At 41.0% G+C, this 288,105-nt stretch overlaps 6 protein-coding genes, 2 long non-coding RNA genes, 1 other non-coding gene and 2 pseudogenes across 23 annotated transcripts; 8 read left to right on the top strand and 3 right to left on the bottom strand.

Annotated features, from left to right (window-relative positions):
• Window positions 1-4,924: 4,924 nt before the first annotated feature.
• ZNF821 (zinc finger protein 821) lies at window positions 4,925-23,170 on the top strand. 10 transcript variants are annotated; one of them, XM_064581128.1, is made up of 10 exons: window positions 5,814-6,224; window positions 6,887-6,949; window positions 8,172-8,259; window positions 9,054-9,161; window positions 9,551-9,667; window positions 16,419-16,544; window positions 19,216-19,361; window positions 20,032-20,136; window positions 21,293-21,459; window positions 22,226-23,170. In XM_064581128.1, exons 5-10 carry the CDS (start codon window positions 9,628-9,630, stop codon window positions 22,878-22,880), a joined length of 1,239 nt encoding a protein of 412 aa, XP_064437198.1. In that variant the 5' UTR covers window positions 5,814-6,224; window positions 6,887-6,949; window positions 8,172-8,259; window positions 9,054-9,161; window positions 9,551-9,627; the 3' UTR covers window positions 22,881-23,170. The 10 variants fall into 10 exon arrangements, with proteins under 10 accessions (XP_045746765.1, XP_045746767.1, XP_064437200.1 ...); XM_045890809.3 differs by lacking the exons at window positions 5,814-6,224; window positions 9,054-9,161 and adding an exon at window positions 4,925-5,133; XM_045890806.3 differs by lacking the exon at window positions 9,054-9,161 and having other exon boundaries at window positions 5,816-6,224.
• A 1,992-nt stretch (window positions 23,171-25,162) lies between these two features.
• Window positions 25,163-35,857, bottom strand: ATXN1L (ataxin 1 like). 2 transcript variants are annotated; one of them, XM_045890804.3, is made up of 3 exons: window positions 35,707-35,857; window positions 33,755-33,822; window positions 25,163-32,634 (listed from the first exon to the last, which is right to left on the bottom strand). In XM_045890804.3, exon 3 carries the CDS (start codon window positions 32,512-32,514, stop codon window positions 30,448-30,450), a length of 2,067 nt encoding a protein of 688 aa, XP_045746760.1. In that variant the 5' UTR covers window positions 32,515-32,634; window positions 33,755-33,822; window positions 35,707-35,857; the 3' UTR covers window positions 25,163-30,447. The 2 variants fall into 2 exon arrangements, with proteins under 2 accessions (XP_045746760.1, XP_045746761.1); XM_045890805.3 differs by having other exon boundaries at window positions 25,163-32,631.
• Window positions 35,858-39,213: 3,356 nt separating this feature from the next.
• On the top strand, window positions 39,214-50,094 carry LOC123855995 (IST1 homolog; annotated as a pseudogene).
• A 12,033-nt stretch (window positions 50,095-62,127) lies between these two features.
• Window positions 62,128-63,000, bottom strand: LOC135362844 (uncharacterized). The gene is made up of 2 exons (XR_010408193.1): window positions 62,869-63,000; window positions 62,128-62,656 (listed from the first exon to the last, which is right to left on the bottom strand). It is a non-coding gene; the product is annotated as an uncharacterized LOC135362844 (long non-coding RNA).
• On the top strand, window positions 62,944-144,129 carry AP1G1 (adaptor related protein complex 1 subunit gamma 1). 2 transcript variants are annotated; one of them, XM_064581187.1, is made up of 24 exons: window positions 62,996-63,270; window positions 68,480-68,645; window positions 88,864-89,067; window positions 100,871-100,995; window positions 106,680-106,821; window positions 108,583-108,679; window positions 109,854-109,930; window positions 113,506-113,601; window positions 114,047-114,127; window positions 114,326-114,424; window positions 117,250-117,305; window positions 118,431-118,544; window positions 121,595-121,735; window positions 122,488-122,542; window positions 127,110-127,232; window positions 127,406-127,495; window positions 128,109-128,236; window positions 129,379-129,483; window positions 130,151-130,292; window positions 130,477-130,603; window positions 134,263-134,370; window positions 134,481-134,641; window positions 137,581-137,679; window positions 140,012-144,129. In XM_064581187.1, the coding sequence occupies exons 3-24, from the start codon at window positions 88,867-88,869 to the stop codon at window positions 140,111-140,113; spliced, it is 2,469 nt and encodes an 822-aa protein (XP_064437257.1). In that variant the 5' UTR covers window positions 62,996-63,270; window positions 68,480-68,645; window positions 88,864-88,866; the 3' UTR covers window positions 140,114-144,129. The 2 variants fall into 2 exon arrangements, with proteins under 2 accessions (XP_064437256.1, XP_064437257.1); XM_064581186.1 differs by lacking the exon at window positions 68,480-68,645 and having other exon boundaries at window positions 62,944-63,270.
• Window positions 118,830-118,914, top strand: LOC123856255 (small nucleolar RNA SNORD71). Its single transcript, XR_006793672.1, has one exon. It is a non-coding gene; the product is annotated as a small nucleolar RNA SNORD71 (small nucleolar RNA).
• A 3,725-nt stretch (window positions 144,130-147,854) lies between the features above and the next one.
• On the top strand, window positions 147,855-223,166 carry PHLPP2 (PH domain and leucine rich repeat protein phosphatase 2). Of its 3 annotated transcripts, XM_045890802.3 has the most exons (19): window positions 147,855-148,003; window positions 155,132-155,394; window positions 169,440-169,573; window positions 184,300-184,490; window positions 191,532-191,657; window positions 192,972-193,126; window positions 195,159-195,305; window positions 195,675-195,905; window positions 197,782-197,984; window positions 201,021-201,081; window positions 204,751-204,846; window positions 206,643-206,798; window positions 209,260-209,460; window positions 212,443-212,605; window positions 212,808-212,938; window positions 213,563-213,673; window positions 214,461-214,655; window positions 216,524-216,755; window positions 219,323-223,166. In XM_045890802.3, the coding sequence occupies exons 1-19, from the start codon at window positions 147,905-147,907 to the stop codon at window positions 220,475-220,477; spliced, it is 4,050 nt and encodes a 1,349-aa protein (XP_045746758.1). In that variant the 5' UTR covers window positions 147,855-147,904; the 3' UTR covers window positions 220,478-223,166. The 3 variants fall into 3 exon arrangements, with proteins under 3 accessions (XP_045746758.1, XP_064437760.1, XP_045746759.1); XM_064581690.1 differs by lacking the exon at window positions 206,643-206,798; XM_045890803.3 differs by lacking the exons at window positions 147,855-148,003; window positions 155,132-155,394 and adding an exon at window positions 155,420-156,308.
• LOC123856271 (U4 spliceosomal RNA) lies at window positions 181,479-181,598 on the top strand (annotated as a pseudogene).
• A 3,416-nt stretch (window positions 223,167-226,582) lies between the features above and the next one.
• MARVELD3 (MARVEL domain containing 3) lies at window positions 226,583-239,555 on the bottom strand. Of its 2 annotated transcripts, none has more exons than XM_045890308.3 (3): window positions 239,111-239,555; window positions 236,413-236,546; window positions 226,583-227,963 (listed from the first exon to the last, which is right to left on the bottom strand). In XM_045890308.3, the coding sequence occupies exons 1-3, from the start codon at window positions 239,494-239,496 to the stop codon at window positions 227,326-227,328; spliced, it is 1,158 nt and encodes a 385-aa protein (XP_045746264.1). In that variant the 5' UTR covers window positions 239,497-239,555; the 3' UTR covers window positions 226,583-227,325. The 2 variants fall into 2 exon arrangements, with proteins under 2 accessions (XP_045746264.1, XP_045746265.1); XM_045890309.3 differs by lacking the exon at window positions 226,583-227,963 and adding an exon at window positions 231,317-232,680.
• Window positions 232,635-235,951, top strand: LOC135362822 (uncharacterized). Its single transcript, XR_010408081.1, has 3 exons — window positions 232,635-233,262; window positions 233,716-233,913; window positions 235,911-235,951. It is a non-coding gene; the product is annotated as an uncharacterized LOC135362822 (long non-coding RNA).
• A 205-nt stretch (window positions 239,556-239,760) lies between the features above and the next one.
• TAT (tyrosine aminotransferase) lies at window positions 239,761-287,473 on the top strand. The gene is made up of 15 exons (XM_045890307.2): window positions 239,761-241,433; window positions 241,673-241,827; window positions 243,487-243,657; window positions 257,569-257,698; window positions 276,588-276,834; window positions 276,986-277,090; window positions 279,939-280,006; window positions 281,294-281,452; window positions 281,653-281,791; window positions 282,205-282,257; window positions 283,237-283,389; window positions 283,995-284,123; window positions 284,460-284,543; window positions 285,275-285,373; window positions 286,277-287,473. Exons 3-15 carry the CDS (start codon window positions 243,506-243,508, stop codon window positions 286,415-286,417), a joined length of 1,659 nt encoding a protein of 552 aa, XP_045746263.2. The 5' UTR covers window positions 239,761-241,433; window positions 241,673-241,827; window positions 243,487-243,505; the 3' UTR covers window positions 286,418-287,473.
• The last annotated feature ends 632 nt before the right edge of the window (window positions 287,474-288,105 follow it).

The following is a 288,105-nucleotide window of genomic DNA, read 5'->3' as shown; positions in this document are numbered from 1 at the left end:
TTTTCTTTTAAGTGCTATGATTTAGAAAAAAGAAAGTTTTGGGGCACCCGGGTGGCTCAGTGGGTTAAGCATCTGACTTTGGTTCTACCCTCAGTGAGGAGTTTGCTTGTCCTTCTCCCTCTGCCCCTCCCCCACTCATGCTTACTCTCTCAAATAAATAAATTAATTAAATATTTTCAAAAAAATAAAAGGGAAAGTCTCAGAAATATAAAATAGAAACCACTCTGGATATTTTCATAGGCCTATAGAAAAATCAAGAGCATTTTTTAGAGCACCTATGGAATGATTCTTCAGAGAACTTATTAATATCATTAATTAGGGCTTCATACAAATATTAAATATTTCTATGGTATTTCTCAGTTTACAAGTTACTTACAAGCACATTATCTCAATTTGAGGCTCACGACATTCCTATGAAGCAACTATGGATCAGAAGCGATCGTTCATTTTTATAGGAGAAAAGTGAGGCCCAGAGCTGTAGTGATCAATCCAAGGTCAACAAGTACAAGCACCAGGGTCAGATCTTGACCCAGATCTTGAGACTAGTCTTTCCATTATATACTTTCCATTATCCATAATGATTTGCATCCTGGTTTTACCTCCAATCCATGTGTATTGATTTCATCAACAAATGAAAAGAAAAATGCATTAAATCACAGTTATGATTCTGATTTAGGTTCATATACAAGATCAAAAGAGAGTTCTCAAATCAAATTGTTTTCATGACATTTATCATCATTGTAATCATCCTAGAAAACTTAATTTTTCCTTAAATGACTCCAAAGGGATGAAAATATAACTCTAGATTCTAAATATAAACTCAGAAGTTAAAACAATCTCCCTAAAATATGATATTTATATCCAGACTGTATGACACGGGCATGAGGATAGACATATAGATCAATGGTATAGAATTGAAAGTCCAGAAATAAACCAATACATTCACGGTCAATTGATACTCAACAAGGATAATAAAACAAATCAATGGGTAAAGAATAGACTTTTCAACAAATAATTCTAGAAAAACTGGATATCCACATGCAAAAGAATAAAGTCGAAACTCCCTGTCTCACACTTAAGCAAAAATTAACTCGAAATGGATCAAAAAATTAAATGTAAGAGCCCAAACTATAAAACTCTTAGAAGAAAACATGGATGTAAATCTTCATGACTAGACTACGAGGTGGCCTCATAGATATGACACCTAAATCACAAGCAGCCAAAGAAAAAATATACAGGTTGGACTTCATACATAAAAATCTTTGGTGCTTTTAAGGACACTACCAAGAAAGTAAAAGGACAGCCGAAATAGTGGCAGAACATTTTTGGAAGTCACATATCCTATAAGGGTCTAGTATCCAGAATATTAAAAAACAACAACTCTTACAAAACAACACTGAAAAGCCAAATAACCCAATTTAAAAATGGGCAAAGAAGTTGTATAAGGCATTCTTCAAATGGTCAATAATAAGCACATGAAAAGGTGTTCAACATCCTTAGTCATCAGGGAAATGTAAGTCAAACCCACAGTAAGCTGTCCCTTCACACCCACTACAATAGGGCTATAGTAAAAAAGAAAAACTAACAAGTATAGTCTAGGATGTGGATAAATTGGAACCCTCCTACATTGCTGGTAGGAATATAAATTAATGCAGGCACTTTGGGAAACAGGCTGGCTGTTCCTCAGAAAGTTAGAGTTACCATGTGACCCAGTAATTTCACTCCTAGGTACATACCTAAGAAAATTGAAAAAATATGTTCACACAAAAATTATACACAAATGTTCACAGCAACAGTATTCAGAAGAGCCCAAAAGTGGAAACAATACAAGTATCCATCAACTGACAAATGGAAGTAATATGTAATATATCCATATACTGGAATATTATTTGGCCATAAAAAGAATGAAGTACTGGGGCGCCTGGGTGGCTCAGTTGGTTAAGCAACTGCCTTCGGCTCAGGTCATGATCCTGGAGTCCCGGAATCGAGTCCCACATTGGGCTCCCTGCTCGGCGGGGAGTCTGCTTCTCCCTCTGACCTTCCCCCCTCTCACGTGCTCGCTCTCTCTTTCTCTCTCCCTCAAATAAATAAATAAAATCTTAAAAAAAAAAAAAAGAATGAAGTACTGGGGCAGCTCAGTTCATAGAGCATATGACTCGTGATCTCAGGGTCATGAGTTAGAGCCCCACATTGGAGGTAGTGTTTACTTAAAAAATTAAAAAAATCTAAAAAAAAAAAAAGGAATGAAGTACTGACACATACTACAACATGGATGAACCTTGAAAACATTATGCCAAGTGAAAGGAACAGAAACAAAAGGCCCCATACTGTATGATTCCATTTATGTGAAATGTCCAGAATAGGCAAAATCTGCAGAGACAGAAAGTAGATGAGTGATTGCCAAGGGCTGGGGGGAGGAAGAGTGAGGAATGACTGCTAATGAGTATAAGGTTTCTATTTGAGGCAATGAAAATGTTTTGGAATTAGATAATGGTGATGTTGCATGACCTTGTGAATATACTAAAAACCACTGAATTACATACTCTAAACGTATGAATTTCAGGGGCACCTGGCTGGCTCAGTAGGTAGAGCAGACTATTGATCTTGGGGTTATAAGTTCAAACCCTGTGTTGGGTGTGGAGATTACTTAAAAATAAAATCTTTACGGGCGCCTGGGTGGCTCAGTTGGTTAAGTGACTGCCTTCGGCTCAGGTCATGATCCTGGAGTCCCGGGATCGAGTCCCGCATCGGGCTCCTTGCTCAGCGAGGAGTCTGCTTCTCCCTCTGACCCTCCCCACCTCATGCTTTCTCTCTCTCTCAAATAAATAAATAAAATCTTAAAAAAAATAAAAAAATTTAAAAAAATAAAATCTTTACCAAAAAAGTGTGAATTTCATGGATTGTGAATTATATCTTAATAAATTTTTAAATGAAGTTCTTTAAATTATCTTACCAATATTGTTGTAATATAAAGCCCTAGTGAGGTCATTGTAGAAGCCAGTAAATATAAAACTGATTAGGAAGATATTTCAAGGAAAAGTTTATAGAGTTGAAGTGGCAAATTAATAGCACAACTCTGAGTTGATTGGGAAAGTAGAAATAAAAAATGAAGCTGAAGAAAATCCATGATTAATGAAAAAGTATTCTAGATCCACAAATTTAGGTGAGAACAGAGGAAAAAGAAACTAATTCCTTATTTAGTAATTTTTTCCTTATTTGATTACAACCCTGAGTCACACCACCTCAGAGACACAGGAAGATTATAAGAATGGCATTATTGTGATTTTATTTTATTTGCAGCTCAAGGAGATAGAACAAGCTGCCCAGCTAGCTTCACACAGTAACTTAATGATGAAACCAAGAAATTTCACTGGAGACTTTCTCCTAATGTTTTACCTGCTTGCTATTTTCATGTTGAAAATATCATCTATGTCAACTTTAAAGTGACATAATGAAGCTGTATTTGCATCCCTCAGTCTAAACTCATCAAGAATTACTGTTAAGTATGGAAGCCAATGTTTATTCCGGCTTGCATTCTTTTTTCCCCCAAGTTTTTATTTAAATTCCAGTTAGTTAAGATACAGTGTCAAATTGGGCGCCTGGTGGCTCAGTTGGTTAAGCGACTGCCTTCGGCTCAGGTCATGATCCTGGAGTCCCCGGATCGAATCCCGCATCGGGCTCCCTGCTCGGCGGGGAGTCTGCTTCTCCCTCTGACCCTCCTCCCTCTCATGCTCTCTGTCTCTCATTGTCTCTGTCTTAAATAAATAAATAAAATCTTAAAAAAAAAAAAAGATACAGTGTTAAATTAATTTCGGGTGTAGAATTTAGTGATTCAACACTTACATACAACACCCGGTGCTCATCACACGTGCCACACTCCTTAATCCCCATCACCTATTTAACCCATCATTTCCCCCTCCCTATAGTTAAAAGTCTGTTTTTTGGTTTGCCTCTTTTGTTTCCCTCCTATATTCATTTATTTTGTTTCTTAAATTCCACATGAGTGAAATCATATGGTAGTTGTCTTTCTCTGACTTATTTCTCTTAGCATAATACTCTCTAGCTCCATTCATGTCATTGTAGATGGCAAGATTTCACTTTTTTATGGCTGAATAATATTCCATTACACACACACACACACACACTACATCTTTTTTTTTTTTAAGATTTATTTATTTATTTGAGAGAGAGAGAGAGTGTGCATGCATGAACAGGGGGAGGGGCAGAGGGAGAGGAAGAGAGAATCTCAAGCAGACTCCCCACTGAGCACAGAGCCCAACATGGGGCTCATACCATGATTCTGAGATCATGATCTGAGCTGAAATTGGGAGTCGAACGCTTAACTGACGGAGCCACCCAGGCACCCCACACTTCATCTTCTTTGTCCATTTATCAGCTGATGGACATTTGGGATCTTTCCATATTTTGGCTATTGTAGATAATGCTGCTATAAACATTGGGGTGCAGGTATCCCTTCAAATTAGTATTTTTGTATTCTTTGGGTAAATACCTAGTAATGCAATTTATTCTACCTTGCATTCTTATATGAAACTGTCTAAAAACTTCTGGCTAGATGAGAATATCCCACTTCCTGGCTATCTGGGAATTAAAATTTAAAATGAAATTAAAATATTTCCTTACCTGAAATTAAAGAATAATTTCTACCTAAATATCCCAGCCACAATTTACCACACAATTGTGAGTGACCAAGTTTCTTCAATACAGCCATTCTCTCACATTAAACACAAGACGCAGACAATGATATCATCTCATTGGAGATTTATGGGAAGAACATTTTGCAAGAACACTTTATGCAAATACCAGGACTTGTTGCTTTAAAAACAAGGGTCAGTATCTTCATTAGCTCTTCTCCCTTCTGGGACCAGGAATCACAAGGACTATTTGCGTAATGCTTTCATATCTTCATTTTACTTAATCCTCTGATTACAACAACCCTATGAGAGTAGAGGTTGGGAATTATTACATTATTCTCCAGTTTACATTTTAGGAAACAGAGATTCAGAATAGGGATTTGCTCAAAGTCACCAGGCTGGTCAGTGGCAGGGCTGGGACTCAAGGCTAGATCTTCTATTACCAGATCCCATCTTCTTTTCACCGCATTCCCTACTTCAGGTAAGCTATGTCAGAGGCAGCCTTGGGCATTCTACAAGACGCAGTAAGAGGAAGGAAAGAAAAGTAGTGAGGAAATAGGGACGATGACAAGGGGAGGAAGTGTCTTATTAGGAAGTGAGCTAACCACTTTCAATTGCCCCAAATGCCCCTTAAGTGGCAACAGTGCTAAAGTTACTCTGCTCTGTATCTTTTGCCCCTAGGTCTACAGCTACTGTTATTTTACTAGCTAAGAATCATGTTGGAGACTTAAACGCCTAAAAGAAATCTTAAGATTTTTCTCCTCTGAGGTTCTGACCGCGGAACTTGGCTCCTCCCACAAAGGCCCGTGGCCCCTAGGTCTCGATCACATTAAATGCTTTGGGGGTCGAAGAAACCTCCAAGTGTAGGGGGAACCAAGGGAAGAGGGTTTGGGTTGGGGGGGAGACTAAGGTTGGGTTAAGGAGAGGGGGAGCCTGCGGTGGAGCTGTGGTTGGGGGATGTGGGTTTTGTGGCTGAACTCAAAGGTGGGGTAAGAAACCAGTATCGGAGCCGACTGTCAGGGCGGAGTTCACAGGTCTAAGAAAGGATAGGGGAGCTGAGGGGCTGACCCGGCTGAAGAAAGACCAAAGAGGAGGCGAGGCTGGGTGGTCTTCGCGGCGCGAGGATGGAGGCGAGGCCCCCCTCACACGTCTATGATTGGATGCTCCCTTAAGTCCCGCCTCCCCAGACCCTCTCCCCCCTCAAGCCCCGCCCACGCCGCCGGGCGCGCGCCTGGGGAGCCGGGAGGGGGACCAGGCTGGAGAAGGGGGAGGGGGAGAGGAGAGGCTCGTGCACGCGCTCCACTGGCTGCGGGTGCGCGAGCAGCGCGCTCCCGCCGCCCGCGTCGCCATCTTTTCCCCCTCCGTCTGTCTGTCTTGCCGTTGGCTTTGTCCGTCTGCAGCGCCGCCCCTCGGCTCCCCGCCACCGGCTTGGCTCGAAGCCGCCCTCCGCCTGCCGGGCCCAGTCCCGGAGAGCCCCGGCCCGGCCGGCCCGAGCTGCGGCCCGGGGCCCATTGTCCGGCGGTCCGTCTGTCCGGAGGCGGGGCCCAGGGACGCGGAGCGCCGAGGCGCCGGGTAAAAAGACCCCCGTCTCCTTCTCTCCGGGGCTAGGCTGAGGATGCCGGGGCTCCTCGCCCTCCCCCTTGTTCGCCGGCTGTCGGTCCTTTTGTCTGTCTATGTCTGGGGAGGGGGCTCCGGCTCGCTCTGGCCGGGGGGGCGGGGGCAGCCCAGGCGCCGACGCTCCCCCAGCGCCGGGTTCCCGAGCCGAGGCCGGACCCGGCTGGCTCCGCACCGGCCGTTCCTCGTTCAGTCCCTCTGGCGGTCTCGGGCGCGGGAGGGGCGTCCGCGCCGCCGCCCTCCCGCCGTGGGCCCAGGTCGGGCAGGGCCGGGCACAGCCGGGGCGGCCCCGGCGTCTGACAGGCTGGGGTGGAGCTGGAGGAGGGGGAGGATGGGCGTGGGAGTGCAGACCCGGGTGTCAGTCCCGCGTCGCGGTCTCGCAGAACGGCTTCTAAATTTAGATTTCTGAGAAGACTGTATCGTCTGAGGGTTTGTCTGAGCCGCCTCGGAAGAGCTCTGGCTTTTGTCGATAATTCCTGGGAATCTACCTGTGCTCATGCTTGAAGAAGCCAAAGGGACCATCTCGGCTGATTGTACACATGCTCCAGACCAAAGAAAGTGGGAACAGGGTCAGTGAGACAGCTACGTGACCAGTTTTCTTGTCCTCTCCTTTTTGGCAGATACAAATCACTGGGATTCAGGCGAGTTTACTTTGCTCCGTGGGAACTGCACCAGAGCTGGAGGTGGGAGTGCACCCCCTTTTTTTAAAGATTGGATTTCACCTGGTTTTTTTGTTTGTTTGTTTTTCCATCCTCAAGTCTGTGGTGTGTTCTGGAAGCTGCAACCTAACACCTGTGGGAGAGCAGGGACAATGTTAAGGGGAGATGTGGTCCCCCTCCAAAGGACTCTTAACCTCGTTCTAAAGACAAAGCTTCCTTCCTTTTTACATAGAACATCCCTTGTAAACCTGAATCTCACCGTTTATCTTTCTTCCTGTCCCGTTTTTTCTTCCAGATGGTGATGTTCAGGCGGCTTTGCATTTACATTTTTGTGTTGGTTTTAGATTCGGGCTTGGGAACTGAGGCAGTGTTAAAAGTAAAACTGAATGAGTGATCTTTAGGGCAATGTGTCTATGAATTTTAGCTTTTACTGCCTATAAAACTGTTGTCTAACCTCTGAGATCTTGCTGTGTAGTCAAGAATGCACTTACATTGCCGTTTATGTATGTATCTATTTTCTTATTTATTTTTTAGAGTCCACGATTCCACAGGCTTTCTTTTTTTGAGGGAGGAAAGGGTGTTTGCTTGTTTTTTTCCCTTAATCCCTCAGGTGTGAAGTCCCATTGGGTACCATCTGGTCAGTTCCCCATTCGGCCACTAGGAGGATTGTGAGATGCAGTGGACACTGCCTATTTAAATATGCATATACTCATCTGTGTTTCTGACTTGTAGCTTTAGTATTGAACTGTTGTCTCACCAAGATGATCTGAATTGAGCCTGTATCAAGTTATTTGATCTTCATTCAGAAGCATCTTCATTACTTTTATCTCACAGTTTCAGTTTCTGATCTTGATGAGAAAATTTAAGGATTAGTTAATATTTTCATTTTTTCCCTTGTATTATACAGAGGTGTAGCTCTGCAAATTTTAGAAAAAAATGATAGACAACCTGCATTTCATTCAACTTTCTACTTTGTGATTCCACAGTTATAGGAAAAGACCCAAAATGAATATTCCTTCACTGCTTCCATTAATAAAGTAACTACTTGATTAGAAAGAAATGACCTTTGCAAACAAAACTTAGAACAGAGAATACATATCATTAGCACTCAGCATATTGCCCTCTAACTAGTTAACATTGATTTTTACTGTATACATTTGGAGTTGGGCTTTTTTGTTGTTGTTTTGTTGTTGTTGTTGTTATTTTTTAATTAAAGGTCTGAAAAAGAACTGTGTTTGATATGCAGATATGATAGAAGACTGCCTGAAAGCTGCTTCCTTTGCCACTTCCTGTGGAGGCCTGTCTTTGCCATTTGCGGTTTCTTTCTTCTTTTGGTAAGGGGAGGCAGGATCTGATTACAGGTCTGAGGTCCTTTCTAGCTACATCAAGGAGTTAGTTGGCATAACAAGAGATGAGTCTTCACTAACTGGAGTGCAAAGTATCGTTAGCAGTAGCCTCTCATAAGGCCTCTTAAGTCATTAAACTACTTGCTTATTCAGTGTAAGTACAATTTGAAAAGGCAGGAACTGAAAGAAAATTTAGAGGGTGACTAGGTCCATATTCTTGTCTTTGGTAGGGAAGAGAATCTCTCTTTTTAATTTGTCTGTTTATTCACTGTGCCTTTCATAGAAAATTTCACAGTTTTCACTACTAATCCATTTCAGACTCTCTAACAACACTTACTGCTGGGAAAGTCTTATAAACTAACCAGGAACCTCCAAGCTTAAGTATCTGTTCCCTCAAATTTCAGGGAAGCAGATGCAGGTCTCTGCAGCACTTCTCATTTGGGGAGCTTTTCTCTTTGTTCTTCCCACTGATCTCTTTGCTACATAGAGGCTGGATTGAAAGGAGGCACTAAAGTTATTAACTTTGACCAGCACTCCAGAGCATGTGAACAGAGCCAGATTGATGTTCCACACTGGGGTGTTGAATTAGTACTCAACAGTGTGGATGGCATCTGGCCCTTCTGGTGAGAGCTCATCTTCAACATTGGAAGCCTGATTGGACTTAGTGCCCTGTCATCCACAGTGCCCAGCACTGTGCCAACCCTACTAGATAGAGGCTCTATTTTCCATGTGGATCTCATTTATAGATGCCTAAAAGTTTTGAGATGTTTCCTGTCTCACAGGAATGTGATGCTTTGTCATCTCCAGACAAGATAACTTTTCGAAAAAAACATCTGGAGGCTCCCATTTGTGCAGATTGCAAGGCTTGACTTCCAGTGGGCGTGTAACATGTGAGCTGCCACCCTCTTTTGCTTCCTTTTGCTTCCTTTTGCATTCACAGGGGTTATCCCTTTGAGCCTGCTGTACTTCTAAAGCTGTTTGCCTAAGTTTTTTGCTTCCTTTTCTATCCTGTGACCTGGATCATGATCACTTAACAGTATTCTGGATTCCGCAGATTTAGAGTGGAATTCTCTAATGGAATCCTTTGAAGGAGTCCCCTCTTAAACTTCTTGGGATCTTGATGTTGTGCTAGAGATCTATTCATTTCTTTCTTTTTAAAATTCAATTATTTATAACTGGTGAGTTTTATATGCTCAGTAACTATTTTTTAAAGTCATTTTTAATTTTGTCTAATTTCTGGGAAAAATGACATGTGCTAACAATATCCTTTTTATTGTAGGTCAGCATCCCGCAAGGAGGTAGTAATATATCCAGTTGTGAAACTGGGAAAGGCCAGAGCTCTTGGATCAGGGAAACATGTCCCGTCGGAAACAGACAAATCCGAATAAAGTTCACTGTGAGTACTGGGTTTTGTCTTCTGGAACCTGGGAACATTGAGGGTTGAAATGAAAGAGTAATCTGAATTTAGGTGAAAGGCTCACACTAGTTTGTGAAGGAAAAAAGGGTGAAAGAGATTGAACAGGATGGGTTTAAAGTATGTCTGGTTGCTGGAGGAGGTGTCAGAAACCTGTTTTAGTAGGTGAACTTGATTCATCCTTAGTATTCACATTAACAAACATTTACAGGATATCTGTACAAAGCTTTGTGCTAGATGCCAGGGCTATAAAGCAATGTAGGGATATATAAGGCTGTAATGTAGCCACAGATATATAAAGTAATATCTAAAAACACAAGATAGTATATGCTGAGTGCCATATAGGGGTCCTGCAGACTGTGTGTACTATGGAAGTTAAGAGGAGGGAGAGACTTCCATGGACTGAGGAAGCAGGGACTGCTTCATGGAAGAGGCCCTAGACTGTGAACTTGAACTGGGCCTTAGAAGGTAGGAAGTGGATTTTTTAAAAAGGAAGAAGGAAGAGGAAAAATCAGATGGGGAAATGATATGAGCAAAGATACAAGAAGGAATGCACAGGGGCTCCTGGGTGGCTCAGTTGTTTGAGTGTCTTACTCTTGCTTTTTGGCTTAGGTTATGATCTCAGGGTCATGAGATGGAGCCCTGCATTGGGCTCCATGCTCAGCACGGAGTCTGCTTGGAATGCTCTCTCTCTCCCTCTGCCCCTCCCTCCACTTGGATATGCATTCTCTGTCTCTGTCTTTCTCTAAAATAAATAAATAAATAATAAATAAATAAATAAAATCTTTTTTAAAAAGAAGGAATGCACATGTTCAGGGGATAAGGAGACTTTGTATGAAGCGGCAGTTTTATTTATCCAGATGTCACAGGACGCAAGATGAGGTTGGAGATGTTTATACCGTAGAGGCCTGAAGCCCAGTCCAAGTTCATACTTCATACTGTGGACTATAAGGAGGTACTGAAGGTTTTCAAGCAGAGCAAGTGGAGTGACATTTAGAATGCAGTGTTTTAGGACTATGAAGCAGTGTGTGGGATGGATCAGATGAGAGAAAGACTAGTAACAGGGAAACCAGGTAGGCATTATTGCCTTTCATTGTTTCTCAGCAGTTTTATATGTATGTTTTATTTTATCAATTAGACTGTAAAATTCTAGAGGGTAGAGATTATGTCCCATTTATATTTCCTGCTATTCCTCTCTACTTCTAGCACTGCTTATAGAGGATGTTCAAAAGTGTCTCTTTAAATTAACATTAATATGTCTATGCAGATTTGATGGAATTAACCAATTTCCTGTGATCTGGGCAGATAAGCGTCCTCACCCAAATGTTTTAAAAGAGAACCAAATAGCACCCTATTATTATGGAGGACTGACTAAATAAGGTACAGCAACATCTGAAGAGAATTCAGTGGTGTAATTATGACGGATTTTTCTCTTGAGGACAGAACTGTACATATGAGAGAATAGATTAGTCAAGGAGTTTAAGATAAGAGGATTAAAATTTATTAAAAACACACTGGATGCCAGGTACTATGCACCTTAACTTATTGGGTAATTTCAAGAGTGAGAGAGGAAACAGTAGGAACAGAGGAATTAGGAGGACTTTAACATTGTATAGGTTAATGAGATTAGGGTGGCAAACCTCCACATACAATTAATTCTTCAATTTAAGTCTTGGAAAGGTTTTATAAAAGAACAAGTTTGATGCTACTAGGAGTATATTCTGGAATAGGTGGATGTGAAAGTCTGCTTAATATAAACGTGAATGAGTAGTTTAGGAAGGGTTTAGAAATTGCTGCTAGAAAGTGAAATGTCGTGGGCCTGAATGTGAGGATTGTCAAGAGAGATATCTCTAGCCTAAGTAATCCAACCCAGAGGTTTAGGAGGATAGTCTTCTCCTCTCTGGTTGAAAATTAGTATTAATAAAAGACACAGATGTGACCCCAAGAAGGCAGGGCAGGAAAGGTACTCTTAGTAGAGATGAGGGGTTCACAAATAAGGCAGTCATAGGAGTTGGGCATTTACTTATAAAAGCCACCTATCCAAAAAGACTTGGTTAGATTTAAGGAGAGTAGTTGGCCTAGATGATGGCATGATTGTGATAAGGCCAGGGGAAGCCAGTGAAGGCTTCTATGGTCTGTGCCTGTGTCCACAGAGCTTATATTTGTCCGCTGAATCTCTTCCCACCATAGCTGAATGCAGGATGAGCTGGTATTGGGTCAGAAAACAGATGGACGAACAGGCCACGGAGAAGAGAGTATCACACATCCACAGTGGCAGAAATACAGTTTCCAGAGCGAGTGAACAGTGTATTGTGGTGGAGTGCATGGGACTGTGCAGGCACTATGGTGGGGACCATTAAGAGGGCTGTGAACAAAAACGTTCCGCTGCCACCAAAAAGCAGACCCCCAGGGAGGGGCTGTGTTCAGTGATGCACTGGGGTAGAGAACCATGGAGGCTTCTCAGGTAACAGACTAAGCCTGACTAAAGAAGAAAAGACACTGAGATTTGCTGGTGTCTCAGGAATTTCTGCTTATTGACTATTTGGGGACTGAAGCCGATCATACCTTTTTCAAAAGGGCATCTTCTCATTGCGCATGACAATAATGGCAAGTAGGAATAGGTAATTTCAGTCTTCTGGCCACTTGAGCCTCCTATTCCCTTGCAGTGAAATGGAACCAATCAAATGTATTGAATTTAATGCTGCTCATCTATTTAAAGTAAATGGAATGGACTCAAGGTCTGGGAGGCAAGAATGTCTGTACATGCTTTGCTGAAATGTTAAAGCCAGTCGGCACGGAGTAGAGTAATGGCTGAGCTCCATTACATCTGCCTTCCAGGAAGAAGATTGTGTGGCATGAAGCTCCAAGCCTGCCTAAAAGAATGTGATAAGAATCCCACTGCTGTGGCCTGACAGCATTTGTCAGATCCACTTTAGAAGCCAGTGGGCAGGCTGCACTGGCAGTTACTTGGCTTTCCTCAGGACTGTCTCTGTATCTAAATTACCGTCATGATCTCTCCTTTTCCCAGCAACATCCAGGCTTACTCGTGTAGTTTGCTCAGTTCGTTAACAGATTTGACACAGAGCTTTCTGAATAAAAGCCCAGAATTTTTAGTCTCAGAGAAACTGTGGATGGGCTGTTAGACCTTCCTCATCTCACCTCCTTCTGAGTACAAGTTTCTGTCAGCTGTTTCTAGGGAGGTTGAAAATAGAGTCTCTTGTACACTCTCATTTGGTGTGTTTATGCCAAGCAAACCACTAGGAAAAGGAAAACTTTTTTTTTTAAGAAAAACTTTTTCTTAAGACACTTTTGTTTTCAGATTGCAAAGTACAAACAAGAATAAAAACTTTGAACTTCAATAAAAGCTTCTCGGCTTTTACAGAGAAGTAGGAAAAAAAGCCTTTAAAGTCCCTTTTCTTCCAAAAAGCACAACTTGTTTTGCCCTTGTTCGTTCTGTCAGCATCCTTGTGAGGTATATGGCTGTGTTCCCAGCATGTGGTAGCACCTTGGGTTACAGAGACTGTTACCTGGAATGGAATCCTAAGCTCCTCATTCCCAAGATTAGCTCATTTTTTTCGGAATTTGACATCTGCTCTCTTAGAATTTTTTTCAGCTGCTTGCTTTACGTAATTTCAGTTAGCCAGAAATTGCATTTATTTAATTGCATCAAGGATTCAATACAGAAAATTGTAAAATCTTTGCCTTTCTAGTAACTTTCATCCCAGGCTTCTCATCTGTTCTCCAGACTTGCTTGGATGGCCTTGTTCTTGTCTGGTCTGAAAAACCTTAGCCAAATCAAACAGTATCTTGATTTCATACCAAAAAAATAAAGAGGTGGCAGCTTGCTTTTTACTGTAGAGCTTAGATGACTTGTTCTCAACTATTAATAGACATATAAATACCATGTTAAATTAAATAAGATGGTTGCCCTACATTAATATCTAGAGACCTGAGGTTTTTTTTTAACCTCCAATAGTCTCAAGATAGAAGGAAATAATAATTCTACATTATAAAAGCAGGCAATTATATAACACTTCTTAAGCACCAGTATCTCTGGATCACATTTGACTTGAGTTACTATGACATACTTTTAGGTATGTAAAAGGTATCACTACTTTTAGTTTTAGTATCTTTTAGTATCATAGTAAAAGGTATCACTGTCTTTTTGTGAAAGGATAATTCTGGACAGTGGGATTTAGAGCTTAGGTAAATAGTGACTACTGGAAGATCATTCATGTATCTTCTATGAGATATGCCAAAATCACTTTTTTAATGGTTTTTATATATTTTGCTTTATATTGATGTTTAAGATAGGAGTAGCCCTGAGAAATAAAGTTTCCCTTAGCCTTTTTCCCAAGTTGGGAATAGAACCAAATATAAGAGCACAGCTTTTCTTTCCAAACTGCCAAAAAGGAATAACAATTTATTCCAACTATCCTAAGTGAGATTGCCAGCAAAAGTCCTAGATAGGGATGTCATATGGGATATACTCTTCTCTGTTCTGTGAAGGCCTAAATATTTAGACAATATCAATAGACAAAAATGTTGAGCTCAAGTTGGTGGGTCTAAACTGAATTACTAGTTGATCTTGAAAGGTACTTATCCTTTTAGATGCCCTTCTCCTAATCCAATGGTATTTGCCTATTAAGGGAAAAAAAGGATTCTTCATAGGTTATAAACCTACTTTGTTTCTGAGTAGGTTTCTTTAGAGATGAGAAGTGTCACTGATGAGAATGATCTGCCCCTTGATAATTATCTGCTGGAATATAATGCCCTTAGTGCCATTTCTGCCCATGGCTTCCAGGTCTGAAAGCATGCATCTACCTAGAAGAATTCAATAACTAGTCCATGGTCTTGTGGTTACAGTGCAACCACCCTGAAGAAAAATATTTTCCTTCTGCAAAAAGGATGAGGAGGTGCTATAACAGAATTCACTGTTTGCTTTCCCTGGCAGTAATTTATATCCAGTTTGTGATTGTGATACTTTGAAAATGGACTTAAAGCAGCTTATACTTGAGGGCTGTGTGGCTAGGTCAGTTGAACCCTCACCACCTCTACTCCCACTCACAGTATTGATCAGAGTAGCCCCCGTATTGTTTAGTCCAGCCCCAGCATGGTGACTCACCACAGGGTATCAGAACCATCAAAATGATGGGTCCCTTTGTCATTTACTGGCCCTGAGAACATTATTTTGGTATTTGAGATGTAGCATCAGTTTCCTATGGTACGAAGGTAACGTTATCACTAGGATCAGAGCCATTCTTCTCACACAGAGACAAGCGTTTGTTTTCGGCAAAACCACTCTGATGAACCATCTAACCTGCTTACAGCTCTGCTTGAAAGCAGTTTAAAATATGGATATTAGAGCTGTACAGACCTGGGTTCAAATACTTTGCTCTCCTATAAACCTTAGTTTTCTCTTAGGTAAAATGTGGGTAGGAATACCTACCACACAGAGTTTTGCAGAGAATTAAGATAGAAACTAAAAGCACTTAACATAGAGCCTGGAACTAGGACATGCCAAATAGTAATTATTAGTGTTTAACACTTAGCATATGGATGCTCACTGAATTTTTGCTGAACAAATGCCTAAGTGAATTACATGAAGTCTACTTCATATCAGTTCTTTCATTGCCAAAGGACTGATAGCACAGGTCAACTGACCATTTCTCCTACCTCATTGTATCCTGTCTTGGAACCCGAGCCTGTTTACTTTCCTTTCTCTCCAGTAAGAAAGCGCCTGGCATATTGTCAGACATTTCACTAGGGCTTTTTATTATTCTCTCTTGGTGGCTGGAGAATGGGGACTGTAGTTTCCACTCTGACTGAGATAATGGAAACCTCTAGAAACCCAATTCTCTTTTCTCCTTATGCCTGGCCTCTTGGAAATAAAAGAGCACTTACATGTTAACTCTTCAGTAACCACACAGATCCTAGGCAGAGTTCGTAGAAAGTAAATGCATAATCAAGGACAGGTTCAGGGCTTTTGGATATTCCATACAAGAAAAGAAAACAGACTACATTGACCAAGGAAACTAGATAAAATATTATTTGTTGCAAATTAGTTGGTATCTTTCAGGAAGTTTGTTCCTCAGCAAAAATGAGTTCATATATCATCTGTTCTTTTAATCTATTATTCAGCCAGTTGTTGATTTGCTTGTGGTTAATTCTGATAGACATAGAAGTAGAGTCAAGGAGGAACTTCCAGAGCATGTCTTGGAGGGAGGGTGGCTGAAAGAGGAGATTAGAGAGATTGTTATTTGTAAGGATTATTTGAAGCACTTGTTTATAGTAAGAGATAGACACTAAGTCAGGGCCATAATGTTAGTACACTAAGAATCAGAGATTGTGCCCAGATTTGTTGCCCTGCCTTTATCATCCTATCACTTTGCCTCTTCTGCCTCTCTCGCCTATCCTGATGGAAGCTTGGTTATAAATGGAATTGAGATACCGAAGTTAAATTTGTAAAGTAGCAATTGATTACCTTTTGAAAGGAGTCAAGATTAGGAGGATTTAAGCAAGTGATGCTTCCTAGAGCATCTGGCTTACTGCCCAGGAAGAGTAGCCACGCCCAGAAATTCCAGGAGGCAGCAAGCTGACTTAGAGATGGATGACCCCACCATAGGGTACGTGCCTGTCTCCTACCTTTGAATGGTCTGACTTTCCAACCAGCTTCCCTGGGGATATATGCTGCCCAGCTGGTGGCCTGACTATTTTTCCTTGTGACCACCAGGGGATCAAGTATTTGCTGGGCTAGAAGAGCAAGCCCGCCAGGCGATGATGAAAACTGATTTTCCTGGAGACCTTGGCAGTCAGCGACAAGCTATCCAACAACTAAGAGATCAGGACTCCAGTAGCAGTGAGTTCTGCACCTTCTGGTAATGACTCAGGGCAATGGGAGAAGAATTATCAGAGTGTGTGTGCTCTGGGGATTGTGCATGGGGGTTGGGAGGAAGACATGAAGAAGGAGATTTGTGGATCCTGTGTTCCCAAAGGGGTTCTAAGGGGTATGCGCATATGCTTATCCAGAGAGAGGACAGGTTTGGCATTATATATTTTTTAACTCATGGACTGCAGTACTTGGCGCAGTACCATACACAGAGAGGTTTGTGATGACTGTGATAGACAGGGGCATAGGGTAATTAGTACTCAACCTGTCCCTGGGCTAGGTCAAATGAAAAGAATCTCTGTCTCCTAGAATCTATTTACTCATAATTAACAAAATATAAGAGTGGCTTTAATGAAATTTTTGCTTGAGGACCCAGTTTTAATGTTATATAAGAGGATTTCCTTACTAATTATGCCTCGTATAAAATGCTAAAGTCAAAGTCAGAGCACCTGGCTGGCTCAGTTGGTAGAGCAGGTGACTCTTGATCTTGGAGTCGTGAGTTTGAGCCCCACAGTGGGTGTAGATATTACCTAAAAAAAAATTTTTTTTTTAATGGAATTAAAAAAAAAAAAAGAATAAAATGCTAAAGTCAAGGTCTTCCCACACCAAGTCCTAAGTAAATCCCTGGAAAGAGATGGAAAAGACAGTGGCTGGTAACTAGCTGAGCCTTGTGGATCATGTGTTCCATGACCTGTCTGAACAAATACATTGAGATGTGTTATTTCCTAGGATGATTTCCTTACTTTACTAATCACATCCATCTGATATTGGTTGGTATTACTGTCAATTCAGAGTGACATTTTTTATTTTTCTCCACATTTGGGGTTGAAGAATAACAAAGAGGGAAAGAGTTCAGCAGCCTTCTAGGAACTACAGTTTCCACTCAAACTAATAATTTAGCAACAACAACAAAAAAACAATAATAATTTAGCATCTAATTGCTCAGGTACAGAAAAGTAAACCCAAAGATTTCTAGAAAACCTGTGGGAGCCACCAGTTTGAATAACAGGATAGGAATGGCAACATCTATAAAGTAAATAGGTTTCCATTCTGGAAAAGCTGCATCATCCCTCTAGATGGCATACTTATTTTTTAAAAATCATTTTAGTAGAGAGATGTGTTTGGGTTTTTGATCAGTCATGTAATGTGTTTGATACAATGTTGTCTTAGATTAAGTTTACAAATATTCCATAAGCTGGTGAGAAAATATTGTATGATTTAATCTGTTCCAATCCTTCATTATTGAGATGAATTCAGATGAAAGCTTTGGGCTAGGGAATAAGGCATACATACCATAGATCCTTCCAGGGCCCAAATCCAGTCCACCAAACAAGTAGAATATCTAATAGAGACACATGTAACTACTAGTAGAAGATTTGGTTAGATTTTCTTATGAAGAAAAGGAATGTAATCAGTTTTGCCCAGATACTGGTGGATTTCAAAATTACACAAGGGATAGGGATAGGAGAGAGAAGATAAGAAGCACCATTAGCTAGGAAAGCTGAGTCTCACAGGTGAAAGTCTACCTTGTATTTCTCTTGCTCACAGTCAGGCCCAGGAATCCAGGATCTAAGTGTGGTTGGGATGGGGCTGGAGTCTCACAGCTTCGCTAGGCGTGGCTTCCTCTTATGATCTTCAAGGTACTAGCCCTTCTTTTTTTCCCTTTCAAAACAAATTCCCTTTTTTATCATGGTTTTTTAAAAATCTTTCTCCCCCCATTTTATAAGTAATAGGGGAAAACATCAGCCCACAAAAACCTTGCAGATCCCCCAGCCACAAGCAGATCCCCCCCCGAGCCACATCCTATCCACTAAATGAAAACAAACTCAATTTTTCCTTTAGTCACAAGAAATTATATTTCATCCTAAAGAATGGCCTGTTCCCTTCACTTAATGCAGTCAGTTATCTGTCAGATAATCCAGAGAACCAACAGAACAATGGATTTATTTAGCCTAGAATTCTAAGTTACTAGCAGAGTAAGAACACCTTGAGTCAGGTTGTACATCAAATGGCCTAAAGTTGGTTGCTGTACTCTTTTTTCCATTGGACTGAACAAACCTTCCCTATAAGGTGACATCATTTTTAACTAATTTAGCACTGCCTCCTTTCTTGGTAAGAGGAAGAAAAAACTTGGTTTTTCTCTGAGTGTGCCTTAGGGTTTGTTGGGAGAGAAGAGATTAGTGGGACTCAGAATAGTACATGCGATACCATTGGGAAAATTGTGCAGGGGGGTTATGGAGAAAAGTAAGTAATAAAATCAGTGAGAAGTGTGGGTAAGTCAGAGGTGCTGTGTTGTGGCAATGAGCATGGTGTGAGGTACGTGGGAGGTGTGATTTCAAGTATGAGATATTTGGGAATCGTGTAAGAAGAATCATTTTTATGATAATGTACAGGGCCCAATAACTATTGTCTAATGCAATTTTGCCTCAGATTTTCTCTTTAGTGTAAATGGCATCATAAACAATAGCTATAGCTCTTCCACCAACATTAGTACCCAACTATACAAACTGTACATTGATACAGACTCTATTACAGAAGATCTGAAAATGTTTTCCATTATAGCTACAAACTCTAAGGTGGAAAGCAACTCAAGGTGTATTCATGCAAAAATCAGAACAAGTGACCAATGTGTATGTTCCAGGTGACAGTGAGGGTGATGAAGAGGAGACCACACAAGATGAAGTCTCTTCCCACACATCAGAGGAAGATGGAGGGGTGGTCAAAGTGGAAAAAGAGTTAGAAAATACCGAACAGCCTGTTGGTGGGAATGAAGTGGCAGAGCATGAGGCAAGTGACAATAGTTCCCAAGTCCGGGAGCACCCCCACTTCCTACTCGGCCCTGATGCACTTGATCCACAGTAACGGTCTTGCCTCTGGTGATCTCCTGGGCCTTCATCTGAAGCCTTTCTTCCTTCACAGCTCCATTTACCCAAACCTCACACACAACTCTCATCACGCCAGCTTTCCTGTCCATCCACATATCACTAACTCAGGTACAGCTTCCCCACTTCTTTCCAGGCAGAATATCCACTTTTGCAAGACTATCAGCCGATTTCCTGAAGTGTATGTACTCTTGAATATGCTTGCAAATATAAGTCCAAGTGTTACCTGAGGTGCCACCTTCTCCCTAAATTGTTTCCTGAGGATTGCTGCAAGAAGCACAGCAGGAGGGAAGCTAATCCTCTCTCTGCAAGTTTACTGTGGGGGGTGGGGAATAGATCGGCTCTCCTGGGGCAGCCCTATGTCCTCAGGGCAGGAAGCCTTGGAGAAAATGAAGATAGGAGCAAATGTGATTCCCTTTCCCTATTACTTTTCCCTTCAGTCCATAATGGGAACCTAAGAATAACATGTGATATCTGGTTGTGTTCCTTTGAACAGGATGCCCTGTTACAAGAAGTAGGGGCAGGGTAAAGAGTGGTAAACAGTCTTAATGAATTTCCTATTTCTTGAATTGCAGGTCACAGGGAACTTGAATTCTGACCCCTTACTTGGACTCTGCCAGTGTCCCCTCTGCCAGCTAGACTGTGGGAGTCGGGAGCAGCTGATTGCTCATGTGTACCAGGTATGGGCTGGGGAGCCACGTGCCCCGGAACACAAGTGCCAGCAGCTTGTTTAGCCTTTGCCTCCAGCTCCCAGGGGAGCCTTGGGTTGTTGCTTCCAGTAAGACTCCACTCCAGTCCCCAGATGTTTTAAAGAATAAGTGGATATGTTGGGTAAACCTGTTCTGGGCTCCCAGATAGACACACTATGAAAATTAAGTATTATTTTTTTCCAGATTACTTAATGCGTATTTATTTGTTTTATTTATTTGAGAGGGGGGTGGGGCAGGGGCAGAGGGGGAGAGAGAATCCTAAGCAGCCTCCACACCCAGCATGGAGCCCAATGCAGGGTGAGGGGTTTGATCTCACAACCCTGAAATCATGACCTGAGCCAAAATCAAGAGTCAGGCCCTTAACCCACTGAGCCACCCAGGTGCCTCAATGCATATTTTAAATAGTGAAATAGAAACTAACATTTGTTAATAATGAGGCCTTGTTTTAAAGAAGAAAAAATGAGTTAACATAAATGTTTCTATAATACTAGAAAAAGTATGAATGAGGGGATCAGAAGAACACAAGCTTTTTGTGCTTTTTTTCCCCCGATCCAATTGCAGAGCACCTGTGCCTTGTGATCTGTATTAGAAAGGCATCAGCACACATGGCAGCCTGGGTTTTGCCATAAAGATAGTTGGTTCGTGAAAGGAGGCCTTTCTTTAGAAGATTGTTTTTAAAAGATTGAAGGAAAGGCAAGACAAAATGCTTTTGGATACCAGTCTTCCTAACTACCTTCTACACTTGGCCTTCATTGCTCCCTTAATATGCACCTGTACCTGCACAGTGTGAGGCAACAGATAGAAATTATCCCAAGCATGAATTCTTTGCAGGTTTTGAAGAGGACTCTGACTCTGGAGCCCCGTTTTCACCAAGCCAGCCACATGTTCCAGAATATAGCCAAAACTCTAATGAAATCTGAACAATAATCTGAATGGCCTGGCCCTTTTGAAGGCCTGTTAACACAAGAGACTCTTACTTTTCCAGGTGCTAAGCAGGGAGAATATAATTGCAAATCCCTTGTTCTGAGACTAAGGAAAGGGGACATTTCACAGAAAGCAGTTTCTAAGTGGGTGTAGATTATCTTAAAGGTAGCATGAGTTGACAAATTAAAGCTCTGTTTTACAGCACACTGCAGCAGTGGTGAGCGCCAAGAGCTACATGTGTCCTGTCTGTGGCCGGGCCCTGAGCTCCCCAGGGTCATTGGGTCGTCACCTCCTAATCCACTCAGAGGACCAGAGGTCTAACTGTGCTGTGTGTGGAGCCCGTTTTACCAGCCATGCCACGTTTAACAGGTTAGCTGGTCACCTAACCCTCTTGCTCTGGGAACAAATTACTGGGTGTGGGTTCTGCTTTCCCAAATCAAAAGAAAGCCTAGAGATAGGTAATGCAAAGGCAACTGACTCTCTGGAAATACAAGTAATGAAGCCAGTAAATATGCCTGTTCCATTAGATATCCCCAAAGGGAAATGAATTCTCATTTCTTTCCCCCATTAGAATAATATTTTCATCTACAAAGAGATGGGGGGGTAGTCCAATAACATTCATGATAAAGCTTAGAGAAGTCACAGGGTGCTGAGAGGCCCCTGATGTGAGGACACAGTCTGTACTGTGTCCCAGGAAGACTGGAACTGTGCGAATTGTGTCCTAGTTAAATTTGTCTAGGGTACAATGCAGAGTCAGCCAGGGAAGGAGGGGTTAAGCCAGTGGACTGCCCTAAAGGCAGCCTCCACCTCAAGAAGGACTGCCATTTCTACAGAAGGACTGCCCTGCACAGCTCTTAGGAACACCGTCAACCAGCTGGAATGAAAACTGCACATCTGGGGGGCCTATCTGGCAGTTGGCTCAGTCTCTAACTCCAGGAGGGCTTTAAAACTTGGTAGATACCCTAGCCCAGAAAAGGTGCAGGGTAGGGAGGTAGAAGAGGTCTCCCAAGTACTCAAATCTCACCCCTGGTAGTGAACTTGGAGCAACTGGCCTGGTAGGACCAGTGTAAGTCAGAGCTGGATACCTGAGCCTTGCTAGAAGGAGACACTAACCACCCAAATTTTTGTATTCCAGTGAGAAACTCCCTGAAGTACTTAATGTGGAATCCCTACCCCCAGCCCATAGTGAGGGTCCCTCCAGTGCTGAGGGGAAGGACATTGCCTTTAGCCCTCCCGTGTACCCGGCTGGAATTCTGCTTGTGTGCAACAATTGTGCTGCCTACCGTAAGCTACTGGAAGCACAGACCCCCACTGTTCGCAAGTGGGCCCTACGCCGACAGAATGAGCCACTGGAAGTACGGCTGCAGCGGCTGGAACGAGAGCGTACAGCCAAGAAAAGTCGGCGGGACAATGAGACTCCAGAGGAGCGGGAAGTAAGGCGCATGAGGGACCGTGAAGCCAAGCGCCTGCAGCGCATGCAGGAGACAGATGAGCAGCGGGCACGTCGGCTGCAGCGGGATCGGGAGGCTATGAGGCTGAAGCGGGCCAATGAAACCCCAGAGAAGAGGCAGGCCCGGCTTATCCGGGAGCGGGAAGCCAAGCGGCTCAAGAGGAGGCTGGAGAAAATGGACATGATGTTGCGAGCTCAGTTTGGCCAGGACCCTTCTGCCATGGCAGCCTTAGCAGCTGAAATGAACTTCTTCCAGCTACCTGTGAGTGGGGTGGAGTTGGACAGCCAGCTCCTGGGCAAGATGGCCTTTGAAGAGCAGAACAGTGGCTCTCTGCACTGAACCCGCCTGCCCTCCCACTCACCCAGGTCCACAGGGATCCGTGCTACAGCCAATCCACAGGGCCCTGTCCTTACTGCCGGAGGCAGGCCTGGGTTTGTTGCAGGTGGACCTAAGCACCTCTTGCATGTGGGAGCAGGATGATGGGGTCAGCAGGGAGCTGGCTTAAGGCAGCTCTAGACAAGGGAGTAGGCACTCCAGAGAACTAGACTCCCAGCCCACTGCTGCAGGGCATGCTTATAGGACTACGGGGCCCAGTGTGGCCCAGGGCAAATAAATTAATTTTATCTTTACTGGTCTTTTTGTGCTTTTCTCTCCATTTCATTCTAGCAAATAAAATGATCTAGGAAAGACATGGGTGGAAATTTTAGGCAGGGACTTCTGGCGGATTGTCTTCTGAAGGGAGGGTACTCCTCAGTTTAGGTGACCCAGTGATCCCTTGTTTGGGCCTTTACAAGTTGATGAGGCATGACATTAAAGAAAGAACCGATGCTGACTTTGTGGGTCCATTCCCACAACCCTAATGAAGATCATCTATGGCCGCAAAGGCCACTTAAACCTAGCTTACCTTTTCCAAATTCAGAAGATGCCTTTCCTCCTAACTGGCATTTTCTAAAGAGATGCAGTATTGAGGCTTAGGTATTGGCTACTTTTCCCAGCAGATTTTAGTTGCCAGACTTTAAAAATTCTATCTTAGACAGCAGTCACCTTCATTTAGGAATATGTTCATAGAAATAGCTCTAATATTAAGGTCTATAGCACCAAGGAACTCGTTTGAAAGAAGAGATGATCCATCTTCTTATTTATGTCCCAGAGCCAAGGTAGGTTAACACCCATTGAGAAAAATCCAGAATTAAGGTGAGATGAGAGCTCAAGTTGACAGTGGTCAAAGCCAGAGCAAAATGACCAGTTTGTATGTCTGCCAAACCAAGGAGGAGACAAGAGCTGAGGTCATTTCTAAAAAGTGTCTGTGATGGTACAGAACAAGTACAGAACTTTCCTTAGCCTGCACCAAAGGTTGTGTACAGTTTAGATAATTATAGATCTTGAGGTCCAGAAGGAAGTGCCCTAGTTAAGTTATAGCCAGAGAAATAACTATGCCAGGAATGTGGACCTCTTCTTCCAATATCATAACAAGGAAACTTGGGACTCTCTCCGACCTCCATAGGTTTAAGGCTATTTAATAGTGTTAACTGACCCCCTTCCCACCATCAAACTAGGGTTAATTCCTACCAGGCAGGCTGAAATATTTCTGTTCTGGGAACACAAAAATTTTAATCTTGTTCCAAAGTACTGGACATTTGAAGGAAAGTACTTAATTGCGTCCAATGTCTCTCACAGAGCTCCATACTGAAGTCCTACTTGGGATGCCTCAAAATTGTTGAGCACTCACTATGTGTCAAAGATTATTCTGAGCACTTTACATGGATTATCTCATTTAATTTTCACAGCAAACTAGGAGTTAATACAAACTCAGGAGCCCAATGCCTAGATTTAAAATGCTGCACTGCCATTTAAAAACTAACTTTGGGCAAGTTACTTAACCTGTCTTGGTTTCCCCAAACACAATATGGAAATAATAGTATAAGCAACAAATGACTATTAATATATAATTAATATATATAATATATAAACATGTATTAATATATATAATTATTAATATATGTAACTTAGGATGGTTTGTGGCACCTAGTAAGTGCTCAATAAATGTATCTGAGTCACAATCCTGTATCTGAGTGTTTCGCCTCTTACTACTGGCAAGCTTTCTAGTTTAGAAGCAGTAGCTATGATTGCAGCTGATGTATTCCAACAATTTCTGGAAGCATTCCTGGGGAAAGAAAAGAATTGGAGAAAAGGCCAGCAGTGAGGACATCTACAAGTCCTTGTGATTGACTGTGCTAGTATCTATGTCTATAGGTAGACTTCTGGGTCACTGAAATACACACCACCAGAACGTGCAGATCTGCCCAGAGCCCACCACATAAAGATGGGCACTATTAGCCATTACAAGCTCTCCCATGAAGGGCTTCTATCCCCAACCCAACAGCCACCGTCTAAGGCTGGGATAAGAAGAAGGCGCAAACACCAAAAGGAAAAGCTAGTAGTTTATATAGATAGATATATAGATATATAGATATTGATATATATTGTGTTTACATAGTCCACAAGTTAAATGCAGGTATCCATAAGAAGAGCATTAACAATAAAAATACAATCTGTGTGTAGCCAAGTACAGAGACTTAAAATGGTAAAACAGCAAAAAGGATCTCACAAAAGTACAAATATACAGTACAAATTGATTTATTTAAAACAGTTACAAAAAAGCACAACAAAATAGAGATTATCCTTAGAATTATTAATGCTTTGTTAAAGATCAGGTAGGATTAGAGGGTAAGAAATGGTACTGGGTGGGGGGAGCACCTGACTAGTTCTAAGGCTTTAGATACAATGCAGTTGATTACATATTAATTCAGCCATTACATACTGGGGATAGTAGTTGGGGGATCAGTAATTTATCTACAGGGAACTCCTACACAAATCAGATCCATCCAGACCTCCCCAGTGCCGTCCTTCTTTACTCCTCAGGACCCTAAAGCCACCTGATGGCAACATTCCCACTTTCCTTTCTCCACCCCATTCCCCATCCATATATTCTTCCCTCCCCTAAGGTGCTGTGCAAGCTGAGAGCAGTCTGCTCTCTGCGGCTGGAACATATACTGTTTTGGCTACAGGGATCCTGTGTGTGACTAGGAAGGTTGTAGGGGACAGCCTTATTTTAATACTTCAAGTTTGCCACGAGTACAGTCAGTCTCTTCCCAGCACAATCTGTATTCTCTCGAGTGTGAGTATCAAGCAAATGAGGGATGAACCCCGCCTTCAGCAATACCAGCAATGCACTAACCACTCACAGCTCACAACTACGTGCAAACTCCCTGTCCAGGGAGTGGGTGTAAAACCACGGTGTCACCAGCTCGCTCTCTGAAGAACCTCAGTCCCCGTGACAGTCATAAAGACAAATAAATGCTTGCAAGTTTGACAACAGGTAAAGGCACATGGGCTGCTGCCATACACACACTGTAGACAGGAACCCAACTTGAGGCCATCTTCACTGCTGGGCATTCGCAGTAGAATGGCTTTGGGATCACACAGACTTTGAGTTTGCAACCTACTGGGGGAGGATCTAGGCTTAACGGGAGAACTAATAAAGAAACCTTAGTGTGAAAAGTGCATTTATTACTACTGTTCCTGCTGGGGAGGCTCAGCAGGGCAAACCGCACCACCTCTCCTCCTTCCACCCCAGGCACTGTGCATAGTCTGCAGGTAAGGAGAGAGTGCAGTCGACTCTAGCATCTCGAGGGCCAGTGTCATCCTAGGCTCATATCAGGCTTCTGGCCCAAAGATGGACCCTAGAGTTGAAAGAGCAACTGATAGCTGCAAAGACCCAGATGCTTATTTTATTATTGCATAATGTGGGAGGCCTTCTCTAGCCCAGGGAAGCTGGACGGTGAAGGCTTCCCAGCAAAGGGCTAATAGGTTCCTGGTCAACATCCAACCTTGCACAGTCCAGCTCTTCAACTGTAGTGTACACTTTTTCCCATCTGGAAAGTATTGTAGCTTCAGTGTGGTTTAGTAAACTTAGCCCTAGGAGGCCAGGAAGTCTCCCTAAAACTTGGCCTCTACCCAATTTACTTTGCTCTTAAGACTGTGACCTAATCTCCATGGCCAATTCAATTAATCAGGTGTCTTTACTCCAAAGGACCCAGGCCCTTTCCCAGTCAGCCCATGTCCACCCTTCACCTCCAGTGTGATCATTCAACTCTCCAATGTGCATGCATGTTGCAGGTTTAAATCATACACCACCCTGTTTATCTCCTATGATGTCCACTGGTAAAAATAAAACTAAACCCCACTGAGGGGCTATTTCGGTCAAACTTCAAACCCTCTTCAGTCCCAGAACCAACATAACTAGAGCTAGATGGACCCTCCCTAGGATGCTGGCAAAGGCCCTAACCTGGTTCCCCATCATTTATTTTTAAAAACAGGATATAACATACCACAAAGGAAAGCAGTTAATACATAGAAAACGCCCACTAATAAGACCTGTTTGCTTCTCCCTCAAGACAGATATCTGGAGCCTAAGGGCTCCCAACAAGCACTGAAGCCACATCCCTTTGGGTTCACCAGCCCACCAGCAGCATTTCATACTACCCCTATTCAACGTGACTTTGCTATAAAGTAACAGTTGCACAGTAAGAATGGACAGGATGCCTGGATTTCCTCCATATGGTCAGACAGGGAAGGGCAGGGCGCTACAAAGGTAGCAGGCAGGACAGTGAGCAGACAGCAGCAGTAGCAAAGCAGCACAGAGCAAAGCCCTTGGTGTTATGACTGACTGGGACCAAGACTGCAGAAGGGTCAGTCCAGATCTGCTAGGGCCCCTCCCCTTGGGTATAAGTATTCAGCTCTGAATCCCCTTCCCCCACGCCACCACCCTCCATGCCCCCCACCATGTACACCATATACATCTTGAGAGGAACGATGATCCAGGACTTGGATGTATTACCCGTCCTTTACCTGATCACTCTATCCCAAACTGGTATAGGCATTCCTGGTTAGTGCCAGAGTTAGCGGTCCTCCTTTCTATTCCTAAACTCTGGGCATTTCCTACCACTGATAAGGGAGCGGCGCTGGCCTTCTTCAATTGCCCATTTCCCAAAAAGCTGACAGCTTCCCACTAAAATGCTCACTATCTCAAAACCACTCTTAGGTCTCTTGCCAACTTAGGAAATTCCTTTAAGGAAGAACAGACCACCAGAGGCTCCTCTCATTTCTCATACCTGGAAGAAAAGACTGAACCGGAGGGAAAAGACAAGCGGAATGCCACAGCTCTGACCAAGATTGAGAGCACAGAGCTTCAGTTCCTGGGAGCCCATACTTTACAAAAGACACCTCTGCAGCTTCGCAAACGGAGCACTCATATATTACGTACACATGGCATGGTACTAGAAGAGCTGCGGCTATTCCTTCACAGGCAAGAGACAGAAGAGGAACAGCGGCAGCAAAGTCAGAGCCCAACCTGCCAACGTGCACAAGATGTCCTCTTTCCAGGATTAAGTGGAAATTACCAGGCTGGGAAGTGGAGGGTCACTTGGTTTAAACTACTATCTCTGGTTGGACGTAAGTTTGCTCCCACCAGGAGGAAGCTTAACTGGTGTCCTTGGTGGACACTTCTTGAGTGTCTACTGTGTGCATGCCACTGTCTTCAGTTGGTGAGCCTTCCTATGAGGAAGGAGGTTTCTGAGAAACCCGTGCAAACAATAATCCCTAGGAATGAGCTGATCACAGAACAGCCAGAGATGTGGCCTTCTCCAGGGCTGTCACTGGAGAGGGTTCCTCAAGACTTAGCCCCATCGGCCCCCCCTGTAGGAAACAAGCCAGAGAAAGCAGCATTCAGAGAAAATGGGGGACAGAGAAGGGAAAGGTGAGGATCCCAAACGCATCCAAGGTTGAGTGTTCACCAGAGTTGGTGTTTGGTTCTGAGGTGACCCAGAGACTTAAGTACTCACAGTCAGGTCAGCAGCTTCCTTTGGATGGGCCTCTAAAACCTGACTGACTGCTCTCTAGGAATGAAACAGTGGCGTGTAGGGCTTGTAGCAAACAAGCCGGTCTCAGTCACTTTGTTCCCCCCCCAGGAGAACAACCTTTAGCACCTGAACACTAAGAATGACTCCATTCTCAGAACTCCCCCTCCCCCCAGGAGGTAGGTAAGATTATTTATCCCCATTTGGCAGCTGGGGAGGAAGTGAAAGAGCGAGAGGTCACAGACCTGCCTGAAGTCCTTGACAGAGCAGAGATCAGACCTCAGAGGTTTGGGACTCCTGATGACAGGCAAGGCCTCGGCCAGTTCAGGTGCATTTCTAAATGAAATGCCAGGATCATACACTGGGAGAAGCCTCACCAGAGAGCTGAGTGGACAATACCCTGAGTTGCTTCAAGAGTCTGAAGACCCCTGAAAAACAAACAAAAAACCCACCCACCCACCTAAAAGCTGGCGGGGGAGCCTAATTCTCAATACCCAGTGGAAACCCATAGGCCAAGCTGATGCTAAAAGTTGTGAAAACGTGGGCTTAAGACACAAGGCGGGGTAAATGCAACTAAGATTGAGAATGCTCTTTGCAGAGGAACACTCCACCACAAAATGAGATCTAGGAGACTTCAGGGACTGGAAACTTATCAAGACTATACCAGAACCTTAGAGCTGGCTGTGGGAGGGGATGGCTGGGAGAAGCCTGAATGCTGACAGGAAGTGGAATAAGATGGGAGGCGCTGTGTAAAAACACCAGGACGGGCACTGCCTAGCCAGGTGTATTTGCCCTGACCCAGGGCACAGTTCCCTTCTTGCTTCTCTACCAAGCTCTTCAGCTGCAGAAGAGGAGGGGACATGATTCTTTATGAGTTTTGAAAAACAGGGAATATAACTGAAGAGGAAATCAGAGAGACCCCTCCACACCAAAAACTAGAGGTCTTGGTCAGAGTGGACAAAAACAATTTTGCAGAAGGGGAAAGCAGTGCAGCTACAAATCAGGCCGAGGTCAAGACACCATGCACAGGACAGGGCAGGAGAAGGGTGGGGGCAGCGCAGGCACTTAGGCACAACATAGACAAAGGAGGAGAGTAGGGGACTAGGGACAAAGGTCCACCGGTTCTTTCAAAAGTCACCATTACCAACTAGAAATTCAGTACGATTCTGAAGTAGGTCTGGCATGCTGGGTACAAGGAGCTCTGTTAAGTCAGCTACCTTTCCAGAAGCCCTGCCTAGAGACCGGTCACCGGGCCATCAGGTCTTTCTCCCAAAGTCCTGACTGGGTCCCGCCAACGCAGTACTTCACTCTGAACCCTGGAGGGGCTTCTCTTTCTCCCAGTGCTAGAAGCCTTGTGGGAGGAATGGTGGGGAGATGGGAAAGGGCTGAAGCACAGGATCAAGCACAGTCCTGTAGATGAGTGCTCCTCCCCACAAACCCACAGACATCTGTAACAAAATCACCCTTTAAAGTGCACAGCTCTCAAAAGAAGAGTTCTGGGTGGGAACCCTCTTAATCCCAATCATGGGGCTTCCTGCCCTCCCACCACAAAAAAGAAAGGAAAAAAACTTCAGACAGTTGAACTGCTACTATAAGCTGTGGATCATCATTTTTGGCTCTTTCTTTGCTCCCTCCCTCTGCCACCTGCCCCCAAAGCCCGACTTTCCCCTTGCAGGAGCTAGGGATGGGGAGGAAAGAACAGGGAGGCCCTGATATTTGGAATGTTTCTTATCCTGTGTGCACCCCCATCCTTCCTTGGCTCAGGCCCGCTGCTCCCCATCACAGCACCCTCTGGGGCTGTCCTGAAAGGATGCCATGGGGTAATGAGCAACAGACCCTGCCTTGGGAGGCTGCCTTTATGCCTCCTCTTTCCCCCCAATCTCACTGCCAAGAGAGCCATTCCCTGCTCGGCATGTGCAAATCCTCTGCCTGCTCACGGTGAGGCCCAGCTCTGGGGTAAAGCCCCAGTCCTGGTCTGGGAGAGAGGTTCATTTTCCTGCATTGGAACGCCCTTCGATGGACAGCTTTACCTCCTGCGGAATGAAAGAGGGACGGAGCAGTGCAGCCCGTGCCTCCTCCCCTTGCATGCTGTATCTTTGGAAGCTTGGGGCTGGCCAGCAGGCCTGAGCACCAGGCTCCGGCTGCGAGGGCTCTACCATCTGGGAGCCCTCACCTGACGGCTGGCTCTTCCCCTCACTGTCACATTGCTCTCTGGGTCCCAAGACTGTCCTCTCAGGCCTTTCTCGGGGGGGACCCAGCTGGCCTGGGGGAGCACAGCTAGCCTGAGAAACTGAGTTACTGTTCAAGCTCTGTAAACTGATAGAGATGCAGACATCTCCCACCTGCAGCCGATGGCAGGGCAAAGAGAAGAGCTGTGCAGTCCGCCCAGGGCTGCAGGAGGACCAGCCCTGGCCATACACAAAGAAGGGGTGCTCGGGGGGCACCTCGATGCTCACTTTGCTCTGCTGCTCACCAACCACAAAATGCAGCATGACAAATCCAGGCCACTGGCTCTCCTGAATGTCCACGACCGTGCTAGAGTCAATCTTCAGCCCCCCGCTCACTTCGGCACTGCGCACAAAGTCCTGGGTCTGGAGGTCCTCCACCCGCTTCAGCTCCCCTGTAGCCAGCTGGATGATGGCGCCTTTCATGAAATGGGAGGGCAAGTGGGAGGAGGTAATGGGGGGTGGCGTTGGCTCCTTATCTGGGAAGGTGGCTCTGGCCTGCATGTCCAAACTTGATGCCACCAGGATCTCCGAGCCCACAGACAGCAGACCTGGGTCAGTTCCAGTGGGCACCAGGTTGCCATTAGCTACAACCACTGCTTTGGGTAAAGGTCTATGTTTCACCGGTTCCTGATGGGATTGAGGGTAGAACCCTCGGGCCTGATTTTTCTCGGCCATCTCCGCTGGGTTCCTGGCTGACCCTCGCCCCTCACCCTGATGGTCAGGGGTATGATGCGACAGGTTGAGGGGGCTGGGCTCATCCTTCCTCTGAGCTGCCACCACACGATAGTCCTGAGAAGCTAAAGCGCCAACCACCCGCTGGACCTCAAGGTCGGTGTCTGGGGTCCCTCGGTGTGCCGGCACTGCCACCTCTACCCGTGCAGTCTGAGAACCTGAAAACAACTGTCCATCCACCACACATTCTACCACTGGCACCAGTCCCTGGCCTTCACTCTTGCTGTTGGGGGAGTCGAGGGCTTCACTTTCCCGTCTTACTAAGTTTCGTTCTCGCTGTCTCTGTCCATTGGCAGCGGCTGCTTCCAGAGCAGACTGGCCCTCCTGAGGGGTAAGAATCGGGCTGGCACCTGCTGGAGGGGTTTCATGCAGAGTGTACCCAGCAGGTAGCCTGGACATCTGATAATAAATGGGCATCCGGCCTGGAGCAAGGTCCAGTGGCTGAGTACTCGAGTGATGTGGCAACTGCCCAGGTGGGGAGGTGGCAGAAGGGGCTTTGTTGAATGAGTGGGCTGGGGATGAAGCCTGGGGAGGGGGAGTGGCTCCTTCTGCCAGGAGTGAGGCATATGGCACAAAGTGTGGAAGGTGAGAGGTGGCGAGGTTGGCAGAAGGAGAAAGGAGGGGACTTGGTAGGAAATTAGGTGGCACAGCATAGGGAAGGCTATAAGGAGACCCGATAAACTGCAGAGAGGTGGACGGGAGTTGAGCATAGTGGATTGGGGGATAGTGGATTCCTGGATGTTGAATCAGTGAAGACGCTACATTGAATGTGGGGGGCAAGGGGTTCATGTTCACCACAGATGGGAGGCCAGTTGGGGAGAAGGTAGCAGGTGGCACAGCCACCTTATACAGCATACCATACTGGTCCACCGTCAGACCAGTGATGGCCTCAGCTCCATCACCCCCCAGGCTGACTCTGGCTCCTGCCTGGCTCTGCCCGGCCACCACAACCCCCCGGGACCATTCAGAGGCATCACTGGAGGGTGTGTGGTTAGTTGAGCAGCTGGTAGTTCTCCCCATATCCTCGCTGGTCACGGGGAGGTCTCGTTTCTTTGGTGGAAGGCATTCCTGACTCCTCTCATGAACAGGTTTCATATTGCTTTGTGGTGTTCCTGGAGCCTGGAAGGGGTCGGCTTGCTCCTTGGGACATCAGAAGGGGCTTCTCTGTGGCTCCCCTGCACCCCTCTCTGCTGCTGGCGGGGGCGCCCACATCTGCTAGGGAACAAATCAGAAGCAAAGAAAAGTAACCTAGGGGCAAACCAAGTCAAAGGAAGTAGCAGAAACTGTGCCCACAGAGGAAGATGTAACAAAGGGGACTGCTGGGAAAAAAAGGCATGAGAAAGGGGCAAACAAGGATGCTACCCTTCCCTCATTCATCCAGCCCAGAACATGAAAGAAACAGTCAGGGAAACCAAAGAGAGCTACAGGAACAAACATTCAACGACGCGTAAACAACCTGTGGGCTCTACAACCCCAGAGAGACCAACAGCTTCATGATCAGGTGTGCCTCTGATGGGGACCTTGACTCTTCCCAGCCTTCTCCCCGAAAAGGTTTGACCACATGGTTGTTTTGCTGCTCGTTCTTTTTCCTAAGCTTCTCCTTTTGTCACCAAAGATTACCATGCTATCTTCTTTCCAATATATGACCTCATCCTTGCTTCCTTTCCCCAGCCCAATTCAGGTTATGATCTCACCTTTCCCCATCCCCCCACCCCAGGCCTGGTTAAACTCTCATCCTCCTTTGCCTCATATCACCACTACCTCAAAGACCCAGGTGCCACTGAAAAATAGCGTCTTCTTTGCCCCAGGAAATACTACATTCAAACTTGCGCCCTATGGGGAAAGTGACTGTACTAGTGTGTTCTATAATGTATTTGTTTCTCCTCTTCCCTAAAGAGCAACAAAACTCTCCTGACCATACACAGACTTCCCACCCTAGTCTGGAAAGACTTCTTTTCTTCTCATTAACCATCTTCAATGTACTTTCTTCATTCATTCTCTTTCTTTTGCCAATGGTTCCTTTTCCACTGTAGGTCTGCTCTAGGCACCACTTCCTAAATTCTGGTTCCATTCCTCCAAACCTGTCTGGGTCTCTATGATTCATAAGAAAGTTCTCTCCCTCCTTTCTCTTGCTGTCACCTCTCATACATGCTTTTGTCCATTGTCATAAAGTACACTTTTCGTCTGAACGTTTCAACGCATGAACTTTGTCACCTATTTCTTCCAATCAAGGCTCCAGTTCTTTGGATCTGGATATTACACTGTTCTGTTTTTCCACTGTTGAATCCCAGATGGTTTTTTTTGGCAACAAGGTATCCAAATTTCCCTTTATTACCTGAGCTTCCAGTAGTGCCTCTGAGCAGCTGTAGTAAGAAGCAGTGTCCTCCCCGCTGCCTTGGGAGCCTAGAAGACAGAAATTGGAATAAAAGTAAGCAGGAGTCTAGCCTCTCACTTCCCCAGTGTCATCAAGGTAGTTCTAAAGCCACAAAAACATTAAAGTCCATGAGTCCCTGCCTCATGTTCTGCTCCAGAGGTACCAGCACATTTATCAAGTTTCTAGGCATTTGAATAGAGAAAGAGCTCTCTCTTAAGCTCTAATTTGTAGAAAGACATCCCTGAAAAAAATTTTTCAATGTGTGTCAAATTTCATTGTTTTCCTTAACATCATATTCTTCATTCTCTACCTGTACTTATTCCCCAAAGGTTAAATTTACTTCCAATCCCAATTTCAGGTAAATGTGCAACTAAAAATGGAAGATCAACATTATTCCCATGTGAACAATGGGAAGCTGGAAAAATCAACTACATGGATTTCACCTTTACTCAGGGCTGATGAAAACACAGATATGGAGGTTATTTAAATGAGAAAAGTGGCACTAGAGGAAAAAGAACAATTATTTATGTTTCTGGGGCAGAAAAAGAGGTCAAGGGGGAGTCACTCAAGGGGAAGCCTTATTAACAGATTTCCAGGGTAAAAAAATAGGATCCTGTGTGTGAGTGTAAAATTTTCTGAGTGACAACTTCATACCAAGTGTTGAATCAGGTGTGACAGAAAATGAAAATACTGCCTGGGTCCTCATGTAGCTATTAACAATGGGGAAACAAAGCTCACACTAAATTATCAATATCTGAATCTACACATGCCAGGAACACCAAATACTGAAGAATGGAGCCTTAATCTCTGACAACAGATAAAGCAGTACTGACCAGTACTCTGAGAAACTATCCACTTTCCTGTCCAAGTGCTACAGAACTGCAAGCCTCTAACCAAACTGAAGCAACACTTATCTCTTAAGATTGGCAAGGTGTGTATGTACAAGAAAAGGTGATGAGACAGGAAAACAAAGGGGAAAGAAAAATTCTCAGTTCCATAAACACAAATTACATAGTGGGCACGAGTCTTGCATCCCTTCTTCGCCAGCAATTCCAGTAACTGAAAAGCAATTAGCTTTCTCCCCCGTTTGCAACAGAAATTGGGGTCATATCTCCAATCCCTGATCTTTGCTTCCTGCAACTAAAACCTTAAGGAAAACCTGCCTCTAGGTTAGCCAAACACAGTCGAATAAAAGAAATGAAAGAGGCAAGAGGTCTGGGGGAATGACAACAAAGAGCCAAGCCTGTCCACCAGGGTCCAACAACGCAAAACACATTTCGGAATCTGAAACCTCGGCCTCAGGAGAGGCTCGATGAGGACTTCTCAGAGGGAAGATGCAGTTCGTGACCCTAACCGAGCTAACAGGGAAGGGGGTCTGTTCCGGTGAGCTGCCAACGCTGCTAGTCACAGCCCAGAATCAAGAGATTGAACCCAAAATTCAGTGAGGGCGAGAAGTACGCCCGCCAGCAAAGAGTGGAGATTGGAAGAGACTACGGGTTATGGCTTCCCATGATCCTGCAATCCTTGCTGCAACCAAGGGTAGGGCCCGAAATTGGGAATTTAACGTTTAGGGGTGGGGAGTCGATCCTTGAAGCAGACGGACAGCGACAAGGCCCCGCAGGCGATGCTTCCTTGTTTGGGGGCCCCTTCCCGCCCCGAAGACTCGGACACCCCGGTCCGCCGGGATACAGCCGCGGGGGCGCCGGGGCCTGAGGCCGCCTTCTGGGCTGGGCCGGAGAAAAGCGCGCGGGACTCAAGGCGCGGCCTCTTTCGCTCTCCCCGTCCGCGGTTCTCGGGCCCCGGTCCGGCGGGGCAATGGGCTCCAGGGGGCCACTTCCTCCTAAGCTGCGAGCCCAGGCCTGCTTGGCCTCAGTGAGGCCGGCCCAGCTGCCCCCACTCCCGGCGACACTCACCGGCCCATCTCACGGCGCTCCTCGGGCTCCTCCCGCTCGTCCCGGAGCCGCCGCAACCGCGGCCGCCGCCATCCCCGGCCCCGGAGCCGCCCCACACCCAGCGCCCCCCCAAGCCGGGCGCCCGGAGATGGCGTCAAGCGCGTTCCGCCCCCGTCGCGGGCAGATGGCGTCACCGCCTAGGCCCAAGAGCGACGCCCAGAAGTACCCGGGAAGGGAGGGAGGCGGCCCCTAGCCCCTCGCCCCTCGGCCCCAGCGCCCCCTGTGGTGGGAAAACGAACTCCTCCCCGGGGGAAACAGGGTCACGTGAAGAAGGTTGGCCGGCCCTCTCGCCCTGACCCCACCATGACCCCTGCAAGCTCTCTACTCCAGTAAATTCTGGGGGTTCCCAAACAGAGCCCTGGGGCGTGGCCAACAGCCACCCTCATTTCCTCGACTTCCGGGGCCTGACAGGTGAAGCCTCCTCTTGGGAACCTCGGAATCCCCGAGGCGATCCCTGTCCAGGAAAGTAAGAAGATAGCCCTGGAGACCCAGGGTGGAGATGGGGGAGCTCTTTGAGTTGAGAAATGACTTTGACGGGGATGAGAATGGACACGATCCAGGATCCAGGGGAAGGTGAAGCAGTAGTGGGAACTTGAGGGATGAGAGGAAAGGGTTCAGTACAGTAGGAAGAGCTTAGTTTAGTGGAAGAGGGCTTGACTACTCGATCAAATATTAGGTCACCATTCATTGCCAATTAACTAGTCAACTTCATAGTAACATGAACATCTGATTAACCATAAGTGAAAAAGTGAACACCAGTCGAATCTGTGATTTGATTACAACTATGTAAAAAAAGGAGTTCTGCATACAGACAGAAACAAGCTAAACTGAGGGAAAAAATAAGTTTAACTATTAGAGAGATTGGATCTGAGTGGATTTTTCCCCTTTCACTTTCTGCAAACTCTGTTCACTAAATAACAATTGATTTTTGTTTGATTTTAAAAATACTGACTGGGCTCTGGTCCCTACTCTGACCTTAGGAAAATCATTTTACTACTTTAGACTTAGGTTTCCACTTCTGCAAAATGAGGAACTTGAATTAGATGAATGGGTGGGAGTAAAATGTAGATTAAAGAGCTCTCTATAAATATTTTAAGTGAAAATATAAGCAAATATGTACAGTGTGATATCATGTATTTAATGTGAAAATCACATGTAACATATGAAGACATATTTATGTATCAGTACAGAAAAGGAATGGAAGGCTACGTAACAACTAGTTAACATCGGTTATCTCAGGAGAGGAAAGTGGCATTGGGTGGTGACCAAAAGATACAAAAGGGACTTATTGTTTGGATTTCTTTTTTAAAGATTTTTTTTTTTTTTTTTTTTTTGAGAGAGAGAATGAGAGACAGCACAAGAGGGAAGAGGGTCAGAGGGAGAAGCAGACCCCCCGCTGAGCAGGGAGCCCGATGTGGGACTCGATCCCGGGACTCCAGGATCATGACCTGAGCCGAAGGCAGTCACTTAACCAACTGAGCCACCCAGGCGCCCTCGTTTGGATTTCTTATGAAAATATTATCTTAGAAATATTAAGATGAGTAAGTTAAAATACAAGTAAAGTATATGGTCTCTAAGATTCTTTCTAGGGAATCAGTAGACCTCAATTTTGGTATTTTCTCACCTGGATGGGCACAGAGGATCATTAAAATCATTGAATGCCACCACACACACACCTTGCACCAGTGTGTGAAACAGTGAAGCTACTGATCTGTAGCCATCTAAATCAGCAGAGGGCTGTGCTTCGAGGATATTAGCATTATTCCTGACAGTCGTCTTCTCTCTCAGTTTGGCCAAGGAGGAAGTCCTGTGGTCACACAGTGATTCCGTTTTAGCACTAACTGGCATTCTGGCTTCTAATCCATTGCTTAGCTCACTAAATTGGAATTAAAACTATCAAGATTAAAAAAAACTGCCAAGATAGATAAGCCTATACTATTTATTTATTTATTTATTTATTTATTTATTTATTTATTTATTTATTTATTTATTTTTAAAGATTTTATTTATTTATTTGACAGAGAGAGAGAGCACAAGCAGGAGGAGCAGGAAAGGAAGAAGCAGGCTCCCTGATGCCAGACTCAATCCCAGGATCCTGGGATCATAAGGTAGATGCTTAACCAACTGAGCCACCCAGGCACCCCCATACTCTTTTTTTAAATCAAAATGATATACATACTGCTGTCTTTGCCAATTTTTTCCATATCAATAAATTAAAAAAAAACAAAACAACCTCTGCTAAGATAGAGACCCTTGTATCAACCAGGATATCCATTGCCTCCTAGACTAAGATACGCTCTCAGAGAGCTGGTGTTTCAGACAAAACTGAGAGAGCAGACACAGGTAGATGAGAGCAAAAAGAATTTTTTGGCTACCAGCCATTAACATGATTACATAGTGCAAAGGCGTGTCTGATTTAAAAACAAAAAAAACAGGATGTTCTGATTGGTGAGACACAGGTGATTTCCTGGTTTGGTAGGAACCAAAACCAGGTTCTCTTTTCGGCGGTCCCAAAAGAGTGGGTAATATCTCTGCTGTATTCTCTTCTAGGACTCTACTCCAAGCAATCTTCATTTCTTTGATTGTACATATTGACATAGGAAGCTCCATAGTGACAGTTTGAAAGGAGTATTAGTAATAAGTAACATAGCTTTTAGATTTAAGACACTAAAATAACTAAAAGTTACCTCATTTCTCCAAAAATCTGTATTATTCTCTGGAACCTGGATAATTCCCTATGTAAGTTATTTATAGTAAGTAAACCCAGGGTCATATTCATTGTAACTGGCTCAATAAATAGTTGTTGAATGAAATTTCACAAAGATATCTCAAACTGGGAGACTCTCCTTGCTAATTTTTTTGCTCCCATTTCCTCATTTCTATTCTTACATAGTTTTGCCTATTTGTTACCTGTTTTCAGTCTCTCTCATCTGAAAATTCCTTCATTTTCTTTCACCAGATTTGTTTGTGTAATTTCCATGGAGTTTTAAGAACTGATAAAGTGAAAGGAGATTTCTTTCATTAAAAAAAAAAAAAATCCCTGCCCCATAAAAGGAGATTTTTAAAGGTATTTGAGACATTTTGGAACTGAAAAGTTATACTTCCATCTGTTTTGTCTACCTCTTCTCTTTCCTTGGATTCCCACTGAATTCCTTTGATGTGTGTAGATTGAATTTGTGTGATGGGAGAGTTTGAGCTACTCTGTTGAGAGGAAAACAACAATGACCACAAAACCCTGCTGAGCTGGTTCTTCTTCTCCCTAATCAGGCACGAGTTTCAAACCAGCTCTCTGTGTTGTCTAGTTCCTCATTGGTGATTTTTCTAGACCTGTCGTACAGGCAGGGGACGTTCAGACAACTATCCCAACTCTTTTTTGACGTTAAGGGATCAAACCAGGGAGAAGTGCTGGTAATTTGGGGAACCATGTGTGTCATAACAAGAGGAATAGGTGTTTTTTTTCATACTGTCATGTCTTTTTGCTTGTATTGCTCAGCATGTAAAGGTGTCGTTGTAGGGGAGAACTTTATCTTTGTATGCCAATGGCAGAAACAACAATCTCAAGTATAGGTTGAAATTCTAGGAATACTTGGCAGATTCAGCTTTCCCAAGACATGTGTTGGTGCCTGGTATTAGATTATTTTTCAAAAGCTTTTCTAGATGTCCAAATGTAGAAATGTGCAGTTTTCAAGCTTCTATTCTATCTACTTTTCTGAACAATTCTGTGTCCTTATTTCCACATGCTTTTAATGTTCTGTGCCCTCTCCAGATTCCAGTGGGGATCTCCCTTTCAAATTCATTAATATTTTATTTACAAGGAGGTCTTGGAATTTCTCCATAAGTGACTAATACATCCTTTGGGGAGGGGAATCTCGATCTGCTGTCTGCTTCCTTAGACACTTGCCAAAGGCTTTCATTTTTATCAGAAACTTCCTGCAGAACTCTGAAAAGTTGCAGTCAGAACACTGACGATTGGAATAAACTGAAGGAAACCTAACCCTTATTTGAATTGTAAGAGTCCTATCTGGGGAATTGGGCCACAGAGAAGGAGATACATTTAGGCCATTGCTGAGCAGCCAGGAATTCCTTACAGGGGACTAGTGAATGCATAAAGTAGATGTGGTTAAATTAATGCCCCCGTGACATTGATAACTCTTGCTCTGCGAAACTGGCTCAGCAAGGTGATTTGCAAGCTGCTGTGCCTTGTGGTGAAATCGTGTTCATTTCTGCCTTCCAAGCTGATGGCTTCAGGTCAACCTGCAACTAGTTGTCAATCGCCTAAAACTCCTGGAAAAAAGGAAAAGTGAGTAAATACTCCAGACAGCACAACAAGCTGCCTCTCATCACTGAGCACTACCCTCCCCCACCCCAGAGATCCTCCTAAGACGTTAGTTAGCAATTTTGGAATTCAAAGGAATGTGCCTGACTTGTGGGAATGATGATTATAGTGATCAAATCACTTAAAAGTTTGCAAAGACTGTTCTGGACCTTGATGGTATCAATATCAGTATTTTGGTTTTGTAAGATGTGATCCCTGCATGAAACTAAGTAAAGGGAACCCTGGATCTTTCTGTGTTACTTCTCACAAACTGCACGTGAATCTACGATGATCTCAAAATAAAAAGTTTAATTAAAAAAAAAAGTTTCCGGGCGCCTGGGTGGCTCAGTTGGTTAAGCGACTGCCTTTGGCTCAGGTCATGATCCTGGAGTCCTGGGATCGAGTCCCGCATCGGGCTCCCTGCTCGGCAGGGAGTCTCCTTCTCCCTCTGACCCTCCCCCCTCTCATGTGTTCTCTCTCATTCTCTCTCTCTCTCAAATAAATAAATAAAATCTTTAAAAAAAAAAAAAGTTTCCAAAGACTTAAAATATAAAACAATGTCCAGATTACTGGACTCTTCTTCACCAAATCAGAGAACTTGATCTAGTCAGGCCTTTTCAAATGGGCAGTAGCTATTAAATTTGAGCTGCTGGGCAAATTTTTCTGGAAGGGCTTCCTTACGTGTTTTTGAACACACCAAAAAAAAAAAAAGCTATTTCTTCTATCAGGTGACAGCTCAAGTAGTGAGTGTTATACCCATGAGCTTGAGTAGTAGCTGACAAGTGTTGTCTTCTTTCTTTAAATCCAACCTATTTTCTGTTGCCTCTTGCTCTTTCCTCATTTCAGTGGGTCACATGAGCTGTTAAGCCCTCAAAAAACTGAAAAACCGATGATCTCTGATTATGAGGAGGGTTCAGGTAAAATAAGTATTGCTTGTGTGTGCAGTTTTCTGAGTGCCCCATAAATAGCACTATTTACTCTTGAATTACTGTGATCTGTCGGTGGAGAGGCAGCTATTACTTTAACTTCCAAATTGATTTTTGGGCATTCTTTAGAAAATTAGGGCCTAAGAAAAATACCTTAAACAGATAAGATTTAGGCAAACCCAATGGTACCCATCATTGTTACCATGAACCATGATGATGACATTGGTGGTGTACACAGAACTTGTGAATTTTATTTTATTTTTTATTATTATTTTTGTTTTAAGATTTTATTTATTTATTTGATAGAGAGAGACACAGCGAGAGAGGGAACACAAGCAGGGGGTGTGGGAGAGGGAGAAGCAGGCTCCCCGCTGAGCAGGGAGCCCGATGTGGGGCTCAATCCCAGGACCCTGGGATCATGACCTGAGCCAAAGACAGATGCTTAATGACTGAGCCACCCAGGTGCCCCAGAACTTGTAAATTTTAAACTGCATGCCCAGTGTCCTTTTATTTGATCCTGGCAATTCAGTGACACATATAATTATCCAGAGAAATTATATCCTCTTTTTACAAATGAAATGTAAACTTGGAGTGCTGGAGTGATTTGAGGTAAGTAAAGCAAATTAGCTCTGTCTTACCTAAACTTAGTCCTCTTTAAAGGGAGACAGTAATCTTGACTTTTTTTTTTTTTTTAATCTTGACTTTCTATCACTCCAGAGTTCTATTTGTAACACAAACTATAACCTGGGCACACAATAAATGTTTGCCAATATTAGTGGTGGTGTAACAACAGTTCACTATTTATCTGAAACAAGTCCAGTTCTATTGTAATTTCTTTTCCCTATGATGTCTAGAGCAGAGAACATTTTCCTACTTTGGACTTGGCTAAGCAACCTTTCAAGCCCTGAGCTTTGTGTTTACTTCAGATTCAAAAGTAGTCTCATGTCAAGATTTGCCTGCAATGACAGAGTAACTCTGTTCATGATTAGAAGGTGAGCATAACTCGGTGAACAGACGGGTTACATAGTTTGGAGGCTCAGGTTTTCCTGACTTGTGAAACGCCTCTTTCCCCAGGCTCAGTCATCAGTTGATAAAACAAGGTGGTAAGACTTATCTCAGTGGATTGGCCTGGGACAGGTTACATTTGTTACCTCCCCAGCATGACTCTACTTGTTCATTTTATTGGCATACTATGGTGAAAAAGCATAGGAACTTGCAGCCTGAAGATTTGGCCTTGTTCTAATTCAGTCACTCCTAATCATGTGACCATGGGCAAGCAATTTAACCTCTCAGTATTTCAATTTTCTCTGCTGTAAAACACAAATAACAATATGAACCTCACACAAGTGTTACAGGGATCAAATGGAACTGTATATATGAAAACAGTTTCTTATTTTTTATTTTATTTTTTAAGATTTTGTTTTTAAGTAATCTCTACACCCAACACGGGGCTTGAGCCCAAAACCCTGAGATCAGGAGTTGCATGATCCACTGACTGAACCAACCAGGCGTCCCTGAGGACAGTTTTTTAAATGCAAAGCACTTCATGCATTCTTCTTTTTTAAATAATCTTTTTATTATGGGGGCGCCTGGGTGGCTCAGTCAGTTAAGCCTCTGACTTCGGCTAAGGTCATGATCTCAGTGTCCTGGGATCGAGCCCCACTTGGGACTCTGTACTCAATGGGGAATCTGCTTGTCCCTTTGCCCCTACCCCTGCTTGTGCTCTCTCTCTCTCTCAAATAAATAAATAAAATCTTTAAATAATCTTTTTATTATTAAAAAAAATGTTCACTATGGGACATTTTAGAAAAGCAAGGCAACCCGAAAGGATAAAACAAAGGCTACTCGTCAAAGCACCCCCTAGAGCAGTAGTCCTTAGCCTTCAACACGTGTCAGAATTGGAGGGCTTGTTCAAACACAGATTGCTGGACTCACTTCCAGAGTTACTGATTCAGTATTTCTGGGGTAGGCACCAAGAATCTGCATTTCCAACAGGTTCCCAGGTAATGTTGGTGTTGTCGACTGACCTAGTGCAAAACACTAATAACTTTATATATGCGTATATGGTGTATATTTTTTATTATTTTTTTATGAAAACACTGCTTCACCCTATCATATAACCTGCCTTTTTTATTCAATGAACTCCACTTTGTACATGCATTTCTCTATACACATGCTTCTGCTGCAGCCGAGCAGGCTCAGAAAGCAAGGAAAGAGATTGCTGACCGTCTGACTGCTGGGAAAGATGAACGAGCTCGGATCTGAGTGGAGCACATTATCCGAGAAGACTACCTTGTGGAGGCCATGGAGATGCTGGAGCTGTATTGTAATCTGCTGCTGGCTCGGTTTAGCTTGATCCAGGCCACAAAGTAAGACCTATGGGACTTTTACCATTTCTTAGGCTCAAAGGGGTGAGAAGGCATCCCCGACCCCTTGTGAGGGAGAGGGTGGGCTTCAACTTGTTGGGACTATGCCAAAGGACTTCGTCTCTAATTTTTATAGGAAGAAGTAGTGCTGTTCAGAGAGACTAGGTCAGTCCAAAGAGCCATTTTTAGAACCAGATGGTTGTCTTTTTTCCCCCTGAGCTTGTAGAAAAGTGGGGAAATACAGACAGAAAAAGAATCCATAATCACCAAATCTGGAGCTAAGAATTTTGGTATATTTCTTTCAGTCTATATATGTATTTCTGTATTTATCTATGTTGTATAAACACATATGTGTGTGTATATGTAGTTATATATACCTATATATACATGTATCTAATTTCAGTTAAGAAGAATTATTTTACATTATATTTTGAACATTGTCCATGGGCTACCTTTCTTTTATTTATTTATTTATTTATTTATTTATTTATTTATTTATTTATTTATTTATTTATTAAAAGATTTTATTTAGGGGCGCCTGGGTGGCTCCATGGTCCCAGGGTTCTGGGATCGAGCCCCGCGTCGGGCTCCCTGCTCAGTGGGAAGCCTGCTTCTCCCTCTCCCACTCCCCCTGCTTGTGTTCCCTCTCTCGCTGTGTCTCTCTCTGTCAAATAAATAAAATCAGATTTTATTTATTCATTTGTCAGAGAGAGAGAGAGAGCACAAGCAGGGGGAGCGGCAGGCAAAGAGAGAAGCAGGCTCCCCACTGAGCAAGGAGCCCAATGCGGGGCTCTATCCCAGAAACCTGGGGTCATGACCTGAGCCAAAGGCAGACGCTTAACCGACTGAGCCACCCAGGCACCCCCATGGGCTACCTTTGAAGCAGGAGCAGGAGTTGGGGGAAGGAACATAAAACCCTGTGTCACATAACTTTGTGTTTGTCTTAGGAAACTGGATTCTGGTCTCGCCGAATCTGTATCTACACTAATCTGGGCAGCTCCTTGCCTCCAGTCAGAGGTACCTGAGTGCCCGTGCCATGACTGTAGGTGAGGGGATCACTAGAGCTACTTGTTTGGAATTGTGGGATTAGTTCGAGGAATCCTTTCTTCTCTTAAAGGACAGCCATAAAAGTATTTTCTCCTGCTAGTCTTTAAGTGAAAAAATAGTTTCCTTTTAATGGCAATGGTAGAAACAAATAAATAAACCTTACCTAAAAAAAAATAATAAAGCAAAATTTGAAATTGGATTTCTTTTGTATGGAGACAGGAATCATAATTTATAAGGTGTTTAGGATTAGAGTTTTTTTTGTTTGTTTGTTTGTTTTAAGATTTTACTTATTTATTTGACAGAGAGAGACACAGTGAGAGAGGGAACACAAGCAGGGGGAGTGGGAGAGGGAGAAGCAGGCTTCCCGTGGAGCAGGGAGCCCGATGCGGGGCTCGATCCCAGGACCCTGGGATCATGACCTGAGCTGAAGGCAGACGCCCAACGAGTGAGCCACCCAGGCGCCCCAGGATTAGAGTTTTTAAGTTTCATGTTTATCAGATATTTAAAAACAAAGCAAAGCACTGTTCTGTTGCTATTGCTGTTGTTTAGATGCTAAAAGAATATAATTCCAATGAGGTAAGATAAAAGTGATTTCTGCTCTTTTGGTGGTTCTTCATCTCAAGCAAATTTGCCATAACTTGATGAATTTTGCCTCTATTTCTTTCTTGGTGATGGTTTGCTCCAGGTATCTAATCAGCTGTATGCAAAGTACAGCCAAGTATATGGCCAACTGTGCCGAACCAACGAGACTGGAACTGTCAGCTCTCAGGTAGTACCCTTCCAGAGACACACATTTTTCTAAGCCAAGAAGTCCAGGAAAAGCAAATATGAGAAAACTCAGAGCACATAATTTTGTGCAGACTGAAAGATGTTTAGAAATAAGTTTTGCGGGGATGCCTGGGTGGCTCAGTCGTTAAGCGTCTGCCTTCCACTCAGGTCATGATCCCAGGGTCCTGGGATCGAGCCCCGCATCGGGCTCCCTGCTCCACGGGAATCCTGCTTCTCCCTCTCCCACTCCCCCTGCTTGTGTTCCCTCTCTCGCTGTGTCTCTCTCTGTCAAATAAATAAATAAAATCTTAAAAAAAAAAAAAAGAAAAAGAAATAAGTTTTGCGGGCGCCTGGGTGGTGCAGTTGGTTAAGCGACTGCCTTCGGCTCAGGTCATGATCCTGGAGTCCAGGGATCGAGTCCCGCATCGGGCTCCCTGCTCGACAGGGAGCCTGCTTCTCCCTCTGACCCTCCCCCTTCTCATGTGCTCTCTCTCATTCTCTCTCTTTCAAATAAATAAATAAAATCTTAAAAAAAAAAGAAGTTTTGCATTGGAGGAAGAGCAACTTGGATAAAGATTTTGCACTAGGGGAGTTCAGATGCTTATCAAAAAACTAGCCTCAAGCAAGCTGAGATGGTTTTTTATGAAGAAAGCATACATTTTCCTAAATGAAACTCGCTTAGTAATATGAAGGAAGTTAATAAACTTAGAAGCTTCAGCCTTTGAACATCTTACATCATGACCACACATATAATTCAGGACTGACAATCAGCTGAGACACAGAGATGTAGCTGCAGTTTGTCTCATGCAGGTAGACACTCTCAGCATTCAGAGTGTCCATTCTGACTGGATGGTGCCTTGCTGTACTGATTGTTGAGTGTGTTGAGTATCACCTCTGACATAATTCATACACTTATAAAATCAGAATCCTCGATTCAAAATGTTTTTTCTTTTGTTTATTTTCTTCCTCTTATTTTACTTGGTTTGGGGTTCTTTCATCCCAGGAGAGGGCTGCCTTATGATACAAACTAAACTCTTTTTTTTTTTTTAAGATTTTATTTATTAGAGAGCGAGCGAGAGAGAAACAGAATGAGAGAGGAGAGGGTCAGAGGGAGAAGCAGGCTCCCTGCTGAGCTGGGAGCCCGATGTGGGACTCGATCCCAGGACCCTGGGATCATGACCTGAGCCGAAGGCAGTTGCTTAACCAACTGAGCCACCCAGGCGCCCAAACTAAACTCTTTTTATTTCTGAGTTTGTAGATATGCGTGTGACCAAATCTGTTACGTTGTTTATCTTGCAGTTAATGTATAGATTAAATGTGAGCACTCTACCCCAGGTTCTAGTAGAACAGTACTTGATAGAAATTGCTAAGAACTATAATGTACCATATAAATCCAAGGCAACCATATGGTGAGTACTTTCAAGAACGGAGACTTGACTTAAAGCTGAGATTTTTATTGTGCACCAGAAGACTTTTATTCTGCTTAGGAATGTGCCTTCCAGAGTAACTCTGGCAGGATTGTAAAGCAGGTGACATTTGCACCTTTTCTCCGCCCACATACTTTTCCAAGACAGAGCTTGACTTCTGCTGTCACATGACCCTTCTAAGTGGGTAACAACAGTAGAAAACAAAGATGAAGATATCTAAAGTGTTATACTTAGAAGTGTGTAAAAAAACAAATAAAAAACAAAACACACACACACTAAGAAGTGTGTTAAACATTTTTAGTTCTTAAGATCTCAGTTTTATCCCAGAGATAATTTGCATTTTAATAAAGAGTTCTTGGAATAAAGGCTGCAAGATCCTAAGGTATTAGGCACTCTCTTTTGGTGTTGGTTAAGAGTATGAGTTCAAGGGGCGCCTGGGTGGCTCAGTTGGTTAAGCGACTGCCTTCAGCTCAGGTCATGATCCTGGAGTCCAGGGATCGAGTCCCGCATCGGGCTCCCTGCTCGGCAGGGAGTCTGCTTCTCCCTCTGACCCTCCCCTGTCTCATGCTCTCTCTCTCTAGCTCATTCTCTCTCTCAAATAAATAAATAAAATCTTTAAAAAAAAAAAAAGAGTATGAGTTCAAAAGTGAAATGGCCCATATTCAGATCCTAGACTCACCATTTATTAACCCTGAGACCTGAGGCATTACCCTTTCAAAGACTCAGTCCTCTGAACTTTAAGAAGGGGGATAATAATAGTTAATAATTATTACCAAGTCTCATAAGTTCGTTGAGATGATTAAATGAGTGAGTATGACTAAGGAAGTTAAATGCAATGCCTGGCACATAGCCAATGTAATCAAGTTTTGCTTTTCATCATCATCACTGAGGGTGGTTTAACCTTCCAAAAGGTAGTCATGGAATGTTTTAGGGAAAGAGGGATATCCCCCTAATGCCTTTGAATTGCTGAGGTGGCATGTACCATGTTGGATTGTGGTTAAGGGGCACATTTCTCTGATGCTTTGCTCCTGATGGTTTCCTGATAGGGACTCTTTTACTCTTTTTTTTTTTTTTTTTTTCTTACAAAGAGTTCTATGGTTTGTTGAAAAAAGACACTTTGTAGAAATTTAGACAATAGAGAAAGGGACTTTGAAGAAGTAAAAGCCGCATGAAATGCCATTAGAGATGTACCCAAGGGCTCAGTCTCTAGACTTTTCCTCTTCCTTCTCTCTTCTTTAGATGATTTCATCCTACCTCATGGTTTTCAATCTCATCTTTATGGTGAGGACTTCCACATGTATATCACTAGCTAAGACTTCTAGGCTGATACAAACTCCAGACTGATATATCCACCCACCTTCTTGATATCTTCACCTGGATGTTTCAGATGCATCTCAAACTTAACATGTCCAAAAGTGCTCCTACCCCTTTCAAGGACCTACTCATTCTATAGTTGACGGCAAGTCTATGCTAAGGCAAAATCTTGATATTTTCCTTGACTCTACCCCTTCTCTCAATGCCTAGCCCCCACCCAATCTTCAGCAAATCTGTTGAGTAACCACTCTACCTTCTAAATATATCCAGAATCCTGTCACTTCCCACCACCTCCACTGACAGCACTCTGATCTAATCTACAACAATCTCTTGCCTGGATGACTGCAATAGCCTCTTAACTGGTTTTCCTGCTTGTACTCCTCTTCCCCATTAACTGATGTTCAGTATAGCAGTCAGAGACCGGTTAGTACCTAAGTCGGATCATGTCACTCCTCTGCTTTTAAAGCCTTCCAATGGCTTAAAAAAAAATTATTTATTTGAGAGAGAGCACGCACACAAGCTGGAGGGGAGGGGCAGAGGGAGAAGAAGCAAACTCCCTGCTGAGCGGGACTTGGGGTGGGGCTCAATCCCTGGACCCTGAGATTGTGACCTGAACTGAAATCAGACGCTTAACCCACTGAGCCACCCAGAGGCCTCCTTCCACTGGCTTTTTATTTCACCTAGAATAACAGGCAGCAGCTTTCCTCTGACCAAGGATGTGGCCCACAGGCACTCTCACCTCTTCTCTCTGGCCTCATTCTCTCTACTCTCCCCTCCTATTTACTCTGCCTCAACCACACTGGCCTCCTCGGGCTTCTTCAAACACACATGCTAGTTCCCACCTCAGGACCTTTGTACTTCCGGTACTCTGTGTTCTCTAGCTATCTGCCCCATCCCTCCCTTACTTCCTTCAGGTCAGCACTTACATGTTCTCTTCTCTGAGTCCCTTCCCAGCTACCTTCTCTGAAATGTCAACCTCTTCCCTCTTCTCTGCTTTATGTTTTTTTTTTTCCTATTGCTCTTATCTCTGTCTAACATACTGTATGGTTCACTTAGTGATCTTGTTTATATCTGTTTCTTCCCCCGGAATATCAGTTGTAGGTGGACAGGGACTTTTGTCTGTTTTGTTCACTGCAGCATCCCTAGTACTGTGCCGACCTTACATTAAGTGGTCAATAGATTCTGTCAAACGAATGAATGAATCCAGAGTTTACCGCTGCTGAAGTTTGATAAACTTTCTTGTAGATCTATCTATGCATATTTATGTGTAGCTCTTGATCATTGATGTACCACAGGGTCTGACCTCATAGGCACTCAAAGCATAGTCACTGAAAGAGAAAGAAGCAGCTTGTGGGCCAGAGGCTCAAAGGTTGCTTTAACTGTCATTGACTTACACTTGGGTCTAAGCTGCATGAGGGCAGGACCCATGTCTCTTTGCTCACCATTTCTTCCCCTGTGCTTCCAAGAATATTTGGCAGGTAGTAGGGATGCAATAAACAAATGTGTGATCAACTGAGAACCCAATGTGATTCTTACCCTCTCACCTCAGGCTGAAGCCCCAACAGCCCCAAATCAGTGTTGGATTTCCTAAGGACGTCAAGAAAGGCACCCGTGGCAGAACAGGTGGGACTTCCGCTGGAACTGGTGATCCCCTCAGGGCATTGCCAACATCTGCACTGGGGCCCTTTCCTATTAAATCCCCAGCCCCTTGTTTCTCATGCCTTCCTCCTGGAAGTCAGATCAGTACAGAAAGGGAAACTGAATCTGGAATGCTACTACCACTAGTGGTAGAGTAGATTTCTGCATGGGCTTTTTGAATAGTACAATAATCTTTGTGAAGTTTTTAAGGGGCATATTTACAGTCATTTAGCTGACGATGTGTTTTCATGCTGAACTCATGAGAACTAGGCCTTTAGTCTTTTATCAGCCTCTTGACAATACCAAAGTAAGACTGCAAGGAACATTTTTATAAGCTGGACAAATCTGAAAGTCTTTAATGTACAGTGATTTAGGCACATGCTTCAATATTTAATTTATATATAGTGAAAACAGTTTACTCTCTTGTTGAAAATAGTATAAAAATCTCAAAACTTTGTATATATAAATCTAGGAAAGTCAAATAAATAGAAGCTAAAGAGCCTTAGACATTAATTTTCTTTGTTCTCTCTTCTTTCAGTATGAAGTAAAGAGAAATTGTTTTTATTCTTTTTACCTTGCTAGGCATTTCTGACCCCATGAAACTCTTTTTTAAAGATTTTATATTTCAGACATAATTTAACTCTGATTTTCCTTGTTGAAATTATTTGTCTGAACCACACCTTGTGTATTGCTCAGCTTCCAGTCTTGGAAGGCAAGTCCTCTGATTTAAAATAAAAAAGAGTTATAATCTCTAGCTCCATCCATGTCATTGCAAATGGCAGGATTTCATTCCTTTTATGGCTGAATAATATTCCATTGTGTATATATACCACATCTTCTTTATCCATTCATCAATTGATGGACACTTGGGCTGCTTCCATATCTTGGCTATTGTAAGTAATGCTGCTATAAGTCATTCAGAGAAAGACAAATACTATATGATTTCACTCACATGTGGAATAAGAAAAAACAAGCAGAAGGAAAAAAGAAGAGAGAGAGAGGGACAAACCAAGAAAGAGTCTTAACTATCGAGAACAAACTGATGGTTGCCAGAAGCGGGGGGGGGGGGGGGGGGGGATGGGTGAAACAGGTGATGGGGATTAAAGAGTGCACTTGTTGTGATGAGCACCAGGTGTTGTATGGAATTGTTGAATCACTATATTGTACACCTGAAACTAATATAACACTGCATGCTAACTAACTGGAATTAAAATAAAACCTTAAAGAAGTAAAATAAAAATGAAAAATAAAACTTTATTATGGAAACTTTAAACATATAGAAAATTAGAGAGAATAATATAATGAACTTCCATGTACCCATCAATTTTAACAGTTGCCAACATTCTGCTTCTTTTCTTTTCTCTCTCTCTTCCTGACACTTTTTTTGGTGGGGAAGAAGGAATTTATTTATTAATTTTTTAAAGATTTTATTTATTTATTTGACAGAGAGAAACAGCGAGAGAGGGAACACAAGCAGGGGGAGTGGGAGAGGGAGAGGGTGAAGCAGGCCTCCCGCTGAGCAGGGACCCCAATGAGGGGCTAGATCCCAGGACTCTGGGATCATGACCTGTGCCAAAGGCAGAAGCTTAACGACTGAGCCACCCAGGCACCCCAGGAAGAAGGAATTTAAAGCAAATCTCAGACATCATATAATTTCACCTGTAAATACTTCAGTATTTATTTCTAACACAAACCCTTTGTTTTTTGTTTTTTGTTTTTAAAGATTTTATTTATTTATTTGACAGAGAGAGAGATAGCAAGAGCAGGAACACAAGCAGGGGGAGTGGGAGAGGGAGAATCAGGCTTCCTGCCAAGCAGGGAGCCCGATGTGGGACTCGATTCCAGGACCCTGGGATCATGACCTGAGCCGAAGGCAGACGCTTAACAACTGAGCCACCCAGGCGCCCCCCCTTTGTTTTTATAATATAAAACAATGCTATTATGATGCCCAATACAATTAAAAATAATTCCTTAATATTATATCATACTCAGTATACATTATATTTGCTAATTGTCTCAAAAGTGCATTTTTACAATTATTTTGTTGAAATCAAGATCCAAAAAGATCTACACATTGTATTTGCTGATATATCTTTTAAATCTTTTCATCCTAATACTTCCTTCTTCCTGCTTGTCCTTTTCTCCTTGCCACTTATTTGTTGGAGAAAGGGTCCTCTGACTTTATTAAACTGAACTATCTTTCACAAGTAGCATCTCCAGGCTTAAAGATAAAAGATTTCTCAATTCTTATATGAGACCACAGGTGACAGAAGAAGTATAACTCATAGTTACTCCTAAAGCTAATTTCCAGAAGGCATAAAAAAAAAAAGAATTCTGCTTCACAAGAAGGAAGCTTGACTGTGATTGAGTTAATTATATGATATATTTATTGAAGGCTTACTATTAAAAATTTTGTATTTGGAACTCAAACCAATGACATCCCGGTGATCTTTTTTCTTTCAGAATGACTCCCACGAGGAGAACAATTTGCTTCCTTTACTGGTTCCTAATAAGTATAGGGAATGCTTGTAGAAACTGGAATTGTTTTATATCTGTTGAAGTTTTCCAGTTGTTGTAAGATTATTCCTTGGGGTGCCTGTGTGGCTCAGTCAGTTAAGCATCTGACCCTTGATTTCAGCTCAGGTCTTGAGCTCAGTGTTGTGAGTTCAAGCCCCATACTGGGCTCCATGCTGGGCATGGAGCCTAGGTAAAAAAAACAAAAAACAAAAAACGGACTGTTCCTCCATAGATGAGAGGTTATTACTGATTCACTAGGAGTACAGTGGGTTCCTTTATGGTAGCTAACAGTTTTCAAAGTGGATGTGGATCTCTGAGACATCTTTAACACACACACAAAAAAAGGTTTTAAAACCACTACCACACTGGATCATCATGGCACATATTTTGAAAAAGTGTGCTTTTTAAAAAAGCCAGATTGCCCTTGAAGCAAGGGCCAACAAAATGTCACCACTACCACCATTTACATGCTGGGGGAGTTGTCTAGTTCTCCAGCCAGATTATATGCTGCCCTCTCAAAAGTAATAATAGCCTACTGTCTTTAAGTCTGGGATTTCTTTCTGGCAGTCTGTATTATTGTGATTTTTAATTATATTTATTGAAATGAACAGGTCCAGAACTCAACCCCCCCAACTTCTCCACAGCCAGAATCAAGATCCAAGATTGGTTTTGATAACTTCATGCTGCCTGATTTGCCCAGTATAAAACCTCAAGCAAGCCTATCCATTGACCCTTATGGTTCTGAGGAAGTCAATTTTGAAGATCTTTTTTTTTTTAAGATTTTATTTATTTATTTGACAGAGACAGAGACAGCGAGAGCAGGAACACAAGCAGGGGGAGTGGGAGAGGGAGAAGCAGGCTTCCCGCTGAGCCGGGAGCCCGATGTGGGACTCGATCCCGGGACCCTGGGATCATGACCTGAGCCGAAGGCAGTCGCTTAACCAACTGAGCCACCCAGGTGCCCCAATTTTGAAGATCTTAACCGGAGACTTGAAATGCTGAAGAAAACCACATAATTCCTTGGTCTTGGATTGGGCAATTAATTGTCCGGGAATCACGGCTCTTCAGCACAAACTTTAATATGGCTACTCATGTGTGGGTCTGAAGTTTCCTCATTTACAATCTCTTCCATCTCTTAAAGTCTGTGGTTCTCTGTAATAGTGTGTGTGTGTGTGTGTGTGTGTCTGCCTGTCTGTTTATGTATACTCATATAATTATTCCTGTCTCTTAAAATTCCATAAATTTTAGATGAAGATTCCTGACCTAAAGAATTTTATTAATTATAGTCAATAAACTCTTGTTTTCTCCTGAATCCTTATTTCTCTCATAATTATTAGTTTTTCCAGGGAGGCAGAATGGTGTGTATTTAAACCCTACCCACTTACTAGCTATAAGACTTTTGGTAAATGGTACCTCTGTCAGATGTGTATGAGAGAGCAAAGAAGCTAGAAGAATATGTGTCTTTTTTTTAAACATTTTTAAAAAGATTTTATTTATTTGTCAGAAAGAGAGAGAGAGCACAAGCAAGGGGAGTGGCAGGCAGAGGGAGAAGCAGGCTCCCCGCTGAGCCCAGAGCCCGATGCAGACTCCATCCCAAGATCCCGGAATCATGACCTGAGCTGAAGGCAGACGCTTAACCGACTGAGCCACCCAGGCATCCCAGAATAAGTGTCTTTTTGTGGCTCAGTCAGATAAGCATCTGACTCTTGGTTTGGGCTCAGGTCATGATCTCAGGCTCCTGATCTCAGGGTTGTGGGATCAAGCCCCGTGGTGGGCACTGCACTCAGCATGGAGTCAGTTTGTCCCTCTCCCTCTGCTCCTGCCCGCCCTCTCTTAAATAAATAAATAAATAAATAAATAAATAAAATCTTTTTTAAAAATGAGTATTTTAAAGAAAGTGTGCAAACAATGAATGAGAAGTGCTGTCAGGAAATCAGTGGAATCCTGTGTGTCTGGGATCTGCCACTTACTAGCTGTAAGCCTCCTTTTTCTCACCTATAAAATGGAGGCAATAATGAGAATTAAAAGAAATAGTGTATGTAAAGCTCTTTAGCACTTAATAGGTGCTCAATAAATATTAGTTTCCTTTTCAGTTTCTATTATTTGCTAAGTTCCAGTGGGCTAAGTATTAGTGACTCTGTGAGACTGGATAAAGGAGAGGCTGAGAAAACAAGATGGTCAGATTATTTTGTTTCTTGTATAATTGTTTTGGTTTTTGTTTTTAGCAGGCTCCATGCCCAGTGTGGAGCTCCAACTTACTCTTGAGCCAAGATCAAGAGTTGGACACTTAACCAACTGAACTACACAGGCACCCCTGTTTTCTTTTTAATTGCCTTTATGTTTTAGAACAGTTTCAGGTTCACAGCAAAATGCCAGATTTATTTATTTATTTTATTTTTTATTTTTTTAAAGATTTTATTTATTTATTTGACAGAGAGAGAGAGACCGCGAGAGCAGGAACACAAGCAGGGGGAGTGGGAGAGGGAGAAGCAGGCTTCCCGCTGAGCCGGGAGCCCGACGTGGGACTCCATCCTCCTGCAGGACCCTGGGATCATGACCCGAGCCGAAGGCAGACACCCAACGACTGAGCCACCCAGGCGCCCTAGATTTATTTTTTTTTAAAGATTTTTATTTATTTACCAGAGAGGGAGAGAGCACGCACACAAGCCTGGGGAGCGGCAGGCTGAGGCAGAGGCAGAGGGAGAAGCAGATGCTTAACAATCTGAACCACCCAGGCACCCCCGGATTAATTTATTTTATTTTATTTTATTTTATTTTATTTTATTTTATTTTATTAAAGATTTATTTACTCATTTAAGAGAGAGGGAGAGAGCATGGGGGGGCGGGCATGGAGCAGACGGAGATGGAGAAGCAGATTCCCTACTGAGCGTGGAGACTGACTTGGGGCTCAATTCCACAACCCATGAGATCCTGACCCAAACCAAAACCAAGAGTTGGATACAACCGACTGAGCCACCTAAGCACTCCTAAATTAATTTAAAAAATATATTATTTATTTGGGGCACCTGGGTGGCTCAGTCGTTGGGCGTCTGCCTTCGGCTCAGGTCATGATCCCAGGGTCCTGCAGGAGGATGGAGTCCCACGTTGGGCTCCCTGCTCAGCGGGAAGCCTGCTTCTCCCTCTCCCACTCCCCCTGCTTGTGTTCCTGCTCTCGCTGTCTCTCTCTCTGTCAAATAAATAAATAAAATCTTAAAAAATAAAATAAAATAAAATATTATTTATTTATGTATTTTAGAGAGAGAGAGCAAGCAAGCGGGGGTGTGGGCGGGGAGGACCAGAGGGAAAGGGACAGACTCCCTGCTGAACGAGGAGCCTGACCCATGCAGGGCTTGTTCTCACCACCCTGAGATCATGACCTGAGCTGAAATCAAGAGTTGGTCGCTCAACTGACTGAGCCACCCAGGTACCCCCCCAAATTAATTTTTTTTTTTAAGATTTTTTATTTATTTGACAGAGAGAGACAAGGCGAGAGACGGAACACAAGCAGGGGGAATGGGAGAGGGAGAAGCAGGCTTCCTGTGGACCCAGTGATCATGACCCTAGGACGAAGGCAGACACTTAATGACTGAACCACCCAGGTGCCCCCAAATTAATTTTTAAATGCAATTATTGGTTATGCAAAATCTTTTTTCAGAATCCTATTTTGTGCCTAGGAGAGTTTACATTGCCCTTTTGCAGGTGACAAAGTGATACCTGTAAACCAACTTCTCCCTTTAAAAAAAATCAGTTTGTTCTTGATTGTTTCATTGAAGGATTTACCCCTCCTCATATAAAGCACATTTATTCAAAGAATATGGGGTCAGATGGAGGATCATCCAAATCCAAGGCCAGGGACCCACTTGCACAGCAAGCCCGCTACCTCTCCTATGGAGTATAGCGCCTCACTCTGGCACCTGTTTGAGTCCTAGATTATCCTCAAGAATGTGTTAGCAGTTCGGTGGAGGATTTTGGTGTTTCCTCAACCAGGAAATTGCTGCATCAGTTACTGTATATGTCCCAACACTTCTTAGACTTCCCAGGCTAATTTTATTTTATTTTATTTTTTATTTATTTTTTTAATTTTAAGTAGGCTCCATGCCCAGCATGGAGCCCAACCCAAGGGCTTGAATCCGCAACCCTGAGATCGAACCCTCCGACCATGAATCAAGACCTGACCTGAGATCAAGAGTCAAATGCTCGTGAAAAAAAAAAGAGAGTCAGATGCTCAACTGGCTGAGCCATCCAGGTGCCCCTTCCCAGGCTAATTTTAAAGCAAATTGTAGATCTGCCTGATTTTAGAGGAGTAAGGATAGGGCTATGCACTTCAAGGAAAACAAAACCAATTTACCATGGAATCTTCTAGACAAATGATGGTGCCCATATTAAGGAACTAAAATTACTTGAGTAGGAAATGAGTCAGAAGCCCTGCTGTGTTTCTGGATAGTGCAGCCCTCTCTGGTGGTCACAGTTCTGTCTTCCTAAACGAGAGAATGGCACTATTTCCTCAAGTTGGGGTTTCAATTGGTTGCAGTCTCATATCTGGTGAGAGTTTTCACTCCAAAAGTGCCAACATAATATAGAATCATTTACAAACCAAATATAAGTACTCTACAAAAACGAAAATATTGTGACACAAAACATCTCGAGTGGCACTCTGGACTGCCTCTTTTAAAAATCTCTAAAGCAAAAAAGGAGCTTGGCTGAGCCTTGTATCCTATGCGCTTTGAAGGAACATAGAGTAGATTTCCTAATGGTCTTGGTAAGAGGTCAAAGAGCATATGGAGTTGGCTTTTAGAGTTTCAATTTTTTTTTTAAGATTTTATTTATTTATTTATTTGAGAGAGAATGAGAGAGAGCAAGCACATGAGAGGGGGGAGGGTCAGAGGGAGAAGCAGACTCCCTGCCGAGCAGGGAGCCCGATGCGGGACTCGATCCAGGGACTCCAGGATCATGACCTGAGCCGAAGGCAGTCGCTCAACCAACTGAGCCACCCAGGCGCCCCTAGAGTTTCAATTTTTACATCATTTCTAGCTCTTTTGTCACATCTGAAAGATTAATTCCTAAACCCTTTTCTCAAACCTGGATAAATTGTGAGTAGGGACCATGCTTAAAAGAATTGTAAAAATGTTTTTTGTAAAAACATTACATAAACAACAGAGGGACTAATTTCTCTCTGACTTTCAGGCTTATTTATAGATTTGGGTGACTCAAACGAGTGGAGCTGCCTCTTTGACTCACATCACTGTCACTGTATTTCCTACAGGGTTGTATCTCCTTCACTCTCCTTTCTCGGCTGAGGTCTCTGGGACGTGGAGAAGCAGGAAGGGTTCCTTGTGAAAGACGCTCACCACATTTCTGCAGGGAGAGCTTTCCCTATCAGCTGTAAAAATCATATGGATTCAGCTGCTGATACTGAGTCATTTAAGAACCCCACTGCATCTGAGCCCAAAAAAGAAGCCCCTCCGCCCCCATTAACACAGATTCCAACTGACATGCCGTGTCTTCCAAAATACCTCTTCACTGCTCTGGTGCCCAAAGACCTCTCATTTTTCTGCCTCTTTTGGGACTAGGATTTATCTGCTGAGTGAAAATATCATTGATATTTTTGTATTTGAGGATTTAAAAAAAAATCTAGTTTGCCTTAATGAGATTAAGGAAGGTACGGTAGTCTCTTTTGAAATGTCTCTTACAGATTCTGTGCACCCAGGGCAGTGTGGTGTAGTGGAAAGACTCAGGCAGTCCGTTTATTAAATGATTGGTATGTAGACTAAAAGATATATACAGTTACTCCTCACTTTTCTTTTCTTTTTTTTTTTTTTTAAGATTTTGTATTTACTTATTTGAGAGAGAGAGAATGAGAGACAGAGAGCATGAGAGGGAGGAGGGTCAGAGGGAGAAGCAGACTCCCCGCCGAGCAGGGAGCCCGATGCAGGACTCGATCCAGGGACTCGATCCCGGGACTCCAGGATCATGACCTGAGCCGAAGGCAGTCGCTCAACCAACTGAGCCACCCAGGCGCCCCCTCCTCACTTTTCAAAAGATCGCATTAGACCGCTTCACTTTTATGAATGACCTACATTAGTACCTGTTTTAGCTAACCAAAGGAAATCTGAAGATTTTCACTTATACCAAAAAAAAAAGAAAGAAAGAAAAGTGAAAATGGCATTCAGCGTTTGTTTTGCAGTGAGTTTTTACAGAGGCAGCATGCACACTGAGCAGTGAGTGTCCCTGCCAAGTTTCTTCCCTGAGATCTACACTAAAATTTAGATAAGATTTATCCTAAAAATTTAGACCTCATATTTATTGAGCCCTTACTATATGCCTGCCACTGTCCTAAGTACTTTAAATGTATCAGCCCATTTGATAAAGACACCAGCTTTAATATGCCAATGCTACTTGCTATTATTAGCTCCATTTTATAGATGGGTACATTGAGGTTCAGAAATCCTCAGAGATGTTAAGTAACTTGCTGCAGGTCACACAATAAAGAGAAGAGCAGCATTTTAAACCCAGGCAGTCTAGCACCAGAAACCAACACTCTTAACTGCTATGGTATAAGGAACGCCTCCATGGTCTGCAAACTCATGATGGATGAGGAGCAAATGAATCAATGTATATAAGAACACTTTTGTGAATTGTAAGACACGATGCACTACTGTTACTTGTAGTGGACGATCAATAAATGGTTTAGCTGAATTGTGTGGTGGCATGAGTACTTATACTTACATTCTAATGATCCTTGATACTTTTCTTTCTTTTTTTTTTAAAGATTTTATTTATTTATTTGAGAGAATGAGAGACAGACAGCACAAGAGGGAAGAGGGCCAGAGGGAGAAGCAGACTCCCCGCTGAGCAGGGAGCCTGATGCGGGGCTCAATCCCAGGACCCTGGGATCATGACCTGAGCCGAAGGCAGTCGCTTAACCAACTGAGCTACCCAGGCGCCCCTCCTTGAAACTTTTCAAAGTGCCTTCACACATTTGATCCCTTGGGATAATAAGCCACTTTTAATCCATTTTGGAACAAAGTTGGCCATAAATACATATGGGACAGCTGAAGTAACAGGCCCAGAGATGTGAAACACCTTGCTTAGAACAGGAAGTTAGTAACCCAGTCAGGACTAGCATGCAAATGGTCTGACTCCTGGCTGATGCCTCTTTAGTTTCGTTTTTGCTTTTTGCTGTTATTATTTGTTGATTGAACATATGAGTCATCAATAATAAACAATACTATAAAAATAATGATTATTTCTCCCAGCCATTCTTTCTTCCTACAAGTTTTGTTCATTCTTTCAGGATGTTGCTGTATAAAAACAAAAATCTCCTGGGGCACCTGGCTGGCTCAGTCAGAAGAGCATGTGACTCTTGATCTCAGGGTAGGGAGTTCCAGCCCCACGTCAGGTGTAGAGTTTTACTAAAATACTAAATAAACTTTAAAATAAATAAAAACAGATCTCCTTTAGCATTTGGATCTGTAAAACTGCATTATCTTATAAGAACTTTTTTTTCCCCAAAAATGTAAGTCTTTTTTTCCCAAAAGGTACAGTATGCTTATTGCAAAAACAAAATGTAATAAAGTAAAAATCCTCTATAATTCCATGATCCAAAGATAACCATCTTCACATTTTAGTTTTGTCCTTCAACTTTTTTCTGTGTACATATACACTTTTTACAGTATTATTATAATGTCATTTTGTAATGTTTTTTCTAATCTGTCATACCATGATAATAAAGATAGAGTTATAGCTTCATTTTTATTGGGAGCATAGCATTCTATTTTATTGATGTGCTGTAATTTATCTGAAACTGAGGATTATGCTTGACTAGATGGGGAGTAAGTCTTCCCAAACTTTAATGGCTAACCACAGAAACCAAAGCTCTTAGGATAACGATGACCATGTTCTATACTGGGTCAATTGCTTTTATTTTTCAGTTGCATTGGAGGAGTTTGGTAAATATAAAGATAAATATAAGTAAAAAGATACATGGAGAGGGTTTACATTTTATAATGTCTGCCATATTCTCTTTAAAGCTCTGCCACTTGGCATGGTACTAGAAAAGCTCCTTCCTCTTTCTTAGGAAGATAGTTTAATTTTTCTTTTGTGGTTTGCAGTGGTAAACACTTAAATTCAACCTCTAAGCAAATTTTTGTGACATTGCAAACAAAATACCTTAACTGCTTTGCAACATGCAAGCTTTTTTTATTTTTTAATTTTTATATCTATTTATTCTTTTTTAAAGATTTTATTTATTTGTCAGAGAGAGAGAGCACAAGCAGGAGGAGTGAGAGGCAGAGGGAGAAGCAGGCACCCTGCCGAGCAAGAATCCAGATGCAGGACTCGATCCTGGGACCCTGGGATCATGACCTGAGCCAAAGGCAGACTCTTAACTGACGGAGCCACCCAGGCATCTTTTTTTTTTTTAAAGGCAAACCAATTTTTTTTTTTTTTAAGATTTTTTATTTTTGAGAGAGAGTAAGAGATCAAGCAAGAACAAGGGGGAGGGTCAGAGGGAGAGGGAGAAGCAGACTCCCTGCTGAGCAGGGAGCCAGATGGGATCATGACCTGAGCCAAAGGCAGACGCTTAACTGACTGAGCTACCCAGGCGCCTCTGCAACCTGCAAACTTCTTACTTTCATAGGAGCCCCAAACTGTTCTTTCTTTCTTTCCTTTTTTTTTTTTAAGATTTTGTTTATTTATTTGAGAGAGAAAGCCTGAGCAGAGGAGCAGAGGGAGAGGGAGAAGCAGGGTCCCGCTGAGCAGGGACCTGGACTCAGGGCTTGATTCCAGGACCCTGAGATCCTGACCTGAGCCAAAGGCAGAAGCTCAACCCAGTGAGCCACCCAGGCACCTCCAGGAAACTGTTCTCTCTTTTTTTTTTTAAAGATTTTATTTATTCATTTGAGACACAGAGACACAGAGACACAGAGAGAGCATGAGCAGTGGGAGAGGGAGAAGCAGACTCTCGGCTGAGCCAGGAGCCCGATGTGGGGCTCGATCCCAGGACCCCGGGATCATGACCCGAGCTGAAGGCAGACGCCTAACCATCTGAGCCACCCAGACGCCCCCCCCAGGAAACTGTTCTTAACATGTGTTCATGCCTAGCTATACTTCAGAGGAATATGTGTTGTGACATCACCATGTTCTAGTTTTATGCTACTACTGACTAGATGCATGATCCAAGGCTGCACTGCACAGTAGTGCTTTGAGGGGTATGAGGCAACTGAATTCCACAAGCATTCTGTTCCTCAGACCATTTGGGCTGATTCTACCTTGAGTGTGGGTGTGGGTGTGGGTGGGTGTGTACTCTTTTCTAATTCAGGAGGTGGCACCATCTAGCAGAACCCCAATGTGGGAGGGAAGGGGGAGGGTCTTTCAGTAAGTAACAGTTTCTGTGAGCCTCAGTCTCTCTCTCTCTCTTTTTTAAGATTTATTTATTTGTCAGAGAAAGAGACAGAGAGAGAGAGAGCACACAGGCAGGGGGGGAACAGCAGGCAGAGGGAGAAGCAGGCTCCCCGCTGAGCAAGGAGCAGATGCGGGACTGGATTCCAGGACCGCAGGATCATGACCTGAGCAGAAGGCAGACGGTTAATGGACTGAGCAACCCAGGCGCCCCTCAGTCTCCTTATTTGTAAAACTAAGTTACTTATGCTTGCCTAGTCTGATTTAGGAGGTTGGTGGGAGGGTCAAATTAGATTACACAAGGAAGATGCTTTTATAAACAATGTGATATCAATACTTAATAATAAAAAATGGCAATTACTATTATCATGCCCCTGGGCTTTGTTTCCAGTCACTTGGTAAGTCCTAGTAGTTCAGGAGTAAAATTGTACAGGTTGACCCCCTCAATTCAGTTTTTAAAAAAATATTTTATTTATTTGAGAGAGAGAGAGGAGAGAGAAAACAGGAGCATTGGGGAAAGGTAGAGGCAGAATCAAACTCCCGGCTGAGCAGGGAGCCCACGCAGGGCTGGATCCCAGGACCCCAGGATCATGCCTGGAAGGCAGACGCTTAACCCACTGAGCCACCCAGGAGCCCCTCTTCAATTCGATTTTTGGAAAAATGTCTTGAAATCCCTGAAAGTGCCTGTCTAAGGAAAAAAGTGCAACCTCCTGTCAATGACAGGTTCTAAACTCAAGATTTACGCTTAGGTCAGTTCTTTTTGGCATCCAGCCAGGTGCTGCGCTTTATTCATTTCAGGACTACTTTACTGCCAATCTACCTGAAGAATTTTAGTTTAGATAGGTCACCTTTCCCTTAAATGGGCCAAGGTATCATGACCCTCTTTACCGTTCACGTGGAAAATATGTGAGTCAGGTGTTAGTAATTATTTATCAAGCCGGGAACTGTCTGAGTAGACTGTCTTTGGCTCAGGTCATTAGTTGATGGAGACACAGCCCACTCTGGAAGGGTTTTAACGCTCACTAGTCCAAATCCTTTGTTTTTACATTATGAGGAAACTGAGGCCCTGAGAGTTTAAATGACTTGTTCAGTGCAGGAGGTTTGAGCGATGGGTTTGGAATCCATTCTTCTGTGTCACTGTCTAATCTAATCTTTAGAATCCGAGACCACTTGGAGCCTGTTCCCGAAGTTAACCTAGAGAGAAAGGTAAGGTCTCAAATACGATAGAAAACAGTTTGGGTATATTTGTGTATTAGGTCCCCGCCCCACCTGCCTCGCCTCGCCCACTTCCTCAGCTACCTTGATAGCCCCGCCCCCTGCAGGTGGACCGCCGCTTCCTGGTAGCCCAGCCTGCTCCTCCCCCGCAAGCGGAACCAATATTGGGAGTCTTCCAGGGTCAGCCGGACCTTTCTCTCTCAGACCCTTCGCAGCGGTGACTCGGCAGCAGCGTCTCACGTCATCAGTGACCGCCCCGGGCCTTGCTACGCTTTGCGTCGCTCTGCTAGGAGCAGTCACCTCCTCCTTGGCAAATAGTCCTCGGCGGGGTCCGAGTTCTTGGATAATAGGAGAAGGGGGTCACAAGAAGTTGCAGCCAGGGAACACGGAATCGACAAGGAGAAGAAGATAGAGACCAAAGTTTCTGCGATACTGTGTGAACTTAGTTAAAAACTCCCTCCTTCCTAAAAGGATCCTTCCGCCTGCAGTAGCGGTGGTGAGGCCGAGGGAGCCGCCATTTTGGATGTTCGGTTCCTGCTGCCACTGCTGCCGCCGCCCCCGGAGCTGCTGGTTTCATTCGAGGTTTCGGGCCGGTGAGTGTCACTCGCAGCGCTAAGAACATATTGCTTCTTTTGCCCCGCGCCTGCCGGGAGCGCTCGGTCGGAGGCTTCCTGTCAATCCCACAGGTCCGGTCCTAGGCTTTGAGGGGTGAGAAGAGAGGACAGAGGCTGGTCCAGGAGGGGCCCGGAGCCCCAGGGGCTGCTCCGACTTCTTGAGGGCCGACCCGAGGCCTCGGACCAGGAGGCTCCGCGCGCGGCTGCGTTCTGTGCTGTGGCGTTGCCCGGCCGGTGCGGGCCTCCTTTGGACCCATTGACTTTCTCGGGCTTCGATCGTCTTTTGAGGGCTCATGCAGGGAGCCGGGGGTTAGCGGGGCGGGGGTTAGCGGGGCGGGTCCCACCCCCGCTTGTTTTCTGTGAGCCACATATCACCGTTCTTGTATCTTGTACTCGGGTCAGGTCTTTCGTAGAACTCTCTTTAACTCTTCCAGTTGCTCAGTTAATCGCTGTCTGCCCTGCAGTGCCGTCCTCTCAGAACCGGACATCGGCCTCGCCTCTCTCTAGCCTTCCAACCAACTTCTTTCCCGATTTTCAGTGTGCCTCCCCCACTCCCTAACTCACCTGCGAGTGCACTGCTTACCCCTCTCTCAAACTCTTGATTTTGCGGACGTCCGTTTCTAATAATTCTGTCGTCTTGATTGTCTGAAAGAGTCGGGACGATTGGTTATGTTTCCCTGTTCGGGTTTGATGAAGGGATCCATGAAGCACTCGCTCAGCGTACACTTTAGCAGTAAATGTTTGTAAAGGTGATTAAATGGCTTTTGGGGAGGGGTAGGGAGGATCCTTTTAGGAAGGAGGGAGTTTTTAACTAACTTCACAGATGTTTTCTCATTTGTGAATTCCCTTCCTGTGCTGAACACTTGGCTTTTTGGTGCGTATTGACACTTACGTATTTGTCTTGGTGTTATATATCCCTGGGCATGAAAATTGCCTGAGAAGGAAGGATCTTAATCCGACATCGGCAGAAAGGGAAGTAACTTTTTTGGCTACTGTAGGGATTAGTTAACAGAAGAGAGGAGTGAAGATTTCTTAGTGATCTTAACTTGCAGGTGTTTTGCGCAGTAATAATCTTTGCTGACTGATCCTAAAAACTACTTAGGTTGACTTCGTGTGTTGGATTTTTTGGGGGTTAGTTGAATTTTGAATATTCACTTCCACTGTTCCCCATAATATTTGTCAGACTGTAACACCTTAACTTTTGGTTTAAAAATACAGACTCTCTAGGTATCTATAATCTCACCACTTTTATGCTGCTGTCAAAGTATGTTTGCAATATAGTAGCTTGAATAAAAAGTATTTCACAGTAATTCACTGATTATTTCCTACATTTCAAGTTAGGCGAGTGTGATTGAATCACCTCTGTTTCATCTCAGCCTGGGTTTTTAAATATGCAAAAGAGAAATAACTTATTTCAGATTACAGCCTAGTGACTGCTGAAATTTAAATTTGTAACTTAATGGACTGGGTGTAGAGGGATGAAGGAGAAAGTGAAAAAAATTTATAACTTGAACTTGGATCAAACCTTTTAATACTTCTAATCCATGTCTAAGTGCATTATTCTTATCATCAGGTAGATAAATTCCTGTACCGGTCATATGATGTCTCAGTAGGAGACTGAATGTTTTCATTGTAAATAGTGTTCTTGTTATTTGTTTTAAAGGGGCTTTTCAAAATTATGTTAGTATTTGTGTATTTACTCCCAAGATAGGGAGTTTTCTCTTTTGGTTAAAGAAACGATCAAACCCCTGGACATCTATGGAATGCTTACTCATTTGCTAAGTATCCCCTTGTTGTTACTGAAATGTTCCATTTCTGAGTTACACTTTTTTAAAACAAGGTTATTGGAAGAGCTATCAGATAGGTATCATTTAACTCCATTCATTTCGTGGTATAATGTATTGGTAGTTAAACGTCATTCTTTCTTAGGTAGTTTGCATTTAATTGGAGAGTGTTCTTTTGCCTTACAAATTACAAGCAAAATACTGTGTAGTGCACTGTTGATCACATACTTCAATGTCTACTGTGTTTAAGGTTGTGGGATTATACTCGAAAGAAACATTACTGTTTAGGAAACTTGAGTTCATTTTCTTTTGGGAGCAGTTGCTTGTTCTTTGATCTGTTTCACTTTTACCGGTTCTAGATTTGAGAGTGAATTTTATTTTATTTTTTCAGTGAACTCTACCCCTAACTTGGGGCTCGAACTCAAAACCCTGAGATCAGGAGTTGAATGGTCTACCAACTGGACCAGCCAGGTGCCCCTTGATAGTGAATTTTAGAGTGAAACTGTAAAGTACAAAAATGGTCAGCAATACCTGATGTTTCACACCCCTATTTATTTTAAAAAGTAGTCTTGAAATTAGTGATGTACAAAAACAAAAGTCTAAGTTTTTTGTGATTTATTTATTTGAGAGAGAGAATGAGAGAGCGTGCACAGGAGAAAAAGCTTGGGAGCAGGTGGGAGGGTCAGAGGGAGAGAGAGTCTCAAGCAGTCTCTGCACTGAGCGTGGAGCCCCTCTTTGGGCTCGGTTTCACCACCCTGAGATCACGACCTGAGCTAAAACCAAGAGTTGGATCCTCAGCTGATTGTGCCACACAGGCGCCGCCAAGTTTTTTGTGATTTATTTTTATTTTTATTTTTTAACGATTTTATTTATTTATTTGAGAGAGAGAGTGAGAGAGCACAAGCAGGGGGAGCAGCAGCAGGAGAGGGAGAAGCCGACTCCCCACAGAGCAGGGAGCCTGATATGGGGCTCTATCTCAGGACCCTGAGATCATGACCTGAGCCGAAGGCAGCCGATTAACTGACTGAGCCACCCAGGTGCCCCCAAGTTTTTTGTGATTTGTAAAAACTCTGTATGTATTGAAAAAGTTGAATAAGTATTTTCCAAAAGATTATTTTTAATTAAAAAAAAATGAATTAGGAAACTACATACCAAAACAGATTTTCGAAATGCTTAATCCCCTTCTTTGCATTTGATAAGGATTTAAAAATTTTGTGTCTAAAGCAGGACTTAATTGATAGCAAAACTTTAAAACTTAGCTTCTGAGAATCTAAAACTATTACTTTACCTTTCTGTAAACTGCAGCTACTTGTTTAGCTAATTTTGGTCCTTAAAGTTCATTCATTCTCAGCTTTATGAATTGTTTTCAGTTCTTGATTTTGACGTCTTCATCCCTTTGTTACCTTTATTCAGTTCATTTCATGCAGGATAAGATTTAAAGTAACAACTAATTTTAAAATTAGGAAAACATAGACTTATCTAAGCTCTCATATTTCTTGGCTTACAGGTTTTTAAAATTGTATTTGTGTCAAAAAGTATTAGGATTTTTCCATTTGCCTTTTTGTATAGAAAATTTTATATCCTTGGGGCGCCTGGGTGGCTCAGTGGTTAAGCGTCTGCCTTCAGCTCAGGTCATGATCCCAGCGTCCTGGGATCGAGCCCCACATCGGGCTCCCTGCTGAGCGGGGAGCCCGCTTCTCCCTCTCCCTTGCTCCCCCTGCTTGTGTTCCTGCTCTCACTATCTCTCTCTCTGTCAAATAAATGAATAAAATCTTTTTTTTTTAATAAAGATTTTTATTTATTTGAGAGAGAGAGAATGAGAGACAGAGAGCATGAGAGGGAAGAGGGCAGAGGGAGAAGCAGACCCCCTGCTGAGCAGGGAGCCCGATGCGGGACTCGATCCCGGGACTCCAGGATCATGACCTGAGCCGAAGGCAGTTGCTTAACCAACTGAGCCACCCAGGCGCCCCTAAATGAATAAAATCTTAAAAAAAAAAAAAAAGAAAATTTTATATCCTTGAAGACATTCTTCTGTCTTGAAAATACATGTAATGTTTGTTTGTTTGTTTTTTCTCCTTCACTGAAGGAGTAACACAAAACACTTAATTTGGCATGATTTGGTTACTAGAACAATCTCTTGTCAAAGTTCGAAGGGCCCAGAAGTGGAAAAAAAAAAACCTCACACTTGACAAACTTGTTGAGTCAGCATTAACTAACACTTTTGTATAAAAAGGGCAAGGTTTAAGGTAAAATGTTTGCAAGGAGAAATGCCTTTTCAATAGGTACTTGGAAGTTTTGTTTTGTTTTTTGGCTTAGATAGTTGGAGAGGGAAAATAAGTTAAAAATGTTGTCAGTGAAAAATAGGTTTCAAAGGAAAAAATCATAGTTTTTTAAAAGGTGATGAAAACATATGTGACCTTTGTACTTTATAAATAACTAAAGACATCTTAAAGGCAAGTAGTTTTTACTCCCTTTCTCTGTTGTTACAGTGCAACAGTCACAGTGTAACCTGATAGGCAGTTGCTTTGCTCACTCCAGCTTTCTTGTGTTTTACTGAGCATCCTGGGCTTCTCAGCTCGTTTGGCCTTGAGGTTAATGTTACGGATTTTTGGGAAGAGCAAATATGAGAAAGACATGATCTTAGATCCTTGGGATTGTAAAATATTTGCACTCCCCTCACAAACCTTTGGGTTAAAAATGAGACTGATATAGAATAGATGATGTACACTATTGCGTTAAAAGATCTAACTTTAGTAAATGGTCATATAGTTGTACAACTCAAAGTAAAAGGAGTTCCATTAGTGTTTTTACAGATGATTTTAGTGAAGCTATTTACTAAACCTCACTATTGGGAAATTATTCTGTTTGAAGCTGAAGAAAAGGAAGGGAAGTTGATTTTTTTTTTTTTAAAGATTTTATTTATTTATTTGAGACAGAGAGAATGAGAGACAGAGAGCATGAGAGGGAGGAGGGTCAGAGGGAGATGCAGACTCCCTGCCGAGCAGGGAGCCCGATGCGGGACTTGATTCTGGGACTCCAGGATCATGACCTGAGCCGAAGGCAGTCGCTTAACCAACTGAGCCACCCAGGCGCCCCGAAGGGAAGTTAATTTTTTAAAATTTCTTTTTAAAGTCTGCACAAAGGATTTGGTTCCCTTCCCACTTTTTGATATTTTTGAAAACATGATCCTTTTAAAATATGGTGAAAACATTAGTTTGAGATGAATGCAGAAACTAACTCAAAGTAATATTTTTGTAGATACTAGGTTTTGGGTATAAGTTATTGAAGGTAAGCTGTTGTGAGAAGAGCTTCTTTTTCTAATAGTACTCTGGATATGTGAGGTTTTTATTTTTTTATTTTATTTTTTTATTTTTTTTTAAAGATTTTATTTATTTATTTCACAGAGAGAGACAGCGAGAGAGGGAACACAAGCAGGGGGAGTGCGAGAGGGAGAAGCAGGCTTCCCGCTGAGCAGGGAGCCCGACACGGGGCCCGATCCCAGGACCCTGGGATCATGACCTGAGCCGAAGGCAGATGCCCAACAACTGAGCCACCCAGGCGCCCCGATATGTGAGGTTTTTAAAATGTGTGTTTGTCTCTGCCAGTGAAAGTTGGGCTTTGTTTTCTTTAGAAACATTCCATGATGAAAACTTAGTAAATGTGTTGGTTATTTAAGAAAGTAGAATGAGGGACGCCTGGGTGGCTCAGATGGTTAAGCGTCTGCCTTCAGCTCAGGTCATGATCCCGGGGTCCTGGGATCGAGCCCCACATCGGGCTCCTTACTCAGCAGGGAGCTTGCTTCTCCCTCTCCGTCTCTCCCCCTGCTCGCGCGCGCGCTCTCTCTATCTCTGTGTCTCAAATGAATAAATAAAAATCTTTAAAAAAAAGAACGCTTTAAAAAAAAAAAGAGTAGAATGAGAGAAGTAGCTTATGGTAATTGGTTGATGCCAGAGCCAGAAGCAGTCAGGGTCCTGAGTTATGAGAAGCTACTGCAGGTCATTTGGTTGTGTTATTTTTATTTACACATACTGAACTTTATTTTTTAACTTTTTTTTCCAAGATTTTATTTATTTATTTGACGGAGAGAGGGCACAAGAGCATAAGCGGGGGAGCTGCAGGCAGAGGGAGAGGGAGAAGCAGGCTCCCCACAGAACAGGGAGCCTGATGTGGGGCTTGATCCCAGGACCCTGGGCCCACGACTGGGCCAAAGGCAGAGGCTTAGCAGACTGAGCCACCCAGGCGCCCCTATTTTTAAACTTTTAAAAGTAAGCTCTACACCCAATGTGGGGCTTGAACTCAGCGACCCCAGTATCAAGAGTTGCACTGAGCCAACCAGGCACCCCTACACACACAACTTTTTTTTTTCTGTTCCTTGAATACTCCATGTTCTTACATTTTTTTTGTACTTGTTCAGCCTATACCTACAATGCTTTTCTTTTCTCCCTTCTACCTAGTGAAGGTGTTCTTCCTTCCTCTCCGCCCCCAGGCAAAGGGGTGTAGCACTTTCTTTAAAGTACTTGAATTGTCTACCTTTCCTTGAGCTTTCAGAGGACAAGAACTACCTAATTTATCACATCCATAGTGCATAGCACAGTGCCTGGCCCTTAGTAGCTACTCCACGGAATAGGTATTATGAATGAAAATAATATGGAAAAATTGTTTAGATACTCAGATATATGGTAATTGGTTGATGCCAGAGCCAAAAGCAGTCAGGGTCCTGAGTTATGAGAAGCTACTGCAGGTCATTTACTTTGACCTGTAAAGTTGATGTCAGTGAAGTTTATTTTCAGATTTAGAAAACATATACAAAACCTTGTGTCTGTGTCCTTGAAAATATTATTTAGATGTTTAATTTTGAAATTGGCATTATTCTTTTCTCTTTGTGATTTACTCAAACTCTTTTGCAAAAGTTTCAAGTGGCAGCAAAGGAACCCACTCTTCCCCATCTTCTTTCTTTTGAATACCTAATAGGTAATTCATTTTGCTAAAGGAACTGATAGTAAGTTGAGAACTTCAGTCTTTTCCCCCCAAATGGAAATATGTTGATGCAAGTCAATGATTTGTTACTATCTCTCTCTTGTTTGAATGATATACTTTTATAGTGCTAAGAGTTTTTTTTTAAATCTATCTTTTTAATTTACAAAATAATAGGTGTCATTATAATAAATGAAAAAAATCTAAAAACATATTTAAAGCTATGAATTTCCCTCAATTTCTTGTTATTCCCCAGCTGTTTTACCAGGTTATGGGTATACTTCAGTATTTCTCTCCATGCTTGGTCAAGTGTTGTATATAGTAACCTAAATGTGTGCATTTATAAGGATTCTTTATTTTTACAAAAGGGAGATCATACTTACTATATTACTCTGTAATAAGCTTTTCTTTTTTTTTTTTTTTTAAGGTTTTTTATTTATTTGACAGAGAGAAAGACAGCCAGAGAGGGAACACAAGCAGGGGGAGTGGGAGAGGGAGAAGCAGGCTTCCCACGGAGCAGGGAGCCCGATGTGGGGCTTGATCCCAGGACTCCGGGATCATGACCTGAGCCGAAGGCAGACACGCTTAACGACTGAGCCACCCAGGCGCCCCTGTAATAAGCTTTTCTTAACACATCCTGGTTAGAAAATGTAATTCAGTCTTGTTTTTTAAACATCCCTGTTATGTCTCATAGCATGAATGTGTACCATACATAACTTACTCAGTTCTTTTTTGTAAAATGTATTTATTTATTGTTAGAGAGTGTGGGGAGTGGGGTGGGGGGGAAGGGCAGGGGGAGGGAATCCTTAAGCAGGCTCCCAGCTGAGTGCAGAGCCCATTGCGGAGCTTGATCCCAAGACTCTGAGATCATGATCTGAGCTGAAATCAAGAGTCCGACGCTTAACCTACTGAGCCACCCAGGCACACCTATTCAGTTATTTTCTTAAAGACATTCAGGTTGTTTCTAGATTTTGTTAATACAAACAGTGATACAGTAAACATCCTTGTACACGTCACCTTATTTGCTGCTACTTTTATTTCTACAGATTAGATTCTCCAAGATGGGATTTCTGGGTGAAAGGAAATATACTTTAAGTGTTTTTATTGCCAGATTATTCTCTAAGTAGGTTGTCATTTCCACCTCCACTAGCAGTGGGTTTTCTATATCATCACATCATAAGATGTATAAATAATTTTTACTGGTCTGCCGGATGATGAATCCTATTTCTCTTTGTCTTAATTTTCTTGGCCATTATTGGAGCTAGCCTCTTTTGATATGTTTTTTTGCTGTTTGGATTTCCTTTATGAGAATTTTCTCTTCCTGTCCTTGGTTCATTTTTCTTTTAGGTTGTTTTTCCTCCTTTTTTTTTATCTTGTAGAAACACCTTGTGGAATATTAATTCTTTGTTGTATGACACATGTATTCATCTGGAATTAACTTTTTTTTTTTTTTTTTTAAAGATTTTATTCGTTTGACAGTGGTAGAGAGAGCACAGGTAGGCAGAGTGGCAGGCAGAGGGAGAGGGAGAAGCAGGCTCCCCACTGAGCAGGGAGCCCAGTACGGGGCCGGATCCCAGGACCCTGGGATCATGACCTGAGCCGAAGGCAGACGCCCAACTGAATGAGCCACCCAGGCGCCCCTGGAATTAACTTTTATAGGATAAGAAGCAGGGGGTCTTACATGGTTTTCCTTTGTATAGAGAGCCAACTACATGAGGATTAAACTATCCTTTTCTCAGTGAATTAAATGCCATCTTTTTTTTTTTTTTTAAGATTTTATTGAGAGGGAGAGAGAGCAAGAGCATGCACTCAGGGGAAGAGGCAGCAGGAGAGGGACAGACAGACTCCCCACTGAGCAGGGAGCCTGATGTGGGGCTTGATCCCAGGACCCCGAGATCATGACCTGAGCCGAAGGCAGACACTTAACCAACTGAGCCACCCAGGCACCCCAATTAAATGCCATCGTATATGTTATGTTCTCATATATGTTTGCTCTATTTCTGGTTCTTTTTTTCTCTTTACTATTATTTTACTTTTTTGAGTGTAATAATTTTGTGAAAAGTTACACTCTGTTAAGAAAAGCTCCTATCGGAGCACCTGAGTGCCACAGTTGGTTAAGCATGGGACTCTTGGTTTTGGCTCAGGTCATGATCTTAGGGTCATGAGATCAAGCCCCACATCAGGCTCTGTGCTCAGTGCGGAGTCTGCTTGAGATTCTCTACCCCTCCCACTCGTGCTCTCTCTCTCGCTCTCTCTAAAATAAATAAATTATTCTTAAAAAAAAAAAAAAGAAAAAGAAAAGCTCCTATCACTGTACTTTTTCATTTTCTTAACTATTCTTGAACATTTATTTTTACATCTGTTGACTGAAAATAATTCTGTTGGGTTCAGTAAACCTCACAAAAGCCCACTGTTTGGAATTGCACCATATTCATTTATTAATTTTGAGAGGCCTGATATTTTTTTTTTTTAAAGATTTTTATTTATTTGAGAGAATGAGAGCATGAGAAGGGGGAGGGTCAGAGGGAGAAGCAGACTCCCTGCTGAGCAGGGAGCCCAATGCAGGACTCAATCCCGGGACTCCAGGATCATGACCTGAGCCGAAGGCAGTGGCTTAACCAGCTGAGCCACCCAGGTGCCCGAGAGGCCTGACATTTTTAATGACCTAAATTTTTCCTTATAATGAATTTCCATTTGTTCAGGTCCTGTTTCAGTTTTAGGTTCTTCAATAAAGGTTTCATAGATTTGATAGTCTTCTTCATGTAGTTCTTATGCGTTTCTTGCTAAATTTGTTCCTAGGCATTTTATAGTTTTTGATACTATTGTCAGTAGACTTTTCCTCCTCTATTTCTTTTTTCTTTCTTTCTTTTTTTTTTTTCTAAGAGAGGGAGAGAGAATCTTACACAGACTCCATGCCCACTGCAGAGCCTGACATGGGGCTCAATCTCATGACCCTGAGATCATGACCTGATCCAAAATCAATAGTTGGACACTTAGCCAATTGAGCTACCCAGTTGCCCTTTCCCCCTCTATTTCTAACTGGTGTCAGAAACATGGGTTAAAAATGGATCTTTAATTTCCTGTGGACCAGATGCTCCTCCCCTCCTTTCTTGGTATCCAGAATTAACAGAACTTGGATTTGTGAAGACTATGCTAGGAAAACTTTATTATCTTAGTATGAAATCACTTTCTGGTAACTTTCTAATAAACTTTCAAATGTCCTCCTGTAGAAAATGCCTTTAGATAAATGTGACTCCTTTCAGGATGAATGCTGTCTTGTTATTTTGAAAGTTCACAGTTTTCCTTTCTAATCCATTATTATGATTTTTATTACTTTGAATTTTCGAAGCAAGATTTATTGCTCAAATAAATGTTCATTATTTAAAAGATAGCAGAAAATAGGGGTGCCTGGGTGGCTCAGTCGTTAAGCGTCTGCCTTCGGCTCAGGTCATGATCGCAGGGTCCTGGGATCGAGCCCCACATCGGGCTCCCTGCTCGGCGGGAAGCCTGCTTCTCCCTCTCCCACTCCCCCTGCTTGTGTTCCCTCTCTCGCTCTCTCTCTGTCAAATAAATAAATAAAATCTTAAAAAATAATAAATAAAAGATAGAAAATGTAGAGAAGTTAAAAAGGCATCTATATTTATATAAGGCAGAGATAGTCTATCTCTAACATTTATTATAACCTTTGCGGCGTAGCTTTAAAAACAAAATTTTTGTTTTGAGAATCTGGTGACAATTCTTGATATTTGTGGACTCCTTAGGACGTTTTTTGCTAATATTAGGGTTGAGAGTAGAAAATTGCTTTTCACCAGTGTCAAATTAGATATTAATCGTGTTTATCATTATTTATTTGGCATTTTTAAAAAAAAGATTTATTTAGAGAGAGAGCACATGAGGGCAGGAGGGGCAGAGTCGAAGAAGAGGATTCTCGAGCACATTCTCCCCTGAGTGTGGAGCCTGATGTGGGGCTAGATCCCAGGACCCTGAGATCATGAGCTGAGCCAAAATTAAGAAGAGCCCTTTCCTTGTGTGAGGAATTTGGGAGACAAGATACTTGGAAAGATGATTGATAGTTACAAAGTTGCATTATGAGCAGAAGCCAGAGCAAATAAAGTTGAATGGTCTTGAATGTTTCATCATTCTAGGTCCTGGTAAAACCCCATCAAAAAACTATCCCTGTCCCACAATGGTGTTTACCTCTGCAGTGACCAATATACTTATCCCCAGATATAGTCTCTCTTATTCAAACAGTGATGTACTAACACTGCTCTCCCTTTTTCTTCACTCTGTAGAACATTTCCCTTCTATAAGCACACTTCTTCATACAGGGGAGATACATGTGGCGCTGCTTCCCCCTCCCTACCCCCGAATACTCAAAGCAATCCACAGAAACACAAAGAGGGTGAAAAGAACCCAGCTAAGTCAGATTAATGACAGTTGGTATCTATAAGAGATATTGGAAAGTAAAAGTCTGATCAAAGCTTAATACTGTATCAGTTTGGTATAAGCTTTCTTACTGCTTTGGTCATAGTGTTTTCTAAGTTGTAAATGCATTAAAGCAATCCAGATATCATATGCAATAAAAACCTGAAATAGGGCTTTTGTGTGGAGCATAATCTAAAAATATGGCCATGTGGAGAGGGGCCCCTGGATGGCTCAGTCAAGCCTCTGTCTGACTCAGTTTCGGCTCAGGTCATGATCTCAGGGTTGTGAGATCAAGCCCTGCACCAGACTTTGCTTAGCAAGGAGTCTGCTTGTCCCTCTCCTCCTCTCTCATATATATATATATGAGTAAATACTATAAAAAATAAAAGCACTGTTGTTATTATTTGAAAAAAAAAAGAAGGCCATGTGGAGAATGTGGGTGAGAGAGCACAGTAACTGCTTTTGGAGGGTTTTGCCTAGTGTTAACTTAGGTCCCTTGAGTGTTCTTAGCCATACTTAAATCTGTGACTGGATGTTATAGGGTAATCACTGGCAGAGTTAATTGAATCTAATTTCTTGAATCTTTTCTCATTGTTTAGCAAGAAAGACTTTAAGTACAGTTCTTGTGTTGGATAGAAAAGGAGGTAATTTTAATATTGAGAAATTGCTTTTAATTTAGGTTTTATTGATTTATTTTTAAGATTTTATTTATTTATTTATTTATTTGACAGAGAGAGAGAGAGCAAGAGCAGGAACACAAGCAGGGGGAGTGGGAAAGGGCAGGCTTCCCGCCGAGCAGGAAGCCCTATGCGGGGCTCGATCCCAGGACCCCAGGACCCCAGGACCCCGGGACCATGACCTGAGCCAAAGGCAGACGCTTAACAACTGAGCCACTCAGTTGCCCCTAGGATTTTTTTTAGATTAGAGCTCACATAGCTTCAGGTTTGGGGGAAGAAAGCCCCAGCTTTTTGGTTATATGTTCTTAACTGGGCTGTCAGTGGTTCAGAGGTTACAGCCAGGTAGTATGAGCTGAGAAGTAGAAAGTAAGTTAACTGAGCAGGGTAGAATAGAGGACTGCATTGAGTCCTGATGCGTTCCCATGGTTGTTGGTAAGTAGCCAGTGCACCTTTACTTTGTTTTGGAAAGGACAAGTGCATTTTCTTTATCTAAGGCTCTTTAACATTTAGAATTCATTTAAATACAGTATTTCTCAAGTTCCTACTCTTAGGTAAGGGGAATACAAGGATAATTAAGACTAACAAGGATCTGGCCTTTAGGAGCTTATAGTTGAGTGGGAAAAGTACACATTTCAAAGAAAAAAAAGCTAATCATGGCTTGAGGTTAGTATTGCAGTATGAGGAAAATCTTTATTAATTAGATTTGTGTGGTGCCTGGTAGCTCAGTAGGTTGGGTGTCTGCCTTCGGCTTGGATCATGGTCCTAGTATCCTGGGATCAAGCCCTGCGTCCTTCTCCTTCTGCCCCCACCCCCTGACTCAGGCGTACATGTGTGCTCTCTCTTTCTCTCAAATAAATAAATAAAATCTTTTTTAAGATATCAAAGAGATTTGTGGAGATTTTGGAAAATAACCATTTTCTCCGTTTTGGAACAAGTTTTAGGAGAATTGGAACATAGTCATTGGTTTTTTGTCTTTTGTGTTTCTTTCCTATAGTAAGCATTCATAATTTTGTTTTTTTGGGGGGTATATCAAGTAATTAATTTAGCTTAAGCTCCAAAACCTAATTTTGTTTACATTTTGGATAGAAACATTTGAAATGAAATTCATACTTGCTTATGTTCTCCTTATTTTTCAACATTTTTTATTTTAATTTTTTTGAGAGAGAGAGAGTGTGTGTGTGTGGGGGGGGGGGTGAGGGGAGAGGGGCAGAAGGAGAGGGAAAGCAGAGAATCCCAAGCAGATTTCACACTCAGCACAGAGTCCGACACAGGGCTCAATCTCACAACCCTGAGATCATGACCTGAGTCAAAATCAAGAGTCGGATGCTTAGGGGCACCTGGGTGGCTCAGTTGGTTAAGTGTCTGCCTTCGGCTCAGGTCATGGTCCCCTGGTCCTGGGATTGAGCCCCACATTGGGCTCCCTGCTCAGCGGGGAGCCTGCTTCTCCCTCTCCCTCCGCTGCTCACCCTGCTTGTGTTCTCTTGCTGTCTCTCTCTTTCTCTCTCAAATCAATAAAATCTTTAAAAAAGAAAAAGAAGAAAAAAAGAGTCGAATGCTTAACTGACTGAGCCACCCAGGCACCCCTCAACATTATTTATCAAAGAGCCACTAATGAAATAAATACATTTATCTGCAGTCTCTGAATCTTAACAAGTTAGAATTTTGATTTTTCTGTGTTCCTACCCTAGGAAGTATTTTAGGACAAAAGAGGACATTTTATTTTTACAGCGTACCAACTATGTAAATATAAAACAGATGGACACATAGGTATTGAATACAACTATTGAAATACTAAATGTGCATAGACATAAAAGGAGAAATGGACAGAAACACAATTATACTGGTAGACTTTATTTTTCTTAATTAAATTTTTTATTTAAGATTTTATGTACTTATTAGGGAGAGGGAGAGAGCATGGCCGGGTGGGGGGAGAGGCAGAGGGAGAGGGACAAGCAGAATCCCTGCTGAGCTGAGCAGGGAGCCAGGCACGGGGCTCAGTCCCAGGACACTGAGATCATGACCCAAGACGAAGACAGACACATAATTGACTGAGCCACCCAGGAATCCCTTAATAAAAAAATAAAAATAAAAAAGTTTTTAAAGTTTATTTTAGAGAGATTGTGAGTAGGGATGAGGTGAGGGGCAGAGGGAGAAGGAGAAGCAGGCTTCCTGCTGAGCAGGGAGGCCCATGTGGGGCTTGATCCCAGGACCATGACTAGAGCTGAAGGCAGGCGTTTAACTGACTAAGCCACTCAGGCACCCCTATAGTGGTAGACTTTAACGTATCTTTCTCAGTCTTGAATGGGTCAAGTAGTTCAGTAAGAGCAGACAGTATCTGAACTGTACTATACAATTTTTAGAAATTGGTTATTCCACAGGTATAATTTTTTTTCATGTAATTGTCATCTTAGTTTTAAAAAACAGCTTTATTGAGGTATAAACAATATTTAATGTCTGTAATTGGATTATAAATGCACTATGGATTAAATTATAAATTATATACATGAATGCACTAATAAACATATTTAATGGATATAATTTGATGTTAGGATACAATTTTATATTAAGGTTTTCTATCCTCTGCATTAAATGTTAAATGTTGATGTTATTGAACCATTTCTTGATAAATCAGGGTCTTATAAAAACCAATTATGATACTCTTTGTTATTTAACAATCTTAAGACTTGAGGGGGAGTTGAATGCTTTTTGCTAGTACACTAAATAGGCTCAGATGACTATGCTGTGTGTGTGTGTGTGTTTAAGATAAAGTCTTTAATTTTGGATTTGTAAAACAAAAGATAAATTAAGGTAATTATTATGGAACTCAAAGGCTGGATTTACCAAGTGATTTGATCTTTTTCTTTGATTAATCATTTAAAAATCTTTATAGGATAAAAATCTGTGATTTAAAGGGCACAAACTTTTAAAAATTGTGGTAAAAATGCAAGCAATTTCTACTCTTGACAATTTTTTTTTTTAATATTTTATTTATTTATTTGAGAGGGAGAGAATGAGAGACAGAGAGCATGAGAGGGAGGAGGGTCAGAGGGAGAAGCAGACTCCCCGCTGAGCAGGGAGCCCGATGTGGGACTCGATCCAGGGACTCCAGGATCATGACCTGAGCCGAAGGCAGTCACTTAACCAACTGAGCCACCCAGGCGCCCCAACTCTTGACAAATTTTCAGTTGCACAATACAGTATTGTTATCTGTAGGCACAGTGTTGTAGAGCAAATTTGTAGAATTTATTAATCTTGCTGCTGTGCTGTTTGGATACTTGTTTCTGCTATATATAGGTTTTGTTTACATTTCTGGCTACTGTTTCTTCCATTACTGTTAGATGACAGTTTGACCATCATCAGAGTTCTTCCCTAAAACAGCCTCTGTCTCCTGGTTCCCACCCTCCTCTACACCCCCTCCAGTTCTCTAATTTGTAAATTAGAGCGTGCAAATAGAGTAAAGTAGATGTTTTAGTATGTTGATGTGATGCTGTCAGTATTGTTGCATGAGGTTATAAACATGTGTTTTGAGTTCTCATCTATGTTCTGTTTAGCTGAGTCATCACTATACACCATATTCATGCTTTATTTTTAAAAACATGGTAGCTTGTTATTATTACTAATAATAGATTGTTTAAGCTGTTGTATTTTAAGGAATCTTGTGGTTTTTGAGAATTTTGAAAGGCAAGTAAAAATTCTTGAAAAGTAGGGAGATTCTTTTTTATCTTATTTTGTTTAAGATTTTATTTATTTGAGAGAGAGAATGAGAGAGAGAGAGAGAGCATGAGAGGGGGGAGGGTCAGAGGGAGAAGCAGACTCCCTGCTGAGCAGGGAACCTGATGCGGGACTGGATCTTGAGACTCCAGGATCATGACCTGAGCTGAAGGCAGTTGCTTAACCAACTGAGCCACCCAGGTGCCCTGAAAAGTAAGGAAATTCTCAACATTGTAATAAGGGCAAGTAGGTTGTGTTTTCTAGATTATGAGGTCTACAGTATTCACTGCATAGGTTAGATGTATTTGAATTTAACTTTTATTTATTTTATTTTTTTTAAAGATTTTATTTATCATCAGAGCACAAGCAGAGGGGGAGTGGCAGGCAGAGGGAGAAGCAGGCTCCCTGCTGAACAAGGAGCCCGATGCAGGACCCTGGAATCATGACCTGAGCTAAAGGCATATGCTTAACCCACTGAGCCACCCAGGTGTCTCTGAATTTAATTTTTTAATATGAAGCATTTCAGACATAAAACATATGGAGAATAATGATAAATATTCATTTACCCACTACCTAGTCTCAGAAATAAAGCATCACCAATATAGCTGAAGCCTCCTGTGTATTATTTTGTTCCTCACCATATTTCCCTCTCCCAGATGTGCCACTTTGTTGATCTTTATGTTTCACATGCATGTTCTTATTCTCTTACTGCATTTTTGTTATCTCTAAAGAATAGGTTCTTTTATACATTTTAAAGCTTTATAAAATATTAGTACTGTATCTTTTTGTAACTTATTTTTGCTTAGAATTAATTCATTCGAGGATGGTTTATATAGCTAACCATTATGACCAACTTTTGTTTAGTGCATACTGTGTGCGTGGCACTGTGCTAAGAATTTTACATGTATTCTCATTTAATTCTTGTAACAGTCATTTGAGGTAGGTACTCTCCCCATTTTATAGATAAGGACAGTGAAGCTCTGGGATGTTAAGTCATTTGCTCAGGACACACAGCTGATAAGTGGTAGAGCTGGGATAAAAATCAGGTAATTTCACTCCAGGGTCATCATTTTAAACAACGGTTAGGGTCATTGGATAAGGGTAAGTCTCCACAATCCTTTTATGTCAGTTTCTGAAATTAAACAAAACCCCAGAAGTTCTTCATAATTCTTTTGGTGTTAAAATCTGATGTGACCAGACATGAAGATGTGGTATTTATTTTTTTTCATTTGGTGTGAGTGAATATTCATATATGGTGCTGCGGAAATACTGTTTGATAATGGAACTGCTGCCCCAGACATAGTAGGCGAGTTATGACCTGTAATATATGCACTGCATTGCTTTTCTAAAATTCAGAAAATTCTAAGTTTTGTTCTTAAAAGTTTTGGATGAGAAATTGTGGGCTGGTACTGTGCTGTAGATCTCTTTCTACATGGGATTTTGGAGTTGTTGGGCTGATCAAGAAGGCACTTAATTTTGCAAAAGAAAGATTTTCTAAATATATTGAATTAGTTTGGCCATGTGACACACTTTAGCTTACCATAAATATAATTTTCTATTCTGTCACTGGTCAACAAAAGCAGTTCTTGCTTAAAAAACAAAAAAAAAAACCAAAAAAAACAACAAAAAACCCCCCAAAACCCCCAGAACAGTTCTTGCTGCTTTTTTATATTGCTGGAATTGTAAAAAATCTGTTTTCCTCACTGGACTTTTGAGTTCTTAAGGGTAGAGATCATGACCTTGGCAGTCACCAGCATTTATTGCAATGCGTGACATAGAGAAGGCTCAGCAAATATTTGTTTAAAGAGTGGTTGGCAACTTTTTGGTGTAACATGTTTCCCTATTACTTAGGTCATCTATGGGATAGTGTGACGAATTGAATAAGGAGGGAAAAAGAAGAGATGCATGAAGCTAACTTCTGATTACATATTTTTTACATTCTCCCTGCCCCCTTTGAAATGGATATAAATGATGCTTATGTTGATATCATTTATGATACTGTTTTCTCTGTTAACTGTAGTTAATGGGTGCTGAACTGTTAAACTTTTTTTTTTTTAAAGATTTTATTTATTTATTTGAGAGAGAGAGAATGAGAGAGAGCACATGAGAGGGGGGAGGGTCAGAGGGAGAAGCAGACTCCCTGCTGAGCAGGGAGCCCGATGCGGGACTCGATCCAGGGACTCCAGGATCATGACCTGAGCCGAAGGCAGTCGCTTAACCAACTGAGCCACCCAGGCGCCCTGAACTGTTAAACTTTTTCATTTTCTTGATTAAAAACTTTGATCCTGCTGCTTTCTGAATTCAAGATTCTTAAAACTTAATGCCCATTTTTATTTTTATTTATTTACTTTTAAAAATTTTATTTATTTATTTGACAGAGAGATAGAGGGCACAAGTAGGCAGAGCAGCAGACAGGGAGAGGGAGAAGCAGGCTTTCCGCTGAGCAGGGAGCTGGATGTGGGGCTCAATTCCAGGACCCTGGGACCATGACCTGAGCCGAAGGCAGATGCTTAACCGACTGAGCCACCCAGGAGCCCCTTAATGCCCATTTTTTTTTAAAGATTTTATTTATTTATTTGATAGAGAGAGAATGAGGGAGAGCACATGAGAGGGGGGAGGGTCAGAGGGAGAAGCAGACCCCCCGCCGAGCAGGGAGCCCGATGCGGGACTCGATCCCAGGACTCCAGGACCATGACCTGAGCCGAAGGCAGTTGCTTAACCAACTGAGCCACCCAGGCGCCCTGTCTTTTCATTTTTTTAACAGTGTTTTTAATAGTGTAAAAGTCTGTAATTTTTATGAAGTCCAGTTTTATAATTTTTCTTTTATGGGTGTGACTTTGATACGATGTCTAAGAACTCTTTGCCTAACCCCAGGTCATGAAGATTTTCTCCTCTGTTGTCTTCTAACAGTTTTTTATAGTTGTATGTTTTACATTTAGATCTGTGCTCCATTTTGAGTTAGTATTTTGTAAGGTGTGAGATTTAGGTTGAAGTTCAGGTTTTTTTGCATATGAATGTCCAGTTGTGATGTGCATTGTGATACCTGAGCCGAAGGCAGATGCTTAAGGACTGAGCCACCCAGGTGCTTGATTATCATTTTAATGTTTGTGGTGATATCCCCTTTTCATTACTAATACTGGTGATTTGTGTTATTTCTCTTTTATCATCTAGCCAGAGGTTTATCAGTTTTACTAGTCTTCTCAAAGAACCGGCTTTTGGTTTCGTTGACTTGACCTAATGTCTGTTTTTAATTTCATTGATTTCAATTTTTTATTATTTGCTTTTTTCTACTTCTCTTGGATTTATTTTTCTCTTTTTCTAGTTTCTTAAATGGAAGCTTAGATTGCTTGAGATGTTTCTGCTGTTCTGACACAGGAATTTAATGCTGTTCATGTCCCATTAAGCACTACCTAAGTGTGTACCACAAATTTTAATGTGTGTTTATGTTTTTGTTCAGTTCCATATATTTACTAATGTTCCTTGATATTTCCTCTTTCACCAATGGATTATTTGGGAATGTATTAATTTCCAAGTCCATGGAGAATTTTCCAGTTAGCTTTCTGTTACTGATTTTTAGTTTAATTCTATTAATGGTCAGACTGTACCTTATTTTATATGATTTCCATTCATTTAATTTATCAACTTTTTTTTTTTAATGACCCAGGAAATGGTCTATGTTGGTGAATGTTCTGTATGCACTTGAAAAGAATGTATATTCTGCTGTTGTTGGTTGAGGTGTTCCATAACTATTGGTTAGATCCAGTCGGTTGATGATGGCATTCAGGTCTTTTATATCTTTGCTTATACTCTGTAATTTTTTAAAAAATATTTTATTTCTTTATTTGATAGAGAGATAGCAAGAGCAGGAACACAAGCAGGGGGAGTGGGAGAGGGAGAAGCAGGCTTCCTGCTGATCAGGGAGCCCGATGTGGGGCTTGATCCCAGGACCCCGGGATCATGACTTGAGCCGAAGGCAGACGCTTAACGACTGAGCCACCCGGAAGCCCCTGCTACTCTGTAATTTTATCATTAGGGGGCATGTTGAAGTCTCTATGATTGGGATATCTTTGATACCTGTCAATTTCTGATTCATGTATTTTTTAACTATTGTTATATACATTTGCAATTAGGATTGTTGTATTTTCTTGGTGAATTCATTCTTTTTTTAAAAAATATTTTATTTATTTATTTGACAGAGAGAGCAAGAGAGGGGACACAAGCAGGGGGAGTGGGAGAGGGAGAAGCAGGCTTCCCGCTGAGCAGGGAGCCCGATGCGGGGCTCGATCCCAGGACCCTGGGATCACGACCCTAGCCCAAGGCAGATGCTCAACGACTGAGCCACCCAGGTGCCCCTGAATTCACTCTTTTATCATGCAGTGGGAGAATAAAGTGATTTACTCCATGCTCTTTTACAACTCCTCTAGTCAGAGAGAAGAGTTCCCTTTCCCCAGTTTTTAGATGCCTGCCTGCCTGTTCATTGCTGTTCTGCCACAGCCACCACCATTGCAGTGTTGCCTAGAGGCAGGGGTGGAGGGAAGGAAAAAATAAAAAGCCAAAAGAGAGAATTTCTCCCGTCCTTCTTTTCTGGCTTCCTGGACCAGAGAGAGAGGGTTTTCCTTAGAGCTCCTTCTCTGTACTCTGAGCACTTCGGGTTTTGGGTTGCCATTGGGTCCAGGCTGGGCAATACTGGAGGAAAAAGGATAACCTCTTGCCATTTTGATGGAACTTCAAATTCTCTCTTTCTCGAATCTGCTGTCATTTACTTTTCAGAGTCCTTGGGTAGCTGTGGTATGTATTTTATCCAGGATTTATAGTTACGGTCAGAGGGAGAGACAGGTCTCCTTGGAGTGTGTTTACTCCATCTTCCCTGGAACTAGAACTTTTTGTTTAGTTTTGAACTTAGAATGAATTTTCAAATATACTGTTCTTTATTCTGTAAATTAACTTTTTCATTCATGCCTAAGAGATTTTCTTGTGATAAAAAAAAGAAATAAGTAGAAGTACACAGCCAAGGTTGTCTGCTTCTCCCTCTGACCCTCCCCCCTCTCATGCTCTATCTCATTCTCTCTCTCAAATAAATAAATAAAAAGAAAAAAAAATCTTTTGTCACAGCCAAGGAAAAAAAATTACTGCTTTCTCTAGAGATATCCTGGTGCTGGAGAAAGAGTGCTGATTGGGGGAATCACAAGATGTGAGTCAGGCTAGTAATTAATTCTTTGACCTTGTACAAGGTATTTAACAGCCTGGGTCCTCAATTTCCTCCATAAAAAGCTAGTGGCATAAACTGTATGTCTGTGATTCTGTGGCTGAGCTGAGAAATGGCTCCAGGTAACTTGTTTGTCTCTCAGCTGGCTTCAACTCTTGTGATTTTTCCCCACTGTTGGACTAAGTGTTTTGGAAATAGATTTAGGCTTTTTCTAATAGTCTTGTTTGCTTTATAGAATTATCGAGGCCTTCGTAGAGAAAAGTTATTTTCCAGCAGAGCATTACTAATTGACCTTGATTTTTTTTAGTTGCCTTAGTCTTCTTTTGTTCCCCACACACCAAATTTGGGTTAATGATAAGTAAGATTATTTTTTTTAAAAAATCTTTATATAGGTAATCTCTACAACCCAGTGTGTGTAGAGAACTCACAACCCTGAGATCAAGAGTCGCATGATCCTCCCATTGAGCCAGCCAGGCATCCCAAATAAGATTTTTTTTTTCTTAAAGATGTATTTATTTGAGAGAGAGAAAGAGAGAGAGAGCGAGTGAACGCATGTGCATGAGCAGGGTAAGGGGCAGAGGGAGAAGAATATCCAAGCAGACTCATGCTAAGCACGGACCCTTGACTCAGGGCTGGATTGTGATCAAGAGCCATGAGGTCAGGACCTGAGCCAAAACCAAGTTGGATGCTTAACCAACTGAGCTACCCAGGTGCCCCTATTTATGAAAAATTTTAAAGACTTAAATGCTTTGTTTATTGAAGCTTTTTTTTTTAAAGATTTTTTTTTCTTTTTATTTATTTATTTGAGAGAGAGAATGAGATAGAGCATGAGAGGGGGGAGGGTCAGAGGGAGAAGCAGACTCCCTGCTGAGCAGAGAGCCCGATGTGGGACTCGATCCCTGGACTCCAGGATCATGACCCGAGCCGAAGGCAGTCGCCCAACCAACTGAGCCACCCAGGCGTCCCGAAGCTTTTTGACTTTTAAAAAGCTTTTGATTATGAAAATTTCTAATATAAATAAAAATAGAGAATAATACAATGTAACTTGATATACTTATCATGTGCCCTCAGCAGCGTTCAGCATTTTGTCCATTTTGTTTCATTTTTTCCCCTCCTCAATACTTTTTCCCCTGGAGTATTTTGAAACAAATCCTAGCAGTCATATAATTTTATCTGTAAAGATAATGTTCATTTTTCAAGTATTGAGAAGAACTCTGGCCTTGGAGTTCAGGTGCTGGCTCTGTCATTTACCACCTTGTGATCTTAAGTGCGTAATTGCTCTGAGATGAAGTTTCTTCATGGGCAAAGCAGGGATAATGATCTCTGCCCTTCAAAATGGGTTGGAACAAATGAAACAATGAAGACAGTGAATGTACAAATGTTTAAACACTAGGCCCACAGTATTTCTATTAAAAAGTAACAAAATATTATACAGGAAGCTTTATATAGTTTAGTACATGTGATCTTAAGGGGGCCTTAGGGAGGAAAATACCAGTACCTAGAGAACTTTTCTAAAAAATTCCTGATATACTATCCCTACCTTGAGGAATGATGCTATAGTGAACTAATGGGACTGGGATATCTTCCTGGTTTGTGTGATTAGAACAACTTTGAGTATTACTGGTTTAAGGATTCCACAGCTTGTATGTACTGAAGATGATTGATATTTTTATCTAATTTTTATCATTTTTCTTAACATTATTGAGGTATAATATACATACAATAAAATGCACTTGTTGTAAGTGTTCAGTTCATTGAATTTTGAGAGGTGTATACATACCCATCATAAACATTTCTGTCACCCCAGAAGGTTTCCTTGCATCCTAGTTGATTCCCATTCCCACCCTCAACCCCAGGCAATCATTGATCTCTTTAGCATCACTATAGATTAGCCTAGAGTTTCATATAAGTGAAATCATACAGTGTGTACTTTCTTGTTCCTGCTTCTTTTGCTCAGCATGTTTTTGAGACTCTTCCGTGTTATGTTGTTTTATTCTGAGAAGTATTCATTTATGTGTGTATACCATTATTATTCACCAGTTTATGGACATTTGAGTTGTTCCTAGTTTTTAGTAATTATAAATGAAGCTCCTGTGAACATTTGTGTACAAGTCTTGGTGAGAACGTATATTTTCATTGCTTTTTGGTCAATACTGAGTGGATTTGCTGAATCCTAAGTATATATTTAATTTTATAAAAAACTGCCAAACTTTCCCAAAGTAGTTGAACCATTCCATTTGCATTCCATGAGTCGTCTATGAAAGTTGAGCACTGGGTGTTATATGTAACTAATGAATCGTTGAACACTACATCAAAAACTAATGATGTACTACTATATGCTCGCTAACTGAACATAATGAAAAAAAAAAGTTTTACATCCCTGCCAACACTTGGTATGGCCAGTCTTTTAAATTTTAGCCATTCTAATGGTGTAGGGTGATATCTTATAGTTTTAATTTGCATTTCCCTGCTGACTAATAACATTAAGCATGTTTTCATGTGTTTATGGCCATTCTTCGAGAAGTGTCTATTCAAATCTTTTACTCATTTTTAAATAAGATGTCTTATTATTGAGTTGTAAAATTATATATTTTGAATACATACCCTTTGTAAGATAGGAATTTTATTTTTTTTCTCTGTGGCTTGCCTTATTTGCATCTTGTGAAAAACAAAACTTGTAACTTTTTGTCAAGTCAAGTTTATTATTTCTTTCATATTTTGTGCTTGTTATATATGAAATCTCTGCTTAACCTAAGTTCCCAAAGATTTTCTCCTGTGTTTTCTAATGGAAGATTTTTTAGTTTTGGCTTTATTGTTTAGGGCTATGACCCATTTTGAATTAATTTTTGTGTATTATGTGAGGTTAGGATCCAAGCTTAATTTTTTCTCCATATAGATACCGAGTTGTGCCAGCACCATTTGTTGAAGGAATACCCTTTCTCTTATTGACTGACCTTAGCCTCTCTGTTGAAAATCAGTTGAGCTTATTTGTGTGGGTCTATTCCTAAAGTTTCTATTTTGCTCCATTATTCTCTGAGTCTACTCTTTTTTTTTTTTTTAAAGATTTTATTTATTTATTTGAGAGAGAGAATGAGATAGAGAGAGCATGAGAGAGGGGAGGGTCAGAGGGAGAAGCAGACTCCCGGCGGAGCAGGGAGCCCGATGTGGGACTCGATCCCGGGACTCCAGGATCATGACCTGAGCCGAAGGCAGTCACTTAACCAACTGAGCCACCCAGGCGCCCCCTCTGAGTCTACTCTTAAATTCATTTCCACATTGTCCTAATTACTGTAGCTCTGTAGTATTTCTTCAGATTAGGTAGTGCAATTTCTCCAACTTTGTCTTTTTTTTTTTCTTGTTTTGGCTGTTAAAGGTCCTTTATTACTGTTATTATTATTAATTTAAAAAATATGAGAATATGGGCGCCTGGGTGGCTCAGTTGGTTAAGCGACTGCTTTCGGCTCAGGTCATGATCCTGGAGTCCCAGGATCGAGTCCCGCATCGGGCTCCCTGCTCGGCAGGGAGTCTGCTTCTCCCTCTGACCCTCCTCTCTCTCATGCTCTCTCTCATTCTCTCTCTCTCAAATAAATAAAATCTTTAAAAAAAAAAATATGAGAATATGACTCTAGTAGTCTTTTTTTTAAATTTTATTTTATTATGTTATGTTAATCACCATGCATTACATCATTAGTTTTTGATATAGTGTTCCATGATTCCTTGTTTGCGTATAACACCCAGTGCTCCATTCAATACGTGCCCTCTTTAATACCCATCACCAGGCTAACCCATCCCCCCACCACCCTCCCCTCTAGAACCCTCAGTTTGTTTCTCAGAGTCCATAGTCTCTCATGGCTCATCTCCCCTTCCGATTTCCCCCTCTTCATTTTTCCCTTCCTACTATCTTCTTCTTTTTTTTTTTTTTAAACATAATGTATTATTTGTTTCAGAGGTACAGGTCTGTGATTCATCAGTCTTAAACAATTCACAGCACTCACCATGGCACATACCCTCCCCAGGGTCTTATCCTCTAACCTGTAGTCTTACCCTCTAAGATTGGTTTATTATTTTTGCCTCGTCACAATTTTCAAAGATTTTATTTATTTATTTGACAGAGAGAGACACAGCCAGAGAGGGAACCACAAGCAAGGGGAGTGGGAGAGGGAGAAGCAGGCTTCCCCCAGAGCAGGGAGCCCAATGCGGGGCTCAATCCCAGGACCCTGGGATCCTGACCTGAGTCGAAGGCAGACGCTTAACGACTGAGCCACTCAGGCACTCCCTCATCAAAATTTTCAGAGTATCCAGTGTACTGAGATGATTATTGTTTCTTGGAAAAGTGTTTAAATATGGTAATTGGTCTTGTAATCTCTCATTTTGAGTTGAACTTTGTGATCATATTCAATATTCATCTGATAATTTGTTGTGTTATATTAACAGTTGAGCAGAAAATATTTGTCTTCTCTAAGGTTAGGCATAGACCTTTTTTAAATTATTTTAAGGATTGAGTAGAGATTTGAGTTGAGTTTGTTCCTAAGATATTTTGATAATAATGATTTATTTTACATATTGGTATATTCTGTGTCTTATCTTAATTAATTTAATATTAACACTTTTGTTTGTATTCTTTCCAGAAATTTACTGAGTTGAATTTGTATGTAATAGCTTTGTTGAAGCTTTGTATCATTGGCTTTAGCAAATCTTGAATTCTTAAAAATTAGAAATTTTTGTGGGAAGTTGTGTGAATGGTTTTGGTAGTAAAAAACGTGAACATTTTTATTTAATGTCTTTCCATATCCAGAGGATGCCAGCCCCCATCAGATTGCGGGAGCTGATCCGGACCATCCGGACAGCCCGAACCCAAGCCGAAGAACGAGAAATGATCCAGAAAGAATGTGCTGCAATCCGATCATCTTTTAGAGAAGAAGACAATACATACCGGTGTCGGAATGTGGCAAAATTACTATATATGCACATGCTGGGCTACCCTGCTCACTTTGGACAGGTAGGCTGGGCTGAGACCACATCTAGCAAGGGTACTCTTGTTTCAATGACTGTAGCTCAGGGAGGGTTGGTCAGTCTTTTCCTGTCAGGAAAGACAGGATACTTTTGATAGTCATGTAGTCTAATCATTGTGAAACTGAGGGTAGAATTGAGAAAGTTGCAGACCTGGAAGGGCATGATATTGCTGTCAGTTGTGCTTACCATTGGGAATCTCATTATGTGGATTAGAGTATGTTTTGATGGTGACAACTAGCTTGCTTAAAGATTGACCAGGATTAACCAGTAGATTGTGATTGGTCTGTCAGAGGGGCTGGACTATAATGAATATTTAAGAAATGTTTGCTAAATGTTTCCTTAATTATATTCTGTATGCACGATGATATAAGGAGGAACACTCAGAACAGATGTTTTTAAGTAAAAGAAATTAAGTGGTTGCCACATAATGGCATTTATCGATTTTGCTGTAATTACCTAATTACTTGATTGCTATAGCCACTATGCAGGTCTGTCTCCTGATTTTCTCCTACACACAAATGCATATTATTAGATATGGCCAGTTTGAGAATGATACTCTTGGTGATAAGTGCTTTCTTCTTTCCATGTTTATACGTGATAAGGGGGATTGAGTCACAGAGAAGGGTATAGTGGGTTGTTTTTTTAATTCTTATTAATGCTATTAAATTGTATCTCAATTTAAGAATTGTATTATATGCTAAATAGTCTTTTTAAGGAAAAGACCGCAAAACTGAAAGAATGTGCAACATTAGGAGAAAAATACCACCCATGTTTCCATTTTTCAAAGATAACTATTGTTAATGTTTTGATAGATTTAATTTACCTGGAAAGATGCCCGTGTTTATCTTTTGTTCAGCTCAGTAACTCTGGTGAAGGAGATTCCCCCCGCCTCTGAGTTAAAACAGTGATGGTTTTGAATCCTATCAGAATGACTTGGGTTAGTTTTGTGCTTATCTTGGGGCTGGGAATGAGGTCACTTTCTCTAGAAATACGTGATTGAGCGTGGGGGAGCATTAACTTCCCAAAGAAAAATTGAGGTGTTAATATCAGGGGAATGAGGACCAGGTACTAGGCAAACAAAAGCAGCAGCTGTCTCCTCTGAATAAAACATGTTATATGCTTTTACCACATCAAAAAGCGATCCAGGTGGTTATACATTTAGTGCATGTCATCGTATAAAGCAAATAGATGTCCATATATTTTTGTTGGCTGATTTTAAGTAGACACATTTAGGTTAGATTTACAAAAATCTGATATTTTGGGCTGTAAAAGGTAATCAAGGGTGGAGGGGGGGAGACTTAATCCCTACACTCAGAAATGACCACCATTAACATCATGGAGTTAAAGGAGTTCTTTAAAGACCAACTGTTGAATTTAAAATCATACGATAGATTTAAGACTGATGATATTTCATTTTGTGAAAGAGCACTTTCTATATTTCTAAGAGTCATTACTATGTTTAAATAAAATATGCTTTCCAGCTTTACTAGATGGCATTTTTTGGGTGTTCTGGAATTTAATTATTTGATAAAACATTTAATTCTTAGGTGGAAAGTGTTAATATTGAAGGAAACTGTATTAAAATTGTGGTACCAAAGAAAAGACTTTTCTGAATGGGAATAGCAATCATAATTTTAAGTCCCTTCATCTGTTTCTTCTATTTGAATAAGTCAGGGTCCTCCAAGCAGTAATTTGGTACCTTGCCCATCAGAATTTCCTTTATAATGTATCCATAAAAAGATTCCTATCTAGGTTCTCTCACCTGCATGTATGAATCACAGTACCATTTTGATTTTAATTATGTGTAAAAACAACTGCCGTTTATTGCATTTTATTAGACTTGTTAGACTTGTGCTATTCATTATGATAGCCAGTAGCTGCATAGCCACTGGTCTCTTGAAATGTGGCTAGTTCAGCTGAGGCAAATATTAAAGGAAAATAAATTTTTGGTGGGTATTTGATGCAGTTACTGGAAAACTTTTAAATGTTTTAGACAACTTGGGTATGTGAATCCACTTTATCAATTGTAAATTTTATGAAATCTAAATACAGTTAAAATATTTCTGATGGATATGTAGTATACAAATTGAGATGTGCTGTAAGTGTAAAATAATACTGTATTTAGAAGTCTTAGTACAAAAGAAAGTTGTAAAATATCTAACTAATAATTTTTGTGTTGATTATATGTTGAAATGATATTTTAGATATATTGGGTTAAATAAAATCTGTTATTCAAACTAATTTCACCTGTTTCTTTTTACTTTTTACTGCAGTATCTAGCATGATGCTGCTCAATAGAAATAAAAATATGAGCCAGGTGTATAATTTAAAAATTTCTAGTAGCAGGTAGAGGAAGAAGCAGGCTCCCCGCTGAGCAAGAAGCCCGATGCGGGACTGGATCCCAGGAACCTGGGGTCTTGACCTGAGGCTTAACTGACTGAGCCACCCAGGGGTGTCCCGATCCTTAAGCTTTCTTTTCTCAGTTTCCTCATCTGTAAAATGGGGACACTCTTCATACTACTGTATGTGGTTATTATGAAGATGAGTAAATTAGATTAGTAAATGTTAAACATTTATGTTTTGTACATAAAAAACTCAAATACTACTTTACCATTTCCTCAAGGACAGCAAAACATTTTTTTTTTTTTTGAAAAATCACTGAATTCTAAAATAGATTTTCATTTATTTATGTATGTGTGTATGTCTCTATACCCAACGGGGGGCTCAAACTCATGACCCCAAGATCAAGAGTTTCATGCTCTTCCAACTGAACCAGCCAGGCACCCCTAAATAGATTTTATGTGGGTCTTTTATCTAGGAGTCTCTCAGTAATGTAAAAGACTGTATCCTCAACATTTTTACAACAAAAGCCATGATAAATTTCTTGTAGGGTTTATAACCTTTCATGTGTCTGGCTTAAACATGACCCAGAAATAAAGTTGAGTAAAGAAGTGGGTAGATTGTAGGAGTAAAAAATGGTAGCTTGGGAGCCAGACTCTTCCACAGATGTGTTTTGTTTGCACAGTACGTTAAATTTTTTGAATTTGCTGCCGACATAAAAATCAAGGAACTTTTCATGGAAATCTGGATTTCTAGTTTCTCTTAGAAAATCGGGAGGATTTGACAGCACTGGATCCACATTTTCCCATGGCACTAGTGGGCTGGTGACCTTGTCCAGGCTGGGCTTGCATTGTCTGTTTCCTTCCTGTTCCAGCCTGGCTTGCTATCCTCAGTTACCTGTCCATAGTAGTCTTCCCTTCCATCAGTACAGTATAGCACTTCACTTCCTTATGTTCCTTAAAGTTTTAGTGTTCTCTATAATAAAGTCTTACAAACTTTTGGTGAAATTTATAGGTTCCTTGGAGCTCTTTGTCCTATTGCAAATAGCGGTCTTAAAACTTTAATAATTAGGTTTTAGATATTACGGAAATATAATTCATTTTTGCATATTTATCTTCTTAGCAACATTATTGCATTTGGTTCTAAGAGTCCTTGTAGACTCCATTGCTTCCATAGAGCCAATACTATTGTCTGTAAGCAATGGCAATTCCCTAACTTTCCGTCCTTAATCATTTTTTTTCTTCTTTCTTTACTACAATGTATCTATAATTGGATGGCGATAGTAGGCATTCCTGCCTTGAGCACCTTTAAACCCAGATTGTGCCCAAAATAAGCCTGAACTGTCTTTGCCAGAAAACAAAAACTACAGAGGTCATGTTAAAAGGATTTAGTAGCCACCAGAAGTGGCTTTTTGTTGTGCCCCAAAATATAATTTGAGCATTAATAAGAATAATTATAATTGAATATACCAAGTTAGTTTATATCAGTGAGTTCATAATTTTTTATCTAAAGATTTTATTTATTTGAGCACGCGCACAAGTGAGCAGGGAGAGCGGCAGAGGGAGAGAGAGAATCTCAAGCAGACTCCACACAGAGCGGGGAGCCTGACATGGGGCTCGATCTCATGATGCTGATATCATGACCTGAGCCAAATCAAGAGTCGGATGCTTAACCGATTGTGCCACCCAGGGGCCCCAGTGAGTTCATAAGTATTAAACAAATTTTTAAAAACTCCATTGGTCATCTTTGGAGCATACTAGGGTATCATTTTGAAAACTAGTAGATAAAAGGAAAAGAAACATTAATCCTGCCTTTCCTACCAGTAGTTCTTTCTGAAGGAATTATTGGTAAGTTCCTTCCAAAGGAACTCTTGGTAACCCAATGGCACATATAGAGAAGTTGCTCCTTAGAGGAAAAATCCAGTAATAAATGAAAGAATAAAAGAATTAGAATATTACTATTTTGTGATCTCTGATGATCATTATCGATGCTAATGTCACAAAAAGAGACAACCACCAGAAATAATTACATACTTCATGAAAGTTCATACCACCACCTATGAAGTGTATTTGCTAAGTCAAAATAAAATAAAAACTGAAAAACCTGAATCTGATCAAGAATCTTGTCCATTTAACAAGGGACTTTTATAAGAGTTCATTGCAGCATTGTTTCTGATATGAAAACATTGGGAATAATCTATATGTCCACAAAAAGAATAGTAAGTTGTGGTATATTCACAAGTGGGATACTAAATTAGCAATGAAGAGAACTAAATTACAGTTTCTTGTCTGAATGTGAGTAGTACTCAAAGATGTTGAATGAAAAGAACAGAAGTATGGTATGATACTTATATAAAGCTTAAAACATTCAAAAACAATGGTCTCAACATATGCAGTAAAGACACACTGCGTGGCAATGATGAACAGCAATTTTGAGTTTTCGTTACTCCTGGGATGGAGAGAAGGGAAATGGAATCGAGGCAGAGTATGCAGAGGGCTTCAATTGAATTTGTAATATTAAAAAATGTAAAATAAAATAAGTAGGGCAAAATGTTAAGATTTGCTAAAGCTGGCTGGTGGCTTAATGACTGTTACATGATTTTTGTGTATTTTTGAGTGAAATATTTCATAATAAATTTTCTCAAGAGGAGAAATGGGATGCAATAGGAATGTTGTTTTTTTTTTTTTTTCCCCTGCCAGAAGAATGAAAAAATAGACCGGTCTCTATAGATTTTTTTTTTTTTTTTAAGATTTATTTATTTATTTATTTGACAGAGAGAGAGAGACACAGCGAGAGAGGGAACACAAGCAGGGAGAGTGGGAGAGGGAGAAGCAGGCTTCCCGCGGAGCAGGGAGCCCGATGCGGGGCTCGATCCCAGGACCCTGGGATCATGACCTGAGCCGAAGGCAGACGCTTAACAACTGAGCCACCCAGGCACCCTCTCCTATAGATTTTTATGTTGCCAGACTACATAGTGGTAAAGCAGTTACAGGCTTATTCTTCAAATGTGTGTGTGTGTGTGTGTGTGTGTGTTGTATGTATAAACTAGAAATTTATTTCTGAATATTGTTGTGCCCCAAATATATACTTTGAAATTGAAATATATTTCAATTTAATTGAAATAAAGGTAACTTTTTAAAAGACCTAAACAATCAGTTGCAGATCCATTAATGTTTAATTGCATCCTTTCATCAAGGTGATTGTTCACATCATAAAGCTTAGATGTTAAATTTAAAAGCAAATGTATATATGCATTTGACCTTGTGGGAAATTGTTCTAAAAGCTAACAAAATAGGTGCAGCTTTTTTCAAGGGCAACCAGATTAAATGTTGATAAAGGGCAATATTTGTACTTGCTTTAGAACAATGTAACAAGGCCAAAAACCTTTCTTTTAAAAAAAAATTGCTTTGAAATCCAGAGAAAATTGGAATATTGAGTCATCTAGAAAATGTTTATAAAAATCCAGTTGTCAGGCTTTACCTGAAACCTACTCTGTCAGGATATTTCGGGGGTGACCTACATATTTTGAAACTCTCCCAGGTGATTTTGATCAGTCAAGTTTGGAAACCACTTCCTTAAGGCATTATATTTATTCCAAAAGGAGGTGGTAACTTCCCTCTGTTAGGCTTGCTAATGGATGCCTGGAATGTTTCTGCTGAGAAGAATTCTTAGGCCACTTCAAGGGTCAGCTGTAGAGAATTAGTGACTGACTACTGTATTTGCCTTGAAAGCAGAGAGTTGAGGGCAGCGTTAAGGTTGTCTTTCATGATGTGGCTCAGTTATTTTAGTGAAGAGGAAACTGAGGCCCAGGTTGTTGAAATAACTTGCTTAGGTCTCTTAAGCTAGAACCAGGATTAGGGCTCCTAAATCAAATTGGTTCTTTCTATTCCACTCTGTGTTACATAAAGGGATAGGAATCTTTCTCTGTTTTCTTACTGTTTCTCACCTTAAATGAGTGCCCTTCCTAACTTGTTTCCATAATAGCTTGTGCATAATTGTCACAGTATGTATATATGATATATATATCCTTTGATGTATATATATGTATCAAACTTACGATGTATATCCAAATGTTGGTTTCCTTTTGTGTGCCCTTCTAACTGGGTGTCAATGAGAATGTCTAGCACATTGGTTTTTAACACAGCAGGGTTTTATGAAGTTAAAGAAAAATCACAGCTTCTTCAAAAACAATTGGAAAGTAAATGTAAAAATCAGTGAATAGCTTAAAGTTATCAAAGTCAGACCTTTGGGATGGGAGGTAGCGGGGAGAGTGAGAAGGTTGCTGTTGAGAAGAGTGTTGTTGGCAAGGAAGAAGCTGATAGTCGGTGAAAAATACAAAATAACTGCCAGCAGAAGAAGGCATAGCCGTCATGGGGATTAGAGATAAGGAATGGACATAACTTTTTAAGCTCTTATAGCATTGCAGGTATAAAAGAATAGCACAATAATCGTTCATTTTGAATTTAAGTTATTTAAAAAGGGCTGGTTGTTCCCATTTACTAAGTTGTATTTTCATAAGATTTTGGTCTTAAATTTTCAGTGTTTTCATAAAACAATTCCAAGACTCAAATGCTTTTTTGTTAATTTTTTTTTTAAAGATTTTATTTATTTATTTGACAGAGACACAGCGAGAGAGAGAACACAAGCAGAGGGAGAGGGAGAAGCAGGCTTCCCATGGAGCAGGGAGCCCGATGCAGGGCTCGATCCCATCATGACCTGAGCTGAAGGCAGATGCCCAATGACTGAACCACCCAGGCGCCCCTTTTTTGTTAATTTTTGAAATGACATGTTACTCAACTTGGTAGAGGGAATAATTGCCCTAGGTTGTTTTTTTTCCTCCTTTTTAATTATATTATTGTATTAACTTTTGTAACCATGAGTTAGATATAAGTTCCCTTTATCCTGCAGTTTTAAACTTCTAGTCCAATATTATTTATCTTTGGAATAGATAATGACAGTTCACTGATGGAAAATTTAAAAGATACAAAAGAATATATGATGAAAACCCTGCTTTCTGTCCACTTCCAGACACTTAGTTTCCTGTTTTGTTTTTTGTTTTTTTTAAGACTTTTTGTATTTATTTGAGAGAGAGAAGGAGAGAGTGAGCGAGAGAACACAAGCGGCGGGGGGGCAGGAGAGGGAGAAGCAGGCTCACGGGGGGCTCGATCCCAGGACCCTGGGATCATGACCTGAGCAGATGGCAGACGCTTAACTGACTGAGCCATACAGGACCCCCTACTTAGTTACCTTTTTATAAGCAACTGTCTGTGTCTATCCTTCCAGAGATACTTTATACATCTCCCGGCAATGGAAATGCCCCCTCCACTGTAAAACGCGTGTGGTGCTATCTACTTATTAATCTGTCTTGAATATTAGCCCATGTCCTCATTCTGTTTTCCAGCTTTTTTGACATACTCATTTTTTTGCCAGCTTCTTTGACATACTCATCTCAATGTATCTAGCATAGTAGTCCATGATATTTCTTTTATTTTTTAAAGGTGCGATTTATTTGAGAGAGGGAGAGAGAGAGAGCGAAAGAGAGCGAGTGCAAGCACAAAGGGGGGAGGGGCAGTGGGAGAGGAAGAAACAGACTCCCCAGTAAGCAGGGAGCCCAGCGCAGGGCCCGATCCCAGGATCCTGGGATCATGACCTGAGCCAAAGGCACACGCTTAATCGACTGAGCCACCCAGGTGCCCGTATTCCATGATATTTATGAATCATTATTAAACTGATGCCTTATTAAGGGGCATTTGTTTCCAGTCTTAGTATTTATTTATTTAATTTTAGGTAGGCTCCACACCCATTGTGAAGCTCAAACTCAGGACCCTGAGATCAAGAGTCACATGCTCTATTGACTGAGCCAACCAGGTGCCCTCCAGTCTTACTGCTTAAAGTAATACTACGGGGGCACCTGGGTGGCTCAGTTGTTGGGCGTCTGCCTTGGGCTCGGATCATGATCCTGGGGTCCTGGGATTGAGCACCGTATTAGGCTCTCTTCTCTGCGGGAAGCCTGCTTCTCCAGAACTCTCCTGCTCCCCCTGCTTGTGTTCCCTCTCTGGCTGTCTCTCTGTCAGATAAAATCTTTAAAAAAAAAAAAAAGTAATACTACAGTTGAATAATAACCATTATTTTACACATGTATGAATGTAAAGGTAGTCTTAAGTTCCTAAAAGTGGAATTGTTGCGTCGAAGGGTATGTGTATTTGTACTTTAGATAGGCCAGATCTTTCTCACTACAGCTTGTGCCAGTTTATATCCAGTCACTAATGTCCTCGCACTGTTAACGACAGTCTAACTTTGCTAATATAATAGGTTAAAAAATACTATCTCAGTATGGTTTCCATTTGCATTTTTTTTTCTCTTCTAATAACTTCATAGAGGCATATTTTGCATATCATGAACTTTTCAAGTGTACAGTTCAGTGATTCGTTTTAAGTGAATTTACCTAGTTGGGTTTGCATTTGTTTTATGAGGTGGTTGAACTCCATTTCATATGTTTGAATTATTTTTGTTTTCTTTGAACTGTCCATATTCTTTGTCCATTTTGTATTGAGTTGTTGGTCTTTTTGAAAATCACTTTGTAGGGGCGCCTGGGTGGCTCAGTTGGTTAAGCGACTGCCTTCAGCTCAGGTCATGATCCTGGAGTCCCGGGATCGAGTCCGCATCGGGCTCCCTGCTCAGCAGGGAGTCTCCTTCTCCCTCTGATCCTCCCCCCTCTCATGCTCTCTCTCTCTGTGTCATTCTCTCTCTCAAATAAATGAATAAAATCTTAAAAAAAAATCAGTTTGTAGGATCCTGTTATATAGGATTTCATGTCTATGAGCAAGTTGCAAATATTTTTTCCAAGTTTGTCTTTTGTTTTTTGACTTTGCTCAGGGAGTTTGGAGTAAAACCAAAAGTTATTTTTTATCTCTGTGGTTGCATGAATATAAAAGCTAGACTATTTACTGTGGTCTTTAAGCATATGCTAGATTTGTAGGTTAGCAGTGTTTCAGGTGGGATTTTCAAGTAGCTTTAAGTGAGACGGAGTAGTACTCAATTTGAGGTTGTTACCAAAGGGGTAGAAACATTTAATTGATTTTACTATTTTTTTCCTGTTCTGTACCTCACACTAGAGTTGCATTTTTAGTGGTTGCTGCTCAAAAATGGATGCCCTACCCTTATATTTCCTCAAAAACCCATTGTCCACCCCTCCATCCTTTTTCTTTTTCAATATCTGAAAACTTTGATAATATTCTTAAAGATGAAACATAGTACTTTCTTAGCACTATTGCTGGCCACTGACACCGAAGTGTAGCGTATGATGAGAGTTAATCCTTCAGCAGAGGATGTTTTTCAATACATCAAGAGAGCAGTTTTTAAACTGCTCCAAACAGAATTGTCAAAAGACAATTTCACTTTTGAACTTATAGGCAAATTCAGATGGGAAGTAGTCTCATGATTTTAGACTGTTGTACATAGTTCTGCATTTGAGCCCCTTTCCTTGGGATGCAGTGATTCTAAATGGGAGTTTCCAGTCTTTAATCTTAGATTTTCCAGCCATTTCCAGTCTTTAATCTTAGATTTTCCTCTCAAAATTTGCTGCCTTCATAAAGCAAATGTATATTCTTGAAGCAAAGTCACTGTACCAATGGAGAATATTAAAAAGAATTAATTTAGTGTTTATCCCTTTAAATTCTGTTCACTGTTTAATTTTTAGGTAAGTTTTAAACAAGTGTCACAAAAAGCAATAAATTGTACTCACTAATCATTGATGACTTTTAGTGTGACCATCTTAAAACTTGGCGTAGGGACTCCTGGGTGGCTCAGTCGGTTAAGCGTCTGCCTTCGGCTTGGGTGGTGATCCCAGGATCCTGGGTTCAAGCCTACTTGTGCTCTTCCTATCAAATAAATAAATAAAATCTTAAAAAAAACTTGGCCAAAAAAATACAAAGTCCTATTAATGCCTAAGAGTAAAGTCTTCTTCCTCATTAGTTCATCTTAATAACAAATTTTTGGATAATTTATTTGTGTAATGCCTGGTATTTGTTAAAAGCATGATTCAGTAAGGATGATAAAAATTTCAGTGATACCCGATTCTTAGAACTCTTTTTTCACTGCTAAAATATTAATTTATACTATTATTAAATGGGAAGGTTAAAAACTCTTCTGTTTGAAAAAGAGTAAGATTTTCTGATAATATTTTACCTCCTGTTTTTCTCATTCACCTCAGCAGTAATTTTTCTGCTGACATTGTAAAAATGACTTTCTTCATTTTCTATTTCAGAAATTGTTCTTTAAAATTTAAATTGAGTGCATAGAAGGAAGGGAAGGGTTGTTATATAATCTGTCAGTTTCAGAAGGCACTTCAGTTTCCCTTTTGGATCTTGGTTATTCTTGGAGGCTTTGATTTGTTCATGATAGTATAGTCATTTCTGTTAAACTTTCAGTGTTTTTAATGCAGATACATCAAGAGAGCAGTTTTTAAATAGCTCGAAACAGTTTTATTTGTAAATTTTTTTACTTTCCACAATTTAGTTTTGAACTTAGAGGCAAATTCAGATGGGGAGTAGTCTCATGATTTTAGACTGTTGTACATAGTTCTGCATTTGAGCCCCTTCCTTTGGGATGCAGTGATTCTAAATGGGAGCATAGTTTGCAAAACTTTTCTTGGAGTGTCTAACTTATGTACACCCTTTGAAAATCATTGCTACAAGGGAATGTTTGGCCTTTTCTATGTTAGTCAAGATGGAATGATAAAGTATATTAAAATGATTGTGATTTTGTTAAAGAAAGGCTACTAGAGAGACAATCTGTTTACAAAGAGTCTTAAGCTCTGAGGATTTTTATCAATTATGTAAAGAAAAAGTCATATAAAACATTTTAGGTTAATTCCACTCCTGAAATTTCCTCTGGCCTTTTTTTTCCCTCTGTGTTTTTATTCCTCATATGCTAAACTCACTTCTCCCTACTACTTGGTTCAGGCCCTACATATAGCACTTTGCACATTATATTAAAGTTAGTTGTTGTCTGTCTCTTTTTCAGTTGTATATTCCTAATGTTTAAAATAGTGTTTGGCACTTTGATGTATTGCCAGTTACTGAATTTTTTGCTATTCAAAATAGGAAACAGACCATAAATATACACATAAGTTAGGTGTTCAAATTGTACAACCTGGGGATTAAATTAAGAATTGGGTTTATTAATATTTTATTATAATACTTTAGTAGTATTTATTTATTTCAATCTGTGGAAGTAGGTAAACCTCACAGATTATTTGGATAGCATATATCATAGGACCTTGCTGAGATGATCTATTCCAGAACTTGTATCTATTATCAAGACATCTAAGGATCTTAGGCGATTTGATACCTACTTATTTTAGTCATCCACTGACTCTGGGTTAAAAACATTGCTTTCCTAATGTGGTAGCAGTTTCTTAATTTCTTTTCTTTTTTTAAAATTTGCAGTTGGAATGCCTCAAGCTTATTGCTTCTCAAAAGTTCACAGACAAACGCATTGGCTATTTAGGGGCAATGCTGCTGTTAGATGAAAGACAAGATGTCCATCTTCTCATGACAAACTGTATCAAGAAGTAAGTCTTACTTTTCCTTCTTTTAATGACTACTTTGTGCTTTCAAAGTTTTCTTATAATATGACATCAAGAGTTTTTATTTGATTTTATTTAATGTCTAGAATATATTTGAATTGCTTTTGTAGTTTATATGTAAAGAGGGTAAGCAAAGGTTTCTGTAGGAGAATATTTATTATTATTTTTAAAGATTTTATTTATTAGAGAAAGTGTGTGCACAAGCAGAGGGGGGCGGGGAGGAGGGAGGGAGAGGGCGAGAGAGAATCTCAAGCAGACTCCGTGCTGAGTGCAGAGCCTGATGTGGGGCTCCATCCCACGTCCCCAAGATCATGACCTGACCCCATATCAAGAGTTGGACACTTAACTGAGCCATCTAGGCGTCCTGTAGAGGATAATGTAATTAAACAAAGGAAGGCATTGCTGTACATCTTCAGGTATAGGAACACGCTTTAGCAATGAAACAAGAATTTGGGCCTATGTGGAATAGAAAAAACATTGGTAAATCAGAGATTTCTTATCTTATATTTCCAGGACCTTGAATACCATAAGTAATGAAATGTTACTTTTATTAAAGAATTACCAGTGTATGTTCTGAGTAAATACCATATAAAGGTAAAAGAAGAGGTCTTGTTTGTGAGTGGTCTAATTCAAGATTTCAGTTGCATGAAATTATACTTAGCCTTGTGAATTTTGTGTATGTCTTTTTTTTCCTCTAATGGGTGCATTACTAGTCCAGTCATGTTTGTTTAACTTACAAATTGAGGAGTGCTTGCTATATGAAAGAATTAGAGTAGCCAAGCAGGGGAATTAGCAGTTCTTCCCAGCATCCCTCTTACAGCAAATGTCTGTTAAAAAGTTATGGAAGTTCTGATGGCTTTACTGGTTAAAGGTGCTTTTTGGTTTGTTTTAGTTTGGTTTTGGTGTGTCTGTTGGTTTAATTTCCTTTTGTAGATTTCTTTTTCATTTGTAGTTTTTATTTGTTTGACAGAAAGTAGAAGTAGGGTATATAGGTAATCATTTTTGTAGTATTGAACTCTTACACTTTTCTGTGGTCAATAATGTTTTACTTTAAAATTTTCCAATGGATAATGGAAAATCCCAAAATGAGAATTATGATTTGGTTGTAAATATAGAGTGTGTCATGTAAGTACATTGAGTCTGCGAACTTAATTTTGGGAGAATCTTATTTTTTGGCCTTGAAATAAATACTAATGAAAATACTAAGTTGATTCATTTATTCAACAACTATTTATTATATACCTGTTGTGTGCCAGGAGCTGTTATAAGTTCTGGGGAGGGAGAATGAAAAAAAAATTGGCAGAGATCCTTGGTATTAAAGAAGTTACATTCTACATGTTCAGCATGACTCTTATACATTTACTCTGGCTAGGTCTCTGAGAGTTTCTTTAATTTTTGTTCTTGCATGCTTTGTTGCCCTTATTACTTAAGCCTTCAATCACATGCTGATGATTTGGCAGTTCTGCCTAGCACCAAGTTCATATTAAGAGTTAATACCAAACTCAAGTATACGTTTGTAGCTTGATAAAAATTGAAGAATGAGGCACATAGGCAAAGAAGAAATCTTTGTTTTGAATTTTAATGAGACCTAGCCAAGCCTCAAGTGAACTTTTTGAGAGAGAACTAGTAGTTGGGAATTGATCTGGCACTTTAGTTTAAGCTCAAGTTAAAGGACTTTGGATCATTTAGTTTTGTTTTTTAAAAATATTTGTTAATGAATGGGTTTGTTTGGTGAGGGTTTTTTGGTTTGTTTTTGTTTTTTTTGGTTTTTGTTTGTATTATAGGGCATCATAGTGTACCAGCGGTTTTTATGTTTAATAATGAATGTTTCCCGGGACGCCTAGGTGGCTCAGTCAATTAAGTGTCTGCCTTCGGCTCAGGTCATGATCCCAGCGTCCTGGGATCGAGTCCCACATCGGCCTCCTTGCTCAGCCAGGAGCCTGTGTCTCCCTCTGCCTGCCATTCTCCCTGCTTGTGCTGTCTCTCTGACAAATAAATAAATAAAATCTTAAAAAAAAAAAAAATGTTTCCCTCACTGTTCATTGGCCTAGAAAAGCCCTAAGCAATTAAAGATCTTGGAATCATTAAAAATTGGATATATTTTAAGAGCTTGAATTATGCAAATGTTCTTTTTTTAAAAAAATATTTTATTTATTTATTTGAGAGAGAGAATGAAATAGAGAGAGCATGAGAGGGGGGAGGGTCAGAGGGAGAAGCAGACTTCCTGCTGAGCAGGAAGCCCCATGCGGGACTCGATCCCAGTTCTCCAGGATCATGACCTGAGCCGAAGGCAGTCGCTTAACCAACTGAGCCACCCAGGCGCCCCTATGCAAATGTTCTTAATCATTGAAAAATAAATGAAAAGTCAGCTAAATATTCTTGGAAACTAGGAGCCTAAATGGTAAAGCATAGTTAAGATTTAAACATTATTTTTACCAGAAAAAAACTTTTTTTTTTTTTTTTGAGCAAGAGGGAGGGAGGGGCAGAAGGAGAGGGAGAGAGAATTTTTTTTTTTTTAAGATTTTATTTGTTTATTTGACAGAGCACAAGCAGGGAGAGTGGCAGGCACAGGGAGAGGGAGAAGCAGGCTCCCTGCTGAGCAAGGAGCTTTACTCAGGGCTTGATCCTGGGACCCTGGGATCATGACCTGAGCCAAAGGCAGATGCTTAACCGACTGAGCCACCCATGCTCCCCGGAGAGAGAGAATCTTAAGCAGGCTCCATGCCCAGCTCGGATCCTAACTCGGGGCTTTATCTTACAACCTTGAGATTATGACCTGAGCCAAAAATCAAGAATTGGACACTTAAATGGCTGAGCCACCCAGGTGCCCCTTATCAGTAATTTATATCTTAAATACTCAAATTGTTAAGAAGTAGCAAACCTGGCTAATTTATGCTTTACCTTCTTTTCCTCTTTGTTCAAGGAAGATTAAAACCATTTATTATTTCATGTAAAATTACCAATAATGAACCCCTTACATGTTAAATAATGTTTTTAATGAAAAATAAACTATTTTCCAAAATAAAAACAATTCAAAGGAGAAAAATAACATTATTTCACATTTTTGTAAATCTTTAAACATCTGGCCTAATGGAAGACAGCAGATATCATATTTGCTTCTGCATTCAGTTTCTTATGTTATGTTTTGATTGAAGTATATAAAGGATATCCAGCCTTTTACAGATAGTGTAGTTAGAAAAAGGAAGAGGACTTTAATAGCTTTTCAAATATTCTTCTTTGATACTATACCAAAACTCCATAAGTGGTGGTTTCTTAAGGATTAGTTACAGTGTGGAATTTGAAACAATATCAGTGAAGTTTGGCACTTTGTTATATTAAACCCATTGGTTTGTCTCTCACTTGGAATCTTTTACTCATGTATGCATTTGTAACACCATCCTAAGTCATTTGGGAAAAACTGGCTGAGTTAAAGTATTGGTAGACTATGAAGTTCATCATGGCAATACAAATTTTCCAAAATTATAACTCTCGCTTCAAAGCTTGGATTTTTATCATTGGCAACAAATATTGTCAGTTGTTGCTCTTAAAGTGATAGGCCAACTTGGCTCTTTTTCCAGATGTCTGCCAGATACCCAAATCTTAATAATTATAGTTGTTTGTCAGTTATTTTTCAAATAAAAATCATATACATTTGAAAAGTTCATAGTTAGGGGCGCCTGGATGGCTTAGTCGTTTAAGCATCTGCCTTTGGCTCAGGTCATGATCTCAGGGTCCTGGGATCGAGCCCCACATCGGGTTCCCTTCTCGGCTGAGAGCCTGCTTTTCCCTCTCCCTCTGCCCCTCCTGCTCGTGCTTTCTCTTACTTCAAATAAAAAAAACTTAAAAGAAAAGTTCATAGTTTAGCATGCAAGTACACAAGTGCTTTTCTCTGAGATTGCCACTTCAGTGTGCAGAAGTTCTTTATGCATACTTCCTATTTCATCACACAATATTAAACTTCTCATTTGAGTCAAGATTTAATAAAACTAATCTTTTTTGCTGCTTTGTCAGAGGCAGTCTTAGGTGAAACAGACTCATTCCCTCCCTCCCTCCCTCCTTTCCTTCCTTCCTTCCTGTGTGTGTGGCAGTGAATTCAATGACTGCTAGTACAGTTTGGTGCCCCTACTCTGATTTGTAATATGTCAGTAATTTTCCCCACCACTGCTTTTGCATCATTAGTGCAAATGTCAGTACAGTTGGCAAATAATGAGTTAGTATTGTGAAAATAGTTTGGCTCTCATGGACCCCGTGAAACAGTCTTGGGGGCTTCCAGAGATCCATTAACTTCTGAAATCCTTGAGAACCACTAACTAAAGAATATTAAAATGCTCTTAAAGCATTTTAGAAGTAGCATAACTCATACAGTAATTCAGCTTCTGAATAGTAGAAGTTGATTATAATACATAGATGAATTTACTGGTTCAAGCTTTTAGTATTTCAGCTTTTCTGAAGGTATACTTCCTGGTTGGTTTGTAAACAATTTTGTACAGTAATCAATGTCTATTAGAGATAGGATTTTGTATATCTGTATCACCAGATACTGGGCCTCACTGTAAATATCTAGCTTAGTTTGTTAAAGATGGTTTAATTAGCTAATTTTTCTAGTTACTATTTTTTTCTTCTTTTGAATACATAAAAGTGTAAAAATTAATGTGATATCAAGGTTAATACTATACCGTAAGGTTAAAGGTTTCAGAGTATTTCTGTTGTGATATTTAAGTCACCTTAAATGCTCTAGTAGTGGGGACTTTTTTCTGATTTTTTTTTTTTAAGGTTTTGGTTGATGTATATAGATCTTGTCATTTTTTTAGGAATTAATAGTAGAGCATATTAAAATATTTTTTTATTTTTATTTTTTAGAGAGCAAGAACGTGCATGCGCCAGAGCGGGGTGGGGGGAAGGTGGGAGAGTGAGGGGGTGGTGCAGGGGGAGGAGGGATGGAGGGAGAGGGAGAGAGAGAGAGAATCTTAAGCAGGTTCCTTGCCCAGCGTAGAGCCCGATGCAGGTTCAATCTCACGGCCCTGAGATCATGACCTGAAATGAAATCAAGAGTCAGACCCTTAACTGACTGAGCCATCCAGGCGCCCCCCAAAATCTTTTTTTTTTTTTTAAGATTATTTATTTATTTATTTGACAGAGAGAAAGACAGCGAGAGCGGGAACACAAGCAGGGGGAGTGGGAGAGGGAGAAGCAGGCTGTCCGCTGAGCGGGGAGCCCGATGCGGGGCTTGATCCCAGGACCCTGGGATCATGACCTGAGCCGAAGCCAGATGCTTAACAACTGAGCCACCCAGGCACCACCCCCCAAAAAAATCTTTTCAAGATACAGTTGTGCTTCACATTTCTGTCTTTGTTGGCTTTCACTTTCATTGATTTGCTGAGTTTTCTGAAGTAGTTTGTCTTCAACAGATAACATGTTGTTGAATTTCTTTTACATTGGTATTTGGAAACATGGAGTTGTAAGCCTGTGGGAGGCACTGTAAATCAGCTCACTGTATTCTTAATTTGTAATAAAGTAAACATGTTTTTGCAACAAGTAATCTTATTAATTATTTTCCTTACTAGAGAAATTGTGAATCATTCAGAGCTACCTCATTAGACTGTGAAGCTTCTTTATGGGGAGCACCAGGAAAAGCGTGTTCATTTCTACCTTTTTCTGTTCTTTTGCAGTGATCTTAATCATAGCACGCAATATGTACAGGGGCTAGCACTTTGTACCCTTGGCTGCATGGGCTCTTCAGAGATGTGCAGAGATCTTGCAGGAGAGGTAGAGAAACTCCTGAAAACCTCCAATTCTTACTTAAGAAAAAAGGTAACTTTTAAGGAAGTCAGATGTCTGCATTTGGATTAGAGAATATTATGGAGATGGGGAGGCAAATTATTTTGAGAGCTCTGATGATGATATAACCTTTCTTTCTCTGCAGTAAATATATTTTAAATGATTATATATAAGTCAAGTGTTTATAAGTCAAAATCTGTTTTTATACTAATTTTGGAGGTAGGTTTTTTTATTGCTAATTAACTCCAATTGGTAATTATGAACTCTTTAATTCTTCTCTTAATTCCTTTTTTTTCAAGGAAATGATTTATAAACAAACGTTACTGGATATCCTGGATACCTAATTACTTCCTAATTTACCAGATTCTAAACAGTATTAAACAAAGTAATAATGAACAGAACTTTAAGAATTTACTTTTATTCTAATAATTAGTGCCCATGTTTTTGTATTAGTGCCTTTGAATCTCTGGAAGTGTACAGTTCCATGGGGACCTGGGTAATTATTAGAGAATGATCTAGAACACACTTTCTAAATTGGTGTGTCTAAATGAAATAGTAATGGAAGACAATGATCTTAATGTCTTACTTGCTGTTATATGTTGATACAAACATTTTATGGTTTTTTTTTTAAGATTTTATTTATTTGACCGAGAGATACACAGCGAGAGAGGGAACACAAGCAGGGGGAGCGGGAGAGGGAGAAGCAGGCTTCCCGCTGAGCAGGGAGCCCAATGTGGGGCTCGATCCCAGGATCCTGGGATCATGACCTGAGCCCAAGGCAGACGCTTAATGACTGAGCCACCCAGGCACACCAGCATTTTATGTTTTTTAAAATTGTCCTTTAACCCTGTAACCTTCATAAACAAAAGGTGTAAAATTTAGAACTTCCAAGAAGTGAACACTTACTATTGCCTGGTTGACATTCACTGTGCCTCCACATTAATGGTGTAAGACAAGACGTTGCAAGGGCCAAGCTGTTTTCCAGGATCATGGACTGTTAATGTTGATTGTGAAACAAAGCCAGTGCTTTCTCTTAAAGTATGAGTGGGCTGCTCTTGTTCAAAAAGTACATTATTTCATTAAATAAAACATTTCTATGGATTGGAAAAAAATCTTTTTTCCCCCTAAATATAACTTGGGAAGAATTAGCTGAAATCTTTTCTTGTTACTGTATCTAAACTTTTGTGGTATTTAACTCCAACAAATAGTAGTTATGGTTACTTCTGGCAGGCATAATCAAAATCAGTCTTTGTACCTTTCTTTCCAGTGAACAAGCCAAGACCATCTTTTCTTCAGTAGAGACTAGCTAATTATTAAATGGTTTTCTTGATATCAGCAGAGAATGAATTGGGGAAGATATGGGTATTATTAAAAGTAACAGTAGTAATGTATCTTTAAATTGCATGGTGTTTTTATAAAACCTTTTGGTCATCTTAGAAGAATGAGTATCACAGATGGATGTCTTTATTTTTTACTCTGTAAAACTCCACAGAAGTTATATTTGTTTGATAAATTCATGTTAACCATGGTCTAGTCTACGAAGTTTTTGTCCACTTATTTAGTAATGCATGAATGAAGGGATAGGTGAGCTAAAAGTTCTCATTAATGAAATAGTATAAATTGGAAAGTCCTAACCAGTTAATAAATAATAAATCTGATATCTGACTTCTTTGTTCTTTCTTCTTTCAGTAGGTGAACTAAATGATAAGGGTTTTTTTTTTGTTGGTATTGTTTTTTGTAAGATTGGTTGCCCTGACTTAATTGAAATAAATCTTCTGTCCTTTTTCTTTATAGGCAGCACTGTGTGCTGTTCATGTCATCAGGAAGGTTCCTGAACTTATGGAGATGTTTTTACCAGCAACAAAAAATTTATTGAATGAAAAGAACCATGGTAATGTGATTTGGATGTGCTTGTGAAGTATTGAGGAAAAGAGGAAAGAGAAAAGGCTTCAGGCAGTTTTGGCCTTCTGTTTGAGTGCGGTGAACTTGCCTTTTTACTGTGCTTAGACACTTTGCCAGGAAGGGTTGATGGGTCAAATCTCTCTTTGCTCATATCCTCCTTTTACAATTAGAGATTGATTCCTTCATAGTAAAAACTCAGTTTTCATTTTCAGTCCTCTTTTACTATATTAAAAATACTGTGTTAAGTTACTAATATTCATTGTAATATACAAATGATCCTAGCCTTGATTTTCGTATGTAAAACACTTTGATTTCCTGGCTATCTTATAATAGAAAAAACATTATTTTTTTATTGCCTGTGGTAGGAGTGTAAGATTTATGAAAATCCTTTAGGTTACTTGTAACAGGAATTTATAATGGGTACTCAGATACATTTATATAAAACTTGAGAGAAATTAAATGGAACATGGCTATTCTTTCCCATACATTTTATTCTTATTTTGAAGTCATTGAAACAAATTCTGAGTAAAGAAAATTCATGTATCCTACTAAATGCTAAGAGAAAAAATGGTAAGGTATATTTAATTTGATTAATTCAGTCCTGTGCCTAGAAGACTCAAACTTACTGAATAAATGAGTGGTTAGGGTACTTATTTATTATTAGTGGAAACTATTGTGAGATCCTTTTTACTCTGGAACAAGCATATTTACTTGATCATCCATAATTACCTTGGAGTTTTGATTCATTTTATCTGGAAATTTAAAATCTTACTAAGATTTTTACTTTTTGAATGATCACATCTCAGCTAACAGCTTATTAATAAGTACAGGGCAGGTGATACTATCCTAGCTTATAGTGACTGAGTATTTCTTTATGGATGGTCTCAGATGGAGAGACACGTGTGTTGGTTTTCAGTTTTTAGCAATTATCTTGGTCACATAGTTGTTTAAAATAATCTGATTTAATTGATTTGACCAGTATTAAATAGGGCATCTATTAAATACTTCCTTTGTATTCACCTCAATGCTTAGCTTTTTTGGGAAATTAAAAAACAGAAGTAGCAACTATCCTTTTGGAATTGATCTTCAGAACTCATAGCCCTGTTTTGTGAAGTTGAATAATATATAGCCTCATTTTAGTTTTCGTTGCTCTTATATTTCAGGTGTCCTTCACACATCTGTAGTCCTCCTCACAGAAATGTGTGAACGAAGCCCAGACATGCTTGCACATTTCAGAAAGGTAGGTACCATTCTGTATACCTAAGCCTTTCTTTCTTTCTTTTTTTTTTTTTTTATTTATTCATGAGAGACAGAGAGAGAGAGACAGAGGCAGAGGGAGAAGCAGGCTCCCCGCGGAGCAGGGAGCCCGATGTGGGACTCGATCCCAGGACCTTGAGATCACGACCTGAGCCGAAGGCAGACGCTCAACCGACTAAGCCACCCAGGCGTCCCTACCTAAGCCTTTCTTGATTGAAAAATTATTTTCCTGAAAAGTGTATGATTTTCTCACTTACGAATTTTCTTTTGAAAGGAAGTGATGGAGCTGAATGAAGGACTTGACCAGCCCTGCTGTGTGGGTAGGGCTGGAAGCCAGATTTAGGTATATAAGAACTGGCAGTAGTACAGTGTTTTCCGTTCATAATAGAAGTCTTCCCTCAGTGTTGACAGACCTACCAATCTCTCATGTGCTTTATCTGCGGTTTTCACATTGAAGTCAGGAAATGTAACCTGAGGTCAAATTACAAACAGGAATTTGTGTGTGTGTGGTGTGTGTGCGTGTGTGTGTGTGTTTAAAGGCAGGTAATTTTTTTTTTAAGGTGAAAATTGCAAAGTGAAATTTGACATTACTTTTATGTAACACAGGGTCACCTTCTGTTCATTTTAGATCGTTGACTCTGGTGACTGAAGTCTAGCTTTCTTAAGTTCCCCCCTCCTTTTCTTACAGCGTTCTAAAGTGGAAATTTTTGTTTTCTTCACTGGCTTTTAGAAGATGGTAGTAAGGAGGCCTGGGAAAGACTGTGTTTTGGGTAGTTACATGGGTTTAATTCCTTTATAAGGTGCTGATAACTCAATAAATGGGGCTTACTTTGTATTTTAGATCTAATGAGGCTCTAATAGCACTTCTTTTTTCGGCTTTTTTTTCCTTAGATGTTCATGTCTTGATTAAATTATTGTATAAAATAGTATGAGGCCTGTATCTGTCCCTAATGCTTGCTTTGTATGTTTTGTTCCTGTTGTCTGTTTGGAATCCTGCTGTATGTTAGAATGAAAAGGTAAGAATTAACTCTCTTTTAGATGGTGCATGCCTGCATTAGGTCCTTAGTAGCTTTTGTGCATCCATCCACAAATGTAGCTTTTAAACATACACTAATGCTGAAGCTGTGCTTAATACTATGAGTTATTTGTTCTAGCATTTTTGGCTAACTCCCTAGTCCAGTTTTTGTCTTGTCACTTAAACTCCTCACTCCAGAGTCAGCCTTGGATTTCAGTTGCAGCCTTTCCTGAATTCTAAGCCTCCTTCTCTGCCTTTTCTTCATCTTCACTTGAGAAACTTTGAACAGTGTCCCAGTGGCTTTGGTGATGGCAATTCCAGATCAGTTTGGAGCCTTGGCACAAAACATTGCTTCTTTTTGAAGTAGATATTTTAGAACCATGTGTGGGTAACCTCATACTTTATAAAAAGCTCTGTATGTACTTCTGAGCTCTCAGTTCAGACTTAGAGCTTTTATTTCTCCCTTACCTGCACTTAATCTTGCCTGGAAGTTTTGGGATATGAAAAGGATTTTGAGGTAGAGTGGGTGGGCATCAACTGATTTTCATGGCTGCAGCCTTTCCCTTTGTCATCTTATTTTGTTTGTCTTGTCATAAGTTTTAGTGACTTGCATTTTTGTCTGAAAAATAAAGCTGGGTCCCAAGGATTTGTATGTTAAACATTTAGACATTTGTGCCTTTTGTCCCAGGACAATTTTATGTGGTGTGCTGGTCTTTTGTCAGTGAATAAAAAAATTTCTGAATTTATTAGCCCAAGGAAAAAAGACTTCTCCAAGAAATCAGATTAAACAAATAATCAGGGATATGTATAGTACAAAAAAGGAGGCCATTGGGACGTATGCAGGGTGAGCCACTTTTTGTGCAGAACTTGGTAACTAGGTGATCCCGACTTTATTACCTTTTTTTTTTTTTTTTTTTAAGATTTTATTTGTTTATTTGACAGAGAGAGACACAGCGAGAGAGGGAACACCAGCAGGGGGAGCGGGGAGAGGGAGAAGCAGGCTTCCCGCTTCTCTTCTCTTCCCGCTCCCTGGGATCATGACCTGAGCCGAAGGCAGACGCTTAACGACTGAGCCACCCAGACGCCCTCCCGGCTTTATTACATTTTAAAGCAGTTTACAAATTTATATTATTCTCAAGTCTAAATCTGCCCACAGTTGACAGATTTAATGGGGATTCTGTTTAGAATTTACAGGTCAGCATAACCTAGGTTTGTTTTAATCTTGGAGTTGTCCAAGTTAGAATTTTTTTAAAATGGCTTATGAATCACTTAATTCTGAAGTGTTATGGCCAAACTTCTTTAAATTCATACAGATTATGTTCTCATATTTAAAAGTGGCCTCAATGTTGTGAGTGCATTCCTCGGGCATACCTTGGCCTTTGTTTCACTCTTGATCCCCCTTTAGAGTTGAGGCATAAGGAGGAATAGAGCCAGAACACAGTGAGAAAAAGTAATTGAGTTGCAGCAAATTGGTTGGGGCTGTTCTGATTGCCTCCAAAAGAGATACCATTTCCTTCACTTTGGACACTTGTTTTCTTAATTTTAGGTGATTAGAGTTGTTTATGTAGCTAAATTGAGTTTTTAGTTGGAGCCTGGAAAAGCTCCCATTGTGGCACATGTTTTGGAATAGGGTTTAAGATTAAGTGCTTGATCAACAGAATGAAATGAATGATAATATTTAAAGCATTTTTAAAAAATAAAGTATTTTAAAGTTTAGCTTAGCCATAAAATTGCCTCTACTATTTGTTATGACTCTAATGGACAAAGTAAAGGAAGGACAAGAAGGGAATTCTGACCATAAGGAATGTATGGTTTCAGTACCAAGATGAGACAAGAAAGCAGGCAACAAAGTGTGTATAATTAAGTGCTGAAATAAAAGTTTACCAAAAATTGTATCTTATGAGTTAAGAATAGGGAGAGGAAATTATTCATGGCCTGGTATCTTCTTAAGGTGAAAAATATAATTTTTCATGTGTTCTTCCATTTGGTCAATGTTGGAGGCTTTTGTATTCCCTGTTATTTGTTGGAAAAGAATATAACTAGCCCTGTCCTCAGAGGAAAGAAGTTTTTTCTCTGTTTGAGATAGTGTATTTTAAAACTGTAATTTTAATAAGATCACCAGTATTTTTGGTGATAACGTTTTATATCCAAATGTTTGAATGGATAAAAATCGAACATGTTTGTGTTACCTAAGTATGTCAAATTCTGTAGGAGTAGATATGCAGTACGGCCTGTAGGCATCTGTTTGACTTGGTTCCCATAGGCTTTCTGACCTCCTGTTATTTGTAGTATTTTTGCATATATAACTCTGGAATAAAAAAGTCATTAGTTTTTAATTCAGGTAAAATACATATTCCTTCTTGAGTTCGTGGCCTAAGTACTCCTAAGTTGTATTTATCAACCATCAGCATTATACCAGCATATGGTATCAATAGAATTTTCTTGGATTCAGACCCTTGCACCCTTTTTTAAAGCCAAATTACTTGTCTATTCATGAGAAATTCTTTGATGTTCACTGTTTTTTGATGCATCTTTCTTTGCAGCTTGTGCCCCAGTTAGTTCGTATTCTAAAGAACCTCATCATGTCGGGATATTCACCAGAACATGATGTTTCTGGTATCAGTGACCCCTTTTTGCAGGTGAGGTTGAAAGAAAATTTTGGAGAAATTAATTTAATACCTTTGGAATAGATTGTTTCTTTCCTCTTTAAGTTTGTGTCAGTAGAAATTTGGTAGTTAACTGATTAAACGAATTACAATAATAAGTGAATAGTGATACAGTTCTGTACTGGATTAATAGAATAAAATTATAGTTGTAATGTGTAATAGCGATTGCATAGAGACTTATCAATATAGTATAGCTCTGTAGGTGGTGGTATCCTTTAGCTGTGGAGTGACAAAGTGTGGGTTGTCTCTACTTCATTCAGACATAGAAGTATTTATTACTTCTCTAAAGATAAGGTTTAAAATTCTTCTCTTTGAATCTTGACATTTCTCATGAGATCTGAGACTTCATTTAAGTTACCAAGTAAGTTCCTTTGTGCCAGGCATAATTTGTTGAAACTAATCATGTTTTGCACATTAGGTACGAATTTTGCGGTTATTAAGAATTTTAGGACGAAATGATGATGACTCAAGTGAAGCTATGAATGATATATTAGCACAGGTGAGTAGACTTAATCTGCATTATATTAAATCTTCATTTTAGTGTAGTGGGGAGCAGAACGATGGTGGTTAGAGCAGTATTTATTTGTGTTTCCTCATCGGTGGCTGTAATCATTCACAAAATGTCTCTTGTTACCTCTGGATATTTTTCGGAAGTATTGTTTTATCACTTATGTACTGCTCTCTTGTGACTTTTCAGGTTGCCACAAATACGGAGACTAGTAAAAATGTAGGAAATGCTATTCTTTATGAAACGGTTTTGACTATCATGGATATTAAGTCAGAGAGTGGACTGCGAGTAAGTCTTTTTTAATCTTTTCCCTAAACATTTCAATTAGAATAAATAACTTAGACTTGAGTACTTTCTTTTTCCTTTTTTGATTTTATTTATTTGACAGAGAGAGACGCAGTGAGAGAGGGAACACAAGCAGGGGGAGTGGGAGAGGGAGAAGCAGGCTTCCCGCCGAGCAGGGAGCCCAGTGCGGGGCTCGATCCCAGGACCCTGGGATCATGACCTGAGCCGAAGGCAGACACTTAACGACTGAGCCACCCCGGCGCCCCACTTGAGTACTTTAGAAATGAATTGCATTTGGAAATTTCGTGCAGAATGTATAATGCTGTGTTTTGGTATCAGAAGCATCATTCCCTCCATTGAAGGTTTTTAATATTGATTATAATAAAGCTTGGAAGCTCTTAGGTATAGTTAGATAATACAGATACTGTTGGGTGAAGGAAACATTTCAAAATAAGCTTTTATTAGAGCCATGATTTGAATTGTATCCATCACTCCAAACAAGACATCTTATTTGAGTTCATTTGTTTTTCTTAAATATTTGTGTGTGGTTTTTTGTTTGTTTGTTTTTTAAAGAAATGAACACTTAAAGTAAAAAAACTAAAACAGTACCAGAGGTATGTAGGGAGAGAAATGTTTGCCTGTAGCTTTCACATTCTTCTAGTGGGGAATATGGTTATCCTTTTCTCATGTATTTTTTCAGAAATTAAAAATTGTGTCTGTACATCTGTATTTCTTCTTTTCCCCACTTTTTGAAACTTTTGGTAATAATTTTAGACTTACAGAAAAGTTGCAAAAATAGTTTAGAGTTCCCATATACCCTTCACTCAGTTTCCCCTAATATTAACATGGTGTGTAACTAGAGATAATTATCAAAACTAAGAAGTTAATATTGGTACTGTACTAAACTATAGAATTTAGTTAGATTTCACCAGTTTTTCTACTTCTGCCATTTTTCTGTTTGAGGAGCCGATCCTTGATCCCACTTTGCATTTAATTGTCATGTCTCCTTAGTGTCCTCCAATCTGTGGCAGTTCCTCTCTTTCCGTATCTTTCATGACTTTGACACTTTTGAAGAGTACTGATCAGTTACTTTGTAGAATGTCCCTCAATTTGGCTCTTTCTGATATTTTCTCATAATTAAATTGAGGTTATGGTTTTTTGGCAAGACCACCGCAGAAGTGATGTGCCTGTCTTAGTATCCTATCAGGAGGTACATGCTAATCTATTTGTCTCATTACTGGTGATATTAACCTTGGTCATTTGGTTAAGGTGGTGTCTATTGTGTGTCTCCACTGTAAAGTTGTTATTTTTTCCTTTGTAATTAAAAGTAGTTTGAGGGCGCCTGGGTGGCTCAGTTGGTTAAGCGACTGCCTTCGGCTCAGGTCATGATCCTGGAGTCCCGGGATCGAGTCCCATATCGGGCTCCTTGCTCAGCAGGGGGTCTGCTTCTCCCCCTGACCCTCCCCCCTCTCATGTGCTCTCTCTCTCTCATTCTCTCTCTCAAATAAATAAATAAAATCTTTAAAAAAAAAATTAAATAAAAGTAGTTTGAGGGAGACAGTTTGAGACTATGCAAATTTCCTCTTCTCAGACTTTTTGCCCACCCATTGTAGTATCCATCAGAGAATCTTGTCTGCGGTAGTTACAGGGTGGTGTTCCAGTGATACTTTTCTATTTGCCTCATTTTTTCCTCATTCCCCCTCATGAATTTATCCTTTCAATCACCTAATGGTATAAGAATTGCTAGCTCATAGCCTTGTAAGAAACAGATTTACCAAATACAGTCCAGTATTTAAATGTATACAGTTCTTTTTGTTTTTAACATTCCATAGTATCCAGATAACTTAACCAAAGTAATTTAGGTTAGTTCTCTTCCTCTTCCTCCTTTTCAAGCAAAATGATAACATATCATATATATTGTCCTGCACCTTACTCTCTTCACCTAATATTATCTTGGAGCTAGTACATATTCATGTATAGAGACCATCCCCATTAAAAAAAAAAATGATGGTGGAATATACGTAATATAAAAGTTAACCATTTTTAAGTCTGTAGTTCAGTGACATTAAGTACATTCACATTGTTTTGCAATCAGCACAACCATTTATCTTCTGAACTTCTTTGTCTTCCCAAACTGAAACTGTATACCCATTAACATTAAACAATAACTTTCCATTATTCCCTACCTCCAGTGCCTGGCAACCATCATTCTACTTTCTGTCTCTGAATTAGACTCTTCTAGATACCTCATATAAGTATAATCATAGAATATTGTCCTTTTGTAGCTGGCTTATTTCACTTAATATAATGTCTTCAAGGCTCATCCATGTTGTAGCATATGTCAGAATCCTAATGTCTCCATGATATTCCATTGTGTGGATGTGCCATAGTGTACTTAGCAAATTTGCTATTAATGGACACTTAGGATATCTCCAGTCATTTGTGATTACAGGTAGTGTTGCAGTAGATTCGTGTGCATATGTACAAGTGTGTTTTTCAGATGAATTTCTAGAAGTGGAATTGTTGAAGCAGAGGAGATGTTAAAAATAATTATAATTATTGCCAGATTTTTCTCCAGTGAGGCTGTGCCAATATTATTCTTCCACTAACAATATAAAAACTTTAAAACATAATCTTCCAGCAATTACTTTTGATATAGAATATGATTTTATGAGCTTGCCTTCAGATTTTAGTTTTGTTTTTTGCTAGCTATCTATAGAAATAACAACTATCACTTTTAAATAGTTTACACCATCAGAGGCCAGGAGGTGATCCTTAACATAAATGTTTAATTTTCTTAGATTTTAACCTATGCTATTTCCCCTTAGGTCCTAGCCATAAACATCCTGGGTCGTTTCTTATTGAACAATGACAAGAATATTAGGTAAGTCAACTGGAAAATATCTTGTATCTTGGTATTACAAACTCAGTGTTTTCAAGAGTGACTTTGCTTAAGATTGCACATGTATTTGAGTGACTTATCTAGAACTTCAACTCAGGGTTTTTATTTTTAGTCTGGTCTTAAAACTACTGTTTTGTAAAGAATTTGAGGATTTGCCTCATGACTTAACTTTTACTTTGTTTTACACTGTCAGCAGTAGGAGTCAGCAAACGTTTTCTGTGAAGGACCAGATGGTCAATATTTTAGGCTCTGTGGGCCTTAGGGTCTCTGTGGCAACTGTTCAAAACTCTGCATCTTGGTATGAAAGCAGTCATAGACTATGTAATTGATGAGTGGCTGTGTTCCAATAAAAATTCATTTATAGAACCACACAGCAGAGGGCTATAGAGTCTTGTAGGTAGAGGCTGTGGCTTGCTGACCTCTGCTCCAAATTAAGAAAAATACATTTTGCATTGCAAACCTGGAAGGTGTTTGTGAACTCCAGCTAATTTTTTTAAGTAGATGAATTTATCAGTATTTTCTTTTGTTATTTTCCTTCGTGTAGTATATCCTGCTTGCTCTTTTTCCTGTTTTAATCAGGAGAAAATGTTCTTTCTTATCATGTGAGCATTTAAAAATGTGTAAATAATCACTGTGGTACCCTGAATTATCTCCTCCTTCCAAAAGAATTTCTAAATACTTGAATCTTAAACTCATATTTTTATAGGGGCAGTTTGGGTACCAGTATCAAATAAAAGCAAAGAAAATACAAATGGTAACATTGGAATCATTTCCTCTTGCATTTTGGGGCTAAGGAAAGGCATACTATATGTTTATTTTATTGTACTACTTGGAAGAATTTGGAAGAATGGAATCAGTCACTTTTAGAAGTTTAAATGGACTTGACCATGAATGCAAATCTAAATTCTCCTGGTTACTACTACTTAAGATTAGTGTGTCTTTTATGCCTTTAAGATGTTACCCATTATACTCTCTAATTCGGTCTTGTCTTTTAAATATTTAAAAATATTTAGTCATTAGACATCTTCTTTGTCATTATTTATGTAGAGAAGAACTATCCTGAATTTTACATTTTAATTCTATCTTCTGCAACTTCATTTCATCCAGATACGTAGCTTTGACATCTTTGTTGAAGACTGTGCAGACAGATCATAATGCAGTACAGAGGCACAGAAGCACAATCGTGGACTGTTTAAAAGATTTGGATGTCTCAATAAAACGGTAACAGATTATTGATAGTTCTCTGCAACACCCCCCACCTGATAACTTCATAATAGTTCTGAGAATGAGAATGTTGCCATTTGTTTTTATTTAGTCATTATTTTCACAGATGAACTCTGCTGAGTAAATCCTTTTTAAGAAAGGATTGGCAGGGAGAAGGTTAGGTCAGTGAAGGAGGCCAATAAGGAATACTGAAGTGCACATTAAAGTTGTCCTTGGTTCTTTGATAAACAAACAGGGACAGATAAGCTGGGGAGAAGTCTGTTTAACAGAGGTACTGTGCTCTGTGTGCTGGAGGATGAAAATGCGGAGTGATCCATCGGCTAAGTGTTTTATCACAATGCTGAAACTCAATTGCTGACAGCACACGTTTTCTCACAGTACTTACGCCCCAAGATACTAGAAGCAGCTGTGGTTTTTAGAACAGTGCATCTAGGAATGACCGTTAGGCAGCAGATAGCACTTTGAAAAGGCATAAATTCTTTACCCTGATGGAGTAACTCTACTGAATCTATTGGAAGAACTGGAGATGTTTGTAAAACCTAGTTATAGTTGGCCTCAGTGAACTGTGGTTGTTTGTTCAAATCCAGAATAAATTAGATTTGAAATGATCTCTGAAACCATTCATTTAACAAATATCTATTGATAACTGGGTTCCTTTTATTTGCAGAGAGCAGATGCTAAGTGCATGAGCAATCTAAAGACAGACCTAAACTCAGCAACAATAACTCATCTAGTGCTTTGCACAGGATTTTTTTTTTAATTAAAAAAATTTTTCTTTTAAAGATTTTATTTTTAAGTGATCTCTGTACCCAACGTGGGCCTCAAACCTACAACCCTTTAAGAGTCGCATGCTCCACCAACTGAGCCAGCCAGGCGCCCCAGGATTTTTTTTTTTGTGGGAGTGTGCTTTGCACAGGATTTATAAGTACCCTCTCAGTTGATTCTCAGAGCAAGCCAATGAGACAGACAAGACAATTACTTCTGTCCCCTCTTAACAAATTAGTTAAAATATAGTCCCATAGGAATCAAATTATTTCCTCTAAACCTACCCCTGTACAGGGCAGACCTGGGAATAGAAATTAGACCTTCTGACTCCTATTATGTTGACTCTGTTGCTCATGACTTGGCTTTGCATTTCAAAAGTAAAACCTGTGTCTCCTTGACAGGCTATTTAACACTAGGAGCTCAGACTTTGGAGCCCGAATGCCTCATTTCACATTTTGGCTCTGTCTTTATTAAAATTGGTTTGGTTACTTAACTTTTCTCTGCCTCGGTTGTCCCATATATAAAATGCAAATACAAGAGCACCCACTTCAGGGGCGTCTGTTTGGCTCAGTTCATTAAGCCTCTGCCTTCAGCTTAGGTCGTGACCTCTGGGTCCTGGTGTCGAGCCCCTCATTGGGCTTCCTGCTCAGCGGGGAGCCTGCTTCTCTCTCTCTCTCTCTCTCTCTCTCTCCCCCTCCCTCTTTCCCTCTCTCTCTCCCTCTGCCCCTCCCCACCACTCATTCTGTCTCTCTCTCAAATAAATAAATAAATAAAATCTTAAAAAAATAGAGCACCCACTTCAAAGGGTTATGCAGGATTAACTGGATTATTATATATAAAGTACTTAAGCACTGTATAAGAATTAGCTATTATTGTATTCCTGTAAAGATTGAATGTTGTTTATAGATTAGCTAAGATGAAAGTATTTCTTACTTATTAGATTGGTATTTTGAAAGTCAATTTATATACCATGTTTGGAATTACTGACCAAATATGAAAAGATATATGTAGTAATCTTCTCTAACTTATATGTTAAACATTTCCATTTTGCTTTGGTTGCCAAATTTGATAGGCAGTTGTAGAAACTCTTATTTGCCCACATAGCACATGCCCTTTTTCCCTTTGCATGGCCCTCATTCTCTCTTTCACCCCCCACCCCCGCACCCAGCTTTATTGAGATAAAATTAACATATAAACATTGTGTAAGTTTGAGGTGTTCGGTGCATTGATTTGATATATATTGTAAAATAGTTACCACCATGGCATTAGTGAACACCTGTATCATGGCACATAGTTACCATTTCTTTTTTGTGGTGAGAATATTTAAGATCTACTCCCTTAGTTAGCAACTTTCTTTTTTCTTTTTTTTTTAAAGATTTTATTTATTCATTTGAGACACAGAGATACAGAGAGAGAGCATGAGCAGGGGGGAGGTAGAGGGAGAGGGAAGAGCAGGCTCCCCGCCGAGCCAGGAGCCCGACGTGGGGCTTGATCCCAGGACCCCGGAACCATGACTTGAGCCGCAGGCAGACGCTTAACCATCTGAGCCACCCAGGCGCCCCTCCCTTAGCAACTTTCAAGTATATAATACATTTTATTATTATTAATTGTTATCATGCTGTACATTAGATCCGCAGAACTTACTCATTTTATGACAAGTTTTGATCAATATCTCCCCTTTCCCCCCACCCCTGAGACCCTGGTAACTACCATTCTAATATGTTTCTATGCTTTTGACTTTTTTAGCTTCCAGGTGTTAAGTGACATCATACAGTATTTGTTTTTCTCTGACTTATTTCACTTAGCATAATACCTTCAAGGTATGTTTTTATTCCAATTTTCTACATATCTTTTGATGTAGACTGTTACATCATTTTTGGACAGAAGTGGATGTAGTCAAAGAACATGGTGGCTTTAGCACATTTTTAAGGAATAATGCAAAGAGGTATTATCATTTGGTAATAATTTTTGTTGCTTCTCTTTTTGAGCCTTTTAACTATTCTGAATTTCAGCTTCATAGACTGTTGAACCCAAAATGCATTTTTGGTCATAAGTAGTGTATCTTTTAGAGCTTTTTGAAGAAAAGTGTTGAATGAAGATTGAGAATGTTAAAACTAACCTTGTTAACTTTGGTATCTTGTGTACAAAGATTGGGATCACAAGATTGTGGAAGGACATCGGTACATCTGCCAGTACTTGATGTTCAGAGACAACACACCTGGGTCTTTCATTCCCACTATAAATATCATAACTTTTTTTTTTAAATTTTTTCCCTCTGCAAGGCGTGCAATGGAATTGAGTTTTGCCCTGGTAAATGGGAATAATATCCGAGGCATGATGAAGGAATTACTTTATTTTCTGGATTCATGTGAGCCAGAATTTAAAGCAGACTGTGCATCTGGAATCTTTCTTGCTGCAGAAAAGTAAGATTTAATTTTTACATTTATTGGTAAAAGATGCTTGGAACTTTTTGAAAGCATCTTTACAACATAGGGAAAGTGTTGTAAACCTCTTTAAAATGTCTAATGTTTATTTCAGGCTCCCAGTTAGAAATTTGCTTCATAGAAGGCCATTCTAGCCAGTATTTAAGTATGCTAAGCCCAAAAAGAACCCTACTTTTATAAAATCTCCTCTTCTATCTGTTCTTTAGCTTCTCATCTATGAAGAAGAGAATTTAGAAAAAGCTTTTGTCATTTGTTTGTGGGTTTGGGTAGAGAATAGAAAAACAATAGCATCATAGCATCTAAATTGTGGTTCTGTATAAAACTTTTTGGAAGAAGTACCTCAGCTGTAATAGTATGGTTATTTCTCCTCTCTGCACTGTGAGTTTAAGGGAATGAGTTTGTAGTCCTGTCTGGGAACAGTCCCTTTTCTTCTTTCTTCTCTGTCCTCATGCTTTGTCTTTATGATTTGTTTTCTGAAAAACTGGAGATGGAGTCCCATGTCTCAGCTCAGTAACTCCTATTGCAGTTATTATGTGAAACAACTGAGTTTGTGTACCATTTCATTACCCTTTGAAATGGGGGTAACTGCTAGATTTGAAGGTAAGATGTGTCCAAAAGTAATCACTTTACCAGTAAACCTAAAAAAGACTAGGACAGGATTTTTGAAAGTCACTGAGCACAGAATACTTCACAGGTTCCAATTGTTTCATTTGGTGCCATTATTTCCCCAGGTATGCACCTTCCAAACGGTGGCATATAGACACAATTATGCGTGTTCTGACAACGGTAAGTAGTGTTTTTTTAGCAACATACACTAAGTGCAGGATGTGCTAATTAATGAGGCAGACAGATCCCTTGTTCTCATGAAGCTTTATATTCTGGTTCTAGTGGGGGAGATAGGAAATTCATGGGGAAATATGTACTGTCCTGTTAGGCAAGAAAAAAATACTACGAGAAACACTGAAGCACCAGTCATGGCAGGGGAGAGTGGAATATGGGGCAATGGGCCAAGTTTTTTAGGTAGAGTAGTCAGGGCAGGTCGCTTGGAGGTAACACTTGAGGAGAGAGCTCAGTGAAATGAGGAGCCATGCAAAGGTTTGAGGGAATAGCAAGTGTTGCAAAGCCCTTGAGTGGCAACAAGTGTGGCCTGCTTGGAGGCAGTAAGAAGGCAAGTGAAGCCAGTAGCATGAGAGGCAGAGAATGGTAGGACTGAAGCAGGGGCTGGATTATATAGGGCCTTAGAAGAGTTTGGAATTTTAAAAAAAATATATATAGGAAGCCAGTGGAGGGTTTTGAATGACTAAATTTATTCTGGATTTAAAATTACGGTTTTATAAGATATTCTTTGGCAGTCTTCCAGAGTTTTGGAGCTTCTCTGTTTATCATTTGGTTAATAGGGATCAGAGATTTAACAGTCAAAATGAAAGTGTAGTGGCATATAAGGAAAATATAACTACCTATGTCTAATTGCTGTCCCAGAAGTAGATACCATAAAGGGAAACTCACAAATTTAATCACATTAAAATTTAAAACTTGTAAGGCAAAAGGAAAAAGATCTGCAAAGTTAAAAAGCAAATGACAAGTGGGGGAAAAACACTGTAACATGTGACAGCATGTTAATATCTTTAATCTATAAGTAATTTACAATTGATAGGAAAGATCACTGTAATGAAAAAATTGGCATTTCAACAGACATTTCACAAAAGAAGAAAGAAATGGCTAGTTAACATTGACAAATACCTTTACTAGTAAAGAAATTTTACTTACTGGTAAAATTACAAGGGAGGCATCATTTTTTACTTGTCATACTTTTTAATCTAATTCCTAGTGTTGATTAGGAAATAGAGAAATAGGCAGTACTCTCCACTTCATATTGGGTATAAAATGGTGCCTTTTTTCCCATGTTCACTTCTGGAAATCAAGAGTTGGCCACTTAACTGACTGAGCCACCCAGGCGCCCCTAGTTTGTACCTTTGAACTCATTAATTCTCTTTTTAGGAATTTATCTTGGAAAAATAAAAGGACCGGTGTACAAAAATGTATATACAAAGATGTTCATCCCATCCCATATATAATGGGAGAAAACTGGAAATAAATACAAGTCTCCAAATGGGCATTGGTTAAGGAAGTTGTGAAACATCTGTAGGAAGGAGTGATATTAAAATTATGATGTGTATATATATATTTGTTGCTGTGGAATTCTGTCTGTGACACGCTAGTTTTCTAGTTTACTTGAATTAACTTTGTAATAATAAATGTACTGATGGGGAAACTATATTTTAACAAGAACTATGAATCTGGACACATTTTAGTTTTTATAAGGCTTAAAAGAAGAGAAAAATTAGAGCTCTTGAAAAAAAATGTTGTCAAAATCAAAACCATTCTTTTTAATGCTCCTACTTTTCATTTTTCCAGTTGACTTCTATAATCTTACTATGGTCCTCTGGTTTTTCCTCTTTAACCTATTGATGTGCTGGATTATATTAATAGATTTTTGAGTGTTGAACTAACCTTCCATACCTGGAGTAAATCCCACATGGTTTTGGTGTATAGTTCTTTTTATACATTGCTGTATTTGATTTGCTAATATATTTTTTAGTATTTTTGCATCTATACTGGTGAGAGATACTGGTCTATAATTTTCTTTGATCTCTGTGTTTTTCAGTTGTTTAATCTCCAAATATTTTGGGATTTCTTAGCTACCTTTGTGTTACTGGTTTCTAGTTAAATCCTATATGACTTTTATTTATTTATTTATTTATTTATTTATTAAAGATTTTTATTTATTCATTTGAGAGAGAGAGAGAGAGAGTGCACAAGCAGGGGGAGAGGCAGAGGGAGGGGAGAAGCATACTCCCCGCTGAGCTGGGACCCGACGTGGGGCTCGATCCTAGGACTCCGAGATCATGACCTGAGCTGAAGGCAGATGCTTAACCATTTGAACCATCCAGGCGCCCCTATTTATTTATTTATTTATTTATTTATTTTTTAAAGATTTTTTTTTTTTATTTATTCATGAGAGACAGAGCAAGAGAGAAAGGCAGAGGGAGAAGCAGGCTCCCAAGGAGCAGGGAGCCCGATGCGGGACTCGATCCCAGGACCCTGAGATCATGACCTGAGCCGAAGGCAGACGCTTAACCATCTGAGCCACCCAGGCGCCCTATTTATTTATTTTTAAAAAGGTTTTATTTAGGGCGCCTGGGTGGCTCAGTCGTTAAGCGTCTGCCTTTGGCTCAGGTCATGATCCCAGGGTCCTGGGATCGAGTCCCGCATCGGGCCCCCTGCTCGACAGGAAGCCTGCTTCTCCCTCTCCCACTCCCCCTGCTTGTGTTCCTGCTCTCGCTGTCTTTCTCTCTGTCAAATAAATAAATAAAAATCTTAAAAAAAAAAAAAGGTTTTATTTATTTGAGAGAGAGAGAAAACACAAGTCGGGGGAGGGGCAGAGGGAGAAGCACACTCCCTGTTGAGCAGGAAATTCAATATGGGGCTCCATCCTAGGACCTCGGAATCATGACCTGAGCGGAAGGCAGACACTTAGTCGACTGAACTACTCAGGCGCCCCTGACTTACTTTTTTAAATTTGAGATGTTTCTGGGGCGCCTGGCTGTCTCATTGGTAGAGCACGTGACTCTTGATCTCAATGTCATGAGCCCATGCCCCACGTTGGATGTGGAACCTACTTTAAATAAATAAATAAAAATAAATTTGAGATGTTTTTTGTGGCCCAGAATGTTGTCTGTCTTGGTGAAGACAGAGAATAATGAGAGAATAAAGCTCTCATTTGAACTTGAGAATAATGTGTTTTCTGCTGTTGGATGAAGTGGTGTATAAATGTCAATTAGATCATGTTGATGCTTTCTCTTATTTAAAACACTGCTTTTTTGGGGTGCCTGGGTGGCTCAGTCGTTAAGCATCTGCCTTCGGCTCAGATCATGGTCCCGGGGTCCTGGGATCGAGCCCCCACATCGGGCTCCCTGCTCGGCGGGAAGCCTGCTTCTCCCTCTCCCACTCCCCCTGCTTGTGTTCCCACTCTTGCTGTCTCTCTCTCTGTCAAATAAATAAATAAAATCTTTAAAAATAAATAAATAAAACACTGCTTTTTCCCATTAGGGAAGAAGAATGTAAAGCAAATTACTTATTTTTTAGCTTCTCTGCATTCCTCTTTGACCATTTCCCCAAACTTCTCTCTCTGGCTTTGTGTTTTTTTAGCAGGAGTAGGTATCCCAATCACCTAGGGTTTTTTCTTTTTCTCTTTCTGTTTCTCTTTCTTCTTTTCTTTTTCCTTTTTCTTGGTCTCATTCTTGTAAATCAGATCTGCTCCTCTGTCCAGTAATGGGAGCTTGATCAAGATGGGCTGATACTAGTCACAGGTTCCACTGTTTATATGTCTTACACAGCTTGGTTATCATAATTCTCTGACAAGGCCAAGATTTAGTTTCCTCATAGGTTAGATAGCTTTACTTTGTTCCATGGTTGCAAATATTATCTCAGATTCTACTCGTCAAGAGGACATTAAAGAGACCAGGTTTGTTTTTGTTTTTAAAGTGTGGATGATTAAATACAAAATATTTCCCGTTTCTGGGACAAATGGTTCTGTAATTTTTATAAACTCTAGTTTTTAAAGGACAGTCTGATGTTTTAAATGAAGTTTTAAAAAGGTTACTATTTATTTAATTCTTATTTAGAATATTGCCCTTTTGGGGGTGCCTTGGTGGCTCATTCGGTTAAGCATCTGCCTGCGGCTCAGGTCATGATTCCAGGGTCCTGCTCAGCAGGGAGTCTCCTTCTCCTTCTGCCCCATCCCTCTGCTCGTGCGTGCGTGCACATGTTCTCTCTCTCTCTCAAATAAAATCTTTAAAAAAGAAATTAAAAAAAATGCCGCCCTTTTGGACTGTTGATGACCCTCTCCGTCCCCCAGAGTAAATGTGGCTTTTATAAGTAGCCCATATGATTTTAACTGTGTTGGGGAGTTGTGAGAAGGGAGAGGTTGTTGTAATTAAGTTCCCAGTGAATGTACTTCTTAAATTTTTGAAATCTCAAACCTAATCTGTTTTGAGTAGAAAAGGCCTTTCTTTTCTACTCAAATGTATAAAGGTCCTTTATATTTTACTTTTACTTTGACAAAGGAGACTTTTTAATTTTTTATAAAATAAAAAACTTGGATATTCATTTAAATGAGAAGTCAGTCATTTGAATAAGTAAGACTTTGAAGTTTGAGGGGCATATAAACCTGAGAATTGGAACCAGCTTTAGCTTTGAGGATGCTTTGTAGTAGTCTCCTTTGAATAAAAGCAATAGCTAACATTTCTTAGCATTACAGTATGTTTCTAAGGGTAACTGCATTTCCTTTTAGGCAGGAAGCTATGTTCGTGATGACGCAGTCCCCAACTTGATCCAGTTAATAACCAATAGTGTGGAGATGCATGCCTATACTGTCCAGCGCTTGTACAAAGCAATTCTTGGTGATTATTCTCAAGTAGGTACTTTCTGCTTTGGTGGGGAAATTACCCATTATGTTCCTGGTGTGTTCTTATTACTAACACTCTAGATGTGCCTTGATTTTGACCTTTATGATTCAATGACCTGTGATTTTCATTAATCCTTGCAAGGATTAAAAGCCTTGGACAAATGATGACTTTCTTTTGACAGCAACCTTTGGTACAAGTGGCTGCATGGTGTATAGGTGAATATGGAGATCTTCTTGTATCAGGCCAGTGCGAAGAGGAAGAACCTATTCAGGTACCCTTTGTTACTCTTTCAGGAGGGGAGAAAATAGCTTTTTTGGTCATAGGAGTATAGTGTTTAATGAGGAGTTGAGGTTGATTCCTTGAAAACCTGTTAAAGAAGTTAATGCCAGAATTATATTGGGAAACTTGTGAGTTTTTGAGATGGAACTTACTAGCCCTATGTGAGATTTTAAAACCATCTGCAGACCTACTTCTCACCTCATCAGACTGAAATAGATTGTTTCTCCTACCCTGTGGCTTGATAAGAAGAATGAGACATATATGTGTCTGCATTTGCTTATTAAAAGACTGGCTTTAGGAGAAGTTGTGGCAATAACACTTGAATCTATTTATCCTTTTTTTTTCTTCCTTCTGCCTCTTGAAACTAATATAATGTGTCTCTCAGCCCTCACTGGGTATTTTCCACTCTTTTTTTTTTTTTTAAACCTCCGTCCTACCTGCTTCTGATTGATGGATCAGCTTGGACAGTTACCATGACAAAGCACAGATTGTGTTAGAAGTTTTGGTAATGATGGTAGGGTTGTCTTTTTGGTGGCATCCTGTAACTTGATATCAGATTTAGATATTTATGTTAGAATTCATCCTACATTTTTTTGCCTCACCAGGTAACGGAAGATGAAGTGTTGGATATTTTAGAAAGTGTCTTAATCTCTAATATGTCCACCTCTGTGACCCGAGGTTATGCCCTCACTGCAATTATGAAGCTTTCTACTCGATTCACCTGTACAGTAAAGTGAGTATGGAGAAAAAGTAGGATGGACATGTTATTTGTAATTTTTAAAAACTTTGTTATGGAAAATTTCAAGCAAATGCAAAAATAGGATAGTAAAATGAATTATACATACCATTATTCCACAGTAATAATTAATTAATGGTTCATCCTTATTTTATCTATACTTTGCTCCCTCTTATCCTCACACGCCACCATTTATTATTTTGAAGGTAAAAAGTTATGTTTTTAAAATCTGATTTCTAATGCCTTTTCTCTTTTTTAAAGTAGAAAAGTTATTTCACTATTATAAGGGTTCTGGTTTATTATAATATTTTGAGATTCTGAAGAGGAAGAAAATCACAAAGGTTTTAGTGGTTAAATGTTTAAATTCTCTTCACTATTTTGGATAAAAGTCAATTGGATTAGTTTCCCAGCCAGGCATATTTAAGGCAGACTTAGTTCTCTTAGACTTTCTGTAAGGCCCTGTGAAAAATTGTATTTTTTATTAACTCTTTAAATTGTGAACTAGAAGAATTTGTTGTCAGGTAGTAACCCTTTGTTGATAAAAGCTTATTTTAAAGTTGTTAAGAGAATGAACATTACACACTTCTTTTGTAACAAATTAATAATTGGTAGTTTTTTCTAGCAAATTTTGGGGTATGGGACATTTAACAGACAAAATCTAGCATTACAGTTAGAACAGGTTTTTGTTTTTTTTTTTTAATATTTTATTTATTTATTTGACAGAGAGAGACACAGGAAGAGAGGGAACGCAAGCAGGGGGAGTGGGAGAGGGAGAAGCAGGCTTCCCGCCGAGCAGGGAGCCTGATGCCGGGCTCAGTGCAGGGCTCGATGCGGGTCTCCATGCGGCTCTTGATCCCAGGACCCTGGGATCATGACCTGAGCCGAAGGCAGACACTTAACGACCGAGCCACCCAGGCACCCCACAATTAGGACAAGTATAGTGGTAAATGATGGTGTTGAGGTATATGTTGGATGAAAGAAGACAAAAGAGAGGTGTTTTGTTTTTGAAAAGATATGTAAATTAAGGAAAGAGGAGTATTTCAGATTTTTAACCAGAAAACTCTGGTTTGTTTATTCTCTCTGCTTGTTTATGAACTTTCTTTTGGGTATTTGAATTTGTTTGTCATTTTATCCCAAAGCCGAATTAAGAAAGTGGTTTCCATCTATGGAAGCAGCATTGATGTGGAACTCCAGCAGAGGGCGGTAGAATATAATGCACTTTTTAAGAAATATGACCATATGAGGTAAGTGAAAGAAGCTAAGCAGTGCCTGTGGCTGTTAGTGCCCTGAACACATTGTCATGATAATCCGCAAAGGAGACTCATTCCTTGTGCTTTATTAACTGGACATCACAGTTCTATTTAGTCCTAATTGCTTGACTGCTTTTATTTGTCCATCTCCTATTCTGCCTGCCCTGTAAAGACTTAAGATACCTGTGTCCTCTCATTCACCTTCTCCCCTTTCTTTTGGTATGAAGTGTTTGCTTCATTTTCCGTTTTATTTGGTTAAGAAGTGGGAGTTGTGTTTTTTCAAGAGAATCTCATTCCAGTGTTTAACTTTGTGATGCATGTTCTTTTTTCCACTTCTTTTATGCAGTGTCTTCTTAATTGGAAATTGTTAATACCTACTTATTTACCTTTCTTTCATTCCAATTTTTCTACCACCAAGAAATCCCAGTCTCTTGGGATTTAGGTGGACAGTTTGTCTATTCAGGGTTTCTTACCCGTCCTTAATCCAGCCAGGAATTTAGGTCATGTATTCTTGTAATCTACCTTCTATTTTCGTGTGTGTGTTACAGGGTGGGGAGGGGAGATGGCTGTCCATGTTTGACACCAGTGTAGTAACAGTGATTGTCTTGGGTAGGGAATCTAGGTTAACTGCCTAGAATTTAACCACTTCAGATTCTTCCAGGTCTGCCCTCCTTGAGAGAATGCCTGTCATGGAAAAAGTGACCACAAATGGCCCTACTGAGATTGTGCAGACAAATGGAGAGACAGAACCAGCTCCACTAGAGACCAAACCACCACCCTCTGGGCCACAGCCCACCAGCCAGGTAGCTTTTCACTTGCTTATCTGGGAATCCTCATTATCTTATAGTTCCTTATAAACTGATTCTTTTCAGTCCTGGATTGATTGATTGATGGCTCTCTTCCTTATTTTTAAGTGTTGAAAGAGCTTTGCCTTAGCTGCAGATTAGACAAATGACTAATGAATTGAGATATTATTTCCTTGTATAGGCCAATGATTTATTGGATTTGTTGGGAGGAAATGACATAACACCTGTTATTCCAACTGCACCTACGAGCAAACCAGCGTCTGCTGGTGGAGAACTTCTTGATTTGCTGGGAGACATCAACCTTACAGGTGAGACCAGACTGGAGTTATTTAATGCCTTGGCTGGGGCATTTTTGGGTGGGTGGGGGGGCGCTATTTTAATAATTTTGGATCAGGAGAAGGCAATGCAATGTAGTGGCACAAATGACAACTTTTTTCCACGAGACAGTAGTTGTGTGGCCTTGACCAACTTACTTTACATCTCTGAACACGTTTTTAAATCTACGCAGTGGGGCTGTTGCAAGGCTTGAGATAATGTGTATGAAACGTTCAGGGCAGTGCCTGGCACTCAGCAGGTGCTCAGAACTCCTTCGCCTCCCTTACTTTTAGTTACGGTACTGATGCTCCCACCATATCCTGTAGGCCGGATAGTATGACAGATGCTGAACCCTAGGAGCTCCCGGCAAATGCCTGCTGGCTGCACAAGGGAGCTGGGACGAGGGATGCTGAGTGCAAGGTGCAGACCTAATTCTGCTGCTTCTGAATGAACCACACTCAAATGTCATCCCTGCTGATGGAGGGTCAAAGATAAAAACCTCTGTACAGAAATGGTTTTTTTTTTCATTGAAAGCAATGCCCAGTCTCAGGGGCCACTGAGCCACCCAGGTGCCCCGGATTTCCTCTTATTTTAGATTACATTCTTAGGTCAAGTTACTCAGTCTTTCTGGTTCTGTTTAAAGTAAGGATGAGAGGTGCCTGGCAGGCTCAATCAGTAGAGTGTGCAACTCTTCGTCTTGGGGTTGTGGGTCGGACCCCACCTTCGATGTAGAGAGTACTTAAAAATAAAATCTTTTAAAATAAAAAAAGGATGGGGGGCACCTAGGTGGCTCAGTCAGTTAAGCATTAGCTTTCGGCTCGGGTCATGATCCCAGGGTCCTGGGATCAAGCCCCACATCGGGCTTCCTGCTCAGTGGGGAGCCTGCTTCTCCCTCCCCCTCTGCCTGCTGGTCCTGCTTGTGCTCTCTCTCTCTCTGTCAAATAAATAAAATCTTTTTTTTTTTTTTTAAGATTATTTATTTATTTATTTGACAGAGAGAGCGACAGCGAGAGAGGTAACACAAGCAGGGGGAGTGGGAGAGGGAGAAGCAGGCTTCCCGCGGAGCAGGGAGCCCGACGCGGGGCTCGATCCCAGGACCTTGAGATCATGACCTGAGCCGAAGGCAGTCGCTCAACAAACTGAGCCACCAGGTGCCCCTAAATAAAATCTTTTAAAGATTTTATTTTTATTTATTTATCTGAGACAGAGAGAATGAGAGAGACAGCACATGAGAGGGGGGAGGGTCAGAGGGAGAAGCAGACTCCCCGCTGAGCAGGGAGCCCGATGCGGGACTCGATCCCGGGACTCCAGGATCATGACCTGAGCCGAAAGCAGTCGCTTAACCAACTGAGCCACCCAGGCGCCCTAAATAAAATCTTTTAAAAAAAATTAAAAAGGGGCGCCTGGGTGGCTCAGTTGGTTAAGCGACTGCTTTCGGCTCAGGTCATGATCCTGGAGTCCCGGGATCGAGTCCCGCATCGGGCTCCCTGCTCAGCGGGGAGTCTGCTTCTCCCTCTGACTTTCCTCCTTCTCATGCTCTCTGTCTCTCATTCTCTCTCTCTCAAATAAATAAATAAAATCTTAAAAAAAAAAAATTAAAAAGGATGATAAATACTTTACCTTACGAGCTCTTTGTGAGGAATGGTGACTTATTCAGTACATGCAGGACACATAGTAGGCACTTAGTAAAGGTTGTATTTTTTCCTCAGTGCATGTGGCTACCAGTTTCACTGTATAGTTATAAGTATTCTGTATTACCATTTTTTTAAAAACCCTAACAGGTGAAAGATTGGCCCTATTATTTTGTTAATTTTTTTTTTTTTCCAGTCACAGAGAATGTTACATTTATCCATATTTTTGCATTACACATGAATTTCTTTTTTGCATATTCCTTTTGTATCTTAACTCATCAGGGGGTCCTAGTGTTTTGTTTTTTTCTTTTTACTTTCTTACTTTCCTAGTGTTACATGAAAAAGCAAACTGATAAAATGTTAAAGAGCCTGAATTTTCCTTATTCTAATGTGTTTTAAACGCGTTTTCCCATTTTCGTTATTAGGTTAAACTTTTGAGTTTTACATTCTTTAAGCCATCCTTACAGTCATATATCCTAATGCATAGTCATTTAAGCAAGTGGAAATTAGGAAATAAATTTAGTGTGTGTTTTTAGGGGAACTGGAGCAGTGAGTTTCTGTTGTTTCCCAAAACTACTTATTGTTCCTTTACAGGAGAAAAGAGCTAAAATCTGAGGGGCTTAGGGACTCATAATGCTGCCTATATATTTTGAGTAGCCTCTGATTTTCCATGGGAATGCATTTCTGAAAATTGTTTTGAAAATGGAAATTGTGGGAAAATTACTAGAGTTATAAAAGTTAGGAGAACTATATGAATATTTCTTTGTATACTTTATTGGTAATGTGCTTGACTGCACTTGGCTGTGGTGTTCACATTTCTTATGGTTTGCTTAGCCATATGTATTTTTACGTTTCTTGCTCACTTCTAATATGTCATTTTTTTCTCTTGTACTTGGGTATTTTTAAAAAAAGATTTTAGCCTTCATTCACTTTGTTAATCTTTTTTGAAATGGTGTATTTTCAGATAATTTCATAAGTAGTTTGAAATCTATTTAAATCTAAAATGCACTCTTTATTTTGCTGTTTTCTTTTCTTTTTTTTTTTTTTAAGATTTTATTTATTTATTTGAGAGAGAGAGTACATGAGAGGGGGGAGGGTCAGACGGAGAAGCAGGCTCCTCGCTGAGCAGGGAGCCCGATGCGGGACTCGATCCAGGGACTCCAGGATCATGACCTGAGCCGAAGGCAGTCGCTTAACCAACTGAGCCACCCAGGCGTTCAAGGTTCCCTCTTCTGTGAATTGCTTGTTTATATCTCTTACCATTTTAACTTGGGTTATCTTTTTTTCTTACTGATTTGTAGAAAATATAGTTCTGGATACTCATCCATTTGCTATTTTGTAGCAAACATTTTCTCCTGCCTGTGGTCTGTCTTTCTGTTTTATTATAGTATTTTTTAATGAATAAAAGTTACTCATTTTAAAGTATTTGAATATTTAGTTCTTTCTCTTTATGGTTTATTTATTTATTTATTTTTTAAGAAATATATTATTGAGGCGCCTGGGTGGCTCATCCGTTAAACGTCTGCCTTCGGCTCAGGCCATGATCTCAGGGTCCTGGGAGTGAGCCCCGCATCGGGCTCCCTGCTCAGTGGGAAGCCTGCTTCTCCCTCTCCCACTCCCCCTGCTTGTGTTCCCTCTCTTGCTGTGTGTCTCTCTCTGTCAAATAAATAAAATCTTAAAAAAAAATATATATATATTTAGAGAGTGCGAGGAGGGGGAGCGGCAGAGTGGGAGGGGAAGAAAGCATCTTAAGCAGGCTCTGCACTCAGCATGGAACCCAACACGGGGATTGATCTCATAACCCTGACCTGAGCTGAAACCAAAAATGGGATGTTTAATTGACTGAGCCACCCAGGTGCCCCTGGTTTATGCTTTTCACATTTTGTTTAAGGAATCCTTCTCTTAACCTAAGATATAACAGTTTTCTCCTGTATTTTTTTTATTATTTATTTATTTATTTATTTTTGGTGAGCTTTGTCATGCTGGCTAAGATTGACTTACCACCAGAATGTTTCATTTAGGTGCTCCAGCTGCTACTCCTGCCCCTGCCTCAGTCCCACAGGTAGCCCAGCCCCCCTTCTTGTTGGATGGGCTTTCATCACAGCCTCTTTTCAATGACATCACTACAGGTACGATTACTGGTGTTATCACCCTCTGTGAGAGGTGGTTATTGAAGAAAAGAATAATTCTGTAAGCATTAAGCTGACTGCAGTTAGACTGATCTTCCTGTGCTTTCCAGGCATCCCCTCCATCACAGCATACAGTAAGAACGGCTTGAAGATAGAATTCACCTTTGAACGGTCAAATACCAACCCTAGCGTCACAGTGATAACGATACAGGCCTCCAACAGCACAGAGCTGGACATGACGGACTTTGTTTTTCAGGCTGCAGTACCAAAGGTACTACAGTGTCTTCTTTGCCTTTTTCATGCATTTGATAAGTGATATATTTTCATGTTTAGAAGTTAAACTAAATTTGCAGATTTAACCCAAATTAACAATAATGTATTATGGTTCATTGAAGCATGTCATTTTGAAAGCTTTTTACTTGGTCAGAAATATTCTTACAATATAAAGAAAGGACATTCTACAAAGTGGTCTGCTAATGCTCAGGTCATTGAGGATGGGTGGGGTTCAGTAATACAGTGGTAAAAACCTAAAAAGCACAAATTCTAACATGGAATTAAAATTCATTAAGATGAAGGACTTTATCTATTTGGTATTCTCTTCTAGTTACTGGATCCGAATTAAAAGTTTTCATCTCTTGGTATTTATTAAGTGAAAGAAACATTCCTTCTTCATTAATATCTAGTTTAGTATTGATACAATGACTGCTTGTTTCTGTAAATTGAAGCTTTGTTTATACCAAATCTTAGTTTAAGGAAAATTTATGTCCGTCTTTGAAAAATGAAAAGTTTTGTATAAAGAAATACTGAGAATGAAGAATGGACAAAATTTTCTGGCAAAGACAAGATAGTAAGTATTTTAGGCTATATGGTCTCTGTTGCATCTACTCATTTCTGTTGATATAGTGGGGACAAAAAGCCATATATATAAATGAAAGAGTGTGATTCTGTTCCAATAAAACATTTACAAAAACAGATGTTGGGTCATTCTTGGCCGATGGGTCATAGTTTGCCAGCCCTTGTTTTAGAATAAGCTAATCTAATCTTTGCAGTGACATGTGAAGTAAGACATTCAAACAACACATTTTTGGAAATTGAAGACCTTTTATTTGTGGTTACTGCTGACTTTGTAGCCTCCTTTACTTGCATTTTTTAGGAGCCAGAGTAATGTAGATGTTTTTAGAAGCACTAGAGTGGGGTGGTTTCAGTAGTAGTTGTATGACATTAAGCAAACTTAGCCTCTATGCCTCAGTTTCTTGTTTACAAAGGGAGGATGGATGGTGGCAGTGATATCTACTTCCTAGGGTTCGTTTGAGGGATAGATGAGTTTTATGTACTCTCTACTGTTTTAAAGCACTTTTCATATGTTCATTGCTCAGTAAACATTAACTGCTGCAACTTTGGGTTTTACACTTGTTACTCTAGGCTGTGCTCTAGCAACATAGCGTCTCTGCCATTAAAGTATGGCCTTATTTTTGGTGTTGGACTGTATAATATCTTTTTGCATGTCATGATGTATCTTTTTTTTTTTTTTAAAGATTTTATTTATTTATTTGACAGAGAGATACACAGCGAGAGAGGGAACACAAGCAGGGGGAGTGGGAGAGGGAGAAGCAGGCTTCCCGCCAAGCAGGGAGCCCAATGTGGGACTCGATCCCAGGACCCTGGGATCATGACCTGAGCCAAAGGCAGACGCTTAATGACTGAGCCACCCAGGCGCCCCATGTCATGATGTGTCTTGAACTTCAAAATAATGATATTTCATAGATTCTACTATTACTTTTTATTATCTCTGAACTTGAGATGCATTTTAAAATTCGGACTTTATCATAATTTAGTTGGTAGCCTGTTTTCTTTCTCAGTGGTGCATATAAAATAATGGTGTGAAAAACAATGGATAATATTTCAGCTTACATAATCTATCTTGATAATAGAATTATAATAAAACCCAACATAATAAGCCTGTGAGTTGATATTAAATCTCTTTACTCTTACAATTTTGGTCCTAAGAGAAGGCTGGATAGACTTTCCTCCTCTTGTCCCCCACCAGCGCCGGTCCCCACCTGTCTTTTTCTGTCTCTCTCCCCCTTTCCCTTCTCTTTCTCTCTCTCTTTTTCTCCCTCTTCTCTCTTTCGCTCTTCCCTCTGCCTCTCTTTCCCTCTCTATTTTTTCTCCGCACTGTCCATTATTTTAGAGAACTATACTTTCAGGAAAAATTTTTTAAATCCTAATATGGGGGTGCCTGGGTGGCTCAGTCAGTTAAGTGTCCGACTTTTGATCTCAGCTCAGGTCTTGGTCTCAGGATCATGAGTTCAAGCCCTATGTTGGGCTCCACGCTGGGCATGGAGTCTACTTAAAAAAATAAAAAATAAAGCAAAATCCTAGTATGTAGAATAGCTACATACATACTATATTGTGCTAACAGTTATGGTTTACCTGTCTTGCTGATAGCACTTTTATCTCTCTTCTCTGTAAACAAACAAGTAAAACCCCCCAACACTACAAATTAGGGCAATTGGCTTTTCCAGGTTTTTTGCTGTATAGGCTAACTCTGTAGGAAATTGTTCGCATAAGACCTGTGACCCCGATGGGGGAGATCCTGAGTATTCCACATACATATTAACAGCTTGGCTCTTTCCAGCCTTTCTTACCTCTGTCATGTAGCCCTTGACACATTCCAGATTATGTAGACTTAAGAAAACAAAAGTTTAAGTCTCCCTATCCCAACCATCCAAATACACAAAAGCATAAAGGCCTGTACTTGGTGATTGGTATGCTGGTTTGTTATTTGTAGAAAGGGTTTTTTGTTTTTCTTTTTTCATTTCTTTCTAGCTTTTTTTTTTTAGCCACACACACCCGTTTTTTTACCTGCATAGTTGATCAGTTACTATTAAGTGAGGTTGCCAAAACAAGAATTGGTCACCTTTTGAAAAGTGGTAGGCTAAAGTTCCTTCTGCCTGAAAGAGGAGGGTGGCTCATTGCTAATTTTCATGATCAAAGACCTAACAGTGGGGTTTTTAAAAATAACGTGAAGGTTATAGTCAGCCCACATACTCTGAATTGTTGATATCTGGAGAACAAACAGAACATAGTAGTTGGTCAGTCTGTTACTTGAGTTATTATCTGGGTGTCTGACTTTTTTTATTTGTTGACATCTCTGACATAGTATTGAGTGTATTCTTTTTTCTGAAGAGTGCCCTTTGTTCCCCACAGACATTCCAGCTGCAGCTTTTGTCTCCAAGCAGCAGCGTTGTCCCAGCATTTAATACGGGGACCATCACACAAGTCATTAAAGTTCTCAATCCGCAGAAGGTGAGTAGCACGTTTGAAGACAGTGTCTGAGTGACATGTAAGCATATTTCCTGAAATAAAATTCTGCTTTGTTTCTCTAGGTTTTCTCTGACTCATAGTTGTAGAAGAAATCTGTGAAAATGTCTAGTCTATCCTCTATTCTTTTGTAGATTAGATAATAAACACAGCCTAGACACTTGAAATGGCTTAGTGGCAGCATTAAAATGCAGCCTTTTTTTTTTTTCAGAGGGAGAGGGGGCGGGAGGGGCAGAGAGAGAATCTTTAGGAAGCTCCACACCCAGCACAGAGCTTGATGGTGGGGCTCAGTCTCATGACCCTGTGATCATGACCTGAGCCAAAATCAAGAGTCAGGCACTCAACCAACTGAGCCACCCAGGCATCCCTAAAATGTAGCTTTAAGGAATTATCTATTTAGATCTATCTATCTACAGATCTAATATCTATCAAGAGAAGACGGAAAGCTTAGACAGTTTAATCTTTTTTTTTTTTAAGGATTTATTTATTTTTGAGAGAGGGAGAGAGAGAGAAAGCACATGGGGGAGGGGGAGAATTTCAAGCAGACTCCGCGCTGAGCACAGAGCCTGACGTGGGGCTTGGTATCACGACCCTGCGATTATGACCCGAGCAGAAACCAAGAGTCAGATGCCCAACCGACTGTGTCACCCAGGTGCTCCTTAGACGTTTTAATTTTTATACAAGTTGCAGTCTGGGGTAAGAGTATCTGTAGAACCACATATATCCATATTTACTACTGTGATTATTAAGTGTGTACAGTACAAGTGGAAGCATTTTTAATGAAGCAGCCAAATGAAAAGTAGCTTTAGATGGGGCGCCTGGGTGGCTCAGTCGGTTAAGCGACTGCCTTCGGCTCAGGTCATGATCCTGGAGTCCCGGGATCGAGTCCCGCATTGGGCTCCCTGCTCAGCAGGGAGTCTGCTTCTCCCTCTGATCCTCCTCCCTCTCATGCTCTCTGTCTCTCATTCTCTCTCTCGCAAATAAATAAAATCTTAAAAAAAAAAGAAAAGTAGCTTTAGAAACTGAAATTAAGCAATATTTCATTATATCTTCTCAAAGAAGTAAATTGACTCCACTTCTAATAGCAATCAATTCACTAGTTTTCAAACAGTTTTTGAAAATGGTTCAGAGAGTTTCTTCACCTTGAAAGATGTCCAGCAGTGTCTTATAAGCCCGGCATGATGATTTCTTCCTCTTACAGCATTTGCCTTTCCTCTGGTACTCACTGGATTCTGAGTATCTGCCTATAGCACAAGCCTAGATTCCTTTGATGATCTGATACATAGAGTAAAAATTTTCTTTTTTTTCCTTGTTTTTATTTTCATAAATAATTAAAATTATACCAGAAGGGTAAAAATTTATTTAATGCATTAATATTTGAAATCTGCCACGTAAAGTAAAGGGGTTTATAATTGAGTTTTCTTAAAATGACTTCTGTTACCATAAGTAACATAATTTTTTTTTTCTTTTATGTCTTGGGAATAAAACAAGTTTATGTTCACATTTACTATTGGTTTTACAGACAGAGCAAGAGTATCTCTGAATGTAGAGCATAAGATGAGTATGTTTAGGGGCGCCTGGGTGGCTCAGTCGTTAAGTGTCTGCCTTCAGCTCAGGTCATGATCCCAGGGTCCTGGGATCGAGCCCCGCATCGGGCTCCCTGCTCGGCAGGAAGCCTGCTTCTCCCTCTCCCACTCTCCCTGCTTATGTTCCTGCTCTCGCTATCTCTGTAAAATAAATAAATAAAAAATCTTTAAAAAAAAAAAAAAGATGAGTATGTTTACCTCATTTTTCTGGAAACTTGGATACAAAGGTTGAATCTTTTTTTTTTTTTTTTTTTTTAAGATTTTATTTATTTATTCATGAGAGACAGAGAGAAACAGAGGGAGAAGCAGGCTCCCAAGGAGCGGGAAGCCCGATGTGGGACTCGATCCCGGGACCCTGGGATCATGACCTGAGCCGAAGGCAGATGCTTAACCATCTGAGCCACCCAGGCGCCCCAAAGGTTGAATCTTTTTGAGAAGCCCTCAGCCACTGTTACTATGAAACTGCTCCCAAGTGGTTCTGTCCCGTGAATGCAGTTCTCGGACTGAAGCTGATGCTGTGTTCCGGAGATGCACTTTCTCTACTCGACTGCATGATGTTGGCCAGAGTACTAGGCAGTAACGGTGGTGGTAGTGGTTATTTGCCTGTGTGTCATTTTTAAGAGGCAGCTTTGCTCTAAAATAATTTGTTTGGATTAAAGGTCTATTTGTGGACCACACAGATTCTACAGATTTCCTTTCACTGTAATTTACAATTCTCTGTTCTTCTACAGCAACAGCTGCGAATGCGAATCAAGCTCACATATAACCACAAGGGCTCAGCAATGCAAGATCTAGCAGAAGTGAACAACTTTCCCCCTCAGTCCTGGCAATGAGGGCCCGGCACCATTCTCATTCTTGTCCCACTCAATCAAAGGAACCCTGGGAAGGAGGTTGTGATCGCTGGCAAGTCCCCCCCAACTGTACCATGGGCATGAGGAGCTAAAGAGAACTGTTGAGGAGGATTTTCCTGAAGTTATTGCTGACCTTGAAGCATTGTCAAAGACGAATCTCCTCTCCTCCACTGTTGAGGCCGGCTGCTTCTGGAGGCTACTTTGCACTCTTCCTCCTCTTCTCCTTTGTCCGCACTTCTCCACCCCTCCCACATTTACAGCCAGAATCAACATTCCCTGGGCCCCTGAGGAAATAAGCAGCTGGTCTGGAGGAGAGGACTGGAATCCATGGCAAGAAAACACTCACTCTGTCTCTGCAGCAAAGAGTTGCCCCTTCTTTCTACTGTGTTTTTCTGTGGACTGGGTGAGGTGGGGGTATCCACTCCTCAGTAGCTGGGTTACCATCTTCAGGCGCTTTTTACATCAGGCATTCAGAATGGAAATGTTAACAATGGACATTAGGGAGCCCTGCCTTTTTCTACTGGTTCCCCCAATGTTTGAAAGAGGCATTAGGCTCCTGGTAGCCTTTTCTGTGCATTGCTGTATACACACAGACACACACATGTATGTAATTTTGTTACCAAGACCTGGGCAGACCTGGAGAGGTTATTTGTAAACACTGGACAGATGCAGTTAAAAAGAGCTTGTGTTGAGATTCGGCATGAAGGATATGGTGCTCTCTTTGTAATAGAAACTCCCAAGGCTCTTCCAGCTCCCCTTTCTCTCCATTCTTTAGCTGTAGTCATGAATACTCCCCATGATTTTCAAAATTGATTCCCCTGAAAGTGCAAAGTGGACAACTTCTAAAAGGCATATAAATAGTTATTAATGCCCCTATCCCCACCACAAATTTTAAAGTTTCTCCTAAGCCCATAACTTGCCTGTTGAACTATGGTAAATGGGTGGAAAGAGGAGTTTGCTTTTTAAGATCAGACTCCTTAACAAAAGCACCTTTGCCCATAGGAAGAGTGAGTATCAGACTCATCCTAGAGCATATTGGAGTCATCTTCTCCATTACTCCAAACCTTCCTTTTTATTTCCTGAGCCTGGCTTGGACCTTGGCATTCCGTTTGAATTCCTTCTTCTAACTGGAACATTTGTGTTGTATCTGTAACACTGGCACTGAAATAAAGACCACGCGGTTAAAGAAACCTTTCCTATATTGTACTTTATGGTGTTGGAATGAAGCCTTGTAGCTTCCTTGCCCCCTTGTGAGAGGAAGTCTTATGGACACCATAGAGTCTGAGAAGTTGGTCTCATGAGAGAGGCCAGTCTCATGAACATCTGCATCAAGGACCTGAGGTCTGGAGCTTTTGAAACTAGGGAGAGTGCCGAGTGCTTTTTAGAAAGGACCCTTGTGTTCTCAGACCTTAACACTGAGTTGCTGGTATGAGGTAAGGTGACTTCTGTGGCACCAGGTGCCACGTCTGATGTGCTTAGGAAGAGAGGACAAGTCAGGACTGCCGTGCTCTTAGAAGGTTTGCAATCATTACTGTATTGAGTACAGTATGAGGGCTACCTTGGCTTTGGTCTTAAACCTGGGTACAAATCTCTTTTTTCTCCCCCCTCATTTCACCAAGCCTTTACTTAAAATCTTCAGTGTCTTGTCAAATCTAGCTCTGTATCAGATGCCAGATTATTCCTAACATTTGACAAACTGGGGTTGAACTAAAAGGCTTCAAAGGGGAAACTTTCTGGTCTTACTCGTAAACAAGAGCAAGATTTGCTAAAACTTACCCTACTGGGTAAATGGTTGAGTCAAGAACAGGATGTTACCTTGTCCATGCACAGTTTTTAGTAAAGGCAAGTGTGGACTAGTGTATGTTTCAGACAACTTGTTCAGCCTGGGCAATGGAGAATAGCCTTTCAAGGTTTCTTTGCCGACTGATTTCATTGGATGGATACTTAATGCTGTGAAACAGAATAGGATTAACATAGTGTTGGTGGATTTCTCGAACAGAATTTATCTAACATTCCTCTCTGGGTTAGAGGCTTTATTCTTCTCTCACGTTAATAGTTGACCAGCTCAAGTTTCTTTAGTTGGACTGAATTGAATCTGAGAAATCTGCCGAAGACCATGCTATAAGACAGTGCTAGCTAGTGGAGCTGGAAAGGGTCTACTCTAGTAACAAAGCATCTCTCTGCGTGATTATAGTTTTGAGGTAGAGTTATGTGATTATCCATAGCTTTGTCTAGATGGGATAAAAATCATGGCCTTAACGCAAAGGGTGCTGCCTAGAATATTTGGAGTGATTTTGGAAAGTGAAGCTGAGCACCACACTGAAGAACTAGCGGCCAGAAAGCTGCCTAGGATCCTGATGGTTGTGACGACTCTTTCAAATGATGGGATCTTTGAAGGCTTCAGCGTGCCTTAGTTTCTAGGATCAGAATTAGTTCTCCTCGTACTTGGCCTTGCTGCTAAAAGGAGAAATCTCTTACTTTCTATGAATACTTACACATTTCAGTAATTTATTTCCCTGGTATGACCATGCAAGGGGGAGCAAATTTGGATAGATTTACGTCAGAGCCATTGTGAGGAAAGAGTGATTTCCATGGCTGTCTTAATAACCCCAGGGTGATGAGCAGTGAGCCTACACATACTCGGACAATTTCACATACATTTTTACCTCATTTCCTCCCCCTCTTTCAGAGTAGTGTATCCTATCACTCCCACCCCCTCCACCCAAGTAATCCTAAGGGACAATTCATCTAAGTGATCTCAAAAAACTGCAGGAAGGGTGCTCTACCCGAGAAGCTTCTCCCACAATGCTCTGGTGCTGTTACCTTGAGGTGATTGGGACAGTCATGGAATGTTTTATGCTGTCTGTAGTGATCATCTGTTCATTTTAAGGTCTTTCTCATTTAAAGAAACATTCCTCAGTATAACATTTGGGAGGGGATTTTTTTCCTCTTAACTGGGTTAAAGATGTGGTTCATACCCTTTATTTGTCCCATTCATATAAGAAAGTAGACAGTTGAGTATTTCCATCTACGGTATAACATGCTTTTCATTTTTACATTCTTCTAGAAGAGGTTGGATGTTAGGGGATACTGTTTTTGAGGTTCAACTTTATTATTTTATACATTGGAAAATACTTGGGCCATGAGAACTAGGGGGGAAGAAAGAGTGTGAATATGTCTTATTTTTTTCTAGTGAATGTATCTTATCTTCATTGCCCTAAACCGAATGAGAGCTAGCGAGCAAAAAGTGGATATTCACGAATTTGTGGTTGGTGAAGAGGTGGTTCATGACTGTATACTCATGTGTTTGGGAGTGGGGAGGGTCACTGAAGAGCCGAAAGTCCTGAAGTTTAAAACACGTTGACAGGCTTTGGCTCAGGAGGGTGGGGCTGCTTGTGGAAGTGAATCACTCTTTTTCAAGCAATAGTAGCGAGTGGGCTCCATCTGCAGGGTTCCAGGACCCAGCGCACTTAAACAAAAGAACGTGCTGAAGCAGCTTGCACAGTTGCTTCCGTGAACTTCCGGGAGGCTCATTCTGGCTTCAGGATGGAGCATCGGAGTTTTTTTGTTTTTGTTTTTGGAACCTGCTGTTGCGCTTTGTGTGTTTTGTTTTTGTTTTCAATTTGGGGGGTTGCTCATGGGAAAGAGCTTCTGGACTCTTTCCTTTGTGAACTCCCACTGTGTCCCTGTAAAGTCCCATTTCTTTCATAATTGTTGTAAGTTACATTTTCATTAAGCCCCATCACATCTTCTTTACTGTAAAAATATTAAAAGGCTGTTTCTAAGTGGGACAGCTAATTCTAATTATTGCAGACATATTTTTGAGATGTAAAAAAAATTTAAAATTAAATGATAAGTCTTAGAGGCGAGTGAGGAATAAAATGGATGTAAACATTTACATGGGATGCATTAGAATTCTGCTGTGTGTATTGTCTTTTGGTTGAAACAAATTATGAACAGTGACTAATAATAAAAAGTCAATACTCAATGATTTAAAATTTGCTTCCTTGCTTCTTATAAGTGGATTGGAGAAGCCTTGAATGAATTCTTATTCCAGAGCTTTGAGCCAAACTTACTGACCTGTTAATGTTCCTTTTACACAGAAATCTCACCTAGAAGAATTTGAACAACCTAAAAAAAAACTTGTAGTCTATAACAGTCAAAAGTGCAATTGGGAATTTTAACTAATGATTATTAACTCATGCTTACTTCTCCACATGGGTGAACTTTCAAACAAGGCAAAGAAATCATATCAAAGTGAAATGTGTATTTAGAGGTGGTCATGGGGTTTTAGTTATAAGCTATTTGTAAATTGTTTAAGTGTATCTGTGACTGGGAAGAGGAAGGTTTGACCAGCCAAAATGAATTCTATTTCATGATCTATTTAATGTGAATTCTTCCATAGAAGTGAGAGTGGCTGGGTGTTGGAAGCTATAGGCTTTCTATTGCTTGGGTGATCCCTGATACTCCCTTGATTGAGAAGGGGGAGATCATGAAAGCCCCCTAAGTGAGAAGGAGAAGAGAAGCCTTGGCATATATCTGGTTTATGCAGAAGTGCCCTTTGGCACTGTTTGATAAGTGACATTTCTGTAATCTTATATGTGGTTTAGTTAAAATTCATTTTTGTTTCTAATATTAAATTTAGTTAACATGTTCATCTGCATGTAATTTCATGTTAGAGGAAAATATAAAAACTACAATAGAAAAGTTTAGCTAGTAATAGACTTCAGGCATTTACTCAACAATACAATGAATAGTGTTGAGATTTGAACTTCAGTCCAGAAGGACTGAGGTAATTTTTATCACTTTTAAGGGTTTTCCATGCTATTTCCTCCCCTAGTTCAATTGTCCCCATATTTTGAAAATATATCCCTTCAAACCCTGAGGCCAGGTAAATACTACCTGTTTCTTTGGAATTAAAATAAAGACTTTCTAAAACTGCAGCACCTGGGTGGTTCAGTCAGGTAGCGTCTGCCTTCGGCTCAGGTCATGATCCTGGGGTCCTGGGATCCAGCCCCGCATCGGGCTCCCTGCTCAGTGGGGAGTCTGCTGCTCCCTCTGCCCCTCACCCCACTCTTGTGCTCTTTCTCTCTCAAATAAATAAAATCTTAAAAAAAAAAAAATCTAAATCTGTTCAACCTAAGGTAGAAAAGAGATTTAGGCCTACAGATGACTTTGTGATCATTAAAGGAGTGGGAACTAGCTATAAATAAGTGAATGTGGTAAGACCTTATGGCTCTTCTACCATAGTTGGACAAACTTTTCTTCTCTAGACTTTCTTTCGATTTTGTAGTGAGGATTAGGAAAAGCTCCTGGGATAAAGTGTGTGTGTGTGTCTCCTTCCCTCCCCAGGTGGAGAGAGGTATGTACAGCTGCTTATAGGAAAGATACAGAAAGGAGGCAGAAATGACTTCTGTCTCTTGGCTTGATCTAAACAGTGATTTTTGTAACCATGAACCTGCAGTGAGGGCAGATGGATTTTTGCACAGAAATTCCCAGAGGATTTTATTTTTAGGGTTAGTTTCAGCTGTTTACCATTTCCAGAAATTGTAGTTACATAACCCTTGGCATACATAATGCACACTGCTTTGAACTGGGGAAGAACATGAATATATGACCTTTGAAACAATATAAAATGTTAATGGCAGTACATGATTTGGAAAGAAAAAGGAGAATCCAATTGGTTGATTGCCGAATTGGATCTTAAAACATGGAGACCTTTCAAGAGTTGCATCGTAAATGATCCCCTGGAATATCTGGGTTGGTAGTTTTTTTTTTAGTTTTGGTTTTCCTTTTGAAAGAGGTACTACTGTTGTTGATGAATGAAGAAGTAGGAAATACATAACTTTTAGCATATGCTTGTATTCTGAATTGATGCATTAGCCCTTATTCCATTAATTAAAAAACCCAATCTACCACTGCTGTTCCCCAGCATGAACTCAAAATGTTGGTCCTGGGATAAAATCCTTTCCCTTCAGGTGATTAATCAATAAAAAGCTGCTTATGAGATCAGGAAAATGTAACGTATAAAATCTCAAACAGGCTTTTTAGAAACACTAATTCTGAACCACATTTTGGTCTTTCCACAGTCCCTTCCCTCCTCTGTCAAGGTCCACTTCTCTCCCCATATGGGTGCTTACAGCTTATATACCAGTGTTCCTGCAGGAAGAAGTTACCCAGTAAGCACGGAAATGGGAATTCAACTACTTTGAGTAGCTTTCTTGAAAGTAGTTTCAAGGTAGAAGGAAGACCCAGGAGGTAGTCAACCTGAGAGCTTTTTTCACTTTATACCAGACTCATAGAAGTCATTTTTAATTTTAAAATGAGACAAATGAAGACTACTGGAGATTGGAATTTTAGTATATGCAAAGTAGTTCATGTGAAGGGAGAAAGTAGTGGCCAAACTTTTGTACAGAGTCAGATTTTGTCTTGTAATTGAAAAGATCTCCAAACGGATACATATCTCATAGTAGAAAGGGGGCACGTGCAGACTGTACTGTTAGATCTCAAACTCTCTTGTACTAAGCCTATAATTAAAATATTTTAACCATATAGTTGGTATGGGCTAGGCAAGCTGGAGCAGTAGATAAGGTGATACTATTTTTACCAATTCAAATCTCAGGGAATTACTGATTTTTTGCTGCTTAATTCCTTACATATTGCTTGAAGATTCATTAACACTTGTTTAAGAAGGAAAGCCCTAAAATCCAGAAGTCTGAAAGGTTTCCTAGGAAAATCTAGAGTAGAAATTACAGGAAGAGAACTCTGAGGAATTGAGTAAATTCTAAATTTGGAAAATCAGGATTATAATGACTATTATGAATCCCTACTAAGCACTTTGTATGCCTTTACAAAATCTTGATAATAACTGCCAGACAAATACTAATTTCTATTTCACAGCTAAGAAGCAAAGGCTCAAATCAAGTAAATTGCACAAGGATAGAGGTGTAATAAGAGGTAAAGCTCAAATTTGGAATTGGGCTGACTCCAAATTTGGCTGACTGGCTAGCCACAAAGTACCATCACTGCAGGAATTAAAATAATAAATTAACTTTTAAAGATTTTCTGAATTAGCCTTGCAAATAATAAAATGGTCTTAGACCATATTGTGGCTTGAGGCAGAGTAAAGAATTCTGATACTTCTACTAAAGGAGGAGAAAAGGGAATTAAAATATGGCTGGGAGGTGAGTTGACATTTTGTACACGAGGTTGGGTCGAATTTGCTAAAGAACATAGTGAGCATCTCTAATCAGAGAAAAGGCCTTGCAAAGGTGACTGTTCTCAACAATCCGTTCAGTGGGGCTTTGCATTTGAGGGTGCCAGGCCAGTTTTGGAGGTGAAAGAGGAAACGTCTGGGAGAGGTAAGTTACAAGAGCCACCCTCTGCGGAGGGCAGCGTCCTGTCACTACTAACAGGTGCAGACCCCACCTGCCCCAAGTCCAGTCGGTACTTCGGAGGCGGGGATAGCAGTAAATCACTCTCCCTGTGCTTCAGTCCAACAAACTGAGGGCGGCCGGAGGCGCAGGCCCAGCCTTGCGGAGGCGCCCGGCTCCGCCCGCGGGGTCGGCACAGCCGCCCAGCCAGGATGCGGCTCGCGGAGTCTGGGCCGCGCCGGGCCCGCAGCTACGCAGGTCCCGCGGGGCTGCGGGAGGGGCGGGGCCCGGGGCGGGGCGGGCGGCCGCGGGAGGCGGGGCCGCGGGCTGCTCGCGCGCGCCGCCGAGGCTTCGCGCGCCGTCGCGCCGGCCCGGCGTCCCTGTGCAGCCCCCGCCGCCGATGGGGGAGGTGGAGCCGGGGCCCGCGGGCCCGCTCGAGCCCCCGGAGCCACCCGAAGCGCCCGCGAGCCGCCTGCCGGGAGGGATCCGGGTCCTGAAGGTGAGGCGGGAGGGCTGGGGAGGGAACCAGGGCGGGGAGAGGCCGCCCCTGCTCCGCGCAGTGGCCGAGGCAGTCGGCGACCCCCGCGCCGCGTCAGTCCGCTTCAACGCCCGGCTGCCCCGCAGTCCGGCTGGGGGCGCCGCGGCCCCCGCCTCGGCCTCCGCGCCTGGCCCCCACCGCGGCCTCGGCCGCCTCCGTCTCCCCTCCGCTGCCCATCCCTGGGCGCGCGCCACCCGTCTCGCAGGCCCACGCCTTCGGTCCGGCGTCCGCCCCGCCGCCGCCGCCCACCCGGCTCCTCTGGGACCCGGGGGCTCGCCTCGGCCGCCCTCGGCCTCGTTCAGGGCCGGGGACCGGTCGCCCGTGGCCCGAGAGCGGGGCTGGAAGTACGCAGGGCTTCCTCCCCGGACACCTGAAGACATCACCCCAGCGGGAGGATGGCGGCGGTGATTGGCCGGGCGCTGCCGTGTGCTCGGGGCTACGCCGGGTGGAGCGGGCCGACTCTGCCCTCGGGGCTCGCCACCGAAGTTAGGACCCGGCTCTCCGCTCCGAGGCGCCGGCCTGCAAGCTCCACCTGCCCGCCTGGAGAGAGAATCCGCGGAGGAGCTTAATCTCGGGGAATCTCTGGGCGTGTTGCAGCAGGGAGGAGGGGTTCGGCAAAAAGGGCATTCCTGTTTGCGGGAGCCGGGCTAACAATCCAGGGAGACGGTAATGGGGGAGAGGTTATGCAACAGGCAGCTAGCGGGGTTCTGGGGCAGGAATTGGGGGGAGTAGGAGGAAAATGAAAGCAGAATCTGGCAAGGCGGGGAGTGGAGCCTTGAAGGGGATGGCAAGAAGTTTAAATGCACAAGGGTCGGCAGGGGACAGTGAAGATGATTTAAAGGAGGGGTTCTGGGAGACTAACTGCATGGTTTTCTTCTGGTCTCTGAAATAGTTGGAGAGGATTTTTTTCTGTAGGTCAAGTATATAAACTAGATGTCCTTCTGGAGATGAAATAGAATTCCTTCTAGAGTTTTAGAAGAGGAAATCAGCAGTATTTAAAACTTGCCAGCGAGACGGAAGAGAGGACAGAAAATTAAGATGTTTTGGTGTCTTTCAAAAATACTTTGCAAAACAGTGAAAATACATGATGTTAAAAAATACATTAAGTAATAGTTGTTAATTGGAATCAAGGGTGAGCACTGTATATTGAGATTATTTGTAGGACACTGCAAAGATGGGAACACCGAAAAAAAAAAATAGGTATGAAGCATCTGGTGAATCCATCCATGAAACAGTATAAAATAGAGCTCTCTAAAATATAAAACATTTTTTTTCTGCTGTTACCTCTCAGTCTTAATGCAGTGACTTAAAGCAATAACTTTTCATAGTTTACCTTTACTTCTGCATAAACCTTGTACATATTTATTTTAACTTATTTAACCATAAGTTTTAAGTATAATTACTTTAAGGCCTTTAGATATTTATTTAAAACTATAAGGTCATCAAATGTAAATTGTGAATGAACTTTAAAAAAAAAAGTTGTGCTGCTCTGGCTTATCAGGAAATGGCAGGTCTGAGAGATAGGTAATGCCCTCTGGTCTAGAAGATAACCTTGGCTTTTTTAATAACAACTTTTTGTGGGGGAGGGAGTGAATTGTGAGATGGAAGGAATTGAGAAAGGAGGCTCTTGATTCAAAGGGTCCTGCCTTCCTAGACTTTCAGGAAGTGGTCAAATTTACCGCTGGTTCCTTAGGGCTCCAATCTGGGGACTGTTAGAAAGATGCCAGAAATTAATCTTGATTGTAGTACTGGGTTGGTGGTATGGGAGGCTGACAGTGTCTTTTTTTTTTTTTTTAAAGATTTTATTTATTTATTTGAGAGAGAGAATGACAGAGAGAGAGAGCATGAGAGGGGGAGGGTCAGAGGGAGAAGCAGACTCCCTGCCGAGCAGAGAGCCCGATGCGGAACTCGATCCCGGGACTCCAGGATCATGACCTGAGCCGAAGGCAGTCGCTTAACCAACTGAGCCACCCAGGCGCCCTGACAGTGTCTAATGCCCTTGTGTCTCTTGCTTTATTGCATATGGTTAACACTTTAAATAATCCTTGCAAATAAATGGGATTGGCTATGGAGAACAGGTGCTGTGTGTTCTGCACACTTAAGTTTCCTTAAGTAGCTGAGTGGTTGAATTTTGTGCCAAGTGAAACTGGAAAAGAATATATAGGTAGAAGTCATAATCTCCTGCTTGTTCTTTGAAGACCCTTTGAAAAAAGCTTACTGTTCTTTTTTGTAATGCTTTTATACTAACTACAAAGTTATGAGCGTCATTATTGTCAATAATACAGATCTTCATAAAAAGGCTAATATAACTAAGCCAATATAATTTAGCTAGATTAGATCTAGGTCCATCAGTATGGGGTATTGGAAAGTTTGATTCAAAATCTACTCCCAGATTTATTTAGCAAATTGCTAATTAGAATGTACCCCTTTACTGTTGTTGGAATATAAGTACGATATTTGTAATACTCTTATTTTTTTTTTTTTAAGATTTTATTTATTTGACAGAGACAGAGATAGCGAGAGCAGGAACATAAGCAGGGCGAGTGGGAGAGGGAGAAGCAGGCTTCCTGCCGAGCAGGGAGCCCGATGTGGTACTCGATCCCAGAACCCTGGGATCATGACCTGAGCCTAAGGCAGACGCTTAACGACTGAGCCACCCAGGCGCCCTATTTGTAATACTCTTAAGATTATTGGGAGTAGCTATGAAGCATAGTTTTCCAGATGTTTGCTACAATTTTGGGATTATTTTTTTACTCAGACTGTAGAAGATATGAAGTTATAACTGGGCAGCAAGTGCCATGAGATCAATTTTCATCAGTACTAGTTTCAGGTTTTTAGCCAAGTAATGTGTGTATATGGTTTTTAAAAATCAATGAATACCAAAATGATTTTTAATGAACTGAAATATTCTTCCTCTGCTTATCTCATCCCACCCTTTCCAAAATATTCCTTAACATATATTCCTAGAGATGAGCCCTTATTGTTTTAAAGTTTTGAATGCAGGAGCCTATCTCTTACCTTATGGTATTTCACATTCTAATAGAACTCAGTGAGTAGGGAGAGTTACTTGACCAGACTCTGTTTTTCCCGTACATATCTTAGAGTTAATTGTACGGGGGCGTTTAATAGTTTATCATCTTTGAACTGATCACAGCCCTCATATGTTATTTTAATTTTTAGAGAGTTAAAAGCTTAAAACTGAAGTGGTACTTAATTCATGGCCTACTCTAAAGACTTGCACTTTCTAGAAATGTATGTGTAAATCTTTTTTTTTTTTTTTGAGAGGGAGAGAGTGTGGGGGGGAGGGGCAAAGGGAGAGAGAGAATCTCAAGCAGGCTCTGTAGCCTCTTGGCGATATTGAGATTATGACCTGAGCCGAAATCAAATCAGTCGCTTTACCAGCTGAGCCACCGAGGGGCCCCTATTTAAATCTGAAATATGCTCTTTTACACTTGTTTGATGTGAGAGTTGATTATAGACCTGTTCCCTTTTAGAAAAGTTTGTCAACAGATTTACATAAGAGTAAGGGAAGCAATATCATTTCTTAATCTATCAATTTCAGTGGAAAAGTGATTCTAAAAGCTGATAGTCTATCAGCGGACAGTATTGGCCTTTCCAGGGTTTTCTGATGCTTTTCGCAGGGGAGAAGGAAGCACTAGGTAATTCAGCAATAACTAATAATAGCTGAACAGTCCATCTAGATTATTGCTAGAAGGCTATGCTTGCTTGGTATCTAGATCTTTTAAATGCCTATTGAGCAGGTTTAAGGGAATGATACCTACTAAAGGTCTAACTCCACAGTTTATCTTCACCGGGTGGAATATATCATATAAATAGGAGATACCATTCTTTGACCAACAACACATGTGTTTCGATAAAGATCTTAAGGAATTTTTATAGTCTTCCCGCCCCATGCAAAAAGTGTTTTTATTAAAGCATAGGGACATAACCCATGGGCAGAAAGAGCTGCCAAGGATTTAGAGTCTTAAGGGAAATACATAAACACTTTTTTTAAGACTTTATTTATTTGAGAGAGAGAGAGAGCAGGGGGAGGGGCAGAGGGAGAGGGACAAGCAGACTCCCTTCTGATTGGGGAGCCTGACATAGAGCTTGATCACAGGACCCTGAGACTATGACCCCAGCTGAAATCAGATGCTTAACCAACTGAGCCACCCAGGCACCCCTATAAATGCATTTAAAAATGACTTAAAAAAATTTTTTTTTTCAAAGATTTTATTTATTTGAGAGAGAGAGAGCATAACAAGCAAGGGGAATGGCAGAGGGAGAGGGAGAAGCAGGCTCCCCACTGAGCAGGGAGCCAGATGTGGGGCTCTATCCCAGGACCCTTGGATCATGACCTGAGCCGAAGGGAGATGCTTAACTGACTGAACCACCCAGGCGCCCCTAAAAATGACTTTAAAAATCCTCCCAGAAGAAAAATCTTGGATGAACTAATATAATAACTTCCAGGGATTTTTCTTGACTTTTCTAAGATTGCGAAGATCATTGGGCCATTATTTGACCTTAAAAAGTTTTTTTAAAGATGCTTTTTGGTGTTTGTGTGGAATAGTATCTACTTGCTCTCTCTTTAAGTAGCAGGGGAGCAAAATTTCTCTCCACTCAGTGCAGAATGCAGAGCTTCTTTGTATAAATGTTACTGTACCTTATAGAATACCGTTTTTAGATGGGCCAGTTGATCATGCCCAAAGACTGAAAAATAAGGAATATTTAAAATTAATCAGTGGTTATTTGTATTCAGTGACTAAAATTACCGATACAAATATGATGGCCTTTGTCTTTATAAAATAAGGACTTGAAAGCCCTCTGTTAATTCTGAGAAGTTCAGCTTTGAGAAAATGATCTTGTGGACAAGAGGAGACCTAATTCCTACTTGTAGCAGGGGTTTATCCTGCTTATCTAAAGTTAGAATCAGTAATGATCCTCATGGTTTTGAATAGCTATATTCTAATCCTTAATATCTGTAAAATGATGGATTTACCTGTTATCCTTAATTTAAACAATGAAGCCATTCTCACTCATATTTTTCTTTCTTCCCACATGGAAATACCTTCTCACTTTTCCTTCACTTTTCTTTATCATCTTAGAAATTGAATTTTAGGTGCCACAGTTATCCTCAAATACTTAATCTCGGTAACTACAAAAATAATATTTGCTTTATTTATAGGTATTTCTGACTTCCAATGAGGAATAGTAGCAAAAGTCTTTTATTTACTTTGTGGTTGGTAAAAAGATTTTAGGGTTCTTTGTAAAAAAGGAGATTTTTTTCCCCTCAAGTTTGTTCAACCTCTTGCCAGAGCAAATTGAGCTGTAGTAGAAACTGGGAATACATTCTGTGATGTGATTTCTGTGAGTTCTGCATGCATCAGTGTGCCACTCAAGTATTAAGGCACTGTAATAGATTCTCAGTGTGGAAGAGAGGAAGAAGTATCAAATACACGATTAAAACCCATTGTGACCCCCCTAGTAGTAGACATATGTTCAAGGTGAGGAGGCTCTGCTGTGGAGAGAGTAGAGTCACTAATTCTAGCTATGCAGAGAAAATGGGGATGGGATACATGGAAGGCTCCATAGGGAACACAAGAGAGGGTGACATATGAGTAGAGTTTTGAAGGCTGTCTAGTCAGATGGACAAGACGGAGAAGGACATTTCAGACAAGTCACAGAATTGTGGAATCGTGGTGTGTTTGGGGAGTTACAAATAGCTGGATGTGACTGAAACAGTGACAGGTAATGGAGAATGATGCTAGAGAGGTATGGCAGTGTGTTAGCGGAAATGCCTTTATATTAAAGGGAACAGGGGTGCCTGGGTGGCTCAGTCGGTTAAGCGTGGGACTCTTGGTTTCAGCTCAGGTCATGATCTCAGGGTTGTGAGATGGGGCTGCAGGTGTAGGGCTCCATGCTCAGCGGTGAGTCTGTTTGTCCTTCTCCCTTCCTCCTCTCTGCCATACCCTCCTCCTTCCTCCTCCCTCCTCTCTCTCTCTCTCAAATAAATACATAAATAAAATGTTAAAAAAAAATGGAACAGAAATGGCACATCATAAATATAGAGTAGGTCAGTATTGATCTTTAGAGACTTGTCATATTGCTGTAGCAGTTGTTTTTTCTTTGTGGTAACCGTAACGTGTGTGAATTTCACATACCTAAATTATCAAATGCAACACTAATTTTTTTAGAAACGTGATTAGAATGGAAAGAACATTTGTTCAACATTGTGCAGTATTCTGTACTTGCTTATTTGGGATATGAGGCAGAGGGTCAGGACCTTAGAGAAACTTTCAGTTTGCGTTGTAGAGACATGTGCAGAAATGTTTAACGCAGCATTGTTTCTAATAGTGAAAAAATTAGAAACAAACTAAATGCCATCAGCAGGAGAATATATAAATTGCAGTATATTCATATAATGAGATATTATTCAAATGAATGAGCTGGGTGTTTTAGCATGACCAATTTTGAACCAAATGAAAAAATGGCAGTGTGAAACATAAGTATGTTAGGATTTAAAGTTCTAAATCATGGAAAACAGTTGTATTTAGTTTATAGATAGGTACATATATGGCAAACATATAAAAATGCATGGAATGGTGAATAGCAAGTACAGTAGAGTGTTTCTGGGGAGAGAGGGAGGGAAATGGGATTGAGGTGGGGTATCAGGTGACTTCAACTATATATGTGCATATACATATATATTCTTACATGTATGTAAGACATGTGATTCTTACATGTAAGAATTCTTTAGAATAAGGATCTGAAATAAATAAATATGACATGATATTAAAATTTGTGAAAGGTGGGTAGTAGGTCCACAGACGTTTTATTATTCTTATATTTTTCGGAAAACGTAAGAAAAAGAAAGGGTCAGACAAAGCGATGGACAGAGGCATGAACAGCTGAAGGAGAGAAAATGGTTTTCCATTTTCTTAGGAGCTTAGGAATGGGCATGGCAGGTGTGGAAGGCCCCAGGACAGGAGGTGTTGGAGAATCGAGAGTGGAAAGGTGGAGTGAGGACTGAACGTGTCTAACTGAGCCAGACATTCTGGCTAATGATTTCTTTCTCTTGATGTTTTTTAGAGAAATATGAAACGCAATGGGAGCAGGAATTGTTTGAACAGGCGAAGTAGGTTTGGCTCTCGAGAAAGAGACTGGCTGAGAGAAGATGTCAGGAGAGGTTGCGTCTACCTGTATGGAGCCGACTCGACCTCCGCTGCCGCAACCGCCGCCACCTCCTCTGACTTACATCTTGTCCTGTGCACCGTGGAGACACCAGCCTCAGAAATCTGTGCTGGGGAGGGAAGGGAAAGTCTTTATTTACAGCTTCATGGGGACCTAGTCAGGTAAGCTCGGAGTTTTACCCCTCTAACTCTGTCACTGCGTAAGTGATCTGCGTTGTTGTTGTTTTTTTTTTAAAGATTTTATTTCTTTATTTGAGAGAGAGAGAGCACATGAGAGGGAGGAGGGTCAGAGGGAGAAGCAGACTCCCTGCCGAGCGGGGAGCCCGATGTGGGACTCGATCCCGGGACTCCAGGATCATGACCTGAGCCGAAGGCAGTCGCTTATCCAACTGAGCCACCCAGGCGCCCGTGATCTGCATTTCTGCTTGGAAGTGGGCTTTAGGATTTTAATTGTGCTTAGAACTGATATTGATGATGGGATCACTAGGCTTGAAATAAGATTTGTCTTTGGAATGCTGAAATTATGATTCTTGGATTTAAAAGCTATCAGTGAAGGGAAATTTGATAGTTACTTCATTTGGATGACACCACGGGTCAGATGTCTAAATTTAAAATAAATATTTTAAAGTTATTTAAAAAAATAGGGGCGCCTGCGTGGCTCAGTTGGTTAAGCATCTGCCTCTTGATTTTAGCTCAGGTCTCAATCTCAGGGTCATGAGTTCAAGCCCCCCATGCTGGGTGTGGAGCCTACTTAAAAAAAAAAGTTATTTAAAAAAATAATACATGTAAATAGAATGAAATTGAAATGTGTAGAAAGAAATAGAATGAGAAGTGTATATGCTCATGCATAAGTATGTTTCTATTTATATGTAAATTTAAAATTAATGGTGCTATATGCAGCATATTATTGACTTGAAATCTCTTAGAGATCTTTCTATATTAACATTTTTATAATTTTCATTTATTTAATGGCTGTATAATATTCTGTTTTATGAGTCTACCATCATTTTAGCTGATCTCCTATTACGGGACATTCAAATTGTTACCAGTTTTTTACTTCTACAAGTGGATTTGCAGTGAGTATTCTTTTACCTATGATATTTCTCCTGTGTGGAAGTAATCTGTAGGATAAACTCCTAAAAGTGGAATTGCTGGTCAAAGGATATATGCATTTATAATTTTGATACATATTGTCACATTTCTCTTCACAGAAGTTAAACTTCAACAAATAATATAAAAGTATGCCTATTTTCCCCTTAGTTTCTCCAGAACATGTTAGCATTAAATTTTATATATAAATATAGACACATACCCATGCATGAGCGCATACTTGCTTGTGAGTAGAAATGATTGTCAACAGTTTTTAAATTAGGGAATTATAAAGTTAGCATTCCAAGGATAAATCTTTTTTCAAGCCTAATGACTTATATTTTTGCAAATCTGATAGGAATTTTGTTATTTTTTCATTTTAATTTTCATTTATCTTAGTGAAGTAGAGCATATTTTTTTAATTTAATTTTATTATTATTATTTTTTTTTAAGAATTTATTTATTTATCTGACAGAGAGAGACACAGCGAGAGAGGGAACACAAGCAGGGGGAGTGGGAGAGGGAGAAGCAGGCTCCCCGCAGAGCAGGGAACCTGATGTGGGGCTCGATCCCAGGACCCTGGGGTCATGACCTGAGCTGAAGGCAGACGCTTACCCACTGAACCACCCAGGCGCCCCTTATTATGTTATGTTAATCACCATACATTACATCATTAGTTTTTGATATAGTGTTCCATGATTCATTGTTTGCGTATAACACCCAGTGCTCCATTCAGTATGTGCCCTCTCTAATACCCATCAACCAGGCTAACCCATCCCCCCACCCCCTCCCATCTAGAACCCTCAATTTGTTTTTCAGAGTCCATAGTCTCTCATGGTTTGTCTCCCCCTCCGATTCTCCCCCCTTCATTTTTCCCTTCCTACTATCTTTTTTTTTTTTTCTTTAACATATAATGTATTATTTGTTTCAGAGGTACAGGCCTGTGATTAAACAGTCTTACACAATTCACAGCGTTCACCATAGCACATACCCTCCCCAATGTCTGTCACCTAGCCACCCCATCCCTCCCACCCCCCACCACTCTAGGAACCCTCAGTTTATTTCCTGAGATTAAGAATATCTCATATCAGTGAGGTCATATGATACATGTCTTTCTCTGATTGACTTATTTCACTTAGCATAATACCCTCCAGTTCCATCCACGTCATTGCAAATGGCAAGATTTCGGTTGTGTGTGTGTGTGTGTGTGTGTTTATGGCTGCATAATATTCCATTGTCTATATATACCACATCTTTATCCATTCATCTGTTGATAGACATCTTGGCTCTCCATAGTTTGGCTATTGTGGACATTTCTGCTATAAACATCAGGGTGCATGTACCCCTTCGGATCCCTACATTTATATCTTTGGGGTAAATACCCAGTAGCGCAATTACTGGGTCATACAGTAGCTCAATTTTCAATTTTTTTTTTTTTTTTTTAATATTTATTTATTTTTATTTATTTATTTTTTATTTATTTGCGAGAGAGAGAATGAGAGACAGAGAGCATGAGAGGGAGGAGGGTCAGAGGGAGAAGCAGACTCCCTGCCGAGCAGGGAGCCCGATGCGGGACTCGATCCAGGGACTCCAGGATCATGACCTGAGCTGAAGGCAGTCGCTTAACCAACTGAGCCACCCAGGCGCCCTCAATTTTCAATTTTTTGAGGAACCTCCATACTGTTCTCCAGAGTGGCTGCACCAGCTTGCATTCCCACCAACAGTGTAGGAGGGTTCCCCTTTCTCCGCATCCTTGCCAACATCTGTCATTTCCTGACTTGTTAATTTTAGCCATTCTGACTGGTGTGAGGTGATATCTCATTGAGGTTTTGATTTGGACTTCCCTGATGCCGAGCGATGTTGAGCACTTTTTCATGTGTCTGTTGGCCATCTGGATGTCTTCTTTGGAAAAATGTCTGTTCGTGTCTTCTGCCCATTTCTTGATTGGATCATTTGTTCTTTGGGTGTTGAGTTTGATAAGTTCTTTATACATTTTGGATACTGGCCCTTTATCTGATATGTCATTTGCAAATATCTTTACAGCATATTTTCATAGGTTCAAATGCCATTTGTGTTTCTTTAAAATCTTTTATATGAATGTGAAGGGGAGTATTCTCATAGTATCTTTTACTGTGGTTATGAACTCTTTGTTTCAATTAAAAAGAAAATGACCATTAGTTCTTTGAATTAGACATCAAATAAGAGTTTAAGGTGACTGACCTTTCTCCTCCCTCTTCCCTATAATAAATAAATGTCTTGAAACAAGTCAGAGCTGGAGATTCAGTACTCTTGAAAGTGAGAAAGGAAGCTCCCACTTACACCTCAGAATGTGGTAATAATAGTAACACCTTTAGCTGAGCTAAAAATTGATGTCATTCTAAACTGAGGTTTCCTTTTAGGATTTGGACTAATTCTGAAAAAGTAGATTGGCATTTGAATGTTTTCCTTGTTCACTAGTTAACTACATTTCCTAAATCCATTTGCAAAACGAAAGGATCAGACTGGGTGATCCTTAGGCTTTTCTAAATCTTAACACTGATTCCGATCTAATTTTATCAGGTGGGAAGCCTTGACCTACATTATAGCTGGTAGTGATTGATGGAGTTTCTGTGTTTGTTTGTTTGTTTGTTTATTTAAAGATTTTATTTATTTATTTGACAGAGAGATAGCGAGAGCAGGAACACAAGCAGGGGGAGTGGGAGTGGGAGAAGCAGGCTTCCTGCCAAGCAGGGAGCCCGATGTGGGACTCGATCCCAGGACCCTGGGATCATGACCTGAGCCGAAGGCAGATGCTTAACGACTGAGCCACCCAGGCGCCCTGGAGTTTCTGTGTTTAAACCTAAGACTTAGTCAGTTGTATACTAATGTCTGAGTATTTGTATACAGAGGTACTAGAAATGTGGAGAAACCCCCACCTGGATTGGCTTGCTACTACTAGTTGTGTAGTTAAGAATCCAAATGTGAAATAATTTGCTTTAGTGAATCTAAATTACTTAAAATGGAGAGTGGCCTTGATAATTTTGTAATGAAATAGCTCTTCGTAGATCTAATTGATTAGAAAATAATGAAAACACTGTTGAGCTACCATTTGGAGAATGAGTATGTTTTCATTGCTGGTGGACCAGCTCAAGAGGTGTCACTCAGCTGAAGAGTGATGTTGCTGGTGACGAGGATAGATTTGAGCTGACATCAAGTGCTTTGTTTACCAGTCCACTGTGCTTAGCTCTTTACATACATATTCTCATTAAATCCTCACAGTAAGTCCAAGGGCCATAGCATCATTTCTTTCAGATGAGGAAAAGTGAGGCTTTGCAAGAGGTCTGGTAACCTGTTCAAGGTCAGGCAGGTACTGCCAGGCAGTTGGAATGTCTAAATCATTGAAAGTAGGTGGTGGACTTTGTTCGAAGAAAGGCCCTCCTGGAGAGGAACCGGCAGTGCGTCCCTTACTCAATTTCACTATTTAATCGTATTTACTTTAAGATCTTTTTTAGATCTCTTACTCAACTGTTACTGCGTGAGTTCAGTCTTGTTATCTAATCAGAGGAATAGGTACTTTCTTTGTAATAGCCTGTGAGATAGTTGACAATCTCAGCCATTATCTTTTTTTTTTTTTTTTTTACTATTTACTGAAGTGTAACATATAGTCATTGTAGAAATTTTGGCAAATAAAAGCATAAAGAGAAATAATAATCTTCATGCTTGTGCTTTTTGTAGATTACCTCATTGAATCCTCACAACGATCTTGTGAGGTAAATATTATTTTCATTTAATCGATCAAGAAAATGAAGCTTAAAAAGGTTAAGCCTCTTACCTAAGATCACATATGGGGTGTCCCCATCGGATGGGGAGGCCACCAAATGTGGGGCGCTCTGATCGGATAGGGGTGGCTTCATGGGCAATGAAAGAATTCACCCCAGGCAGAATAAAAGAGATAAAAGTTTATTGAATACACTGCAAGAAAGCCATGGGCACAGTAGCAAAGAGAGGCCCCAGTTAGAGGGCGGGGTGAGGGGTTAGGTTATGGGGACAAATGGAATTTTCACTTTTTTGGTGATCTTAGGAAACTGTGCGTGGTTGCAATTGGTCATTTAGGGCCTTTGGTTATTTCAAGGTGGGTCACTTAATGAGCTTGTTTGCATTGTCTGTTTGCATTCAGCTCCGTGGTCCCCTGGGCCCCTTTTCCTTACTCAGGTATCCCATGCTCAAGCTTGTTACCTCAGAGCTGCCTCTACATCACTGAGCTAATGAGCAATACAGCTGGAATTTGAACTCTGGCATTCTGACGCCAGATCCCTTATATTGACTCGCCATACTTACATTTTTTTTTCTAGATCTTTTTCAAAGTGAATGTGTATGTAATTTTTAAAAATTACGTATTGGGGCTCATACCATATATTCAATTTTATTTACTGCATACTTCAGTTAATTTCCTGCATCATTAAAAATTCCTTAGACATCAGTTTTAATCGCTACAGGATATTCCAATTTACGGAAATACTATAACTTGTTTAAAAATTGAGAAATAATAGACAATGATGATTTAGAGCTTGGATTCTGGAACGAGAGTGTGTGGGTTCAAATCCTTTCTCTGACAGTATTTGTACAAGTTATATGATGCTCTGTGCCTTAGTTTACTAATGTGTAAAATGGAGGATGGTTATATTTACATTATAGAGCTGTCATGATGAAAATTAATTACACCTTATGAAGATCAAATGAATTAATACTATAAAGTAGTGCTTTTTAAACTCTATATTCACCTGGGAGCTTGTTACGGTACAGATTCTGATTCAGAAGGTCTGGGATGGGGCCTGAGATCCTGTATTAAGCTCCTAAGTGATGTGCTTCACTTTGAGTGGCAAGGAAGTAAAGTGCTTACTCTCATGTCTGGCACCCAGTAAGTGCTCAGTGAGTGTTACCTATTTGAATTGTTTCAGATCATTCAGCTCTTAGAAGTGGTGTTGTGATGACTAAACCTTAGCTCATGAATCTTTATATTGTTGATCTCCCTAGGGTTCATGCTAGAAATGGGATTACTGGGATGAAAATTACCACCTGTTTTATCTAAATCACCCATGACTTCCTTCTTTCCGTACTCTTTTTCAGTCACAGAGTTGTCACTTCAGTAAAACTAAAGGATTACTAATTTATAGAATTGTAGCACTTGAAGGAATCTGAAAGAAATCATCTACTAGGGAAACAAAGTCTACTCAACTTAACGGCCCCCTCCTACCCCCTGCCCTTTCCATTTGGAAATATGTGTGGGGCAGGGTTTGCTGGTTGTCACAACTACTAGGGAAAGTTACCAGCATTTAGGGGGCAAGGGCCAGAAAGGTTTAATGTCCTCAATGTGTGGGATAGACTTGTACAACCAAGAATTGTCTTGCTCAAAAGGCCAGTAACCTCCCAGTGGAAATAACTGAGACCATTTCCGTTTGTTTCATAAATGTGAAACAGGCACGTTCCTGCTGCTGCCTGGTCCGTCGCTGTCCCAGTCCATTGCTCTGACATGAGCATATTTGGTTTGTCTATTTTATTGAACTGTTTAAGTGATAACTGACTCTTAGTGAAGTTTAGTGTAATCATTGCCTTCTGCCTGAAAAGTTGTAACAAGATCATATATGACAAAGTGGAGTGCCCCTTGGCTCATGGTCGTATATTTACTTTTATTCTTAGTCATCAAAATGAGTAAGATTTCTGTATTTGATAGACTATCTTTTAAGATAAGCTAGGAGGCACTAAGATGTTTATAACAGAAAATACCCTTGGGGTTTGGGATCCTGCATTCTAATGACTTTTCTGTTACTGACTTGCTGGGTGACCTTGTGCAGGTCACTAAAATCTTGTTTACTATATTTTGGTGTTGTAAAAGTAGCATGAACAATCCTGTTTCAGGATACATACTGAACTGATTACTGCTGAGGAAGGAAAAGGAGATTAATTTTGTTTTTTGCTTCATTTTTCTGTGCTATTTTAAAACTTAAAAATGATCCATTATACATTAAGTAATTAGTTTTTGTTAATTTTTTTTTGTTTTTACATCTTAATACTGCTGAACTCATCTTGTATTTTATAGTTGTTGATGGGTCATAGTTTAATTGGCAGTGTTTTTTTTCTTTTTAATGGTTATTGCAATACTATTTGGTTTGCTGCAGTACAATTCTGATACTAACCACCCAGACTTTTCACACACTTCACAAGTTAAAGGCCCTGGTCTTCAACAAGAGTGCCCTTCAGATTCTAGCCACACTGCTGACCAATTGGATATAAATTTGGGAGTTCCCATGACTCTTTTAGGTTTAATAATAACACTAGAATGATTCAGATTCAAAAAGTGGTATACTTATGATTATAGTTTTAGTAAAGGATACAAATCAGAACTAGCCAAATGAAGAGACACATAGCGTGAATGAGGTCTGGGAGGGTCATGAACATAGAACTTCCATGCCCTCTCCCTTGTCATCCTCTCAGCATATCTCCTCTTAGTCACTCACCAGAAAGTTCCATAGAACTTCAGTATCGTTTTTATTAGTATTTCATTGGGTAGGCTTCATTGATTCATTGACTACATGCTTGGCCTTCGATTTCCAGCCCTGTCTTCCTTCCCTATAGTCAGGCTGGCTCCAAACCCCAACCTTTTCTTCACTTGGTCTTTATGGTGACCAGCCCCCATCTTGAGTCATCTAATCTGTTAGGGGTGATGCCAGAGGCTCATGAATGACTAAGACAGTCGTATTATTCAGGAAATTCCAAGGCGTTAGAATCTCCCGTCAAGAATCAGGGCGCAAAAACAGACACATAGATCAATGGAACAGAATAGAGAGCCCAGAAATGGACCCTCAACTCTATGGCCAACGAATCTTCGACAAAGCAGGAAAGAATGTCCAATGGAAAAAAGACAGTCTCTTCAACAAATGGTGTTGGGAAAACTGGACAGCCACATGCAGAAGAATGAAACTGGACCATTTCTTTACACCACACACAAAAATAGGCTCAAAATGGTTGAAAGATCTAAATGTGAGACAGGAGTCCATCCAAATCCTAAAGGAGAACACAGGCAGCAACCTCTTTGGCCTCAGCCGCAGCAACTTCTTCCTAGAAACGTTGCCACAGGTAAGGGAAGCAAGGGCAAAATGAACTATTGGGACTTCATCAAGATAAAAAGCTTTTGCACAGCAAAAGAAACAGTCAACAAAACCAAAAGACAACGGACAGAATGGGAGACGATATTTGCAAATGACATATCAGATAAAGGGCTAGCATCCAAAATCTATAAAGAACTTCTTAAACTCAACACCCAAAGAACAAATGATCCAATCAAGAAATGGGCAGAAGACACGAACAGACATTTTTCCAAAGAAGACATCCAGATGGCCAACAGACACATGAAAAAGTGCTCAGCATTGCTCAGCATCAGGGAAGTCCAAATCAAAACCTCAATGAGATACTACCTCACACCAGTCAGAATGGCTAAAATTAACAAGTCAGGAAATGACAGATGTTGGCGGGGATGAGGAGAAAGGGGAACCCGCTTACACTGTTGGTGGGAATGCAAGCTGGTGCAGCCACTCTGGAGAACAGTATGGAGGTTCCTCAAAAGTTGAAAATAGAGCTACCATACGATCCAGCAATTGCACTCTTGGGTGTTTACCCCAAAGATACCAATGTAGGGATCCGACGTGGATGGAACTGGAGGGTATTATGCTGACTGAAATAAGTGTCTGAAAGGCATGTATCATATGACCTCACTGATATGAGGAATTCTTAATCTCAGGAAACAAACTGAGGGTTGCTGGAGTAGTGGAGGGTAGGAGGGATGGGGTGGCTGGGTGATAGACATGGGGGAGGGTATGTGCTGTGGTGAGCGCTGTGAATAGTGTAAGACTGTTGAATCATAGGCCTGTACCTCTGAAACAAATAATACATTATATGTTAAAAAAAAAAAAGGAAGAAGATAGCAGGAGGGGAAAATGAAGGGGGCGAAATCGGAGGGGGAGATGAACCATGAGAGACTATGGACTCTGAAAAACAAACAGGTTCTAGAGAGGAGGGGGTAGGGGGGATGGGTTAACCTGGTGATGGGTATTAAGGAGGGTACGTTCTGCATGGAGCCCTGGGTGTTATACGCAAACAATGAATCTTGAGACACTACATCAAAAACTAATGATGTAACGTATGGTGATTAACATAACATCATAAAAAAAATTAAAAAAAAGAATAAAACCTTAAAAAAAAAGAATCAGGGACGAAGACTAGTATAAGATCCTGTATTATACAGTGATGCACACAAAATAGTGTATCTTTCAAATGATGGTGTATTAGCCTGGAATACAATAATTTTAAGACATAACTTTTTAGGTTCTTTGGTGTAAGTTAACATATGAAGTGTTTTGAGCTCTCTTCTGCATAAATTAACTATATAAAATAAAGTGGTTTACCTAAAAGAAGCTAGGATTTGTAATGAAACCAACAAACCTTGATGCCACTATGTACTAATTGTGTGACTGAGTCTCAGTTTTCCTTATTTGCAAAATAGGCCTAGCTTTATAAAATGTTAAGCACTTTTCAGCATAGTGTTAGGCATGGAGTAGACATTCATTTAAGTATCCTTATTATTGCTGTTTGTATTATCTGTATTATTGATCTTAACATTTGCAAATTTTACCTTTATAGATAGCCAGAGATTGAGTTGTTTGTTTGTTTGTTTTTTAAGATTTTAGTTATTTGACAGACAGAGCACAAGCAGGGGGAGTGGTAGAGGGAGAATCAGGCTCCCCACCAAGGAGGGAGCCTGCCCTGGGGCTCAGTCCCAAGATCCTGGGATCATGACCTGAGCCGAAGGCAGACGCTTAACCGACTGAGCCACCCAGGCACCCCAAGAGATGGAATTAATCCCTCTTTTTACTTGTTTTTGCAGTTCTTGAAATATTTCTTGTTTACTCATTTATGCTAAATTAATAAGAGCAGATGTTGAGGTTCTCCTGATTTTTTTTTTTTCTCCTACCAGGAAAAATACTTTGCTTAGGTGGAAACGTATAAAGAGGGTTTCAGAATCTACAGCGCCTCTTTAGGAAGGAAATTTGATCATGTAAAATACATCAGAATTAGGATGTTTACATTTCTCTTGGTTTTCTAGACAGAAATTGAAAAATTGAGCTAGTGAGATTTAGTCTGAAAGTATTATTTGTTGGTCCTGGCTATGTGATCATTATATGGAATTATGATATTTAACTACATTGAACTATGTATCTAAAAATGATAGCAAGATTTAGGTAGAATGTACATTATATTAGGAAGGTGTCTTGGATACCTCATAAACCCTTGAGTTCTAAAAGAACCTGAAGATCATCTGGCCCAACCTGATTCTTTTATTTTTTTATTTTTTTAAGTAGGCTCCACACACAGTGTGGAGCTCAGTGAGGAGCCTGAACTCGCGACCTTGAGATCAAGACTCCAGCTGAGATCAAGAATTGGATGCATTACTGACTGAGCCACCCAAATGCCCCTCATCCTGATTCTTTCAGCAGACTCTTATCTAAAATTCCTGTGACAGATGGCTTTCTAGCTTTCATGAGCTATTTTGAGAGGCAGCCTGTTTCATTATTGGACATCTCTAATTATTAAAGTTCTTCCCCATTTCTGATCCAGGTTTACCTGTGCAACTTTTTGTTGTTCCTAGTCCCATTCTTTGGAGTGATCCAGAGTAAGTCTAATCCTTCTTGACACTGGAAGATAGAGATAGCTCTTTATGCCCTTGTCTTCAAGTTAATCCTTCAGTGTTCAGATTACATGGCTAATTGACCCCTCCAGAATACAGCTTATTAGAAGTCTCTCTTACAATACATCCTCCTTAGAAGAATTCTACCACTGTACTGGGAAAGTACCTATTATCACTATAATCCTTTGTGAATTTTTATTTTATTTTATTTTATTTTATTTGAGATGAGTTGTAACTGATGATGTTTTTATTCTGAAAGGTTTATTTTTTATTTCTATTAAATTCACTATTTATTTGTCTTAGTAGGGTTTTAGTTCTTTGGTCATTCCTCGTGTGGTATTTCTGAGTTTATGGGTAAAAGTCTGCACTGAGCAGTCAGGAGGGGCCACGTTGTTTTATTTTTGCATTTTTGTGCTCATCAGTATGATTTACATTCCTAAATTATCATTTTTTGTGGGGCGTTCTGATTGGATGGGGGCTGGTGGTGCGGCCTGTGAAAGAATTCACCCAAGGCAGAGCAGAAGAGGTAGAAGTTTATTGAGTACACTGCAAGGGAGTAGTGGACAGGACAGCAAAGGAGAGACTGTCTGCCACAAGGTGGTGGTGAGAGGTTATAGTTGGTATGAGAGAATATGGGATGTACGGAATTACACCTTGTTTGGTAATCTTAAGAACTATGCCTGGTTTTAAGTGACCCATTGGTTGGTTAGGACCTGTGGCTTAATGAGCCGGTTTGTGTCAGCTTGGTAGTTGCTGTGGGCCCTTTTGCCTTGCTCAAGTTTCCATTGCTCAGGCCTGTTGCCTGAAAGCAGCCTCTACAATTTTGGTAGTTGTTTACATTCAGCTTTGTAGTATTACTATTTCATGTTATTTTTACTTAAATCTTACTGCCAACAGTATTTTCTACTCCTTTCACCATAAAACACAGAAGTCCTTCATATATTTTTGCAACGATGGGAGGTGTTTCATGTTTCTTCTAATTAATACAATTCTTTTCTTTCTTTTTCTTTTTCTTTATTTATTTTTTATTTTTTAAAGATTTTATTTATTCATTTGAGACAGAGAGAGCACAAGGAGGGGGAGAGGCAGAGGGAGAGGGAGAAGCAGACTCCCTGCTGAGCAGGGAGCCCGATGTGGGGCTCAATCCCAGGACCCTGGATCATGACCTGAGCTGAAGGCAAATGCTTAACCAACTGAGCCACCCAGGTGCCCCTCTTTTATTTTTTTTAAAGGTTTTATTTTTAAAGTCATCTCTACACCCAAGTGGGACTCGAACTCATGACCCTGAGATCAAGAGTTACACACTCTACCGACTGAGCCAGCCAGGCGCTCCTTAAGTTTTCTAAACAGAATCCTTTTAAGACATAAAGACGAACCTTTAAAAGGTTTTATTTTTTTATGAGAGAGAGAGAAAGATAGCATGAGCATGAGCGGGGTGGGTGGGAGGAACAGAGGGAGAGGGAGAAGTAGACTCCCTGCTGAGCAGGGAGCCTGGCTCCCAGGACCCTGAGATCATGACCTGAGTCAAAGGCAGGTGTTTAACCAACTGAGCCACCCAGGCGCCCCTCCTCAAGACCTTTTGAGCACACACATGCTTTCCTATACTTGTTTCTTGGTTGTTGTTTCAGATGGGGGAAATATTCTATTTTTATTCTAATTAAAATTTGACTCCTGTCCTACGAATTTTTTTGAATAATAGTCGTCAGTATGTTACTGAACACTACTATATATGAGATGTTTTGCTAAACACTTTACTTACTGTATAATATCTTATAAGTAAATAAATTTAATAACAACTCTGTGAGTTGGGTACTACTGTTATTCCCATTATACTGAAGAGGAATTTAAGACGGGTTGAATAATTTGTCCAAGGGCATGCGGCTGCCAAGTGGCAGAACTGAGACTCAGACCCAGGCAGTCTGACTTTTGGAGCCTGTGCTCTCAGTGACTGTATTTATAACTGTTTACTTTCTGATAAAACAATTGTAAAAGGGCTGTCTTGTGTTATTACTGATGTAGTCCTTTCTATCAAAATATGCATGGAAGATTTTTGTTTTTAAAATATTTTTAATATTTAAGTATTTTCAGTGTTTTAGGTCTATATGATTTAAAATGTGCAGTGTCCCCAGAGGCCACAAATAATTACTAGATATTCTGACTTTAATTTAGCTTTCATTTGGGACCTTATGGTAGAATGATTTCTGGGGAGTTATTCACTCCTAATTTTTATGCAAGAATCATCTCTGAAGCCAGTAGAAATACATAGTACCTGAGACACAGTAGACAATTCAAAGACTGCATCTCTGATTATGTGGGCAGCTTATATGAAATCACTTATGGCCAAGTATAGTCTTTTTTTTTTTTTTTTTTTTTAAGATTTTATTTATTTATTTGACAGAGAGAGACATAGCGAGAGCAGGAACACAAGCCGGGGGAGCGGGAGAGGGAGAAGCAGGCTTCCTGCAGAGCAGGGAGCCCGATGTGGGACTCGATCCCAGGACCCTGGGATCATGACCTGAGCCGAAGGCAGACGCTTAACGACTGAGCCACCCAGGCGCCCTAAGTATAGTCTTTTATATTTCATCATTTCACTGCTTGTAAGTTTGGGCCAGAGGTTCTTAAAGCACCCTCTGGAGGTCCCTGAGAATCTTTGAAGAAGTACATGAGGTCACAAGTATTTCATGATAATAGTAAGATATTAATTTTCTTTTTCACTCTCAGTCTCTCACAAGTTATAGTGGGGTGTTCTAGAGGCTACATACCATGTTACACAACAGACTGAATGTGGAAGCAGATCTGAGAATCTAGCCATCCTACATTAAAATTGCCATTCTCCTCAGTAAATTTGTATGATTTTGGAAAATATATTTTTCAAAAACTATTATTTATATTATCATATAATGGGTTTATTGTTTTTAAAAAATGAACAAATATTTGGAAATTCTTTTTTTTTAAAGGATTATATTTGAGAGAGAGAGAGCATGAGCAGGAGGGAGGGGCAGAAGGAGAGGGAGAAGCAGACTCCTCGCTGAGCAGGGATCCACGTGGGGCTGGTTCCCAGGACCCTGGGATCATGACCTGAGCCGAAGGCAGACGCTTAACCGACTGAGCCACCCACGTATCTCCATTATTTGGAAATTATTAGTTTGAGCTTCTCATTCAGTAAATACCAATAGATAGACCCCATGTAAACAAAAGCTCTTTGGGGGTCGTCAAAGACTAAAGAGGGGTCCTGAGACCAAAACCTCTGAGCAGTTCTGTTTAGATTAGTTGTAGCATATGATAGTAAAGAAAATCTTGATAGAGAAGTAAAAATCTAGAACATATTAAAAGATTTTAAAAATTAAATGAAGCATTTTTATTTCTTACTAAATACTTCTCTTTTGAATTGTGTGAGCAGGAGACTGGAACCTACTGAACGACCTCTGCAGATTGTTTATGATTACTTATCCAGGCTGGGCTTTGATGACCCTGTGCGCATACAGGAAGAGGCAACAGATCCTGACCTTGGCTGTATGCTTCGATTTTATGGTGGTAAGAGTTTATCAGTGGCTTTATGAATGTGTTTAACTACTTCACTAAGTTGATCATTTGTGCCTCTCCCTGTCTTCAGCTTTTTAAAAGTATTTTAGCAAATGGTGTTTTTAAGCCAGTTAACTAATGTGGTTAAAAAAACAACAAAAACAAGAAGGTGGGGTATAGTTAAGGGAAGACTTAAAAGTATTAGCCAAAATACATTCCCTTCTTTATTTTTGTTCTTCTTGTTTTTTTTTACTTACTAGAATCATTTTATCCCTTTGTCACAGAGTCTTGATCAAATCATGCTTTAAAGGATCAATTTTACTTTCAGGTTCCTTATAAAAACCACCGAGTTCTGGATAGCTCAGGAATGTTGAGAGCTAGGTGGTCATTAATCATATATGACTTGACATTTGATGAATACATTTGTCAAATCTATATATTGTTAAATTTAGTGGGCTTGAAATCTAGGATTTTTTAACTTTCCCTTCTCTTTTGGTGCATTTTTCCCCCCCATCAACTGTTTTTCACCTGATCACTTCAGTAATAAAATTAGACTTACTAAAACTAAATACTTTCTGAATATTGCTTTGCAAATATACATAGTCTACTAATACTACTACTTTTGAGTACTATTGATTGTTTACTGTGTGCTTTTATGCTTGTGAATTACCCAGTTTGTTACAACCACCTTATGCCATAGAACTATTATCTTATTTAGCAGATGAGAAAACTGAGACAGAGAAGTTAAGCAACTTGTTCAAGGTCATACAGCTAGTAAGTGAGAGAGCCATTTAATACCTAACAGTTTTGAATTAATATGACCCACTTATCAAACAATTGAACTAAAACTAAATGATTAGTGTATGTAGGCAAAGTCATTTATTGAAATTCCCTGCTCTCATTCCTTAGATTATTGATTAAATTTCTGTATACTTCTTTTGTTGTTGTTGTTTATTTATTTTTAAAGATTATTTATTTATTTATATGACAGAGAGAGACACAGTGAGAGAGGGAACACAAGCAGGGGGAGTGGGAGAGGGAGAAGGAGGCTTCCTGCTGAGGAGGGAGCCCGATGTGGGACTCGATCTCAGGACCCTGGGACCATGACCTGAGCCGAAGGCAGATGCTTAACGACTGAGCCACCCAGGCGCCCTGTTGTTTATTTTTAAGTAATCTCTACACCCAGTGTTGGGCTTGAACTTACCACCCGAGATCAAGAGCTCTACTGACTGAGCCAGCCAGGCACCCCTCTGTATACCTCTTGATAGAACTCTTATGACACAGTGTCACAAGCCAGCTTCATTTAATGCACTTCACAAAAGATTTTATGTTTAATTTTTCATCATTACACTATTTTGTGACATGTTGTTCCTTAAAAGTTGGTTTTGTTTTATTTCCATTGATTGCTAGTTCATGGAAGGAAAATAGTTGCTAGATTGAAATTAAATAGGAAAATCCATGGGGCGTCTGGGTCCAACTCTTGATTTCGGCTCAGGCCATGATCTCAGGGTTGTGAGACTGAGCCCTGTGTCGGGTTCCACGCTAGGCATGGAGCCTGCTTAGGATTCTCTCTCTCCCTCTCCCTCTGCCCACCACCCCCCCTTAAAAAAAAATTAAATAGGCACATCCTTTAAGATTAATTTGAGGAGCACTGTCCATTTAAACCTATAAAACTTGGGTTAAAAAAAGAGCAACTTGGAGCAGTAACATGCTCCTTTTGTGAGTGTGGTTGAAAATGACTTCTTCATTATATGTTTTATTCTAAGGTGAAAGTTGAGCCTTAAAGTGCCAGCGAGCTCATTTTGAACCATTGAGATTGCATTTGCACTCAGTTGTATACTGCACAACTGTTGGCCCTGATACATTAATCTTTTGCACCACCTGATAAACATGATAGCATGCCCAGGATCTTCATGTACTTGTAAGAAGCTATTTCTAGTAGAGTCTAAAAGAGTACTAGTTTGTAGTTCTTACTGTGTTTTTGAGGGGAGGAGGTCTTTAACAGAGAACATTTCCAAAAATGGGCTCTATTAATTTAGAGAAGCTAGTATAATTTGAGTGAGAAAATTGTGTTTGGGAAAGAGGTTTTTAAAGCTAATTATTTTTGAAACTAGATGGTATGTATATATGGCACCAAAAACAAAAGTAAAAAAAAAATCAGTGTATTAATTATCTATTGTCTATGTAATGAATTACCTCAAAACTTAGTATATGGGAGTGCCTGGGTGGCTCAGTTGGTTAAGTGTCTGACTCTTGGTTTTGGCTCAGGTCATGATCTCAGGGATTGTGAGATTGAGCCCTGCATCAGGCTCCATGCTCAGTGTGGAGTCTGCTTGAGATTCTCTTCCTCTCCCTCTGCTCCTGCCCCCACCCATGCGCTCTTTCTCTCTTTCTCTAAAATAAATAAATAAAATCTTAAAAAAAGAACAACTTAGTATCTTATGGGGTGCCTGGCTGGCTCAGTTGGTACAACACACAGCTCACGTTGGGTGTAGAGATTACTAAAAAACCTAAATAAACTTAAAAACAAACTGTGTGACTTAAAATAATAATAAATATTTATTGTATAGTTTGTGTGGGTCAGAGATCTAGGAGTAATTTAGTTGGATGGTTCTGGTTTGGCTTGCATGAGATTGTATTCAGTCTGTTGGTTGAAGGTGTAGTCATACAAAGGCTTGACTGAGGCTGAAAGAATCACTTCTAGCATGGCTGACTCAGATGGCTCTTGGTAGGTCTCAGTTCCTCACCAGCTTTTGACAGAGATCTCAGTTCTTCACTTTATAGACCTCTTTTTAAGGCTGCCTGAGTGTCTTCATGACATGGCTACTAGCTTCTGTCAGTGATGAGACATACAGACGGGCATGTGTACATGCTCGTGTGCACACACACACACACACACACGGAGGCCTCAGTGTTTTTATGACCTAGCCTCATAAGTCACCTACATTTTCACCACTTTCTGTTCAGTAGAAGTGAGCCACCATATACAGCCTACCCTATGGAGAGGGAAATTAGGCCCCACCTTTTGGAGAGAGAACTATCAAAGAATTTGTGGACATATCTTAAAACCATCACAAAAAGTATGCTTCCCTTTCACCTTTCTCCTCCTCATCTCAGTTCCTGAATCCATCATCTCAGTTCCTGAATCCAGAGACAACCACTGTTACCAGAAGGAAAAATATCTGTGAAATATTCTCTTAGAAGCAAATCGCTTAGTAATCAGTTTAAATATTTTATATGTAGAGTCTTTGCTAAGTTAGCTTAGTTAGAATATAGTGTTAATGAGGCCAGGGTCATAAGGGCCTAAGTTCAAACCAGTTAATGTTGCTGTGCTTGCTGGATCTCAAAGATACCCTGTACACCAAGCAGCCATCATGCAAATGTTCATTACCAGTGTTGCTGGAGAAGGAGCTCTGGGGGAAAAGTGAGTTAGTGGAATGACTGGCTCAGGGCAAATTCATGATAAAAGCTGTGGAAACGTAATTGACTAAAGATGGTTAGGTAACATGATCAATCACAGATTAAGAGAACACATTAATGAACTCTTTATTTGTGTATGAGGAAAAGGAGGAGTCTAGAAGGTGTGATTTACTAGTGAAGTTGTAATTCTGGGGCTCTGTGGCTCAGGTAGCGTAAGTCTCAGCCTGAGCATTTCTTTCTGTACCATATTCTTTTTTTTTTTTTTTTTTTAAGATTTATTTATTTATTTGGGAGAAAGAAAGAAAGCATGAGCCAGGGGAAGGGCAGAGGGGAGAGAGGATCCTCAAGCAGACTCCCCACTGAGCATGGAGCACAGTGCAGGGCTCCATCCCAGGACCCTGAGATCATGACCTGAGGCGAAATCAAGAGCTGGATGTCAACTGACTGAGCCACCCAGGCACCCCTCTACCATATTCTGTGCACACATTGTTTAAGACAGTTTTTTCCAAAGAGCATAAGCAAAACAAATGAAGCCAGGTACAAAAGGATCACATAGCATGTTTCCATTCATTTAAAGTTCAAAACCAGGCAAAATTCAGCCATAATGTTTAGAGATGTGGGGCAGTATTACTATCTGTCCGTCAAAATCTGTTCTTTCCTTCCATAATAATAGAGTTATAGTTGGCGCATGACTGCCCAGGTACCCGCCATTTCCATTACTATTTAAATATAGTAATATATTTAAAAACATTCCAGGGTGCCTGGGTTGCTAAGTTGGTTAAGTGTCTGACTCTTGGTTTCAGCTCAAGTCATGGGCTCGTGGGTCCTGAGATGGAACCCCAAGTCAGGCTCCATGCTTAGCAGGGAGTCTGCTTGAGGTTCTCTCCCTGTGCCCTCCCCCCACTTGCACGCATACTCTCTCTCTCTCTCTCTCTCTCAAATATTTAAAAAAAAAAAATCCCCCAAAAAACTATTCCACCACCCTTATACAATTACATTTATGATTGTGCATGTCTTAGTCATATTTTTTTTAATTAATTTATTTATTTGAGAGAGCGAGAATGAGAGAGAGAGAGAGTACATGAGAGGGGGGAGGGTCAGAGGGAGAAGCAGGCTCCCCGCTGAGCAGGGAGCCCGATGCGGGACTCGATCCCGGGACTCCATCCTGGGACTCCAGGATCATGACCTGAACCGAAGGCAGTCGCCTAACCAACTGAGCCACCCAGGTGGCCTGTCTTAATCATATTTTATATGCATATTTCACATTTGTAATCATTGTGTCCATATATTTTTCCTTTGTAAAAAATTTAGTTTTAATTACACAAGTAAGATGTGGATACAGTCTCATTATCTATAGTATTTCAGTCTCTTATAATCACCTCCCAGGTCTATTCACTGCTATCAACTTGGTGTATATCTGTTCAGAATTTTCTAACTTATATTCATATCTAATATGTATTTGTAGAAATATATTTTATTTATATAAATGGTATTATTTACTGTGGTCTTCATGCTTTTTCACTCAACCATATGTTTTGGAGATATTTCCTTAGCTATCTTCTATATGCATTCCTCTAAGTTGCATAGTATTGAATATCATGTGTGTATTATAATTTATGTAACCATTTCGCTGGTGATAGATATTTACAGTATTTCCAGTTTTGACTGTTGCAAACAGCATTATAGTAAAATTTCCTCTTTGTGCCCCTATGTTTCCTCAGAGTAGATCTCTAAAAACGAAATTAATGGGTTGTAGAATATTTGCATTTAAAATATTAATACTACTGCAGAATAAATATATATCCCATCAGTATATTAAAGTACCTCTTTGCCCACAATTTCATTTTCTAATATTATTAGCATTTGAAATTTTTACTAATCTGATAAATAAAATGATGGTTTCCTTGTTTTTTTTTATATATATATTTTTTATTCTTATGTTAATCCCCATACATTACATCATTAGTTTTAGATGTAGTGTTCCATGATTCATTGTTTGTGCATAACACCCAGTGCTCCATGCAGAATGTGCCCTCCTCAATACCCATCACCAGGCTAACCCATCCTCCCACCCCCCCTCCCCTCTAGAACCTTCAGTTTGTTTTTCAGAGTCCATCGTCTCTCATGGTTCGTCTACCCCTCCGATTTCCCCCGCTTCATTCTTCCCCTCCTGCTACCTTCTTCTTCTTCTTCTTTTTTTTTTTTCGTAACATATATTGCATTATTTGTTTCAGAGGTACAGATCTGAGATTCAACAGTCTTGTACAGTTCACAGCGCTTACCAGAGCACATACCCTCCCCAGTGTCTATCACCCAGTCCCCCCATCCCTCCCACCCCACCCCCCACTCCAGCAACCCTCAGTTTGTTTCCTGCGATTAAGAATTCCTAATATCAGTGAGGTTATATGATACATGTCTTTCTCTGTTTGACTTATTTCGCTCAACATAATACCCTCCAGTTCCATCCACGTCGTTGCAAATGGCAAGATCTCATTCCTTTTGATGGCTGCATAATATTCCATTGTGTATATATACCACATCTTCTTTATCCATTCATCTGTCGATGGACATCTTGGCTCTTTCCACAGTTTGGCTATTGTGGTTTCCTTGTTTTTTAAAAAAATTTTTAATTGTTATGTTAATCACCATACATTGCATCATTAGTGTTTGATGTAGTGTTCCATGATTCATTGTTTGTGCATAACACCCAGTGCTCCATGCAGAATGTGCCCTCTTTAATACGATGATTTCCTTGTTTTAATTTTTGTTTCCCTGAGTACTAGTATGGTTGAATATTGCTTCATATTTTCATTGGATCTTTAGATTTCTTCTTCTTTGAATAACCCATTGATATTTCTGTGCAAATTTTTGTCTTTTTTTCATGTTGATCTAAAGGACTTGTGTATATATTCTAAGTGTACATCCTTTGCATACTATATTTGTAACAAAATTTTTTCTCAGCCTGTAACTTGTCCTTAAATTTTATTGTTTTTTATTGTGCAGAAGTTTTATTTAGTCAGATTTGACGAGTCTTTTCCTTTAATGCATTTATATTCCTTATCTTAGGTCATAAAGGTATTCTGTATTTTCAGTACTTCTATATTTTAAAAATATGCATAAGATAGGGATCTACCTTTACTTTTTCTCTATAGGTAGATAGCCTTCTGTCCCAACAACATTTATGGAATAGATCATTCTTCTCCTAGTGATCTGAAATATCATCATTATTATTCTTAAGTTCTTATATGGTCAGTGTTCTATTTTTGGACTCTCTCCTGTTACACTGACCAATTGACCAATTTGTCTTGTGACGTATATGACATATTTTGATAGCTGGTAGGGAAGTACCTTATCACTGTTCTTCTCTGAAAAATCAGGGAGACCTCTGGAATCAGAGAAGCCTTTGTAAAGAAGCAGTATTTGAGTTGGTTCTCTAAACAGTGACAGAATTTCATTAAGCAGAAAGGAAAAGGAGGACACAGGATAGGAGATTAGACCCTTCGGTGTCTGTCCTGTGAATCACAGATAATTTGAGTCCAGATTGTTCTGGGCGTCGAGGGCAGTATCAGGAGTTTAGCCTTCATTTGGCAGATCACAGCAGGAAGTGAGAGGATCCAAGCGAGCCAGAGAAGGTGAATCTGGCACCAGTGTGGGTAATAATTCAGATGTGAATTAATAGGGGTCTGGAGTGGAGAATGGGAAGGAATTATTCATATCAGAGACATTTTGAAGGGATAATTGGTAAGAGTTGATGGCTGATTGAAAAGGGAGTTGAGGAAGAGAACCTGAGAGTTGAAGCTGACAGAGATTGTAAGCCGGTGTTACTTCAGGAGAATGTCAGGACTTGAGTTGGGAGAAGGAGCTGGTTCATGGGGATAGTGATGACTTGGTTTTGGGAATGTTTCTTATTAAGTGGTGGTGAGATGTCTGACAAGTAGTTGAAAATATGGAACTAGAGCTTAGGACATACAGATCTGGGAGTAGAGTACATGGGGATGTTAAAGCTGTGGAAGTTGTTACGATACCTTGAAAAGAATTCTTATATGTAGGGAAAGGGGGCTTAAGGCAGGCAGAATTTTCATTATAATAACGAGCTTTGTTTTATACCCTTACTCTATGCCGAGCGCTTTCTCAAGTGCTGAGCACTCTGTATACCTTGTCTCATGTAATCCTTACAACCCTCTAGATAGATGTTATTATTCCCAAGAGGCTGTAATATGCCCCAGTCAAATAGCAGAGCCAGGAAGCAGATAAATCTGTCTGCTTCTAAATATCATCCTTTTAACTTCTAACTTACTCCACCATTTAGTTGTTGGAGAGAGAGTTTAGAGAAGTATGAGGAATCCATAAAATGAGAACATCTAATCCAACTTCTTGGTCTTAAACTCAGGAAACTAAGGCCTGAAGATGTAAGAAGATTTGTTTGGGATCATGAAACCAGATGGTGGAATTACCTTAGCCACCACTGCTTTGCCAAGTTTTCTAGTGAAATGCGTCAAATAGAAGTTTTTGTGTTGTATGAGAGCCTATTGCAAGTTTGAAATTTGTTGTGAGGTTTCCTATTTTGTTCTTTAAATGTAAGTAAATATTTAATTTTCACCTCCTTACATATCAGCCAATATTTATTGGTTTAACTTTTTATTTGGAACTAACTTTAGATTTTCAGAGCAGTTGGAAGGATAGTACAGAGAGCTCCTGCACACCCTTCATGCTGTCATTTGAATTGTTGTTCTGGTATAAATAGTGCTTCCATTTTCTCTGGCTTCTCTCAAGACTTTGTCTTTAATTTTCAGCACTTTGATTATATAGTATCTGGGCTAGAATTTCATTGGGTTTATCCTGTTTGGGGTTCACTGAACTTCTTGAATTCATAAATTTGTATCTTTCACTTGAGGAGTTTCCCCCTATTTCTTCAAATCATTTTTCAACATTGTGCTGTTTCTTCTCTTCCTTTGGCTCTAGCCCTTAGTTCGGTTTTCAGAATTTTTGGCCTGCTGCTTGGGGTCACGTCCACATTTGTAAACCTCAAGGGTGAGCCCAGGAGTTCATAGACAGCTCTAGAGAGGTCATTTTCCAGAGCTCCTTCCTCTTTGCGATTTCTTGGGGCTTTACTTAACCTGCCCTGTTGGGCCCTTCCCGCAAGGGCATCCACACTGCAAGGCTCCCAGTGGGAGGGGGAGACCAAAAATTCAACAGGTTTTCACCCCGCTCTCTTGGGATTGCAGATCTTCCAATGCTCCATGCATTCTGTCCAGGTCTTATAGGTGCATTTAGTGGGAGAGACAAGGTGGAGTGTGCTTTCTCCATCTTACTCAGAACCAGAACCTTAATGGTGTGTTTTGATTACTTCAATTTAATATAGTCCAATTGAACAGTCTAAATTTACCTTTTCTAGAAGCTCTGTTGTTTTGTCTTTCAATTTATACTCATAGTCTGTATGAGTCTTTTTGTCTGTCATTGTGAGCTCATGGGCTTGTATGTATTTGTTTTGACTCATTACAGCCGTTATTCTTTTTGTTGCTCAGTTTGTCCCATCTCAGCTAGTGGGAGCTCTTTTTTTTTTTTTTTTTTAGTGGGAGCTCTTTACATTGACTTCTGTCCTTCCATCGTGACCCCAGGAGTTTTTGATAGCATTCTGGATTTTCCATTAAGTTCTGGCACAACAAGATGTCCTAAGCTCATCTTTTCATTGTCTGACTCAGACCAGGAATAGATCCTTTTTCTAAGGACTCCTGGTTCATTTTAATGAAAGATAGTATTTAGAGATTTTATTCTGGGCAGTAGAGGAACTCATTGCTACAGGGTTGCCCTTGATTGTTTTTTTAGCAACTTTTTTAAATTATAAAAACATTCCATTTTCTTTATAGAACATTTGGATGTATAAATATAAGGAAATTAAAATCATCCCTAATTTTCCACTTAGAACCTTGGCTTTTGAGATTGTAAAACTATTTTTTAGTTAGAACCGTTACACTTTCTGAATATTTAGTAGAACTTTCTCATTCTCGTTTTTTTGTTTTTTGTTTTTTAAGTAGTCTCTATACCCAGCATGGAGCCCAGTGTGGGGCTTGAACTCACGACCCTGAGATCAAGACTTGAGCTGAGATCAAAAGTTGGACACTCAACCGACTGAGCCACCCAGGCGCCCCTAATTCTGTTTTTTTTTTTTTTTTTTGGTATCACTTTAAGAAGATCAGAGACTGGATGTCTAGCAAACACTCCAAAATTAATAAAACAGCATGTTATTTCATATATAACTTATCCAAAACACAGTTGAATGTTCCCTTCTGAGAGTGGTAGTGGATAGATTTAGGAGTTTTCTCTGTAATAAAATACAAAGAAATAAGGCCAAGAAAGAAGAGACTCAGAGAATTATATATCAATTGATATAACATCTGTTTCATGTAAACTTTTAAAAAGACTTAGGCAGTTTGAAAACATGATAACTATTATGAAGTCCCATTTTTACATAATTTAGCAAACTTTGTAGTAGGCGATACTGTTAACCAGGGTGAGGAATATAGAAGCCATTGGCATGTTTGGAGAGAACAATGAGGTTAAAAAAATAACAGTTTTATTGAGATATAATTCATATCCCATAACATTCACCCTTTAAAAGTGTACAATTCGGTGCTTTCTAGTATGTGCAGAGAGTTATGCAGCCACCACCACAGTCTAATTTTAGAATATTTTCATCACCATAAAAAAAGACCCCATATCCATTAACATCATTCTCCATTCCGCACTCCTGCAGCACCTGGCAACCACAAATCTACTTTCTGTCTTTATGGATTTGCTTATTCTGAACAGTTCATGCAAGTGGAATCATATACATGTGGCTTTTTGTGGCTGGCTTCTTATACTTGGCATGTTTTCAAGGCTCATCCAGGTTATAGTAGGTATCGGTACTTCATTTCTTTTTATGGCCAAACAGTGTTCCATTGTATAGATAACGCCACCTTTTGCTTATGCATTCCTCAGTTGATGGGCATTTTGGTTGTTTCTACTTTTTGGCTATGACGAGTAATGCTACTATGAACAAACATCTGTGTATAAGTTTTTGTGTGGACATGTGTTTTCAGTTCTCTTGGAGATAGATGTAGGAGTGGAATTGCTGGATCATATGGTGGGTCTATGTTTAAACTTTTGAGGAACTACCAGACTGTTTTCCAAAGTGGCTGCACCATTTTATAGTCGCACCAGCAGTGTTTGTTTACATCTTTGCCAATGCTTATTAGTGTTTGTCTTTTTCGATTATAGTCATCCTAAGGGATGTAAACTGGTATCTCATTGTGGTTTTGATTTGCATCTTGCTAGTAACTAATGAGATTGAGCATCTTTTCATGTGCTTGTTGGCCTTTTATATATCTTCTGTGAAATAATATCTATTCACATTCTTTGCCCATTTTTTAATTGTGCTGTTTGTCTTTATTGCTGAATTGTAACAGTTCTTTATTCTGGATACAACTCTCTTATTATGTATATGATTTGCAAATATTCTCTCCTATTTTGTGACTCCATCGTTTTACTTTCTTGATGGTGTCTGTTGAAGCACAAGTTTTTATTTTTGATGAAGTCCATTTTTCTATATTTTCTTTTTTTAACTTTATTTTTTAAAGGTTTTTATTTATTTGAGAGAGAAAACATGAGCAGGGGGTGGGGATGTGGGCAGAGGGAGAAGCAGGGACTCCCATTGAGCAGGGAGTCCGATTCTGGACTCGATCCCAGGGCCCTGGGATCATGACCTGAGCCAAAGGCAGACGCTTCACCGACTGAGCCACCCAGGCACCCCATGTCGCTTTTACTTTTTGTGTTCATACCTAAGAAATCTTTGCCTAACTTAAGACCACAAGATTTATTCCAGTGTTTTTTCCTAAGAGTTTTATAGTTTTAGTTCTTTTTTTTTTAAATTTTTTTTTATAGATTTTATTTATTTATTTGAGACAGAATGAGAGAGAGAGAGAGAGAGCTCATGAGAGGGGGGAGGGTCAGAGGGAGAAGCAGACCCCCTGCCGAGCAGGGAGCCTGATGCGGGACTCGATCCAGGGACTCCAGGATCATGACCTGAGCTGAAGGCAGTCGCTTAACCGACTGAGCCACCCAGGCGCCCCTATAGTTTTAGTTCTTACATTTAGGTCTGCAATCCATTTTGAATTAATTTTTGTATATGGTATGAGGTTAGGGATCTGACTTTATTCTTTTGCCTTTGGCTATCCAGCTGTTCAGCACCATTTGTTGACAAGACTATTCTTTCCCCAGTGAGTATCTTGGCACCCTGCTCAAAAATCAATTGTCCATAAATGTAGGGGTTTATTTGTGAATTCTGTTCCATTGCTCTATGTCTATTTTTACGTCAGTACTGTACTTTTTTTTTTTTTTAAGTAATCTCTTCACCCAATGTGGGGCTTGAACTCATGACCCCAAGATCAAGAATCAGATGCTATACCGACTGAGCCAGCCAGATGCCCCAAGTACTGTACTTTATATGCCAACTCCAAGCTTTGCACAGTGGCAGTATCATAGCCAATGAGGTTTATCTGAGGTGCGATTATTGCTAATGGAAAACTATTTGCCAACTCCATACTTTATAGTTAAGTTTTGAAATTGGGGAATTTCAGTTTTGTTCTTTTTAAGACTGTTTGTCTATTCTGAGTCTACTGTACTTCTCTATATGAATTTTAGGATCAGTTTGTCAGTTTTGCCATGAAAGCAGCTGGAATTTTGATAGGGAATACATTGCTGTAGATCAGTTTCGGGAGTTTTGCCATCTTAACAATATTAAATCTTCTAACCCATGAACCCTGGATGTTGTCCATTTATTTAGGTCTGTAACTTCTTGCAACTATGTTTTGTAGTTTTCACTGTACTATTTTCATTTTATTCTTTTTGATGCTATCTTAGATGCAGTTAAGTTCCTTAATTTTATTTTGAATTGTTTATTCCTTATGCATGGAAATACAGTTGATTTTTTAAAAAATTTTTGTATCTGGGGCGGCTGGGTGGCTCAGTTGGTTAAGCATCTGACTCTTGATTTCTGCTCAGGTCATGAACTCAGTGTCCTTGAATGAAGCCCTGCATTGGGCTCTGTGCTCAGCAGGGAGTCGGCTTGAGGATTTCTCTCCCTCTGCCCTTCCCTTCCCCCACTTGCATGTTTTCTCTCTCTCTCTCTCTCTCTCAAAAATAAGTCTTTTTTTTTTTTTAAGAATTTATTTGAAAGAGAGAGACAAGAGCATGGGAGGGGGGAGGCAGAGGGAGAAGGAGAAGCAGACCCCCTGCTGAGCAGGGAGCCTGATGCGGGGCTCCATCCCAGGATCCTGGGATAATGACCTGAACTGAAAGTAGATGCTTAGCCAACTGAGACACCCAGGGACCCCCAAAATAAATAAATCTTAAATATAGTAAAAAAAAAAAACCCAAAAACTTGTATCCTGCAACTTTGCTGAACTCATTTATTGGTTATAATTGTCTTTTTTGTGGCTTACTTAGGATTTTCTACATACAAGATCCTATAGTTTGCAAATAAAGATAGTTTCTTTCTTTCTAGTCTGATACTGGAAATTTGAGGTGGATGGGGACATCTCTTGGACATGTCTAGCAGACAGTTAGATATATGAGATTAGAACCAAAGGAAGATTGGGGCAGGAGATAGAAATCTGAGGGCCATTATCGTCGTATGAATAGGGCAGTTTGGAGGCTGGAAGCCAGATTGAAGAAAATTGAGTAAATAGGAGGTGAGGTAACAGGGAGATAGCTAATATAAAGGCACAAATGAGAACAAAAGAGCCTCAAAAGGATAAACTTACAATTTTTAAAAATATGGTTTGTGGACCATCTGCATTTAAACTACCTGGAATAGTTGTTAAAAATACATTTCTCTGTGTTCCATCCCAGGCCCTGTGGATTAGACTCTCTGTGGGTGGGTGTCAGTGTCCCACATTTTAACCTGTTCTGACTATTAATTACTGCTCAGGTCATGATCTCAGTGTCCTGGGATGAAGCCCTGCTTCATCATAATAAGTCTTGGGCACACACAAGTCTCACATAAGAAGTCTTGGGCATTCTCTTCAGAGAGTCACTGAACTAAAGAAATTCCACAGCTGAGACTGAGAGGACATGGGAGAAAACATGAATGCTTTTGTAGCTTTGACAGGAACAATAAGGAGGGTGGAGTTGAAGAGTAGAAGAGAGAAGAACCAAACTCCCTGAGAAAGGTGGAGTTTGGAATATAGATGAAAGGATTGGCCTCAAATAGAAGGAGAGATGGCTCTCCCATAGAGCTAGTGTTCGCATGCAAAGTTTTAAAGCTTTGAAGTGATCTAACCTATTTCCTCAGATCATATATGGGAAACACATAGTTAAAAGGGCAACACGATGCCCAGGTTCCATAATCAATCCTGGAATAATATCAAATACGATGCAATTTTCTCTCTTCCCAGTTTCTTGCTGTTTGCACCGCCTCATACTAGTGCTACTCCTGTCATTTCTGGGTAGAGTTAGTCTGGTTTTCACTGCGCTTTGATCAAGAACCTGTCTTCTGTCATAATGTGCTGTTTGTTCACTATATCTCAGCCTTAAAAAGATTCTAATGAGGAGGGAGGGTACAAAAAAAAGAAATTCTTGTATGCACATAGGAGCTTCTGCCACCATGATTGGGATAGTTGATTGAAGTATCAGCCATAAGCATTTCCTCACAAGGAACAGGAAAATGGAGTAATGTGTACAGAACTAGAGTGCTCCCATACTTATTAATTTCTTCCTTCTAGAAAAGACTAATCACAATAGTGGCTGTCATTTATTTAGTACTTCTTTTGTTACCTAAAACTATGCTCAGTACTTTACATAAATTATCCAAATTTTTTATAAGAAAACGCTAAAGATAAGTAGTATTAAGATCCAAACTGTATAAATGAGGAAAGTCAACCTCAGTGATTATATTAAGTAGTTTGAAGAAACAAAGTAAGTGGTAGAACTAGGATTCAAGCCCAGGTGTGCATGTCTGGCCCCTAAGTCTATGATCTTAATGACTTGCCAAATTGCCTTTCTCTGTGTACATGGGAGATAGGACTGCATTAGAAGAAGAATTAACAGTGGCATCCAAAATAAAATCTTGCTCCCTGGCCCAAAATCCACAGTACTCCCATTGTATAACTTCAGTGATGGATAACATTTTAGAACTGAGATCTTATTTTGTGATACATTGCTTGGTAACTTAAATCTGTAAACAAGGTAGTTGAATGTTGACACACAATACTTTCTTTTTTCCTTACAAGAGTCTCATATACTTGAATGGTGACTTCTGAAGTTCTGTTTTCTTTTAGAAAAACCATGCCAGATGGATCATCTGGATCGAATCCTTCTGTCTGGCATCTATAATGTACGCAAGGGGAAGACCCAGCTGCATAAGTGGGCTGAACGCCTAGTTGTTCTCTGTGGCACCTGCCTCATCGTTTCCTCAGTGAAGGATTGTCAGACTGGAAAGATGCACATTTTGCCTCTGGTTGGGGGAAAGGTAAGACTCATAAAAATGAATTATTCTTCATTTGTTTGATCTTCTTAATTAAAATCCCATTTACAGGGGTGCCTGGGTGGCTCAGTTGTTAAGCGTCTGCCTTTGGCTCAGATCATGATCCCACGGTCCTAGGATCGAGCCCCGCTTCGGGCTCCCTGCTCAGCGAGAATCTGCTTCTCCCTCTCCCACTCCCCCTGCTTGTGTTCCCTTTCTCACTGTCTCTCTCTCTCAAATAAATAAATAAATCTTAAAAAAGTAAATAAATAAAATCACATTTACTTTTCAGCACTTTCCCCACATCTTTTTAAAGAAGCCAATATGAGCATTATTAAAGATTGTATTACAAAGTTTGTTTTTTAGAGTTCTTAGATTTAACCAGAAGAAACCTCAGGCTAATTTTTCTTTTTTTAAAGATTGATTTGTTTATTTGAGAGAGAGTGCGCAAGCGGAGGCAGGGGCAGAGGGAAGGGGAGAAGAACAGCAGACTTCCTGCTGAGCTTGGAACCCAACGCTGGGCTGAATCTCACAATCTCATGATCTCACAACCTCAGGACCCATGAAATCATGACTTGAGCTGAAACTGAGTCATACACTTAACCGACCAAACCACCCAAGCACCCCACCTTACTCAGACTAATTTAAGCATAAAACAGGTTTATTTACATCACAGGTTCTCTGGGAGGCCCAAAGCCTGTCCGTACCCCAAATTCCGCTGCAGCACCCATTTGTTGATGCTACCCTGGTCCCCACTGTCAGGCACCCATAACACCTGAGTAGACCGAGAATGCTGCCACTTGCAGCCTCCTGCCCCATCCATCCCCAAAACAGATTCTTTCCAGTTTCTCCTTTTTCCCCATTTGACTAAAATTCAGAGTCGGGGGTGGTCACAAGCTCCTGTCCAGCAGCAAGGGGGTGGAGGCATACCATTTCTGGTCTGTGCTAGAAAATTCCCCATCCTAGGCAGGGAGTTCATTGCAAGTCTGTCAAACAGACTGACAAATGACTGGAAACAGATATGTTAATACTTATATGAAGCTATACATCATTTTGTTTATTTTCCGTCTTGAATATCAATAAAACAGTTGGAATTGTACAGAACTTCCAGACAAAATGACTTAGTGAATTCATGCTTTGGTCCAATCTGGTCCAGATGCACAGCAATATCGATAAAATAGACATATATGAAAGGTAAATATATAAAAAGACATAGCTGGGCTATGGAATGTAGACTAGAAATATATGTGGTGAGCAGGTCTGAATCTGAGGGCCTGCTGGGTTCTGGGCCTGAAAGGTCGTGGCAGCCCAGGAGTTCAGCTCCTATAAGTATTTGGGTTTAAAAGTCCTCTGCTCATGAGAAGAACCTGGCCCAGGCTTACTCCTTGAAGCAGGAGATGAGTGGTACTCTGCTCCTGAAGGAAAGCTGGAAAGAAAAAAAAAACCAACCAGCCCAAAACTGCTGTTAACCACTGACTGGAATCAAGTCTTGTTCTTGCTGTGGTCCTAAAAAGGTGGAAGGAACCAGTTATGTGGCCTGTGACGAGGAAGTGAACAAGTCCCCGACTGAATGAATGTGCATACTCCAGTATCAACCAGGGGGCAGGAACCTACCACTTACTGATGTGAGACTTGGTTCTGGTCTTGGAGGCTGAAGGACAGAATGAAGAAAATAGGTTAAAAGAAAATGACACCCCCTACCCCCCAAAAAAAGAAAAAGAGAAAAGAATACAACACAGGAAAGGAAATTCAAAGGGAAGTTGTAAGAAATAAGAAACAATGATGAGTGCAGACATTGATAAAATATGATGGTAAAGTTAATATTGATTGTAAAAAGTTTAAATTTTTTAAATATTTTAAATATAAACTCTTAAAGCTCAAAATGATACTTAAGATGTAGTGGTATGTTCGATAAGTAACGTGTGATACAGTTTTGGAATTAGAGAATAGAAATACCAAATAACTTTTAACTGGATTAGGAAAAAACCTTAAGTGTGAATGTAAAAATTGTAAGGATAGCTACTAAGAGTAGAGTGGGAAAAGAAAATGTAAAACATTCTGTAACACTAAAAGAAGGCAGGAAAAGAGTGGAGAGAAAGGAACAAAATGATTAGCATGGTAAATTATCACAAATTATAGTGACAGACACATACAGAAATATATCAATAATCATAATAATTGTGATGTAAGTTGTCATTTAAAATCCCAGTACTTGCTGTTTATTTTAGTTTTTAAAATTTTATTTATTTATTAGAGAGAGCATGAGCAGGGGGAGGGGCAGAGAGAGAGGGACAAGCAGGCTCCCCGCTGAGCAGGGAGCTCAACGTGGGGCCTGATCCCAGGACGCTGAGCTGAAAGCAGACACTTAACCGACTGAGCCACCCAGGCGCCCCCAGTACTTGGTGTTTATAAGAGACATACCCAACACTTAGAAGGTTGAATGTGAAATGGTGGGAAAATCGTGCTAGTCAAATAGGAACCAAAAGAAAATGGTGTGGTTATCTTAACATCATACAAAACATTTTTATGAAAGTTTATCTGCAACAAGGGACTTGTCTCCAGAATATATAAAGAACTTTTACAACACAGTGAGAGAAAGACAGATAACCTAGTAAAAACTAGGCGGAAGAGTTGAGCAGATCCTTTACCAGTGAAGATCTACAGATGGCAAATAAGTACATAGGACGATTCTCACCATCATTAGGGAGTCAAAGGGAGTCATTAGGGAAATGCAAATCAATATCACAGATTCTGCATACCACTAGGATGACTAAAATCAAAAGACTGCTGAGTATCAAATTTAGTAAAGATGAGGAGCAACTGGAATGCTTTCACATCATTGGTGGGAGTACAGTCATTTTGGAAAACAATTTTTCATTTCATTTTTTTTTTTAAGATTTTATTTATTTATTTGACAGAGAGAGAGACCGTGTGAGAGGGAACACAAGCAGGGGGAGTGGGAGAGGGAGAAGCAGGCCTCCTGCCGAACAGGGAGCCCCATGTGGGGCTCAATCCCAGGACCCCGGGATCATGACCTGAGCCGAAGGCAGACGCTTAACGACTGAGCCACCCAGGGGCCCCAAGTTTTTCATTTCTTATAAACTGAAACATATGCATATCAGACGACCCAGCATTTCTCCTAAGTATTGGGAAATGAACATCTGTCTTTACAAAGACTTTATGTGAATTTTCATAGCAGCTTTATTCATAATTGTCAAAAACTAGAAACAACCCAATGTTCATTGACTACTTGTGAATTAATAAACAAATGTGGCACATTCCACACAATGGAATATTACTGAACAATAAAAAGGAATGAATTGCTGATATACACCAGAATAAGGATGAATCTTAAAAACATTCTTTTTTTTTAAGATTAATTTATTTTAGAAGGAGAGAGAGCAAGCAAGTGTGCAAGCGAGTGAGCAAGCGTGGGAGTGGGGGAAGGGCAGAGGGAGAGGCAGAGAATCTCAGATTTACAAACCTTTCTCAGTATTTTACATTGTATGAGTATATTTTTGTGTGTCAAATACCCCATAGTAAAATATTAAGAAGTTGATTCTAAAACACGGGCACCAGGGGCACCTGGGTGGCTCAGTTGGTTAAGCAACTGCCTTCGGCTCAGGTCATGATCCTGGAGTCCCAGGATCGAGTCCCGCATCGGGCTCCCTGCTCAGCAGGGAGTCTGCTTCTCCCGCTCCCCCCTCTTGTGCTCTGTCTCTAAAATAAATAAATAAAAATCTTTAAAAAAAAATAAATAAAAATAAAAAAAATAAATAAAACACGGGCACCAGGGTGGCTCATTTGGTTAAGCGTCTGCCTTCAGTTCAGGTCTTGATCCCAGGGTCCTGCTCCCCTGCTCAGCAGGGAGCCTGCTTTTCCCTCTCCCTCTGCTGCTCCCCCTGCTTGTGTGCTCTCTCTCTGTCAAATAAGTAAAATCTTAAAAAAAGATTATTCTGAAACAATCATTAATATCTGTTCTTCATTTCAATAAGATCCTTTATTTTGACTCACTCACTTGCAAAAAATGATCCTGTTTTGAGATCGCAATTGAACATTATGAATATTATTTAATTTTATTGGGATTTTTTTTTTCTTGAAGGTTTTATTTCCTTGTGAGGGCAAGCGTGTGCACGCATGAGCGGGGTAAGAGGCAGAGGATGAGGGAGAGGGACAAGCAGACTCCCCACTGAGTACAAAGCCCAATATAGGGCTCCATCCCAGGACCCTGAGATCATGACCTGAGCTGAAGGCAGATGCTTGACTGACAGAGCCACCCAGGTGCCCCTTATTGGGATCTTTTTAATATGATTCTTTTTTGCTTAAAGTATTTTGTGTTTTTGCCATTTGATTAAGTCTTTACTTGGCACCAGAAACCTAATGATTTATGAGTATAATTTGGAAGTTTCCAGCTGACTCACCAAGATTCAATAGTTATGACGTATCAAAGTGAGATGTCAGACAAAGATGTAAGTGGTTTCGTAACTATAAAGACTTCATGTTTATCAAAGCTATGTGAATTGGGTTGTTGGATTTTGGGGGAGAATTGCTTTGACGAGAACTGCTATTGTGCTGTGAATCCCTATAGCCACCCCAACTGGGAATGGCTTCTGCCTTTTTCCTCAAGCCTAGTGAAAGAGGTTTCCGCAGGATTCAAGAGAGCTTGATATGGGTCCCCTGCAGTAGGGGGGGCATAGTGGATTGGTGTCCTGCCTTCTGACCAAGAAGTCTTGAGGACAGAGATGGGTCTGTAACCAAAGCAGCCAGGTAGCCTGAGAGCCTAGCTGATGCATTGGGATCATTGTGTGCTCCTTGGGTTTGTTAGTTTGTGATCCAGATGGGTTGAGAGAGGAAAAACCAGTGGGTAAATTGGTGGATGAGTGGGTGGATTCTCTTAGAACTTGTCCATCAGGGCCATCTTGAGGGGCAAATAGGCTTCCCTTGAGGACAGGCCGTCAGTGGACCACCGGATTCCTTCATGTCTGAGGAGGGAGTAGTCCAGTGCTGGAAGAGCATGCATTAGCCGGGTCAAGGGATCTGTAAGTGAGAAGCCATTATTATTTGGGGTGGAGTGGGGGGTAACCAAAAGAACCCTTTAAGGACCCATTGAGGAAAAGCATCTCTTTAAAATCTGCTAGTCCCAGAGACTATGAAGTCACGTGAGGACTCTGCTTGTCTAGTAAGAACCTTTGGACTTTTAAGTTTCCTGTCCTTCCTCCCTTTCTACTTCAGCCCTGGAGGGGGTCAAAAATGGCATCTAGCCCAGGGCTTAGTAAGAAAGGAGAGGAGTCCAAAAACCAGGCCAGGGCACCCTTTGCAGGCAGGCAGCTACCTCCATTGTGCCCCAGTGTAGGTGGAAAGGATTGGAACTGTGGAGTGGAGACTTTGGCTCTTATCACGTGGGTCTAGAGACTCCTGTTCTGAAACACAGCTTGCAGCCTTGCATCGCAGCTTGTACTTGCTGTTGCTATGCATGGAATGCTCCTCGCCCAGGGGTTTCCACGCCTGGACCCCCTTAGGGTCTTTGTTCACAGGTTACCTCAGTGAGTCCTTCCCTGACTGCCCTTTCATAATTCAGATCACCCACCCTGTTCGCCAAGCTTTTTCCCTGTTCGCCAAGCTTTTTCCCTGTTTTATCTTTCTTGATATTATTCATTATGTATTATATCATGTCACCGTTTTGGTGTTAGAGTGTTTGTCCCTTTCTCAAATACAAATTCTGCGGAGGGCGGGGCTTTGTTGTTTTCCCCCTGCTTGTCCCCAGCACGCAGAACAGTAGAATGTATTCATGCAACAAATATTAATTATCAAATTGAGACTGTGTCGTGACTTACAGAGGAATTAATAAATAGATTTACTTATGAGTATGCCCCGAGTCCTATTCCTTCAACATACTTCCAACAAAGTATTCCTTTTGCTTTTTCTAAACAGCTTTATTGAGATATTTATATGCTATATAATTCGCCCATTTAAAGTGTACAATTCAGTGGCTTTTAGTATATTCACAGAGTTTTGTGACCATCACCACAATCAATTTTAGAATACTTCCATGACCCTGAAGAGGAACGCTGCACTCCTTAGTTACCATCTCTCCCATTCCTTCCGCAGCCCTGGAAACCGACTCATCTACTTTCTCTCTGCCCACATTTGCTGACTCTGGATATTTCATATAAATGGAATAATATCGTATACGGTTCTTGGTGACTGTCTTTCACTTTACATAATCTTTCCAAGGTTCATGTGTGTTGTAGTGTGCATCAGTATCTTCTGTTGATGGCTAAATAATATTGTTGGAATATTCCATATTTTGTTTATATATTTACCTGTTGATGGATGGACTTTTGGGTTGTTTCCCCTTTGGGGCTATTAGGAATAATATAATTCACATACAAGTTTTTGTGTGGATGTATGTTTTCTTGAGTTTGTATCTAGGAGTGGAATTGCTGGGTAACATGGTGACTCTACACTTAACCTTTTGAGGAATTGCCAGACTGTTTTCCAAAGTGGCCGCGCCATTTTATGTTCCCACTGCAGCGTATGAGGGATCCAGTTTCTCCACATAACTTGCTAATACTTGTTATCCAACATTTGTTTTCTGTTTTTAATTTTAGTCATCCTAGAAGATGTGACATGGTATCTTTCAGTTTTGATTTGCATGTATCTAATAACTAACGATGTTGAACATCATTTCATGTCACGACTGCCATTTTTCAGTCTTCTTTGGAGAAATGTCTATTCAGATCTTTTGCCTATTTTATTTTATTTTTTTTGAAGATTTTATTTATGTATTTGACAGAGGGAACACAAGCAGGGGGAGTGGGAGAGGGAGAAGCAGGCTTCCTGCAGAGCAAGGAGCGCGATGCGGGGGCTCGATCCCAGGACCCCGGGATCATGACCTGAGCCAAAGGCAGACGCTTAACGGCTGAGCCACCCAGACGCCCCTTTCTTTTGCCTATTTTAGAAAATTGAGTTGTCTCGTTATTGTCCTTTGCTCTTGGACAAAGATCTTTTTTCTTGATTCTGGTTTTCTCCCCTCTTCCTCTTCAGGTGGAAGAAGTGAAGCGACGGCAGCACTCCCTTGCGTTCAGCTCAGCCGGAGCCCAAGCTCAGACCTATCATGTCAGCTTTGAGACGTTGGCTGAGTGCCAGAGATGGCAGCGACAAGCATCCAAGGTGATAAGCTGTCGGACGTCCTGATGTGGGGATAAGACTGTAAAAGCCCATGAGAGATGTAGTTTGAAACCAAACTTGCTCCCAGGAGAGTGAACTATAATTTTTATGCATCTTACTTTAGGCCCCTCTAAGTATATAATGCATGAAATAATGGAATTCCAGCAGGTCCTTAACTTATCATTTATATTTGTGTAGTACGGAAAGCTTTCAAAAGTGTTTGCAGGTGCATTTACCTTTATACCATCTCTGTGAGAAGACTATGGCCTTGAAGGAATTAGGACACAATGAGAGTCACATGACTTTCCGTCAACCACTGTAGTCAGTGAGAGATGGCGCCATTCCCTAATTCCTAGCCTAGTGCTTCTTGGTCTTGTATATATTTAGCACAGCTGTGATGAACCACTTTAAATTTGAACTTATTATGGAATGTGACCTGTGTTCCTGTATGCTGAGGATAATTAGCTTTTCAGCATAATTTCTGCTTTTTTAGTCTTTAAAGATGAAGTGCTCTAAAATTGTGTTGGTAGTTTCTGAATTCTCTTGTTCTTCTGGCTGTCTGCAGAATTTTAGCACATTTTTCTTTGCAGAGCTAAACAGTTGCATAAAGGATTGTTTTGGTATAGTGAGATGCCATAAAACATGAATGACTTTTCCGTGGCATTTAGTTTGGTTTTTAGACCAATTTCCACAACCTTTCTTTATGAGCATACTATTATAGAAATATAAACTTGTTTTGGTTTTATTGAATTTTCTGTACATACATTGTAGTGGTAATAAAATCTCTTCTGAATAAAACTAGTTTCAGTTTTAAGTAGCTATTCCATTCTTTTGACCTTATAAAGAGAAGTATTTTTTGAGCGCCTTGTGCATACTAAGGAGGTGCTATGTACTGGGGTATTAAACTTTATCCTCACAACAGATGAAGCAACTGCACTGGTAAGTAGCAGAGTCCGTGTAGATAGAAAAGGCCATGGCTTTCAGTATCACACTGCCTGCCAGAGTTTTGTATGGTTATTTTGAATCCTGTCAACTTCTTGCATGAAATGTTAACTTTCCATCTTTATGATTTGTATTTTTTTACTTTTTACTTATAGACACTTTAAAACTTACACTGTTGCATGTTTCAAGCAGCTTATGGTTTTAGGAAAAAGCAAAAATGAACTGGTTTTTATAAATGAATAATTGGATCTCATTACCTTTTTCTCCTTCGCATTTTTAAAATTAGCGCCTTTTTGTGTAAATGTCATTCCTTCCTATGCTGGGTGAGAGACATTTGGTGCTAGCTCAGATGCTCTTCTCCTTGACCCCATTCAGGTGGTGTCCCAGCGAATCAGCACTGTTGACCTGTCCTGTTACAGCCTTGAGGAGGTTCCTGAGCATCTCTTCTACAGTCAAGATATCACCTACCTCAATTTGCGACACAACTTCATGCAGTTGGAAAGACCTGGGGGCCTTGACACTCTTTACAGGTATGTGGGGAATGGATTTCCTTACTAACTTATTCAAACCAAATCGTGATCACCGTCTTACTCGTTTGTACCTGGAAGTGAGCATGCTTACCATTGTATATATATTTGAAAATTTCCCCTCCCATTTTGAAGAGGAAGTAAAATTTTTTATTCATAGTTTTCTTACCCCCTTTCTTACCCCCTTTTCTCCTCCATGAGACAGAAGATAAATGCAACTGTTCTATTATGGAGGCAACGTTGAGCTGCCATCGATCTGGATAATCTTGTTACATAAGTCACTGACAGTGATGTATGATCTGAAGCCAGGGTACATTGGGAGATTGAGTATATGGCAAGTTTTTGAATCATAAGTGTCAAACTTAAATAGCTTAAAGGAAGTAGGCCTAATTTCAAGAATTCCACTCCCAGGTTGGGGCTTTTATCTTTCCTGTGTACCTGCTAATACTGGCTTCTAAGCTGTTTGACAGCTGTGAAACCTCTCTCTTCTGATAAAGGAACCGTTTCACTCCTAAGGGACTGTGGCCCATATATTTTCCAATTTCCTTGTTAGAATATATTCTCCCTTCCAACCCTCCATCCTTTAAAAGTGGATGGAAGTAAGTATTTAGTATAAGTAATTGTGTGGGCTTCTTGTGAGCAGGGGAGAAATTGGAAATTAAAGCATTCAAATTAAGTGGTGATTAAAAAGATAATACACATTGTGGGGCGCCTGTGTGGCTCAGTCAGTTAAGTGTCTGACTTCAGGTCAGGTCATGATCTCAGCGTCCTGGGATTGAGCCCTGTGTTGGGTTCTGAGCTCACTGGGGAGTCTTCTTGTTCCTTTCCCTCTTCCTCTGCCCCTCCCCCATTCGTGCTTTCTCTTGCTTGTTCTCTCAATAAATGAATAAAATTTTTTTTAAAAAGATAATATACATTGAAATTACATATTGAAATTACATATTTTACTTAATAACTAATATTTCTAAAATAATTTTGAGAAAGCACTGTGATTTTTGTCCCATATGATGTGTTTTACAAAGCTTTTTAGGTATAAGCAAGCCTCCATCTAGTAATGAGATAATAATTTTAATTATATTAGTATGTAAAAACAACAGAAGTTATAATTTTAAGGAAGTGGGTTTCTAGCATTTTCTTCTCAGTCACTATGAAAATAGGGTTCATGTAGTTTGAGGGCTGGATTAGGAATTCTGAAGTCAAGACACCAAGCCAAAGGAACAATCAGTACTCAAGGTCAGGACAATTGGAAATCAAAAGTTGAAAATTTGAAAGAGGAGCATTAGAGTGAGGTACCAATGACTCCAGTCTAGAAGCAGGTGGTAGAGATCATCATCGTGGAAAGCACCACCTCAGCTTACCCTCTTGCACTAGTATAATCATTAGTATAATATTCCTAAGTAGAATTACCAGCGTGATTCCTGTTGATCCAGTGATGGTATGATGGTACTGTTTCTGGTAAGATGGTATAGATACCTTTACTTCTAGGAACAAAACAGAAGCACTAAAAATTACTATTTCATGTTCTCTATTAGATTGTATTGCAGTAAAACTCCATATCACATACATATTTGTAAGTTCTAAGTGTCCCATTCATTTCAAGTGACATTTGAGCCGATATAATTTCAATATGTAAAAAGAAGTTGCTTATAATGGGATTTGGTGTGCATTTTTGTTAGTTCTTCCTGTGTTCATGAGTTGATGAATTGTTACAAGGTTTTTTATATTGCATATAGAAATTTGATGAAGGAAGAGATTTCAAGCATATCAGTATAACTAGATATAAAATACTTATACCAGCATGAGCTTTTTAAGATTTTGCACCTTTTTAAGGAGAAGAGAGAAGAACTCCCATTGCCCTAGACCTGATTTCCTTGTTGGTATGGAGCTGGGGTTAGGCATCTTAGTGTTCTGTGCTGTGCACGATGTTTGGCATGTAGTGAGTGCTCATAGATATTTGTGGAACAGATTCTACAGTGGACATTTAAAACAGATGACTTTTTCATTCAGTACTATAATTTGTATGTTTGCTTTTTAGATTTTCTCAGCTAAAGGGCCTGAACTTGTCCCATAATAAACTTGGGTTGTTTCCTGTATTGTTATGTGAGATTTCTACCCTGACTGAGCTCAACCTCTCCTGTAACGGATTTCATGACCTGCCAAGTCAGGTTGGCAGTCTACTAAAGTAAGTATGTGGCTTTTGCTAGACTCATTTTTTATTTGCAGCATAAGGAGCTTGTCTGGCATTTGGAATGAACGTCGCATGAGCTCTGGCAGTGAAGTAAGTCATGTAATTATGAGGATTCTAGACAGCAGCTGTGACTTGCTTGCAGGGGCGACTACTTAGCCCCCCAGTTTCAACAGCAGAAGCTCTGACGATTTTTGATGTTGGAGGGACCATCCATGGCAGTTTTGTATGTCATTGAGTCTCTATAGATAGGCTATTTTATCATTATGGATTCATAATAAATTAGTGATGTAAGTCAGAATCTATCCCTCTAGTTCTATCCATTCCAGTTAAAACCTTTCATGAAGTCTTGTTTTCTTACTACAGTCTTCAAACCCTCTGTCTTGATGGCAACTTTCTGACGACTTTACCGGAAGAATTGGGAAATCTGCAACAGCTTTCTTCCCTGGGAATTTCCTTTAATAACTTTAGTCAAATTCCTGAGGTTTATGAGAAACTCACTATGTTAGATAAAGTGGTGATGGCAGGAAATCGCCTGGAAGTCCTAAACCTTGGGGTGCTGAACAGGATGAGCCATATCAAACACGTGGATTTAAGGTGAGGCCATTCTTCACTGTGTCCTCCTTTAGATGGACCTCTGATGGTTTTTATGTTTTCCCTTTATAAAAACTTCTCTACAACATTAGGATTTTAGAACAGTGTATATTTTCCAAACTATAGTAAAGCTTCATTTTTCACTCAGTAGCAGAGAGATTATGAGTGAGGTAGGTGTACCACATGATAGAGACTTTCACATTACCTTTGACAAAGGTTGTTCTGACTTACCCTCCCAGCAGCCTTTTATAGAATTCCCATTTCTTCACGTCCTTGTCAGTGTTGGATTTTAGCAGTCTTTTTCCTTATTGTCAGTGTAGTAGGAGAAAATAGTACTTCAGTGTTTTAATCAGCATTTATTTATGAGTGAGGTTGAGCATCTTTTTAATATGCTAATTGGTAAGTTTGCATTTTTCCTTACACTTGACCATTTTTCTATTGATATTTTTTTTTTTTTTTTAAGATTTTATTTATTTATTTGAGACAGAGAGAATGAGAGACAGAGAGCATGAGAGGGAGGAGGGTCAGAGGGAGAAGCAGACTCCCTGCCGAGCAGGAAGCCCGATGCGGGACTCGATCCCGGGACTCCAGGATCATGACCTGAGCCGAAGGCAGTTGCTTAACCAACTGAGCCACCCAGGCGCCCGACCATTTTTCTATTGAATCATTGGGTTTCTTCTTGATATCCGTTGTATTACAATTAAAATTTTAAGGTTTTCCTGTGAAGTTTTTGTAGGTTTTATTTTCTAGTTACAATCTTTTCCTATAGGGAACTGGTAAAAGACACATATACATAAAAGACAAATATGCATAGTGTAAATGTTCTATCATTTACACTAAGCCATTGATGTTCCTTGTAAAGAAATAGTAATGACCTGCTGAGTCAGGTTGGCAGTCTATTAAAGTAAGTACCTGACTTTTGCTAGACTCATTATTTCCTTGCAGCATAAGGAGTTTGTCTGGCATTTGGAATGAAGGTAGTCAGAAAAATTTATTGAAATACAGAGGAATAAGAACATGCCTATGTGTTCTCTACAAGTGTGGAAGAGAACTAAGAAGCCATTTTCTTTTTTTTTTTAAGTTTTTATTTATTTATTTGACAGAGAGAGAGATAGCGAGAGCAGGAACAGAAGCAGGGGGAGTGGGAGAGGGAGAAGCAGGCTTCCCGTGGAGCAGGGAGCCCGATGTGGGACTCGATCCCAGGATCCTGGGACCATGACCTGAGCCGAAGGCAGATGCTTAACAACTGAGCCACCCAGGCGCCCGAAGCCATTTTTTATTATTCGCCCTTGAACTATTCCATATAGATACAGATTATTTTCCTCTTCATTAATTAATGTAATGTGAATCTTAGCACAAGAAAGAGTAGGCGGAGCCCCGGGAGAAAGTATGGCTGCTTCCTCTTGTTGTCTGCATGGTATACCACGACTGCTTTGCTACTCACCCGAAAGATTATGTTCATCTTCTTGTTCATGCTTCTTCATCCCTGCCTAACTTTATTAAGTATTTGGATGTAAGTTTTTTTGTTTTTTTTTTTGAGAGAATACAAGTATTTTTTTATTTTTTATTTTTTATTCTTATGTTAATCCCCATAAGGATGTAAGTTTTTTAACAATTTGTAGGCATGGTCCCTTTTTCCTTTCTCTCTATTTAATTTGTATATGTATTTGCAAGTCTGGATTGTCTAACTTTATAAACAGAGAACTCAAGGTACAGCTGTCTGTGATTATTTACTTAATACCTTACAAAATGAAGCAAGTAGTGAACTTTTTGAGTTGTTTAGGAAAGAGAAAGGGATCATACCTCTCTTATTTTTTTTTTGGTAAGCATATTTAATAGAATTTATTTCTAATGATTTCCTTATTTCTGAATATTTAAGGATGAACCATTTGAAAACCATGGTTACTGAAAATCTGGAGGGAAATAAGTACATCACCCACATGGATTTGCGGGACAATCAACTGGCTGACTTAGATCTTAGCTCCTTATGTAGCTTGGAGCAGCTTCACTGTGAACGGAACCAGCTGAGAGAGCTGACACTCAGTGGCTTCTCCCTGCGAACTCTCTACGCCAGTTCCAACAGTGAGTTCTCCATCCAGCCTCCTGTTTTCTCTCTTGTAGCTCTCGTCTGAGCTTTCGAAGAACAGTGGCATGTGGTGTTGCTTAGCCACTCTGCAAAGTGTAGTTTGATGTTTATTGAGACCAGCTTTATTTTTTAAGTTTGCTGTCCACACTTAAGTGGTTGAGATATGCATAAAAAGGCATTTCAGGATACTTGGAGATTCACTAAGTGAGTATAGTAAGAGGCATTTTGCAAAATAACAAGGGATAGGAGGGTGGGCAAACATGTTCAAAATGGAGTATCAATAATAGCCTAAAACAAGGGTTGACAAACTACAGGCCAGGGACTAGATCTGGTCCACCACCTGTTTCTGTATGGCCCATGAGGAAGGGGTTTTTACATTTTTTAATGGCAGGGTTAAAAAAAATCAAAAAAATAAATTTGACTTGGGAAAGTTCTATGAAATTCAAATATCAGTGAATAGAGTTTGATTGGAACATGTCCACAGTCTTTGTTTACAGGTTACTGGTCTCACAAGACAGTGGCAGAATGAAGTAGCTGTAAGAGAGACTGGGGGTGGGGGGGGCTGCAAAGCCTGAAATATTTACCACAGGCTTAGCCCTTGACAGAAAGTTTTGCCCATCTCTAGTCTAAAACTTTGTGCCGCCTCAGTTCTAGAACGAGAAGCCACTCATTTCAGTGTGATTTTCTCCATGAATATTTTTCAGTAGAAAGGCCCCATACTTGTTGGGGCCATTCTTTTTATGGAGCGTTCTTTACCAAGGAAATTATAATTACTTTTTCTGTGTTTAAGGAAGGGATGGGGAAAGATGTTCAGTATCACTAACTGTCAGAGAATGCAAATTTTGACAATGCCATGCTATACTCACCAAATTAAAAAAAAATACTGCTAAGTGCTATTGAAGATGTGGAGAAGCAGCTCTCACACTTGGTCAATGAGAGGGTCAGTTGGTAAAGCCACTTTGGGGAGCAATTAGACAGTGTTAAGAGAAGTCAAAGATGTGTGTAGCCCATATTCTGCCAGTTCCTCTGCTTGAGATATCTCCCAGCGACACTCACATGAGCATAAGGTGCTGTGTGCAGGAAGGTTCATGATAGCGTTGTTCCTTACAGTGAAAAAAAAAAAATAAGAAAAAAATACGACTGTTGATAGGAAGATGTGTAAACAGTGACATATTTATACAATAGAATATTGCACAGCAATGGAAATGAATGCCCTAAAGCTCTGTGTATTAATCTGGGTAAATCTTATAAACATTTTTTGAGGGAAAAAAAAGCATAATTATATGTACACCAAGATAGTTGTATCAGATTTTCAAACACACAGAAATGTTGTTTCCTTAGCTCTATATATGCCATAACAGTATAAAAGAACCCATGGGAAGGATAAAAGTCATATTCAGAATGGTGTGAACCTCTTGGTATATGCAGTGTTTTAATTCTTAAAAAAGTCTGAAGCATATAAGGCAGAATGTGAAGATTTGTTAAAAGCTGGTTGATGGGTAGACGAGTGTTCATTATTTTATTCTCTTTTCTGTGACTCTAAAATACATTATTAGGATAAAAGACAAGGACTTCTCTTTTCATGGCCTTTTATCATGCTAGAGAAGTTTCAAATTGTAGCTTAGATTAATTGCTTAGGTCAAAATAGTGTCAAAGCTGATGAGCGTCCACTTGTGCTGTTTATATAGATATTATTGTGAGATGGTAGTCGGTCTTTTTGTCATATAAATATTTGCTATCAGGCCCATTCTCTATTCTAAATGTATCTAGAGAATCTGAATGAGTGGTCCTGCTAGAAAAGGCCTCATTGACATACACGCTGTCTTTGGGGACTGAGATTCTTTCACAGAGCCCTACTAAATGGGGCTTGCTTGAATTTAGCCACTCTGTTGACAGAAGGAATCCTTAAGTTCTACAACCTGGAAGAATTCACACCAAAACTTGCAGTTCTGATGCCTCAAAAGTAAAGAACGCAGCTTTGCAGAAGAGGTTATCCAAGTGATCAGGTAATGTAGGTAAAGGCACTCAACCTCACTGGTCATCAGGGATACGCAAATTGAAACCCCAGTGTGACACCACTGCACACCCATCAGAGTGACAAGAATGGAAAAGACTAAAAATGCCAGTGTCTGCTGTCGTGCGTGTAAATCAGTTCAACCAGTTTGGAAACCCGTAGAATTATCTTCTCTCTCTCTCTCTCCTATCTTATATCCAACATAAATGCTCCTTGCATTAGTCCACAAAAGACATGGACAGAAATGTTCATGGAAGCAGTATTCATAGTAACCCCAAACTGGAAAAGACTTCAATGCCCACCAACTCTAAAATGGTTAAATAAATTGTGGTATATTTACATAAAAAATTTGATACAGCCACAAGCATGAATGAACTACAGCCATATGCAGTAATAGGACCCAAATCTCACAATCATGGTGTGGAGTAAATAAAGCCGGACAGAAAAGTATGCAAACTATATGTGTGTATTTATATGGCTAGGCAAAAGTGATCTGTGGTATTGGGAGTCAGGGTGGGGTTGCCCAGCTGGGGAGTGACAAAAAGGGGATTTGGGGGCAACTGGTAATACGCTCTTTCTTGATCTGGGTACTGGTTTCCCCGTTGGGTTTTGTTTGTAAAAATTCGTTGATCTATACACTTAAGATTGTTGCACTTTTCGGTATTTAAGTTTTACTTTAATTAAAAGTTAAAATATTGCCAGTAAAAATCCAATTATTAATTTTTTTTTTAAGTTTAAAAGCTAAGTAGTCACTGCTGACATTTAACAACTGCCTGAGCTAGTATGAGTCCAGACCAATACACAGGATCCTTCTGTTAGTTGTTCTGTTTGGTTTCAGATCAGGATCAGGTAGTCAGAGTTAGTCATTGCTAGTTACCCAGGTTTTTGTCTTCAGTCCATCTCAGTAGATGACATTAGTTTTCTCTCTGGTGATCTCACTGAGCCATTTGCTCTTGTTTAGTCTCAGTTACTTTCTTCTTTGGAGAGTGTCACTAACATCTGTTTGTTTTTTAATTAGGGCTGACAGCAGTGAATGTCTATCCAGTACCCAGTCAACTCACTTCTCTAGAACTTTCCCGGTGAGTGTGTCTCATGAGAGTGGTGCTTGTTTGATTATTAATATTTAAGAGTTAGATGTGGATACTTTGGTAGTTTTGAGGTATAAGAGATCTAATACATTGAAATATTTGGGTAGCCTAGAGAAGGGAGAAAGGATGAGTGGAGGAATACTTTTAATTGCCATACCATCTATTTCAAGGGAAGGTCCTCTTGAAACAGAAAGGTGCCTGTGAATTACTCATTCTTAAAGTCTGGGAAATTATTTATTTATTTATTTAGTTAATTTTTTTAAAGATTTTATTTATTTATTTGACAGAGAAAGAGAGAGAGAGTTCACAAGCAGGGGGAGAGGCAGAGGAAGAGGGAGAAGCAGGCTCCTGGCTGAGCAGGGAGCCCAATGCGGGGCTCGATCCCAGGACCCTGGGATCATGACCTGAGCTGAAGGCAGATGCTTAACGACTGAGCCGCCCAGGCACCCCAAAGTCTGGGAATTTAGAATGAGATGCAAACAAAGAAGAACTTTTGTCTCCTTCATGGTAGTGATTTCCTTCTTGCTGATTAAATTCAGATAATTCTTGGTTTTTATTGCCTTATTTTAAAATTTTTATTCTCTTATTTTTTTTGGTATTCTTATGACCCATGTTGGTCTGATGGTCAGAGTGATATTAATTATATTCAGGATTTTATTACTTCCATTGGTGGTCAAGAACAAATATAACTGAGGTTTGCTTTCTTTCCTTTTTTTTTTTTTTTTAAACGCTGTTGGGAATTGAGGATTCGGTGGTTGAGTTTTATAGCCTAGTGGAGAGTTTGACAACCAAACAAGCAGTTATAGGGTAGCTTCTTAAACGCTGTGATTATAGAGTGATAGAGCAGGTAGAAGGTGGGTGGGGTCCTATATGGTCAGCATCAGAGATTAAATGAGATCCTAAATGCAAAATATTAGTATGGTGCCTGGCATAAAATAGTCTTTTTTTTTTTTTTTTTAAGAAGTTTTTCTTTTTTTTTTTTAAGATTTTTTATTTATTTTTTGACAGAGAGGGACAGCGAGAGAGGGAACACAAGCAGGGGGAGTGGGAGAGGGAGAAGCAGGCTTCCCGCGGAGCAGGGAGCCCGACGCGGGGCTCAATCCCAGGACCCTGGGATCATGACTTGAGCTGAAGGCAGACGTTGAACAACTGAGCCACCCAGGCACCCCTGGCATAAAATAGTCTTTCAGGAAATATTAACTCTTAGAGCCAGGTTTCTTTTTGTTGTTGTTACTTTGTTACCATTATTATTAAGCTGTTGTTCTAGATTTCCCTCCATCCATTTCTTTCTGTCATATCTTCTCAGCAAAACCCCAGCATGGGTCAGTACTAAGATTTACCTTCTCCTCTGGGCTTGATCATTGCTAAAGAAAATCATATGGACACCACTGTAAAGTCAGTTTCCAACCTCATCTGGAGCTTATCAGTCTCTTCTCTTGTCACGTCCTTCCAGTGTCCTGGGTATCTGCTCCACATTGCTCAGCTTCCCTCAGCTGCACTGCCCCCCATCTTCTTCACTCCAGAGCTTAGCTTCTCACTTGACTGGGAAAAGAGAGATAATCTTAGGTGATCTCCCTCAGCTTTTTCCCACCTTGCTTAAATGCATGGAGATTCATATCCATTCTCAGCTGCTTTCCTCTGTTCAAGTCCAGTGCAGCCTCTGGGCCCGGGATGGCATCCGCTTCCCTGCTCCAGACCTTGCTCTGTGAGTCACCACTTCCTCCCCTTACGGTATGGTCAGGGTCTTCCTTTTTCTCCGTCTGCCCACACTCACACCTCTTCTGTCTTAACAAAGACAGATACTTGCAACCCCTCTAAGTCCTATCTAGTTCTTCGCATTCCCTTTTTGTCCACATTTCTCAGGATCCTCTGTCCCCATTTGTTTATCCCATCACAGCTTGCTTTCGGTCTTCTCATCTGGAACTTCTCTATATTGACACTGTTAATCCTGCTCTCTTTTCTTCAAGCATGCTTTTTTCTCAGTTGCCTAATATGATCTGATTTTTTTTTCATGCTGCTTCGACCACTCCTGTCTCCTGCGTGTACTCTTCTTCCTCAGCCAGCCTTTCACAGGTCACTTATTCCGGGTCTGTCCTTACCTGCTGCAATCTCATGTGACAAAGTCTCATTTACTCCAGTGATTTCACTACACTTCGGCATCAGCATCACCTGGATCGCCAGCCCAGACCTCTTCTTCCAGCCTCAGACCCATGTGTCTACTTGTGCATTAGGCATTTTTGACCTGCCCGTCTCCAAGTACCTCACACATGTGCCAAATGAAACTCCTTATCCACTCCTCCAACCCTGGCTTAGCTTGTTGTCTTGTGTCTGCTTCAGCTTTTGGCATTATCATAAGATAGTCCTATCAGATGGACACCACTTGTGACTAATATTTCCAACCTTGTTTGGAGTCTACCAGTCCTTTCTCAGGGTATGATTTTTCTCCCTGGCTTTCTAGACGAGAAGCCTGAAGGTCATTTTTTATTCTTCCCTCTCCTCTACTCCCATGTCTAATTTATCTCCCAGTTGTTTTGATTTTTGCCTCCTAAATATTTCTGGAATCCCTCCCCTCCTTTCCATGTGTATTACCACCCATTTAGGCCCATACCATTTCTTGTCTGGAAATCTATAACAGCTTCCTTTTACTAAAAAAGAACCTCAGCTAGACCTCTGAGTATCCCCAGAGTGAGCTGTTGAAGGTGCAACACCGACTGTGTCTCCCCACTGCTTACAAACATTTCAGTGGTCCCCCTGTACCTGCAGGATAAAGTCACAACCTTCTGGACATGATTTAGGTCTCTCCAGGTTTTTTCTACCCCTGGGCTCCATATTTGCTGCTCTGGCGTCACCAGACTGCTTATTATTCCTCACATACATCATGCCATTTCTTTTCTTGTTGCTGCTCTAACTCATGTTGTCACCTCTTGCTTAGTATGTCTTTGTCATCTTGGGTCAGTGTACAACATTCCTCAGATTCTAACCCAGATGTCATATATCTTGGGGAGCTTGCCCTGATCCTTCACTAGGCTGTTGTAACAGTATCTACGCATCTCCTACAGCACCTGCTTCTTTCTGCCTCATTAGGTGATCTGTCCATCAATAGATCCTTTGAGCCTTAGCAAAGCTAAGTAGCATCTGAACATAGAATTTCTTGTGCTAAGTATCTGCCGGGTAGTCTGGGTCACGTTGTAAATGACTTGCAGCTTCCGCCACCACTTACCTTCTGTCCCCGCTTCCTCACTTGTATTCACTTGGTTCATTTTCTCTGCAGTTTCTTTCTCTTCTCCTCCAGTCATTCATTACCTGTGCAAATCCTACTCGTCTTTGAAAGTTTGTTTAGAATGCCACTGGTTTCATTGTCTTTCCTCACCCCATCTCTCTACTCTGTGCTTTCTGTAGTGCTCAGAGCCTCCTCAGTGTCTTCTTTGAGCAGATAGCATAATTGATCCAATATAATACATGTTCGTGTGTTTGTCTCTCTCTGCCTAGCTACAGCATTCATTGAGCACCTACTATATTCCAGGTGGTGTGCTAGGGATGCCTTGGGGAGAGTGCTCCTGTCCTCAAGGAGCTCACAGGCCAGTTAACAGATACCTTACAGACTAGTGAAATGAGTTCCACTTGTCATCTTCAGTGATGCCTTTTAATTATTTTCTGTAGAAATCTGCTAGAGTGTGTCCCTGACTGGGCCTGTGAAGCAAAGAAGATGGAAGTATTAGATGTGAGCTATAATCTTCTGACAGAGGTTCCCATGAGGTATGTGTGTGTTAATGTATGTATTATGTATATATGTATTTATTTGTGTGTTTGTATGTATGTGTAATTATTTTCCTAGATTTGGGTTGCCTTTTTTTTCTTTTTTTTAAGATTTTATTTATTTGAGAGAGAGACAGAAGGGGAGGGGCAGAGGCAGAGGGAGAAGCAGGGAGCCCGACATGGGGCTCCATCCCAGGACCCTGGGATCACGACCTAAGCCAAAGTCAGACGCTTAATTGAGCCACCCAGGCGCCCCTTGGGTTGCCTTTCAAAGGTATTTTCATTCATTTGTTTGATAAATATTGAGTACTTTCTGAGTGTAGGGCACTGTGAAGTGCTGTAAGGAATACAGTAATGGCTAATACATAATCTTGGCCTGCATGGAACTGCAGTAAGCGGATAGTTGGGATGACTTGTGCAAAGATAACTGTGATAAAATGTAACAAGAGTTATTGACATAGGTCAGGGATCTGATTGTGATAATAGATCATTTGTATTGGATAAGTTGTTAGGAACTGAGTAATGTTCTAAGAACCTCACTTTTATTATTAAAGCTTTAACCACCTTATTAGATAGATGCACTTACTCTCATCTTACAGATGAGGGAATGAAGGCCTGCAGCGGTTAGGTAGTTTGCCCAAGGTCACACTTGACTAGGAAATGATGGGAGCTGATATTTGAGTGTAGTCGTTCTTACTCTGAAGCCCTCACTCTTCATCATTACACTGGATGAATCAAATGTTTTAGAATTTCACAACTTTGAACAATTGGAGAAGCTTCATGAGAGATTTGCATATTTGATTTGACCTTTTACAAGATGGTGAAATTTCTGTATGCGGAGGGGGAGAGAGGGAGGTACCTGGGGTGAGGGAATGGAATATTCAAAAGCACTGAGGTGTGAAATGTGTGGGGTCACCTAGTGGAGTCTTCAAAATAAACTAGCAGCTTGCAACACAGTAGGTGTGAACACAGCCTTTGGAATCAGACCTCAGTTCAAATTAGGATATTATTTCCCACATTGAGTGTGAGAAAGTCCCTTAACTCTTCTGAACTTAATAGTGCAAATGGCCTAGGACATTTTAAACACTAAATAAGTAGTAGTTTTTGTTATAATAAATTCTGTTATTTATTATAGTTAGAGTTGATCCTTGAACAATGTGGGGGTTATGGGTCCCAACCCTTACACAGTTGAAAATCCACGTGTAACTTTTGACTCCCCCCAAAACTTAACTACTAAGAGCCTATTATAGACTGGAAGCCTTACTGATTACATAAACAGTCATGTTTTGTATGTTATATGTATTTTATACTCTATTCTTAAAGTGAGCTAGAGAAAAGAAAATCTCATTAAGAAAATCATAAGGAAAATACATTTACAGTACTCTACTGCCTTTATTAAAAAAAAAAAAAATCCACATGTAAATGGACCCATGCAGTTCAAATCCATGTTGTTCAAGGATAAACTGTATTAATAAACTCACTGAATTTTTGATGCTGTCTAGACTTATAATATAAATCAATTTATTCTAGAAATTGCTTTTTTTGCTTAGATCTGTTCTGTGTTGTTTGCTTTCATTAAGTCATCTTTTCCCAAAATGACCTTATAATGACTTCCTGGTGGGTGGTGGGTAAGCATATGGTCGTGGCCACTCTGTTGGCTCAGGTGCTTGCCGGTGATGAGACTGTCTAGGATAGGCTTCTGTTAGTTTACTGATTTCAGGGAGATGGTCAAGGGCAGACTAAAAAGAATGATTTAAGGAAGTTTTTCATTTGTTTCTTTGTACTGTTGCCCTTAGAATCCTTAGTAGCTTGAGTCTCAGAAAGCTGATGGCGGGGCACAACCAGGTGCAGAGCCTGCCAGAGCTGGTGGAGCACATCCCTCTCGAGGCGCTGGATATTCAGCATAACCTACTCACCAGGCTGCCAGATACGCTCTTCTCCAAGGCCTTAAAGTAGGTGCCGCAGAGTTTTTTTAGAAGAGAGAACCACTGGCAAGACAGACAGTATTGACTTGTCATTGGAGTGACCTTTGGAACTCTATTTACAGTGTTCGCTGCACGGCCCAACTATGGGTGGAGACTTACTTACATGAGTAATTGATATGAAATCAGATAGGGCACTCTTTGTATGACGCAGTAGTCTTTAACTCAAAAGTTGAAATAACCATCAAATACTGAAGAAGTTTTAGTGTTGTAAACAATGTCAAGCAGCTTGGGAAATTTCAAACAGGCTTTCATCTCTGAAAATGAATACATTTATGACCTCTTGAAGAAAAATTACAGCATTCGGATAAAGCTTTCTTGGGCAATTTTCAGCTTTTGCATATGGGAGAAAAGGATATATCACTAAAGTTAATTTAGTTTTTGCTTCTTGCTTTACCAGGTTATCATCAAGTTACATTCTTAATGTGCAGTGCTTTTTTACTAGCTACTTTGAAAACTGTGCATTTAAAGGTAACTTGTTCCAAAAGGTGTTATTTGCGTTCTCATTGTAAATTAACAAATAGTGTGTCTTCCTGCTACTTCCTATAATCTGGTTTATCTCATGCCTATGTCACCATTAAGTGAAAATTAGTTTTAATTATAGTCTTCTGCAATATTGTCTTCAGTATAGAAATGGAGAAAACAGAGATAAGCATTAGTAATTTAACATAAGGCTATATAGGATACATACAAAAGGCATTTAGCTCACAAGTGTTGAGGGAAATTTTCTTTTTGGAAAGTTTATATGGGATTTTAATGCGGTAACATTTAACTTTTTAATTAACAAGTATTTGTTAGTAATGCATAACACTGCATTTAGCTCTTTCTTTCTTTTTTTTTTTTTAAGAGAGAAGGGGAAGGGTAAAGGGAGAGAGAATCTTAAGCCGTCACAGGGCTTGATCTCACAACCCTGGGATCATGACCTGAGCCAAAATCAAGATTTGGATGCTTAACCGACTGAACCACCTTCTTTTTTTTTTTTCAAGATTTTATTTTTAAGGAATCTCTACACCCAGTGTGGGGATTGAACCCACAACCCCGATATCAAGGGTTAGATGTTTAACTGACTGAGCCACCCAAGTGCCCTCTTTTTGTTGTTGTTGTTGTTGTTTCTAAGTTTTTATTTTTAAGCAATCTCTACACCTAACATGGGTCTTGAATCCACAGCCTCAGGATCAAGAGTCACACATGCCACAGACTGAACCAGCCAGGCACCCCACTGCATTTAGTTCTAATGACAGTCTGAATAAAATTAGTTTACAACCTTAGAATTTGTAGTAAGGAGGCTACTTAGTAGTTACAGCAAACTGTCAATGATATTAATCTAATCCTAACTCTGCACAGAGAACTTGTGGGACATACAAAGATATACACACATACAAACTACCCTCAACAACTAAAAAGCTAATTAGGGATGTGGATCACATAATATGAAGAAGACTTAACACACAACAAGGTTAATAATAATAACTGTCTTTTATTAAGCATGTTCTATATATACCAAACACCATGCTGGGCAAATTTTTAAAATCCTACCATATTTTACCTGTTAGATTGGCGGAGATTAAAATGAATTATGATACTCAGTGTTGACAAAGGATTGAGCAAACGGACTTTCTTATATCCTTCTTGTAGAAGGTATAACTTGGTATTGCCTTTCTGGAGTTCAGTTTGACAATATATATACACAAATCTTAAAGATAGATGTATCTTTTGACCCTACAAATTCTGCTTCTGGGAATATAGCCTAAGGGAATAATTAGATAAGGACACAAAGTTGCTCATTATGATGTCTATAATAGCAAATAGTAGCCAACAGCCTGTATGCCCATTATTAGGGGACTTTCAGGGAATTGGCTAAATAAATATGATCCTGTTAAAAGTCAAAAACTTTTTTTTTTTTTTAAAGATTTTATTTATTTATTCATGAGAGACAGAGAGAGAGGGAGAGAGGCAGAGGGAGAAGCAGGCTCCCAAAGAGCAGGGAGCTCGATGCGTGACTCGATCCCAGGACGCTGGGATCATGACCTGAGCCGAAGGCAGATGCTTAACCATCTGAGCCACCCAGGTGCCCAGACAAAAACTTTTCTGAAGGGTGTCTTCACAATTGGGATATTTGTGAACATGACATTCAAAAACACCTTTTCCATGGACAACAGACAGTAAAAGATGAAACTAGGTTAGAATCAGGCCACTGCAGAAGCCTGGGAATACAAGCAAGCCTGAGTTCTTTCCTCTCTGCTTGGCTTGCATGAGTTGAATAAAAGGAACTTTGGTTGGGTGGATAGAATCAATTAGAAAAAAAATACCCTGAAGGAAATTACTTGTGTCACAAGTTTGGGAGCATGAAATGGCCCGTGTTCCATACTGAGATGGTATGATGGTAACAAATAACCATAAAGGAAATGGTGATTTGTGTGTGTTGTGTCAGTCTCAGATACTTGAATGCCTCTGCAAACAGTCTAGAGTCTTTGCCGTCTGCTGGCGCAGGCGAGGAGAGTCTGAGTGCTCTGCAGCTGCTCTACCTGACCAACAACCTCCTGACAGACCAGTGTGTGCCTGTTTTGGTGGGCCACCCACACCTGCGAATCTTGCATCTTGCCAACAACCAGCTACAGACCTTTCCTGCAAGGTAAGCAAATGCAAGCATTGTTCATTTCAGACACCCATGTAGGGTGAAATCTGCATTTGCCAGCCTACCTTACAGTTATCTTACTGGGTCCTCTTGCTTTATGTTGAGCAACTTGCTGGTGATTCCACTAGTTGAATGAGAGAATCTGATTGTACCCAGTTGTTAAATAGCAGTAACCAGAGAAGTCGTAGCTAAAATGCATTTAATTCTTTGTTCTAATTACTTAATAATGGTCTCAGAATTTTCAACCTATAAAAGTACAAGCTTAAGAAATACATTCTAAAAACAATTTTTTCTTTCCCTTGTCATTATAATATACTGTTGAGTGCATTAATTTATTCATCATATATATATGGCTATACCCACAAGAAAACATAAGAGAGATGATTAATGCTGTCAAAGTTGTAAACAGTGTCAGTGGATAAATAAATATCTTCCAAAATATATTTGATAAAATTTTGGAAAATTTGATGCCAGAAAAATCCACCTATACCATGAAAGTAGTCATTAAAAATCATGTTTCCTTTTTTAAAAAAATAATTTTATCTATTTATTTGAGAGAGAGACTGAGAGAGAATAAGCAACAGCAAGGTGAGGGGCTGAGCAGGGAGCCTGATGCAGGGCTCGATCCCGGAACACTGGGATCATGACTTGAGCCAAAGGCAGACGCTTAACTGACTGAGCCACCCAAGTGCCCCAAAAATCATGTTTTCAAAAATGAAGACCATAGGGAAATGACATTTGATATAATTTGAGTGAGATTATGTATATCATATAAAATTATGTTTGCTATAATTTGAAATTATATGTTTGATATAATTTGAAAACAAAACTATTTTGATTCTAATTTTATTTAACAGATTTTCTTAGAAATGTGATAAACTTAGAAAAATTCATAGAGATTATAATTTTTGTGAATGTTTATGAAATGAGGTATTTGGAGCTTATAGAAGACAAGCAGGATAAACTTGATTGCTTCTTTCAAAGAATTTGAACAATGGCTTTTAAAGTGAAGGCAGAATCTTGGGGTACCTGGGTGGCTCAGTCAGTTGAGCGTCTGCTTTCAGCTCAGGTCATGATGTCGGGGTCCTGGGATTGAGCCCCATGTCAGGGTTCCTCCTTAGCGGGGAGCGTGCTTCTCTTTCTCTCTCTCTCAAATAAATAAAATCTTAAAAAAAAAAAAAAGTGAAGGCAGAATCTTAATTTCAGCATGTGAAAGATCTCTTGAAATCCTATCAGATTAATTCCACTGGCCTCAGATATGTTCCTGTAAAGTGGAAACAACAGGCCATTGACAAGTCATACTGGTTTATGAAGCTTTTGGGAAATAGCAGATGTAATGCTCTGAAGTTGATGAATTCTTCCTAATCTGATGACAATTTTTTTAAATTATTTTTTTAATCTGATGACATTCTTATCGGAAGCATTAAAAGCAGACTGATACAAAACTTAAAATACATTAAAGATTATAAAGATAGGTTAGAAATAAAGATAAAAAGTAACAGGAGATTACACAAAATTAGACTACTCTGAATACAGATAATAAAACTAAATGGAATTTAGGAGCAGTATATTAAAGAAAATGTTTGTTCTATGCTGAGTCATAAACCCACTGTCATCTCCTGAACAATGTTTAATTACACAGGCACAGTCCAAATCTTCTGTTTCTTTTGGACTACTTTCAGAATCTAGCATAGTTCTGGGTGCTTAGTAAGAGGCTGGTGAGATAGGGATCCTGCATTTCGGGTTACAAATTAGGTCTAAGCAGGGAGTAGTATAAGAGAAAAGCATGAGATTTGGACAGGGGAACACTTTTGAAATGTATTGTTAAGTTAAAAAAAAAAGGCAAGTTCTTAAACAATATATAACATTTTTTAATTTGAAAAATATAGTTTATTGCATTAAAAAGGACAAGAATACCCTCCACCAGACTGTTAAGAGAGATTATCTGTGGTAGAAGGATTAAAAAGATTTTTTTTCTGTTTATCTCTACTTTTCAGTTTTTTTTCCAATGAGTATGTATTACTTTTGTAGTAGGAAAGAAAATAGTTTTAATTTACTGAGCTTAGTTATTCAAAAGTATTTATGAATTTTCTAGCAATAGAAATTATTTATGATACATGGAAAGGGTGGGATATAAATTTTATGTAAAACAAATACGCATATGAAAATTCTGAATATGCATCTAATTTAGCCAAAAGAGTAATAGTAATTTCAGATTGGTGGTATTAGTGTTTTATTTATTTTATTTTCCAAACTTTCTTTCCACGTTATAGGAGTTTATTATTTTTATAATTTTTAAATTAATAAATTATAAATAAATCAGAGCAATTTGTAATAATCTAGATAACGATGTTAGGCTGTCTGAAGATATTTTGCTTGCTGTGTAGAAAGCTTTGCTTAGTCCCACAAAACAGTGTGACTTGCTTATATCATAGTCCCTGGCACATTGCTGTATGCATAGCAAGCACTCCTGAAATGTTTACTGAAGATGGATTATGTTATGAATAGGTAGCTATAGAAATTTAACATTGAAAGGAATCTTAGTGATGATTTAGTACAACTTGTTTATTTTACAGCTGGGGATGTTGATGCCCACTGACATTAAATTATGCAGTATTGTGCAGCTAGTTAGTGGCCAAGCAAGTACCATAGTCATCTACCAGCCGTGGGCCAGTGCTGATTCAGCCTCTTCCTGTAAGACAGATCACAGGAACATGTTCATACCCACAAGACGCAACAGCTGTAGGAGAAGCAAGGGAAGCTTCCACACTCGAGACCCAGTGAGAGGCAGGTTAGGCTGAGACTTGGGGAGCAGTCACCTTGGGGAACCGTTCCCTTTGCTGGCGTCTGGCTGTTGGATTCCGACCAGCCCTCTGGCAGCGGGCCAGGCCGCCACTGCACTCTGGGTGGCTGCTGTCACCCCGGCTTGGCAGCTGCCCGTTGGGGGTGCACCGTGCTATGTGGCTGTTTCTTTTGCAGCAAACTAAATAAATTGGAGCAACTGGAGGAACTGAACCTAAGTGGCAACAAACTTAAAACCATTCCCACGACCATAGGCAACTGCAAAAGGCTTCACACCCTTGTGGCACACTCCAACAACATCAGCATTTTCCCCGAAATCCTGCAGCTGCCTCAGATCCAGGTACTTTTCTGTGACGGAATGGTGTCCTGCTGGGGAAATGGCAGGTCGTTCTCTTCTCGGCAGTTCGGGATCACAACAGATTTAATCGATTCCTGGGAAGAAATTCTTTCCTTTGAGGATATAGTAGGGGACTGAGTGTTAGGGAGTTAAGAATTCGCTGTCTGTGATGTATTTTCTTTTGATCTCCCCATTTTCCTCTCAGTTTGTAGACCTAAGTTGCAATGACTTGACAGAAATCCTGATTCCAGAGGCTCTGCCTGCTACTTTACAAGACCTCGACCTGACCGGAAATACGAATCTGGTTCTGGAACACAAGACGCTGGACACATTTAGGTAGGTAAAATTTTGAAATTGAATCCACATGTGCTCTTAGTTCCACCAGCCATGTGTGGATCTCCTGTAGAGGTGTGTAGGGATCTTGATTAATTAAAGGAAGAGAATGAATCAGGCCATAGAGCCCCTCCATTCTTTTACTTAATTCAGTTATGGATAGATATCTATCCAGTAGACAGCCCATTTATATCAGAACTCAGCATCATGGGCACTGCTCAGCCACACACTGAATATTTTCACATAGACATTTTAGGTGGCACCGATTACATTGCATTACATCATCTAAGAGATGATGCAACCTCACTCATTGTACCAAGCCTCCATTGTATCAGAATATTTGAGTAGATAGTGGGCTAAGACTTTGAAATCTTTGGATGTACTCGGTTTTTCATTGAAATGAACAGTACCAATTGCCACAATATTTGGCCCCTCTTTCTTCCTCCTACCCTTTTCCTTTCTCCTCCTTGGCCCATGAGTCAGCACACTACTTTCCTTCATTCTCTCTGGAGATGAATCTTGGTCTGTCAGCAGATGATTTTATAAAAACACATGTTCTTTTGGGATAGTTCTTGTGAAACACAGAAGCCTGTGTGGTCTCATCTTCCCTTCCTACACTTCCCACAGCCATATCACCACCTTGAAAATTGATCAGAAACCTTTGCCAACCACCGATCCTACAGTTACATCAAGCTTCTGGAGCCATGGACTGGCTGAGATGGCAGGGCAGAGAAATAAGTGAGTATCTTGGCCATGGAAAGAAATTAAAAAGGCAGCCCCTGACGTCTGATCTGATGCTGAAAGCTGGGCCATATTGATTCCTGTGGGACTTAAACACATCATAGAATGCCAGCATCAGAGCAGATCCCTCTGAGACCATGGTGCAGTGACACAGAAACAAGATGAATGCACAGTCCACAAAATACTGCACACCCCCTCTCACGGCTAAAATGGTGACTGCTGCTTTCTCCTCATGCTCATCATCTTTCCCTGTAGATAAGATTTACTGAGATACCCACCCATAGAATGGCCCCACTTTCTGACAGCACCTCATCTTGGTCCACTTCATTAGACCTTCCCCAAAATGACCCACCCAAAGCCCAAATCCTGTAGTGGGTTCTTTCCAGCACACACTTACCTATTCACCGCAGAATTCCATGGTGCACGTTCTCCCTTGCTGCAAGGCATGATCAGCCCGACTCAGTCCGCCATAGTTGTGCTCCTGGGGGTCTTTGGCTGAAGGATGTTGACCGTACTAGTCCTTAATCACTACTAAGGGAAAATGTTGAATCTTCCCAGCCTTTGGCAGCACTGCAAAGCCCCTGAGTGTGGCTGGATTCCCCCGTTTCTTATGACATCAGCTCTTTCAGGTGCTACTAATTACCTAATACTGTTTTCATGGGTAGATTAGAATTTACTACTGTTTTTTCCACCTTAATTAATACTTTTCAGAGAAGGCTCCCTGGAGAATAATCCTTTTAACATAACTTGCTTTGATGTTGGTTTTATCCTGTTTGTGTTACAGGCTGTGTGTCTCTGCCCTAGCTGTGGATAACTTTGCAGAAGGGGTGGGCGCTGTGTATGGCATGTTTGACGGGGACCGAAACGAAGAGCTCCCTCGCCTACTCCAGTGCACGATGGCAGATGTGCTTCTGGAAGAAGTACAGCAGTCGACAAATGACACGGTTTTCATGGCTAACACCTTCTTGGTATCTCACAGGTAAGCAGGTGGGTTGAATAATCCCTAACTCAGTTCTACTTTTGGAAAGTAAATCTCACTAAGCCAGAAGGTCAGGGTCTAAATTTATAGGTACAGGATCAAGGTGAGACCTTGATCCTTCTGCTATGACTACTCTCTGTATCAGCACGGAGGAACGTGGGGACTTTGGTCCTTTATTTATTTATTTTAAGATTTTTATTTGAGAGAAAGAGAAAGCATGAGAAGGGGGAGGGGCAGAGGCAGATGGAGAAGCAGACTCCCCACTGAGTGCGGAGTCCCATGCAATGCGGGGCTCGATCTCAGGACCCTGAGATCACAACCTGAGCTGAAGGCAGATGCTTTACTGACTGAGCCACTTAGGGGGCTGGGGACTTTGGTCCTTTAAAGAGCCTGTGGAGGGGCGACTGGGTGGCTAAGTCATTAAGCGTCTGCCTTCTGCTCGGGTCGTGGTCCCAGGGTCCTTGGATTGAGCCCTGCATCGGGCTCCCTGCTCTGCGGGAAGCCTGCTTCTCCCTCTCCCACTCCCCCTGCTTGTGTTCCCTCTCTCGCTGTGTATTTCTCTGTCAAGTAAATAAATAAAATCTTTAAAAAAATAAAAAAAAATAAAGAGCCTGTGGAGCCATCTGTTTTCCCTGTTGACCCCAGAGGTTGCTGAGGATCTGGAAAACCCAGAAATCGTGTGTAGAAGGTTGTGTGTGCATAAGTGCATTTGTATATTCAGGGGAAGGAAGATGGTATAAGTTTTTGTAAGATTCTTCACGAAGAGTCAATGATCTACAAAAGGTTAAGCACTGTTCAGATTCGTGTGTTTAGAATACTTATTATTGGGGATTTACCAATTAATTTTCTCAGCCACTTAAGGGCAAAAACTCTATATAACCAAAGTATTGAAAATCTCTTAGTAGCTAATACAGCATGAAGTACATCAGGTGGGCTGTGTGAAGGCCATGCACAACTGAGAGGTTGTAATCTTGTATCATCGAGGTGAGATGGAATAGCCTGGAGCCCAAGCTGGTATTATCTCTCATTATAACACAAAGCAAAGATGTTGGGAAGGGAGTCTATTTTTCAGTAATAGAATTGAGCTAGGAACTTGGTGAAATAAAGAGTTTGGGAAAGAGAACTCTATTGATGAAGCACCCCCATGAGCCAGGCAGAAGACCAATCTGTCTTTCTCATACCATATCTTTAATTTTCCAAACAAGCCAAAGAAGTGGGTATTTTATCAGAAAAATATCTTGCTATGGATCTGCAGTGAGCAATTGGCAGAGCTGGAATTTGCAACCAGATCTTTCTCAGAGTATCTGCTCTGTGCTTAGCACTGTGTGCCATGCACTAGACGATGGGTGCCATGTGTATGGGAGATACAGAAAGAAGAGTGTGGTCCTTCTTTCGAGGAACTTACAGCCTAAGTGAGTGGTCCTCAAAGTGGTGTTCTAGGAGCAGCACCCTCAGCATCACTGGGAACTTGTTAGAAGTGCAGATTACTGGGCCCAGTAATCTGCAGCCCCTTACCCACTGCCTCAGAAACTCTGGGGAGGGAGCCCAGCCATCTGGTTTAATGAGCCCTCCAGGTGACTCTGATGTGCTGAAGTTGAAAATGACTGAATGAAAAACAGTCTGTGATCAGACACAAGCAGAAGCCGTAGAGAAAGATGTATCTTCACTGTCTCCCCCTACCCTCAACCTGTTTGTAAAATCTCTTCTCAGTCAGCTGAGCGTGGAAGGCACGTCCTGTAGTAAGAGGCTGCCTTCAGGTGAACACGGGGCGGCTGGCTCACAGTCACGTGGCAGAGAAACAAGGAAGGCATGGACATGAAGGACTGCCACTTACTTTGAAAACTTTGTTTTCTTTTTTTTCTAAACAGGAAATTGGGAATGGCTGGCCAGAAGCTGGGCTCCTCTGCTCTCCTTTGTTACATCCGCCCTGACACTGCCGACCCAGCAAGTAGTTTTAGCCTGACTGTAGCCAACGTCGGCACGTGCCAAGCGGTCCTGTGCCGCAGTGGGAAACCAGTGCCCCTCTCGAAAGTCTTCAGCCTGGAGCAGGACCCGGAGGAGGCTCAAAGGGTGAAGGCCCAGAAGGCCATCATAACAGAGGTGAACCTCGCTCTCTACCAGTTACTCCTGCTTCCCAAATCTAGTGAATGCTGCTCTGCATTCAGGCACTGAGGGTCCATTTTCTTCCTGTCAAGCCTGGTAAATTGTATCCAATCCAGATAATAGTACTAGAAGAAAATCTAATGAATAGTCAATGACTAACAAAAAGAAAAGACAAATTAGAAATGAAAAATCCTAATTTGTGATCCTTCAGATGTATAGCTAGCATGTAAAATGAATGTAAATGTCTCCCTTGATTAATTTCCAACTCCTCTGGTTTGTTATTCCAAACAGAAGAAGAAAAGATTCTACAGTTTGACATCGCTGTTTTGAAATGCAAAGTTTTAAAATATTTTTACTGTTTATATTATGTATGGCTTAGTATGCTCTGGTGGTTTTGTTTTGTTTTTTAGTAACAAAGCATCAGTATCTCTGCTGTTTTATAGCTTGTCTCCTTTTTTAGTAATTAGCATCACATTTTTGCTTTCAAAGAGACTTTAGCAATTGCATATGAACATTGTTTACTGCAAAGCAGAATTCTGCTCAGATGCTTTGCCCATTTTTAATTGTTTCTTTGTTGTTGAGTTTTAAGAGTTCTTTGTGTATTTTGGATACAGGTCCTTATCAGACATGTGTTTTGCACATACTTTCTCCCAGTCTGTGTCTGTCTTTTCACTCCTTTAACACTGTTGTTTGCAAAGCATACATTTTAGTATGAATTTTTTTAAATTTTTAAACATTTTTTTCTTAAGTACGCCCACACCCAGGGTGGAGCTTGAACACATGACGGTGAGATCAAGAATCACATGCTCTACTGACTGAGCCACCCAGGCTCCCCGAGAAGTTTTTAGTTTGAATGAAGTCCCACTTACCATTTTTTTTCTTTCATGGGTTCATGCTTCTGGTGTTTACAAACTCATTGCCAAGCTCAGGGTCCCCTAGATTTTCTTCTGTGTGTTAGCTTCTAGAAGTTTCGTGTTTTAATTTAGGTCTGTGATCTGTTTTTTTTTTTTTTTTTAAGATTTTATTTATTTGCGAGAGAGAGAATGAGAGACAGAGAGCATGAGAGGGAGGAGGGTCAGAGGGAGAAACAGACTCCATGCTGAGCAGGGAGCCTGATGTGGGACTCGATCCCGGGACTCTAGGATCATGACCTGAGCCGAAGGCAGTCGCTTAACCAACTGAGCCACCCAGGCGCCCTGTGATCTGTTTTTAATTAGTCTGTGACAGATGTAAGCTCAGTGTCTAGAGTCCTTTTTCCTTTTTGCATGTGGACGTCCCACTGTTGCAGCAGTATTCACTGACCAGACGAGTCCTTTCTCCATGGAACTGCCCTTGCTCCTTTGGCAGCCGTCAGTGGGACCGTATTTGTGTGGGTCCGTTTCTGGGCTGTCTGTTCTGTCAGAATTCCACCCAAGGAACACAAAACCAAAAAAAAGTACCATTACAATGTGGGTTGGTATTCAGAAGATTCTGGAATACTGAGGTATTAGTCTCAGGAAGGTCTTTCAGTCAAAACAAATGAAAGATAAAAGATAACTTTGTGTTTGATTAATCTCTTTTTCCAGAATTTAGATAATGTTGTGTTGGTTTTTCTTGGGATGCCGTAGGCAAGCAAGAATTACTCTTAAAATGTCAGTTTAACCTCAGGCATGTATTGTTTGCTAAGCACTTGACTCCTATTATTTTATTTAATTTTCACAATAATCCCGATGAAAGAAGTGCTTTTATTTCCATTTTACAGATGAGGAAAATAAAACTTAAGAGTTTGTGACAAATTCTGGTAAATGAGAGAGCCAAGATTTTCACCCAGAGAATGACCACAACTCTGAAACAAATACATTGATGGCTTTAGGGGTTTTGTTTGATTTTATCTTGAAAAGAAATCAGTACACAGGTATTTGGCAGATGACAGCAAGTTACTCCTTTTCCTCTGAGTTTAGAATTATATCAGTGGTGACTTGATCTGCTATTCCTTCCTGGTACATTCCTTACAGATTAGGTAAATTATGCTATGGATTTCAGACTTTACTTTTCTAGACTAAATAGCTATAGAGATCATTTAATGCTTTAGCTACAAAGATTCTCTTAGTCCTTTAGTATCTAACTGAATCTTTTCTGTCCCTACCGTACCTGTAATGAGAAATCATTTTTAGTAACCCACCTGAGTTTTGGCCTTTGTGAGAATACTGGTGATGGAGAACTAATGACAGTTCTGCTTATTGTTTTTCTAACAGATGTTTCTCTATTTAAGGACGTGCTGAGGCCTGTACTTCATGTGAGCAAATATCTTTTGAGGTGCAGGTGCTATAAACTTTTAGCCACTTAATTTTAATTGGTTTTAACCTCAGTCCTATGAACTATTTGGTATAATAACCACATGATATTTTGTCCTTTAAGAATTCTGTACATTTCATTTTTGTAAGTCCCCTTAAATTATAGAGATCTGAGGAAAAACCATACGTCTGTTCTCTTTTACTGTAGAGCCCTAGGCATTGTGATCTAAGATAGAAATTGTATGTCATTGTTGCTTGTTTCTCAGAATTTGCATTCTGCTTGTCTCCTAGGACAACAAAGTAAATGGGGTAACCTGCTGTACCCGGATGCTGGGCTGTACATACCTCTATCCTTGGATCCTCCCTAAGCCTCACATATCTGCCACTCCACTTACTATTCAAGATGAGTTGCTGATTCTGGGAAACAAAGCATTGTGGGAACACTTGTCATATACAGAAGCTGTCAGTGCAGTACGCCATGTGCAAGACCCATTAGCAGCTGCCAAGAAGCTGTGCACGTTAGCCCAGAGCTATGGTTGTCAGGACAATGTTGGGGCAATGGTGGTTTATTTGAACATCGGTGAGGAAGGGTGCACGTGTGAAATGAATGGGCTTACCCTCCCGGGTCCTGTGGGATTTGCTTCCACCACCGTCATCAAGGACCCCCCCAAGCCAACCACTCCTTCCTCCAGTAGTGGCATTGCCTCTGAGTTCAGCAGCGAGATGTCCACCTCAGAGGTGAGCAGTGAGGTGGGGTCCACTGCTTCTGATGAACACAACACTGTCGGGCTGGATGCTGGCTTGCTTCCAAGGCCAGAGAGGCGCTGCAGCCTCCATCCAACACCCACCTCTGGGGTGTTTCAGCGCCAGCCTTCTTGTGCGACTTTCTCAAGTAACCAGTCTGACAATGGCCTCGACAGTGATGACGACCAGCCTGTTGAAGGTGTCATAACAAATGGCAGCAAAGTAGAAGTAGAAGTGGATATCCACTGCTGTAGGGGAAGGGATCTCGAGAACTCTCCCACTCTTATAGAGAATTCTCCTACCCCATGTCCTGAGGAACATGCTAGAGGATCGTTTTTTGGGATCCGAAGACAGAACAGTGTGAATAGTGGCATACTTCTGCCAGTGAGCAAGGACAGGATGGAGTTACAGAAGTCCCCCTCCACTTCCTGTCTGTATGGAAAGAAACTCTCGAACGGCTCTATCGTGCCCCTGCAAGATAGCCTGAACCTCATCGAAGTGGCCACAGAAGCACCCAAGAGGAAAACTGGCTACTTCGCTGCCCCCACTCAGCTGGAGCCAGAGGATCAGTTTGTTGTACCTCGTGACCTGGAAGAAGAAGTGAAAGAGCAAATGAAGCAACAGCAGGAAAGCAGGCCCGAGCCTGAGCCCAGCGAAGAGGGTCGGACCGAGCTCCCGGAGGAGTTTGACACGGCTCTGTAACCCTCCCGCAGGAACCGGAGCGCTAGGGAAGGCTGTGCGCTGTGGGGGCAAGGGGTCCTTCCGGAGGCATTGTGCCTCTGCATTTCTAAACCATAGCTGAGGGGGGTAGAACTCGGAGCCAGACATGGTGAGAGCGATCAGGGTCTTGCTCCGGATAAGCTAGTAAACACCATCAGTGTTAAGTGTCACATTTAACCTGCATTGGAATTCCCAGAGTTACTGGGAAGAAAGCAGATGTTCTGTATCAGTCCTACCACCTGCCATTAACCCTTTCTCTCCTAGGATAATTTGAGAATTTGCCTGCCTGGGCAGGAAAGGGACTCTTTCTGTGGAGGAAGTAACTGAAGATTGATTCTCTTTACTTATTGCTGCTGATGGATCTCTGTGACAGAGAAATCACCTTATATCTCAGCCTAACTGATGGGATGTGATGTGACTAGTCACATGGCTTTTCATTCTTCTCTACGAGAATACAGCCTTTCGAAATGATGTTTATTGGAAATGTAGAACCAATCAAACAGATAATTTATGTATGTAATGTAATGAGAGCACTTTTCATTGACTGTGAACTTCTTATTTTTGAATCTGCACTCGAGCCAATCTTCTTAGAGGCAGCCCAGCACCTTTGTCTGTAGACAGAATGATCATCAGGTGTTGGAGCATTCTGTGAGGGTACTAGGGAGGGCCCTGGGAAATCTTTGAACTGTTGGAGGGCAGACTGGGAAAGCTCCTGAGAAACCTGGGGGAGTAGGATCTTTGGGGATGAAGATGGGGAAGGAGAGAGGACTAAGACTGCTTCCCCCCCCAATCAGAAAGAGAATAACTCCTTGACCAATGTGACACCTGCAAGGAATTGCCCCGCAGATCACAAGAGAAGTGTTTGGGGACTGGCCTCTTCCCATGACATATGATGGAGTTGGCAGCCAGCCTCCTCATGTATAGGGCCAAGGCTGATGCTGCTCGCATCCAAGTAACCTTGAGTGTAGCAGGTGACTCTGCACAGACTGAGGCTGAATGAGAGCAGATGGATGAACGGAGCTCATGGGTTAGACCTGTTCCTTTTCTTACTCTAGAGCAGAGGGATGGTTTTCTAAAGTGTCGGAAATGAGTTGAGTTCACATCTTTAATGTTCAACAGAGTACTCTTCTGAAAACTGCTTATCCACCTCACATGGTTTCGGAGTACTGGGCTCAATTACTAATGGAAGAAAGACTTAATTGAGAAGATCCTAAGCTTACAGAAAACCTGGTTTACTGTATTTTTGCACATTCCACGTAACCCTAGCAAAATACAGTTCCTTCCGTGTTTCTGTTCTGTTGCCTTTTCCATTACAAGATTTACTTAGGAAACGAATTCCTACTTAACTCCTATAAAATTTTGACATTGCTTGATTTTACCCAATGGGGAATGTGCTTTGATTTTTTAGAATACTTTCACAATTAAAATGCAAATAGTGTGGAACCATGAATTTGCTGTATGAGAAACAAAATGTTAAAGATAGGGTTGAGATATATATAGATCTGTCTGTCCATCTATTTATATCTTTGAGGGGTTAAGTTTTTGTTAAAGCAATAGTAGAAAACCAGATGACCTGTCTTCAGATGGTTATGTGTCCTCATCTTCTCAGCAGCCCCACATCCGTGTGTGTGTGTGTGTGTGTGTGTGTGTGTGTGAGTGAGGTTCACTCTTGGGGGATTCCATACCAGTCCAGTGGCCATCTGAAGTTCAACCCCTCAAGAATCTGAGTTTGAGTCTCCATATTGTCAGGTAAACTTGACTTCTCTGTATCAAACTATTGGCCAGCTACTAAAAAGTTTTAAAACTCAGGTCTTGATTTGAAGCGGGGACTATAATAGTTCATACAAAGTTTAGATGCCATTAGAAAAGGGAACAAATTGTGTTGCTGCCCTATTTTTATATGGGGAAATGGGAGGGGGCGGATGAAGGAGAAATGAAAATGAAGAAAAAGCCCAAAATATTAGTGATGGGTGATGTGAAACGTCTTGCTTCCGGACAGCAGAACCTTTGAGTCACATAACACTGATGCTGTCTGCAGAAGAAAGTTACTTTGGGAATATACCACTTTCATAGTATAGTTTCTTAAAAATAGTCCTTTATCTCTGTGAACCCTTTTCTTGTCTTTGTTTCCCACTCTACTTATTGGAACCACCATGAAACCTGGTTCTGAAATGACTGTGCCAAAAGCATGTGCTTTTTCGTCAGAAGAACTCTAAAATTCCAGATGTTCTTTTACATGGTAGATGTATTTTCAGGAAACACTAGGTTGCATTGGAAACCTTTCATATAGGCTTTCATATAGTTAGTACCAAACTATTTTCTGTAACTTCTTTTCATTCATTTCCCTCTATAATTGCTCTGTATTAAAATAGAGGGTAAAAAAGGCCATAGTCCATTACCAAAAATAGCATACAGAACTCTTGACCTATGAGGTCAGTTACAGTCGTGTGATCTGATTAGGTTGTCAGGTGGTGAAATCCAGGACTCTCTCTCCAGGTGAATGTAATCTACTTCCCAGGACTTTACCCAGAGGATGTGTTCCCCTGGTGGGTAGAGTACCGTTGATCTCTAGCCCAGAGATTCTGGCCTCTGCGTGATTCTCAGGTCTCTGCGTGTACCTCCCATTTAATAGAGAACTGTAAGAGAATTTGTGAAAGAATATCACTCCTGCTTCTGGGAGCAGCTCAGGAGTCCCATGGAAGAAAGAAAAATACACGAGTCTTGGCAGCCATGGTATTCTTATTTTTATCCAAATGGATTGGAAATATGTTCGAAAGTTTGAATGGCGCTGTGTCATTACGAGTCTACGGGAGAGTCATTGAATTGGCACTCCTCATACAACTGAGGGCGTCACTATTATACTACTGTAGAGTGTATGTGTGCAATAAGCTGGCGAATTCATTTTCCTGGTGTATGGAAGAGCCAGCACAAGCAGCTTGGTCATCATTGGGTGCTATTAGAGTTGTCTGTAGTCCGTGCTATGGTCCGGGAGGTGGAGCCAGCCGGGTTGGGTTTAGCTACTGAATATCAAACGTTGCTCTTCTTCCCATGTAGACCTTCAGCAAAAGCAGGTACTTGGAAGCCACAGGCTCACCTTCTCTATCTACTCAATAATTATTAATGAAGACACCTCCATAAGGGAGCATCTGGCTGTTATGGATAAATGTACCATTTATTAAATAATTAGTCTCCAAGCCATTCAGTGATGCCTGCAGCATCACGAGAGAACTGCGTCGTGTCACTTTTTACTTCCCTCTGGGTGGGGCCTTTTCAGACTCCCCCAGTCTTGGAGGCAAGTTCATCTTTCTCTCCAGTTAGTGACTCTTACCCCATAGTTGGGTAAGCACTTCCTAGATTGAGGAAAGCAGCTACAGTAAATCCTGCTGTTTCTTTCATTTGGTGATCCTTGTATTCTAAATTTCACGCACTTCTCCCAGATGCTATAGGGTTTTCTCTCACTGTTGCCAGTGGATGTCATCCAGACAGTGAGTTCATATCTTATGGTTTTGTGCAATCATTGTTGTATTGTAGTCCTAAGACTCATTATAGTGTATTTTTGATATTTTTGAAATGTGTTAAATTTTTTAATTCAATAATATGAGCCAGAGCATGTTGCAGCAAATCTATTGTTTGTAAAAAATAACAATAACAATAATAATAAATAAAATAAAATGGAATATCTTTTTCATGGCTTTGTTTTAAAATGGAATACCTGTTATTTTATAAATATTTTGGCATGAAACTGTAATTTCTCTAACTTGTATATAGAATTAGTTTTCTTAACCAAAAGTACCTTTAGGATTTTTCTTGCCCCCTCCCTTTTTTTTGTTTGTTTGTTTGCTTTAGAGGAAGATAACAAATGAAACCACATTCCATGACATTATGAAGCTATGAGTTAAGGCAAGAATAAGTATTTTCACCTCTTAAGCTGAAATAGCAATAAAGATTTTTTATGTTAAGAAACATATTCTGACTTGACTTATATGTTTAAATAAATCCAAAGACAGGAAACAGTCCTTATTTGCATGCAGGTTGCTGGCTGACTAGAGGAAACTCAGTTGTAAGTAATTGATGGATCCTAAACCATAGAGCTGATGATGACATAGAAGAGCCAACTGGATAATCTAGTCGTCGTGTTTGTCCTAATATAAGGGTTTGGTGTCAGAACCTCAGATGTAGGAGTGCACTCTGACTCACAAAATACTTAAAATCCAGTTAAGCCTCTAAATTAAATCTTCACCCCCCTCCGTCCCCCACCAGTTGTCTCCCATAATCTCTGGACTCCCAAGCAAGATCAGGTTTCTCTAAATAAAAGCCAATTGAAATCATTTTGCAGGTTTCCTCCTTATCTAACAGAATGAACATTTTAAAACTTTGGTACATCAGCTGTTCGTTAGCACCTGCATGTGCTGGGCTCAGAGCCACCATCTATGTGCTTTAGTGCCTCAGTTCTCTGAGACACTCCCTCCCCGCTCCAGGGCGGCAGAAGTCAAGTCCTCTGAATGTGTCCTCTGCCTCGTGTGATAGTCCCTGGTACAACAAAAGCCAAAAGAATGCGTTAGTGTCTCAGAACATGTTCTGAACGTGTTGGGTAAGTTTTGTCTCTACTACGTAAAAGATTTGACTGGGGCCACCTGCGTGGTGGGTGGCTCAGTCGGTTAAGTGTCCAACTCTTGATTTTGGGTCAGGTCATGATCTCAGTCATGAGATCAAGCCCCACAACAGGCTCCACGCTGGGCATGGAATCTACTTAAGATTCTTTCTCTCCCTCTCCCTCTCTTAAAAAAAAATTGACTTTAGGCAAGTTAAATAACCTAAGACTCCGTTTTCCTCAACTGCTACATGGGAATAATACCATCTCTCCCAACAGTTGTGAGCTTGAGTGAGACGATGCAAATGCTGCTTTAGCCCAGTACTGGGCCCGGCAAATGGTGAGCCGTCAACAGAATGTCAGCTGTTAGGTAAGCCACTTAACATCTGTACCGGGTGAACAATAAATCCTGACCTGCCTATCAGACAAGTGGTAGTAAATAAGACCAGGTTTGCTCAGGCCTTTGGACGTGACGAAACTCCACAGGTGGAAGGTTATGATTACAGTGACGGATGGCCTCCGATCCCTCGGGAGGAGGGGAGCTTCCAGAGCAGGAGTGTCGCCGCCCCAGGCACGGCGCTGGGGTCTAGATGGGCCAGAGTCCCCGTTTTATCGAGCGAAAGACCCAGATGTAGGGACATGTCTCCGGGAAGAATGCTAGTTGAGAAGAGCTGGGAAAGGGAGGATAGTCTTTTCTGGGGGAGTGTGTGAGGAATGAATGGGTTGATTTCCGCTGTTGTTAAACATCCTGTCTACCACTCGGTGAAAACTGGGGGACTCTGGCCACTGCCTCAAGGCTGAAGGTGAGAGAGGAAGCGACTCTCAGTGGCACAGGTGTGTTTGTACGTTAACCCCAATAATGTAGATTCTCAGTTGATTATTATTTCCCTCCAAGCTTTACTTCTTAGAGAAGTACAATTAGATATTTTCCCATTTCTGTATGAGGTGGTTTTGACCTTTCGGCTTGGAGAGGTTCCGTAAGAAAGCTGTTGAAAGGATCTGAGAGGAGAGGAAAAGTAGTATGTTCCAGGGGGGAGAGCAGTTGGAGGGTGCAGAGGGGGAAAATGACACTGACTTAATTTTCTTTTAACAGCCATTTTGGTCTATGTTGAAAGAGGCTTACATTTGCTGGTTTCTTACTAACTAGAAATTAGAGAATCTGAAAATGATGTCAGAATTGCATTGTGGAAAAAGATTGTTTTTAGAAATGTACTAAAAATTTAATTTATTAATAGCTTAACCTCATTTATAATATGAAAGTCAAACTGATATTATGGGGAAGAAAGGACTAGCTGTTGAAAAGCAAGAGGGCAATCAGGGAAAAACTTTATGATCAGGGCGTGTGTATTTCGAGGTGCGCCCAACATGAACTGAAAATCTGAGACCAGTCATAAAGTATAAGAACAGCTATAAAACGAGATTAAAATAATTGAAAGAACTTTATTTTTAATATTCAGTGTTAATGATCTATTACATTATGAAAACAATCCAGGGTCATGAGAGATCACAAGCTGCCTTTGAAGGCCTACTCTGGAGGGCACTGTCAGGGAAGGCAGAAAAGGGGAAGCCTCCAATAAGCCCTTCTAGTCTAGTAAAATTAACTGTTCTATTTTTGAAATCAGTTGAATAACACATTTAAGAAGTTCATGAATTTTATTTCTCACTCTCTGGAAAGCCTCATATTTAAGAAAATTATAACATATTTTAGGAACGTGAAATCCAAATGAATGACCTGCAACAAAAAAAGGAACTTGGAAAGCTGGCAAAAACCCTTTTTCTCTCAGCCCGACTGCAGGGATCCTGGGGCAGACCACGCATGCTACCGGCATCTCTCTTTATTCAGGAATCCTGCCTCCCATCTTGAAGGGAGGGAGGCTCCCTGGGCCCCAGGCAGTCATGGCGGCTTCGTTCTCGGAGAGTCAGAATGTCGTCCCTCATTTAGAATTCAATCATACAACTGCTTTAAAATCATTCCCCTGGGACCCAACACGGGGAGCAGTGGCATATTTCTTGTCGTGACTTTAGTTACGCCAGGCAAGATTATTTCGGCTGTAGCGCTGGGCCTGCTACCCCCCGACCTGTCAGTCTCCCCTCTCTTCCCGAATTTCTCTGGCTCCTTAGTTCTGTTGGTACCGACGGGACCGTCTGTAACCTCGAGTGTGTGAAAACCACGGTTGTCTAATTTGTTTCTGAGAGAGACAAGGGAGGTGCGTTGGCCTGTAGGCTCCAGAAGACGGTCTCAGAGAGTTCCCGACCACAGGTACTCGGGCGCGTCACCGCAGCCCCTGTGCTGTGCCTGGCTCTCTTTGTAGTGCTTCTGTCGCCGGTAGCTCCGCAGGGCCAGCACCACACTGGTGCTGTACATCACCACCAGGAGACAGGCAAAGGTGGCCGCCGCCCCGTCCGTGCCTGCCAGCTGGCAGTTCATCCAGGTGAGGCCCTTGCGGGCGTAGAGCCTCGCTCGTGCTCTGCAGGTGTCTGTGGCATTGATCTGCAAGGCCACGTGGAGGTACATGCCGATGGCCACGCCGTAGCTCACCGCCGCCAGGAGGCTGAAGGCGGCCTCCAAGAGGAGCCACTTCCCCGACAGTTCCGTGAGGCTTTTGGCTCCTTGGAGTAAGACGCTCATAGTGAGGACACCCAGGCCCAGAGAAACAGCCACACCCCCGTAGATCAGGGGTGCCCGAAGCACTGTGTACTTCTGGTCCAGCTGCCGAACCTGCTCCAGCTCGGTGCCCTCGAATGGTGAGTAGTAGTTGTTCCCAAAGCCTCCGCCACTGGTAAAGCTCGCAGTGAACCCAGCAAGGACAAAGTAGGAGGCCACGACACACATGAGAACCATCCCATTCAGTATCACCTCCACTATCTGGACCACACCTAGGAGGAGAGAGATGTGGGATTTAACGCTGACATCACTCACCCGGGAAAACTCGAGGTCAGACTCGAGAACTTCCACCGGTGCCCTGGTTTTAAGGACACGGTCTGATTCAACACTAACATCCTTGGTTTTTGTTTTTCAAATGTGTGGATGGATGGATGGATGGATGGATGGATGGATGGATGGATGGATGTTTAAGTAGGCTCCATGCCCAATGTGGGGCTCGGACTCACGATGCTGAGATCAAGAGCTGTATACCCTACCGACAGAGCCAGCCAGGCACCCCAGTTTTGTGTTTGGTTTTTTTTTCTTTAATATATGTTCGAAAAACAAAATGCCACTCTGGAAAAAATTTTGTCAGTTTCTTAAAAAAACAAAACAAAACCCAGAAACCTATACTTAACTGTATATCTCTGCAACTGCACTCCTGGAGCAGTTATCCTAAAGAAACAAAAACTAAAAGTCTACCCAAAACCGTGTACATGAAAGCTCACAGGAGCTTTATCTGTCATAGCCTCATTATCAGAAGCCCAGATATCCTTCCACAGGCGAGGAGGGGTTAGCAGTCAAGTACATCTATACCACGGGAAACTCGACTCATTGGTCAAAGGGAAGGTGCGGCGGAGACATGCGACTGCTTTGAAGGCTCTCAGGGGAATTACGATAAGCAGAAAAAAGCCAGGCTCAAAGGTTATACACTGTGTGATTCCATTTATGTAGCAGTCTCAAAATGACACAATTACGGACAGTGAGCCAGGACCCATGGCTGTCGGTGGACAGGGAGACGTGCGGGAGCCCTAGTGACGCCGGAGCATGGAAGAGTGCTGGAGTTGACCGTGGTGGTGGGGATGTGAACGTGCATGCACCCGGACGTGAGTGCAGTGGAGCTGGTGAGCTGACCGCACCGTGCCGCGCTCTAGTTACGCAAGATGGGAGCACCGAGAGCACGGGGGAAAATGGGACGGAGGGCGCGCGAGATCTCCGCCCTAGTTTTGTTACCATTTCGTGGATCTATAATTATTTCAAATTTTAAAGTTTTTTTTGAAACTATAAAATGACCTAAAAAGGAATACACTGAGAAAAATCACTCCTGTCCCCGTCCGTCCTGTGCTCTGCCCCCATCCACTTTCATTATTTCCTAATATAACTTTCCAGTGTTCCTTCATGCAAATAAAAGCAGCCTCAAATCTGCATTTCATCCCCCTTCCCTGCTCTTTTTTTTTTCCACCAGGAAGCATACCACACATGCTGCTCTGAGTCTTGTTCATTTACTATTCCTGGAGGTGTTTTCAGATCCACTCCCACAGTGTCCACAGACTTCGTTACATGGGCTCCGGCGCCACTGTGTGGATGGACCAGTCTATTCAGCTGACAGACATGTGGGCTGCTCACTTGGGGGTTTCTGGTGAGTTTTAGGAACCAAGAGGTGACTGGACACTGAATATCTTCTTGTCCAAGGTCAGCTTTCGTTCATCACTGACAGAGGCCCTGGCCTCTGCTTAGGCATACTTCTGGAAGAATGTCTCCTATCATGCTCCAGGGTTCAGAGAACTAAGAGAAAAGCATATGAACCTAGAGTGGGAACGCCAGGCTCATGTCCCCACACTTCGCTGCCGGTGATCTTGCCCCCGTCACTGACGCGAAACCTCACACACTTCATCTGACAAAGGAAGGTAGGGCCTGCCTTACTCCACAGGGCCCCGATGAAAGCAAGTACATCTAAGGATTTCGAAAATCATAAAATGTTAATGCAAGCAGATGGTGATGCTACTCGGTAACGTTTAGACAATGGAAGGGGCTTAGTGAGAGATTTAAGAAATGGGACAAATTATGAGAAGTGTGGATTCCCAGAAATCGGGAAGCCTTGCTAATACACTAGGGAGTACCACAACGTTTAAAAACGGGGCGGCGAAATACCAGTCTCTCTGACAGACTGAGGCACCAGCTCCTGGGCTTGCTGGTCCTAACTCCTGCTGGGCCCACACAAATTCCTAGGAGGTCCATGGGACACAGCAGCCAAAGGCTCTGACAGTTGAGGAACTACATTCCTCTAATTTAAATCTGAAAATAGCATCAGATCAGAACTGCCCACTCTCCACCCAGGCGCTGTAAGGGACTGGCCACTTGCCCCCTGTAGCAGTGCAAGTGAATTGGCCCAAACATCACTCTAATTCAGGGGCAGCAGTTTTACCCCACATCTAATACTCTTCTCTGCCTTGGTTTTCCTTCCGCACGCACGTTAACGTCTCACCCACCAAAGGGAGACAGGAACACTGCCCTGCTATAAGATGGGGGAAGCTGAATGCTTCCTTCTGGGACAGTGGAGTCGTGATCCATGCATGTATCTGCCAGGCTGAAATGAAATAAATCTAGATCTTGTCAACTACCCCCTGGCTATGACAGTGGAGAGCAATAATGGTCTGTTGCCGGGTCCAGTGCTATTGGGTCTGCAGAAGGAATATGGCCACTGAATATCATCACAGTACCAGCCAGGCCTGGCCTGGCTTAGCTATTAATATCAAACAGGCTCACGTATTTCCTTTTTTTTTTTTTTTCCCAAGATTTTGAGAGAGAGAGCACACACAAGCAGGGGGAGGGGCAAAGGGAAAGGCAGACTCCCCGTTGAGCAGGGACTCGATCCCAGGACCCTGAGATCATGACCTGAGCTGAAGGCAGACACTTAACCGACTGAGCCACCCAGGCGCTCCCAGGCTCATGTGTTTCTAACCTTGCTGTTAGTGCAGAAAGATTCACAGCCCTCAGAAGACAACAAGGGTGACTGGCAGAGCTAGCAGTTTATCTCGACAGTGGGATGGGACAAGTCTCCGGAAAGAGAGCAGAGGGCTCTGGAGAGGGAAGTGGAGACCAAAACAGACATGGGATTTTTGTTATAAATGGGGTCTTTCTGGGTGAGGCTGGTTTTGTGGCTGATCATGTAATACTCCGCTTAATTATACATCTACTTCTGCCTTTGCACTGTAAATGTGAACAAAGAGGGGAGAAAATAAATTTTTTTAATTTATCTAAAAAAAAAAAACTGAGATGTGCAGTCAAGTTATGCTAAAATGGGAAATAAAATCTCCTCTCTGGAAGCAAATACTCTTCATGCTTTCTTATGTATTCTTTAAGAAATCGTCTAATCATAGCCAAGCATTTATTTCGTTTTCTAAACCCAAATGAAACGCACCTTTTAAATGTGACAAATTGCCTGTATTTAAGGGAATCCTGTTAAAAATATGTTGTAAAGAGAAGCATCACCTCCAAGTTAAAATTTTTCTTTGGACTTTTACTGGATTCATGTAAAGCAAAGAACATATTCACTTGTATCAAGAATATATTGTAATATTCCAGGAGTCATAATTTAACATGCAGTAAGAACCCATGAAGTTGTCTGGCCAAAAGTAGCATTCTTCCATTGGGAAAGATTTTACATTCTTTTATTCTGGATGGATCCTGAATTCCAGATGTTGGGTTTAATTCATCATACAATGGTACATTTACAAGAGGTACAAAACACTTATTGAGTTTTCAAGGTCACTGTGGGGGTCTTGTTAGAATAGCTTCTTTGCAACCCAGTGAATGAATCTGATTCCTCTTTGCTTGGCCCACGCCTACCTCCAACTTACAGGCGGAGTCTCCCCGGTGTCTCTACACCCTGCATCCAGAGCATTAAGGAAGTGAAGGATCCGAGACCTCAGTGTGGAAAAGCTTTGGGGCTCATCTGCTTAAGACAGTTGTGTTTAGAAAAGCTCAAGTCGAAATGTTGTCTCCAGTGTATATGGCTTTCCAAGGACTTTGAAGATAAGGATCTTCAGACTCACTTGGTTAATTCCCTTGAGCTAATCGAAAGTGCAAGAAAGTGCATTGCTGCAACTCGTGCCTTCTCCTCGTGGGTCCTGACCTCCAGTTTTGTTCTGTTTCAATAATTTTGGCTCCTCGCTCACCAACAGAGGACTCTAGAACTCATTACCTCCGAGAACGCCGCTCGGTGTAACCCAGAGCTCCCCCCAGGATACCGACGTTGGCCCACGGCAAAGTATTCCGTGAAAGACAGTGGTTCAGAGTAACTTCCACTGCTCACATATGGCAGGACGGCTTAAAAAGCCTAAAACTCCAACATCTCTGCAGGCTTCTCTTTGAGCTTCCTGACCTTCCGGTAACCCCGGATGGCCAGCACAGCCCCCAGGGCAAAGAGCCCGACGCTCAGGGCGGCAAAGATGGCAGCTCCTATATCTCCCCCGTGGAAACTGCAGCTGAAGCCGCTGTACCCTTTGCTCTGGTACAGCGCCTCCCTCTCTCTGCACACCGGGGACGCATAGGCAGCCGAGAGGTGGCGGAAGTAGAAGCAGAGAGCGGGGACGTAGGCCCCCGCAATGAGCGCGTCCAACAAGGCTTCAATCAGCAGCCATGGGGGGCAGTGCCACGGGACCCGCAGGACGCCCAGGACGACAAGGAGGCAGCAGAAGGCCATGAGGGCTCCGCTGTAGGCCATCGCCACAGTGACCGTGGGCAGCTTCAGCTGGTAGAACTGGACGTCCAGCTGCTGTGCTTTCTCCCCGTCAGCGCCCTCGAAACCACTGAAAGCGCCTCCGAACTGGTAGTAGTAAATGCCCCCCAGGCTGGTGATGCCCGTGTAGCCCCCTGTGGAACTGTAAGACACAGAGCTGCAGGCCAGGATCAACAAGTTCAGCAGCACCTCCAGCATCTGGCAGCAGGCTGCAAAAGAAGGGCGTGTTACCATTTTGAGAGCTGCTCTTTCGTCCTCGGAGACTTCCGCCTCGGTGCTCCTCTTCCCCGTGGTAGCTCACACCACCGCAGGCTCTGTATTGCGCCCCGGGAGGCCCGAGCTGCCCCAGCTATGTGAGGGGCATGAGATGGGCTCTGGAAATGCTGTCGGAGGTACTCGGAGCTAGAAAGAGTAACTCTCCAGAGAGCCTGCCCCTGCTGGGGTGCAGGAAGACGGTGGGAGAAATCAGGCCAGCTCCCAACCAGAAAAAGGCATCCTATATGGAAGGAGAGAACGTTCTCTGCCCCAGCCCTTCCCTGCCAAAGAGACTAAGAAAGAGTGATCTCCTCCTTAGATATGTTTTGCAGCTTGCTTCAGTTTGAAAGAGGAAACTTCTCCAAGTTTGAAAGAAAGAACATAGAGCTTAAAAAAATACAATCAAGTATGGAAGTTATACATCCAAATGTTAACCGTGTTCATGTGTATTGGAAACAGGAAAGATTAATTAAACCCACAAGGCTTACTGGATTAGAGAAACGTAATTGGCTTCATTGTTCTTAGATTTCAACTCAGTAAGTCTGTTTTACAATTTAACTTTGTTTTCTTTAGTTTCCCTAAAGAGCAAATCTGGGCCGTGACACTGTCGCAGGGCTAGGTTCTCTCAGGGACCCTTGGCTTCTCTGTCTTGGACAAGGAAAGAGCTCCAGCTTCTCTGCCCAAACTGGGCTGCTTTCCTTAAAATCAACCTCATGGAGATATAATGGATACGGGACAAAATGACCCATGTTAAGTGTAGAGCTTGTTGAGTTCTGACAAACATATATGCCACGCCACCAGAGTCAAGATACAGAACATCTTTATCTGCCCAGAAAGTGCCCAAGAGAACATTTGTGATCAATCCCTTACCCTCCTCAGACAATCACTGATCTACCTTCTACCATTAGGAATTAGGTTGGCCTTTCTAGAATTTCATGTACATGGAATCATACAATTAAGTACTCTTGTGTGTGGCTTCTTTTTCTCAGGATTCTACAAAGCTGGGTGTTTCTGAGCTGGAAACTGTATATGCTGCCACAGTCCCGCTAGGTCAGCTGACTTGGAGTAGACGGTCAGCAGCTCCCTGGTATTTAGAGAACCAGATTTTGTGCCTCCTGGGCCCGGGTGGTTTACGGATGAAGCTGTGTTACACCTACACACTCTCCAACGGAACGATATACTCTCAGGTATTGTCTTTACACTCTTCAGTTCCCCCCAAAATGCAGAGAGCCTTATTGTTGTCTTTAATTATAAAAGTAGTATATACTGATGGTAAAAAAATAAAGACAAAAACATATAATAATTACCTAAAATCCAACTATTTAAAAATACAACCACTGTGACCATTATTTTTTCTTCTGGACTTTTGTCATATATACATCATTTTTGCTATTTGCTTTTACGTGAAGAACAGGGTCCTACTCTACCTACTATTCTATAACTATTATATAACCTGTTTTTTCACTTAAGAATATAGTATGAACATTTTTTTTCTACCTCAGCAAATATAAATCTACTTCATATTTTTAGAGGATGTATAGAATAACACAATGAATTTAAATAATTCCAGAGTAAAGGACATTTAGGGTTTTCCCAATGTCTTGCTGTATGGCGACAATTATATATACATACACATATTTCTTAATACAGTGTGGGGAGGGCAGAGCCCCTACAACCCCCTTGTTCCTGTTGTAGCTTTAATAGAACCAGGAAAGAATAAGGAGGGCTGGGGAGCTGTGTAATTCAGGCTACAAGCTGAATGCAAACATCATGATGTGAGCATTACCCAGCTGAAGGAGGGACAGAAAGAACAAAGGCAAAAAAGAAACTGCTCCAAACAAAGCAGGGAGCCAAGGAGGGGAGCAGGAAATGCGCCCTCCTCCCAGGGATCTTGCAACTCCTCACCCAAGTAATAAATGAGCACAGGATCCCCTGGTGACCTGATATGCACATGGGGACAGCTGTACTTGCTTTTTATCTGATCTTTAGTCTCAGCGCCTAAAGATTTTAATATCTCAGGGGACTTGCTCGTAAGGGAATTTGGGACCCATCTCTTTCCATCGGTGTCCAGACTGTTCCACTGACCTTGCAAAGCATGACTTACTGCCCAAACTTCGGGGTCTCCCTAGGAAGTCAGTGAGGGCCATAGCTGCCTCCCACTTCCACCAGTTTGCTGGAAGAGGACATGATTTCACCAGTAAGGAAAAGAAGTCACAAAAGATCTACTCTCAAGATAGGGCTGAAAATCTTTGGGTGACCCTTATCCAGGCCTGCATTTGCTGCTGGAGACAAGTTCCAGGTGTTCAATGGCTATTTCTCTCAACACAACACCAAGTATTGTGTACTGATGTGGGTCTCTGCATATCCAGAGGTCTTTATAAGCCCTCCGTGGTTAGCTTCTGACTGCTCAACCAGCCTTTCACTACCTTGACTCAGAAATGATCTCTAGGTCCAAAGCCAAATAGCCAGAAGCAGTCAAAGCTAAATCGAGGTGTGTTTTGGTCAGGAAGCTCAAGTCCTGCCCTCTCCTCTTGGTAAAATAATCACAATGGAAAACATACTTCTACTGAGAAACCTGTTAACCCAGCCTCTGGCTTACTCCTATTATTTTTATCATCAAGGAAAAAAAAAGAAAGGTCAAGCAAGTAAACCATTTCAGGCCTTGAGTTAGGCTCTGAGTTTCCATTCCAGCTCTCTCAAGTTAACAGCTGTGTGGCTTGGGGTATCTTACTATACCTCTCTGAGCTTCAGGAATCACTGAGCAAATTAGAAGCAATGCGGTTGTGCCAATAAATGTAAACTAGAGTGCAGATTCCTGTACCTGCATTGTCTAGAGCTCTTTAACTGAAGTTCCAGAGAATCCCATAATCACCTGCATTATTGGAGTCATCCTACGATACATTTTCAGGTACAAGTTCCTTGATTTCTCTCCCTCAGGCTGAGAAGTTTCCTCCCTTAGTCATATGCAGCCTCGAAAAAATCTCTCACCAAATCACATGAGCCCCAAGGGCTCACCCTGGCAAACCAGATTTTCTTCATTGCTGGCAAGGCCAAGACGAATGCTTGGATGGGAACTCTGGGCACCACATTTGGAGCTGACACATGATATTATTTATGTGTTTTGCAAACCGTGCTCGTTCCAATAACTGTGTTTTTTTGTTTTTGTTTGTTCTCAATGAAACAGGGTGGAATAGAAATTACCCACGTAGCTGGTATCTAATAAGGTAAGTACCGTTTCAGAACATGTGTATGTGTGTGAACTTGGGTCTTCATGCAAGGTATATTTCTTACTGTGGATCTCAGTCCACAAATTTTAAGACATGCTGTTGCATGAACTGCTACCAGGGTGCCCCTCCAGGTGGCTTTCTGTGTCTAACTCAGCCCTCCCACAGCCGGCAGCTCATAACTGGTTCTCCCTGCAGTCCCACCTGGAACCTGAAACCCGCAAACATGGCTGCTCGCCTCAGCAGATATTTGAAGACAAGCACTGGAAATCTAGGTGTACCTTTCAGATGTGCCTACAATTTTGGGGGGGGGGGGTAGAATGAGAACCTCATGCAGTTTTATAAATGAAAATGCTAGGAATCCTAAAGGAAAGTCTGCTTGAATCTTTGCTTCACTAGCTCAGACCCCTTCCAGAACCATCAGCAAACATAAATGGTCAAAATGCCTCCCAAATGGCTCACCTCTTCCAGTGCACAAGTATTTGCATTTATGGCATTCCAGGAGTCCTTCAGCCTCTGACTGGTAATATTCCACTTCCTCTAGGCCAGACCTGGGGTTCGAGGGCAGGTATCTCCCTGAAGTGGGTTCACTATAACTGAAAACATACATGGCCATTAGGGTCTTCAAACTCAATGCCCTGTTCAGTATTAGAACCCTGAACATCTCATGCTGTCATTAAAGAGACGTGCAGAACAGAAACAAATTTTGCTGCTGCATTTCATATTCCAGAGAATTCTCTGGTGTAATGGCCCCACAGGCTATCCAAACACTTGGCCCAACACTGCTAAGGCACCATGCTGCATATCCCTGTAATTCTGAGCGCTGATTGGATGCTGGTTTGCCCAGCTGCGGGAGCTACCTAACCAGGTAGCCGGGAGCCACCTTTGTGAGCCTAACTTTTCAGTTCAGCACGGACAGGGCCTTCTTTAAAGCTAGTTTACATGCATAAGAGTCTGATGCCCAGGCTGGTATTCTCTTCCTTCTTATTACTTTGAAAAGGGCTGAATCAGCAATAATCCTCTAGGCATACGGGTAATACAGATAACTTTGGATGTCTTCCTATCTCTACTTCTCTGCTAGTTTCCTTCCTTCCTCCCCTTTATCCAGCATATCCTGACCTTTGTCCAGGATGCAATGGTGGGGGCTGCATTCTACCTGCTGGGCGCCAGGGATCCTTCCAGTGTTCTCACTATGGAAATCCATAGTGAGATTGAAATCCTTAAACTCTCATGGCCTTGGATATAGTCCAAACTTAGCATAGCACAGAAGGCCCTTGCTCATCTCTCGTCACTCACAACCTCACACTCAATAGACCCAGCCATAGTGAACTGCTCCTCTCCCCCTGCCCCCCAAAAAGATGACCTGCACTCCCATGCTCTAGGTCACTGGGGAAGCTATTTCTCCGCTTGGAACCCCTTTCATTTCCTCTCCCAGTCTTCCCATTCTTGCTCCTTTTCTTTTTTTGATTTTATTTGTGAGAGAGCACTGGCAGGGGAGGGGCAAAGGGAGAGGGAGAAGCAGGCTCCCCTCTGAGCAGGAAGCCTGTGGTGGGACTCTATCCCAGGAACCTGGGATCATGATCTGAGCCAAGGTAGATGCCACTCAGGTGCCCTCATTCTTGCTCCTTTTCCAGAACTCAGCTTTGAGGTTAGTATCCTCCAGGAAATCTTCCAGATCTCAGGCAGGGGATCTGTTCTCTCCAAATCTGTTTCCCATGCACGTTTACCTGTCAGTCCCCTACCAGATTGTGGACACGGTCAGTAGATCTCACCCATCAAGTAAGAGCCCTGGCTCCCTCCATCCTGCCCATTAAATAAAAGCTTATTGTGTGGAGGAAAGGTGGAAATAAATTGTCCTTTGGTTTCAAACCACCAACTGGCTATGAGCCAAAAAATCAAAAGTATTCCCTTCACTCACCTTGGGGCTGGGGGTGGGGGGGGGACCAGGACACTGGCTTATAAGGAAACCCAAAATGCAGCTCAGGAGATACTAATGCAATTTGGCTTTAGTCAGGGACACACAACAGCTCGTGCCTGTATCTGGGCACAACCTTTGTCAGAGTTTGGCTAGTTGGTTTTAGATAATGGAACATAAGCTCAGGATAACAGCTTTCCAGCTGTGTGGACACAACAGAGAAGGAGACTGAGCTTAAGCCTCCAAATCCTACAGCAGAGAGGAGCCTGACATTTCCTTAGAGAAGAGGGCAGGTGTCCCAAACCAGAAGGCAGTCATCACCCCAGTACCTGTCTCCTTGTTGGCCTGGCACATAATCTGGTCATTCAGGAGTATTTGTGGAGCTCGATGGAATGGAAAAAAGACCAACTCCCGACGGGGATGTGGAGTCTAGGACCGACTGCCTCCTCTCCTCCTTTCCATCCCTACCCTCTCCTAGCTCCCTAAGCCTTCCAGAACAGCATGAGGCTTTCACCTCACAAGGCCTTAGGGGAATTCTCTGTGCTCTACAAGGCAGGGACAGCACAGTTGGTTCATTCAGGGAGGTGGGATCTGAAACAATGAGGGGATTTGAATGAGGCTCTCCAGAAAGACTTTAGTGACAGCGGTAGGCAATCTCTGCCCTTCAGTGGGGGAGTTTTAGGTAGATGTAGTTGTTTGGTTAAAAGTGTAGCTTCTCCCAGCTGTCTGTTTTGAAATGCATATACCCCTAGGCCAGATTAAACTATTAACCCTTCATTGGGCTGACCTTATCAGGTCCTGACGAGACTTTGGAAGGTCGGTTTTGGAACACAGGACAAGAATCTGAAGCCTCACGGAGCAGTCCTGTGGGCACGTTGGGGTTGGGTCGGGGGAGGTCAGGGAGGAGCCTCAGGTTAACCCCACCTCCCTAAACTCCTTCCCACCCCTTCCCTTTCCGGTCCTGAAGTTCTCTCTCCTTCCTTCCTTGGTCCGGCCCTGCCACTGCTAACGGGTGGTGTCTGCTTTGTTAATCGGGGTTCGGATCAAGAAGTGGGGGCACCGTAAGGTTTTCCTTCCCTCCCAGGTCACCCCTAAGAGCGCAGAAGGGGGGAATGGCACTTTCTTCCTTGAAGCCGGCTTCCTAGGCCACGGAGCCTGGGGCGCCGGTGCACCTCCGGGGGGGGGGTCTCAGACCCAGGCTTTCCGGGTGCCCAGGTCGCAGGGCGCCCCGCAGCCCCACCTCACCTTGCCGGGCCACCGGGTGCGAAGCGCTCCTTCCTCTGGATCGGCGGCTCCGGGGTTTCCCAAGGCGCGGGCCAGGGGGGCGGGGCTGCGTCCCAGGTCGGCCTCCGGGGTCCGTCCCGCGTCCGGCTTTGGTGGGACTTTTCCCAAACTCTTTGTTCACCGGCGCGAAGGTCCCCGACCCGGTGTCTGTCCTGGCGAGGGCCTCGGTCCCTCCGCCTGTCCCGGTCCCCGTCCCTCCGCTCGCCGCCGTTTCTCTCCCTCCGCCGGTCCCCCGGTCGGTCCCGCTGTCGCTCGGGATGGCGGTCTCGGTCCGGGCGGGGGTGCCGGTCTAGGTCCCGCTCTCTCGGCCGGGCCCGGGGCTCGCGAGCCCCCGACGTACCTTCCATGGCCCGTTTCCGTGTCCACGCCCCGGAGCGACCCGAGGGCAACAATCCACAAGTTTCGCGGGCAGGTGGCCAAGCCCGGGGGCGGGGGCGGGGGCGGGGGCGGGCGCTCACCTGCGCGCACGCGCGCTAGCCGCACGGCGGGCTCGGAGAGCGCTCACCTGAGCGCGCGCGGCGGCAGGGGGCGCGGCTGTGCGTGGCCGGCGTGCAGGCGCGCGGGGAGCGTGTGCGGGGCTGGGGGCTGGGGAAGCGAGTGGTTCGCTGCTCTGCGCCCGGCGGAGCGCACAGCCGCCCGCCCGCCGCGCCTAGTCTTCCCTGGAACGTCCTTTCCGTGACCCTGGAAGGTGGGTGGCATAGGGAAGCGAGCTCGGGACTTCACCAGCCCCTCGGGTGTGCATTCCCGTCGCGTGCTCATCCAGTCGCCCAACCATTTTTCCTGCCCCTCCAGCCGCCCAGTCGTCTCCCCCTCCACTGGCCCGCCCTCGCTTCCTCGGTCTCCCGCTCTCCTTTACAACTGTGTTGTTCAGGGGGCTTGAGGCCAGTTCATCTGCAACGGCCCTGGACTTACCAACTTTATTTTAAAAATGACTAACCACACAGAATAGGCATCTTTTCCTTTTGCCAAGTAAGGATATTTAAAAACCTAAAACTGCCGTCTGTTAATTCATCCTTTAGAGAAATATACGTGAGCACCTACCCTAGCAGGCCTTGGAGGTACAGTGGTGAACTCTCATTGCGTGGCGTTTCCCTTTTGGCGTGTGTGGGAAGAGAGAAAGGGCACTAAACGAAGAAAGAGACAATGTCTAAAATTGAGGAGGGCAGGTTTCTTTCTGCAGATCTGAGAAGGGACCTTTGAATTGAGTCCTGGAAGGCAGCTTTGGGGATAGCTGAGAGAATGTTCTGGAAAGAGAAGCTGGGTAATGCAGAGAGCTGAAACAAAGTTCCAGGGGAATGAGTGGGGATAGGATGAGACTGTGAGGTGGAGCAGGCAGGTGGCGTAGGGTGTCCATCGTGAAGAGTTGTTTTCATTCTGAAAGTAATGGGAAAACATTGAAGGATTTTGAGCAAGAGCGCGAGCTACTCTGATTTACGGTTTTATTTTTTTTATTATTACTTTTCATTTATTTATTTATTTTTTTGAGAGAGAGAGTCTTAAGAGGCTCCACACCCAGCATGGAGCCCGAAGGGGCTTGATCTCATAACCCTGAGATCCTGACCTGAGCGGAAATCAAGAGTCAGACGCTTAACCGACTGAGCCACCCAGGCGCCGGTGATTTATGGTTTGAAAAAACCACTCTGGCTTTTGTGTAGAGGGTGAATGACAAGCAGCCAAGGGTAGAGGCAAGAGATAAATTAGGAAGTTGCCAAAGCAACCCGAGTGAGGGGAGATAGTGGCTCAGTTGCTGGTGAGAAGTGGGTGGATCCGGGTTGTGGTTTGGAGGCAGAACTTAAAGGATGGTTTGGATGTGGGGGAGTGAGGGTGGTGGAGGCAACCGCTTACTGAAATAGGAAGACTGGAGGGAACGGGGTGTGGGGAAAAGTGGAGAGTTCTATTTTGGACATGCTAAATTTGAGGTGGCTATGATTCATCCAAGTGTAGATAGATGTCCAGTTGCAAAGGGATAGATGAATGAGTGGGGGTGGGGCGCAGAGATGCTCTGTGGGAATAAAAGGGCTCCCCCTAAGGAGGGAGGAAGTTAGAAAGCTGAGGAAGACGTTGGGCAGAGGCCCAGGGAAATCTGACCTTTAGAGCTAAAGGATTAAGAAGTGGTGAGTGAGGTAGGAGGAAATCCAGAAGGGTGAAGTCACCAGACCTACCTGCCAGACGTCATCCTGCAGAAGCACTGTGGGCCAAATCCTAGGGCCTCCCACAAATACTTATGTGAGCAGCACCTTGTTCTGAGCCTGGGACAGCTGTGGCCATCCAGGAGGCAGACACGGTATGGTTAGTGAGGTCGCAAAGTGCTGCCTCTCTCAGATCTTCCCTCTGGGCCCCTGGAACACTCTTTTTGAATAAACCAACACCCTTACCACCCCACCTTTTTGTGTCCCTTGTTTTTGTTTTGTTTTGTATCTTTACCTTGATCCACTACTTACTGGTTTTCTGTTGGGAGAGGCCAATGGCTCCATTTTGGGCTTTTTTTTTTTTTTTTTAAGATTTTATTTATTTATTTGACAGAGAGAGGGAGAGCACACACAAGCAGGGGGAGCTGCAAAGGGAGAGGGAGAAGCAGGCTCCCCACTGAGCAAGGAGCCTGATGTGGGGCTCGATCACAGAACCCCTGGATCATGACCTGAGCTGAAGGCAGACACTTAACCGACTGAACCACCCAGGTGCCCAATTGTTTTCTCTTTTTTAACAGTGCTTCACCCTTTGTTTTCTCTTTTCCCTTCACAGACCCCATCACTCTGAATACCAAGTCAACTGAAGGCAGGGTCTCTAAGAGTCATCTGTAAACACTCCCCATTCTGTGCTCAGTCAGTATTTGCTGAATGGAAGGATGGACAGATACATACTGCTTTTTTACTCCATTTAGGATGCTTTGTGGAACAAGGATGACCTGGATATATCTTTGTGGGAGGCTGTGGAGGAAAGTCTTTCCTTAACTTCTCCATAAACTGTCTATGGCAGATTGCCTTTTCTAAAAAAGGTCCCAACAATATTTCCAGTCCCACATACTCTTCCAGAACCATGCCACTGCCCCATCAAGATGGAAAGTCTGTATCCCCACCCTGGGAGCCTAGGCAGTCCTTTGAGATTGCCTGGATGAAGAGATTCAGGGCTGGCTACATAATTTGTGGGGTCCAGTGCAAAATAAAAATATGGGGCCCTTTGTGTAAATGTTATTAGGAATTTCAATATGGTGACAGCAGAGCGTTAAACCAAGTGTAGGGCTGCTTTAAGCGTGGAGTCCTGAGTGACTGCACAGGTCACGTCTTGTGAAGCTAGCCCTGAATAGAATGTGCCAAAAGGGACAAAATGGCTTCTAGGGCCTGTCATAAAAAGCCATGCAGCTTTCCCCTGGCTCTTTGAGAATGTTCCCTCTTGGACCACAGTCACAGTAATGTGAGGAATCCCAGGGTACATGAAAAAGCCATGTGTGGGTGTTCTGGCTGTTAGCCCCAGCTGCAGTCCCAGCTGACAGCCCATGTCACCCGCCAGAGGTTGGTGAATGAGCGCTCAGTTGATTCCAACCCTAGCCTCTGAATCACCTCCAGTCTTTGGATTTCCTGCTCAGTTCCTACTGTTGTGAAGGAGAGACCAGTCATCTCCACCGGGCCGTTCCAAATTCCTGACCCACAGAATCCATGAGCATAGTAAATGGTTGTCTTACGCCTCTGAGTTGGCGGGGAGTGGGGGGATGGGAGTGTGGAGAGGGATTGGATTTGTTACTCAGCAAAAGATAACTATTGTAGCTTCCATGACTCTAGCTCATCTTGGCCTCTCCTTTCTCTGACGAGGGAACTTTTTTGAATCGCAAATTTACTGCAATTTTGGTTCAAAACATGCAGTTTATCTGTTGGTCCCAATATTTGAAAATTAACATTTATTTGTATTGTTTGTCTCTCTAGCCTGTCAACTCCCTGGAACAATGTTTTTGCCATTATGCATGGCACATAGAAGGTGCTCAATAACTAATTGTTGGATAAATAACATTAGTTCTTATAGATGAATCTGTGTTCTGAGAAGGTTGACAGGGACCTTGTATGTTCCATAACGTCTTGCATAAGGTACAAGATGGCATAAGATGCATTAAAAATAAAAGTTTCCAGCTATGTATAACTTTTTATAAATCAATCAACTATACAAGTAAGGAAGGAGTAAGTAAGGTAGCTAAGTTAGAGCCCAATGAAAAACTGATGGGTTTATTTAATTTTAGTTTCGTGTGTGTTCTTTTCAGTTTTGTAGAAAAGATTCGGAACCAATGTTCTGACCTTTCTTTACACTTAGTTAGAAGTATAAAATCTTCTGGTTATTCTGCCTTCTTCCAGGAACCCTTGGACAGACATTATGCATATGGTGGATGGTTACAAGGGCAGGAGCCCTTTTCTGAGGAAACCCCCGAATGTTCAACCAAAGCAAAGAGCACCAGTAGAAGACGGCCAAAAATGGAAAAGGAAAGTACTCGCCATTGGTGTATTAAAGAAAAATTTTCCGAAAAGGTAAGATCACAACTCTTATTCAGATATAAAACGGACACATGCTAAACATTTTGTTTAACTCAGTAATCACTGAGGGAATCAGGCAGATGTTGCAATAAGTGCAAAAGAAAATCTGAAGAACACACCCAGGATAGGCCAGGAATAATGAAATGAGTGTACGAAGGAGGCAAAACTGATTACTTGCAACGAGGGAAAGGAAAATCAGTTGCACCTTTATCAGACAAGATAGAATTTCCATGTCTATAGTCGAATTTTTTTTTGTATTGCCATCGATTACAATTTAGAGTTGTGAAATAATGTAATTTTCTCCGGAGGCACAAATGGAAGGGCATTGCCTTCACTTAAACTGGGAAAGGGAGGTGCTAAATGGTCTTAGAGATTTGTGGGTTTGGGAAAATGTAGCGAGAGGCCAGCCCTGAGGAGAAGAAGTATACACAGCCTCTTCTGACTTAGCAGGCTCGCAGCGAAGCCTGCGCATCTGCATTTTTTAATAGTTCCATGAGGCATCCCATTTGAGAACTAATTTATTAATATAAATTAGCATTCAGTTTTCCATCCTAAAGGAGAGCCTAATGTGAGACTAATCCAAATACTCACCTAAGTTTTTACTTAAAAAGTAAACATTCCTGTTGGTTTTGGGTACATTCTATGGCAGTTTGGGGGCAGATGGGTTTACTTTCCCAATTCTGTTCTTTACTCTGAGTGGTTTCATGCAGCCAGCCAAGGGAGACAGTCCTTAAGGTGTGTGGATCCACGGGCAATCCCTGCATATTCCCTGCATGATCTCCTGGCTCCTTCTCCCTCTTAGAATTTCCTGTGCTGGGCGCCAGACTCCAGGCTCAAGCTCAGGTGGCAGAGGGGACTTCTGATGGGGTTAAGTCTGCAGCGAGGGCAGAGATGGCCAGCAGGGGGCAGCGCAGGCTCAGGCTGGAACGACTGCGCCATCTTCCCTTTCCTCAGCCTGAGCGTTTCCTGCTCACCTGGGCCTGGGTGACTGTTTCTCTCATCACAGGTGTGATAGAAAGCACACAGTTCAGTTTAGTTCAATATTCCTTGAACTTTGCATACTATGTAAGTGACGTTAGGAAGTTTCTCAACTTCTCTGTGCCCAGGTGTCCTTGTTTACAGAATAGGGATCTGTATGCATCTCCTAGGATTAAATCAAGTAAATATGTATAAAACACTTGAAGAGGTTGTAGGATATATTAATGCTATAAAAGTATTAGCTGTTATTGCTGTCACTGTTACTGTTTATCAGGCACTGTGGACTCCTGGTGAATGAGACTTTTTCCTTTTTAAGATTTATTTATTTGAGAGAGAGAGAGCATGCATGCACGCACACGTGCGCACACGAGCAGGGAGAGGGGCAGAGGGAAAGAATCTCAAGCAGACTCCCCACTGAGCACGGAGCCCTGCATAGGGCTCAGTCTCATGACCCTGAGATCATGACCTGAACTGAAATCAAGAGTCTGTCCCTTAACTGACTGAGTCACTCAGGCGCCCCTGGGACTGTCTTTGAAAGCTCACAGCTCTAAGAGGCAGAGAGGGAAATACTGTATGATATTGCAAAGGAAAAGCTGTGCGTGGGTGTACATGGGGTATGGAGGGTGGCCCAAGCCTCCAAAACACAGCTTCCCAGAGGAAGGAGTGCTTTTAGGAATAAATAAGACAAAGGGGTTTGGGGCTTGGGGAGCAAAGACAAGGGGTAGCCTTCTAAACAAAGGTGGGAGGGGGCAGCAAATAGAAAGCAGGCAGGCTTGGGGAGCTTCAGATTCCAATCCTTCCACTTGGACCAGCACTAGGAACAGGGAAGAAGTAAAGGGAAGAGAGGGGCAGGGACCAGATCATGACCCGCCTTGAAAGTCAGCCACATGGACTTGGGCTTATTGCTACGGGTCTGTGGGTTCCAAGCAAGGGCATACAACCTCCACTGCAGGATAGGAAGGACATAGTAGAGCTTTAATGTGTAAATGTTACCTTTTTGGGAATTTCTTTCTCTGTACGTGATTTATAATATAAGTAACGTGTTAGTACAATGGTATACAGATATAATTTAGAAACAAATTTATAAATACATTTATAAATAAATAAATTTACAAATAAATACAGTTGGCCCTTGAATGACGTAGGTGTTAGGACTACCAAGTCCCTGCCCAGTTGAAAATCTGCGTATAACTTTTGACTCCCCTAGCACTTAACTACTAATAGCCTACTGTTGACTGGAAGCCTTAAGGGTAACATAACAGTCAATTAACGCATGTTTTGTATGTTATGCATATTGCATTCTGTATTCTTACAATAAAGTAAGTGAAAGAAAAGAAATGTTATTAACAAAGTCATAAGGAAGAGAAAATACATTTACAATGATGTACTGTATTTACTGAAAAACATCCACATGTAAGTGGACCTGCACAGTTCAGACCCATGTTCAAGGGTCAACCGTATTTGTATATTGGGGTGCATGCTGGGTTTATGACTACAGGTCATGCAGAGCCACCAGAGATGGCTTTAAATGGAAGTGATAGAAATAACATTCTAGAATGTCTTGGAAGGAGAGCTGGCCCACGTTGAGGCCTTGGCATGGGGGACGACAAGGCGTGGACTTGAGTGATATTAAGGAGGTATTTAGTTCCATCAACCAAGAAGGAGCAGGTGATCTCTAAGTGGCCAGGTGGCCGAGAGCTTGCGGAACAGAATGTCAAATGCTCACCGAAGAACACTCAAAGAACATCAGGTCCCCAATGACTATCAGATATTGGTGCTATAGATTTTTTTGGTTACATTTTTTATTACAGAGAAGTAAGTAAATCCAAGATTGGAAACTGTAAAAGTGACCTTAACTAGGTCATGAGAGGATGATGATTCCTTCTTGCTAGGAAGGAGCCAGACTGCACTCTTGGGTAAGAAGAGTAGGAGCCAGGACCATTGCAGGGAGGAAGGGGGGATGGTTTTTCTAGAAGAAAGAGACTTAAGCGTATCTATAGGCTCAAGAGAGAGGGCATTAAAGGGATGAAAAATAGAAACAGCTTTTCCAGTAGCCTCCCCAGGGCCTGCTCTCCTCAGTATCACTCCACTGCCCCTCACCAAAGAAACCCCTTATCTGGTCGAAGTGCTCATTTAAAATGGTTAAAAACCATGACTTTTTTTTAAGTCTTATTTTTATTTTATTTATTTATTTTAGTTATTATTTATTATTATTATTATTTATTTATTATTTATTTGAAAGAGAGCAAGAGAGATCACAGAGGGAGAGGAAGTGGGAGAAGCAGACTCCACGCCGAGCAGAGAACCCGATGCAGGGTTCGATCCCAGGACCCTGAGATCATGACCTGAGCCGAAGGCAGATGCTCAACCAGCTGAGCCACCCAGGCACCCCTTAAGTTTTATTTTTAAGTAATCTCTATACCCAGGGTGGGGCTTGAACCTACAACCCTGAGATCAAGAGTCGCAGGCTCCATGGACGGAGCCAGCCAGGCACCCCTAACAAGCATGACTCTTACACAAATATAAAGTGTATGTCAAAGATTTATTTATCCCTTTTTATTTATTTAGTTTTATTTATTAATTTGGATTGTTTATTACTAATGGCAGAACAGCAGTATGAGAAAACTGGTTCAGAGGCCTATGGGAGAGACCAAAGTATTTCCAGCCAATGGAAGACAACACATCAAAAGAAGATGGTCAAGTCAGCTCCCAAACTAGCTAATGTCTTGCGTGTCAGATGAACAATAGCCCTGGTTTGTCCAGGACAGTCCTGGTTTTAGCACTAAAAGTTCTTTGTCCTGGGAAGTCCCTCCGTCCCCAGGTAAATGGGAACAGTTGGTCACCCAACCTACAGGACCATAAGCTATAAACTTTGAAGCTATTCTTTCTACTAGACAAGAAATCCCTTCAATCTTTCGTTTCCAAAAAGCATTTGCAATCGACCAATCCAAAAGAGCATCCACGTTTACAGAACCTGAGCCCGGATCAAGAGCCAGTGATAAGTCCAACAAAAGCACACTACCACTAGAGAATCAGTACTTTTGGGGTGGGCCTGCTCCACAATGCTTCTTAGAACATTGAAAACACAAAGTTATCTCCTGCTTCATTTCCAAGCATTGAATAATTTTTAATACTCTACAAAATAGAATAAAAAATAGTTTCTTTTTTTTTTTTTTTAAGATTTTATTTATTTATTTGAGAGAGAGCATGAGAGGGAGGAGGGTCAGAGGGAGAAGCAGGCTCCCTGCCAAGCAGGGAGCCCAATGCGGGACTCGATCCCGGAACTCCAGGATCATGACCTGAGCTGAAGGCAGTCGCTCAACCAACTGAGCCACCCAGGCATCCCAAAAAATAGTTTCTGTACGTCATCCACAAGCACCCATTTCTCTAGAGGAAAGGAAATTATCAAGGGCAGGCTGAATCCTCACAGCCTAGGGAATGCCTCTCAGTGTAAGCTCCTTAATTAATTTTGTTTCCTAAAAACAAAGAATGCTTTGAAATGTCTCCACAATCTGAGGAAATTCTTAAGGATACCATACATTGAAAGATTAGTGATGGGGCGCCTGAGTGGCTCCATAATTAAGAATCACCCCTCCTACAGTAGCTACCATTTCAAAAGATTGCAAAAGGTTTAGAGCTCTCCTCCCCCTCCCCAACAAAAAGGTTTAGAGCCCAGGCAGGATAGAGTTCAGGCTCCAGGCACTGGGCCCACCCAGATAATCCAGGACAATTTTCCTATTTTAAGATTCTTAATCATATCTGCAAAGTTGTTTTTGCTACATGAGGTGACAAAGTCACAGTTTCCAGAGAGTAGGCTGTGGACATCTTGGAGGTGGGCACTGTGGGTCAGAGATTCAGGAGTGCTTTGGCTGGGTGGTTCGTGAGTCTGCCATGAGGCTTCAGCCAAGAGTTTGGTTAGGGCTACCATCATCTAGCTGGGGGATCTGCTCAAAAGGTCATCCACTCACATGGTGGACAAGTTAATGCTGCTGCTGTTGGGGGGCCTCAGCTCCTCTTCAGTGGGGCTGTCCATAGGACTGCTTGGGTATCAAGACATGGCACCTGGCTTTTCCCAGAGCAAGAGATCCAAGAGACCATAGTGGAAGCTGCAATGTTTTTGGGTTTTTTTTGACCTTTGCCTTGGAAGTCACATGCTGTCACCTCTTAGTGGAATCATCGGTCACGCAGGTCAACCATTATTACATGTGGAAGGACCATGCAAGGGCATGACCACTGGGAGGCAAGGATCACTGGCGGCATTGTGGAGGCTGACTATCCCTGATGGTTGTTATCACTAATCTTTTTTTTTTTTTTTTAAAGGTTTTATTTATTTGGGGCGCCTGGGTGGCTCAGTCGTTAAGTCTGCCTTCGGCTCAGGTCATGATCCCAGGGTCCTGGGATCGAGCCCTGCGTCGGGCTTCCTGCTCGGTGGGAAGCCTGCTTCTCCCTCTCCCACTCCCCCTGCTGGTGTTCCCTCTCTCACTGTGTCTCTCTCTGTCAAATAAATAAATAAAATCTTTAAAAAAAAAAAAAAAAGGTTTTATTTATTTGAGAGAGAGAGAGAGAGTGCGCACAAGCAGGGGGAGTGGCAGAGGGAGAGGGAAAAACAGGTTCCCTGCCGAGCGGGGAGCCCGACTTAGGGCTTGATCCCAGGACCCTGGTATCATGACCTGAACCGAAGGCAGATGCCCAACTGACTGAGCCACCCAGGCGCCCCATCACTAATCTTTTAATGTATGGTATCCTTAAGAATTTTCTCAGATCGTGGAGACATTTCAAAGCATTCTTTGTTTTTAAGAAAAGTCTATTAAATGCATGTGTATGTATTATTTGTAAAAGTAACATAACATCATAAAAAATAACCCCTCATAATTATAAACTACTTTCATTTTTGCATATTCTATTAAAACTTTGCAGAAATATATATATTTTTTCCATATTTTAATACTGTTGTAAATATAACACATACCATTTTGAAATATGATGAGGAGGAATCCAAATTGCCTGGATTCAAAGCCTGATTCCACCACTTCCTAGCTACATGACCTTGAGAAAATGACTTAACGTTGCTATGCCTCAATTTCCTCATTGGCAACAGGAGGATACTAATACCTCATAGGGGTACTGTGAAGATTGAATGAGTTAACATATTTAAAGTGTTTATAACACTACCCGAGACATAGAAAATGTCAAATGAGAATTTGTTATTGTTATCATTTCTCTTAGCATTATTTCATAAAACATCGTTATGTCATAAAACACTGTTATGTCTTTCTGGGGAGGAATGAAGAAGATATATAGAAGTCCTAACCTCTGGTACCTCAGACTGTGACCTTATTTGGAGAGGGAGTCTTTACAGAGGTCATCAAGTTAAATGATGTCATTAGAGTGGGCCCCTAATCCAATATGACTGGTGTCCTTATAAAAAAAAGGGGATATTTAAAGACAGAGATAGACATGCATAGAGGGAAGACCATGTGAAGAGACAGGGAGAGGACAGTCCTTGGCAAGCCCAGGAGAGGGGCCTGGAGCAGACTCTTCCCTCACAGCCCTTAGAAGGAGCCAATCCTACCAACACCTTGATCTTGGACTTTTGGCTTCCAGAAATGTGAGACAATAAATTTCTGTTGTTTAAACCACCCAGTTTGGGGCACTTTGTTACAGCAGCACTAGCAAACTAATACAGACACTTTTCTATGATGGCATATATACCTTTACAATTGTGATTATACTAGTTATTATAATGTGTATTCATTAAACGAATGCTGTTATTACAGTTTATTTAGCTGTTCCCCAGCTGTGGCACTTAGGATGTTTTCAGTGCTACAGTATTATAGCTAATGCAGAAATAGTTTACTTTTTTAGGATAAATTCTCAGGAGTGGGATTTCTGGGGTCAGGGAATATGGATTTTTTTTATTAACATATAATGTATTATTTGTTTCAGGGGTACAGTTCTGTGATTCATCAGTCTTACATAATTCACAGAGTTCACCATAGCACATACCCTCCCCAGTGTCCGTCACCCAGCCACCCCATCCCTCCCACCCCCCACCACTCCAGCATCCCTCAGTTTGTTTCCTGAGATTAAGAATCTCTTACGGTTTGTCTCCCTCTCTGGTTGTCTTGTTTCATTTTTCCCTCCAGGGAATATGGATATTTTTGTGTCTTGATGGGTGTAACCACTTTGTTTTCTCGAAGGGCCACTCTGGTGGTCCATGTCTGAAACATGGCCCTAGCAAATCAAAGTCCTGGGTAATTATCTGTCTCTGTTCTGGGCCTCTCCAGGGCTTTGCACACTTGGTAATGCCCTCTGCCCTCTGAGCATCATCATTTCCATTATAGTGTTCAGTGAAAAAGTCTGTGGGATGCTAGCAAACACTAGCAGTTCTCAGAATCTTAGGACATCGGTAGTAACACATGCGCAATAACCAAAAACAGGTTCCTTCAATCTTTTCATCTCATTAAATGTCCAGCCGGTTGCCTTCAGAGGTGACTCAGAGAGAACCCACTGGCCTGCCCAGGAACGACACCTGCATCAGCTGTTGACTTTCTGCACACTGACGTCAGCAGAATGCCCTGTCCTGTTCTTAGCGCCACCTTGACCAGTAGCACCCACGTGTGGGTGATTCCCAGCTCTGGTTTCACAATGTCCCCGGGAAGGCAGTTGAGTACAAGAGGCAGCCTGGGACCAGGGAGGGTGGAGCTCTGACTTCAAGAACCAGTTTCCAGTAAAATCTGGACACAAAGGGTGTTGCTCACCACCTTCTGACTTCTCTATTCAGCATGATTTCCTTCTTGGGGGGCACATGTGACCCCCCTCTCCCCTTATATCACCTACCCCCAAAAATCTGCTCAAAGTAAACTTTTACACAGACGAACAAGTGATCCGTGCTAATTATCACTCACCCCTCCCCCAAACAGAAGCCCTACAGGAGCTGTTGTTTTCTTACTGCTCTGACAGTGCCTGGCATGTAGTAAGTGCTCAATAAACCTTTGTTTACTGGAGGAATAAACTTAATCTTTTAAAATCAATATTATTGGAGCGCCTGGCTGGCCCAGTGGTTAAGTGACTGCCTTCAGCTCAGGTTATGATCTCAGGACCCTGGGATGGAGCCCCGTGTTGGGCTCCCTGCTTATTGGGGAGCCAGCTTTTCCCTCTCCCTCTGTTGCTCCCCCCTGCTTGGGCTCTTGCTCTCTCTCTCTCTCTGTCAAATAAATAAATGAAAAATCTTTAAAAATAAATAAATAAGGGCGCCTGGGTGGCTCAGATGGTTAAGCGTCTGCCTTCGGCTCAGGTCATGATCCCAGGGTCCTGGGATCGAGTCCCACATCGGGCTCCCTGCTCCTTGGGAGCCCGCTTCTCCCTCTGCCTCTCTCTCTCTGTCTCTCATGAATAAATAAATAAAAATCTTTAAAAAAAAAAAAAAATAAATAAATAAATAAATAAATAAATAAATAAATAAATAAGGGCGCCTGGGTGGCTCAGTCGTTAAGCGTCTGCCTTCGGCTCAGGTCATGATCCTGGAGTCCCTGGATCGAGTCCCGCGTCGGGCTCCCTGCTCAGCAGGGAGTCTGCTTCTCCCTCTGACCCTCCCCCCTCTCATGTGCTCTCTCTCAAATAAATAAATAAATAAAATCTTTAAAAATAAATAAATTAATTAATTAATTAAGCCAATATTATTATTTTGGATTATTAGCACTTACTATAGTAGAAATATTTGAAATAAAGAAAGATGTAGAGAAGAAATTAAAATCACCCATAAAAAACCACCCATATATCTATAACCCTTTATTCCAAATAACGTTAGTGTTTTATATTTTTTTCCAGTAACTTTCACATCCAAATTTATATACTTCCTATTGTGAAAGTACTTTAAAATAGTGTAAGGTGGTATTAAAAAATAATAATTTATAATTTCCTAAAGATGGTCCTTTGGGTGGTCCAAAGTATTCTCTCCTCCATCCATTTCTGTGCCCAGTGGCCATCTGCTTTTCTTTATATCCTTGACAAAGGGGATAGAATTATCTTAGGGTGTGACAAAATTTGCAAGACCTAATTAACTTTTAAAAGTAAGTCCATGTTTGGCCATTCCTTTGGGCTGGGGCTGGGGGAGAGGGAAGCTTTGGGGAGGTGGAGAGTAATGGGCAGTGTCACGAAATCAAATAAACAACCGTAACGTGTTGGGTGTTGCAACTCCAAAAAGGCTGGAAATGATTACAGCCTGAAGGCAGTGGTCCTGTGACACTGTGTGTGGTGAGGGCAACTCTTCTTGCAAACCAGTCCCAGGGACCCTGCCCCTTGTGTCCTGGGCCTCTTCATTCTACAGTCCTCTCAAAAGCTCTCTTTTGAGTTAATGGCTTGTTTCAAATCCAACATCTAATTTAAATTTTTTTTTTTTTTTTTTTTTAAGATTTTTTTTTTTAATTTATTTATTTCAGACAGAGAGAATGAGAGAGAGAGAGCACATGAGAGGGGGGAGGGTCAGAGGCAGAAGCAGGCTCCTCGCCGAGCAGGGAGCCCGATGCGGGACTCGATCCAGGGACTCCAGGATCATGACCTGAGCCGAAGGCAGTCGCTTAACCAACTGAGCCACCCAGGCGCCCCCAACATCTAATTTAAAACTTTACGTTTTAAGTCTTCCCACAGCAATGCTATTTTGAGAACAACAGGATCGGAAGAGAAGCTTTGGTATCATCTATAGGATCTCCCTTATTTGCCCAGTTTGCTCAAGGTCAGCAATAGCTTGTCGACAGCCTAAGACTGGAACCCGGATTCTGTTATATCTTTCCATTTTGTCACACCAACCCTCCTATTTGCTCCTTGTTCTGGGTTCATTGTGTTCCCTCCCCAGTATCACAGAATGTGACTTTATTTGGAAGTAGGGTCATTGCTGGTGTAATTAGTTGCTGAAGTAGAGTGGGCCTCTATTCCAATACGACTTGCGTTCTTATTAAGAGGGAAATTTTGGACACGGACAGGTGCACAGGGAGAGTCACATGTTAAGATGCAGGCAGAGAGCAAGAGGATGCACCTGTAAGTCAAAGAATGCCAGAGATTGCCAGTAAACCACCATGAGCTGGGGAGAGGCATGAAACAGATTCTCCTTCCCAGCCCTGAGAGGGAACCAACCTGTGGACACCTTGATCTGGGACTTCTGGCCTCTGGAACTCTGAGACAATACATTTCTGTTGTTTAAGCAACCCAGTTTTTGGTACTTTGTACCACAGCCCTAGTAAACTAGTACGCTCCCCCTAATATGACCTCGAGGAGTCATAGAATATGGCGAAATTAATGCTCTCCATAGTGCTTAGAGTCTCTTTGGTGATTCTGGCTTCCCTTTTCCTCGCTTTGGAAAGTGGTAGTACTCAGGCAGAGGTAAAGTTTTCCAAGCATATGTCAATAGTTTGGATTATTAAAGTCATGAATATGCAGGTTAAGGTAAAATACGAAAATGTGTGATTAAAAAAAACTTAATGCGTAGAGTATACCATCAGATTATAGCTATGCAAATTTACCTGTATATTCAGGGGACTTTACGCAAATTGTACTTGTTTGTATGTGTATGTATATATACACATAGAGATTATATTTATGCTTATGTACAAAGAAAAAGATTAGGAATATAATAGACATCTATAAACTACTTCATCCAACCAATGTGGAGGGTGCACATTCCTCTCAGGCTCACATGGAACATTCACCAAGAGAGATTGATCTAAAATCACTTATCTAAGCTTCCACTCTAGAAAACTAGAAATGGAAGAACAAATCTAAAGTAAGCAGAAGAAAAGAAATAAAAATTAGAGCAGAAATCAATGAAATAGAGGCACCTGGGTGGCTCAATTGGTTAAGCATCTGCCTTCAGCTTAGGTCATGGTTCCGGAGTCCTGAGATCGAGCCCCACATCGCGCTCCCTGCTCAGCATGATCAGGAATTAAAGAGGGGATATCATTGCAGATTCCATGGATATTAAAAAGATAATAAAGGAATACTATGAGCAACTCTCTGGTCACAAATTTGATAACCTAGGTGAAATGGACCGATTCCTTGAAAGACACAATCTGCCAAGACTCACATAGTAAGAGATAGATGATCTGAATGGGCCTGTATCTCCTAAAGAAGCTGACTCAACAATATATAACCTTCCAAAACAGGAAGTACCAAGCCCAGATGGGCTTACTGGTGAATTCTACCAAATATTTAAGGAAGAAAAGTATATCAGTTCTCTCTAATCTCTTTCAAAAGATAGAACCAGAGGATATACTTCCTGACCCATTCTGTGAGTCCAGCATTACCCTAATACCAAAACCTGACAAACTACAGACCAATATTTCTCATGAACCCAGAGGTAAAAATTCTCAACAATATGTTAGCAAATTGAATACAACAATGTATAAAAAGAATTATACACCATGACCCAGTGGGATTTATCTCAGGTATGCAAGACTGGTTCAGCATTTGAAAATTAATTAATGTAACCTATCTCATCAACAGATTAATGAAAAGCCACGTGATCATATCCATAGATGCAGAAAAACCATTTGATAAACTCCAGCACCCATTCATGATAAAAACTCTGGTAAACCTAGAATAGAGGGGAGTTTTCTCAACTTGATGAAGAGTATGTGTAAAACAATGTAAAGGTCATATCATACTTAATGGTGAGAAACTCAAAACTTTCCCACAAGAGTAGGAATATCCCAACTAAACTGCTTCTGAATTCCTGACCCACAGAAACTGTGAGAGATGATAAATTTTTATTGTTGTTTTAAGCCTCTAAGTTTTGAGGCAATTTGTTTTGCATTAATAGATAACCAATCCAAATGGGGATATTACTTCACTCAGTAAGTGAAGCCTGAAGGAGAACTAGGTTTCAGGGGAGAATGTAATAGATATGGGGCCATCCAACTAGTTCTTACCAATAGATTTTAAGAGGAAATGATATGCGTCACTTCCAGTTTGATACCATTAAGAATGGTTCTGCCCTGGGAATGCAAGCTGGTGCAGCCACTGTAGAAAATAGTATGGAGGTTCCTCAAAAAGTTGAAAATAGAGATACTCTATGACCTAGCAATTGCACTACTGGGTATTTACCCCAAAGCTACAAATGTAGTGATCTGATTGGGCACCTGCACCCCAATGTTTATAGCAGTAATGTCCACAATAGCCAAACTATGGAAAGAGCCCAGATGTCTACCGACAGATGAATGGCTAAAGAAGATGTGGTGTATATATACAATGGAATATTATGCAGCCATCAAAAAATGAAATCTTGCCATTTGCAATGACATGGGTGGAACTAGAGGGTATTATGCTAAGTGAAATAAATCAGAGAAAGACAATTATCATATGATCTCACTGATACGTGGAATTTAAGAAACAAGGCAGAGCATCATAGGGGAAGAGAGGAAAAAATGAAACAACATGAAACCAGAGAGGGAGACAAACCATAAGAGACTTAATCATAGGAAAGAAACTGAGGGTTGCTGGAGGGGAAGGGGGTAGGGGGATGGGGTAACTGGGTGATGGACATTGGGGAGGGTATATGTTGTAACCTATCTCATGAGCACTGAATATTATATAAGACTGATGAATCACAGACCTCTGCCCCTGAGACAAATAATACATTATATGTTAACTTAAAAAAAGAATGGTTCTGCCTTTTCTACATTCACTCCCTGTCTTCCCTACCTCCATTTCCCCCAAAGCAGGTTATCATTGAGGCTATGTGGTGAAAATGTCAGAACCACAAGATGGAAAGAGTCTGGATCCCTGAATCACTGCTGGAAAAAAGCTTCCTATAGAAATCCCAACCATGAATGCCTGCTTTAAACTTTACGTGCTTGATAAATAAACATTAATTTCGTTAAGCCACTGAGACTGGAGATTGTTTAGAGCAGTTAGTGCTGATTGGTCTCACTAATAGGGACGTGTTAAGTTTAAGTTACCTCTCGGATATCAAATATGGAGGAGGCTGTTGTAGGTACCAGATGTTTGGAAAAAGTTGGAGAAATAGCTTGGGTATCATCAGAGGTCCCGAAGCTTTCAGGAGGGAGTCTCCATTAACTATCATGTTACCAAAATGCACATGACATACACATTAATACACCTGATAAAGTAAGTTGTTTGTTTTTTTTTTAAGATTTTTATCTTTAAGTAATCCCTACAACCAACATGGGGCTCAAACTCACAACTCTGAGATCAAGAGTCGTGGGCTCCACCGATTGAGCCACCCAGGTGCCCCTTTGCTGTGGTTTTTAAGAAATCTTGAGGTTAATTGTACCACCTACTAAGCATCCAAGTCCACAGCCACTCATGATAAAGATAAAGGTGACTGGCATGTTCTTGAAGTTCTTTCTGGTCGTTGATTAGTGGTTACAATAGCTCTGGGAGCCATACTACCTGGGTTTGAATCCCAGATCCACCACCTGAAAGATCTGTAAACTTGAGCAAGATATTTAATCTCTCTGGACCTAGGTTTCCTTCAGTGAAGTGAAAATTTTTTCTCCATTGTAAGTAAGCATAGTAACAGAACTGAACTCATAGGGTAGTTGTAAGAATTAAATGAGTTAATATATATGAAACACCTAGAATTCAGACTGACATATAAGTTCTCTATAGGGATGCTCGGCTGGCTTGGTCCGTTGAGCTTCTGACTCTTGATTTTGGCTCAGGTCGTGAATCAGGATCGTGAGATGGAGCCTCGAGTCGGTGCAGAGCCTGCTTGGGGATTCCCTCTATCCCTCTCCCTCTACCCCTCCCCCCACTCACGCTCTCTCAATCTTTAAAATAAATAAATCTTTAAAATAATAAGTCCTATGTGTTAGTTTATTTTATTTTCTCTTGTATACCTTTGCACCTGAATCCTCCTATATTGTGCACAAGAGGGGAAGCACAACCATGAAATTTTTTTTTTTTTTAAAGAGAGGAAACAATCATTGATAGACATGACTTGAAGATGCATGGAGCAGAACAGTTGGAAGCTGAAGCTCTCCGGCTCTGCTGCAATTTTCTTCTGACCCTGCCGACCTCAGACCCCAGTCATTGTCCCCAGGTGAGAATTGTCACTCGGTGCCAACAAGCCAAAATATATGAGTTTGCCCAAATTGTCATTTTTATTATTATTATTTTAAAAAATATTTTATTTATTTATTAGAGAGAGACAGTGTGACAGAGATAGCGAGAGAACAGGAGCAGGAAGGAGAGGGAGAAGCAGGCTCCCCGCTGAGCAAGGAGTCCTTCTCTGGGCTCGATCCCAGGACCCTGGGATCATGACCTGAGCCGAAGGCAGACGCTTAACCATCTAAGCCACCCAGGCACCCCGTCATTTTTATTAGTTAGGATGTATATTTTGGTCTGATTTATTCGGCACTTTGTAAATTACATATGCTTTATGAGTTTTTTTAAAAAATTGAGATGTGTGAATGTGCTCTTATTTTAACCCCTTCTTGGAAATAAGCATCTGCCTCTTGATTAAATTGAATTAAGTATTCCCTGTGCATGGACCTAGCACTGTATAAAACAAGTTAAACAGATATGGCCCCTGCCCTCAGAAATGCACGAACGTGAAAAGAGCTAGACATATATACACTTTCCCAGAGTCCACACTTTGGCATAAGCACAAGCCAGGAACACATTGATCAAATATTTGCAAGACACTTGAAGCATCGCAGTTAATAATTTTCATGTTAGGGCTCACTGACATCTAAGTGCGAACTTAATGGTAGTTAAAAAAATCAATAGAGGGGCGCCTGGGTGGCTCAGTCGTTAAGCGTCTGCCTTCGGCTCAGGTCATGGTCCCAGGGTCCTGGGATCGAGCCCGGCATCCGGCTCCCTGCTCAGCGGGAAGCCTGCTTCTCCCTCTCCCCCTCCCCCTGCTTGTGTTCCCTCTCTCGCTGTCTCTCTCTCTCTGTTGAAAAATAAATAAAATATTAAAAAAAAAAATCAATAGAGCAGTGAAAATCTAACTTTTGTAAGCAAATTTATTGGTCACTTAGATTGGTCATATACAAAATCTCTTGAGAAACGCTGATGTATGTTCTTGTGTGTGCTTGTTATTTTCATTATTTTTAAAGAAAGGAGACGGGTTCCTGGAAGACAGTTGGCATTCACATATCTTGCAGGGATGGATTATTGACCTGACATCAGGCAATATTCCATCACCATCTCTGCATGCACTCCCTTCGCCCTGGTGTGCAGGAAACTGCAGGATCAGTCTCTGGTCGCATTTCTGTTCTTTTCTCACCGTCTGCATTCCTCGGCAGCCCCTCGTTGTTCCCCACTCTGATTTACTGGGACTTGTCTCGCCTCGGCCACATGATTCTCATTTGGGCAGCCGGGGGTGGGGGAATGGATCCATTCTGTGGCACATGCAATAAGGTGCAACACTGAAGTCATTGAGCTGGACATTTCTCAATATTTGCTCTGGCAGAGAGATAGGGAACTAGAGCTGCTCTCGTGTTCTAGGGGACTGAAAATCAGCTTGTAAAGAGGGGAAGGAATCCAGCTAGCCTCAGGTCTGGAGGCCAGGAGGTTTGCAGGGCAGTGAGTCCAGGCTTCCTTTGCTCGTCTGCTTGGCAAACTGACTCCTCTTTCAGGTTTCCATGCAAGGGTCAACAAAACCTTCACTGCTCCTCTGGGAGCATCCTGAATCTTCTACAGGCTTCCAGGGTGGTGATCATCTGTCTACAAACCTCTTTATGTATCTCTCCCCAGTGCCTGTCACATCAAGGGCACTCAGCAAATGTCAATAGAACAAAAGCCAACCAGAGCAGATGGGCTCTGCCTTCCTTTCGTCATTTGATAATTGGCCAGCAAACTGAATGGCCTAATTAACCAGGAGCTAAGGGGGTGGTCACAAAAGTTAATGATTTTTATTGCTTTATTGACTTTTTAACTGTCACTTAAGTGCCATGAACACAGGGTAGAATGTTTTAGTGGCTATGAGGTAGTATAGCCTGGTGGGTAAGAATACTAATACTAAAGTTTTGACTTTGCCATTTAGTTGCTGTGTGACCTTTGGCGAGTTCCTTAACCTTTCTGTGCCTGGGTTCTGTGCCTTGTAATACTACCTGTCTCCTGTTGTGAGAATTAGAGGAGTTAACATTTGTAAAGTATTTAGAACTTGCAAAAGTGCCAAGAATAGAGTGGTGCTTGATCAGTATTTGTTAATGAATAAAATTTTTATTTTTTAATTTTCAGTTCATTGTTAAAGAAGATATTTAGGTAATTTTTTTTTTCTTTTTAAAGATTTTATTTATTTATTCATGAGAGAGAGAGAGAGGGGCAGAGGGAGAAGCAGGCTCCCAAGGAGCAGGGAGCCTGATGCGGGACTTGATCCCAGGACCCTGGGATCATGACCTGAGCCGAAGGCAGATGCTTAACCATCTGAGACACCCAGGTGCCCCTAGATAATCTTTTTTTCTTTCAGTTGCTTAATTTTATGTTCTGGGTAGGCTAGGTATTGAAAAGTACTACTGTCTGGTTTTTGCTTATTTATGATAAATTCCCTTTCTGATAAAATATCCAACACAATCAGAAGAGTTAATAAAAATAAAGAGCTTGGAATGGTGCCTGACACAGTGCTCAGTAAATATTAGCTGGTATTGTATTATTATTCATTTGTTCATTTAACAAATATTTTTTGAGCACTGTATGCTAGACACCAGGATACGTTGAGTGGGAAACAGACAAAAATCCTGCTGTCATGGAATCATCATTCTAATGAAGCAAATAGACAATAAATAGAACCTGTAAAATGCATACCATGTTTTATAGATTTTAAGACACACAATTTTTCATGTGTTAATATCTCAGAAATTGAGATACATCTTACAACTGATAGCATTTTGCAATTGTAATTACTAGCGTTTTTTTCTTTTGTATATAAAACGATGATACACATTTCAATCAATGGAACCTCAGATGTGATGTAATGTGAGAGCATGTTCGATAGAATCAGTGATAAGGAAAAAACTAAGGCAGGGAGGATCACAGAGAACTTGGGAAGGTCTGCAACTTGCATATGGTATAAGTTTGCAATTTAAATATACCCCTGTATCTTTACACTAATATTTTAGAAGTCAAAAGCCGTATTATTTAATAAAATCATCATTTAAAATATTATTAGTGGTAGATACAATGTAGTATCCTGGATGGGCTCTTTGAACAGAAATAAGATATTAGTGGAGAAAGTGGTGAAGTATGAATGAAATCTGTAGTCTAGGTAGGTACCGAACCAATATTAATATCTTAGTCTCTATAATTATACTGTGGTTATATATATATATTTTTAAAGATTTTATTTGTTTATTTGAGAGAGAGAGAATGAGAGAGAGCAAGCACATGAGGTGGGGAGGGTCAGAGGGAGAAGCAGACTTCCTGCCGAGCAGGGAGCCCGATGCGGAACTCGATCCAGGGACTCCAAGATCATGACCTGAGCTGAAGGCAGTCGCTTAACCAACTGAGCCATCCAGGCGCCCTTATACTGTGGTTATATTAATGTTAGTAGAAGCTGGGTGAAGGGTATACAGAAAATCTCTGTATTACCTTTACAACTCTTCTGTATATCTAGTATTACCCCCAAGGAAAAAGTTTAACCAGAACAATGTTATTAGTATACTTGAAACTACTCTGTTTACCAAGAAATAACTGACTTGTTTGGACATAGTTTCTCTGTAAGATATTTTGCCCAGTAGCCATGCTCATGCATGCAAACAGTTCTGGATAATAGGAACAAAGGGTACAAAAGACAAGAGTTTCCAGAACCAGAAATAATAATAGCTAACGTTTATTGAACATTTACATGTTCAGCATTGTTTAAAGTGCTTTTCATGTATGTTCATTTCCCAGATATCACCACCACCCTGTGACATTGGTATTATTATTATTATTCTCATATTTACCAATGAGAAACTAAGGCACAGGACTAAGTAATTTGCCAAATTTAAGTAGTTGGAAAGGTGTGGCACTATGATCCTAATCTGTCTGGGTCAGTGGTCTTCAAGTGGAGATGAGTTTGGCTCATTGTTCAAGGACCCAAAAGTCCAGTGTGGTCAAGCGTGGAGTGTGAGGGGTGTATGGTAGGATGTGATGTCCAGGAGGTTGTTAGGGGCCAGGTCATGTGGGGACTTATGAAGAGTTTGTATTTTCTTCCAAGTAGAATGAGAAGGTATCCAAAGGTTTGGAGGAGGAATGTAAAGTCTGAGATCTCTCTAGTTGTGGAACGCAGAGAATAGGCTCCAGGGGCTAGCAATTCCACGGAGGTTTGCGTGTTCCAGTGTGATGGCAGTGAGGACAAGGATTTTGTATCATCCAACTCAAGTCGGTTCCGTCCTGCCTGCAGACGTATTCCAATCAGGAGACTCTTCATGGTAAAACCATTCCAAGCCCATGTCCTCCTGATATTGGATAGGGTTTTGTTTTTGTTTATTTTCTAGTAAGACTAAATATATCCAATACCCTAGTAAAGATTTTGATTATAAATATCCAACCGTATAACAAGTACTGGACAGATTTGTAGATTTCTAATATATTAATACAAAGTGCATGACTCCATAGACCGCATCCTCCCGGCAAAGAAGTGGAAGGAGAAAAGAAACTGATCGAGGTCTAGTAATAAATAAATATGGAAGTTGAGATGATCCATATTATAGTACATTCTACCACCAATACTGCAGCCACAGTGTGCAGAAAATATGTTTTGTTCACAAAAGACACTCCCACTTTCTGAAAGAAGCTACACACCACTCTCCAGGTGATACCTGTTTCTGAAAAATTACCTTGAAGGACAAGCTATGGGACCAAGATTCAGTGGCCACTTCTCAGCACAGGTATTTTTGGTTTTGTTTGTTTATTTGGCGGTAACCAATTATTCTTCCTTTAAAAATTGAGTTAGAACTTATAAACAGAAAATTGCTCTCTTTTTGATGTAGAGTTCTGCAGTCTTTGTCAAATGCTTACAGTCATGTAGCCAGCACAACAGTCAGAATGGAGAACAGTTCCTTCATCCTCCCAAAATTCCCACCTGCAGCTGTCCTGTCTCCCATTTGCAACCTCTGGGAAACCCCTGGTCTGTTTTCTATCCCTGGAATCCTCCCTCTTCCAGAATATCCTATAAATGAAATCACCCTGTATATAACCTTTCAAGTCTGGCTTCCTTCACTGAGCCTAATGCATTTGAGATTGACTCATGTTGATGTGTGTGTCTTGGTAGTAAATTCCCCCCCCTTTTTTTTTTTTTTTGCTGAGTAGCCTTCCCTTAGGTGAATGTACCACAATCTGTTTATTCATTCACGAACTGAAGGACATTTAGGCTGTTCCCGGTTTTTGACAGTTATGAATAAAGCCACTATAAACATTCACATACAGGTTTTTGTGTGAACCTAAGTTTTTATTTCTTTTCCTAGGCACAGGGTATCTTTTCTTAGGATTGTATGTTATGTGTGTGTAATTTTATAAGAAAATCGCTTTCCAATCCAGAGGACTCATTTCGAAAGAGAACATCAGACAAAGGTGGTTATCTTTATGGTCGTCTCAAGAAATGTCCACTAGTATCACAAAAATAAATAAATTTAGCGTAATGAGTCATTAAATGTTATCTTGAAGGGGTATTGGAGTGCTTTTCTTTTTCCTTCATTTGTGACTTTCCTCTGCCATTCACTCAGAGGGACCATTTCACAGGGGAGACTAGCACTGTTACAGCAGAGAAAGAACCTGTGGTCAGCTTCTGACTTCCAAAAAGGGTTCTGGAACATCACATAGTATATGATTCCATTTATAGGAAATATCCAGAATAGGCAAAGCCATAGAGATACAAAGTAGATACTGGTTGCCAGGCAGGGGCAGCAGTGGGGGGTGGGGGTGAGAATCGGGCTGAGACTGCTAATAGGCATGGGGTTTCTTTTTGGAGTGATGACAGTGTTCTATAATTAAATAGTAGCGATGATTGTACAACCTAGTGAATATACTAAAAACCAGTGAATTATACACTTGGATGACTTTTGTGGTGTATGAATTATGTTTCAATTTTTGAAAACAAGTAATGTATTATTACAAAAAAATTAGTAATTGTGGTCTAGAGAAAGGCTGAGGGATTGGAGCATGGTTTAAACTCTAGATTATTCTGAACATCAGAATGTGAGGAACACACATTATTTCCCAAGAATCTGGGCTTATTTACTTAGTGGCTCTCTCTGTAAATACAAATGACGCTCTTCCTAACAATGCTTAAGAATTGGAGTCAGATTGAGGTTCTTGTCATCCACAAATGAAAGAACACGAAGTCCTCATAAAAGAAAAATGACCGAGTTAGTGGGGCATGGCTTAATGGTTATGCAAAGAACAAAACAAAATAGGATAACGTTATTTGCTACACCCCATTTAAAAAAAAAATGTCCAGCAGGCATTTCAGTCAGCAAACAGATGACAGTTTAATTTCCTTTTTAACTTTTAGAGCCCTTAACATTAATAATAGTTCAACTGGTCTTCCCTTCTAACCATAAGAGAAACATGAGACAGACCCAAATTGAGGAATGTTCTATGTGCCAAGGTCATGAAAAATAAGGAAAGTCTGAGAAACTGTCACAGATTAGATTAGATTCAGGAGACATGGCCACTAAATGTAACGTGGGATCCTGGATGGGATCCTGGAACAGAAAAAGGATATTAGTGGGAAAACTTGTGAGGCCTAAATGAAGTATGGAGTTTAGTTAATCCTAATCCTAGGAGTAGGGCCTATTTCATCCCCATTTTGCAGATAAAAACGAGGTCACGTGGTAGCAAGTGGTGATTTGGAATTCCAGTTGTCATGTAGCTCCACATATGACTACACAAGTCTGCCTCTCTTTTTTTTTTTTTTTTTTAAGATTTATTTATTTATTTATTTGAGAGAGAGAGAATGAGAGACAGAGAGCATGAGAAGGAGGAAGGTCAGAGGGAGAAGCAGACTCCCTGCCGAGCAGGGAGCCTGATGCGGGACTCGATCCCAGGACTCCAGGATCATGACCTGAGCCGAAGGCAGTTGCTTAACGAACTGAGCCACCCAGGCGCCCAAGTCTGCCTCTCTTTAAGGACAAAGTGAATTGAGAACTATAGTCCTTTCTTCCCCCAAAAGAAAAAAAAAATGAAAATAGGGGAAAAAAATAGAAAATGAAGTTCACAGTATCATGTAAACGGACCAATGTTTATTTCTTATTTGTGACTACAAATGTATCAGGGTAACATAGGGGAAACTGGGTGAAGGGTATGGGGAACTCTCTGTACTATCTTCACATCTTTTCTGTACCTCTAAAACTATTCTAAAATAAAAAATTTAAAATGTCAAAAGCTCCCTCCAGGTTCATCTCTCTTCTTTTTTTTTTTTAGATTTTTAAAAAAAATTATTTATTTGAGAGAGAGGGCAAGTGAGCACAAGTGGGGTGAAGGACAGAGGGAGAAGCAGACTCCCCGCTGAGCAGGGAGCCCGATATGGGGCCCAGTCCTGGGACTCTGGGATCATAATCTGAGCCAAAAGCAGATGTTTAATCGACTGAGCCACCCAGGCACCCAGTTCACCTCTCTTCTGACAGCCTTCTTTCTGTCTAGTTTACAGGTTTGGGAAGGGGGGAGGGTTAGTAAATATTGCATGAGATAATGAATGTGGGAACAAACCCCAAAGCTCTCTCTCTAGATGTAAGGTGGCATTATAAGTGATCCAAGTCCAACATAGCTACCTCATCCCTCCTAATTCCTCACTGGGAATGAGGGGCGGGTTAGTAAATATTGCATGAGATAATGAATGTGGGAACCCAAACCCCAAAGCTCTCTCTCTAAATGTAAGGTGGCATTATAAGTGATCCAAGTCCAACATAGCTACCTCATCCCTCCTAATTCCTCACTCCGCCTCCCATAACAATACAAAGACTGGTTTCTCCTCATTTACTTCTCCTTTTACCAGGTACTCTGGTTTATGTACTATTTACTGCCAACTGGCAAACAAGTATTGAGCATGGCTCATAGAAAGCGCCGTGCCAGACTTGAAGGACGATGTGGAAAAGCAGAAGGAATGATCCCCATCTTGTACTTCTTTAGGGAGCTAACAGTCCACTAGGGGAATTAAAACATATGCCTTCTTCTGTACCCAGTAGGTGAGTGATCATGCATCATGGTTTGGGGTGGAAAGATACAAAGGAATGAAGAAGGCAATAAGCAATAAAAGTGAATGGTCAATGCTTAATCCACATAGTTAATTCGCTCTTTTCTTAAAATTGTCTCCACCTGGGCCTTTCTTCATTTTCTATTTTTTTCCCCTATTTTAATTTTTTTTTCTTTTGAGGGAAGAAAGGACTATAGTTCTCAATTCACTTTGTCCTTAAATAGAGGCAGACTTGTGTAGTCATATGTGGAGCTACATGGCAACTGGAATTCCAAATCACCACTTGCTACCGTGTGACCTCATTTTTATCTGCAAAATGGGGATGAAATAGGCCCTACTCCTAGGATTGATGTGAGGATGATGGGTTGTTGGAGGTAGAGTGTGTCAGACGGTGCTTGGTATGGGTCAGGTGCCCAGTTAGCACGAGCTGTTACGCCATTCTGCATGGGCAGAGAAAGGAAGGGTCGGGGAAACAGGGGTATAAAAGTGAAGGACCCAGGATTTTAGGCGATCATTGTAAAGCAAGTTTACAAAACTTTTTATAGTCTTAGGAAAGTGTTCACAGTATCATGTAAAATGAGACTCACAGATACGGATGTACACCTAGAAAAAAATATTCATATTTCAAAATGTTAAATGTGGACAAAATGGATTAAGAGTTATCTCTGGGTGGTGGAACTATTTAAAAAATACTTTTCTCTGAGAAAGTGGAAAGGTCAACAGGAGGAAAGGTGGTTGCCAAGGGCTGGGGAGACGGGGTGGGAGAATTAGTGTTTAACAGTTATGGAGTTTCAGTTTTGCAGGATGAAAAAGTTCTGGACATCTGTTGCACAGCAGTGTGAATGTAGTTAACACTCCTAAGCTGTACACTTGAAAATGATTAAGATGGTAAATTTAATGTTATGTTTTTTACTACAATTAAAAAAAAAAACTTTTCTATGGCAAACACAGTAGTTTTGTGTTTTTTTTTAAGATTTTATTTATTTAGTAGTGAAAAGAAGGGCCATATGCACCCCAATGTTCATAGCAGCAATGTCCGCAATAGCCAAACTGTGGAAAGAGCCGAGATGCCCTTTAACAGATGAATGGATAAAGAAGATGTGGTCCATATATACAATGGAATATTACTCAGCCATCAGAAAAGATGAATACCCAACTTTTACATCAACATGGATGGGACTGGAGGAGATTATGCTAAGTGAAATAAGTCAAGCAGAGAAAGTCAATTATCATATGGTTTCACTTATTTGTGGAACATAAGGAATAACATGGAGGACATTAGGAGAAGGAAGGGAAAAATGGGCAGGGGGAATTGGAGGGAGACATGAAGCATGAGAGACTATGGACCTGAGAAACAAACAGGGTTTTAGAGGGGAGGGGGGTGGGGGGGCTGGTTAGCCCGGTGATGGGTATTAAGGAGGGCATGTACTGCATGGAGCACTGGGTGTTATACGAAAACAATGGATTGTGGATCACTACATCAAAAACTAATGATGTATTGTATGGTGACTAACATAACATAATAAAATTAAAAACTACAAAAAAAAAAAGATTTTATTTATTTATTTGTCGGAGAGAGAGAGAAAGCACAATCAGGGGGAGAAGCTCCCTGCTGAGCAAGGAGCCCAATACTGGACTTGATCCCAGGACCCTGGGATCATGACCTGAGCTGAAGTCAGACGCTTAACCATCTGAGCCACCCAGGTGTCCCACGAACACAATAGTTTTATACTTAAGGGAAAAAAATGAATGAAAGTTGTTGAGTTTTAAATGAAAGTCATAACTATGGCTGATTGGTGTAGTTTATTGTGAATATTTCTCCAGTTTATTGGACCCTGACTGCCCAGGAGCAGTAAGGCTTCCTAAGTAGACATGGGTCCTCTGATTTGTTTTCCCCCTCAGGTTTCTATTGAGAGAAAACATGAGCTACAGAAGAGGGGTATTACCAAAACTTGTTTGCTTTGGCTGTTTTTCTTTCTGATCTAGGTTCAGTTGTCAGCTACTGAATCTGAGGGCGTGTCCATGCGGATGACCTGATACAGCAGCCCCTGCCCCCTTCACACCCCCTCAACCCTGCAGATTCTGCGTCAGCTGCATTATTTACAGGACCACCCACCAAAATCCTGTGCCACTGGCTGTACTTTGACCTGTAAACCTGAGTCTGAGCCAGCTGGTTGAGACAGAGGAGGCTGGGCAGGTGATCTCAGAGCAGCTGGGGTGTTGCCCTGCAGTCACTTCCTAGGTCCAGGTTTCACCTAAGAAAAAAATGAGTCTCCCTCTAAGACAGGTAGTGGACATGAGCAGGTAACTCACAAAACACCAAGAACTAAAAAAATATATGAAAAGTGACCCCCCTCATCAAAATAAAAAGGGGCAGAAATAACAGCAACACCTTAAAACCATTTTTTTTTTCCGCCTGGCAATCAATTTGGCATATTTCTTTAGAAAACAGTTCCCAGGATTTGCAAACAATTACTGACAGAGAGGTAGTTGGCCCTTCTGACAGCAGCGAGCTGGCAGTGCACATCAGGAACTGTAAAAATGTTTGTTCTAGAATAGAACATTCCATAAAAGGTTCAGAAAGATACAGGAATTTAGTACAAAATGAAAGTGACAATTTCAAATTAACAAGGAGAGAGAATTCCATTTCTGGCAATATTGAGGTCAGAATGCCCTAGAGAATCTTCAGTTACAAAAATATCTAGGACTTGTGGAATCACTATGTTGTACATCTGAAACTAATGTAACATTGTGTGCCAACTGTACTTCAACTCAAAAACAAATCTAGGGCACCTGGGTGGCACAGTCAGTTGAGCATCGGACTCTTGGTTTTGGCTCAGGTCTGATCTCGGTGTGGTGGGATTGAGCCCTGTGTCGGGTTCCATGCTGAGCGCAGAGTCTATTTAGGTTTCTCTCTCTCTCTGCCCCTCCCCCCACTCTCTAAAATAAATAAATAAATCTTAAAAAAAACAAAAAACAAATCTAGAACCCTATTTACATCAATGGATACATCACCCAGCAGAAAATCAATCAAAAATGTCTTTGATGACACATTAGACCAGATAGACTGAACAGACATATACAAAACATTCCATCTAAAAACAATAGAATATACATTCTTTTCCAGTGTGCATGGAACATTATTCAGAAGAGATCACATATCAGATCACAAAATGAGTCTCCATAAATTTAAGAAGATTGAAACCATGATAGAATCATGGTATGATACTAGAAATCAATTACAAGAATAAAACTGGAAAAAACATAAATATTTGGAAGATATATGACAAACTCCTAAACAACCAGTGGGTCAACAAAGAAGTCAAAGAGGAAAAGAAAAAAATACGTGGAGACAAAATGAAAACGAACACACAGTGGTCCAAAATATGTGGGATGCAGTGAAAGCAGTTCTAGAAGGGAAGTTTATAGTGATACAGGCCTACCTCAAGAATCAAGAAAAATTTCAAATAAACAATCTAACCTTATACCTAAAGAAACTAGAAAAAGAAGAAAAAAGTTAGTAGAAGGAAGGAAATAATAAAGATCAGAGTAGAAATAAATGAGAAATAGAAATAGAAAAGATGAATGAAACCAAGAGCTGGTTCTTTGAAAAGATAAACAAAGTTGATAAACCTTTAGCCAGACTCATCAAAGAAAAAAAAGAGGACTCAAATAAATAAAATCAGAAATGAAAGAGAACAGTTGACACCACAGAAATGCAAAGGATTAAAAGAGACTACTATGAAAAACTCTATGCCAACAGATTGGATTATAGATTACCTAGAAGAAATGAAAAAAGAAAAGGAAATACACAATCTTTCAAAACTGAATCAGAAAGAAAGAATATCTGAACAGACCAGTTACTAGTAATGAAGTGGAATTGGTGATCAAAAAACTCCCAACAAAGTCCAGGACCAGATGGATTCACAGTTAAATTCTACCAAATGCTTAAAGAAAAGTTAATACCTATTCTCCTCAAACTATTCCAAAAAATAGGAGAGGAAGGAAAGCTTCCAAATATATTCTATGAGGCCAGCATTACCCCAATACCAAAACCGGACAAAGACACTGGGAAAAAAAAAAAAAAAAACCCAAACCAAAAATATTATAGGGCAATATCCCTGATGAACATAGATGCAAAAATCCTCAACAAAATATTGGTAAACCACATGCAACAATACATTAAAAGGATTATTCAACATGATTTATTCTGGAGATGAAAGGATGGCTCAATATTCACAAATCAGTGTGATACACCACATTACAAAATGAGAGATAAAAATCACATGATCATCTCAATAGATGCAGAAAAAGCATTTGACAAAATTCAACATTCATTCATGATAAAAACTTTCAACAAAGTGAGTTTAGAGGGAACATACCTCAACATAATAAAGGCAATATATGAAAAACCCACAGCTAATATCATACTCAATGGTGAAAACAGCTTTTGCTCTAAGCTCAGGAACAAGACAAGGATGTTCACTCTCACTCCTTTTACTCAACTTAGTACTGGAAGTCCTAGCCACAGCAATCAGACAAGAAAAATAAATGAAAGGCGTCCAAATGGGTAAGGAAGAAGTTAAACCGTCACTATTTGCAGATGATGATACTATACATAGAAAACTCTTTAAGATCACACACACACACAAAGCTATTAGAAGTAATAAGTTCAGTAAAGTTGCAAAATACAAAATATTCAGGCATCTTTTGCATTTCTATACACTAATAATGAAATAGCAGAAAGAGAAATTAAGAAAATAATTCCATTTACAATTGCACCAAAAGAATAAAATACTTAGAATAAACTTAATGAAGGACATGAGAGACCTGTACTCTGGAAACTATAAAACATAGATGAAAGAAACTGAGATGATACAAACAAATAGACATACCATGCTCATGGATAAGAATTCATATTGTTAAAATGTCCATACTACCCAAAGCAATCTACAGATTCATTGCAATCCCTATCAAAATATCAATAATATTTTTCACAGAACTAGAAGAAATTATTCTAAAACTTGTATGGAACCACAGAAGACCCCAAATAGCCAAAGCAATGTGAGAAAGAAGAACAAAACTGGAGGTATCACAATCCTGGATTTCAAGATATACTACAAAGCTATAATAATCAACACAGTATGGTACTGGCACAGAAATAGACGCATAAATCAATAGAACAGAGTAAAGAGCCCAGAAATAAACCCACACTTATATGGTTAATCTGTGACAAAGGAGGCAAGAATATACAATGGGGGTAAGACAGCCTCTTTAATAAATTGTGCTGGGAAACCTAGACAGCTACACATAAAAGACTGAAACTGGACCACCTTCTTACACCATATACAAAAATAAACTAAAAATGGATTAAAGACCTAAATATGCGACCTGAAGCCATAAAACTCCTGGAAGAAAACACAGGCAATAAACTCTTTGACATCAGCCATAGAAACATTTTTTTAGATATGTCTCCTCAGGCAAGGGAAACAAAAGCAAAAATAAACTATTGGGGTTACACTGAATTAAAAAGCTTTTGCACAGTGAAGGAAACCATCAACAAAATGAAAAGGCAACCTACTGAATAGGAGAAGATACTTGCAAAAGATATATCTGATAAGAGGTTGATATACAATATATAAAGAACTTATACAACTGAATACCAAAGAACTCCCAAATCATCTGATTGAAAAATGGGCAGATGACCTGAATAGACATTTTTACAGAGACATGGCAGATGGCCAACAGACACATGAAAAGATGCTCAACATCATTAATCAGGGAAATGCAAATCAAAGAACTACAATGAGATATTACCTTACCCTTGTCGGAATGGCTAGTATTAAAAAAAAAAAAGCGAGAAATGACAAGTGTTGGTGAAGATGTGGAGAAAAAGGAACCCTCATGCGCTGTTGGTGGGAATGTAAATTGGTGCAGCCACTGTGGAAAACAGTATGGAGTTTTCTCAAAAAGTTAAAAATAGAAATATGATCCAGTAAATCCACTACTAGGTATTTACACAAAGAAGATGAAAACACTAATTCAAAAAGATACATGCACCCCTATGTTTATTACATCATTATTTACAATAGCCAAGGTATGGTAGCTGCCCATGTCCATTGATAGATAAATGGATAAAGAAGGCTTGATACACATACACGATACACATACACAATGGAATATTACTTAGCCAAAAAAAATGAGATCTTAACATTTGGGAGACATGGGTAGACCTAGAGGGTATTATGCTAGTGAAATAAGTCACACTGAGAAAGAAAAATAACCATATGATTTCACTTATACGTGGAATCTAAAAATCAAATGAATGAACAAACAAAAAAAGCAGAATCAGACCTGTAAGTACAGAGAACGAACCGATGGTTGCCAGAGGAGAGGAGAATGGGAAGATGGGCAAAATGAGTGACTTCCAGTTATGGAATGAATAAGTCATGGGAATGAAAGGTACAGTATAGGATACACACCATCCATGATATTGTAACAGTGTCCTGTGGTGACAGATGGTAGCTACGCTTGTGGTGAGCACAGCATAACATGTAGAGTTGTCCAATCACCATGTTGTATACCTGAAATTAAAGTAACATTATGTGTCAATTACAGTTCACCTTAAAAGTATGTATCTAGAAATGTTGGGTAAAATGTAACAAAATGCCTGACTGAGCTCCAAAGTTACAAAAGGGAATGCCCCAGGGGCCAACAATGAAAAGGAACGGAAAACCAGAGACATTAGGTGGGCTGACACTGCTGCTACCCCAGAGTAGATTATCTGAGTAATCTAAGGCTCCTGTGTTAACTTCCAGGTGAGGACAGAGCACCAAGCCCATAGACTGTGTGGGTGTGTGGGAGGGGGAGTTGAACCTGAGTCTCATGTGTAGCTGGGATCCTTGGAAGTCTAAACCTTGAGTGGCACGTTGTCAAAATAAGAGATATTTGTATTGTCTCTGCTTTCTAAAGTCCATCAGCTGATCAATTTGGCAGGTCTATCAGTATTTGAAATGTGATTATCTCCCAAATTATAGGATATTTATAAAAATTTCCAATCATTATTAATGACTGTGTTCAATATGCTTTATTTGTAAGAGAAAAAAATGAGAATCTGCCCCATGTCCAGCAAGAGTAGAATGGTTAAATGAATACTGTATAGGGCGCCTGGGTGGCTCAGATGGTTAAGCGTCTGCTTTCGGCTCAGGTCATGATCCCGGGGTCCTGGGATCAAGTCCCGCATCGGGCTCCCTGCTCAGTGCAGAGCCTGCTTCTCCTTCTCCCTCTACCATTCCTTCTGCTTGTGCTCTTCTATCTCTCTGTCAAATAAATAAATAAAATCTTGGAAAAAAAAAAGAATACTGTATAGCCATTAAAAGGAATGAAATTGATCTTCATGTATGAAAATGGTAAGGATGTCAAGACATGTTAAGATTTTTTAAAAGGCAAGCTATAGAACAACCTTATTCAACTAATGAATCATTGCACATTATATCAAAAACTAATGATGTCCTATACCTTGACTAGTTGAATTTAAATAAAAAGACAAAATCTAAAATTTTCTAATTTATTAAAAAAAGAACAGCATTATTCAATAGAAGCAGAATGCAGACCACACAGTAATTTCAAATTTTCTAGTAGAAATATTTTAAAATGTAAAAAGAAGTAGGTGAAATTAATTGTAGTGGTGTACTTTATTTGACTCAGTATATCCAAAATATTTAAGCATGTCATCAATATAAAATTATTGATGAGGTATTTTACATTATCTTAATATAAATCTTCAAAACCTGATGTGTGTTTTACACCAACACCACGTCTCAATTTAGACAAACCACATTTCAAGTACTCAGTAGCTGTAGTAAGGGATAGTGCAGCTACAGAACAAATGTGTAGTATCCAAATTTTCAAACAACTTTAAAACCAGCTATATAAGTATTGTATAGAAACAGAAAACACGGAGCGCCTGGGTGGCTCAGCTGGTTAAGCATCTGCCTTTGGCTCAGGTCACGATCCCAGGATCCTGGGATCGAGCCCCGCATCGGGCTCCTTGCTCAACCAGGAGTCTGCTTCTGAAACCTCTCCCTCTCCCTCTGCCTCTCCCCTGGGCTTGTGCTCTCTCTCTCTCACTCAAATAAATAAAATCTAAAGAAAGAAAAGAAACAAGACACTAAAGAGAAACAAGAAAAGACTAAAACAGCCATTTCTATGGAGTGGGGTCATGGGGAAAGGTGTTCAGGGCTTAGTTTATAAACATTTCTATTTGAATTTACTATATGAGGATTTTAATTACTGAAAAAGTAAAAGAAAATGTTTTGGAATTAGATGGTGGTGATGGTTGTACAATGCTGTGAGTGTACCAGAAATTATTGAATCTTACACTCTGAAATGAAGAAACCAGTGAATATTTTGTTACGTGAATTTTATCTCAACTTTTCAAAAATACGGATCTAGAACAAGATTCCCAACTTTGGGTAGGGGGAAGAATAAGACAAATGAGTTAAGAGTGCTGTTGGGATTATAAATGCTTTTAATTTTTTCTAATTTTCTCCAGTACACATGTATTGCATTTCATATGGAGGTGGTGGTAAAATAAAACCATTTAGGAGAGAAAGGTCTTCTCCCTTGACAAAATCTGTGTGCTTTGGAAACAATACCATGTTCTTGTGTTGGCAAGTACACAAAGTCTAACTCTTGTCCAGCCTGTGAAGTATACACCTGTCCGTGCCATGTTTAACCGCCATTTGGTAAAACAAAGAAGCCATTTGCCTTTTGCTATAGGGTGTCAAACAGCAGAACTGATAGTCCTTTCCTTCTCTGTGTCTTCGGATGTTGTAAGGACAGGGCTGTGTGCTTGCATTTTGAAACAGAGCAGTCCTGGGTATTGAGCTCAGGTTGCCCGGCTTCCAGCTTTAGAACTTAAATTCTCTTTGACCTGGCTGGCTTCCTGTCCTTGCCTTGTGCTTCTGCTGTTCACCTGGTAACACGAGGTGGTAAATGCTTGCTTCTTTGGAGTGGGGAAGGGAATGTGTTAGATAAGTTCTTCAAAGCACCAAGAGATGAAAGGTCCAGAAAAATAAAAGGTTCTTCAACCCCACCAGAGACTCGAATCACCCAAAAGTAAATGGAGAAGAACTTATGTAACCACTCTTTGTCTTCCAATAAATAAACAGATAGGAGCTGAGTCACAGAGTCTCAGAGGCTTCTCTTAACCCTTGAATGCCCGGTGTTTTTCATAGGCTCACCAGAATGCTGAGATTTCCGCTGTGCGTGCTTAGGGAAGTTGTTTTGTTTAGACCTCACCCGACATCTTACTCTCCCAATAACTCCATACGGGGTAAATGAAGGAGAATTCACAGGACAAGATGACATTGCCCAGGTTTTAAATGCCTTGAAGACCCTACTGTCATTTAAGGTATTTGTAGAGTGGAACTTAATTTGCTTCAACTGCCTGGTTTGTTGTGACTGAAGTAGAATCTCATGGACCTGGGAAAGGAGGGCAAGATGTAGAAAGTAAATAAACAGGTTGCAGAACAAACTGTAAGCCTGACCCCTTCAGTGTGTAGAAAATCTATGAAATTATGTATCTATGTATCTATCTTGGATTTATCTATGTATTTATCATCTACCTACCTATCTACCTATTAATCCATCTTGGTGAATGGATAGAAATGGCCATATGGTTACCACTACCTACCCCTGGGAGCGAGAATAGAGTGTATAGAGAGCAAGGGGCAAGGAAGGACTCTCACTTTTTACTTTACATGTTTCTGTATTGTTAACATGTTACTGGGTTGTTTTGTATCAAAAGAGATTTAATAAAAATTGCCAACTGTAATCATAACTACCCCTCTGACAGTCCTCGCAGACGGCTCACAAAGTGTCCAGAAAGAGTTAACACAGAGACTTCCAGATGTTTGTAGTGAGGACAAACTCCTGATTTGGTGGTGGGGGTGGGGGAATGGTTAGAGGTGAGAAGCAGCAGAAAGTGAGGAAGGGAGGGGAGGGAGGGCTGGCCACCCAGTTCTCACCCTAACCAATAGCACAAAAGTTCCAGGCCCAACGCCCATTTGTGCAGACTATTTCAGGAGTCAAGAATTGCATCTAAGCCCATTGTCACTGTGACCTGTGAAAGAAGAACACTAAGAGAGCTTCCAGGTTCGTCTCCTTAGAGGCTGTTTCTCCTTTAGTTGGAAGGTAAAATCTCAAGCCTCAGCTAATCTGGTGGTGGTAACTGGGATGTATGCTTTTTTCTCTATGGTGTATTGACTTCTTTTTCCACAGGGCAGTAAGATGCTTATGGGATAGGGCTTTATTTTTGCTAATGACAAGATTAACACTAAATTTCTAACCACATGGAATGCCTTTTCCCGGTTCTTCTTATTTGCAGAGGGCAAGACAAAGTCTGTTGAAGCTAATATTAGGGAGACTCTTGGGTAGGCTTTGCATGGAAAGGAGGCAACACATAGTCTTTGACGGTTTCACAGTTTTCATGTCATTTCCCCTTGGTTGCACTGAGAGCAGTTAAACTTTTATGGGCATTAGGGTTGCCCACAGCAAATCTCACAGCAGATAAGTAGTCCATGGAACGGTCTTTGCTATTGTTATACAATGGGTTCTTGCTTTATTTTCTATCTCAGCAAAGGGTCTTAAAACTCCCCTCCTTCACAAGAAAGCATGAGAAATGTAGCAAAACAAGGCAGTTTGGGAAGACATGCCTAGTGAAATCACCCTGATTTGTAGGTCCAAATATGGCCCCCCAGAATGGTGCTCTGCTCTTAGAGTCACAGGGACCTCCTTTTCCCCGTAGGCTCCGCTAGCGATGGACCCATATGTGATTCAGATGAGCAGCAACAGCAACCTCCCCTCCATTCTGGATGTGCACGTCAACATTGGTGGGAGAAGCTCCTTGGTGGGAAAAATGAAAGGCAGGAAGGCCAAATGGTCAGTGAAGCCTTCAGACATGTCCAACAAAACTTTCAATCCTATCCGGGCCATTGTGGACAGCATGAAGGTGAAGCCAAATCCAGACAAAACCATGATTGCTCTGTCAATTGGTGAGTTGGGGACACTCTGGTGAGGGGGGACCATTGTTGCTCCTACCCCCTTTCTCACGGCTGGTTGGAGATGAGAGTAGAGGGAGAGTCTGAGCACTGGGCATGGAAGAGTAACATCTTGGTGGCTCCTTTTTTTTTCTCCCATGAAAAGGGGACCCTACTGTGTTTGGAAACCTGCCTACAGACCCTGAAATTACCCAAGCCATGAAAGACGCTCTGGACTCGGGGAAGTATAATGGCTATGCTCCCTCCATTGGTAAGTTTCTCCTGAGACTCTGTCCGGTGGCTTCCAAATCTTTAGTGCTCTTCTATTAGCAATAAATTTCTAGCAGTTCTCCTTGCTTCCTTGATGCATAGTCCCTAAGGAGAGGCTAAAACAAAATGGTCGTTTGGATTTGGGGAAGGAGGTCTCAGAATGCTTAAACACAGCCACCAAGGTCCAGCTTCTTTCCTGGCTTCCTTTAGCACGCTGACCCCTCCTCTCTAAGCTCCCATTCACATACTTCTTTCTCAAATAGCACTCCTCTCCTGTCATTGCTAATTCTAGTAGGAAGGCCTTGAGTTTGGTTGCAGCTGCTTGTTCATTGAGCCCTGTAGGTCCTAAATTAATTTACTTACTGCACCATGTAAATAGCTTCTTGGCTTTATTTCCCCTTCTCCATACATTCGTAGGTTATTTTAACTAGGGTCCTGACCGCATTCAAATGCAGTTGTAGCTGTTTCGGATGAAAGAGATAAAAACAAACTAGAATATAAGGAAGGGGGCATCCTACTGAAGAGTAGAAGGTTGTTTCTGACAGAAAGAAATTATTCTTATTTAGGTGTTTTTAAAATATGTTTCCGATGTACAGCTGTATAATATGACAACTGTATACACTACAAAGTGATCACCACCCCAAGTCTGGTTACCATCCATCACCATACAGTTGACCCCTTCACCCATTTTGCCCATCCCTATTCTTACTTAGGTTTAACTGTCTCCATCTATTTAAACATTTTCACATTAAACATTTTAATAAAATCAGGTATCCTTTGACTTTATTTCAATGTGTTGCACATCTGTCTGTAATGTGCACCTAGCAACATATTCTTTTCTTTTTTAATTATTTTTATTTTTTTATTTGAATATAGTTGACACACAATGTTACTTTAGTTTCAGGTGTTCAACATAGTAATTCAACATCTCTGTATGTTATTGTGCTCAGCGCAAGTGTAGCTACCATCTATCACCATACAACGCTAGTACAATATCATTGACTATATTCCCTATGCTGTGACTTTTATTCTCATGACTTACTCATTCCACAAATGGAAGCTGTATCTCCCTGTCCCGTTCACCCATTTTTGCCCTTTCTCCTACCCATCTCCCCCTGGCAGCCATCAGTTTGTTCTCTGTATCTATAGGTCTGATTTTGATTTTTTTGTTTGTTCATTTGTTTGTTTTTTAGATTTCACATGTAAGTGAATTTGTCTTTCTCAGTCTGACTTATTTCACTTAACATAATACCCTCTAGGTCCATCCATGTTGTCGCAAAGGCAAGACATAATAACATATTTTTAATGTAGAATACAAATCCAGTTTCATGCTAAAATAGAATTTTTAAAAAGATTTTATTTTTATTTATTTGACAGAGAGAGAGCGCACAAGCAGGGGAGTGGCAGGCAGAGGGAGAGGGAGAAGCAGGCTCCCCGCTGAGCAGAGAGCCCGATGTGGGACTCAATTCTCGGACCCTGGATCATGATCTGAGCCAAAGGCAGAGGCTTAACCGACTGAGCCACCCAGGTGCTCCACTAAAATATAATTTTAAAAACACTTCAGAGAGGGGCGCCTGGGTGGCTCAGTCGGTTGGGTGTCTGCCTTCAGCTCAAGTCATAATCCCAGAGTCCTGGGATTGAGCCCCACATCAGGCTCCCTGCTCATTGGGGAGCCTGCTTCTCCCTCTCCCACTCCCCCTGCTTGTGTTCCCTCTCTTGCTGTGTCTCTCTCTGTTAAATAAATAAATAAAATCTAAAAAAAAATAAATAAATAAAAAACACCTCAGAGAGATCTGAGGGACATAACTTTTAGGTTGATTGTTTATACTTTATAAAGTTTCATACAACAAAAATAAAAACAAAGTAAGACCAAAAATGAGGTTTTATCTCATTAAAACAAGTTTATAACTTTTATACCCAAAGTATTAGGGAACTGATTCAACCTGAAAAACCAGAACCAATTTTCCATGTGACAAATATTCAAAGGATATGAACATTTCATGCCAAAAGAAATACAGATCATAATATATATCTAGGAAAATGCTCTTCCTTATGAATAATTAAGGAAGTGCTGATTTATATAACTTAAAGACTTTATTAAGTGGAACATTATGAAATATTGCATCTAGACTTTCTGATTGAATGGAATCTTTTTGGAAAACAATTTTGCAAAACATAATTTGTATGCTACTAACTCTACTCCAAGTTTATAAGCCAGCATTTGGAAATATTGTCCAAGAATAGAATTTAAAAGAAAAAAATTGTGCAAAACCACTAATAGGTATATCATATGATCTAAAAAACTTAAAAGGGACCCAATGTATTGAATGCATTGATTGTAACTTTTCAAAAAATATAGTCCCTGGAAGGAATTTAGGAATAATCTAAATCCTGTTGTTTTTTTTTTTTTATTGAAAAATAAAACATAATCACAGTAACCAAGATGGTGCAGAGTATTTTATAGTTTGGAGAATTCTCCTTGTTATTATTCATACATTTGAGCTTTTTTTTTTTTTAAGATTTTATTTATTTATTTGAGAGAGAGCATGAGCAGGGCAGAGGGAGAGGGAGAAGCAGGCTCCCCATTGAGCAGGGAATCCACCTCGGGGCTCGATCCCAGGACCCTGGGATCATGACCTGAGCTGAAGGCAGACGCTTGACTGAGCCACCCAGCCGCCCCCATACATTTGAGCTTATTATAAAAATGTAAAACATCAAGTCAATGTCTTTTCTCTGTGGTGGCTGAGAGCTAACCTGAATAGCACGTGCTCTAAGCAGGAGCAGAAGGTAGCTGGAAGCCCTCTTAACTCTAGAGCATAGTGATCAGCTTCTCCCTTCTACTCTTTCAGGCTACTTATCCAGTCGGGAGGAGATTGCTTCTTACTACCACCGGCCTGAGGCACCCCTGGAAGCTAAGGTAAGCCTTAGACAATGTATCAGCTCTGAAGCGGTATTGGGCAATCTGTACTTTTTTCCTTGTTTCTGTCCCACAAGGAATAAGGATTGCAGGGGGAACAAAAGGTGTGGAGAATTGCCCTTCTCATATAGTGAGGCCACTAATCCATGATTTTATATATATATATATATATTTAAAGATTTTATTTATTTGTTAGAGAGAACACAAGCAGGGGGAGCTGCAGAGGTAGAGGGAGAAGCAGGCTCCCCGCTGAGCAAGGATCCCGATGCAGGACTCGATCCCAGGACCCTGGCTGGGATCATGACCTGAGCTGAAGGCAGATGGTTAACTGACTGAGCCACCCAGGCATCCCCTAATCCATGATTATATTTAATGTCATTACAGTATGATGAGGATGTTGCATACAATTTATGTGATGTCCTGTCTTAAGGAGGCTCAAAGGACTCAGAGGTCCCCCTATATTTGATTCTTTGCGAAAGATCATTAAAAAACAATAATTCATAAACACCAAATAAGTAACATTTTTTATTTTACCAGAAGGATCTTTTCTTAAATTTGCAGCTTCCCTCACTCACCTGAAGTTCACTCAGTTGGGAAGATCGAGGTACTATGGCATATCGAATCGATGGCGGTGCTAAGTGTAAATGTCTCTCTCCCTCTATTGTCTACTGTGTGTGGTTGATATTTCTTAACATAAGAGGTGCCCTCGGTCTGTATTTCAGAGAAGAGTCAGGCCTCAAATTTATGGTCAAAAATAAATAAATAACCACGTGAAAAAGGCCAAGGTCAAAATGATCTCTCATGGAAGTCTGCTGAGTCACAGCTGCCATGTCCCTTTTAAAGTGATTTTTACTTCTTTTTTAAAAAAGATTTATTTATTTAGTTTAGAGAGAGAGAGAGAGAGGAAGAACAGGGAGGGGCAGAGGAAGAGGGAGAGGGAGAATCTCAAGCAGATTCCCTGCTGAGCATGGAGCCTGATGCGGGGCTCGATCCCATGACCCTGAGATCATGGTCAGAGCCGAAATCAGGAGCCAGATGCTTATCCGACTGAGCCACCCAGGTGCCCCAAGTAATTTACGTCTTTTAAGTAGTCAACATTTTCAACATTTAGGTATGGATATACACAAACATTAATTTCTTTCAATTTTGGCTTAGTACAGTCTTTACTACTTTACTTAGAACTTGTAAAAGTAAGTTTATCATTGCTCCCCATTCACCCATCTGATAATCTCTTTTCTCTTGTTGCTGTGGAACCCCTCACAAAGTGAGCCTTTTCTCTCTTTACAGGATGTCATTCTGACTAGTGGCTGCAGTCAGGCTATTGAACTTTGTTTAGCTGTGTTGGCCAATCCGGGACAGAACATCCTAGTTCCGAGACCTGGTTTCTCTCTCTATAGGACTTTGGCTGAATCGATGGGAATTGAGGTCAAACTGTACAATTTATTGGTAAGCAACTTTTTAATTTTAGACTCAAGGGCTCAATTATTATGTCGTAATAATATATGACCATTATCTTAGCACAGAAAGATCCGGAAGTGGGTGGTGGAGGCCACAAACACATTTTATTATTTAGAAGACGCTGTTAGGTGAGTGTTCCCCCTAAATTTTTCAGAATCATCTTAGTCTCACCCTTTCTTCCTCCCCAGCCAGAGAAGTCTTGGGAAATTGACCTGAAACAACTGGAATCTCTGATTGATGAAAAGACAGCTTGTCTCATTGTTAATAATCCATCAAACCCCTGTGGGTCAGTGTTCAGTAAAAATCATCTCCAGAAAATTCTGGCTGGTAAGTCCATCAGACTTCATTTGACAGGAGCAGATATGGGGATGGAATCCTTTATCTGTTTCCTGGAATGAGAAGAGTCAGTTCCAAGCTGAGGATGGAAATGGGGGAGCTCCACGGGGGTCTCCAGTGAATAGTGTGCCACGGGAACGGTAGGACTTGCCTGCAAGACGAAAAAGGCAACACTTGCCTCTGCACCATTTCCATATGTGGAAGAGAGGGTTTGAAATATCCAGTTGATTAAATGGCAGATTTAGGCTCTGTACCCTGGAAGGGTATAAGAAGAATATATAGTTCTTAAAGAGGAAAACAAAACACACAAACATGAAATGCAAAGTAAAAGAAGTCCAGGTGAATATTAATTGCTAAGGCAATTCACATTAAAAATTATTTGAGCCTGTTTCTCTTATTTTCAGTGGCGGCAAGGCAGTGCATCCCCATCTTGGCTGATGAGATCTATGGAGACATGGTAAGTCTTGGGAAGGATATATCACTATAATAATCTCATATCCAAATTATTTCATGGAACCTTTAGAGGTGGCATCTAGAATAACCAGAAGTAATTCCTAATCGTTTCAGTACAGCAAATCAGTATCCCTGTTCTCTAAATAAATAGATCGGGGTGCCTGGATGGCTCAGTCGGTTAAGCATCCAACTCTTGATTTTAGCTCAGTCATGATCTCAGGGTTGTGAGATCGAGTCCCGTGTCAGGCTTTGCACTGAGTGTGGAGCCTGCTTAAGATTCTCTCTCTCCCTCTCCCTTTCCCCCTCATCCCCCCACCTTAAAAAAACATACATATAGATCTACGACACCTTAGCCAGTTTTCCAAAGTCCAAAAAGCTATGAAAATCTGAAGATTTTTGAAATTCATTTGGTGGAAAAACCTGACTTGACCTGATATAAAGATATTTGTAGATTTTTTTATATATCTCACTTACAGATCTATATATTTGTCAAAAATGTAAGGAAAGGGACAGAAATGTTAATATGCTTGATTAGGAGTGCTGTCCCAGACTGCCTTGGTGTTAGGTAATGTATGATACATGTGCTACATAACGTCTCCAAAATCCAAACAGTTCTGCATTCTGCAACATTTACATACGGGCCCAGGAATTTCAGACAAAGGGTTGTGGGCTCCTATTTTATTTTTAGATCTCTAATTCCAACAGACATTCATTCCCTAGAGCGAGCTTCATTGGGTTATACATATTCCTAGGCTAGAATCAGTGTCCTCATTGTAGGCTTCCTTTAATCCAGACCAGACACCAGATTAAATATCTTGAGATAGTCTCCTTTGAAGCCTCTTGGGCTCCCAATTATGCTTTGGGGTAGGATGAGCCCAGAAATCCAAGGCCCTGTCCCTAGTTATACAAGGTAAAGGGTGGGAGACGGGATTTGGAGGAAAATAAGCCAGAATACAACTCTAACAAGCATCTCCTCTCCTCAGGTGTTTTCGGATTCCAAATTTGAGCCTCTGGCCACCCTCAGCAGCAACGTCCCCATCCTGTCCTGTGGAGGGCTGGCCAAGCGCTGGCTGGTTCCTGGCTGGAGGTTGGGCTGGATCCTCATTCATGATCGAAGAGACATTTTTGGCAACGAGGTAAGAACAATGTGGTGAAATGGTATGTCTAATTTAGTATACATACATGTATTTACTTTGCATGCACAGTGGTTGGGAGGTGATTTTTGCTGTTGTGTTTTTTCCTTCTTCTTGGCCCTGTAGTTTCTGGGTGCCTGGAAAGATGCCCGAAAGATGGTACTAGTTATTCCTCTCCAAAACTCAGTTTTCCTGTACCTGGCTCTGTGAAGAAGTTCCATCTGCTTCTGATTTTAGGACCGCAAAAAAAGGAAACAGTAGCTCTAATGAGACCTGATATTGTTTGCAGGCTTACGATGGGCCAGAGTTCAAAATACGTTATTTTAACTTAATCCTCCCAACAACCCAATGAGGCCAGGATTAGTATTATCTACATTTTTCGGGTGAGACACATGAGGCACTAAGATGTTGTATAATTTGCCCAGAGTCACACAGGAGGCGTGTGACAGAGCTGGGCTGAAACCCAAGCGGTCTGATCCAAGAATGCTACTAGGCATCATCACTTCCCCAGAGATTAAAAACCTGATGAAAAGAATGGTCAGAACAAGAATCCCCAAAGCTGGAACACTTAAGGAAGGCTAAGTAATATGTTTGCCGGGGCACTTTAGATCCGAGATGGGCTGGTGAAGCTGAGTCAGCGGATCCTGGGGCCCTGCACCATCGTCCAGGGAGCTCTGAAAAGCATCCTGCATCGCACCCCTCAGGAGTTCTATCACAACACTCTGAGCTTCCTGAAGGTAAGGGCAGCCCATGGCCTTCCACTCTGGCAGTCAGGGAAAGCCACCAGGGGAATTAGGAATAATGGGTCTTCATTTCTGGAGCAATGTCCCATTACAGGGCTTCTAAATCAGGTGGCATTAGTGTAACCATCCACCCTGACATTTATCTCATTTCTGGCACTTCAACTCGGCTCTGGTCCAAAAGCTTCCAGTGATTGGGCTTTTTCTTGTTGACTCCTTATGCCAGCAGAACAAACGTAGGTTCCCTGCCTTCGGCGTGGGCTCTACTTTTAATGACTTGCTTTTCTTTCACTTAAATTTTGATCCTTGACATCTTTCTTCCTCCTCTTATAGTCCAATGCTGATCTTTGCTATGGGGCATTGGCTGCCATCCCTGGACTCCAGCCAGTCCGTCCTTCCGGGGCCATGTACCTCATGGTAAGTGTGTGGGTGGCAGGCATTTGCTGTAGGGCAAGCAGAAGCCAGTCTGCAGCACTCACAGAGACAACCAACTAAGCTTCTGGGCCAGTCATTTTAGGAATCCCCTTGTTCTGAATTGCCCCAATAACATGATTTAACCTCAGTGTTAAAAAAACAAAAACAGAAAAACCTTTTAAAATGACTTAATTTCTCGATTCAGAAAATCGTTTTATGTATAGATACAGGGAAGATAGACACAAATAAGAGGCTTTCTCCACCATTGTACTTCTCAACTAGGATTGATACTGGTTCCCTAGGGGTGTTTGGGAATATATGGGAATTTTGTTTGTTTGCAGAATGACTTGGGGCAGGTGTGGGGGGATGCTCTTGGCATTTTGTGGACTGGGGATACTAAATCTCTTGCAATGGGTGGGATTGTTCCATGCAATCAAGAATTTCCTGGCCCATAATGCTTATATTGCCTTTTTAGAGAAACACTGGCATTCTGTTTGCAGCTCTCATTTATCATCGTCTAGGAAGGAACGCTTCAAAAAACTAAAATATTCATATAAATATATCCTCTATTCCCTATGAAAAATTCCAGGAGCTCCTAAGTGTGAGAACTCTTAGTTATCAGTAGTAGAGTTCCAAGATATTTTGCAGAGCCGCCCTAACTTAATTTCTAGCATAGGGAGTTGGCCTGTTTTCCCTCCTTCTGATAAGTTTGCCTCTCCCTGTTATTGGTATAGGTTGGAATTGAGATGGAACATTTCCCAGAATTTGAGAATGATGTGGAGTTCACGGAGCGGTTAGTTGCTGAGCAATCAGTCCACTGCCTCCCAGCAACGGTGAGTGCTTATGTCTCTCTCAGGACGTTCTCAACTGTTTCTAGAGCCTTAGGAGCTCTCCCTGAGTTGGTCCTTAACCTGATTTTTTCCTCCCCCAACAAAGTGTATTCTCATTTGATAAAATTTAAACTGATGTGTCTCATGGCCTTGATTTAAAATTTGTTTCTCCCCCATCATTATCCCATCTGTACTGGGAAGAAAAGTTGTGGCTGAACATTTTAGGTGAGGGGAAATAAGCTTGTCCCACAAGTCCCTATTAAGATGAATTAACTGTTACTAGACTTAGCACCCCAATGATGGTGTCAACTCAGAGAAGAAGCAGAGCTAAAATAAAACAAAAACATTTATTTGGTGTCTCAGAATTGCAATTTGCGGAACACAGATTTAGGCAGCAACCCAAATAGTATCCTCCCACCCCCTACCCTCCCCCTCCCCCCAGAACAAAAGTCAAGGGTTTTTAAAGACAAAACGGAATGCTTGTATATATTGTTTGTAAAGAATTTTAGTTGATTGGTGGCAGAAAACTAATCTTGGCTGAATATAATTGGTTACTAAGGCAATCACTGAGCAAAGACTCTTACTCTAGCAAGTTGCAGTAAGGAGTAACTAAGGACTCTGGCTGAGTCCTTTTAAGATTCGTGGTTTAGCCCAGTTCAAAAATTCACGGATTCACCGGTGAAGAGGTGTATAAGGTCCATCTCCTTAATGACCTCCTGGGTCCATTTTAAAACCCCCTGACATAAGTGACCCCATTTCATTTCACCTTCCACAGTAGAACTGAGCGAACTGATAGCTCTGAGTAAATGACATCACTGCTTCTTGCTGATCGGGACCCTGGTCATTTTAGGGTGGTTCAGTACCAGATTCAACTGCTACAAAAATAACAGGCGCTTATTTTTGCAGTGCTTCGAGTACCCGAATTTCTTCCGAGTGGTAATCACGGTCCCCAAAGTGATGATGCTGGAGGCCTGTAGCCGAATCCAGGAGTTCTGTGAGCTGCACTACCATTGTGCTGAAGGGAGCCAGGAGGAGTGTGACAAATAGGCCCAGGTCCATTCTCTTGAGCGTGTGTCCCATCCGGGGAGGGCTGGACTGGGCCTTGCTGTTCCTCAAGAGGAATCAGGTGCCCCTACTGGGAGAGGGGCCTCAAAAGCATGTCAACGGTTCAGAATTGCTCCTGCTTTCCCCCAACTATGTCCACATACACACTCTGCATCCCAGATTCTCCTCTCACTCTGCTCTGCTGGAGTGACTCACTAATTCATGAATCCGCCCCATCCTATATGACTTCCTCCTTTTTTCCTGAGAGTACTAGGTGAGCAAAATTTACCAGAAAGTGGTAGATACAAGAAAAGTAAAAGCTCATGATGAGAGAAACAAAAGATTGAGAGAATTTGTGCCCCCAAACATTTCCTCATACTGTAAGTAAGAGTACACTCTCTCCAGTCAGGTCTGAGGCCCAACTCTGTTACTGCTTCACTTCAGGTATACCTCGCTTTATGCAATAGAACTATAACGAAAGAAGTTGGGGACACATATATTTGGTTTATTATATTTTAAACACATTAGGAAAATTTGCTAATTTGAAGGATCCCTTACAGAAACCTTCTTGTTAATTTTTTTAAAAAGAATTATTGATTGTACGGGGCGCCTGGCTGGCTCAGTTGGTAGAGCATGTGACTCTTGATCTTGGGGTCATGAGTTTGAGCCCCACACTGGGTACAGAGATTACATACACACATAAATAAATAGAATTACTGATTGTAAAGGTAATCAATGGACTTTCTAAATTTCGATATGTGTACATCAGGGTTTCTTAAAATGAGGGCACATCTGTAACTTTAAAAAAAAAAAAGGAGGAATCATAGGACCTTCCAGAAATACTGTGGTGTAAGGGCCAGAAATATCCTCACTTATCATTTTTATGGAATCATTGCTTTTGCTGTAAGGTTGATATTGATTTATTGATATATATATTATATTATCTTTTCATATGTTTTCTAAGGAACATTTATATTGACAAGATCCTTTATTTTGCCAAGGGCATAAATTATTGTTTTTCTTCTTTTTTAAAAAATAAAATAAATTTTACTAAGTATGCTCTTTTGGAATGTGGTTTTTCTCCTCTGTGGGGAATTCTTATTTCTATTGAACAGCAATTCTTATTGCTGTTCATTGTTTAGTCTGATTGATGCATTACCCACTAGGCTTCATTTATTTCTTTGTCCATGTACTGACATTTGGAGTTACTTAAGAAACACTATTCCTAAAACATCTTATTTGGGAGTTCAACTTCTGGCTTCCTACTTACAAACAAGGCAAACTAAGAAGCAACATTACAAACCTCTGGCATTTGACTTCACACTTCACACTTTTTGGGATTCCCAATCTCTGGTCCCAAATTCCTATGCTCTAGATCCACTAACCACTCAGTGGTGAATGAAACTGAAGGCGTTCAGCTGACCCAGGAAATGAGAGATATCAGACATCTTTCATTATGGGCCTTTTGCCTACAAATCCTCTTAGGCCCAGCTGACTACTTTTTTCCTCACGACTTCTCTTAGAGGAGGAAGCATGAAGTTTCTTGCAAGGTTGGGGGCGGGAGTATACTATAATCAGTCTGGAGATTACTCACTAAAAGAAATTTTCCTCATCTAGAAGAGGAACTTCAGGTCTCAACCCTGCCAGTCACACCCAGTTAATTTCCTTTACAAAAATAAATATCAAATATC

The sequence above is a fragment of the Mirounga angustirostris genome, unplaced genomic scaffold (genome assembly GCF_029215605.1).
Source record: "Mirounga angustirostris isolate CCGP_5_RB_7025 unplaced genomic scaffold, mMirAng1.0.hap1 SCAF_16, whole genome shotgun sequence".
In the NCBI taxonomy this organism is placed as follows: domain Eukaryota; kingdom Metazoa; phylum Chordata; class Mammalia; order Carnivora; family Phocidae; genus Mirounga; species Mirounga angustirostris.
Note: the sequence above shows the minus strand (reverse complement) of the source record. Positions and strands in the feature narration are given on the sequence as shown.

Bases quoted from the DNA above. Each gene is read 5' to 3' on its own strand.
- PHLPP2 (XM_045890802.3), top strand. From the start codon at position 147,905: ATGGGGGAGGTGGAGCCGGGGCCCGCGGGCCCGCTCGAGCCCCCGGAG. The intron at 191,658-192,971 runs GTGATAAGCTGT...GACCCCATTCAG, and splicing joins GGCAGCGACAAGCATCCAAG to GTGGTGTCCCAGCGAATCAG. The intron at 212,939-213,562 runs GTAGGTAAAATT...CACTTCCCACAG, and splicing joins AAGACGCTGGACACATTTAG to CCATATCACCACCTTGAAAA.
- ZNF821 (XM_045890811.3), top strand. From the start codon at position 9,628: ATGTCCCGTCGGAAACAGACAAATCCGAATAAAGTTCACT. The intron at 16,545-19,215 runs GTGAGTTCTGCA...TGTATGTTCCAG, and splicing joins AGATCAGGACTCCAGTAGCA to GTGACAGTGAGGGTGATGAA. The intron at 21,460-22,225 runs GTTAGCTGGTCA...TTTGTATTCCAG, and splicing joins AGCCATGCCACGTTTAACAG to TGAGAAACTCCCTGAAGTAC.
- AP1G1 (XM_064581186.1), top strand. From the start codon at position 88,867: ATGCCAGCCCCCATCAGATTGCGGGAGCTGATCCGGACCATCCGGACA. The intron at 100,996-106,679 runs GTAAGTCTTACT...GTTCTTTTGCAG, and splicing joins ATGACAAACTGTATCAAGAA to TGATCTTAATCATAGCACGC. The intron at 109,931-113,505 runs GTAGGTACCATT...CTTTCTTTGCAG, and splicing joins TGCTTGCACATTTCAGAAAG to CTTGTGCCCCAGTTAGTTCG.
- TAT (XM_045890307.2), top strand. From the start codon at position 243,506: ATGCATATGGTGGATGGTTACAAGGGCAGGAGCCCTTTTCTGAGGAAA. The intron at 277,091-279,938 runs GTAAGTTTCTCC...CTACTCTTTCAG, and splicing joins TGGCTATGCTCCCTCCATTG to GCTACTTATCCAGTCGGGAG. The intron at 282,258-283,236 runs GTAAGTCTTGGG...TCCTCTCCTCAG, and splicing joins ATGAGATCTATGGAGACATG to GTGTTTTCGGATTCCAAATT.
- MARVELD3 (XM_045890308.3), bottom strand. From the start codon at position 239,496: ATGGAAGGTACGTCGGGGGCTCGCGAGCCCCGGGCCCGGCCGAGAGAG. The intron at 236,547-239,110 runs GTGAGGTGGGGC...GTATGTTTTCAG, and splicing joins GCACCCGGTGGCCCGGCAAG to TTATAGTGAACCCACTTCAG. The intron at 227,964-236,412 runs GTGAGCCATTTG...CTCTCCTCCTAG, and splicing joins ATACTTGTGCACTGGAAGAG to GTGTGGTCCAGATAGTGGAG.
- ATXN1L (XM_045890804.3), bottom strand. From the start codon at position 32,514: ATGAAACCTGTTCATGAGAGGAGTCAGGAATGCCTTCCACCAAAGAAA.